Source organism: Heteronotia binoei, chromosome 18 (assembly GCF_032191835.1).
Source record: "Heteronotia binoei isolate CCM8104 ecotype False Entrance Well chromosome 18, APGP_CSIRO_Hbin_v1, whole genome shotgun sequence".
Classification (NCBI taxonomy): domain Eukaryota; kingdom Metazoa; phylum Chordata; class Lepidosauria; order Squamata; family Gekkonidae; genus Heteronotia; species Heteronotia binoei.
The window spans coordinates 15,337,300-15,582,594 of record NC_083240.1 but is presented as its reverse complement, the minus strand read 5'-3'; the positions used below and the strand labels follow the sequence as shown (position 1 = coordinate 15,582,594).

The 245,295-nt window shown below is 47.8% G+C and overlaps 8 protein-coding genes across 10 annotated transcripts; 5 read left to right on the top strand and 3 right to left on the bottom strand.

Annotated features, from left to right (window-relative positions):
• The first annotated feature begins 4,166 nt into the window (after positions 1-4,166).
• Positions 4,167-11,670, top strand: LOC132587335 (claudin-16-like). The gene is made up of 4 exons (XM_060259610.1): positions 4,167-4,287; positions 8,878-9,001; positions 9,997-10,099; positions 11,423-11,670. The coding sequence occupies exons 2-4, from the start codon at positions 8,888-8,890 to the stop codon at positions 11,668-11,670; spliced, it is 465 nt and encodes a 154-aa protein (XP_060115593.1). The 5' UTR covers positions 4,167-4,287; positions 8,878-8,887.
• A 5,974-nt stretch (positions 11,671-17,644) lies between these two features.
• Positions 17,645-29,052, bottom strand: LOC132587070 (claudin-16-like). The gene is made up of 5 exons (XM_060259272.1): positions 28,884-29,052; positions 23,907-24,042; positions 21,956-22,120; positions 20,999-21,063; positions 17,645-17,884 (listed from the first exon to the last, which is right to left on the bottom strand). Exons 1-5 carry the CDS (start codon positions 29,028-29,030, stop codon positions 17,696-17,698), a joined length of 702 nt encoding a protein of 233 aa, XP_060115255.1. The 5' UTR covers positions 29,031-29,052; the 3' UTR covers positions 17,645-17,695.
• Positions 29,053-34,361: 5,309 nt separating this feature from the next.
• On the top strand, positions 34,362-55,841 carry SLC45A1 (solute carrier family 45 member 1). Its single transcript, XM_060259489.1, has 9 exons — positions 34,362-34,475; positions 36,412-36,819; positions 38,719-38,811; positions 41,916-42,140; positions 48,885-49,628; positions 51,680-51,829; positions 52,736-52,912; positions 53,921-54,126; positions 55,568-55,841. The coding sequence occupies exons 2-9, from the start codon at positions 36,423-36,425 to the stop codon at positions 55,832-55,834; spliced, it is 2,259 nt and encodes a 752-aa protein (XP_060115472.1). The 5' UTR covers positions 34,362-34,475; positions 36,412-36,422; the 3' UTR covers positions 55,835-55,841.
• A 7,093-nt stretch (positions 55,842-62,934) lies between these two features.
• Positions 62,935-82,447, top strand: LOC132586799 (uncharacterized oxidoreductase YjhC-like). The gene is made up of 14 exons (XM_060258909.1): positions 62,935-63,027; positions 64,764-64,880; positions 67,112-67,196; positions 67,889-67,962; positions 68,491-68,550; positions 70,556-70,663; positions 71,565-71,621; positions 71,807-71,937; positions 74,767-74,821; positions 75,948-76,040; positions 78,198-78,332; positions 79,312-79,413; positions 79,911-80,075; positions 81,884-82,447. The coding sequence occupies exons 2-14, from the start codon at positions 64,788-64,790 to the stop codon at positions 81,998-82,000; spliced, it is 1,275 nt and encodes a 424-aa protein (XP_060114892.1). The 5' UTR covers positions 62,935-63,027; positions 64,764-64,787; the 3' UTR covers positions 82,001-82,447.
• A 1,001-nt stretch (positions 82,448-83,448) lies between these two features.
• Positions 83,449-88,146, bottom strand: MRPS16 (mitochondrial ribosomal protein S16). 2 transcript variants are annotated; one of them, XM_060258782.1, is made up of 4 exons: positions 87,823-88,146; positions 87,627-87,651; positions 84,878-85,138; positions 83,449-83,719 (listed from the first exon to the last, which is right to left on the bottom strand). In XM_060258782.1, the coding sequence occupies exons 2-4, from the start codon at positions 87,637-87,639 to the stop codon at positions 83,583-83,585; spliced, it is 411 nt and encodes a 136-aa protein (XP_060114765.1). In that variant the 5' UTR covers positions 87,640-87,651; positions 87,823-88,146; the 3' UTR covers positions 83,449-83,582. The 2 variants fall into 2 exon arrangements, with proteins under 2 accessions (XP_060114765.1, XP_060114766.1); XM_060258783.1 differs by having other exon boundaries at positions 87,627-87,647; positions 87,796-87,836.
• On the top strand, positions 87,851-115,825 carry CCDC27 (coiled-coil domain containing 27). The gene is made up of 13 exons (XM_060259609.1): positions 87,851-88,062; positions 92,530-92,713; positions 92,846-92,975; positions 98,214-98,342; positions 101,703-101,842; positions 104,752-104,931; positions 105,963-106,193; positions 109,817-110,033; positions 110,998-111,128; positions 111,546-111,623; positions 112,393-112,605; positions 115,445-115,549; positions 115,666-115,825. The coding sequence occupies exons 1-13, from the start codon at positions 87,851-87,853 to the stop codon at positions 115,789-115,791; spliced, it is 2,076 nt and encodes a 691-aa protein (XP_060115592.1). The 3' UTR covers positions 115,792-115,825.
• A 3,035-nt stretch (positions 115,826-118,860) lies between these two features.
• LOC132587333 (uncharacterized) lies at positions 118,861-126,710 on the top strand. The gene is made up of 7 exons (XM_060259607.1): positions 118,861-118,933; positions 120,488-120,677; positions 122,353-122,600; positions 123,697-123,871; positions 124,104-124,204; positions 124,914-125,000; positions 126,541-126,710. Exons 1-7 carry the CDS (start codon positions 118,861-118,863, stop codon positions 126,708-126,710), a joined length of 1,044 nt encoding a protein of 347 aa, XP_060115590.1.
• An 11,215-nt stretch (positions 126,711-137,925) lies between these two features.
• Positions 137,926-220,660, bottom strand: TP73 (tumor protein p73). Of its 2 annotated transcripts, XM_060259416.1 has the most exons (13): positions 220,569-220,660; positions 220,314-220,446; positions 188,545-188,790; positions 150,660-150,846; positions 149,597-149,712; positions 147,730-147,839; positions 146,331-146,473; positions 145,963-146,051; positions 145,615-145,739; positions 144,557-144,711; positions 143,153-143,285; positions 142,181-142,274; positions 137,926-139,052 (listed from the first exon to the last, which is right to left on the bottom strand). In XM_060259416.1, exons 1-13 carry the CDS (start codon positions 220,625-220,627, stop codon positions 138,732-138,734), a joined length of 1,911 nt encoding a protein of 636 aa, XP_060115399.1. In that variant the 5' UTR covers positions 220,628-220,660; the 3' UTR covers positions 137,926-138,731. The 2 variants fall into 2 exon arrangements, with proteins under 2 accessions (XP_060115399.1, XP_060115400.1); XM_060259417.1 differs by lacking the exons at positions 142,181-142,274; positions 144,557-144,711.
• Positions 220,661-245,295: the final 24,635 nt, after the last annotated feature.

Below are 245,295 nucleotides of genomic sequence, written 5' to 3'. Positions count from 1 at the left end.
ACTCCAGTTAGAGATCACTAGCTCCCTTCACAGAACTACAGTTCCCAGGATTCCCTGATAGAGCTTTTACCCTCAAATGGTAACTAGGGTGGCCAGTTTCCAGGTGGGGCCTGGAGCTCTCCCAGAATTAACTACTGAGCTCCAGACTACAGAACTCAGTTCCTTCGGTGGGGGTGGGGGGGAGGGATGGCTGCTTTGGAGGGTGGGCTGTATGACATTATAACTTGCTGAGGTCCCTCACCCTCCCCACATCCTGCCTTCCCCAAGCTCCACCCCCAAAATCTCTCAGAATTTCCCATCCTGGAATTTGCAGCCCTATAATGGAAACCCTAGATAAGGGACCCCGGCCAGGAAACTCTGAGTTCGAGGCCTGGCTCCTTACTATCACCTCCAGTCTTTGAGATATCTGCTGTTAAAACTTCCTATGGGAAGTGCTGTACAGGGTATGAGACTGAAGGTCACATTACTGGAAGCCAAAGGGACTGGAAATGTGAAAACTGGCCTCTGATTTTTGGCTGAGATCAGCCTGTAGAATTTGCAGTTTGTGCTGGTATTGGAGTTGCCAACTCCAGGTTGAGAAATACCTGGAAATTTGGAAAGATGGAGTTTTGGAAAGATGGGGCAGGACCTCAGTAGGGTATAAAGCCATGAAGTCCACCCTCCAAAGCAGCCACATTCTCCAGGGAAACTGATCTTGGTTATCTGGAGATCCAGGGCCTTTTTTGAGCAGGAACGCATTTCTGACTGGCTTGGTATCAGGGGTGTGGCCTAAGATGCAAATGAGTTCCTGCTGGGCTTTCTCTACAAAAAAAAGCCTTGTACAAAACAATGGTGATGACGGGTGTGGCCTAATATGCAAATGAATTCCTGCTGGGCCTTTTCTACACAAAAAGCCCTGTAGAGATCAATTGTAATAGGATATCTCCAGGTCCCACATGGAAGTTGGCAACCCTAGCTGGCAGCCTACCTTGACTGGCTTCTCCAATCTGGTGTAGTGGTTAAGTGTGTGGACCCTTTCTGGGAGAACCGGGTTTGATTCCCCACTCCTTCACTTGCAGCTGCTGTAATGGCCTTGGGTTAGCCATAGTTATTTCAGGAGTTGTCCTTGAAAGGGCAGCTGCTGTAAGAGCTCTCTCAGCCCCACCCACCTCACAGGGTGTCTGTTGTGGGGGGAGAAGATACAGGAGATTGTAAGCCACTCTGAGTCTCTGATTCAGGGAGAAGAGTGGGGTATAAATCTGCAGTTCTTCTTCCAGAGGGCTGTCCTCTGATTGCTACCTAGATGTGGCTTTGCTGCTTTTCGTAATTAGCCCCTCTGAGTCAGATCATATGAACATATGAACATATGAAGCTGCCTTATACTGAATCAGACCCTTGTTCCATCAGACCCTTGATCTCGGAGCCTCTTCCCCTTTTTTGGCAGGAAACACTGATTAACCTAATCCGTCTGCACAATCAGATGCCTTGAAATGGGAAGGGAGCCCCTGTAATCTCCTCTCCTGCAGTTCAGAGCTGAGTTCTGCCTGACTGAGGCTAATTGCTTCTGCTTTGTGAAGTTCAAGGCAGCTTCCAAGTTTCTCTGGTCAAATGATGTCTCTGAAACCAGACTGGGGGGAAGTGAGGTCACTTTGGAATTCACTGCTACGAGAGACAGAAATAGCCGCTAATTCAGATGCCCCTAAACAGGGATTAGAGACATTCACAGAAGAGGAAAAGTCTGACAGTGGCTATTAGTCACAGTGGCTTAATGGAACCCCAATGTTCAGGAATAGTGTATCTTTGAATATTACGGGCTAGGTGCAACGGCAGAGGGAGGCTTTCGCCTCTGTGCCTTGCATGTGGGTCAGGTGGCCAGGTCCCCGCTTGATGTGGGCAGAATATGGAGAAACACCGTTGTCAGGTCTGTGCTGGAAAATACCTGGAGATTTTGGGGGGGTGGAGGACAGGTTTCGGGGAGGGCAGGAGCCCTAGAGAGTCCACCTTTCAAAGCAGCCATTAGGGGAGCTGATCTCTGCCAGCTGGAGATCAGTCGAAAAAGTGGGAGATCTCCCAGGCCCCACCTGGAGGCTGGCAACCCTAAGGTCCAGCTTAGGGAACTTCTGGAGATTTGGGGTTGGAGCCTGGGGAGGACAGGGACCTCACTGGAGTACAATGCCACAGAGTCCACCCTCCAAAGCATCCATTTTGGCTTTTAAGTCAGTCTAAGGTAAAGGTCAAGGTAGTCCCCTGCGCAAGCACCAGTCGTTTCCGACTATGGGGTGACGTCACATCGCATCGTTTTCATGGCAGACTTTTTACGGGGTGGTTTGCCATTGCCTTCCCCAGTCATCTACACTTTCCCCCCGGCAAGCTGGGTACTCATTTTACTGACCTTGGAAGGATGGAAGGCTGAGTCAACCTTAAGCTACCTGAATCCAGCTTCTGCCGGGATCGAACTCAGGTTGTGATCGGAGAGCTTGGACTGCAGTACTGCAGCTTTACCACTCTGCGCCACGGGGCTCCTTCAGTCAGTCTAGGGCAGGCTATTGCAGAGTGAATAAAGGAGCAGAGTTGAACTTTCAGCAGACTGCAAGGGGGGAGAGGGGTATACTCATGCAGTAGTCCCCAACCTGAGCATAAGGCTGTTCCTACAGCATCCCTGTTTCTCACCAGTGAATGTTTGGGAGGTTTTGTTAGCTCCAAACACAAGCCTTAGTCCGGCAGCGGGTTAGGAGAACAGGTGGGCTCACAGATCAGCTTCCTTTCATTTTTATGATTGTGCCTGTGGTTTTAACTTATCTGCCTTGCGGTCAAGAGCACAGGATGAGGAGCAAAGCCCTGCGCTGAAAGGAGCTTCTCTTTGAGGGGCTGAACCCTCTCCGAAATCATTTGCCCACACAACAAAACCATCTGTGCGGTTCTGCTAAACCAATCTCAGGATCTTGAGCTATTTGGCTGAAATCCAAGAGGGTTAAAATCCAAACACACAACCCTTTCTTTCAGCCTGGTTGGGTTGGTCAGATATTTCTATCAGAAAGCCCCAACAAGCAACTCTTCCCCCTCCCCTTGTGATGATTAAATGATATAACTGTTCATGAGAACAACCTGTTAGTGTTAGCAGGAAGCGTGTAGGCACGTCGCTGGCACTGGGAATAAGAGAATTTGGCAACTCCGTCTTCAGAGAAGGGGAGGGAGAGAAATAGGGAGCAAACCAACACATAGTTTTCTTTTAATCGGACTTTACTTTGTGAACGATGGCCCATCTTTTCTAGTGTGATGCTGTGGCAAAAAAGGCCGACACGATTATACGGGCTGCTATGTGGGAGATGTTCTTTTATCTTTCTTTTTTTAAAAAAAAAGACAGATGAAAACAACATGAGAGATGCTTCCCTTCCTATGACATACATACGTTTGACTTCTGTCCCACCATTCTCTCTGGCCAAACAGGATCTGCAGGTTTCCGGAATAAAGTCTGCCAAACTGGTTGACCAGACACAAAAAGCAGGAAATAAAAGCAGGATGACCCCCTAGAACCAAATTGCTTTTTTCAAACTTCTTTCTGCTTTCTAGAAGAAAAAAAATATCTCCATACATTCACACGAGGCTCAATAGCATGACTATCTCTTAAATAAAACAAAACACACAGATACGGAGTTCTGGACGGACAGCTGCAGAAAGTGTTGCTCAGATTGTGATGTGAACATGTGTGCTGATCCGGGGCCAGAGCTAGCAGATGTGATCCTGCTCTCTCTCTTACCACACCCCATGGATAGACTGCGTGAACAGAATTACTCTATACCTGGAATCCGGACTCCTCATAAGATGCACACTGTCTTTCTTCTGGCCAGGTTAACTGGAACCACTGACTTTAGAAATTATTTGAACAGCTCCGATGAGCCATGGACAGATTTAGTCCCAGACAGGGAGTAACTTTTTGCCAGCTCAGCATGCTCACCGGTCTCGGGAAGATGCCAGCCCCTGCTTCACATGGTGTGCATGCTTTCTGACCCATGACTGTTTTAATTGCAAGGAACACCGTCGCCCTGCAGAAACACAAAGTGCATCTGACATGGTTCGAAAAAGCAGTGAGTCGGGTCCAGAGAGGCAGTTCTAACCAAATGGGGCATTAGAGGCTTCCTTCGCTAGACTAACAGCAGGTGATCACAACCCTAGCTGTACTCCAAGACCCAAAACTCGTCTGGTGGCATCTGAAAACTCTTGAAGTACACATCATCATTTTCTCCAGACCTTCCAGCGACTCCCTTCAAGAAGATGAAGGCTTGAAGATCTGGTCCACCCAAAATCAAGGTAACTCCTAATTTGGGGGATGAGGGAGGGGAATGTGGGTTTTAGGAAAGTTTACCCTCCTCTCCCCCAACACACGTTGTAAGACTCAACTTTGGTCCTTGAAATGATGTTAAGGTTCTTGATTCTGTTCCCTTTAAAAAAAAAAAATCTGAAATGCCTTGGTAGGTTTTTATTTTCTGTATTGTTCTAAACTAGAAAAATGTCAAAAGTTAACTCAAGAACTTATTTGTTTCTTCGCCTCTGCCCTGCCTTAATTGATATGCAGATGGATATTATGTACATATGTGCTTTCAAGTTGCAACCAATCTAGGGTGACTCCAGCAAGGGGCTTTCAAGGCAAATGAGAAGCAGAGGTGATCGGCCATGGCCTAACTTGGTGGCCCCCTATCCAAGTGCCCACCCTGCTTAGCTTCCGAAATCCGACAAGATGAGGCTATATCATGCCATTCCACATCTGCACATGTTCATTGGTGAACCTTTAAGTCCAAATCTATCAAAATTCGTTTCATGTAATGCATTACTCATGCTCACGCATTGGCAAAAATGCCTCGCACAAGAAACTCGAGGGAACCCCAATACAATCACATTTTGTGCTGTGTTTTATCCATGCACATGGGTACATCAGTAGCCTGTGGGGAAAGATAATGTGAACTAATGGCACTGGAAGCAAATTGCGCATCCCCAGTGCTCTGTACAAAATGGAAAGGGAACAGTGTATGATTCCTAATGCATTGATTCTATGTTGAAAGAAGACCAAATTCATTGGGAACTCTAAAAATGCAGGGAGAAGTTGGAGAAAGATGCCCGTCTACTAACAGGAGGAGGGGGGGGGGGGAGAGGACAAAATTACAGGAGTCTTTCATCCTTTCTTTCCTCTCTCCCTTTTTCAAATGCTGCCTATCAAAGTACATTCACTGCCACTGGACGTAGCAATGGCCACAAACCTAGATGCCTTTTAGAAGGGATTGGGGGATAGGTCTGCCACAATTAGTTATTACGACTAAAAATAACTTCCACATCCAAAGGTAGTCAAACTCTGAACTCCAGTTCCAGAGGGAAAGGGGAAGGCTCTAATTTCTAAGTTATCACTCTGGGAAAACTGGTTCACCACAGTGCGAAACAGGATGCTGGGCTTGGATGGATCAGTGGCTGATCCAGCAGGGTGTCTCGCTTAGTCTCAGGCCTTGTTCTGGGCAGGAGCTCGCAGCAGCAGAGCTCCGGAACCTCTAAATTTTATTGTGCTCTTTCTTTCTTGCCTCCTCCCACCCCCAAATGCTTGCCTCTGGGCTCCATTGTTCAAACCCCTTGCGGGAATTTTGCTGAACTCTAAGATTTGATTTGACAAACTTTCTAATATTTCCCCCCAGAAAAAAAATGGACAAACGGAAATCGTCATGCCGCTGTGGCCACAGTTGAGAAAGTAATAATTTAGTACACCTTCCAGTGATGTGAGCGATGTGAGGCATACGCAAAGGAGTTGTGCTAATGAGCTTCAGCACCTCTTTTCCTCCAAAATGACCCCTGCTTAGTCTTGTCTGCTTTACACATGTCAGACCAGAGATCGTCCTTGGTCTACAGCAGCTTCATATACATTTACAAAAAAAGATGAACCGCTTTAAACGTCATGTATCCCATGATCTAAACCTGCAGGCTGATTTCTCTTGGCAATAACACAAGGCTAATTTGACTTATTTTTTTTTAATCTACCTAAAATACCACAGGAGCACATCTGAAATGGCTCGTCCATACAACATTGGCCAAGTGCTGGAGTTTGCTTCTGAGCATTCCTTCTTGTTCCCAGCATTTTGATTTTTAATTGACTCAAGTGGTTTCTTACAGGACCATTGAAACAAAAAATAAGTCACACTCAGTCTGTGCCAGTTATTCGGATTAACATTGTTTTTGACTTCTCAGTAATTGCCCAAATGAGACCTTGTTTTTTTTTTTTTTTTTTAAAAAAGAGATTTGTTTTCCTGCTTACATAACTTCACTTCCTTCAAGTGGGCATTAGAGGAGATTGGCTTTTTAAAAATATTGATTTTGATTGTTGGCTCAAGAGTGGATGAATGAAGGTGGACTCGCCCATTCATTCACTTCTGACACCGTCTGTGACTTTGCACCATCAGAGATAGTCCTAATTTTTAGAGTGTCATCAGATTCCCACAGAGTCTTGGAAATTGACCAGAGTCTTCTATATGAACTTTTGCTATTGAAAATACAGTTTTAAATCATACTATGGCTTTGGGGAGTGCAACACTGCATATATAAAGTGCGTAAGTGTGCAAATACATTTATAACACGTTAATATAAGCAAGTTATACAGTGCTAAGTTTTTGTGTTTGTCAAACTTGGAGGCTGACAACCCTACCACGGAGCCATGACACCCCTTCCCAGCTTCTACGGACGCCGAAGCATGTCACTTTGTTTAGGATTGCACAGTTCAGGTAGGAAAGGAAAGAAAGGAAAGGTCCCCTGTGCAAGCACCAGTCGTTTCCGACTCTGGGGTGACGTTGCTCTCACAACGTTTTCACAGCAGACTTTTTACGGGGTGGTTTGCCATTGCCTTCCGCAGTCATCTACGCTTTCCCCCCAGCAAGCTGGGGACTCATTTGACCGACCTCGGAAGGATGGAAGGCTGAGTCAACCTTGAGCCGGCTCCCTGAACACCCAGCTTCCGCCGGGGATCAAACTCAGGTCATGAGGAGAGCTTAGGACTGCAGTACTGCAGCTTTAACACTCTGCGCCACGGGGCTCTCCACAGTTCAGGTAGAGTGTGTGTTAAATGCCATCAAGTCACTTCCAAGTTATGGGGACCACATGAATTAATGCCCTCCCGAATAATGTCCTCTTATTAACAGCCTTGCTCAGGTCTCACAAGCTGAGGGCCGCCGTGGCTTTCTTGATCAGGTCAACCCACCCCATGCTGGGTCTTCCTCTCTTCCTGCCGCCTTCAGCTTTTCCTAGCACGGTTGTCTTTTTTCTCATAATGTGATCAAAGCACGACAGCTTCCGTCTAGTCACTTCGAGAGACAGGTCAGGCTGGATCTGATCTCGGACCCTCTTATTTGTCTTTTTGGTGGTCCAGCGCTGTATCTGTAAATGTTTTGTAATGCTCCTGTTTAGCAATGTCTGTTGTTATGCTATTATTTCAATGCTGTTCTTTGACTGTCATACACCGCCCTGAGCCCGCTTGTGGGATAGGGCGGGATATAAATCCAAAAATTAAATTAAAATTATCCTGCAGCACCACAGCCAGTGGCCATCAGCTATTAAAGGCAAGTGAGGGGGGGGGGGGCGGCGGTTTCAGCCGGTCAAAGACCACCAAGGAAAGATGAAAAAACAAATGCTTAGGAGTGGGATCACCTTTTTTTAATGACCATGATATCAGGATTATTTGGAGTAGCCGTGACATAAGAACATAAAAGAAGCCATGTTGGATCAGGCCAATGGCCCATCCAGTCCAACACTTTGTGTCCCACAGTGGCCAAAAAATCCCAGGTGCCATCAGGAGGTCCACCAGTGGGACTTGAAGCCCTCCCATTGTGCTCCCCCCAAGCACCAAGAACTACAGAGAATCACTGCCCCAGACAGAGATTTCCAATGATAAGCTGTGGCTAATAGCCACTGATGGACCTTTGCTCCATATGCTTATCCAATCCCCTCTTGAAGCTGGCTATGCTTGTAGCCGCCACCACCTCCTGTGGCAGTGAATTCCATGTGTTAATCACCCCTCGGGGGAAGAAGTACTTCCTTTTATCCGTTCCAACCTGCCTGCTCAGCAATTTCATCGAATGCCCACGAGTTCTTGTATTGTGAGAAAGGGAGAAAAGTACTTCTTTCTCTACCTTCTCTATCCCATGCATAATCTTGTAAACCTCTATCATGTCACCCTGCAGTCGACATTTCTCCAAGAGCCCCGAGCGTTTTAACCTTTCTTCATAGGGAAAGTGTTCCAAGTCTTTAATTATTCTAATTGCCCTTTTCTGCACTTTTTCCAATGCTATAATATCTTTTTTGAGGTGCAGTCAGTGACCACAATTGTACACAGTACTCCAACAGTGAAATACTGTTATGTAAATCAGCACTAGGGTTGCCAACCAGGTCTGGGAGGGGGGGTGGAGTCTGGGGAGGGTGGGGTTTGGGAAAGGAGGGGCTTCAGCAGGCTACAAGGCCATCGAGTCCAATCTCCATTGCCTGAAGATCAGCTGAAATAGCAGGAGATCTCCAGGCCCCACCTGGAGGTTCAGCAACCCAAACAGAGAAACACAGACTATAGCGCAGGAAATAAAGGAAATTGACGCCTCCATGAAAAACAGCCTCACAAATTACTTAAAGTATTCATCAACAAGTTTATGCGAAAGGTAAGAACTCTTATTAAATGCAAGTGAAATGAATAAATATTAAGGCTGAAAAAACGCTGACCACGCCCGCACCCAGAGGCCTTCGATTGCAATCAGCGCCAATTCCTCCAAACAGGCAGGTCCAGGCGATGGTGCAGTAGGTTATTTCCTGTAGAGTCCAACGCTCCAATATAATCTGTGGCAACCCACAATCAGCCAAGAGCCTCATGCTGGTGTTCTGGCCTTCCAGAGCTCTCCACATGGCTGCGCTGGTGCAGATGATGTCTTTCTCGGTGGCTTTCGTCTCCACCCTCTTCCTGGTCGCAGCCACTTGGACTGATTGCTGGATGGTTAATGTCGATGACAGCTTAGAGGTGAGCAGAATGGGTAGAGCCAAGCTTTGAGGGGGCCTTCGATACCCCACAAACATTTTTCTTTCAGGGAGGGGGAACAGAGCAGCACATGACCTTTTTTGCCTCCCTTCCAGTCCCATTGGAGTTGGTAGGTTCTGCTTCAAGGGTTTCCAAGTGGGTGACCCCTTTCTGGGCACCCTGGGCCAAGTGGGACCTTTACCCAGCAAGGCTTCTGAGTGACCACTGAAGATTGAACTGGCTGTGCGGTTTTTTTACTGAAGGTAAAGCCGCCGCAGCCATTTTTGTAGCTGGCTCCACCTCCAGCAGCAGCCATTTTGAGGTCACACCCACCATGCTGTGTCAGCATTCCAAAGGTGCCCAGGCTCAAAAAGGTCGGGGACTCTTGTTCTGCTTCTTCCCCCTAGGCATTCCCTGTCTTCTGGGGGGATTTTTGTGATTTTAAAAGTTTTGTTGTAAAACATTTTGAAGGCTTTTTGAAGGGGAAAGTAGGATATAATTCTTTAAAAAAAAATTAAAAATCCAAATCAACAAATTCTTCTCTGAAAACCAATGTTCTTTGGCTTTCAACATTCCCGCATAGAAAAAACAGTCCCCAGAAGTACTTTTTTTGTAGAAAAAGCCCAGCAGGAATTTATTTGCATACTAGTCCACACCCCCTGATGCCAAGCCAGCCGGAACTGCATTCCTGTGCATTCCTGCTCAAAAAAAGCCCTGGTCTCCAGTTTACGTCAAAGGAGCCCTCCTGGATTAGGACAGCCTTCTGTTGGGTGGGAGAAAATCCCAGAGTTTTTTGCACTTCCTGAAAAGGACTCTGGGAGATGCTATCATTTAACTTTGGCTAGGCTCTGCACAAGATGTGAAAAGGTGGAGAAGCTGATTTTGGAGGGGGGGGAGGGAATCCTGGGTTGGATCTAGGCTCCACCACAGAGCCAGCCCTGGCAATGTCTAGAGCTATCAGTGTAGCTCCTACTTGCCCCTTCTCTGTTGCCATGCAGGTCAGCCACAAGTGCCGTGGGCTTTGGAGGGAGTGCGTCAGCAACTTGAAGGATGGCATCAAGACCTGTGACCCGTATGATTCCATTTTAGCAGAACATCCTCGTAAGTCTCCAGCTACTGATAAGAAGTATCTCCTTCAGCCATTGTGGATTCAGACGGGTTTTTAAAAACTTTATGCAGTCACATCTCCTCTTTTATCTTGGAAGACCCTGGGAACTATCGAAGGGATTCTGAGCATGCCTAGACTGCTCATATTTTAAAGAAACGAAACAAACATGAGATGACTGTTCGGTAAATCTGGAAGGACGTTATGGGGATAGGGTTACAGATGCAATTGGAACAGAGGGCCTTTTAAAATCAAATATTGAATGGCAGTTGTCCCTTGGCCTTGGGCATTGAGAACTAAGTTAGTTCATTGAGAACTAAGCCTGATCTAATCTGCATAGCTCCCCCCATTCATTTGCATCTCATAGGATGGTGTGCATGCATTGGATTCCAGCATTCCATCAATACTCTAATGTGACCAGCTGTTGGGAATGAGCATATAGAGGTGATAGATGGATGGACAGGCACATAAATAGTTGAAATGGACTTTTGGACAGATGGATTGGCTCAAACAGATAAAAGATCAGACACATAGTGGAATTAGGGTTGTCCACTCTGGTTTCAAAAATACCTCGGGGTTTGAGGGTCAGCCTGGGAAAATGGGCTTTTGGAAAGGGAGGGACGTCAGTAGGGTATAATGCTATTCAGTCCACCTTCCAAAGTAGCCATCTTCTCCAGGAGAAGTGGGATAAATGATTTAAACAAATAACAAGCTATCTATGTAGTCTGGAGATCGGTTGTAATTCTGGGGGATCTCCAGCTCCCACCTGGACGTTGGCAATCCAAAGAGGAATGGACAAATAGCTAGAAGGAGGATGGATTAATGGACAGCTGAGTAGGTGGAAATGTGGATGGGTGGAGAGTAAAATTGCCACGTCCAGGTAGGGAAACACCTGGAGATTTGGTGGGCGGAGCCTCAGTATAGTAGAATTTGGGGAGGGGAAGGACTTCAATGGAGTCCACCTTCCAAAGCCACCATTTTTCTCCAGGTGAACTGATCTTTGTTGCCTGGAGATCCAGGGCTTTTTTTTTGTAGCAGGAGCTCCTTTGCATCTTAGGTCACACCTCCTGATGTAGCCATTCCTCCTGGAGCTTACAGTAGGCCCTGTACTAAGAACCCTGTAAGCTCTTGGACGATTGGCTACATCAGGGGTGTGTGGCCTAAGATGCAAAGGAGTTCCTGCTACTAAAATCAGTTGACAACTCTAGTGGAAAGAGAGAGAGAGAGGTTCTGTAAAGAAAACGATAAAGCAAGACAAGCTGTCTGAATTCGGCCTGGCACTCATTTGTCCAGCATTGCTTGACTCTCTCTCCCCTCAGTGAAGATTGTGGTGACTCGCGCCTTGCTGATCACAGCAGACATCCTCTCGGGCTTCGCTTTGGCCCTGCTGGGCTTGGGTCTCGACTGCATCAAGTTCCTGAAGGACGAGCCACAAATCAAGCTGAAAATGCGCTATTTGTCTGGATTGGTCCTCGGAGTCGGAAGTAAGTCATTGGGGAAGCTTGCGCAGCTCCTATCAAAACCAAACTTCTTCAGGACAATACTAGAGATACCAGCTTGGGGCTGAGAAATACCTGAAGATTTGGGAAGGGCAGGGTTTGGAGAGAGGAGGGACCTCAGTGGGCTACAGTGCTGTAGAGCAGGGGTGTCTAACTCATTTGTTATGAGGGCCCAATCTGACATAAATGAGACCTTGTCGGGCAGGGCAATGCGTGCCATAAAATGTAATGCCAGGTAGTGGAGACATAACCTTTATAAAGGGCACAGACAAACACTATTAAAGATTTTTTTTTAAAAAAAAAACTTTAAATAAAACATGCTTAAAAGATTAGCACTCTTGCAATATTTTATTTAGCAATCTCTGATAACTGAAGGAAGCAAGAGAGAGGGAGAAGGAAGCAGACCTGCTCGTGGGCCTGATAGGAGCCCTCCAGGGGCCTGATCCGGCCCCCGGGCCGCACATTTGACACCTCTGCTGCAGAGTCCACCTTCCGAAGTATCCATTTTATCCAGGGGAACTGATCAGTGTCCCCTGAAAACCAGTTGTAATTCCAGATCTCCAGCCACCAGCTGGAGACTGGCAACCAAACACAGGACAGTTCAACATACGGTTGCCAACTTCCAGCTAGTGGCTGAAGATTTCCCACTGTTACAGTTGATCTCCAGGTGACAGAGATCTGTTCGCCTGGAGAAATATGGCTGCTTTGGAAAGTGGATTCTGTGGCATGGTACCCCACTAAGATCTCTCCCTTCCCCATCCTTAGACCCAAGCCCTGAAACCTCCAGACATTTCCCAAGCTGGAGCCATCAGCCCTAGTTTGATGTGTAGCTGACTGGAGCTCTTTGCCTGCCAGGTGTCCTTGGACTGGTGGGTTCGGTGTGGTATGCCGTCGACGTCTACCTGGAGAGGGTCAGGCTCCTGTTACACAACGTGTTTGTAGGTGTCCATTATGACTTCGGATGGTCATGTTGGATGGGAATGGCAGGCTCTACAGCAGGTTTCCTCGCATCCCTTCTGTTGACCTGCTGCCTTTATGCCATCACAGGTTAGTAACTATTTCATCTTCAACACGAGTGTCCATCTAGAACAGGGGCTCCCCAATGTGGCACATGCAAGCATCGTGGCACCTGCTAAAATCTTTCTAGGTGCCTACCAAGCATCTCTAGAAAGTAAGTCAGGTAGGGGTTGCCAATCCCCAGGTGGGTAACACAACAAAAAAAGCAAGCTAGTGACCAATTTACTAAGTATATAGAAATCAGTCCAAATGCCCAAAACATGTATATTCAAGTCCCAAAGTAGTGTGGTGACAAGCCAATCGATTAAGTACTTGTTTCTTTCCAGTCTTCATCAGACCTGCGACCAATATTGATTCAATTATATAGATTTTTTACACAATTTTCAAAAAAGAGGGACCCGAGCGTCTCCAGCAGCAATTTCACCTCAGCTACAGCTCAGTATGTGGTCCCACTTCTGATGAAGACTGGAAAGAAACAAGTACTGGGACTTGAATATACATGTTTTGGACATTTGGACTGATTTCTATATACTTCTTAGTAAATTGGTCACAAGCTTGCATTTTTTGTTGTGTTATCCATTATAGTGACCTCTCTCGGATTGTATTCTAATCCCTAGGTGGGGGCAGGGGATTCCCTGGTTTGGAGGCCCTCCCCCCGCTTCAGGGTCATCAGAAAGTGAGGGGAGGGCACTCCATTATGCCCTATGGAGAGTGGTTCCCGTAGGGTCTAATGGATCATCAATCCATGGGTATGTGGGCTCTGGAGGGTTGCTTTTTGAGGAAGAGGTGCCAGATTTTCAGCAGAGCATCTGACGCCTCTTCTCAAAACACCCCCCCCCCAAAGTTTCAGAAATATTGGACCAGGGGGTCCAATTCTATGAGCCCCAAAAGAAGGTGCCCCTATCCTTCATTATTTCCAAATGGAGAGAAGGCATTTAAAAGACATGTGGTCCCTTTAAATGTGATGGCCAGAACTCCCCAGAATTAGGAGAGGCAGTTTGGTGTAGTGGTTAAGTACGCGGACTCTTATCTGGCAGAACCGGGTTTGATTCCCCACTCCTCCACTTGCACCTGCTAGCATGGCCTTGGGTCAGCCATAGCTCTGGCAGAGGTTGTCCTTGAAAGGGCAGCTGCTGTGAGAGCCCTCTCCAGCCCCACCCACCTCACAGGGTGTCTGTTGTTGGGAAAGAAAGTAAAGGAGATTGTGAGCCACTCTGAGACTCTTCGGAGTGGAGGGTGGGATATGAATCCAATGTCTTCTTCTTCTTCTTCCCTTTGGAGTTCGATCAGCTTGTCACAACCTGGCTCCACCCCCAAAGTCTCCTGGCTCCACCCCCAAAGTCCCCAGATATTGCTTGAGTCAGATCTGGCAACCCTAAAGTCAAGCCTGGTGGGGCTTTTGCCCAGCAAGACTTCTGATTGGCCTTTGGAAATCTGATCAGCTGTGCAGATTAATTTTTTTTTTTAATATTTTGGCAGCAGCTGCCGAAAGGATCTTCCCTGTCTGGCTGAAGCCACAGCAGCCATTTTGTGACTGGCTCCGCCTCATGTAGGAGCCATTTTGTGGCTGTGTCCACTGTGGTGTGCCAGAATTCCAAAGGAGCCTGCGTTCTCAAAAAACTGGGGGTCCCTCAATTCAAGAACATCTTTCTCTAGGAGGCCCAAAGCAGTTTACCGTAAACACCACCAATAAAGATCTCTCAGCAGCCAACAAACATTCCAAAAATGCTATGCGTGCTTCTGCAGATGTTTAAAGTGCATAGTGTCATGGACATCATCTTGGGGGACCTGAGTCAAACCGCCTTTCACCATAAAGCTCACTGAGTGATTGCACTGAGTCCTGTTGATCAGGAGAACAGCAGAATAGATATGACAAAAGGATCATAGAATCATTGAGCTGGAAGGGACCTCCAGGGTCATCTAGTCCAACCCGCTGCACATTGCAGGAAACACAAATACCTACCTACCCCAATAAATAAATCAATAAATAAATGACAAATAAGCGCAATGTCTAAACAATCCATCCCTTACCTTTTGCAAAAGCCCAACCTAGCTCCACCCACTTCCTAAAAACACTTGGCAGGCACCAGAAAAGGTGTTGGCGGACACTGTGCCAGGGGAGTAGGTGGGGTAGGTGGCTGCCTAGGGCGCCACCTCGCCTGGGGGCTCCACCAGGCACTGCCTTATGAAGAGTGCAGCATTTTAGTGCTGCCCCCCCCCCCCGCTGCTTTCTGGTTGAAAGTGGCTGAGTGGTGCCTTTATGCAAAAGTGCCACTCGACTGCTTTCAATCTGAAAGCAGCTGGACGCCACTAAATCACGGTGCTCTCCAAAGAGCGCCATGTTTTAGCGGCGCCTGGCTGCTTTTGGGTTGAAAGCGGCTGAGCGGCACCTTTGCATGAAGGCGATGCTTGGCCACTTTCAATCTGAAAGCAGCCGGTCGCCGCTAAAACCCCAAGCTCTTCGGAGGCTTCCAAGGAAGCCTCTGAAGAGCCAGGTCGCCCTGCACGATGATGTCTCTGTGATGTCATTGTGCCACGTGCTTTGCATGTGAACGAAATTGACCAGAGCGGGAGGGAGGCGCGGCGCGGCACAGGGGGCTGCCTGGAGCGGCAAAACCCATAGCGCCGAGCCTGAACAGGGAACAATTGGGAAACCCCTGGGCTCAGCTAATGTAGCGGTTTATACACGGCTTTCTTTGTAGCTGGAACTGCTTCGCATATTAGGCCACACCCCCCTGATGTAGGCAATCCTCCTGGAGCTTGCAGTAGGCCCTGCACTAAGAGCCCTGTAAGATATACTTAGGGGAGCAACTATTCATAGCTTGCTTTCCACCCTACCGGAGACCTGAAGTGGCTTACAAATTCTCCCCATCCCCATTTTATCTTCATCCTGTTAAGCTGAGAGTGTGTGACTGGCCCAAGGTCTCTCAACAGGCTTCCATGGCAGACTCAGTAGGGCTGCCAAGCCCCTGAGTGGGGCAGGGGTTCTCCCACCCGAGAGGTTCCCATCGCACCGTGTGCACGTTGTGTGTGCAAAAACCACCCCCCACCAGAGACTGTGAGGACCTTGGTGCCCCTAGAAGACTGGGGCTTGAAACCTGAGTCTCCTAGATATTATTCCAACCTTGTAACCACTACACCACTCTGGTTGCCAGGTACATGCAGAAAAGGGCTTTAAAGGAAGAAGCAGCACTTCAAACACTCAGTAATTCTTCCATCCACAGGTGACGCAGCTTTCTCCCGGAGACCTCAGCGGCTCATGTTCCGTTCACGGGCAGCCACCTGCAAGATGTACACTGTCGCTTCTCGAGTGTGATGCAGCCGAAGAATGCTCCCAGGCCAGCTGTCAGCGCTGGGATTCCTGATTGCATGGACCTTTTCATGTGGCTGAGGAAGATTTTGAGGTTGCCTGCCTCATGCGTGCCCCCACCCAGCAGCCCCAAAAGACAATAGCGCTATCAGCCCAGCACCCTGTGTCAGCCATTAATGCTGGGATCGCTGATTGTGTGGACCTTTTCCTTTGAGAGCCAGTTTCCTTTGAGAGCCAGTTTGCTGTAGTGGTTAAGTGTGTGGACTCTTATCTGGGAGAACCGGGTTTGATTCCCCACTCCTCCACTTGCACCTGCTGGAATGGCCTTGGGTCAGCCATAGCTCTGGCAGAGGTTGTCCTTGAAAGGGCAGCTGCTGTAAGAGCTCTCTTAGCCCCACCTGCCTCACAGGGTGTCTGTTGTGGGGGAGGAAGGTAAAGGAGATTGTGAGCCGCTCTGAGACTCTTCGGAGTGGAGGGCGGGATATAAATCCAATATCAACATCAATATCATCATCCTTTGGCTAAGGGAGGGAGGGCTAGATTTGCCTGCACTTTGTGTCCCCCCCCTCAGCTCCATAACACAAGAGTGCTAACTGCCCAAAACCACTTGTCAGCTGTCGGTGCAGGGATCACGGACTGTGTGGAACCTTTCTTTGAGGTAAAAAGGGTCAGCTAGATTTTGAGGCTGCCTGCATCACATGCATTTCCTCCACCCCGCAGCAACCCCATAAGACAATACTGCTGTCTGCCCAAAACCCCATGCCAGCTGTCAGTGCTGGGATCACTGACTGTGGACCTTTTCTATTAACTAAGAAAGGTCAGCTAAATTTTAAGGTTGCCTGCACCATGTGCATTCCCCCTCCCAGCAACCCCATAAAATAGGGGTGGCCAACGATAGCTCTCCAGATGTTTTTTTGCCTACAACTCCCATCAGCCCCAGCCATTGGCCAGGCTGGCTGGGGCTGATGGGAGTTGTAGGCAAAAAAACATCTGGAGAGCTACCGTTGGCCACCCCTGCAACAATAAGCCCAGCACCCCATGTCAGCTGTCAGTGCTGGGATCACCGATTGTGCGGACCTTTCCTTTTCATAAGAACATAAGAGAAGCCATGTTGGATCAGGCCAATGGTCTATCCCGTCCAACCCTCTGTATCACACAGTGGCCAAAAAACCCCAGGTGCCATCAGGAGGTCCATCAGTGGGGCCAGGAGAGAAGACCACATAACACCCTCCCCTTCAGAAGCGCCAAAAGACAATAGCACTGTCAGCCCAGGAACCTGTGTCAGCTGTCTATGCTGGGATCACTGATTGTGTGGACTTTTTCTTTTAGCTAAGAAGGGAGGGCTACGTTTTGAGCCTGCACCATGTGCATTCCCTCAGCAACCCCATAAGCCAATAGGCTATTTGCCCAGAATCCTGTGTCAGCTGTCTATGCTGGGATCACTGATTGTGTGGACCTTTTCTTTTAGCTAAGAATGTTACTGCCTATTATCAATCAATGTGTGATTAAGGTAGGATGCCTGCGCCATGTGCATTCCTCCAGCAACCCCATAAGCCAATAGGCTATCTGCCCAGAATCCCGTGTCAGCTGTCTATGCTGGGATCACTGATTGTGTGGACTTTTTCTTTTAGTTAAGAATGTTACTGCCTGCTATCAATCAATGTGATTAAGGTGAATCAACTCAGTCCCAAAAAAGCCCACAGCACAACCAGGGGTTTTCCGGTTTAATAGGTCTCTGGACACCTTGCTGGCAGAGAAGCCCACTTTCACAGGTATGTGCCTTTGAAACCAGGAGGGCTACGCCGAGAGCTCTGATCCTTTCCTGGACTCTGGGCATTGAGATAGCCGGAAACAATCAGCAGAATCCCAGCAGAACAGGCACAAGCAGCGCCCCCTGCAGCCATCCAGTAGGCATAGCCGAGTTCGTAAGTCACACCAGGAATGCCAAAGGTTACCTGGAGGGAAATTGAAGCTGTGAAAGAACCAGGGAAAGGCTATCTGTTGATCCACAGATTACATTTTCAGCCCACTTTCCCTTCAACAAGCTCATGGTTCTCTCCTGCTAACTGATCCTCACAACAACCCTGCGAGGTAGGCTGGATTAAGTCAGTCAAGGATCTCCCTAGAACAGCAGAATCGCAGAGCTGGAAGGGGCCATACAGGCCATCTAGTCCAACCCTTTACTCAATGCATCCCTGAAATGACGTTTGTCCAGCTGCTGCTTACAGACTGCCAGAGACGGGGAGCTCCCCACCTCCCTTGACAGCTCTTTCCACCATTGAACAACTCTTACTGTAAAAAGGGTTTTCCTAATATCCGCCTGGTAACTTCCTGCCCTTAATTTAAACCCATTCTTGCAAGTCCTCTCCTCTGCAGCCAGGAAGAACAGCTCCCTGCCCTCCTCTGTCAGCCTTTCAAATAGAGAGCCATCTTGTGCCCTTCAGCCTCCTCTTCCCCAGACTGAACATTCCCAAGTTCCTCGGCCTTTCATGGCACAGTGCAAGTTTGAACTTCAGTCTCCCTAGTCCTAGTCTAGCACTCAGTGCTTTTTTTTGTAGCAGGAACTCCTTGCATATTAGACTACACTCTCCTGATGTAGCCAATCCTCCAAGAGCTTACAGGGCTTTTCATACAGGGCCTACTGTAAGCTCTCAGAGGATTGGCTACATCAGGAGAGTGTAGCCTAATATGCACAGGAGCTCCTGCTACAAAAGAAAAAACCCTGCTAGCACTAATCATGATACCATACTGGCTGTGACTGAGTGCCAACCTCGTGTAGCGCTTAGAGTGTCAGACTCAGGTTCGAATCCGCACTTGTGCCATGGAAGCGCCCAGGGTGTTTTGAGCAGGAATGCACAGAAACACAGTTCCAGCTGGCTTGCTGCCATGGGGTGTGGCCTAATACGGAAATAAGTTCCTGTTGGGCTTTCTCTACAAAAAAAAAAGCCCTGTGTGAAATCATGGTGATGTCAGGGGTGTGGCCCAATATGCAAATAAATTCCTGCTGGGCTTTTTCTACCAAATGTTCCTTCTGGGCTTTTTCTACCAAAAAAACCCCTGGAGGTCACCATAAGTCAGCTGTGACTTGAAGTGGGGGGAGCTGACAGCTATTTGTCAAAAACAAAATTTCTGCCTGTGGGTACTAAGCCTCTGAATCCCAGAGCCAGGAGGCAATATCAGGGGAAGGCCTCAGCCTCTAGGCCCTGCTGTTGACCAGAGGAACTGGCTGGCCACTGTGTGAGGCAGGATGCTGGACTAGATGGAGCATTGGTCTGATCCAGCAGGGCCCTTCTTATGTTAGGGAAATTTGCTGTTTTGTCATATCACAATGAGCATCGCTCTATGGATTTAGATCATATATGCATTCATTCATACACACAAACACACACACACATTAATTCCTCTCATAACTGTTTTTAATATGCTAATGATTGTTCTGGCCTCACACAAATAGTCAATTGTGAGGAGATGCACATTAATATTAAAGCAGGAGGGGGAAAGTTGTGCATTTCTACCCATCCACCCACCCCCAAAAGCTAGAAGAATATGTTTCCTTGCACAGCTAGCAATACTGCACTGTGCTTTAATTTCATCAGCTACACTTCCTGCCAGAGAATATCCCTGGGGTGGGGGCTGATGAACTGTTCTGTCAACTCTATATAAAATTAAAACTAGAAGGAGGAATGTGTGCATTTTTATGGAGGAGAAGCAAGAAAGCAGGGTCTAGCGTGGGAGCTGACCAGCTTAGAGATGCAGTTTAGTGTAGTGGTTGAGTACATGGACTCTTATCTGGGAGAACCGGGTTTGATTCCCCCCTCCTCCATTTACAGCTGCTGGAATGGCCTTGGGTCAGCCATAGCTCTCGCGGAGCTGTTCTTGAAAGGGCTTCTGTGAGAGCTCATTCAGCCCCATCCACCTCACAGGGTGCTTGTTGTGGGGGAGGAAGGCAAAGGAGATTGTGAGCCACTCTGAGATTCAGATTGAAGGGCGGGATATAAATCCAATATCATCATCTTCTTAATCGGTTCTTGCGCTCACTATGCAGAAATCAGTAGGTGAAGATTTTCAGTGGAGAAATTATGCCTCAGCCCCAATAATGATGAAAATGCTATTAAGGGCAGAGTGACAAAGGTCAGTTTTAAAAGCTGGCTACCCTGAAAAACGGCAGTGAACACTTTTCGCCCACCTGTAGTGTTTCACCCTGCTTTTTAAGCTCCTTATTAAAGGCCTGGTTGGTGCCCCTGTCCTCTGAGGTAAGGTTGTTGGCCCTCAGAATTTAGCAATGGTACCATATTTGTGGAACTCTCTGCCCAGGTCTGTTTTAAGTGGTGATATAGGATGGTGGTTGGCATGGTTGGGTAGCTGTCAAGGCCCAAAGCCTGGCAGGGAGCCCATTACTGATTGGGGTTCTTGCAAGCCAAGCAGATGCTCTATTGCTGAGCTGCAGACTGTTTCCCTGAAATGACTGGGGAGAGATTTAAACCACAACTGACACTAGGGTTGTTATGTTCCCCTGGCCACCAGCAGGGCATGGGAGGGATAGGGTTGCCAGTTGCAGGCTGGGAAACTCCTGAAGATTTGGAGGGGGGGGGGAGCCAGGGAAGGACAGGGACCTCAGTGAAGTGCAGTGAAGGGGAGGGATGGTGGCTCAGTGGTAGAGCATCTGCTTGGGAAGCAGAAGGTCCCAGGTTCAATCCCTGCCATCTCCAACTAAAAGGGTCCAGGCAAATAGGTGTGAAAACCCTTAGCTTGAGACCCTGGAGAGCCACTGCCAGTCTGAGTAGACAATACTGACTTTGATGGACCGAGGGTCTGATTCAGTAGAAGGCAGCTTCATATGTTCAAGTGCAATGGCCAGAGAGTCCACCTTTCAAAGCATCCATTTTCTCCAGGGAACTGATCTTTGTAGTCAGAAGCTGAGTTTGAATTCCAGGGGATCTCAAGGTCCTACCTGGAGACTGGCATCGTTATGTGGCACTCAAACCACTCCACTGCACGGGCTTTCCTGATACATTCCTGGAACTACTTTAGCGCTCCTGTTTTAAACTGCCCCTGGAAGTCAAATTTACCTCTAGTTTATACTTCTGCACAGTGTCGATACCATACCAAAGGACAGCGACTGCACCAGCTATGCCTGTGAAAGAGAGAGGAATGACCATGTGATGATCTCCAAACTTGCTCCCCCACCCCCTCTCGGCTCAGAATGGCAGCAGAATGGCAGCGGTCTTGAGCGGAGGTCTTTTGCATCACCTACAACCTGATCCTTTCAACTGGTGATAGTAGGGGTTGAACCCAGGGCCTTCGGGTGCTCTTCCATTAAGCCGCAGCCCACCCCAAAGCTCCACTGCTGAATTTTTTTGTGTTGCATGCCACCAAAAAACACAGAAAAAGGCCTAGTTAAAATGGTAGCATTCCTTTGAAATGTGGTTTGCTTATTTTTGATCTTTTGTGGTCTTCCCAGAGCCACAGTCCAGGGAGAATTACATTTGCCTCATCCCCGTAAAAAAAAAAAAGACCAAAGCTGCCCTGACCTGGATAGCCCAGGTGAGTCTGATCTCCTCAGATCTCAGAATAGGGTTGCCAAGTCCCCAGCTTCCCATAGCGGGGGACTATCACGTTTGCTTTGCACGCGCGCTCCGTGATGACGTCACCCAGAAGTGATGTCATCAAAACACCCCTGCATGGGTGCTGCCATTTTGATGACATCACTTCCGGGTGATTTCATTGCACCAGCGATGTAGGGGGAGGTTCCCCCCGCTGGCCCAATGTGGGCCGGCAGGTTGGGCATCTCCCGCCCGGGATGTTGGCAGCCCTATCTCAGAAGCTAAGCAGGGCCGACTCTGGCAAGTACTGGGATGGGAGACCTCCTTGGAATACCAAGTGAAGAGGACAGGGGCAGGCTTTATTCAGCCACCTCCCTGAATATCCTCCAGGACCTCAGTTGGGGTCAGTCAGCAGAGGTTGACATGACTTTCCAATGCAGACACACAAACACAAATACAAAAAGAGACCAAAGCAATGTTTACCTCCTAGGAGGAACAAGCTCCCAGCAGCAAGGGAAAACTTGTGTTTCCGAGGGACTTTGTCATGGATCAGGTTGGTGCATTTCATCCCGGCAATGAAAGGGGGCAGAGCAGCAAGGGTCAGGAAGCCAGAGAGGATGACCAAGACCCGGGTGGCCACCAGGACAGCTGCAAGGAGAGGGGGAAAGGATCATGACCTTCAAGGAAAAAAGCACACCACCGCTGGCCTAGCAGCTGGAATTCTGCATTACTACCACCCACGTAACCATTTTTGTCCGTGTTGCTTGCCTTTTTTTTTTGCACAAACAAAATACTAATTCCTTTCCTCAATGGGATAAAAATAGGGTTGCCAACCTCCAGTTCATGCAACACACAAGAAAACACTGCATATACTATTTATACGCTATATAGAGCCAGTTTGGTGTAGTGGTTAAGTGTGTGGACTCTTATCTGGGAGAACCGGGTTTGATTCCCCACTTCTCACTTGCACCTGCTGGCATGGCCTTGGGTTAGCCATAGCTCTGGCAGAGGTTGTCCTTGAAAGGGCAGCTGCTGTGAGAGTGCTCTCAGCCCCACCCACCTCACAGGGTGTCTGTTGTGGGGGAGGGAGATAAAGGAGATTGTGAGCCACTCTGAGACTCCTGAGTGGAGGGCGGAATATAAATCCAATGTCTTCTTCTTCTTTACTTTTAAAATATATTTTTCTATCAAATGCACTAGCTTGTAATATATACAGCGCTTGAAATAACAAAGTACTTATACCAGCCACATACATTCCAAAACAAATATCTTAACCGAGAGAGCTGACTTGAAAATAGATACTGCTGTAGCCTGTAGCACAAGGTTCTGGACATAATTATGGCTAATTATGGATAAAATCTTCAAAAGAAACATGTGTGTAAACCTAGGCAGCACGTGCCACTGTGCTCTGCCCAAAGAGCTGTATGCTGCTCCTTTCAAGGACTTCCTGTACCTCCATTTAAGAGACTTTCTTCTTTTGGCTCAAAATACCTCAGCATCAATTTAGAAGACAGCTTCATTCTCTTCATGTTGCATGTCCATTGGATCAACCAGAGTACATTGGATGAGTAGCTGTCTCTTTCAAGGACTGTTTATTGAAGAAGATATTGGATTTATATCCTGCCCTCCACTACGAAGAGTCTCAGAGCAGCTCACAATCTCCTTTACCTTCCTCCCCCACAACAGATACCCTGTGAAGTGGGTGGGGCTGGAGAGGGCTCTCACAGTAGCTGCCCTTTCAAGGACAACCTCTGCCAGAGCTATGGCTGACCCAAAGCCATGCAAGCAGGTGCAAGTGGAGGAGTGGGGAATCAAACCTGGTTCTCCCAGATAAGAGTCTGCACACTTAACTACTACACCACACTGGCTCTCTCAGTATTGAAGGACTGAGCCTTTAAGATATTTGTTTTGGAGTGTATGTGGCTGGTATAAGTAATTTATTTCAAATGCAGTTTACATTATAAGCTAGTACATTTGATAGAAAAATATATTTAAAAAGTAAAGCATGACTATATAGTGTATAGGTATTATATGCAGTGCTTTCCTGTTTGTTGTTCTATCTCCACTGCAGCTTCTGTGTGTTGCTCAACCTCCAGTTCGTTGCTGGAGAACTCCTGGAATTACGACTGGTCTCTAGATAACAGAAATCACTTTCCCTGGAGAAAGTGGCTGCTTTGGAGGGTGGACTTGATGGTATCATATCCCACTGTGGCCTCTTCCCCTCCCCAAACTCAGCCCTCCCCAGACTCCACCCCCCCCCCCCAAGCTCCAGATATTTCCCAACCTAGAGCTGACAATGGCCCCTTCCTTAAGTCCCTGATATGAATATTAACAAGCTGGCCTCCTGGTTTTGTCTAGTCAACAGAGCACGGTCGTTTGCTTGTTGTCGTACAGTCAGCCACCCACCCCAATCACACAGACTCATTTGCCTTACCAGGGTGTTCACTGAGATAGGAGATGGGAATATCACACGTCCAGAGGTTGGCTACGTTGTCAAATATGCACTCACTCCACAGGCCCCGGCACCGGACACTCAAACCCACGGATGACAGAGGATCCTTGGCGTCTTGCTGCACAAGGGAAATACGTTATTCAGGAATGGGTCAACACTGGCTCTCTGTCCCACCATCCCACCCGCTTTGAAAGACACCAACCCTATTAATGTATAACACTTTCATTTTAAGAAAGATGGTTTGGGGCTTTTTTCGAATTAAAACTTCACGGGTTTTAAAAATGACTGGTGACCTCCTAAAAGGTAGAAGTTTCACAAACACTAGTGTGCCTAGATGTGCCAAGCAGTAGCCTCCTTAACTTGTAGGGTTACCAGCTGTGGATGGTCAAAATACCTGGAGATTTTGGGGGTGGAACCATTGATGGGGGTGGGGGGTATAATGCCGTAAAGTCCACTCTCCAATGCCATAAAGTCCTCTCTGGGAGAGCCAATTTGGTGTAGTGGTTAAGTGTGCGGACTCTTATCTGGGAGAACCGGGTTTGATTCCCCACTCCTCCACTTGCACCTGCTAGCATGGCCTTGGGTCAGCCATAGCTCTGGCAGAGGTTGTCCTTGAAAGGGCAGCTGCTGTGAGAGCCCTCTCCAGCCCCACCCACCTCACAGGGTGTCTGTTGTGGGGGAGGAAGGGAAAGGAGATTGTGAGCCGCTCTGAGACTCTTCGGAGTGGAGGGCGGGATATAAATCCAATATCTTCTTCTTCTCTCCAAAGGAGTCATTTTCTCCAGGGAAACTGATTGTTATCATCTGGTAATCAATCATAAAAGCAGGTACTCTCCAATCCCCGCCTGGAGGATGGCAACTACACCCTTTAGGATTTTAAAAAATGCTTGGGCTCTGAAAATCTCCTTTTCACTATTATGACTGAGCACAGTTGGCTGCTTCAAGAACGTTCAGGATATCTTAAGGCCATTTTTATTTCTCTGAGGAAACAGCATGTGAAAAGCAGAAGGAAAGCTTCCAGACTTCAACATTAACTGGTTTTACTCAACTCGCCATGATCCTAAACCTCACAATTCATGAAATGTTTAAAAAGCACATAGATCCCGGGTCTTGCCAAGAGGGTTCTAGAAGTTTCAATTGGTTATGAGATTTTCCGTTAATTTATTTGAGGCCCAACTTGGAAATATGGCAAATAGGGTTGCCAATCCCCAGGTGGGGGCAGGGGATCCCCCGGTTTGGAGGCCCTCCCCCCGCTTCAGGGTCATCAGAAAGTGGGGGGAGGGGAGGGAAATGTCTCCTGGGAACTCTGTTATTCCCTATGGAGATTTATTCCCATAGAAAATAATGGAGAATTGATCCGTGGGTATCTGGGGCTCTGGGGGGGGGGCTTTTTTTTGAGGTAGAGGCACCAGACTTTCAGTACAGCATCTAGTGCCTCTCCCCAAAATATCCCCCCAGTTTCAAAACGATTGGACCAGGGGGTCCAATTCTATGAGCCCCAAAAGAAGGTGCCCCTATCCTTCATTATTTCCTATGGAAGGAAGGCAATGAAAAGGTGTGCCATCCCTTTAAACATGATGGCCAGAACTCCCTTTGGAGTTCAATTATGCTTGTCACAGCCTTGATCTTGGCTCCACCCCTAATGTCTCCTGGCTCCACCCCCAAAGTCTCCTGGCTCCACCCCCAAAGTCCCCAGATATTTCTTAAATTGGACTTGGCAACCCTAATAGGACCTGCCTACCTAAAGGACCGCCTCTCCCCATATGTACCCCGGAGAGCACTGAGGTCTGGTTCCCAGAACTTACTAACAATCCCTGGGCCAAGAGAAGCTAGGTTGAGGGCTACTAGGGAGCAGGCCTTCTCGGTGATAGCCCCTCGTTGGTGGAACGACCTTCCAGAGATGGTGCGAGCCCTGCGGGACCTGAACCAATTCCGCAGGGCTTGCAAAACATTTCTTTTTCAGTTGGCATTCGAGACAGAACCTGATTAACTAACGAGCAGACACTTAGCCATCTTATGTACATCAGGATTACAACATTTTAGCACCTATTTTATATGTTTTATCTATTTTAAATAACTTATTTGTAACTGATATTTAAACTGTTATGTTGTTTTATATGTATCATGGGACTCCCATGTCTGTTATGCTGTTTTATGTGAATCATGGGACTCCCATGTCTGTTAGCCGCCCTGAGCCCGCCTGGCGGGGAGGGCGGGATATAAAAATAAAATATTATTATTATTATTATTATTATAATGGCAAACCTCCCAGTCAGGAAGACTGACTGTAGCCCAGCATGACAACTTTGCCTGGACAGTGTGATAAATTTTGATTGTTTTAATTACAGAATGTGTTTTATATGTAATATAATTTTATAATATGTTTTGACCTATTGATTGTTGTGATTTTATACAGTGAGCTGCCCTGAGCCTGCTTCGGCGGAGAGGGTGGGATATAAATCAAATCAAATAAATAAAAATAAACAAAGGCTGTGTGTGTGAAAAACACTCGCAGAATAAACCGAATTGGTTCCTCTCTTTTTCAAGTTGTCAGAAAAAGTTCTGACCTTTCCTCTAGCACAGCAAATTGGCACTTATTGCCGCCGATATTTTTCTCAGGGCTTAGCGTTCCCATGGCAACAGCATCATCTTTTTTCATCTGCTCAACCCAAATATTTCTTTGGTTCCTACCATTCATTTCTCCTCAGAAGGAAAAGGGGAGGGGACAAGATTTGTTGGAAGACCAAGGGGATTCAGGGTTAAGAAATGTGTGCCTTGTCTACCCAATGATTTTTTTTTTTTTTTAAAGACACATTGCCTTGAGTGGGTAGTAGTTATCCACCAAGAATTGTACACTGACCCTGTGCATGTTTACCAAGGCAAACTCTGAATTGTTGCAATTCAGGGTCTAGAGATCCACTGTTGAGAAACACCTGGCAACAGTGTTCCCTCTAAGCTGAGTTAGTGTGAGCTAGCTCACAGATTTTTAGCCTCCAGCTCACACATTTTTGTTTTAGCTCAGGAAGGATGACCCCAGAGCACAACAATTTATGCAGGAGCTCACAACTTTAATACCACAAAAAAGGAGTCGATTGCACCTTTAAGACCAGCTTAGTTTTATTCAGAATGTAAGCTTTCGTGGGCATGCGTGCTTCTGAAAAAATCTACTTTGTGAGCTACTGGTATTAAAGTTAAATCCAAGTAGGCAGCTGTGTTGGTTTGAAGTAGTAGAACAAAATAGGAGTCGATTGCACCTTTAAGACCAACTTCAGTGTGCATGCACGCGAAAGCTGACGTTCTGAATAAAACTAAGTTGGTCTTAAAGGTGCAATCGACTCCTATTTTGTTCTACTACTTCAGACCAACACGGCTGCCTACTTGGATTTAACTTTAATACCAGTAGCTCACAAAGTAGATTTTTTTGCTCACAAGACCCTGCAGCTTAGATGGAACACTGCCTGGTGTCCTTTCTATAGCCTTCCACAACCTGTTACAGGTCACAACTCCCCATCACAGTAAAATCAAGAATTCTGGATGCTGATGCAACAGACTTAGGGTGTTTCTTCAAAATCCCAATTCAGGCCCTAGGCAAAATTGTGTCTCCCCCACATTGAGAAGCATTTGTTCAATTCCTGATTACTATTTTTTTTAAAAAAAAAATTGCCTTTCTAACCCGTTTTGATGCCCCATTTGTATGCATGATTTATCCCCACTGCATAAGATAATCTGTCTGCCCACTAGGATCTGTCCATCAGCATTCACTCGTGCCATGCATTGGCAAACTGTAACAAATCTGTTGCCTCTGTGCTTAGAAAAGGGTTTAAATTTTGAGAATACTTAAATTTTAAAAATAACTGAAAGATCAGGTAATGGATCTGTACGACAACATTGGGTGGACCAGTGCTGAACAGTGCTTATCAGCTGTACAAGTCAAAATAAACTGCTTGAACTATATATAGTGGATAGTTTGGTTGACATCAGGAGGCCCCCTCACAAGCCCAGTGCCTCAGGTGGTCCTCTAGGGTGCTTGCCACTAAATCCAGCACTGTTCTCTCTTCCCCTCCCCTTTCTATTTTTTTTTAAATGTGTGTGCACACCTGGAAGTCATGGCAACCTCTGGTGACTGACCCCTACTGGGGGCCTGGAGGATATTCAGGGAGGTGGCTGAATAAAGCCTGCCTCTGCCTCCAGGCTCTGGTATTCCTTGGAAGTTTCCCATCCAATTACTTGCCAGGGTCAGCTCCGCTTAGCTTTCAAGATCTGATGTGATCAGTCTTGCCTGGGCTATCCAGGGCTGGGCAATCGAGCTCTATTCTGATCCATGAATAGCTTTTTGATGGATAGGCTCTGAGCTTTGAAGATGTTTGAAGACGGAGCATATGGGTCAAAGGGTTGGACCTGGACAGGGCAGAGCTGCATTCAAATCTCCATTCTGCCACAAAACTTCTAGGTGATTTTGGTCCAGCTCCTCCCTCTTGGGATAGCCTACCCTGCAAAGTTATCCTGAGAGACCCAGAAGCTGTTAGCTTCTGAGAAGCGGGGTGGGATGCAGGGCCGGATTAACAATTAGGCCAAGTAGGCAATGGCCTATGGGCCCCTACAGCTTTAGGGGCCCCAAGCTGGCTCCCCCCCCCCCAGTTTCCCCCCTGCTTGCAGCCCCCCCAGCCTACACATGCAGCCAGCAACTGAGCCACTCTTTGCCCACTTGCCTGGTGCAGCTGTTGCTGGCATGGCCGCCAAGTTTGGCTCTCTCTGCCTCTCCCCCGCAGCTTTGTCAAAGGGGCTTTTGGGAAGGTGCCTGTAAGCTTCAGTGGGGGCTGCAGGTGGCAGGGTGGGCGCTCTGAATCTGTTAATTTGCAAGGGGCCCCCCAAGGTTTTGACTGCCTAGGGGCCTCCACAGGGTTTAATTTGGCACTGGTGGGATGCAACATATTTGATCAAGAGAACATTCGTTCTTACCCTCCAGCAATCTGACCCGGCACACAGGACGAGAAGTAGAAGGCCCGAGACCCCTAACGCCGTCGCCATCACATCCGCAGCCGCTGCCGGTGCTGTGATTTCCATTCCCCTTTCAGCCAGAACTTTTCTTGAGCTAAAACCAGACATTCCTTTCCTCGGCAGCTGGCGTGCCAGAAGGTGGACTGCTGCTCCTAGCAGAAGGGGCTCCTGATGGGAACTGGGGGAAGGTCAGCTTGTTCCCTCTTGTGGAAGCAAAAAGAACATGTTTCCAAAACGCTGCCCCCTGCGCGCGCCTGCAAGTCTTCCTGGCTGCTCACTCTCCTTCGGAGCTTTGTTGCCTGCGTGGATGGGAAAGGCCTGGGTTGGATCAAAACAACGTTTCCGCTCCAACATGCCCAGCGCCTCCTTCCAATATGGCTAGGGTTCCCAATCCCCAGGTGGGGGCAGGGATCCCCCCCCCTTCAGGGTAATCAGAAAGCGGGGGGGGGAGGGAAGGGAAATGTCTGCTGGGTACTCATGATTCCTTATAGAGACTTATTCCCATAGAAAATAATGGAGAATTGATCCACGGCCATCTGGGGCTCTGAGGGCCCGGTGTTTTGAGGTAGAGGCACCACATTTTCAATATAGTATCCAATGGCTCCCCCCAAAATACTCCCTAAATTCCAAAAAGATTGGACTAGGGGGTCCAATTCTATGAGCCCCCAAAGAAGGTGCCCCTATCCATTATTTCCTATGGAAGGAAGGCATTTAAAAGATGTGCAGTCCCTTGAAATGTGACGGCCAAAACTCCCTTTGGAGTTCAATTATGCTCGTCACATCCTTGCTCCTGGCTCCACCCCAATGTCTCCTGGCTCCACCCCCAAAGTCTCCTGGCTCCACCTCCAAAGTCCCCAGATATTTCTTGAATTGGACTTGGCAACCCTAAATATGGCTGTTGTCCTTGCAGGCCCAATGGCAAGTGGGCTCAATAGGCCCCTGAAGAAGTGGGCCCCCTTAAACATTAGGCGATATGTTAAGAATGTTAATGATCTTTTAGTAGCTTGAAAATATAATAGAAGTTCCAGTATTTTTGGCATCTCCAAAAAGGGTCCAGGCAAATAGGCATGAAAATCCTCAGCTTGAGACCCTGGAGAGCCGCTGCCAGCATTAGAAGACAATACTGACTTTGATGGACCAAGGTTCTGATTCAGTAGAAGGCAGCTTCATATGTTCATATGTTCATATTACTGTAATGCAACTAAAATTTACATTGTATTTAGGGTTGCCAGCCTCCAGGTGGGGCCTGGGGATCTCCCACTTTTGCAACTGATCTCCGGCTGGCAGAGATCAGCTCCCCTGGAGAAAATGCAATCTGGATTTACATTTAGTATCTACTGTATGCTGCCAGGAATATATAGTTCACAAAAGTTTTAATTGCACCTTTTTCCCACATGTATTTTTTGAAAATTGTATTTCTTTCTTACAAAAATTAAAGGATAGCCTTATAGTTGTGCGTGGGCCCCCTATGTCTCCTGACAACCAATATTTTTAGGCCCAGTCCGCCACTGGTCCTATAATCTTCAGAATGGCTTTTGGGGGTGGTGAAAAGAGTCTGCTATTTTGCTCAAAGAGAAAAGCTGGTGATATCCCTTCTCCGTAGGAGGGTGAGAAGATTGCTGCTTCCTCTTGTTTAAAGAAGCCATTTACTACCTTGGCGACATCAGCAGTCTTTGCATCAGTCCTCATTTTTGCCGCACATGTGTTTGCATTCTTAGAAGCAACCCACTCAGATGAAGAAAGGGGAGAACGTCTGTTCTGTGCAACATTCTCAGAACATGCTACTTTTCTACAGGCAGGGAAGTAAGGGTTTGTTTTTTTTAATGTGCAGGTTCATTTTTTTTTTTGAAAGAGAGTTCCCCCTGCTGCCTGAAGTGGTTTGGTTTGAGCAGGATTCTGCTGTTTGATTTTGCCATTCGGCTCTAAGACTTCACTACATTCTTAGATGGCTTCTTGCACTGTGCTGAGGGTCACAGCAGCCTTGTTGGGTCAAACGAGGGTCCATCTTGTCCTGCATTCTGTTCCAAGCTCAGCTGTCCAGGTTGTTCTGCAAACAGGGTATGAAAGGGGATAGCTGGGCCTTGTGGTTTGTCCCTGGCTTCCTCTGTATGGTCAAGTTCTATCGCAGCCATTAGACATTAACACTGGTTTTCCGTAAAGACATGCATCTAGTCCTTTTTTCCTTCATCAACTTAACCTGGTGACATCTTGTGGTGGTGAGTTCCAGAGGTGTTATGGGAAGGACTCGACCTTGTCATCCTCAGAGTAGCACAGCAAGGATGAAGCATTATTTCTGAGCAGGACACAGCAGAAGCCGAAACCAAACTGGAGGAGAGAAAAGGGAGAGAGAGATTCTGATGAACACTGATTTGTCTCAGTGCTTGTAAATGGCTCAACTCAGCATTGTCCAACATTCCTCCTTGTTCAGCTTTTCAGAACAAAGCAAATCTGAATCTTATATGTGTGTAGCCTCTACCTCAAGACCAGTTCAACGTGTCATGAACATATGAACATATGAAACTGCCTTATACTGAATCAGGCCACTTTGGTCCATCAAAGTCAGTATTGTCTACTCAGACTGGCAGCGATTCTCCAGGGTCTCAAGCTGAGGTTTTTCATGCCCTTTTTAGTTGGAGATGTCAGGGATTGAACCAGGGACCTTCTGCTTACCACTGAGCCACCATCCCTCCCCATGGGAAACAGTCCTGGTCTTGACCAAAAGGGGGGTGCAGGGCTGTGGCCCATCTTCCTCTCAGGAAGGAGGGAGGAAGTCAGTGCAAAAGTCCCAAATAGGACCACAGCAGCCAATTTGCAAAGGAGTGGGGGTGGGGAAATGGGGACACTCTTTAAAAAAAAAACTTTACTTACTTATTTTTATGATACTGTTTATTTAGCCTACAGGCTTTTAGAATGTCACAGTAGGTCAGGGGTGGCCAAACTGTGGCTCAGAAGCCACATGTGGCTCTTTTACATTGTGTGGCTCTTGAAGCCCCCACAGCCCCATTGGCTGACTTGGAGATGGCAGTTGTTTCTTCAAATCATTTCTCCAAGCCAAGTCATCCAGTAGCTTGGAGAATGCATTTAAAATTAAAGTTGCTTTCTTTCCACCTCTCCCTCCTCCATCTATTTTTCCTTCCTTCCTTCCTGGCTGGGGAGGATTCAGCCCCAAGCTGAAGAAGCTTTGGGGACTTAAAAAAAAGAAAAGCATAAGGACGTATGGTGTGCAGAAAAGCAAGTTGCAAAAATCTATCAAATGTGTCCTCCCACTTTAAATCTACAAATGTGAGCCTTCCACTCTTTCACCCAGACCAAAGGGCCACCCTTCTCCCCACCTTGGCCCTGGATGTATAGTAATTAACAAGGAGAAATTAACCAATTAACAAAGTGTGATTAATTAAGATTAACAAAGACAAAGAGTAATTAATACATGGAATTCACTGCCACAGGAAGTGGCAGAAACGACAACCATAGACAGCTTCAAGAGGGGATTGGATCAACATCTGGAGCAGAGGTCCATCAGTGGCTATTAGCCCAGAGTATTGATGGAACTCTCTGTCTGGAGCAGTGGTGCTCTGTCTTCTTGGTGCTTTTTTTTGAGGGGGGGGGACAGTGGGAGGGTTTCTGGAGTTCTCACTGAACTGGTGGACCTCCTGATGGAACCTGGGTTTGGGCCACTGTGACACACAGAATGTTGGACCGAAAGGGCTATTGGCCTGATCCAACATGGCTTCTCTTATGTTCCTGGAGACCAAGTCCTATGAATAAAGGTTGAAGGAGCTGGGCATGTTTATCCTGGAGAGGAGGCAGGTGATATGATCACCATCTTCAAGTACTTGAAGGGCTGTCATCTAGAGAATGGTGCAGAATTGTTTTCTGTGTTTTAACAATTTATTGATAACATATGGTTACAAAACTTAATAATAAAATTTTCTATACTAACCCATATGGTAATTCAATCCCCCCTCCCTCCAATGTTGACTTCCCCGAGGTTATAGATTTAAGTTCAATACTAAAGGTACTACTAACCGATCAAAGTTCAATATTTTTTTTCTCATTCATACTAAAAAATTGTCCAATGTCTTTTTACATTCCACTCTTTCTCCATATATCCTTTAAATTTCTTCCACTCCTTTTTGAATATATCTAAATCATAGTCTCTTAGAGTTCTTGTTAGTTTGTCCATCTCACTCCACGATAAAACTTTTATAATCCCGTCCCATTTCTCTGGTATTTTTTCTTGTTTCCACAGCTGCGCATACAATGTCCTAGCAGCTGAGAGCAAGTACCAAATTAAAGTCCTGTCTTCCTTTGGAAATTTTTCTAATTGTAATCCAAGCAAAGAAGTCTCTGCAGTTTTCTTGAAGTCGTAACCCAAAATTTTGGAGATTTCTTGTTGTATCATCTTCCAGTACTCTTTCGCTTTTTCACAAGTCCACCACATATGAAAGAAAGAACCTTCATGTTTTTTGCATTTCCAACATCTATCCGACATCTTTTTACTCATCTTAGCCAGCTTTTTCGGAGTCATATACCACCTATACATCATCTTATAACAGTTCTCTTTGATACTCTGACATTGTTTTCTGTGACCCCAGAAGGTAGGACCAGAACCAACGGGTTGAAATTAAATCAAAAGAGTTTCCAGCTCAACTTTAAGAAGAACTTCCTGACCGTTAGAGCAGTTCCTCAGTGGAACAGGCTTCCTAGGAAGGTGGTGGGCTCTCTTTCCTTGAAGGTTTTTAAACAGAGGCTAGATGGCCATCTGACAGCAATGAGGATCCTGTGAATTTAGGGGTTGAGTATTTGTGAGTTTCTTGCATTGTGCAGGGGGTTGGACTAGATGACCCTGGAGGTCCCTTCCAACTCTATGATTCTTACACAAGCTTCTCTGTTAGGTGAGCCTACAGTGATCTGTGTTTTGCCACAACCCAGATCTGAAGCCAGAGGAACTTGCCGGCATGTCAAGGACCGCGTGACTGAGCTTGCTGTTGGCTGCCAGTGGCCCTCTTCCGGGCCATCTATATCCTCCGGGATTTCTCTCAGTGAGTGAAATGTCCAGTCCACTCCCCCTGGCAACAGATCTGAATGCAGCTCTGTCGGAGGAGCCAGACAGCAGCAGCCAGCATCTCCAGCTACATCCATCCCCAACAAACTCCCCCCACCCCAAAAAAGGCATATCTGGGCAAGTCTTACCTGGAGCCATGAACCTTTTTCTGCCTTTGCCCGTCGTCTCCGTGCGCTGCCAGGTCTGGCAGTCAGCCTGCCACTTTAAGGCAGGGTGGCAGAGGTGGAGAGAAGGAGGCGGATGTTCTTGCTGCAGAGCTCGGGAGAAAGCCGAGAGCCAAGATGCCTGGTGGTGACATCACCCAGCCAGCCTCCTCCCCAGCCAGAACGCTGGCAGACGCCCTGTGGAAGGGAGGGGGAGAGAGAGAGAGAGCCAGAGAGCTGCGGAAGGAGAGCTCCCGATCACCTGCCGCAGGGAATCCACTCATCTGGGGAGAAGGACGAGTCTGGCGAAGAGAAAAGGATGCTCCAGCATCTGTCATAGGACAGGTAAAGCCCCGCTTCCTGCGGAATGGCTGCTGGCTGCTTGCGAAACACCTGCTTGGCAGTGGCAGCATCCTGGGTACCAGGCCCTCTGGGCAGGGATGCAGGCGAGCAGGTGATGCTTTAAAGGAGGCACTGGAAGGGAGAGGCGACCTGGCCCTTCGGCTTAACCCGTGAATGTTGGTGAGTGGGGAAGAGAGCAAGTCTGAGTGTGTCTCTGGGAGTACACTGCTGTGGAGTTTTGCCTTTGCAGCATGAGTGGCCATGACAGAGAGCATTTCCGTGAAACTGGAGTGATCTGTTCAGGCTGTAGCTTCAAGGGGTCCATCACATTCTCAGCCTAGATTTTCAGTTCTTAAAAACAAAGTAAGGTGCTAGTCCTTTTGATTACCAGAAAAAGAGCAGAGGTCTTGCTGGGGGAGGGGGGGGTCTTGTTGATGAAAATGTTTGCACCTCTCCGAATGAAATAAATTTGAGGATAATCAGAGGGAAGTGACAGGGAAACGTAAAACCGTCCGAACCTTTTAAAATAGACATGCATAGTACCACATGGCACCTCATTACTCCATTGGGTGTAGACCAGGTCCCCGCCTTCCAGCGTTTCCACCAATGAGTGCAAAAAGTGCTTGAGTGATTGACAAGCATCAGGGACTTAAAAGATTAAGGTGTGTTACTAAATACAGCAGTTATTTCAGATTTAGATTTTTGCCATTTCATTTTGACTCAGGATCTCCCGGATTCTTGTGGTCCCACTTACCTAACTGCACAGAGAACACAATACAGATTTATTCTTTGTTGGGTTTGGTTGTTTATTGTGGGTGGGAAGCATTCAAATGTAATTCCCCCATGTGCACGCAACACAGACAGCTTAAAGCTGAGGTGAAACTATGCCATTTATTCTTTAGATGGTACCAGTGGGCCCTTAGAAGCAGTTCAACACATGCAACAGGTTGGGATGAGGTGGTACAGCCATGAGTTGGCAGAAGGGACTGTACCACTTCAAGTGGAGGGTCGCAATTATTATTGTTTCCCTGGTTTTTTTTTTTTTAAAAACCCATAATTGTAAATGACCTTTAAAGTAGCCAGATTTTGTGCTCAGGCATGTTTAATTAGACAGAAGGGCACGACTCAGTCTTAATATATTAACCCAGTATTGTGTTTTATGTTATCAGTATATCTAGTGTATTTAAGTTATGAAACCCATGTAAATGTTTGCTGTAGACTTTGATTCAGACTTCTGATCTTGGATCATAATAAACTGGACTTGCAAGTAGAGAACAAGTACGCAGGGAGAAAGCATGATGAAAGCTTTCAACTTGCGGGGAGTTCCTAATCAAAAGCAGTTATCGCCACCAACAGTATGAAAAGGGTACAGCTCTCTTTCCTGTGCATCAGGGGTGGGGAATATCCAGCCTGAAGGCTGCTTCCGACCCTCAAGATCACTTGGTCTGGCCCTCGGGGGTTGCTGGCCCCTTTCTTCCCCCCATTTCTTTATTTCCATTTATTTTCCTTTATTCCCTCCATTCCTTTCTTTCTCTTTGTTTCCTTTTTTTGCCTTTCTCCCTCTCTCTCTCTCTCTCTTTCTCTCTCGGCTTCTTCTGCAAAAGAAAAGCCCTGGACCTAGGCATTTGCCCAGGGCGACTGGCCGTGTGTGTGTGTGTGTGTGTGTGCCAAATTAGTCTCTCCCCACATGACTTCAAATAGAAAAACAATTATTTGCATTAATTTTGCCAGCCTGAATCGTTCTCCCTCTGCGGAGCACTGTTTTTTAAGTTGATAATTTTGTATGGCTCGCGAATGATGTTATAAATATCCAAATGGCCCTTGGCAGGAAAAGGTTCCCCACCCCTGCTGTACATCTTGACAGAGCCTTAAATTCTCACTGTGTCCATGCCGTATTAGAAACCACCAACAATTCTGAACAATGTTTCCTTCCTTGTAGGAAAATCCGCAATGATCCCTCCCACCACGACCACCCCTTCCAGCGATGTGCACTTCCCCAGCCTTTCTGCTCAGGAACTGTGGCGGTCGCAAGTGACAGGCTACGCCGGCTCCATCACCCGCCACATCAGCCATCGGGCCAACAACTTCAAGCGGCACCCAAAGAGGCGGAAACACATCCGGCCATCCCCTCCCCCTCCGCCCAACACCCCCTGCCCCATCGACCGGATTCATTTTGGGGAGTTCCACCCGCAGAGGTCCTTTCTGGAACTGTTGTTCAATGGATTCATCCTTTTTGGGATTGAGTTCAGCTACGCCATGGAGACCGCCTACGTGACTCCGGTCTTGCTTCAGATGGGGTTGCCGGATCAGCTGTACGGGATGGTCTGGTTCATCAGCCCAATTCTAGGTAGGTTGCGCTGCGGCCTCAACTGACTACAAGTCCCGTGCCCCTAAGGCCTGTGGAAACTGGTGGGACTCAAGTACATCACAGCTAGCTGGCTTGGTTTAGAGAAATGACACCAGCTGGGTCATTATGAAGCTGTTGTGTGGGCCAGGTGTAGGCTGTGATCTACAGGACTGCCTCCTCCACTATGTCCCTGGAAGGGCGTTACACTCCAGTAGTCAAAATCTGCTGGTGATCCCTGGCCCGAAAGAGGTCCGGCTGTCCTCAACAAGGGGCAGGGCTTTTTCAGTCCTGGCCCCAACTTGGTGGAACGCTCTGCCAGAGGACATCAGGGCCCTGCGGGATCTTTTACAGTTTCGCAGGGCTTGTAAGGCAGAGATGTTCCGCTCAGGCTTTGCATGAGGACAGCGATGGTTGAATGGTTGCCGTGCTGGCACCTTTTTCTCCCTGCCCCCTCTTGGGGGGATCCCTCCACCCCTGATGCGATGTAATGACTGAATAAGAGCACTTTAAAGACACCATCAGGGCTTGTAATCTTTTTAATGTGACTGATTTTATATATATATGTATTTTTTTAAATGTTGTACATTGTCCAGAGTCTGGCACTAGCTGGGATAGTGTGATTCATCAAATGCAATAAATAAATAAATATAATGACGATGACGATGATGATGATAATCCACACTAAATAATGCACTTCCAATCCACTTTCTATGCACTTTCCAACTGGATTTTGCCACTTCGCACAGTAAACAGTTGGAAAGTGCATTGGAAGAGGATTGAAAGTGCATTATTTGGGGGGGGGGGGGTTGCAGCCATAGTGTTTTCTGCTCTGATTGGCAGTGGTTCTCTGTGATATCAAATGAAATGAGGCACATGTGGTTGAATACTTTTCTCTCTATACTAAGAAAATTCTTTGCATATTTAGAATCATGGAATCATAGAGTTGGAAGGGACCTCCAGGATAATCTAGTCCAACCCCCTGCACAATGCAGGACATTCATAAGTACCTCTCCTACACACACACCCCGTGATGCCTGCTCCATGCCCAGGAGATGGCAATAATAATAAAAAACACCTCCAGGATCTCCAGCAAAACTGACCTGGAGAAAAATTGCTTCCCGAAACCAAAGTGGCAAACAGCATTCCCCTGGGCATGTAAGAAAGGGCCATGAGAACTAAGCACTGATGCAACCCTTCCTGCCCTCCTTCCCACGATCTGCCAAAGTTCACAGAATCAGCATTGCTGTCAGATGGCCATCTAGCCTTTGTTTGAAAACCTCCAAAGATATAGATTACTGTTAGGGAAAGTGTGAGGCTTCTGTACAAAAGCTACCTTGACATAGAAAACAAGCATGTTGAAGAAAAGAATTCTAGCCTCAGGAAGAAGAAGAAGACAACTGCAGATTTATACCCCGCCCTTCTCTCTGAATCAAAGACTGAAAGCGGCTTACAATCTCCTATATCTTCTCCCCCCACAACAGACACCTGTGAGGTGGGTGGGGCTGAGAGGGCTCTCACAGCAGCTGCCCATTCAAGGACTACTCCTACGAGAGCTATAGCTGACCCAAGGCCACCCCAGCAGCTGCAAGTGGAGGAGTGGGGAATCAAACCCGGTTCTCCCAGATAAGAGCCTGCACACTTAACCACTATACCAAACTGTCTCTCAAACTGGCTAGCATGTCCCTGATAAGCTAGATTTCTGTGTGCAGGGTTTTAGTGGTATGCAGGGACATTCATTCCTGCAACAACCCACCCCATATCTGAAGTGGTTCATCATCCTAGGCATGGATCGGCCACTTCAGTGAGACTTAGGACTCCCCTTGCTAACTTATTCCAAACTCTCTTCAGCCAGAGCATGGTGAATGTTGCTGTTCATTCCGTTGCTTTCTCTCATTTCAGGTTTCCTGCTGCAGCCCTTGCTGGGGGCCTGGAGCGACAGGTGCACTTCCCCCTTTGGCAGAAGGAGGCCCTTCATCCTGGTCCTGGCTATTGGTAATGTTGTTTTTAACCTTCACTCTGCCAAGGCATTTCGACCTGTGCAGACTGCCATACAAATAGCTCAACCCTGACAAACGTCATTTTTGCAGGTAATTCTCCAGGCCCTTTATCCTTGTTGGTCACTGCCAGGGCTTTTTTTGTAGCAGGAACTCCTTTGCATATTACGCAACATACCCCTGATGTATCCAATCCTCCTGGAGCTTACAGGCTCTTTGTACAGGGCCTACTGTAAGCTCCAGGAGGATTGGCTACATCAGGGGGGTGAGGCCTAATATGCAAAGGAGGTCCTGCTAGAATTCCTTACAGGGCTCTTCTTACAGGGCCTACTGTGAGCTCCAGGAGGATTGGCTACATCAGGGTGGTGAGGCCTAATATGCAAATGAGCTCCTGCTAAAAAAAGCCCTTAATAATTCTATTCAGGGCTTTCTTTTGCAGCAGGAATTCCTTTGCATATTAGGCCATGCCCCCTGCTGTAGCCAATCCTCCAAGAACTTACAGGACTTTTAGTATAGAGCCTACTGTAAGCTCCAGGAGGATTGGCTACATCAGGGGAGTGAGGCCTAAAATGCAAAGGAGCTCCTGCTACAAAAAAAGCCCTGGCCATGCATCGGCTGGCTTGTTTTGGACAATGGGTTGTTTTGGCAGACTCCAAAGTCTTCCAAGGATCAGCTATCAGGATGTGGGAAGTGAGAGCATGTGGTAGGCCATAACCAGAAGTCTCGAGCCAGAGCAGAGAGTGAGTTGCTGCAAGATAGAGGGTTGAAAGCAGCAAAGATAGAAGTCCTTCTCAAGGTAACCAGCCCACATTCAGGTTGTACCATTTCAGATATATAACCAAACGTTCCCCTGCACAAATAAAGATCATCCCTGAACATTATTGTCAGAGCAAAAGCTAAGCTAGCTCGAACCCTTCTACCCTAGCTTTGTTTGAGTGGAGAATGATTCATTTCAAAGCAGACGCATTTCGTCATGTGCCATCTGAAAGGGAACAGCCAGATGTCCACCTCCAAGAGAATCTGTCCACCTCCAAGAGAATCAGTAGGAGGTACAGGACCACGGACAGCTCCATGGTAGCAAAGATGTTGCTTCAGTGTGCTGCGGAACTCATTTTCAAGTGGGTATAAGGCATACTTGGCAAAATTCCCTTCATCACGTATGTGACAACATCGTATTTGTGCACGTGTGTGCAGGCGCACACCTGGAAGTCATGGCAACCTCTGGTGACTGACCCCTACCGGGGGCCTGGAGGATATTCAGGGAGGTGGCTGAATAAAGCCTGCCCATGCCTCTCTGCTCTGGTATTCCTTGGAGGTCTCTCATCCAAGTACTTTCCAGAGTTGACCCTGCTTAGCTTCTGAGATCTAATGAAATTGGGCTTGCCTGGGTTATCCCAGATCGGGGCATATCTCTGGAAATCTTGTTGAACTTTAAAGTGCTACTGGACTTGAATCGTGCTCTTCAGTTGAGCCTTGTATCCTGGTACACCCCCATGGATTACCCCCAAAACCCTCCCCTGGGTAGCAACGAAAAAGAGCCATTGTCTGATCTGGAGTCCCATATTCTTTCGGCTCGCTCCTCTTAGGGAATCATCTAACTCCTTATGTAGAGATTTGTAGGCCAGCAAGAGGGCTAGCTAGCAATCTGATTCCTCAGAGGATTCAAGCTGCCCTCTTGATGTCTTTTTCCTGCCAACACTGCTGTTGTGAAGCTAGAGACCCCCCCCCCTCTCCAGTCGTGGGAAAGGCAACTGTACAGCCAGGGAGGAGCAGGATCAAGGTCAACGTCTGGACCCTTGAGCCGTCCAGTCAGGAAACCAGATCTGAGACAGGGGACACTGAGCTGGGCCGAAAGAGGTGTAGCTCCAGCAGCATCCAGACATATGCTGTAGGTCTTCATAGCTTCACCCCTTTCTGGAGGACTCATGAGACTGATGGTGATCCAGGCATGGATGGAAGGTTCTCTGTGACCCTCCTACTCAAAGGATGCCCCATCTGAGTCAGGCTCTGGAAAATGATGCCACTTCACCGACCGGAGCAATTCATTCCAAGGCCTAGGTGCAACAGCAGATCTACTTACCCAGCAGCAGGGCTTTTTTTGTAGCAGGAATTCCTTTGCATATTAGGCCACAACCCAGGGCCGGTTCTACCACTAGGCAAACTAGACAACTGCCTAGGGCGCTGGCCTTCTGGGGGCACCTAATTGGGTTAGTGTCTCAGTGAAGGAGGTCTCCCACCCAAATACTTGCCTGAGTTGGCCCTGCTCAGCTTCCAAGATTTGACAAGATCAGGCTTGCCTGGGCTATCCAGGTCAGGGAAAAACTTCAAGTTTTGTGCTTTTCATTTTTCTCACAATTCATCTCTTTTTGAAAATTGGTTATCATTGCGGGGTGAGGGGGCGGTGCCAGAAGTTAGCATTGCCTAGGGCACCAGATAGTCTAGGCCAGCCCTGCACACACCCCTGATGTAGCCAATCCTCCTGGAGCTTACAGTAGGCCCTGTAGTAAGAGCCCTGTAAGCTCTCGGAGGATTGGTTGCATCAGGGGGGCGTGGCCTAATAGGCAAAGGAGTTCCTGCTATAAAAAAAGCCCTGCCCAGCAGGATCTGTTTTTCCTGCCTCTGAGCAACAATCTAAGTTGGGATAAGTGAATTCTTGACTGTCTCCTTCTCTTGGTCATGGACCAAAGTTTGATTTACACATTCAGTAGAAGGAGGCGGGACATTTTGAAAGAGAGGAAAAGGTTTGGCCGCTTCAGGCTATGGGTGAAGGAATTTCAGTTTTTCAAAGATTCCATGTATTGAAGTGGAAAGTTAGCACACAAGGGTGAAGTAAAAAAAAAATAGCACATTGGGGAGAAAAATTCTAGCACTTTTTAATTTTAAAAAAAAATTGCAAATCCCCCCCCTCCAACAGAAAAGAAATATTAAAAATTCTAGCATTGATTTCCCCCTGCTGTGATAACTTCCTGCTTAAAAATAACAAGATGGAAGACTGAGAACCTCCATTGTTAGATGCACTATAGGTGAGCTGAGCTGCCATTCTTAGGGTGAGCACAATACGATTGATTTTCCATCTGGCCTGACTGGATTCCTTCCTCGCAGGGGCCTTGCTGGGACTCTCTCTGATGCTGAATGGCCGAGATATTGGAATTGCTTTGACTGACACTGTGAATAACCACAAATGGGGAATTGCACTCACCATCTGCGGAGTCATCCTGATGGATTTCTGTGCAGATTCTGCTGACAATCCCAGCCATGCTTACATGATGGATGTCTGCAGCCCTTCGGATCAAGACCGAGGACTCAATATTCATGCCTTGCTAGCTGGTGAGCCTTTGTTATCTGTCAGTTCGGTCTGCCTGTCTTTCTCGCATATAGACTTTTCTAAATTGTTTGTCCATCTATCTGTCTGTCTGTCCGTCCGTCCATCCATCCGTCTGTCTATTATCTATCTATCTGTCCGTCTGTCTGTCCGTCCATCCATCTGTCCGTTATCTATCTATCTGTCTGTCTGTCTGTCCATCCATCCGTCTGTCCATCCATCCGTCTGTCCGTCTGTCTGTCCGTCCGTCTGTCCGTTATCTATCTGTCTGTCTGTCTGTCCATCCATCCATCTGTCTGTCCGTTATCTATCTGTCTGTCCATTATCTATCTATCTATCTATCTATCTATCTATCTATCTATCTATCTATCTATCTATCCGTCTGTCCATCCATCTGTCCATCCATCTGTCTGTCCGTCTGTCTGTCCGTTATCTATCTGTCTATCTATCTGTCTCTCTGTCTGTCCACCCATCCGTCTGTCCGTCATCCATCCATCCATCCATCCACCCACCCACCCATCCACCCATCATCTATCTGTCTGTCTGGGATTTAAAACATTTTTTTTTTGCTGTCAAGTTGCAGCTGACTTCTGATGACCCCATGTGGTTTCCAAGGCAAGAGACGTTCAGAGGTGGTTTGCCATTGCCTGCCTCTGAGTCAAGACCCTCGTGTTCCTTGGTGGTCTCCCATCCAAATACTAACCAGGGCTGATCTTGCATAGCTTCCGAGACGGGGCTAGGCTGGGCTATCCAGGTCAGGGCTGAAGATATTTATCCCTTGCCTTATTTCCTCAGACCAACCATTCCTGTTCTATCTTCCTTTGCACATTGCTCTGAGCAGCAGCTGCTAAACTGATGATTGCTTTGCATAAACTATTCTCCCGGTTTCTAGAAATTCATGGAAAGGGTTTCTCAAGGATGAACCTCTTAATCCAGGGTAGTTTAACCACAAATTGCTCCTAGAGTTGCCAACCCCAGATGGAGAAATTCCTGGAGATCTGGGGGAATGGAGCCTGGGAGATCAGGGTTTGGGGTGGAGAGGGACCTTAGTGAGGTATAATGCCACAGAGTCGACCCTCCAAAGCATCTATTTTTCTTCAGGGGAATTTCTGTCTGTAGTCTGGAGATCAGCTGTAATTCTGAGAGATCTCCAGGCCCTACTTGGAGGTCGGCAGCCTTATGCTTAACTGATCTCTTGCTTCCAGATACTCACCACAGGGGTTTTTCCAGCAACAGGCTCTGTCCAGTTTAACTACAGTTTAGTGTACCTTTTGCAGTTGGAAATCTTCCCTTTTTTTCTTCCAGCCGTGAGGCTTTTAATTCCTAAGCAGATTTCCTCCCTTCTTGGTTCTGGGACATCCTTCTTTGGTGTAATGGTAAAGTTTGGTGTAGTGGTTAAGTGTGTGGACTTTTATCTGGGAGAACCAGATTTGATTCCCCACTCCTCCACTTGCAGCTGCTGGAAGGGCCTTGGGTCAGCCATAACTTTCGTAATTGCCCTTGAAAGGGCAGCTTCTGTGAGTGCTCTCTCAGCCCCACCCATCTCACAGGGTGTCTGTTGTGGGGGAAGAAGGCAAAGGAGATTGTGAGCCGCTCTGAGACTCTGATTCAGAGAGAAGGGCGGGGTATAAATCTGCAGTCTTCTTCGCCTTCCATTCTGCATTTTAACCTTACCACAAAAATCCTGTGAAATAGGTCAGGCTGACCGAACCAGTGTCTGCTCCCGTTGTCACGTCCTCATTCTTCTATGGGAGCTCATAGAGTTGCCAACCTCCAGGTGGTAGCTGAAGATCTTCTGCGATTACAACCAATCTCCAGGTGACAGAGATCAGTTCACCTGGAGATAACGACCCCTTTGGAAGGGTCTGTACTCCACTGAAGTCCCTGTCCTCCCTGAACGCCACTATCTTTAAGCTCCACACCCAAAATCTCCAGTTATTCCCCAACCCAGAACTGGCAACCCTGTCTCTGAGTGATCCTGGGCCAGTCTCTCTCCCTCAGCCTAACCAACCTCACAGGGTTGTTGCTTTGAGAATAAAATGGAGGAGAGGAGGATGCTACTGCAGGAGGCCTTGGGTCCCCATCGAGGAGGAAACCTGAGTATAAAGACCTAAAGAAATCAATAAAATGCATGTGTTATTTACAGAATTGCAGATTTCCCCCATAATATTGTGTCCCCCATAATATTCAGTCTGCAAGTTCTTTTCTTTGTTGGGCACAAAACAACACACTACCAATCTCTCACCCTCTTCTACCTACTTTTGGATTTATTGGGACCAGAATTTCTTTTTTAAATCGCGTGGTTAAATCTGATACCAACTGTGGGGGGAAAAAAGGGCAAAAAGCTTCAATTGCAGCTACTGAGCGTGCCTGGTTATAAGTGGCTCGCTCTGCTGTAAAATCTCACAAGCGGATGTTTTTATTGCTGTGCCAGCTCCGAAGGGGTTTGGATTACTCTAGCTGGGCTAATTCAGGAGTCATTTTTTTTTTAATCTATTGCATCCGAGCACCAAGTCTAAAGAGAAGTCTCATGATCAGCAACTCCTGCTATTACACCCCCAAGAAAAAGAGGGATGTTCTAAGTCTCATCAGCGGACTTGAAAAAGGCATTTCTCTCTTTAAATCACTTCTCCAAGCCAAGCCAGCAGGTGGCTTGGAGAATGCATTTAAAGTTAAAGTTGCTTTCTTTCCCCTCCCCCTTTCTCCCCCATTTATTTTCCTTCCTTCCTTCCTTCCTTCCTTCCTTCCTTCCTTCCTTCCTTCCTTCCTTCCTTCCTTCCTTCCTTCCTTCCTTCCTTCCTTCCTTCCTCTGATGTTCATGTCTTGCAGCTCTCAAACATCTGACATTTATCCTATATGGCTCTTATGTTAAGCAAGTTTGGCCACCCTTTATCTAATGTGTGTGTGAAAGCAGTCTGAATTCCATCGGCTTTAAAGCCCAGAAGAAAGATGCCTCTTCAAAGATGTTTTAGAAAGCCAAGCCTAAAAGCCCTCCAATAGCTTTATCAATCATTCGGGCTCTACCTGAAGAGCTGCAGCCTGCAGGACAGGAGGCAGTGCAAAGCTTGGCACCTTCCTGTTCATGCGCATCAGCTTGGATGCATGACAGGCAAGAGGTATCCCACGCTTGTAAGAGACTGTGGGAGGTGAAGAATGACTCAAGCTAGCAATTCACACACATGGCATTTTTAACAAGGGGGAAAGAAGCCACCGGAGAGGCAGAATAGTCTAACACGGGCCAGGAAATGGGGACCTGGAGAGAGCCAGTTTGGTGTAATGGTTAAGTGTGTGGACTCTTATGTGGGAAAACTGGGTTTGATTCCCCACTCCTCCACTTGCAGCTGCTGGCATGGCCTTGGGCCAGCCATAGCTCTCGCAGGAGCTGTCCTTGAAAGGGCAGCTTCTGGATGAACTCTCTCAGCCCCACCCACCTCACAGGGTGTCTGTTGTGGGGGGAGAAGATATAGGAGATTGCAAGCCGCTCTGAATCTCTGATTCAGAAAGAAGGGCGGGGTATAAATCTGCAGTCCTTCTTCTAAAAAAGTACAGTCGGAGCATATGGAGGTGGTACGGTCCCCTGCTTTGCCAGGCTCAACAGCACTTTACAGATGCGCTTTGGGGGTAGAATTGAGATGCATGGAGGAGTGAAAACAGGATTGCTACAGAAAGCTCTGGCTCCAGTTGCTCAACATGAATTGGAGCCAGGGTTGCCAGCTGAAGCCTGGGGCTCTCCAGGAATTATAACCGATCTTCAAACTGCAGAAATCAGTTCCCCTGGAGGGAATGGCTCCATTCGAGGGGGACGGAACTAGATGGCATTCTAAACAGCAGCTTTCTCTTTTCCTGACTTGACACACAAAATTTAACAGCACTGTCAGTCACGACTTCTCTTTTAATTTGTGTGTAATGCTGCCACCATGAATCCAATTCCAAACACTTTGTTTAACATTCCCAACTGAATTTTGTCCCAAGCTCTAAGGTGTCTTCATTGGACTACGTGACCCTGAGGAGAAGACTCTTAGAATTTAATAGCATAGGACTCCAGGTTAATATAAAACAAAATCAAACTTTATTTGTACAATAAGCATATCGGTTTCAAAATATTTATAGCTGAATTCTTCAGTTGATAATAATAATAACTTCTGATTGAGGCGTCAGTCTTTCACTTAACACACACCTTCCCTTTCAGATTGTCCTTTCTCTACTTAACTCAGCCTTCTGACAGCTTTTGTCTCTCATACTCCTGTAATCAGGTTTTGGCTGTCTATCTTGCCTCTACTATGTCCTCTAACAGGCCTTGAATTCAGCAAGAGCTCACAGGAGCACAGCTCCTGAACCTTTCTGATGCCCCCCTCTTCTCCCCACCTACCTACTTTGTCCATTGAATAGTAGATTCAGCTGCATAACAATCCCTGGATTAGGAAAGAGGACAGCCAGCCAGCCACCAGGAGCTTTGTCACACCCCCAGCAGCCCTCATTAGCCCCTGGAGAAGCCCACACCAACCTTTCTCCACTTCTTATGTGATTTTGGGTGGCGGGTGGCTTGCTGGCCTTTTGACTGGGCGCGGGGGCAAGGAGAGTAAGGCCTGCTTGGGTTGACTGGATCTCTAGCCAGCTCAAGCAGGCCTCACCTGCCCGGGGCTCGCCTTTCTTGTGTCGGGTTGCTTTTGGCTGGTGAGTGGGGAGATGTTAATGAGTTATGCCAATAAGCTCCACCACATATTTTTCTATGAAACGACCCCTGTCCTCTAAAGTATTCTGCTTTTCTTCTATAGAATCTTAACGCTTCTCACAGCACTATATGGGATTCTGATCAGAAGACTGTTTCTCAGACTCTGCAGAATGCTGACTGACCACAACTGGCTAACTCTGTCACTCTAGAGTTCACTGCTGACTGACTCCCCCCCCCCTTCTCTCCCCATACATACTTACTTCTTAGCTCCGCCCACACTCTCCCAGTCACCAGCCAATGAACATATGAACATATGAAGCTGCCTTATACTGAATCAGACCTTTGGTCCATCAAAGTCAGTATTGTCTTCTCAGACTGGCAGCGGCTCTCCAGGGTGTCAAGCTGAGGTTTTTCACGCCTATTTGCCTGGACCCTTTTTTGGAGATGCCAGGGATTGAACCTGGGACCTTCTGCTTCCCAAGCAGATGCTCTACCACTGAGCCACCATCCCTCCCCTAAAAAGGGTCCAGGCAATCACCACACTCACTCATTCCCCCTCTTTCACACACACCCCTTTCTCTACTACAGTTTACCAACAATTAAAGGAGCACACATATATACATTCAAATCATTGCAAGCATTATTACTGTTTATTTTTTTCAGTAGCTGTGTTACCTTTGGTGCCCACTTTAGTACTCAGGGAATGTTAAAAGGTTATGAATGAAACAAACCAGAAACACCAGTGATAAAAAAGGAACAACACTGAAAATTAAAGAGACAAACCTGTACATCTCTACGTGTATGCATATATCATTGTGTACACATCTGTATGTGCCCTTTCCAGTGACTACAGGTAGGTCAGGGTGGAGGAGATACAATTATGTTGCCCCCCTGTATGATCACTCTACCCCCTTAGAAGACCTGAAAAGGGCTGTTTTAAGGCCACATACCAATCACACCATGTGGCGCAGAGTGGTAAAGCTGCAGAACTGCAGTCCAAGCTCTTTGCTCATGACCTGAGTTCGATCCCGGCAGAAGCTGGGTTCAGGTAGCCGGCTCAAGGTTGACTCAGTCTTCCATCCTTCTGAGGTCAGTGAAATGAGTACCCAGCTTGCTGGGGGGAAAGTGTAGATGACTGGGGAAGGCAATGGCAAAGCACCCTATAAAAAGTCTGCTGTGAAAACGTTGTGATGTGACATCACCCCAGAGTTGGAAATGACTGGTACTTGCACAGGGGACTACCTTTACCTTTTATCAATTACACAACCCCTGATTTGGATAGCTCAGGCGAGGCTGATCTCATCAGGTCTTGGAAGCTAAGCAGGATCAGGTCTGGTTAGTGTTTAGATGGGAGACCACAAAGGAAGTTGAGAGTTGCTATGCTGAGGCAAACAATGGCAAACCACCTCTATTTATGTCTTTTCTTGAAAACCCTACTGGGCTGCCATGTCAACTGTAATCTGAAGGCACTTCCTACCACCACCATCTACAGCATCAGTCCCCAACCTTTTTGGCACCAGGGACCGGTTTTGTGAAAGACAATTTTTCCACAGACTGGGGTGTGTGTGTGTGTGTGTGATGGTTTCGGGATGATAAATTGTGCACTTTATTTTGGTGTGGTGGTTAAGTGTGTGAACTCTTATCTGGGGGAACTGGCTTTGATTCCCCACTCCTCCACTTGCAGCTGCTGGAATGGCCTTGGGTCAGCCATAGCTCTCTCTGGAGTTGTCCTTGAAAGAGCAGCTGCTGTAAGAGCTCTCTCAGCCCCACCTGCCTCACAGGGTGTCTGTTGTGGGGGAGGAAGATAAAGGAGATTGTGAGACACTCTGAGATTCGGAGTGGAGGGCAGGATATAAATTCAATGTCTTCTTCTTTTGTTGTTTTGTTGTTTTCTTGTTGTTATTATTACTACATTGTAATATATAATGAAATTATTACACAACTCACAGTCCGGTTGCTAACAAGCCACAGATCAGGACCCCTAATCTACAGAACCTCTTGATTATGGATGCAGTCTGTGGAACAGCTGACTCTTTGGCAGGATAACCTCAACCCTGTTCTCCATTTCCCTCCCAAGGTCTGGGGGGCGGCTTTGGCTACGTCGTCGGAGGCATTAACTGGGACAAGACCAGCTTTGGAAGAGCGGCAGGGGGCCAGCTTCGCATCATCTACATTTTCACCTCCATCACGTTGACGATCGCCACCGTCTTGACTTTGGTCAGCATTCCTGAAAGGGCCTTGCAGTCTTTCGTCAAGAAGAAGAAGGTCATGAAGAGCCCCAGCCTGCCGCTCCCTCCATCCCCGCCCCTTCTTTTCGAGGACTGTGCCAGCGAGAACCTCGGCTCGCAGAACTCGGTCCATTTATACGCCAGTTTCACCAGCCCCATTTCCCCTCTCAGCCCCCTCACGCCTAAATATGGCAGCTTCATCAGCAGGGACAATTCCTTGACAGGCCTCAGTGACTTTGCCTCCTCGTTTGGGACCTCCAACATCGACAGCGTGCTGATCGATTGTTTCACGGCAGGACACGATGGCTACTTGGCAATCCCTTCCAGCCTGCCCAGGCAAACCTTAAGCATGAGCTTCCCTAGGGCTCCTGAGGGATTCTATTGCCATGAAAACACATCTTTGGACCCAGGGGAGAATGCTGGGACTCTAGGGCCGGATGGGGAGGGACTGAGGGTGGGTTCCTTAGATGCCGCCAAGCCACGGTCATCAGGGATTCTGAAAAGACCCCAGACTTTGGCTATCCCCGATATTGTCACGGGCCACATTCCTGAGACCAGCAGGAGACGGAATGTCACCTTCAGTCAACAGGTGAGTGGGAGGAAAAAGAGGACTGGTGTTTGTTTGAGGAAAAGTGGCAGGGTGCAGCCCAGCCCTGTCAGATCTTGGATGCTAACCAGAGACAGTACTTGGATGGGAGACCACCAAGGAAGGGACGGTGGCTCAGTGGTAGAGCATCTGCTTGGCAAGCAGTAGGTCCCAGGTTCAGTCCCCAGCATCTCCAACTAAAACGGGTCCAGGCAAGTAGGCATGAAAAACCTCAGCTTGAGACCCTGGAGAGCCGCTGCCAGTCTGAGTAGAAAATACTGACTTTGATGGACCCAGGGTCTGATTCAATATAAGGCAGCTTCATATGTTCTAATCACTACCTATTTAACTTGTAAGTGCAGAAGGCATTTGACAAAGGATTTTTGGGGAGGGACAGTGGCTCAGTGGCAGAGCATCTGCTTGGTAGGCAGAAGGTCTCAGGTTCAGTCCCTGGCATCTCCAACTGAAAAAGGGTCCAGGCACGTAGGCATGAAAAACCTCAGCTTGAGACCCTGGAGAGCCGCTGCCACTCTGAGTAGACAAGACTGGCCTTGATGGACCGAGGGACTGATTCAGTATAAGGCAGCTTCATACGTTCATGTTCATATGAAGGCTCTGCAGAGGAAGGCAAAGGCCGACCACCTGTGCTTCTTGCTTGTCTTGAAAGCCCCTTTATTTAAAACATTTTCGAAGCCTTATTTTCTCCCAAGAAAGGATCAAAACAATTGTTTGCTGAAGCTCTCTGCTTCTGTCTGGCGGTGGAAAGGTCGCAGCCAGCTTTTGGTGGCCCCATAGGATTTTCATCCTGTCTCACACAGTAGCCAAGCAGTTCCACAGACCAGAGAGGCCGAGGGCTTCCCCAATGTTGCCTCCTGGCTCTGGGATTCAGAGGATTAGTGCCTCAATGTGGAGGAGCCGTTGACAGATTTATCCTCCATGAATCTATCAAATCCCCTTTTAAAGCTGTTTATTTCTGTAGCCATCACTACATCCTCTGGCAGCGAATGCCACATTTGAATCATTTTAATGTTAAGTTTTCATGAGGTCTCTGGGTGGCTGGCTGCCTTTAGACAAACAATAGCAAAAAATGGGCTCCTGTGTTAAAACAGTGCCCAACTATAGAAAACAAAGGAAAATGCACTCCTCCTACAATTCAATATCTTATATCGCCGTGAACTTTATATATTTTGTACAACAATAAATATGAAGCTATATGCAATTACTCTATTAATACAAAACGTTCAAATCCTATGTCTCCAGCAGTAGCAAAGTACTGGTAAGTTACTCAATCCATATCTCATTAAACGTCCACTCTACAAAACGTTGGGCATTTTCGCACTGACCTTAATCAGCAGCGACGTCCCTCTGCACCGCGCAGGATCTGCGCGGATTTCGCACCAATTGCTGCGGAGCACCCGGAAGAGCCACAAAGTCCCACAGCTTTTGCGGTGCAAATGGAAACTGCCAAAACCCAGTTTCCATTTGCGCCGCAAAAGCTGCGGGACTTTGCGGCTCTTCCGGGTGCTCCGCAGCAATTGTTGCGAAATCCGCGCAGATCCTGCGCGGTGAAAAGGGACGTCGCTGCCGATTAAGGTCAGTGCGAAAACGCCCAGAGTTTTTTGTCCTGTGAAATAATTCCTCGAGCACTCTGTTTGAAGGACTTTTGTTTTGTAGAGTAGACTTGTTTAATGAGATGTGGACTGAGTAACTTACCAGTACTTTGTAATAATAGAGTAATTGCATATAGCTTCATATTTATTCTTGTACAAAATATATATAGTTCACTGTGACATAAGATATTGAATTGTATGAGGAGTGCATTTTCCTGGGTTTTATATGGCTGCCTTTAGACATAGGATGATGTGGTCCAGCCAGACAATTGGTGTGTTTTCTTCTCACCTCACCTTCCAGAAATTTCTCTGTCCAGTTGCAAACTCCTAGGGTGGAAGGAGCCTTTTCGGTTGCTGAACAGGGCAATACGCCATTCAATGCCATGGGTAGGGTGGGGGTTGCGATGGTCTCTGCTGATTTTGCAGTGACGTTTTGCGCCGCAGGTAGCAAACATTCTGCTGAACGGGGTGAAGTACGAGAGCGAACTGAACGGGTCGAGCGAACTGTGCGAGCAGCCGCTGTCCATGAAGCTCCTGTGTGCCACCATCTGCCACATGCCCAAGGCCCTGCGCAACCTCTGCATCAACCACTTCCTAGGTAAACCAGAGCGAGACTGGCTAATCTTCCATGGAAGCCAAGGACACTGCATTTCTGGGTGGAAGTTCCTTTGCAGGGAGGCCAGGAAGGCAAGCATAGTTCTCTCCCTCCCCACCCTTCTCTGTACAATGCTTTGAGGGTGGTCAGGCTGCGTTTGGGACCTGCTCAGTCATCATGTGAGCTCTGCAGCCAAGCTAGGATTTGAACACAGGTCTCCACAGGCCTCAGCCAACATGTGGACCGCTAATTCTTCACCCATAAGTCAGCACTGCTCCTTATGGTGCTATAAATTGTTGTATTTTATTGTTTTATACTTGCTGTAAACAGCCTAGAGAGCTTGGGCTACAGGAGGTATAGAAATAAAATAAATAATAATAATATATAACCAGTTCTTAACTTTCTCCAGTTGAGTGTAGTGGTTAAGAGCGGTGGACTCTAATCTGGGAGAACCAGACTGGATTCCCCACTCCTCCACCTGCACCTCCTAATATCACCTCAGGTCAGTCCCAGTTCTTAGAGCTCTCTCAGCCCCACCTGCCTCACAAAGTGCCTGCTGTGGGGGAGAGGAAGAGAAGGCAGCTATAAGTCTCTTTGAGTCTCCCGAAGACAGAGAAAAGTGGGGTATAAAAACAGTACTTCCTCCTCCTTTGATTTCCCCATTCATTTATTGAGATAACAGCTCACAGAGATCATTCTCCCCTCCTCCTCCTCCTCCATTTTTATCCTTTCTCCTGTGAAATAGGTTAGGCCCGGAGTGTGTGACTGGCCCAAGGCCACCCAGCAAAGTCCTGTGGCAGAGTGAGTGAGGATTCAAACCTGGGCCTCTCAGATCCCAGTCTGATGTTCTGACCACTACACCACACTGTCCCAAGTCATGCTCTCACCATCTTCTGGTCTCTCCTCCAGGCTGGCTCTCCTTTGAAGGCATGCTTCTGTTCTACACAGACTTCATGGGGGAAGTGGTCTTCCAAGGGGACCCCAAAGCGCCTCACAATTCCGAAGAGTATCAGAAGTACAATGCTGGTGTGACCATGGGGTGCTGGGGAATGTGTATCTATGCATTCAGCGCGGCCTTCTATTCTGGTACGAAACCTCTCTCGTACGGTTGCCAGATCTGACTCAAGAAATATCTGGAGACTTTGGGGGTGGAGTCAGGAGACTTTGGGGGGTGGAGCCAGGAGCAATGTTGTGACAAGCACAGTTGAACTCCAAAGGGAATTCTGGCCATCACATTTCAAGGGACAACACAGCCTTTTAAATGCCTTCCTTCCATTTGGAAATACTGGTTAGGGGCACCTTCTTTTGGGGATTATAGAATTGGACCGCCTGATCCAATCTTTTTGAAACTTGGGAGGTGTTTTGAGAAGAGGCACCATATTCTATGCTGGAAATTTGGTGCCTCTACCTAAAAAAACCAGCCTCCCCCCCCCCCCCCCCCCCCCCGAGCCCTGGATTCGCACAGATCAATTCTCCATTATACCCTATGGGAATCAGTCTCCATTAAGTATAATGGAGTGCCCAGCAGACATTTCCCTCCCCCTCTCCCTCCCACTTTCTGATGACTCTGAAGCAGGGGGAGGGCCTTGAAACCAGGGGATCCCCTGCCCCCACTTGGGGATTGGCACCCCTTCTCTCCCATGTTTCTCCCCATCATCGGACAGGGCATCCGGGTTGTGCCTATCCTGCTGGGAGCCGGAAGGAGCCCTCCAAATGAAAGGGAACACAAAGAGCCAAGAGAAGCAACACTGTTTCATAAGAACATAAGAGAAGCCATGTTGGATCAGGCCAATGGCCCATCCAGTCCAACACTCTGTGTCACACAGTGGCCAAAAATTTGTTATATATATATATATATACACACACACTGTGGCTAATAGCCACTGATGGACCTCTGCTCCATATTTTTATCCAATCCCCTCTTAAAGCTGGCTGTGCTTGTAGCTGCCACCACCTCCTGTGGCAGTGAATTCCACGTGTTAATCGCCCTTTGGGTGAAGAAGGACTTTCTTTTATCCGTTCTAACCGTTTTATCCGTTTCTGTTGATTCTGCCCACCTGATTCCCTGTGGCTTGTTCTTTTTTTGTTTTGCAGCCTCCCTGGAGAAACTGGAGGAGTATTTCAGCATCCGCACACTCTATTTCATAGCGTATCTGGCCTTTGGACTCGGCACCGGCCTTGCTACCTTGTCCAGAAATATCTATGTGATTTTATCACTATGCATAACTTATGGTATTTTGTTTTCCACACTTTGCACACTTCCTTACTCGCTGCTCTGCGACTACTACCAGAGTAAAAAGGTAAGGTTTCCGAAGGGCAGCTGGCAAGTGCTTTAAACCCAAGACAGGGTGTTCTGCAAATTGGGGGTGGGGTGGGGGTTTCCCAAGCACAGGAAAGGCTGCACATCTTTAAAAAGTGGGGGTGGGATCATCCTCCAAACAACCTGATTAGAATTCAGTATGCTCCAGTGGCGCAGAGTGGTAAAGCTCCAGTACTGCAGTCCTAAACTCTGTTCACGATCTGAGTTTGATCCCGGCGGAAGCTGAGTTCAGGTAGCCGGCTCCAGGTTCGCTCATCCTTCCATCCTTCTGAGGTTGGTAAAATCAGTACCCAGCTTGCTGGGGTGAAAGTGTAGATGACTGGGGAAGGCAATGGCAAACCACCCCGTAAAAAGTCTTCCATGAAAACATCATGATGTGATGTTACCCCAGAGTAAAAAATGACTGGTGCTTGCACAGGAGACTTCCTTTACCTTCTTAAATATGCCCATGTCTTACTTTATTGTGATTTTTATGGGGAAGTGCGGGACTGCATAATCAAACCTATTCTGTCCAATTTTTATGGATTACCTGAAGCGAAGTTTGTTTTTTTTTCTACTATCTGACCAATGTCCCCATATCACAAGCCTGGTTGCAAAGTCCCTTTTGGCTGCCATAACAATCAGGGAGCAAGAGACTAGCTCCCCTTCTTGATGTTTGACTGGTTTTTATAGCTGAAACTCCATGTAAATTTGCTATGGTGAACTTTTTATTTCTATGCCAATAAAGGTATTTGGATCTGGACCAGGCCTGTAGCTACAGGGGGCCTGTGGGGGGCACTGCCCTTGACTTCCAGGCAGGGCCCCCTGACTGCAGCCAGAAGAGCACAGTGCACTGCAACAGCAAAAGCAAAAAGCAGCAGGCAGAGAGGAGGGAGGTGGAGGAGCAGGAGGTGGGGGAAGCCACATGGAATGGGCTGAGGGTGGGGGATGGATAGAGCTGCTGGCTGCAAGGTGCCAGGATGGGGGAAAAGGAGGTGGAAGGAAACCCCCATTTCATACAACATGCAGTCCCTTCTTATCTCCAAAGTTTTAGGGTTGTCTGCCTCAGCCACTTTCAGAGCCTCCAGCTTTTGCCCCTACCTGACAACGGATGGGAAAGGGTGCCCCCCCACATTTTAAAAAGCCCTCCAACGTTTAAAATCCTGGCTACGGCCCTGATTTGGACTTTTTTTCAATATTAGAGCCCCAAATTGATTTCCATTGGTCTTCTGTAATAGTTTTGTTAAGGTTCTTATGCCATAGTTTTGTGTAAGAGGGCTGCTTGGCATTTTTAATTGACATAAGGATCGAATATACTTTTGAGATAAGCTTGCTTTGCTTATAAGACTCTGCAGGATTAGAAGAGGGATGGCAAGAATTGCATCTAAGAAAATCCACCTTCTCACAAGTCCCCACCCCTTGTCTTCTCTGTCTCCCAACAGTTTGCAGGCTCCAACGAGGACGGCACAAAGCGAGGGATGGGAATGGACATCTCCCTCCTGAGCTGCCAGTATTTTCTTGCCCAGATCCTGGTGTCCATTGTGATGGGGCCTTTGACGTCCATGGTGGGCAGTGCCAACGGGGTGATGTACTTTGCCAGTCTAGTATCCTTCGTCGGCTGCTTGTACTCCTCCCTCTGCGTTGTCTATGAGATCTCCCCGGGGGAAGAACTGGCTGAAGAGCAGCAGCCGCTGTTGCTGAGTGCCTGACGTGGAGTTGGGGAGATCCCCACGTCACAAGTCATGTGGTTTGCCACCGGAATGCCACACCAGGCAAGAGACAGAGGAAGAAGAATGAATGAATAGTCGCGAAATGAAATAAAAAGCGGATGCAGATGCTTTGGTGTCTTTTAACCGAAGAGGGGGAGGGGGAGGGCTATGTGGAGAGACCCTGTGACTCGCTCTGTGAGCCAGTTTGGTGTAGTGGTTAAGTGCATGGACTCTTATCTGGGAGAACCGGGTTTGATTCCCCACCCCTCCACTTGCAGCTGCTGGAATGGCCTTAGGTCAGCCATAGCTCTCGTAGGAGCTGTTGCAAGAGCCCTCTCAGCCCCACCCACCTCACAGGGTGTCTGTTGTGGGGGAGGAAAGTAAAGGAGATTGTGACCACTCTGAGACTCTGAAATTCGGAGTGGAGGGCGGGATATAAATCCAATTTCATCGTCATCATCATCTTCTTCTTTTTCTTCTTCTCCTCCTCCTCCTCCTTCTTCTCCTCCATCTCCTTCTTTCTCCCTGATCAATAGTCAGACTCAGCAGGGAACATAGAATCATAGAATCTTAGAGTTGGAAGGGACCTCCAGGGTCATCTAGTCCAACCCCTGCACAGTACAGGGACTTCACAAATACCACACATACATCCCCAGTGACCCCTGCTCCATGCCTAGAAGATGGCAAAAACTTCCAGGATCCCTGGCCAAACTGGTCTGGAAAAACATTGCTGACCAACTCCAAAGGGTCAATCAGCATTTCCCTGGGTGTGTCAGAAAGGGCCACAAGAACTCAGCACTGATGCAACCCTTCCTGCCCTCCTCCTCATGATGTTAAAATAGGCTTGGACCGACAGTAACTGGATAGGGACTGCAGTGCCCAGGGGTAGTTTTAGTGATTCATAAAGGCCTGGGACAAAAATCCAGGAGAGCCCCCCCCCCCAAAAAAAAATCACTGCCACCCCTGCTGCTAGTTGCCACCCTCCAAGTGGCACCTGGAGATCTCCTTCTATTACAATTAATCCTCAAATGACCAAGATCAGTTCCTTTGGAGAAAATGGCTACTTAGGTGGGCGGACTCTACGAAGTTCTACACTGCTAAGGATCCTCCCCTTCCAAAACCCCACCTATAAAATCTCCACATATTTCCCAACTCAGAGCTGGAAACTCTGCACCACTGGCCGCCTACCAGGGCCAAACAAGAGATGGTTTCCCTGTGCAAGGGGGCAGGGGGTCACCACTGCCACTGGAAGTCAGCGGATTGAGCCCCCGACAGGGCAGGAGCCTACTCTTCTTCTTTTCCCCTTGGAAGGGGCAGGACTGTGGGAAGTTCTCCCCCACACACACAAGTGCAGGGCAGCTGCCCCCATGGCTGTTACAGCACCACTGGATTGCCTCAGAGCCAGGCCACAGCGATGAGGATGACAATCCTTTGTCGTGGTCACCGTGGCCTGGGTCTATGCTAAGCAGACCCTGAGATGTAGGAACCGTTTGGGCCAAATTGCTCCTGGCCACTTGTGGCCTTCTGGAGCAGTGGCCTGCTGGGGTCTTTCCCAGTGAGTCCAAGGGGGAGGCCACCTCTGTTCCTGGCTGAGCACAGCCTGAACGTTAACTGTGCTAGTACACAGCGATAGCCTAAGACAGGGGTGGCCAAACGGTGGCTCTTTCACACATATTGTGTGGCTCTTGAAGTCCCCCACCCCACCCCATTGGCCAGCTTGGAGAAGGTATTTCTCTCTTTAAATCACTTCTCCAAGCCAAGCCAATTGGAGGTTTGGATAATGCATTTAAAGTTAAAGCTGCTTTCTTTCCATCTCTCCCTCCCTCCTCCCACCCCATCTTCCTTCCTTCCCTTCCCTTCTTGAGGCTCTCAAACATCTGTTGTTAATTCTATGTGGCTCTTAAGTTAAGCAAGTTTAGCCACCCCTGGTCTAAGATGTAGAGGTAGAGGGGGCTGGAAGGACTTGCTTGGAGACAGAGGGAAAGTTTCCAGGGCCTTCTACTACACGAGTTGCATGCTCGTCCATCCACAGTGTACATGGGCATTTCTGTTTTCACAATAACCCTGCAAGGTAGGTGAGGCTAAGAGTGGGCCACCATCACTGTGAGCTTCAGGGCCTCGTGGGGCGATGAGTTCTCTCTTGCTTTCCTAGCCCTTGGCCAGTTCTGCAGCACTGCTTATGTGCATGGTTTTATGGCCAGATAGTGTTGGTTGGTCCTAGAAATCCTAACCCCATTTTCCAAGCAAATAGGGGCTCAAGGTGGTTTATGGCAATCGAGGGGAAAAACTTAAAGGTAAAAACAATTAGGATTTTTTTAAACATCTCAGTGATATGATCTTAAGTAAAGCACTGTAATGGTAAAGGTGAAGTGCAACGTTCAAAGTGCTTTATCTCTGCAAGGTAGGCTTATATTGCTATTCCTAAAGAACCAGCTGTGGTGTAGTAGTTAAGAGCAACAGACTTGAATCTGGAGAACTGGGTTTGATTCCCCAGTCCTCCTCCACATGCAGCCAGTGGGGTGACCTTGGGTCAGTCACAGCTCTTCCAGAGCTCTCTCAGCCTCCCTCCTGCAAAACAAGTCTAGCTCATTACCTAGTAGTACATAATGCTAAAAGAGCTAGAACTTTAGGCTGCCAGACAATCTTAGGATCTCCTGGCTACACTATACACAATGCTACTGAGTTGCCTTTCCAAACTCCACTCTCCCCAAGCTCACCCCTCAAATCTTCAGGAATTTCCCCAAGCTGGAGTTGGCAACTGTAGTTCCCCTGGAGATAATGGGGGCTTTGGAGGGCGGAGTCTATGGCATCATATCCCCACTAATGCTCTCTCCAAGCACCACTCCCGAATCTCCAGGGCTTTTCCAGGTTACAATTGGCAGCCCAGGACATTGTTCTTTTAGACTGGCAGCTTTTCTGGGTCTCAAGGCTAAGATTTTTCACATCATTTCCTACATAATCCTTTTAGCTGAAGACAGGGCCGGCCTGCCACTAGGCAAACTAGGCAATTGTCTAGGGTGCCAGCTTTCTGGGAGTGCTGAATTGGGTCCCCCCATGTGACTTGGTGACATTATCACTGTGGGGGGGAGAGAGAAGTTAGCCTTGCCTAGGGTGCTAGAAAGTCTAGAGCCAGCCCTGGGTGAAGAGGTCAGAGATTGAACCTGGGACCCTCTGCATGCTAAGCAGGTGCCACGGCCCTTCTTCCTTGAAGCCTGAACAAGCCCTCTTTGCAACACAATGCTTTCTTGGGGAAGGTCATTTCTAAAAAGGTTTTTAATGACTCGCTATTATAGGCCTTTGAATAATGCGCAACACGCACTTCCAATCCTGTAGCAGCTGCTTTGCAAAAATCCGTGTGGTCTCCGTCTCGAAATGTGTCTAGGAACTTCTGAAAACGCGACGTTCCTCTAAGCTGTGTGGTCTTGTGAGCAAAACGTCTACTTTGCGAGCGATTGCCATTAAAGAGGTGAGCTGCTGCATACATTGGTGTGTTCTGGGGCCATTTTTCCTGAGCAAAGCCAGAAAAAACCTCTGAGCTAGCTCACACTAACTCAGCTAAGAGGGAACACCTAAGTGCCATCAAGTCGTCTCCAAATTTCGGCGACCCCAGCAAAGGGCTTTCAAGGAAAATAGAGGAAGCAAAGGCGGTTGGTCATCGCCCTCCTTTGGCGGTCTTCCATCTGAGCACCGACCCTGCAAGGTAGGAAGCGCCGTGAATCGCAGCCCAAGTTATGACGACCCTGGAAGGTTTTCTAGGCAAGAGACGTTCAGAGGGTAGTTTGCCATTGTCTGCCTCTGCATAGCGACCCTAAACTTCCGGGTTGTGTGTGTATCTCCCATCCAAATACTAACCATGGCTGACCGTGCTTAGCTTCCAAGTTCTACGGAGATCGGGCTATACTATACTACACCGTTCCACACCCCTCCGAAGAAGCGTGGAACCTCATCCAATAACAGACGCATGAATGAGCTCCCACTCTTCAACATTCCAAAGGCAGAGCTAATCAATGATAACGAACCCCGCCCCTCTTCCTCCTTCCCCGCGGGCTAAACACTTTTCAGCCAATGGGATTCCTCTTCACCCTTGCGTTCGGCAATCGCTGACTGGCTTTGGCCAGCGCAGGTCTTGGAGAATCTCGCGACCAATGACAAAGCAGGAAGGAGGCGTGGCTGAGAGCGGGGTTCTCCCGGGTCAGTCCTGTCGTCTCAATGGGAGGTGCTGTGTCAGGTGAGTCTCTCTGCGTTCCAGAGCTCCTGTTGGAGAATCGGCGCTTGTAGGTGCAGGGAGATATTGGGAAGGGAGTCCCTTTTTATATAAGGAGGCGAGGAAAGAAGGTGATGCTTCCCTTTCCTCAGCTTTTGACTTCTAGCGTTGTTGTTCTCTGGATGTATTCCTGTAGGGTAGCTGGATGCTAGGTTGTTGGAGGTAAAACAATACCGATCGTTCATTCTATTCTAGTCCCAAGATTTCCAGGGCATAAAGCTTTCGAGAGTCTAACGCTTTTTTTGGGGGGGGGGGGCGTTTCAGATGCAAGTATCAAGCTTTGACTCTAAAAAGCTTCCATCCTGGGCATTTTCCCTCTAAGCTGCTGTCTCTTGTGAGCAAAAATTCTACTTTGTGAGCTAGTGGTATTAAAGTTGTGAGCTACTGGCATTAAGGTTGTGAGCTCCTGCATACATTAGTGTGCTCTGGGGTCATCCTTCCTGAGCTAAGGCAAAAATGTGTGAGCTGGAGGCTGGGGGTGCTGTTGGAGCCTTCACTGACAATGGAGGCCCAGATAGCAGCCACTGCCAAGTCCGCGTTTTTTCACCTTCGGCGGGCGAAGCAGTTGGCCCCCTTCCTGGAACGTGACGACCTGGCAACAGTGATTCATGCTACGGTCACCTCGAGGTTAGACTACTGTAATGCCCTCTACATGGGGCTACCCTTGTGCCGGACCCGGAAACTGCAGTTGGTGCAGAACGCTGCTGCCCGGCTGTTATTAGGGCTCCCAAGACGGGAGCACATTCGGCCGGGGCTCCGGGATCTGCACTGGCTGCCAGTAATATTCCGAGTCCGGTACAAGGTGTTGGTTATTACCTTTAAAGCCCTATATGGCCTAGGGCCTGTCTACCTTAGGGACCGTCTTTCCCCACACGTTCCCCAGAGAGTACTACGCTCGGGTTCACAAAACCTGTTGGTAGTCCCCGGGCCAAAGGAGGCCCGTCTAAAATCCACCAGGGATCGGGCCTTCTCAGTAACGGCACCTTATTGGTGGAACCAGCTGCCGGAGGAGGTGCGGGCCCTGCGGGACCTAGGGCAGTTCCGCAGGGCCTGTAAGACAGCCCTCTTCCGGCAGGCCTATAATACTGACTGACAAGGAAATCTTTTGGATGGAACAAAATGCATCTGTAGACCGCCGGTTTTTATCTATCTTGCTTTTATTAATTTATGGTTTTAATTTTACTTGTAAGTGTTTTAAATTGTAGTATTTGAATTATCATGTTGTGAGCCGCCCTGAGACACTTCGGTGCGAAGGGCGGGGTATAAATCCCAATATAAATAAATAAATAAATAAATGCTGTGAGCTAGCTCACACTAACTCAGCTTAGAGGGAACACTGGAGGGGACCCGTGTTGATCTGAAGCAGCAGAACAAAGTTTGAGTCCAGTGGCACCTTGAAGACTAACAAAGCTTTATTCTGGGCATAAAAATGTGTTGCTCTTTAAGGTGCTACTGGATCTGAATCTAGTTCTTATGCAGCAGGGGTGGCCAACGGTAGCTCTCCAGTTGTTTTTTTTGCCTACAACTCCCATCAGCCCCAGCCATTGGCCATGCTGGATGGGGCTGATGGGAGTTGTAGGCAAAAAAATCTGGAGACCTACCGTTGGCCACCCCTGCTCTGCAGCTATCTTCTACTACTGAATCTTGCTCTCCTACAATGCGGTTACCCACCTGAAACACAACACTGAGTTTGCTTACTCAGAAATGAGTATCTTTGAGCCTCCTCTCCAAGCAGAAAGTAATCTGGGGATGTCATTTCAGTAGGTTTGGGGTTAGGGTTGCCATCTCTGGGTTGGAAAATACTTGGAGATTTTGAGGGTGGAGCCTGAGAAGGGGAGAGACTTCAGTGGGGTGGAATGCCAGAGAGTCCATCTTCCAAAGCACCCATTTCCTCCAGGGGAACTGATCTCTGTCACCTGGAGATCAGTGGTAATAGTGGGGTCTCTCCAGCCACCACCTGGAGGTTGGCAACCCTAATTTGGGAAGAATTTCAAGTCAGGGTTCTCCATGGATTCCCTTAGGTTTGTATTGCCATGAAGAACACAAGTGTCAATAAAGAACTGGGATCCTGTTTTAGCCCCACCTTTCAGCGCTGCAGAATTATCAACAATAACACAGCAGGGTGTGTGCATGTGTGAGAGAGAGATCTGGGTCTTTAAAAATTGCAGAGATTGGATGCCAATGATGGAATATATGCAGAGTTTAGGAAGAGGTATGATTGCAGTCTCGTTGTTTGATTTGGAACCAGCCTTTCACCCTCAGTCCTCCCTTTTTATGCCGTGGTTGATTAAGGGGAACGTCCACATTCAGAGGCACTAATCCCCTGAATCTCAGAGCCTGGAAGCAACCTCAGAGGAAGGCTTTGGCTGCTCTGCCCTGTTGTTGGTTCTCCAGAGGAACTGGTTGGCCGCTGTGTGAGGGTGCTGGTCTAGATGGACCATTGGTTGATCCAGCAGGGCTCTTCTGATGCTCAATATGGGGATAATAAGACTGCCTTACCTTATAGCATCCTTGTAAATGTTAATATGATGGCGTCTGTGAAGTACTTTGAATGCCAACGTTATTGTGCATTATATAGAAACGTGAAGGACAGACAGGTAGGCAGTGAACTTTTCTGTAAGCAAGTTCCAACGTATACAAGTTAAGCACAAAATTGCTGATAACACAATCTAGGAAAAATAAACAGTGGTCCCGTTAATGCATTTTACATTCTGATAGACATTTTCATGGAGGAGCTGGAAAAGCTTTTCTTTATCTACTGTCTCCACACCACCTGTGGTTTTATAATATCCTCTGACTCAGTCCCCTCCAATTAAAAAAAATCCCTTCTAACACCTTTCTTGCAGGGAAAGCACTCCGGTCCTCTGCAAGCTCCAGAGAGCCCCCCCTTCGAAGCCGCTCAGCTCCAGTCACAAGAAGCCTGGAACCAGTAAGAGAATTCAGGCCTCATGCAAGTTCAAGCAGCAGGATAAGGAAACCAGAGCATGACACAGTTTTTCCTTTCTTTGTAGAATAACTACTTGTTACCCCATGCCAACACCATAGCTTGCAGCTTTGAAATACCAGCCCAGCTGTGAAAGTAAAAAGTTGACAGGAGGATGTGGGCTAGCTAGTATGTAGTGCAGAGTTTCTCGTTTACGGCTGTCTGTCTTTGAGGCAGAAGTTGTGGGTTCGAGGTCAGGGCAATGAGCCCCTGGTTGTTAGCAACTTGAGTTCCTGCCGCTGAGGTGAAGGCTGCTGACCTGAAAATGGCAAGAGAGGCAGACAGGTTTGTAGATGAGATTTTCACGCCTGGGTGTTTCTCTGCTAGAATGGAGATGCACAGGCCTTTTTTTGTAGCAGGTACTCCTTTGCATATCACGCACCCCTGATGTAGCTGATCCTCCAAGAGCTTACAGGGCTCCTAGAACAGGGTCTACTGTAAGCTCCAGGAGGATTGGCTACATCAAGGGTGTGTGGCTTAATATGCAAAGGAGCTCCTGCTACAAAAAAAAAAAAGCCCTGGAGATGCACAAGGCAGTCTGGCTGAAGGGGCAGTGAGTGATGCCTTCATTGTGGAAGTGGTTGATTGTCACTGTAAATGGATGTACATCAGAGGACAAAAAACCCCACAAAAATCTTACCTTTGCAGTTAGAAAGATGGGCTTTGAACTCATAGTGGCTCCCCAGGAATGAGATCTTGGAGCTGTGGTGAATAGCACAGTGATAGTCATTTTAGTGCAACAGCAGTATGTCTTCATGACATGTTGCCACATTTGTCTGGCCACTAACTAGATTCTTTTGAAAGGAGATTCAGCAAATTCATGGATTGCAGGCCGTTCAGGGGACTTGTGTTAAAACAGGATCTGGCCTAGATGGACCACTGGTTGATCAAGCAAGTCTGCTGTTGTAATGCCTTCCAGGTTGTTTTAGCTGCCATCATCTGCTCCTTTTCCAATTTTGAGATGTCCTTTTTTGAGCTGGGGAAACCAACACAAGGGAATTCAGTACCAAACACTCATCCAGCTGGCAGAATAGCATGGCAAGCCGTGCAAAATGGAGCCATGCTGTGCAGGCAAGAGAACAGAAGAGGTACTAAGTGCCAGAGGTCTAGGAATGACATAGGATGTATAGAAAAGAATAATGGAGCCTCCCTCCGTCAAAGCTATTTTTGCATGTCATAGTTAGAGAAGGTCTTGTCGTCCAGTTCCTCAATAAACGAAGAATTTGAAATCAGTAGACTTATGTTTCAGAGATTAAAAAATGACTAACCAAAGGAGCAGCTCTGGTATGATATCTGATCTTACTGCAGTGTTCGTGACCGATGAAGATTGAAGCTGTGATAATTGTTCTTTGAAGATATACTGTGCAGCTTTGCACAAAATAACTTTTGAATTTCTGTCTTCAGAATCAACCTGCACAATGCTCAAGACTGATGAAGAGTCCTGCATCGAAACAGGAATGTAGCCAGCATCCTGTCTTTTGCAAATTTTGACGCATATATGCACCTTCATGATTCCTTTTTATACATTCTATACCATTCTTAGACTTCTGGTACTTAGTACCTTCTTTTTTCTGTCATTCAGAGGTTTCCTACCCCTTTTGTCATTTCGATGCTGACAGGAGAACTGGAGGAGTGTCTGTTTCCATGCAGGTTCTAAAGTTGTTGTTTTTTTTCATTTCCAGATCAAGGCAGAAGACCCTGAAAGAATGTCTCGCCAAATCACTGTTTTGATTATTGGAGCCGGCAGCCGGGGAAAGAACTATTCCAATTATGCTTTGTATTTTCCCGAACGCATGAAGGTAAGCTTCTTCTATACATGCAGGTACGCACGATGGGCTAGTGTATGTGCTAGAATTCTGCACGCTCAACAGGCTATCCTTCAACATGAGGATTAACTGGAACAAAAGCAGGTGTTCATATACTGTTCTCAAGTGACGTTCCTGAGAAATCGGATGCTTTTTGAATGCCAGGCTGGTGCTGTGATAATGAACTACTTGTCAGGTGCCCGATCACCATCTTCAGATATTTGCCAGCAATATTGGCTTTTAATTGCATGGTGAACTGTGTTTGCACATTGAGAGTCATTGCAGGAACAAGTGCAAGGTGACTATGTCTTTCACTTAAATTATTCTAAGGAACTCAGCTTTAGTTTTTATGCTAGTAAAAAGTGTTGTTGGGTGCTTATCAGCAGGGCTTTTTTTGTAGCAGGAACTCCTTTGCATATTAGGCCACACACCCCTGATGTAGCCAATCCTCCAAGAGCTTACAGTAGGCCCTGTAAGAAGAGCCCTGTTAGCTCTTGGAGGATAGGCTACATCAGAGGTGTGTGGCCTAATATGCAAAGGAGTTCCTGCTACTAAAAAGCCCTGCTTGTCAGTCATTGTAGTGCTTTGATGTTCATTGGCCAGGACACTGGAAAAGCAGGAAAAAGTATCTAGTGATTAACTGGATAGAATGTATGTACAAAAGGTCTAGAAGTTTAATAATTTTTTTAAAGCTGGGAATTGAAAACCAGGGCCTGGAAGGAGGAAAACAAGCTGATGCAGCATCTTCCTTCCTCCACTTCAGCCTTCTTCTGCATTTTAGGTCATTCAGTTGGGCTCAGAGTTCATTTTAAACTGCTTGCAGGCTGAATAAAGACGGTGCAATTAAGGTACGCCGCTATGATTTTGGGATGCTTTATTAACCTAATCCTTATCATGCCATGAGTGTTGTGTTTGGATCTGGCCAACCCGGCTCTGAATCCCACTCTGCTACGGCCGCCTGCAGGGTGACCTTGGGCCAGTCCCGCTCTCAGTCTAACCTACATCACAGGGTGGTTGTCGGGTAGATAAAATGAAAGGGGAAGACCATGTTGTTAGTTTCCCTAGGTCCCCATGGTGGAAAATTGCGGAGTATAAATAGCTGAAGAATTTAGATGAACACCTCGAGAGAAACAAGGTCTGTTCTGACAATGCCATTTTCCTTAAATTCAGAGAAGGGTTTCTGGCTCCTGGGTAGACTGCACACCACAGGCCCCAGTTTCGGGCTGTGGCATCTTAAGTTGTGGAGGTTAACAATCTTTCTCTGTGACCCTGAAGAGCTGCTCCCAGTCTGGCTAGATGGTACTTAGCTAGATGGATCAGCGATGTGACCAGCGTTGCCTCTAAGCTGTGGAGTCTTGTGACCAAAAATACTACCTTGTGAGCTACTGGCATTAAAGTTGTGAGCTACTCTATAAATTAGTTTGCTCTGGGGCCGTTTTTCCTGAGCTAAGACAAAAATGTGTGTGCCGAAGACTAATAAACTGTGAGGTAGCTCACACTAAGTCAACCTAGAGGGAACACTGGATGTGACTCTTTGTCTTAAAACCCACTCCCTTTCTTTCTTGCTGGTGAAGTCTTTCCCTTCCTCTCGGTTTTTCAGCCTTTCCCATTCTCCCTGTTTGAATCCACTGGAGCGCACAAGGCCCAGCCTTCCTGCTTTTCGATTCAGGGGCTGTGTTCTTCAGTCAGACTTTGTGTTGCCTCAGGACAAAATGCCATTTATTGTCCTGAGCTGCTTGAAAAATGGGAATGATTTTTTTAAAAATTACTTTTTAAAAACATAGCTGTTCTTTGTCGTTGGAAATCACCCATTTTTCATTCTTTCATTGGGTTCCTCTGTTAGAAAAGCCAAAAAGGAAACGTAACGGAGCATGAGTTTCTTGTGGTCTGGAAGCTGCTTCCTGTAAATCAAGGTGTATGTTACAATCCACCAAAAACTTATTCTAGCATAAAAATGTGCTGTGTTCCCTGATGGTTCCCTGATCTACAACAGCTGAGAGGGCTAAATAGAACCTCCATATTCAAAGGCAGTGTATACTGTGTACCAAATGCTGGGGTGGAAGGCAATAGTAGCTTGTGGATTTGGAAGGGAGCAGGTTTGCTGGCCAGTGCAGTAAACAGGATGCTAACTTGACAGACCCTTGTTCTTATCCTGCAAGGGGGTTCTGATTGCCACCATGACTACTGTGCAAAGTGTGGCCCTGCTTTATTCCCGCCCCCCCCAGGTGATTGGCGTTGCAGACCCTCGGGCTTGTGCCAGGAAAGAGCTGCAGGAGGCCCATCACGTTGATGAGGACAACATATTTGAAGGTAAAGTGTGTGCGGAGCTGGCATTTGAAGATGAAACCAGCCTGACCTGGATAATCTCGTCAGATCTTGGAAGCTAAGCAGGGCCGACTCTGGCAAGCGCTTGGATGAGAGACCTCCTTGGAATATCAGAGTCGGGAGGCAGGGGCAGGCTCTATATTCAGCCACCTCCCTGAGTATCCTCCAGGCCCCCAGTAGGGGTCAGTCACCAGAGGTCGCCCTGACTTCCAGGTGCAGACACGCACACATGCACACATAAATACAAAAATTCCTTCCCCTCAAAAAAGATGAGAGCATCTGTACTCTAGCTTGTAGAGGGGCCAGGACTCAGCCACAGGGCCTCTGCTTGGCATGCAGAAGTCCTTGGCAATTCTAGTTAAAAGGACAGGGCAGTGGGTGATGCGAAAGATCTCTGCCTGAGATCCTGGAGAGCCGCTGCCAGTCTGCTTAGACAGTAATGACCTTGATGGACCGGTGTTCTAATTCAGTTTTAGGCAACATCCTGTTCAAGAAGAGCTGAAAGCCAGATCTGATTCAAATCCAAACGCACACTTCCCAAACATGCAGACTCCAAGGCAGATGATGGGTTTCTTCTAATTAAAGCTAGCGAGGAATGTACGCTGTGTGATCGGAAAGAGAGGGAGCTGTGTGCCTTGGCCTCCTCCAGGGCTAATTTTCGATCTTGCTTCTTTCAGATTGGAAAGCTGCGGCTGAGAGAGAGAAGTTTGCAGATGCTGTTATCATAGCAACCCCGGACAGGCTTCATAAGGTACTTCCAACGCCATCCACTCAGGGGTCTTCTCAGGACCAAGTTAGCGCTATAGAATGGTTTTATAGAAATAGCGCTATATAGAAATAGAGCTATAGAATGGTTTTAAAGCTGATATATGTAAATTATGGTTTTATATGTTTTATTGGATTGATTGTATTTTATGATGTTGTAAGCCGCCCTGAGTCCACTTGCGGAGAGGGTGGGATATAAATTGAAAGTAATAAATAAATAAATAGTTCATGCTCTCTGCTCATGACTTCCCACTTTTACATTTCCGGATTTCATAATTCTGCTAACAGCTGCTTGAATGACTTTGCTTGCAATTTTTTAAAAAGGGATCCCTGTTAGACAGGGGTCATTTTGTAGAGGGGAGAAAAAAAGGTGCCAGAGCTCATTTGCATATGCCGCACACCTTGAAAACCCCATGAGATGGAACTTGGTGGGGTCTCCAGGAGCTGACTGCATTTGAAGAGACAGTCTGAAAACATCCAGTCATTTGTGGCAATCTGTTTCCCCCCTGGACAGGCGCCAGCAGTGGCTTTTGCTCAGAAAGGATATCACATTCTGCTGGAGAAGCCCATGGCAGTAAGTACTGGAAGAGTCTTCGTTCCCAGAAAGGGAAACGATCGGCCAGATTTTGTAAATGACTTGATTGCCTATGGTGAACGCAAATGTGCGGTCCAAGTGAGCAAGCAGGGAAAGTTTTGTGAGTGGAACTGATACAACAGCCAGAAAGGTGAGAGTCAGTGTGGTGTTGTGGTTGACATGTTGGTCTGTGACTGAGAAGATCCGGGTTAAAATCCCCATGAAATTCACTTGGGTGACCTTGGCTGGTGAAGGTCTCTCAGCTTGGCTTCCTTCATAGGTGTGTTGTAGGATAAAAAAACAGGAGGGGAGAACTATGTGTAGTACCCTGAACTCCTTGGAGGAAAGGTGGAATGAAAACAAATGCATGTCAGGTTGTTGATACGCTACCCGCGATAAATGTTTCAATATATGTGTTTGGGGAGGTCGGTTGCTGCAAACATTGTTGGGGAGGGACCGTGTTGTAGAAATGTTGGCAGTGGGAAACGAAGTTGTGTTGAAGCAATTTGGGCATCTGACTTTTTCATTTTAATTACCGAAGCACAGATGTCCACAGTTCACAGTAACAAGCACAACAGAAGGTCTCAGGCTAAGCCGCGACTTCCAACCTACACAAGAATGCAAAGCTTACATTGCTCCACCATAAAGAATGTGGCCTCTAACACCCCTACCTAGTGGGGTGCAGTAATTATTCAAGCATCTGACGGTGAACGTGGCCCTGGATTATGGATTAAGAGATTTGCACAGTGGGGGCCATTCGGGAGTTTAGGGTCTGTTTCTGAAGATCTGGGAGGGAGGGCGGGGGGACTCAGGTTTACAGAAGAATAAAATTTTTAAAAATAATTAAGGGGGTTAACTTCCCCTGCCAGAAAAAACACCTCTGGGAATGTAATGTCTGTACAGACATCACAATTCTCACAAAAAAGAAATTCCAGCATTTCATGATGCTGTACCATAAGATCTTGGCTATCATGGGGGGCGAGGGGCATTGTTAGACAAGGCGGTACAAGATTGTAGGCTGGCAGTGGCACTGGAGTGGGGGGGCAGGGCTTAGTGTTTAAAGCAGTGGTCCCCTATCTTTTTGGCACCAGGGACCGGTTTTGTGGAAGGCAGTTTTTCCACGGACCGGGAGTGGGGGCGGGGGGAGATGGTTTGGGGATGATACAATTGTGCACTTTATTTTGGTGTGTTGGTTAAGTGTGCGTACTCTTATCTGGGAGAACCGGGTTTGATTCCCCACTCCTCCACTTGCAGCTGCTGGAATGGCTCAGCCACAGCTCTGGCAGAGGTTGTCCTTGAAAAAGGGCAGCTCCTGTGAGAGCCCTCTCAGTCCCACCCACCTCACAGGGTGTCTGTTGCGGGGGAAGAAGATAAAGGAGATAGTGAGCCACTCTGAGATACAGAGTGGGGGGAAAGATATAAATCCAGTGTCTTATTATTATTATTACTGCATTGTAATATATAATGAAATAATTACAGAACTCACGGCCCAGTTGCTAACAGGCCACGGACCGGTTCCAGTCCATGGCCCGGGGGTTGGGGCCCCTGGTTTAAAGCATGCAGGAATAGCTTTTAGCAGCTGGCCAGGAATAGCTTTTATGCAAGAATAGCTTTTAGCAGCTGGCCAGCAGGGGGACCTGGCCCCATTGGAAGGCAGGGAGAATAAAATAAAAGGGATCAGTGCATGTAGGAGGGGGGGGGGAAGAAGGATGGGATTTCTCCTCCACTCCAAAGTACTTGCAGGTCCCCTTCTCCTCTATTCCCAGAATGATTAATGTTTCTTGACATAAACATAACTTGTTATTTTGTCCACGATCAGTGTCCTGCCTTGTATCACTTCCGTATGAAGTCGGGAGAACCACCTATTTTAAATGTTTTTCAATGTAAGAATAACCCCAAACCAACCAACAAACAGGCCCTTTGAAGGGGCCTTTTCTGGAGGCATCTTTCCAGCCACGCTCTGTTCAAAACGGATGATCCAATCGTTTCTCTGTTGAATGATCAGGTAACCCCCGAGGACTGCAAAGAAATTGTCTTGGCCTGTAATACCTACAACTGCATCCTTGCGGTGTGCCATGTCCTGAGATACCATCCGGTGTCACTGAAAATAAAGGTACGCTTGCCAAGCTTCCATTCGAACTATCCTGTGCTTTTTGAAAGAATGGTTAGAACTCTGCATCTGACTTATTAAGCTCCTGCATCAGAAAAATAGCCAGAGTATAATGTGCATACATTATATGGCATATTTAAAAAAAAAATACAGGGGTGATATGCAGAGCTAGCAAGTAGGGAATGAGTGAGCATTGGGCGGCAGAACACATTTCTCTCTTTTGCATCTGTGGCAGACAGGGTGGACATATAACTCTTTGGCCACCCCTGCTTTACATGAATGAAAAGGAATGACTTCAATTGATGTTTTATGATATAAAGAGCCAGGGTGGCGTTGTGGTTAAGGGTGTCAGTCTAGGTTCTGAGAGACCCAGGTCAGATCACCACTCTGCTAGGAAAGTTTGCTGGGTGACCCAGGGCTGGGAGGCCAACAATGGGGGAGGCAGGGAGAGAGAGAGAGAGAAAAGAAAACAACTTTAACTTCAAATGCCTTCTCCAAGCTGGCTTAGCGAAGTTATTTTAAAGACAGAACTGTCTTTTCCAAGTCAGCCAACGGGGCGGTGGGGGTTTTGAGAGCCACACAATGTGTGTGAAGGAGCCACAATTTGGCTACCCCTGGAATAAACTACATCGGGGTGGCCAACAGTAGCTCTCCAGATGTTTTTTGCCTACAACTCCCATCAGCCCCAGCCAGCATGGCCAATGGCTGGGGCTGATGGGAGTTGTAGGCAAAAAATATCTGGAGAGCTACCGTTGGCCACCCCTGAACTACATCACGGGGTTGCAGTGAGGTTAAAATAGAGGAAATGAGAATGGTAGAAACAACTTTGGGTCCCCATTGGGGAAGAAGATGGGGGGAAACGGAAGTAAGTAAAATATCTTTGCTCTCTCGACCCTTTTTTCAGGAACTGCTGGATGCTGGAATAATCGGCGACATCTGCCACATTCAACACATGGAGCCTGTAAGAAACACATGGAGAACTCTCCCTACCTTTGCAGGGGTTGAAAAAGCTCCTTTTTCCTTTTAAAGTTGTGGGGCTTTTCAAAGGGCTCAGGGCCTGGTGGACTTTAGAGGTCAGCACTGGGCTTCCTGCTTTCCATTCCACTTGTACCCCTTGCAATCGGGTCACCGTCTTTTTGTGTTCAGGTTGGCTTCTGGCATTTTGCACACTCCTTCGTGCGAGGAAACTGGAGGAATGAAGCCGAGAGTTCTTTTTCCTTGCTGGCCAAATCCTGCCACGACATCGATCTCATTAATTTTTGGATGGGCAGCAAAAGGTAACGTTGGCCATCTTTTATTTTAAAATATATCTTCAGGCTGCTCTTTTCCCAGTAAGGTCAAAGCAGCTGATGAAATATTTTTTTAAAAAATACAAGCCTCTTATGGTAAAACCTACTGCTCCAACATCTGGAGCCTGTAAGAAATGGTAGTGAAATCCCCAATTGTCTTTAATACGAAAGTTCGTAGTGGGGTATCTATAGGAAAGTGGTACAGACAGAGGACCCCCAGGCAAGGTCTGTGAACATTCTAGAGCAGGGGTGGCCAAACTTGCTTAATGTAAGTGCTCCAGACAATAAACGTCAGATGTGGCCCCGGAAGGTCGGACCAGAACCAATGGGTTGAAATTAAATCTAAAGCCCTATATGGCCGAGGACCTGCCTTCCTTAGGGACCATCTCTCTCCATATGTTCCCCAGAGGGCACTAAGATCTAGTTCACAAAATCTACTGAAAATCCCTGGGCCAAAGGAGGCCAAATTGAAAGTAACAAGGGAGCGGGCCTTCTCGATAACAGCACCCAAATGGTGGAACCAGCTGCCAGAGGAGGCGCGGGCCCTGCGGGACCTTAATCAGTTCCGTAGGGCTTGCAAAACCGTCCTTTTCCAGCTGGCATATTAAGATGGAACCATCGCATCGATAAGCTATGTTTACAGGTATATTAAGAATGTAGCACCATTAATTTATACTGTAATTTAAGTTTTAATCTAATCGCTGTTTTTAGGAAATGTAGTTTAATGGTTATGTTGTATTTATTGTTATATCATGGTGTGATCCACCATGTCCTGTAAGCTGCTCTGAGCCTGCTTTGGCGGGGAGGGCGGGGTATAAATAAAAATTTATTATTATTATTATTGTTATAAAAGAGTTTCCGGCTCAACATTAGGAAGAACTTCCTGACCATTAGAGCGGTTCCTCAGTGGAACAGGCTTCCTTGGGAGGTGGTGGGCTCTCCTTCCTTGGAGGTTTTTCAACAGAGGCTAGATGGCCATCTGGCAGCAAGGAAGAGCCTGTGAATTTAGGGGGAGGTGTTTGTGAGTTTCCTGCATTGTGCAGGGGACTGGACTAGATGACCCTAGAGGTCCCTAACAAATCTATGATTCTGTGTTTGAGAGCCACAAGACATGAATGTCAGATGTTTGAGGGAGGGAGGGAAGGGAGAGAAAGGTGAAAAGAAAGCAACTTTTAACTTTCAATGTATTCTCCAAGCCCCTGGCTGGCTTGGCTTGGAGAAGTGATTTAAAGAGAGATATTAATTCTCCAAGCTGGCCAATGGCACAGTGGGGGCTTTGAGAACTACACGATATTTGGCTCCTGAGCTGCTCTAGAGAATCTTTGAGGCACAGAGGAGAAAGCAGGGGTCGCTTGAAGGGAGTGGAAGAGGTGTCATCACACGTGGGTTTAAAGGGGCACTTCCAGGCACAGGGGTTGGTACGGGACAAAGGGAACAGTCGTTGGAGAGACTCAGGGAGCCTCGTGCAAGTGGGAGTTATGGAACTGGAGGAGGAAACAGCACACATGGGGGGGGGGCTGTGGCTCGGTGGCAGACCCTCTGCTTGGCATGCAGAAGATCGCAAGTTCGATCCGCAACACCTCTAGTTAAAAGAACCGGGTCGGTTGTGATGCGAAAGACCTCTGCCCGAGACCCTGGAAAGCCGCTGCCAGTCTGAGTAGACAATAGTGACTGTGAAGGACCCATCATCTGTCTCAGAATAAGGCAGCCTCATAAGTTCCTTTGTTCAATGAGAAAACGTTAGCAGAATCATATGCAGAGATCACTTTGAATTTCCCTGGGCACAGAAAGGCGGGAGAAGAATCCTGTTCGTTCTTAAGACGTACCAACTAGGTACATTCTGCCATGGTTACTAGTTAATTTGGAATGGCCTCTAATGTTCTGCCATTATCTGGTCTGGAGGAAACAATAGCCATCAGTGGCTATTAGCCACAGCCTATTGTTGGAACTCTTTGTCTGGGGCAAGTGATGCTCTGTATTCTTGGTGCTTAGGAAGGGCAACAGTGGGAGGGCTTCTAGTGTCCTGGTCCCACTGGTGGGCCTCCTGATGGCACCTGGGTTTTTGGCCACTGTGTGACACAGAGTGTTGGACTGGATGGGCCATTGGCCTGATCCAACATGGCTTCTCTTATGTTCTTATGCTCTATAGGGGGAGGGGCTGTGGCTCAGTGGAAGCGCATCTACTTTGTATGTAGAAAATCCCAGACTGCCAGTGCAATCCTAAAACCTCTTTCCTGGGAGTAAGCTACATTGAATAAACCTGAGTAGGATTCTGAGTAGACCTGTGTAGAATTCCTGTCTCGATCCCCAGTGTCTCTAGCTGATAAGACCAGGCAGTAGGTGTTGCGAAAGATCTCCTCCTGAGACTCTGCTGCCAGTCTGTGTAGACAATACTGACAATAATGGACCAGGCGTCTGATTCAGCAATAATAATTGCATGGCAGTATGTGTAGCATAGCTAGGAGATCCTAAGATTGTCTGGCAACCAGTTCTAGCTCTTTTAGTGTTATAGACCACGAGGTGGCTAGCAAGAGACATGTCAGGGGTGGTTTGCCATTGCCTGCCTCTTTATCATGCTTTGGTATTCCTTGGAGGTCACCCATCCAAATACAAGCCAGGGCTGACCCTGCTTAGCTTCCAAGAGTGTGAGTGGGTGGCATATAAATCCAAAGTAAATAAAATATATAAAATAAAAAAGATCTGACGAGATTGGGCTAGCCTGGGCTATCCAGGTCAAGCTTCTGATTCGGTATAAGGCAGCTTCATGTGTGTGCTCTTTGCTACATTTTAATGCAGAAATGCCTCTCTCCTTTCCAGATGCTTGAAAATTTCCTCTTTCGGCAGCCTCTCCCATTTCACAAAAGAACACAAGGTATGCCAGAGTCCCTTGCTTGTACATGCATTACTTGCAGGCCAAGCTGAGGGCATTCTCTAGCTCCCTATGAATACAGTATACAGGAGCGCAGCGGATTTCATCCGGACAGGTTCCTGACCCCAGTGGCTGTGAAAACAGGGTGAAATCTCTGGATTCAACAGTGGCAGTGGGGGGGGGGAGAACTAACAGTGTAACTTCCAACTCGAGTTATTCTTCTAAGCCCACTGAATGGCGTTCTGTGTCTTCTCCCCTTCTAAGTACATAGAGGGGTGTCTGTGCATGGAAGGGCTTCTAGCCCCACTTGTGAACCTCCTGATGGCACGGGGGGGGGGGGGTTGGCCACTGTGTGACACAGAGTGTTGGACTGGATGGGCCATTGGCCTGATCCAACAGGGCTTCTCTTATGTGACACAGAGTGTTGGACTGGATGGGCCATTGGCCTGATCCAACATGGCTTCTCTTATGTTCTTATGTGACACAGAGTGTTGGACTGGATGGGCCATTGGCCTGATCCAACAGGGCTTCTCTTATGTGACACAGACTGTTGGACTGGATGGGCCATTGGCCTGATCCAACATGACCTCTTATGTTCTTATGTGACACAGAGGGTTGGACTGGATGGGCCATTGGCCTGATCCAACATGGCTTCTCTTATGTTCTTATGTGACACAGAGGGTTGGACTGGATGGGCCATTGGCCTGATCCAACATGACCTCTTATGTTCTTATGTGACACAGAGGGTTGGACTGGATGGGCCATTGCCCTGATCCAACATGACTTCTCTTATGTGACACAGAGCGTTGGACTGGATGGGCCATTGGCCTGACCCAACATGGCTTCTCTTATGTCCTTATGTATAAAATAGCTGGAGAACCCATCAAATTATTTTTCAGAATGGACGCCAGGCACCACAATGTTCTCGGCAGCAGGGCCGGCTCTAGACTGTCTGGCATCCTAGGCAAGACTAACTTCTGGCGCCACCCCTGCACTGATAATGTCACCGAGTCACATGGGGGTGCTTAATTCTGTGCTCCAGGCGACCGGCGCTCTAGGCAATCGCCTAGGTTGCCTGTTGGCAGGGCCAGCCCTGCTCAGCAGTGACCTCTTACCTATTTTGTTTTAGCCCCAAGGAGCCGCCAGTCGCTGTTTGGACTGTCCAGTTGAGCAAAAATGTCCGTATTCTGCACAGAAAGTTTATCTGAAGGTGGCCGAACAGGTGATTATATTCTTTGAGAGCCAGTTTGGTGTAGTGGTTAACTGTGTGGACTCTCATCTGGGAGAACTGGGCTTGATTCCCCACTCCTCCACTTGCACCTGCTAGCATGCCTTGGGTCAGCCATAGCTCTGGCAGAGGTTGTCCTTGAAAGGGTAGCTGCTGTGAGAGCCCTCTCAGCCCCACCCACCCCACAGGGTGTCTGTTGTGGGGGAGGAAGATAAAGGAGATTGTGAGCCGCTCTGAGACTCTGAGTGGAGAGCGGAATATAAATCCAATGTCTTCAATGTCTTCTTGATGGGAGCGGTGGTGGCAGCAGGTTAAGTGAGCTGCCCCCCTCCAGGATGGTCTAGACCCCCCCCCCTCTTTTCTTTAAATGAAGCCAAGAAGAGAAGTCTCGAGCCCAACGTGTGCTCTGCCCCTGGTGAACCAGCCTGCCTTCTTGCACTCTGTGATGGCGGAATGAGGCTACTCCTCACCCTATTCCACTGGGGGTCATCTCACCCTCATTGTTGGAAGCCGCCCTGAGCCATTCGTGGGAAGGGCGGGATATAAATCTCAAATAAATAAATAAATAAATTCTGAGAGAGGTCTGACCTATGAGCAGTATCCTACCCAATGACTTCCCAAGCACCCTCCTGCCCTTCCAGCTCCCCAGCCAATGCATGCAAAAGAACTCAATGATTGACAAGCACTAGGCAGTTTTCACAATATGTCACAGACTTTGGTTACGGTTAAGTGAAATACCATCATAGACTAACCTATATTTGTCTACGAGAGCCAGTTTGGTGCAGTGGTGAAGTGCGCGGACTCTTATCTGAGAGAACCGGGTTTGATTCCCCACTCCTCCACTTGCATCTGCTGGAATGGCCTTGGGTCAGCCACAGCTCTGGCAGAGGTTGTCCTTGAAAGGGCAGTTGCTGTAAGAGCCCTCTCAGCCCCACCCGCCACACAGGGTGCCTTGTGGGGAAGGGGAAGGTAGAGGAGATTGTGACCGCTCTGAGATTCAGAGTACAGGGCAGGATATAAATCCAATATCATCATCATCTTCTTTCTGAGCGGTTGCTACTTTTCATTAGTTCACAGTGAATTTCTGGTGCCAATTTTTAAAAGTAAGCAATGCTGAGATGAAGAAGTATGCATGCACAGGAAAGCTCAGACCTTGAATAAAGACCTTCAGTTGGTCCTAAAGGTGCCACTGGACTCGAACTTTGTTCTGCTGCTTCAGACCAACACAGCTGCCCACCTGGATCTCTCCCCAAGCGGCAGGCCCAGGGGCTGGGAGAGCCCTTGGCAGACTCACTTTAGATCCCCTCTGCTAGCCAGTTTGGTGTAGTGTTAAGTGCGTGGACTCTTATCTGGGAGAACCGGGTTTGATTCCCCACTTCTCCACTTGCAGCTGCTGGAATGGCCTTGGGTCAGCCTTACCTATCGCAGGAGTTGTCCTTGAAAGGGCAGCTGCTGTGAGAGCCTTCTCCAGCCCCACCCACCTTGTGGGGGAGGAAGGTAAAGGAGATTGTGAGCCGCTCTGAGACTCTTCGGAGTGGAGGGCGGGATATAAATCCAATATCTTCTTCTAGCTGTGCCTCATTCCTCATGCCCCTCCCCATCCACAGGTAGCAGCAATTCATCCATCCTTTGCACATGATCCTCCTCCACTTCCCCCCAACAACAATCCTGTTCAATGGGTCAAGTTACCAAGAGCAGCTCATGCAAATCCAATGAGCTTCGTAGCTGGAGATCAAAACCCCAAGTCTCCCAGGTTCTAGCCTGGTGCTGTAACTTCTGCACCCCTATGGCTACCCCTGACTGCTCACTTGCATCTGTGTCTGCTGCCGGTGGCAACTGTAGAGTCATCACCCAACAGAGCAATCCCTGGTGAGAGGGAAGGTGGCGGGCACTGCTGACACCACCTTCCCATCCAGGAGGGCGAATCAGTAGGGCTGGAGACGGCTAAGCGCTTATGCAACCCTTCCTGCCCTCCTTCCATGAAAGGCTCGTGTGGGGAAATGGGGGGAGGGGAGATGACCTTTGCATTCCACTTGTGACCTTCCCAGGGATATGCGTCCAGCTGCTGCAGGAATTCCAGCATAGGTGGCTCTGGGTTCTGCTCCAGCAAGGCGGTTCTGGGAAATCAAATTGGGTTTTATTTACCCGCAGGGTAGCTTTCATTGGCCCGTGTCGGTCGTGTGCAGTGACGGGAAGTATGACATCGAAGCGCTGACCGACGCGTTGCGGCACGGCCCCTACGGAAGGTGTGTGTACGAATGTGACAATGATGTGGTTAGTAACCAGGTACGTGGCCTTCTTTTGCACTTTGCCGGCTCCCTTTCTTCTGAGCGAAGGAGAGAGCTGGAAGAATTCAGTCCTGCCTCCTCTGTACTGCAGCCGTAAATGTTCAGAGATTCAGCATCAGCAGATACTATCCAGTAGAGGTCGCTGACTGATTTTTTTTTACGTTCTTATCCTGCCTTTCATCCAAGTAACGCAGGGTTCATAGAATCGTAGAGTTGAAAGGAACCTCCAGGGTTCTCTAGTCCAGCCCTTTGCAAAATGCAAGACATTCACAAATACCTCCCCCCCCCAAACACTCCCAGTGACCCCTGCTCCATGCCCAGAAGATGGCAAAAAACAAAACCAAAACCCTCCAGGATCCCTGGATCACTTCCCCAAAGTGTCAAACAGCATTTCCCTAGACACATAAGAGGGCTTCACAGTACATATGAACATATAAAGCTGCCTTCTACTGAATCAGACCCTCGGTCCATCGAAGTCAGTATTGTCTACTCAGACTGGCAGCAGCTCTCCAGGGTCTCAAGCTGAGACTTTTCACGCCTATTTGCCTGGACCCTCTTTAGTTGGAGATGCCAGGGACTGAACCTGGGACCTTCTGCTTACCACTGAGCCACCGTCCCTCCCTTCCTAAGTACTTCCTTCCTAAGGTAGGTGAGGCTGGGAGAGAGTGACTGGGCGAAGGTGACTTGGTGAGCTTCAGGATCTGAACTCAAGGCACGACAGTGGGTTTCGCCCGATCCTGCACTTTTACCGTATCTGACATGGAACAGCCACAAGCTTTACACGTGTTCCACAAAATGACTTATTTTTTGTTCCACACACGCCTGCTTCTGACATAGTTCAAATATGGGGCGCTTAGTTTTCAGAGGTCAGTATGCTCTCCTTCCTAAAGCCTAGTTTTCAGATAGGAGATCGTATAAGCCTACCTGTGCCCGCCTGTGGACCTCTCCCAGCAATTACTTCTTCAGCTTTCTTTCAGGTTGTAAACATGGAGTTTGAAGGAGGCGCCACGGTTGCTTTTACAATGGTCGCCTTTACCGAGAGGCTGGGTGTGCGGAAAACCACCATCTATGGAACAAAGGTGAATGAAGCACCCCTTTCCTGTGGTTGAAGAGGGTTCCGCCGTGCAATCATTCCATTATTTTAAACACCCCTTGATTGAAGAAGGTACCCTGATAATAGATGCTTGGTAGGGGAAGGAATCATCCAAGTACTTATACTAGGGGTGGACAAACTTCCTTAACGTAAGAGCCACAGAATAAACATCAGATGTTTGAGGCCAGACAGGCAGGCAAATAGGTGAGTGGAGGTGGAGAGAAGGCAACTTTAACTTTCAATGCATTCTCTGATTTAGCAAAGTGCCTTCCCCAAGCCAGTGGCAGACTTGAGAGCCATACAATATGTACAAAAGTACCCCATGTGGCTCCCAAGCCATAGGCTGGCCACCCCTGACTTTTACAACCTGCAGATGACAGGTGCTTTGTCGGGGAAAACACCAGACTAGACTAGCTGCTTTCCAGCAATGTGAACGCAGGAGTCTGCATTGAATAACCCAGCTTCTTCTCCCTCAACGTTCAGGGACAGCTCTCCTGCCGAGGCAACGGGCCAGTGAAAGTGTTCGACTTCCTCCAGAGGAAGAAACTCACCTTTCAGCCAGATAGGACCCACTCCTTCGTAGGGTGTTTAAACGCTCATGGTGGGGCAGATTACTACCTGATGAAGAGCTTTGTTTCCGCTGTCGCCGTAAGTTCTCTTTTCTTCGTTCTCCAGCCATTTTGCGTGTGCTCTGGAAGACTTTCGACACACTTTGGAAACTGACAAAGGAAATACTGCTTTCCGCATAGAGTGCTTAAAAATGTGGTATTCCCTGCCAGAGGATGTAGTGATGGCCACAGGAATAAGCAGCTTGAAAAGGGGAGGATGGAGGATGTGTGTCAGTGGCTATTAGCCATGGTGGCTGAGGGGAAGCTCCACATTCAGAGGCAGTCAACTTCTGACTCCGAGCCAAGAGGCAACATCAGGGGAAGGCTGCTGTGCCCTCTTGCTGGCCATCCAGAGGAACTGGTTGGCCACTGTATGAAGCAGGATGCTGGACAAGATGGGCTCTTGGCCTGATCCACCAGGGCTCTTCTGAAGCCCTTATGAAGGCCTCAGCCTCTATGCCTTGTTGTTGGCCCTCCAAAGGAACCGGTTGGCCACTGTCTTCGGACAGGATGCTGAAGCAGATGGACCACTGGTCTGATCCAGCAGGGCTCTTCTGATGTTCCTGTGAGGGAAAGGCCTCAGCCTCTCTGCCCTGTTGTTGTCCATCCAGAGGAACTGGTTGGCCACTGTCTGAGAAAGGTCCAGCATCCTGTCTCACACAGTGGCCAATTAGTTCCCTGGTACAGCCAACCAGGGCTTTTTTTTGTATCAGGAACTCCTTTGCATATTAGGCCACGCACTCCTGATGTAGCCAGTTGTCCTAGAGTTTACAGTAGGTCCTGTACTAAGAGCCCTGCAAGATCTTGAAGGATTGTCTGCATCAGGGGTGTGTGGCCTAATATACAAAGGAGTTCCTGCTACAAAAGAAAGCCCTGCAGCCAACAATACAGCATAGAGGCTGAGGCCTTCCCCTGAGGTTGCCTTCTACGTTTACTGCCTCTGGATACAGGGGTTTCCTTTAGACACCACGGCTAGTAGCCATGGATGGACCCCTCTCCTCCATAAATCTGCCTAGCCCCCCCCCTTTTAAAGCCATCTGTGCTCATCACTAACTTCATTGAAACCGAGTACCACAATTAAATTGCACCTTAAGTAAAGCAGCTTTCATTCAGTGTCCTCCAGAAAAACTCCCTCTATCTGCTTTTTTCTACTCCATGCATAATTTTATAAACCAGGTATTTTGAATTCATGTCCTGGCTTACTTAGAAGTGGAGGGTTTTCCTTCTTTGGTAAGCTTTTGGAGTTGTGGTTCAGCAGCAGAGTATGGGCTCAGCACGGAGGGACTTGGGTTTGATCTCCACCATCTCCACTTCAAAGTTGTCTGGTACCAAGTGATGGAAAAGGTCCTCCTTTTGCTTAGTAGATTAGATAACACTAAATTTCAGGGACCAGAGGCCTGACTTGGAACAGGTCAGTTTCATATGTTCAGCTCAAGATTTGCATGTTGGCCCTAACCTGGATAGCCCAGGCAAGCCTGATCTCATCAGATCCCAGCAGCTAAGCAAGGCTGACTCTGGCAAGTACAGTACTTGGATGGGAGACCAAGGAATACCAGGGCTGGGATACAGAGGCAGGCAGCAAGCCACCTCTCTGAAAAGGCTCCAGTAGGGGTCGCCAGAGGTCACTGACTTCCAGGCATGCAAACACACACAAAAATATTAAAAATAAAATAAAAATGACCATACTTCTTTCTTCCCTGAATCATTTTGCCCACACAAGAACCCTGCAAGGTAGACTAGGCAGAGAGAGTCTGGGTCAGTGAGCTTCATAGTTGAGCTGGGATTTGATTTCTGGTCTGGTGTAATCTAGCAGTTTTCCTTAAATTTTGCCTTTTTTTTTTTTTACAGGACAATAATCCGTCCCTCATTCACACTGGAGCAGAAGAAACCTTAAACTCACATCTCCTTGTGTTCGAGGCAGAGAAGTCTAGGAAAGAGAACCGGGTGGTTTTTTTAGAAACATGAAGAGGTCTGGCATCTCTTGATGGACCACAGAATTGCTTGACGCAGCTGTCCTGGAAGCACCGTTTCGGCCTAGGGAGAGATCTGCTCCTGTTCTTAACTGACTGGTTAAAAAAAATACAAGCAGCTTGCATTTCAGGATAAAACAAAGGGCACATTCATTGTGTCTGTAATGCAGACGCGGTTGGATGGAGGAACGGGCCATCTTGATTAAACTGGAGGGAGGATGAATAAGAAAACTGCTTACTAAAGATTGCTTACTAATGCACTGTTAGCTTCCATTAGCTGTATGGTAACGTGCTGTTCACCTCTGTAGTGACATCTGCCTATATATATATATATAGATAGATAGATAGATACATGAACTGTTAACTTCCATTTCAATGTATCTGAGGAAGTGTGCGTGCACATTAAAGCGCATACTGTGAATAAACTTTTATTGGTCTTAAAGGTGCGATTTGACTAAAATTCGTTTTACTGAAGATTAGTTCACAATAAATCAGTTTCTCCTATGATATGCAAGGCACTGGCTTGTTAAAGTTCATTGTACCCCTGGTTTTAGGAACAGGATGTTGCCTACATAGGAGTCAGGAAAAAGACATTGAAGAAGAAGGAGGTTTCAATTTATATTCTACCCTTCATTCAGAGTCTCAGAGCGGTTTACAATCTCCTTCCCTTCCTCTCCCTACAACAGACACCTTGTGAGGTAGGTGAGGCTGAGAGAGCTCTGAGAGAACTGGAATTGATCTAAGGTCATCCAGCTGGCTTCCTGTGGGGAATCAAACCCAGTTTTCCAGGCTAGAGTCCACCATTCTTTAACCAATGCACCCAACTGGCTCTAAACTAGAACTAATCTCTGATAGAATCTAATGCACTTTTGTTTAAAAGACCAGAAGGGCTGGTCTTTTTATACCTTCTCAGCTATAAATAAAGGCCCTGTTGTATGGATATAGTAGATGGATAGGAGTGCAAAAAAAGTAATATCCCATAGTGACATAGTCTACATAAAATTGTGAAGTATACTGACAATCGGCTTTTTTTGTAGCAGGAACTCCTTTGCATATTAGGCCACACCCACCTGGAGCTTACAGTAGGTCCTGTACTAAGAGCCCTGTAAGCTCTTGGAGGATTGGCTGCATCATGTGGGTGTGGCCTAGTACGCAAAGGAGTTCTTGCTACAAAAAAAGCCTTGCCTAAGAGGGCTTGAGACACTTCCTTCCCCCAGTAATTCAAGCATTGATTTGCCCTATACCTACACAAAGTAGTGCACCAACCCCTTTACAGAAACAACATCCCTGGAAAGCAAGCACAACCTCACTGCTCTAGATACCTGGGGAGTAAATCCGACACGCAGCAGAACATTGTAGCCACCTCCTTTCTTAGAGGTTTGGCACAACCTTAGCTCCAAACGCTGACTTGGAAGAATAGCAAAAGAGGCTCACAAACTGTGGAAAGAGCATAAAGAGGTTTTAATCTATCTTGAGCATTTGTGTTGCTTCTCTGCACATCCTGTCCCAGAGAGCCCTTTGGAGCTGGCAGCAAAAGTCCTTGAAGGAATCAACCCAGTCTGTTCTCCTGTTTGCCCTCATCCTTTTGTCGCAGAGTCTTCTTGAGTCACTGACGCGGCCTCTGTAACTGCAGCTGCCTCTCGGGCCTGTTTCCTCCTGATCCGTTCTGCGTTGGTGATGGTCATAGGATGCAGGGGGAAGAATCCGGCGAGTCCTAGGAGGATAGAAAAAGGGGCTCAGTTGATGTGACTGACTCCCATCCATTGCAATCAGTGTTCTAAGGACAGAACCTGGCAGGAGTGCCAGAAAAGGGATAGCCTTTTTAGTGACTCCTTAACAGGTGAAATAACTGGGTAGAATGACTGAGTATGGTGAGCAGGGCAGGAGTGAAAACTAGTTTAGATCACGGCTCCAAAATGGCATCTGTGGGTCCCAAGCTTCTTGCTAACACCTTTTTTGTCACCTTAAGAGTGTTTTTAGACATTGGACATGGCCAGGCAGGGCTTTTGCCCAGTAAGGCTTTTGATTAGCTGTTGAAGATTTGATTGGTTCTGCAGATTTTTAAGTATGTCGCTTTAGCAGCGGCTGCCCACCACTGCACAAGAATCTGCATTGTGTGACTGAGGGTAAGCTGCGGCAGCCATTTTGTGGCTGTGCCCATAATGCTGTATTAGAATTTCAAAGGTGCCTGGAGAAGAAGGATAGGTTTTTATACCCTGCTTTTCTCTACCATAATGAGTCTCAAAGCAGCTTACAATCCCCTTCCTTTCCCCTCCTCGCTACAGGCACTTTGTGAGGCAGGTGGGGTTGAGAAAGTTCTGAGGAGAACCAACTGCCCAAATTCCCCCAACAGGCTCCATCACCTTCCTTTCCTCTCCTCAAAAGTTTGGTGTAGTGCAGGGGTGGCCAAACTGTGGCTTGGGAGTCACATGTGGCTCTTTTCACACATATTGTGTGGCTCTCAAATCTTCTACTGCCTCATTGGCTGGCTTGCATTTAAAGTTAAAGTTGCTTTCCACCTCTCCCTCCCTCCTTCTTTTCCCATCTATTTTCCTTCCTTCCTCCCTCAAACATCCGACGTTCATGTCTTGCGGCTCTCAAACATCTGACATTTCTTCTATGTGGCTCTTATGTTAAGCAAGTTTGGCCACCCCTGTTGTAGTGGTTAAGTGCACAAACTCTTTTCTGGGGAATCCAACATGAAAGCTTATACCCAGAATTAAATTTCCTTGGTCTTAAAGGCACCACTGGACTTTGTTCTAGTGCTTCAGACCAACACAGCGACCAACTGCAGCTATAAAAGCCCTGTTATTGAAAGGGCTCACATGGTTTCAGTGATAATCCTTCCACAGCAAAGAAGAGGCCAGCTTACCCAGAAGCTTTTCAAAAGGCATGCTAAAATAGGCCCCGCGGCCCAACCAGTATTTGATGCGCTCGAAGTTTAAGCCGACAATTTTCTCGCCATGGTCATTTGGGAGGGGGTCGTAGCAGCCCAGCTGTTCCACGTATTTGCCATCACGGGCTCGCTTGTTCTGCGCAACCACAATTCGGTAGAAAGGCCTGTTGGCGCAGCCGCCGAGGGCAAAGCGGATGACAAGGTGAGACTTGTGGTAGTGTTTCAGGAGGTGCTGCCCTGCAGGAGATAGGACAGACACACAGTATTAACATAAAGAAGACTGTAGATTTATACCCTGCCCTCCACTCTGAATCTCAGAGCAGCTTACAATCTCCTTTATCTTCTTCCCCCACAACAGACACACTGTGAGGTAGGTGGTGCTGAGAGAGCTCTCACAGAAACTGCCCTTTCAAGGACAGCTCTGCCAGAGCTATGGCTGACCCAAGGCCATTCCAGCAGCTGCAAGTGGAGGAGTGGGAATCACTCAGATTAGGGTCTGCACACTTAATCACTATACCAAACATGTTTTCTTGGAACATCCCCTTCTGCACCTGGTTGCACTCTGAAAAGGGATGAGGTACATTTGTGGAAGACTGCGTATCCCCAGTTAGAGCTACTATGGTGTTGAGATTAGACTGCTGGACTATGACTGGGGAGATCCGGGTTTAAATCCCTGCTTGCCGTGAGCTTTCTGGAAGACCCTGGGCTTGTTGTGGTCTCTCAGCCCAACTCATGGTTTGACAAATCCCAGGCACCAGGTCACCACAGCACCTAGAAATTTCACTGTGGCGACTTGCATTTTTAGCAATGGTTTTTCTTGTAGTGTCTCTCAATGACAAGTAAAAGCTTATTTATCATGTCACATCAGAATACGACATGCGTATGACGTTCTTGTCATTGGTTGTTTATCTGTTACCTTGACACCATTCAGTGGTGGAGGATAAATTCATTTCTTAACCTATTGTTTTCCATACTGGGTCTAATATTCAATTAAACACAGCTTTTAAAGGAATTACAAGACTACCAGAAACAGGAGACAAATTAGGCTAGGGTTAGAGATTACCTTTTAGTTGCAGCAAGGATAACTTGGGCTATCTCTGTTTATTTATGCACAACGTTTTTGTTATAAAATTATGAGAAACTGAACAGGTTAGGCTTAGGTTTTATGGCAGCAATAATTAAAAAATATAATATACCAACTTCTGAAGAAGGAAAAATTTGCCCAGCCTCTAAATTTCTGAAATCTGTCAAGGCCTGGCCTATCTCCCAAGGTTCTCATGAGTTAAAATAGATGGGAGAATCATGTGCATTGCCTTTTCTTGGAGGTTCAGCAGAATATAAATGCCTTAAAGAAATATCCACAATGGCTATGCAGAGGACTTCAGTATACCTCTAAATATTCATTGCTGGAGTATGAGTCAAATGGAAGAGCTTTCATGTTTATGCCCTGCCTATGAGCTTCCTTGGAGGATCTGGCCAGCCCTGTGGAAAACAAAATGGTGGACTAGATGAATCCATGCTCTAATAGCCCAATGTGACCATTTTCACATTCTTAAGCAGAGAAGATGAACTGGTAACTAAGCTAATTGGAACCTCAGGGTGCAGAGGCTGTCTACCTCCAAATGCCTGATGCTAAGGAGCAGAGAAGGGCAGCACCCTTCATTCTCTGTTAATGTGTTTCCCAGAGGCATCAGGTTAGCCTCTGCGGGAAATGGGATACCGGATCCTCCGTGCTTTCTCTATTAGAAATATACTTCTCATGGTATTAAAACTCATATTTTACTAGTGGAAGGGGCTGGCTCTTTATTCAGTAACTTTTAGAGGAAAGGAAAGGTCCCCTGTGCAAGCACCAGTCGTTTCTGACTCTGGGGTGACGTTGCTTTCACAACGTTTTCACAGCAGACTTTTTACGGGGTGGTTTGCCATTGCCTTCCCCAGTCATCTACACTTTCCCCCCAGTAAGCTAGGTACTCATTTTACCAACCTTGGAAGGATGGAAGGCTGAGTCAACCTCGAGCTGGCTAACTGAAAACCCAGCTTCCACCAGGGATTGAACTCAGGTCGTGAGCAGAGCTTAGAACCGCAGTACTGCAGCTTTAACACTCTGCGCCACGGGCTCTTAACTTTTAACCCAGTGCTTAATTAACAGCTGATACTGCCACTTGATTAATGATATCTTTTTTTTAAAAAAGCAGAATAATTAATATTGTTCATATTAATAAAATGTTGTGGCATCTTTTGCAAAAGGCACAAGCCAAAGCAAACCCCATTGGCACATTGGCCAGGCCCTAGCTCCCCCGTAGCAAGTTGATTCTACTGCAGTGTTGAAAAACAAATCTGGGAGGCTCTTATCTTGCATTTGTCAGATTGGTGGTGTTCAGAGCTTTTTTGAGTAGGAACGCACAGAACACAGTTCCGGCTGGGTTGGCGCCAGGGAGTGTGGCCTAATATGTAAATGAGCTCCTGCTGAGCTTTTTCTACAAAAAGGCTCTGTGTGAAACAATGGTAGCATCAGGGGTGTGTGGTCTAATATGCAAACGAATTCCTGTTGGGCTTTATCTACCAAAAAAGCCCTTGTGGTGTTAAACTGCCTCCCATCCCTTGCAACGTGAGGATCAGTAATACCAGTACATGGTTGTTGTAAGGATTACCAATACACCAGAAATGCACACCCTGAAACGTCACGTTGCACCGCTTTATATTAACAGGGGTTAACCTCACTTACCGAGGTGAACCATGGCGTCTTCTAGCTGGGGAAGAGAAGCAAGGTAAGAATAGGAAACCAGTCACTCATCCGCTGCTCCAATCAGCACAAACCCGGTACGGGAACTTGCAGAACCGGCTCGCTGGTTGCAAATGCAAAACTCCCCCTCCCCTGGCACCCTCCAGCCCACTTCCAAGGTCCCGGGGCAAGAACTCACGCCGCCTCTGTAACTCTACCAACGGCGCATGCGCACAGCAATCCTCGGGCAGCGCGCGCTCCGCCTCTCGCGCAGGCGCCTCTCCGGTCACAGAAGCACGACGCGGATTGTAGTCCGGGGATTGTCACGGGGCCGCGTTGCTAAGCAACCGCAGGGGAGGGGGAGCAAGGAAGGGATTGCCGCGCGCAGCGCGAGGTGGGACGAAGGAGGCGGGGGAGCGAGTTCGAGACTGAAGCCGAGGTGACGGGGCGGGAGCGGGGGGTGTAGAGTAAGACGGGATGCTTTTTTGTCACGAGCCATAATTTGCCTCCTAGCCACGCCCCTCCAGGCTAGCCACGCCCTTTATTGTGTTTTCGAGATAGAACGGTGGGCGGGGTTCACAGCAGGCTAGTCCTCAGTGAGGTGATAAATTCTTGCCGGTGGCGGACTGTAGGTCGCGAGGAAGGGGCTCCTGAAATGGTGCTTCCGCCGCATATGCGCTCAGTGTTAGGATATTCTGATAGCAGAGATATGGTGGAAAGCGAAATAAAGCAGCCAACGCATGTATATTAGCTTAAAAAAAAGAAATCTTATGTAGTGGGGAAAGGTAGCTGGGAAAGTCTAGAAAAACCAACAGGATTCTTTTTCATCTAATCTGACTTCACTAAGCTGTATGTTGACTATCTACGCAGGGGTGGTCAAACTTGCTCAATATAGGAGCTACATAGAATAAATGTCGGATGTGTGAGAGCTGCAAGACATGAACGTCAGATGTTTGAGAGCTGCAAGACCGGAAGGAAGGAAGATATGAAGGGGAGGGAGGGAGGAGAGGTGGAAAGAAAGCAACATTAACTTTAACTGCATTCTCCAAGTCGCTGATGGGGTGGCGGGGGCTTTGAGAGCCAGACAATGTGTGTGAAAGAGACACATGTAGCTCCCGAGCCACAGTTTGGCCACCCCTACTCTAAAGTCTAAAACTCATGTGCTTGCGCCAGGGGAGAGTTATGACAAAGAGCAATGAACTTTCTAAGCCTCCACCCATGGGACATTTCTGATCTACTGATTAACCAACTGCAGAATCCCAAATGTAACTAATTATGCATGTTGTCACCTTGCTCTGGTGGCAAATACGTGCAGGCCAATGTTCCCTCTAAGCTGCAGAGTCTTGTGAGCAGAAATTCTACTTTGTGAGCTACTGGCATTAAAGTTGTGAGGTTCTGCATAAATTATTGCAACCTGGGGTCATCCTTCCTGAGCTAAGACAAAAATGTGTGAGCTAGAGGCTAAAAAGCTGTGAGCTAGCTCACACTAACACTGGCGCAGGCTATCCTATTGGGTCTGTAACTCAAATTAGCTGAAACAACAGCATGCAAAACCGAACAGTTCATGACTAGGGGGAGAGAACCTGCAAACTCCAATGCCTCTTCTCAAGTTCATGAACTGAAGTCATGAAGGTTCAGCTTCTCTCGTACACTGTCAGACTGAGTGCTGATTGGCTTGGCCAGGATATCAGAGATCATCTCTTCAAACTCCGACGCTCACAGACTGCAAAAACAGTTCCTTCATATTAAAAAAAAAAGCCCTCCGAAATGATTCCAGCATGCATTAGACAACAGTCCTCTCTGCATCTGGAAAATTAGTTTGGCAGGGATAGATGTCTCTTCTCCCTCCCCACCTTCCTCTTATTAGTATAACAGCATAATTCTCATGGGTGTCACCTTCGAAACACCTGATGAAAAGAGCTCACAATAGGCAACCTGAGTTCAGTTCCAGGGGAAGCTGGGTTCAGGTAGCCCACTCAAGGTTGACTCATCCTTCCATCCTTCTGAGGTCAGTAAAATGTGTACCCAGCTTGCTGGGGGTAAAGTGTAGATGACTGGGAAAGGCAGTGGCAAACCACCCCATAAAAAGTCTGCCGTGAAAGCAACGTCGCCCCAGAGTTGGAAACGACTGGTGCTTGCACAGGGTTTATTTATTTATCATTTATTTATTGGATTTATAACCAGCCCTCCCCCGACAGGCTCAGAGCGGCTAACAGCAGTTTAAAAACATTAGCAATTTACAAACATATTAAAATTAAATATATAAAAATCCAAGATGGCAAGCTTCTGATTTCCATCATATTAGTTCAGTGAGATTGTCGATGCTGAAGGCAATAGCCACCTCCCCCTAACCATTAAAGGCGAGTTTGAATAGTTCAGTCTTACAGGCCCTGCGGAACTGTGGCAGGTCCCCGCAGGGCCCTGATGTTTTTGGGGAGGGCATTCCACAAAGTGGGGGCTATTACTGAGAACGCTCTGGCCCTAGTGCTGGCCAGTTGAACTGCTTTCGGTCCAGGGATCTTAAGGAGATTTTGAGACGCTGAACGCAGTGCTCTCTGGGGTACGTATGGGTGTCACCTTCAATACACCTGATGAGAAGAGCTCATAATAGGTAATAATTAGTTAAACTAATAATAGTTAAGTATGAGCGTGAAATAATTGAAATAACATTAGCACATTCAGGTAGAGTATTTATTTATTTAGATTCCTATCCTGTCCTCCCCTTGAGGGCTCAGGGCAGCTAACAACCAGTAAAACAACATCGAACTATAAAACTTAAAACAGTACTATACAGTAAAATAATCAATACAATTACAAGATTAATAATCGACTGTCCCGATAGTTATTGGTTATGGCCCTCATGACGTTAATACAGTGGTGTCGGCTAAGACTGCAAGCTCTATGGCCTGGCAGTTGTCTCCCGTTATTTATTAAATGCAAAGCAAAAGAGTTCATTCTTGCAAGCCCTGCAGAACTGCGGCAGGTTCCGCAGGGCTCTGATGTTCTCGGGGAGTGCATTCCGCCACGTGGGGGCTGCTACAGAGAAAGCCCTGTTCCTGTTGGTAGACAATCATGCTTCCCTCAGCCCGGGGATCATTAAAAGATTCTGAGATCCTGGGCGCAGTGCTCTCTGAGGCACGTGTCCTGGAGGTAGACAGGTCCCAGGCCATATAGGGCTTTAAAGGTGAAGACCAGCACCTTGAAACGAATCCGGAATGCCACAGGCAGCCAATGCAGTGCTTTCAGCGCAGGTTGAATGTGCATCCGTAAAGGCAGCTCCAGTAACAACCTGGCTGCTGCGTTCTGCACTAGCTGCAGCTTCCGGATTTGAGACAAGGGTAACCACATATAGAGAGCGTTACAATAGTCTATTCTCGAGGTGACTGTGGCATGGATCACCGTCGCTAGATCGCTGTGCTCTAGGAAGGGGGCCTTAACCACCTAAGATGATAGAAGGCCAATCTGGCAGTGGGCCTCCATTGTCAACGAAGGCTCCAGGAGTGCCCTCAGGCTCATAATTTCAGAGGCTGACACCAAAGGTTGATGAGGGATCTCTCTTCCCAGACCGCTGCAACCCAAGCACAGGACCTCTGTCTTTGCTGAATTCGATTTCAGTTGACTCTGCCTGAGCCACTTCACCACAGACTGTAGCACTAGGTACAGATTTTCCAGGGTGCACCCGGACCAGCCACCCATTAATAGATAGAGCTAGGTGTCATTCGCCTAGCGATGGAACCGTAACCCGTATCTCCGGACAATCTGAGCAAGGGGGCACATATAGATGTTGAACAGCATCAGGGAGAGAACCGCCCCCTGAGGCACCCCACATATAAGTGGACACTTGAGAGCCAGTTTGGTGTAGTGGTTAAGTGCATGGACTCTTATCTGGGAGAACCGGGTTTGATTCTCCACTCCTCCACTTGCAGCTGCTGGAATGGCCTTGGGTCAGCCATAGCTTTCGTAGGAGTTGTCCTTGAAAGGGCAGCTGCTGTGAGAGCCCTCTCAGCCCCACCTACCTCACAGGGTGTCTGTTGTGGGGGGAGAAGATATAGGAGATTGTAAGCTGCTCTGAGTCTGATTCAGAGAGAAGGGCGGGGTATAAATCTGCAATCTTCTTCTTCCTCACTTCTGGGATGATTGCCCTCCTATTGCCACCTTTGTCCCCCACTTTGGAGAAAGGAGGTAAGCCATTGAAGGGCCAACCCCTGAATCCCCACATCGGTGAGGCAGTGGGCCAGTAGCTGGTAGTTGACTGTATCAAATGCAGCTGACAGATCTAACAAGAACAGCACCGCCAAACTGCCTCGATCCAGATGTCTGGAGATCAACTATTATAACATTCATTTTACATTTTCTCCCCGTTTTTACTTATAATACTCAAAATAATGTGCCCATTTTTTCCCAAGCTCTTTATTCCGCCTCTTATTTATATAATTAGTTAATTTGGCCATAGTTGCATATTCTGTCATTCTATCTTTCCATGCTTCTTTCTTTGACTCTCTATAGCAGGGGTGGCCAAACTTGCTTAAGAGCCACATAGAATAAACATCAGATGTTTGAGAGCCTTAAGACGGGAAAAGAAGAAAAGGAAGGAAGGGAAATAGATGGGGTGGGAGGAGGAAGGGAGAAATGGAAAGAAAGCAGCTTCAACTTAAAATGCATTATCCAAACCTCCGGCTGGCTTGTCTTGGAGAAGTGATTTAAAGAGAGAAATGCCTTCTCCAAGCTGGGCAATGGGGGCTTCAAGAGGCACCCAATATGCGTGAAAGAGCCACAGTTTGGCCACCCCTGCTCTATAGTCTCCCTCTGAAGTCTGAGGCTAAAAGACAGGGCAAAAGTCCTTCACTTCCAACATGAGTCAGTTGGAATGATGATTATTAAGGTTTTTTCCTTCTCCGTTGCGCAGTTCTGAGAGCAGAGAAGCTGATCCAGCGATGAAGAAACAAGTCAACCTGATGCTCAAAGGCTTTAGCGAGCTGCAGGAGGTGATTGACCGGAAGCCACAGAACTTGGTCTGGAACCCACCCACCAGCAGCAAGATTAACCCCAGCAAAGCATCCCAAGTGCTCGGGCAGTACTACAAGAAAGCGGTATACAGAGTCCACATCGCTTATGAGCTGGCTAGATGCAAATAAACATTTTTTAAAAACTGGAATTTAAAAAAAAATGTCAGTTGGGGCTGTGGCATGAATGTGCATTTTGCATTCTTCCTTCTCTCTCAGGCAGCGGAACCAACCGTGACACCCTTACTGGAAGGCTATATGACTGAAGCAGAGAATTTACAGAAAGGTTTCCTCACACGGCCTGGCTGCCCGAGGTACAGCCACGCGGCAACTTCGACATCTCCATTAGGTAAGGTGACTCATGGGAGAGAGGTGGTTGATAGACGAAGAGTGTGATGACTGGCATGTTGGACCGAGGCAGGGGAGACCAGAGTTCAAAGCTCAGGAAACTTGCTAAGTGACTTTGGCTCCATCATTCAGGCTAAGCTCCATCATCTCAGGCTAAGCTACCTCTTGTGAGGATATAATTGGGGAAAGCTGCATTCTCCCTAATGTGCTAGTTTATGGGCCAGGTTTTTCATGTGGGGAGGCAAGGTACGACCTCGCCATCTACTGCAGCCAGAAGTGACAGGGTCCAGAATTGTACCACAGATTCTGTGCACAGGCGATCAAGGAAAGGAAAGGTCCCCTGTGCAAGCACCAGTCGTTTCTGACTCTGGGGTGACGTTGTTTTCACAACATTTTCATGGCAGAATTTTTACGGGGTGGTTTGCCATTGCCTTCCCCAGTCACCTACACTTTCCCCCCCAGCAAAGCTGGGTACTCATTTTACCGACCTCGGAAGGATGGAAGGCTGAAAGGCTGAGTCAACCTCGAGCCAGCTACCTGAAAACCCAGCTATCTCCAGGGATCGAACTCGGGTTATGAGCAGAGCTTAGGACTGCTGTACTGCATCTTTAACACTCTGTGCCACGAGGCAATCAAAGTGCCCAATAAATTTCAGTCTTGCCCTTTTGAGCCTTGATTTAGATTTCATCACAAGATTATATAGTTCTTGATTTTTAGATTCCAGGTTCAAATGTTAAATATGGTTATCTACGTTGTTACTTTATGTATTTTATTATATTTTATTCTCTTTCTGCTATGTAATTTTATTTACATTTGTTGTTAAATTTTCTATTTCTATTTTAACCGGAGCTTAACTTGAATACCTGCACACCGCATGATGTTGTCAGTTGGATCTGGTCACTGACTGTAATGAAATTGAACTGAACTACCACATAATGATAGGCAAACTGCAAGAATAGGTCTTGTTTCCATTTTACAAATGGGGAATGGTGGCCAAGAGGCTGTGACATACCCAAGGTCAGCCAGAACATTGTGGCTCAGTGGTAGAGCATCTGCTTGGCAAGCAGAAGGTCCCAGGTTCAATCCTCGGCATCTCCAACTAAAAAGGTTCCAGGCAAGTAGGAGTGAAAAACCTCAGCTTGAGACCCTGGAGAGCCGCTGCCAGTCTGAGTAGACAATACTGACTTTGATGGACCGAGGGTCTGATTCAGTAGAAGGCAGCTTCATATGTTCATAGCTGAGAGCAGAACTCGAACCCACATCTTCCACACCTGGGAAAAGAGCAGAGAGCACTCTGGCCAGCATCGTTCCCTCTAAGCTGAGTTAGCGTGAACTGCTCACTGCTTTTAAGGTTCCAGCTCACACATTTTTGTCTTAGCTCAGGAAAAACAGCCCCGGAGCAAGCTATTTGATGCAGTAGCTCATGAAGTCAATTTATGCTCAGAAGACTCCACAGCTTAGAGCAGGGGTCCTCAAACTACGGCCCGCGGGCCAGATGCGGCCCACTGAGGACGTTTATGCGGCCCGCCGGGTTATGGCAAAATCAGACCGGAAGTGACGTTCGACCTAAACTCGCGTTAGCAACGCACACTTCCGGCACTGGGCTGAGGCGGCGGAGACAGAGTGTGAGGTGATACCGAGGTGAGGTGAATTCCCAGGCCGGGGTGTGTGGTGTGGGGAAGGGAGAGAGATGCAGAAGACGGAGAACTGACGGCCCGCGGCCTTGTACAGTAACGGCAGTCCGGCCCTCCAACAGTCTGAGGGACAGCGAACTGGCCCCCTATTTAAAAAGTTTGAGGACCCCTGGCTTAGAGGAAGCACTTCTCTTTCTCCTGTAGCAAGGCAAATAAGTGTGGCAGGAGTGGGGATGGTGGAGAGTGGCTCATGAATGAGGGGGTGTGGCCTCCCAACAACCCTCAGAGCTATAGGCCTGCCTGTGGTCCCAGCAAGCCAGTCCTATGACTCCTGGTGACTCTCAAAACCAAATAAAGACAACTAGATTTGAAAACAACCTCTGAGGTGCTACTGACTTGAATTTGCTCCTCTGCCACAGACCAACACTGGCTGATTCCGCATTAGCCTTTGCTCCGGCTCCGACGCTGCTTTTCCCCCGGGGCAGATGTTGGTTTCTGCACATTTTGACTCGGGGCGGCAGTTTGATCCGCCTCCGAAGCGGTGCTGCCCCGGCTTAAGGAGATCGGCAAAATACCAGATCTGTTTTTTGCTTCGGTTCTGATGCTCAGAATTTTATGTGCGGAACTCGAGCCAGTGCGCTGTCAAACTTCTTGCATCAGTAGAACACACCCACATAACTCCACGCCCATGATTCCGCACAGTTATTTCGTCATACTTCCGCAATTTTACTCCATTTGAAAATTATCCAATATTTTCTTGAAATGGATTATTTTTTTTTTTTAAAAAAACAACTCGTTTCGCGTTACAATGTGAAAACAATATAACGATGTAATGTTATTTTCTTTTTCCGAATGCATCACTTACTTGCACCCGCCCCCCTTCTTTACTATACTGCACGTGAATTTGATAATGTGCCATTGCATTGTGATTACGTTCTTCCCCCCTCCGGAAAAAATCAATCCTGACTGCTATATTTTTTTCCAAATAAGATCGTTGCAACACAAGTAAATAAAAAGCGATGTTGCACGAACTACTTTAAACATGCGTGATTGCCACCTTTATCAATTCCCCCCCCCCATGGCCTCAAACGGGAGCGGAAATTTGATTATGTTTACAGCTTTCTATTTTTGATAGGTTGGGAAAACTTTCTCCCTTAACCCCTCTGCATATTTCCCCCCCCCCTTTCACGCATCTGTTTGTAATTTGGAGAGCCAGTTTGGTGTAGTGGTTAAGTGTGCGGACTCTTATCTGGGAGAACCGGGTTTGATTCCCCACTCCTCCACTTGCACCTGCTGGAATGGCCTTGGGTCAGCCATAGCTCTGGCAGAGGTTGTCCTTGAAAGGGCAGCTGCTGTGAGAGCCCTCTCCAGCCCCATCCACCTCACAGGGTGTCTGTTGTGGGGGAGGAAGGTAAAGGAGATTGTAAGCCGCTCTGAGACTCTTCGGAGTGGAGGGCGGGATATAAATCCAATATCTTCTTCTTCTTCTTATAGGTTTTAACAGAAAACTGTGTGCTTAACATTCAGCGTGTGTGGATAAAAACGCTGGATTGCCGACTCAGATTTCATGGTGCTTAACCTGCCAATGGCAGGGCGAAAGGAAAACACGTGACTTTGCCAGTATTATGCCTCTGGCATTACGTTGTAATGCAAACAAAAACGTTAAGTTGTAACGCAAACACGCATGCGTGTAAAAAAAAAAGGGAAACACATGAGGGAGGGGGAACTCTGGGAGCAGTGGTGATGCGGAATCAGAAAACATGGAACAGATTGGGAATTGAATCCGGGGGAAATCCTCTAATGCGAAATCGGGAAATCTGGCCCGCATGGAACAACCCCGGAACTAAAGGAGGGCAAACACCAAATGCGGAATCAGCCACTGAATGGAAGCTTGCTCTTTCTCTCACCACAGTCATTTTGGGAAAAAAAAAATTCTCCATGAATCTAAAATCTTTCTCATGCCAGTTTCTCCACAGATTTCACAGGTCCCTCGTAGTTGGTTTGTAGAGAAAGAAGTACTTTTCTCCCTTTCTCACAATACAAAAACTTGTGGGCATTCGATGAAATTGCTGAGCAGCCATATTAAAACGGATAAAAGGAAGTACTTCTTCACCCAAAGGGTGATTAACATGTGGAATTCACTGCCACAAGACGTGGTGGCAGCCACAAGCATAGCCACCTTCAAGAGGGGTTTAGATAAAAATATGGAGCAGAGGTCCATCAGTGGCTATTAGCCACAGTGTGTGTGTATATATAAAAAATTTTGCCACTGTGTGACACAGAGTGTTGGACTGGATGGGCCATTGGCCTGATCCAACATGGCTTCTCTTATGTTCTTATGTTCTTATGGTTTTGTTCCACAAGCACAACTGAAGCATTAGGAATGATGAGGATTTTTAAAAAACAAAATTCAAACGTTGGACAGAATGCTGCATATACATGGTTTGCTGCAGTGATCAGGTCTTTCAAGCCTTCTCCACTTTCATGTGCACTGATCAAATACTAAAAAAGAAGCAATGGTAAAAGGTCAAGGTAGTCCCCTGTGCAAGCACCGAGTTGTTACCAACCCATGGGGTGACGTCACATCACATTTTCCTGACAGAGTTTTGACAGGGTGGTTTGCCATTGCCTTCCCCAGTCATCTACACTTTACGTAGAGGCAATCTCCGGTTCTTTCTGTGTGCTGTTTCACCAGCAGGGAAGTGCAGACTCTTGCCTTGAAAACCGTACGGAGTCAAGACCGATGTGTACTGTGATTGTTTTATGCTGTGTTGCACTGTTTTTCCCAGTGTGGTTTGCTATGGCTGTGAGCTAATGCAGTAAACTTGATTTTACTTTAAGAAGGAGTCAGTGCAAGTCAACAGAAAAATGGGAGTGTCGGTAAGCAGTGCATTAGGGTTTTCGAAGTCTAGAACTACTGGAAAGAGCGGAAGTATAGCATAAGTATTCACATGACACAGTAAGCACTAAGCAGTACAGAAATTCCATAACAGCAGGGGTCGTTTTGTAGAAAAATAGGTAGTGGACCTTATTAGCATAACTCATTAGCATATGCCACCACCCCCACCAGCCAAAAGTGACCTGACACAAAAAAGGTGAGCCCCGGGCCACAGTCAAAAGGCCAGCAAGCCACCTGCTGCCCCAAATCACATAAGAAATGGAGAAAGGGTAGCATGGGCTTCTCCAGGGGTTAATGAGGGCTGCTAGGGGCATGGCAAAGCCCTTGGTGGCTGGCTGGCTCCCCGCTCTCCTAATTCAGGGATTGTTATGCAGCTGCACCTCCTATTCAATGGACAAGGTAGGTGGGGAGGAGGAGGAGGAACCCTCAGGTTCAGGAGCTGAGCTCCTGTGAGCTTCTGCTGAATTCAAGGCCTGCATAACAGTATCTTGCTTACAATATGCTATACACAGCAGCATAGACCACAGTCCCAATCCAAGTAAGTGTTTGTATGGCGCAGCCTTGTTGCCTGTGCAGAAAAGCCCTCTCAAATTGGTTTTCCGTAGTTTGCAGAAGGCCAGGAGAGAGGGAGTTTTCCTGACCTCCCCGTACACCTAAAGCATATGTAGGAAGCTTCTCTAACCAGACTTTTCCTCCCTCCCTACAGAGAGCACATTCCCCAAATTGACTCACCCACCAAGTAACCTGAGCACCATGACCTTGACTTCCCAGATGTCCTTGGATGATTGGAACACGCTCTGTCCGTATTCGGAAGCCTTGGAGTTCGGCTTTAGATGTAAGTGGGGACGTCTCCCAGCTGGGCTTTCACATGTGCTTTTTGTTAATCCAGAGACACTGTCCTGGGTTTGTAAGGGAATCTCCCCATTAGACCTGCCGCAGAGGATGTTCCATTTCAAGGAATTTCTCTGTTCACGGCTCTAGGGGCGTTTTTACACTGACAGTTTGTGACTCTCTATCACCGCATTGGAAACTCACCTTTTACATTATCTAACGTTCTCACAACTGTTTTGCATCGTTGCTGCCTGAAGCATCTACATTTGTTTCGGTGAGATGAGTTCTGGCGCTGCTGCTGCAACGTTTTGCTCAAAACTAGTTTTGATCCGGTCATTTCTCTACAGGTGTTTCAAACTTGTAGAAGTTCTCCTGCGTTTTAAAAGACTCCTCCAAAAGCCACAAAGTGCAGTAATTTGCATGAGAATTGACAGCACTTGAAATTTTTACATAACATTGCTTGCCTCATCTTGTAATTTAAATCTGTATTGTTTTTGCAGTGTTGACACGATTTCCAAGCAATCGTATACATTTAACTAAGCGCTGGTATTCCGTCTGCCCTCTGATCAGAGACACCCCCCCCCCAAAATTGAAATGCTTTCGGCAGGAAATATAGAAGTTTGGCTACGCAAAATGAGCAGAGCAAATCCACCAATGTAAAAGGAAAATAATTAAAGTGGAATGGTGTTAGGCGATTTGAAGACTCTAAAACTCTGGATCAAACTGAATGTAAAAACACCCTAAATTTGCCTTTGCTTCCTGTTCTAGCCTTTATGAGCCCTGACCGTTATCTTGCAGCCCTCTAGCCTGCTCTGTGTGCCCAGCACATAGGGTTGCCAATCCCCAGGTGGGGGCAGGGGATCCCCTGGTTTGGAGGCCCTCCCCCCACTTCAGGGTCATCAGAAAGCGGGGGGAGGGGAGGGAAATGTCTGCTGGGAACTCTGTTATTCCCTATGGAGATTTATTCCCATAGAAAACCATGGAGAAGTGATCTGCAGGTATCTGGGGCTCAGGGGGGCTGTTTTATGGGGTAGAGACACCAAATTTTCAGTATAGCATCTAGTGCCTCTCCCCAAAATACCCACCAAATTTCAAAAAGCTTGGACCAGGGGTCCAATTCTATGACCCTCAAAAGAAGATGCCCCTATCCTGCATTATTTTCTATGGAAAGAAGGAATTGAAAAGGTGTGCCCTCCCTTTAAATGTGATGGCCAGAACTCCCTTTGGAGTTCAATTATGCTTGTCACAGCCTTGATCTTGGCTCCACCCCCAAAGTCTCCTGGCTCCACCCTCAAAGTCCCCAGATATTTCTTGAATTGGACTTGGCAACCCTACCAGCACAGCATCTTCATCCCAGTTATAAAGACTATCATGTATGAGTTATTACCAGGGGTTGTTTTGTAGAAAAATAGGTGGTGGAGCTTATTAGCATAACTCGTTAGCATATCTCCCCCCCCCAGCCAAAAGCAACCCGATGCAAGAAAGGGGAGTCCTAGTCAAAAGGCCAGCAAGCCACCTGCTGCCCCAAATCACATAAGAAGTGGAGAAAGGGGGGCATGGGCTTCTCCAGGGGTTAATGAGGGCTGCTGTGGGTGTGGCAAAGCCCCTGGTGGCTGACTGGCTCCCCGCTCTCCTAATCCAGGGATTGTTATGCAGCTGCACCTACTAGTCAATGGACAAGGTAGGTGGGGAGGAGGAAGGGGAACTCTCAGAAAGGTTCAGGAGCTCTTGTGAGCTCCTGCTGAATCTGAGGCCTGTTTATTACCATATTTATTGTAAAAGAATACTTGCAGTAAAACTGAGTCTGCCATTGGAGAAAATATGTTCTTCTATAATGATAGGGTTGCTAGGCCGAATCCCGTGATCCCCAGGAGCTTTGGGGGGGGCAGAGTCTGGGTGGGGAAGTGTCAAGGGGGCTGTCCACCAAGCTCTGTAAAGACCAAAGACTCTGTAAAGACCAGGGGTGGCCAGACTGTGGCTCAGGAGCCACTTGTTGCTCTTTCACACATGTTGTGTGGCTCTCGAAGCCCCCATCGCCCCATCAGGTAGCTTGAGGTGGCATTTGTTTCTTTAAATCATTTCTCCAAGCCAACCAGCCAGCAGTTTGGAGAATGCATTTAAAGTGAAGTTGCTTTCTTTCCACCCCTCTCCTTCCTTCCTTCCTTCCTTCCTTCCTTCCTTCCTTCCTTCCTTCCTTCCTTCCTTCCTTCCTTCCTTCCTTCCTTCCTTCCTTCCTTCCTTCCTTCCTTCCTTCCTTCCTTCCTTCCTTCCTTCCTTCCTTCCTTCCTTCCTTTCTTTCTTTCTTTCTTTCTGCCTTCCTGCCTTTCTTTCTGCCTTCCTTCCTGCCGGAGCCAGTTTGGTGTAGTGGTTAAGTGCGTGGTTTCTTATCTGGGAGAACTGGGTTTGATTCCCCACTCCTCCAGTTGCACCTGCTGTAATGGCCTTGGGTCACCCATAGCTATTGCAGAAGTTGTCCTTGAAAGGGCAGCTGCTGTGAGAGCCCTCTCAGCCCCACCCACTTCACAGGGTGTCTGTTGTGGGGGGAGAAGATATAGGAGATTGTAAGCCGCTCTGAGTCTCTGATTCTTATGTTCTTATTTTTTGGGGGGGAGGGGGTTGGCCGCTGTGTGACTAGTGTTGGACTGGATGGGCCATTGGCCTGATCCAACATGGCTTCTCTTATGTTCTTATGTGACACAGAGTGTTGGACTGGATGGGCCATTGGCCTGATCCAACATGGCTTCTCTTATGTTCTTATGTGACACAGAGTGTTGGACTGGATGGGCCATTGGCCTGATCCAACATGGCTTCTCTTATGTTCTTATTCAGAAAGAAGGGTGGGGTATAAATCTGCAATTCTTCTTCTTCTTCTTCCTCCATCAAACATCTGACATTCATGTCTTGCGGGTCTCAAACTTCTGACATTTATTCCATGTCCCTCTTATGTTAGGCAAATCTGGCCACTCCTGCCCTAAAGGTTGGGCAGATTCTTAAAGGGGCGGGGGGAGTCACTGAGAAGTAATGTCACAGGATCTGTGAAGTCTCTCCCCATTTTTCTCCCACTGATTGAGTGTGGGGCAGTTGAAGGTGGGAATTCAGCTTCCCCAGCCAGGCACCTGGAAAGGCCATGGCAGCAGTCTACTCTGCATGATCCCAGGAACTCTGGGACAGGTAGCTTACCATTTACCCTAAGATCCTGATCTCCTGTAAGCAGGCAGCACCCGAGTTCGAACCCAAGACCTTTTACATGCAAACGTCCTGCAAAGCTGCATCCTCTCCTTGAAAGCTGCCTTACGCCATTCCACCGCAGTTCTAGTAACTGGTTTGTAATTTCTTCCTCCCCTTTCCCCCCTCGCACATCCAGGTTACCCGCCCACATTGAGTCAAAGCACACTGGGATTGCCAAAGCACAGGAGTTTCAGCGAAGTCCAGGCTTCCCATTCCCTAACCAGAGGCCGCTCGATGCAGAGAGTTCCATGGTACGTCTCTGTGCTCCATGAGAAGGTAAGAATGCGTGTGGGGAAGCCATGAAAGGGAAGAGAAAAACAGGGGGCCTTCAGTGTTCATAAAGCATCCCTAGGCAGCACGGTGTAGGATTTGTGAGACCCAGATTACAATCTCCATTCTGCACTGGAGACATGCTGAGTGACCTTGGGAGAGCCATTCTCTGGCTCAGCCTAACTCGGCCATTGCGGTGCCACCAAAAAAAAAACAGAGCAGAAAGATGTGATGTTCTGGGAAATGGTGCCCATTAAATTCGAAGGGATTCACAGGCGGCCAGACAGCTGGGGAAGGAAAACAACTGTTCCCTCCCCATCAAGAAAACAGTATCTTCAGGGACGGGTGTTGTGAAGAGGTTACAGTCTTAAGATCTGGGAGACCAAAGTTTGAATCCTGTCCCAGGTTGGCAGAAATTCTAAGGAAACGATATGCTAGATCAGGAGTGGCCAAATTTGCTTAACGTAAGAGCCACATAGAATAAACTTCTGATGTTTGAGAGCCGCAAGACATGGCAGATGTTTGAGAGCCGAAGGAAAGAAATTGACAGGGGAGGGTGGGCAGAGGGAGAGGCGGGAAAAAAGCAACTTTAAGTGCATTCTTGGAGAACTGACTTAAAGAGACAAATGCCTTCTCCAAGATTGCTAACAGGGTGGTGGGGGCTTCAAGAGCCACGCAATATGTGTGAAAGAGCCACATGTGGTCCTGAGCTGCAGTTTGGCCACCCCTTAGCTAGAACCACGTTTGCTTACAAGGGGATTTTTAAGAAAGCATCAAACTTACAGAAAACATAGGGTAAGGTTCCATCAACTGGACCTTGAGTACACACTGCACAGCTTGCCAGAATCTGAGACCACATGCATCACTAAAACTAGGCGTCGTGTACCCTAAATGCTGGCTACCAGTAAAAGAATGACCAATTAAGCTAATCCCAAACACTTGGATGAGCCAGGCCATCTCGCAGCTGGCTTCCGGGGTGGGGATGACGATTATCTTTGTTGAAGATAAGCTCTGCTAATAAGCATGAGAGAGAGAAAGTTCTCTTGAGAACAGTCAGTCACTGCTGTCCCACAAGACTCCAGGCAACTAAGCACCAGCATGTAACAAAGTTGGAGTCACCCAAGCTACACAAATCCCCCCTCTGCCCTGGAAGCTTCCTGTGTGACCCCGGGTCAGGCATCGAAACAGAGAGCAGGACATTCTCAGCTACTTCCCCTCCCCCAACTCCCCCAGTGACCTCTGCTGTATGTCTAGAGGAAGGCCAAAAAAATCTCTAGGATCCCTGGGCTGGCCTGGCCTGGAGGAAAATTCCTTCCTGACTCCATCGGCATAACCCTGGGCATGCAAGAAAAAGCCACGAGAGCTGAGCTCATTCAGCCACGAGAGCTGAGCTCATTCAGCCACGAGAGCTGAGCTCATTCATCCTTTCCTGCCCTCCTCACACGATCAGCCTAACTTACCTCTCAGGTACGCAGGAAAAAATGGAAGAACAAGATGATGATGATATTGGATTTACATCCCGCCCTATCCTCTGAATCGCAGAGTCTCAGAGTGGTCACAATCTCCTTTACCTCCCCCCCCCCCCGCAAACAGATACCCTGTGAGGTAGGTGGGGCTGAGACAGCTCTCCCAGAAGCTGCCCTTTTAAGGACAACTCTTGCAAGAGCTATGGCTGACCCAAAGCCATTCCAGCAGCTTTAAGTGGAGGAGTGGGGGAATCAAACCCGGTTCTCCCAGATCAGAGTCCACACACTTAACTACTACACCAAACTGGCTCTCAGGAAGAGCAGAAAGGAGCATTGCACACCACTTTGGGCCCCTTGGGGGGATAAAAAATGGGATGGAAATATCTGTGTCAAGGAATAAATAAAATAGAGTCAACCAGCAAACAACAGCACTTTTGGGTAGGGATCTGGCTAGTAGCAGCTCTAAGCCAAAGCAGGAACTGCGTGAGAAGTATTTCTTTCCTGAACTGAACCCACCCACTTCTATGGCATGGCTTCTTTTATGTTCTTATGGCTGCCTGTGCCAGGTGACATCTAAGGCCAAAACAGATGTTACTTGTGAGCTGAATCGGGTCAGGGTTCTTTCTTGGAAGTTCATATTTCAGGTCAGACCAGACCCAGGTTGAAATTGAATCAAAAAGAGTTTTCAGTTAAACATTAAGAAGAACTCAGTGGAACAGGCTTCCTCGGGAGGTGGCGAGCTCTCCTTCCTTGGAGGTTTTTCAACAGAGGCTAGATGGTCATGTGAAAGCAATGCTGATCCTGGGAACTTAGGCAGCTCATGAGAGGGAGGACAGGAAGGGTTGCATCAGTGCCTAGTTCTTGTGGCCCTTTCTGACATGCCCAGGGAAATGTTGTTCAACATTTTGGGGTCAGGAACCATTTTTCTCCAGGCCACTTTGGCCAGGGATGCTGGAGGGTTTTTTGTGGTTTTCTGGGCATGGAGCAGGTGTCACTGCATGTGTGTGTGTGGGGGGGGGGGGGAGGTATTTATGGATTTCCTGCATTGTGCAAGGGGTTGGACTAGATGACCCTGAAGGTCCCTTCCAACTCTGTGATTCTAGGAGAAGTGTCCCAGAGGGTAACTCCCAAAACAAGCCTGTCAAAAGTCCACAGAGGGCTGAGGGGGTGAAGAGGACGCCTGGTTGAAGGCAGAGTCAGGATACAGGAAGCTCTTGAAAACAGGCTGGAAAACTGGGATAAAACAAATAATTTTAACCAAGCTGGACAGCTGAACAGATCGTTCCCCTGGAGTGTTCCAAGTCAGGAAAACAACAGGTTAAGCCCTTCTGGTGCATTGTGGTCCTGAACCAAATCAAGCTGCTGCATCATTGGGAATGAACTTCCCAGCAGGGAACTCAGAGCCTAAGAAAAGCACCTTTTGAGTCTTAACTGTTCCTCTCTTCCCAGGACCAGCTTCTGCAGAAGCTTGGGATGGAGCTGAGCCGTCTCTCCAAGTGCGAGGTGGAGTCAGCATGGAAGGACGAGGTGATCTCGGTCCTCCGGGAGGAAGCAGACAACCTGCAGAACCAGCTGGACCTGATCCAGAAGGGGGAAGTCCCCATCCAAGAGGAGCCCCCCAAAGTGAAGGTTGGCCAGATTCTGTGGGCCTTTTGGGGAGCCAGAAGCTACCCTTTTGAGTTCTGAGTAAAGAGAGGAGGGCTCAGGCTGACCCATACTGCTGTTTTGGTTGCTCCTAAGTGGGGGAGGGGGGATTATACAACTTTTCATTTTAGCATTTCCCTGTGTACCAATGTGGCGTCTTGCAAACTTTGTTGAATTTAGATAGGATGCAGTCAGATCTGTTTCCAAGTTTTTGGGGGCCCCGGGGCAGATGTTTTCCGGGGACCCCTCCCCTCCTTTGCCAACTACTAGGCCCTCATGCCCTCTTTCCTTTCCACCCACCTTCATGCTTCCCACTCACTTGCATGTCCTTTCCTTGTCTGCTCACAAGCATTCCTATGGCCCATGCTCACGGTGACCTGCAGCCTTCCTAATGGAACCAGACATTAAATGCAGCAGGGAGCACGGGAGGCAGAGAGCTAGCGAGGGAGTTAGCAGGGGATGCTGGAAGCCGGCCTGTAGCCACGGTGGGGCCACGCCCCCTCAGTTGCAAGCTCCACCCCACCTCAGCATCTGCTGACGCTGGCCGGGATTGCAGTTAGGAAGTAGGGAAAGGCCTACCTGAGTTCATGTGAAGCGGCTTTATACTGAATCAGGCCATCAGGCCATCGAGCTCAGTGTTGTCTACTCAGACTGGCAGCTGCTCTCCAGGATCTCAAGCAGAGGTCTTTCATATCACCTACTACCGGATCCTTTAACTGGCAATGCTGGGGATTGAACCTGGGACCTTCTGTCCTGAAGACCTCGTCCATACTCTCACTGGTCCCAGACAGTTTTTGCCACGTTGTTCCATCTCCCTTGAGAGGAGAAGGGAGCAGAAGTGTTTTCAGAAAAAGGCCAAAGGTTGCATTAGCCTTGGGCAGCTGAGCAGGCGGTGGCCGACATCTTGTTGCTTCGGTTAGGGGATTCTGGGAAATCTTCTGACATTCACCCAGTGACATAACTCCTGACTTCAGTTCCCAGTTTCATGTCTACTCACTCCATCTCCTTTCTTCTAGGAAATTCCCAAAGAAGTCAAGGAAGAAGAGGTTAAAGAAAAGCTAGCTCAGAGAGGCCTGTCATTGCCCGTCTGCTTAGGGCAAAAAAGCATTCCGGATGAGTTTAGGCAAGAGATAGAGCGCTTGAAATTAGAACTGGCTCAGTCAGACAGAGTTCTGGGCAGCAAGATGTGCATCCTGTCTGAGACGCTGTGGAAGGGCCAGGAAGAGCTGGAGCAACTGGAAAGAGAGGTGAGTGAGCACCACCAGGTGTTTGTGAACATTCTGAGTCCTCCCTCTTTACAGTAGCATTCTGCCTTTTCTTTCACAAAACGTCAGGACCTTCAAGCCATGCCTCCTTGAGGCAGCGTCAATGGGGGAGCCTGTTTCTGAATGCGTGTTCCTCGCAGACCCAAAGATGATGCCCCTCAGGCATCTTCAAGGAGGTGGTAGATAACCAGAATTGACCCTTTTGCTTGGAGAACTGAGTGCCAGGAAGTCCCGTTGGAAGCTGCCATGTTGGGGTGCTGTTGTAGAATCTCCTGTCCTTTCCTGGATTTCCGAGTGAATTCCAACCAATCTGTGTTTCACAGATGTTTGTCTTACACAGGGAGGCGAGATTAAGTTAACCTGAACATCAAGCGAGTGCAAATTTTTCCTTGCTTACCGGTGTGTTCTCAAGCAAAGATCTTTCACGTCATCTGTTACACGATCCTTTTAACTGGGGATGCCAGGGGTTGAACCTGGGACCTTCTGCGTGCAAAGCAGATACTCGGCAAGTAAGGAATCCTGATGATCTTCACGGTGCTTTAAACTGCAAATTGTGGCTTCTGTTATGATCATGGCCATGGTTGGAATAGTGAGTACATTCCATCCTTATGCAGTTTCACCTCTTGTCACCCACATACACATGCACATACTCATACACCATTAGCCATGGAAGGTAAACGATCATCTTGTAAACTAAGTCCAAGCTGGGAACAATCATAGCTGGCAATCTTGGCTTAGTTGGTCCATTTAGAAAAAAATCTTGAAATATCTGAACATAAGAGAGAGAAGCCATGTTGGATCAGGCCAATGGCCCATCCAGTCCAGCACTCTGTGTCACATAAGAACATAAGAGAAGCCATGTTGGATCAGGCCAACGGCCCATCCAGTCCAGCACTCTGTGTCACATAAGAGAAGCCATGTTGGATCAGGCCAATGGCCCACCCAGTCCAACACTCTGTGTCACATAAGAACATAAGAGAAGCCATGTTGGATCAGGCCAATGGCCCATCCAGTCCAACACTCTGTGTCACATAAGAACATAAGAGAAGCCATGTTGGATCAGGCCAATGGCCCATCCAGTCCAACACTCTGTGTCACATAAGAACATAAGAGAAGCCATGTTGGATCAGGCCAATGGCCCATCCAGTCCAGCACTCTGTGTCACACAGTGGCCAAAGAAACCAGATGCCATCTGGAGGTCCATCTGTGGGGCCAGGACACTAGAAGCCAGGACATCTGACTGTCTTGCAGTGAGTGAAAGGAAGAGAGGCTGCACAATCAAGACACATCTGTTTAAGGCTTAGTTGGACCTTTCATCTGAATTCAAGACTGCTTGGGGTACAAATGTAAAAAGTCGTGGAAGAAATCTCATTTGGTGAGTCTTGAGTCTTAGAACTTGTATGTAGCCTAAGAACACTTACTCCTGGCACTCGAGTTGAATACATTTGGACGAGTGGGGGTTGATTCCCCACTCCTCCACTTGCAGCTGCTGGGATGGCCTTGAGTCAGACATAGCTCTTGCAGAGCTGTCCTTGAAAGGGCAGCTTCTGGGAGAGCTCTCAACAACAGGAGACCACCCTCGCCTATCTTGGAGTGTGCTGCTTGCTTCTGGTATCAGATCTATGACTATCTTCAATAATAACAACTCTCTGTTTCATCAGGATTAGTGTTTATTGTAAGTTAGGATAGTACCACTGGTAAGGCCAGTGGCAAAATTAAAGCAGTTCAAATGGAGGTGAAGATATATAGAAGCAGTTAGCCGTCACCTACGCACCTAGTTTACTGGTGGAAGATAAGTTCAAGACACTAAATTGTTACAAAGCAGACATTCTCATACCACAGTGGTTGTTAGCAAAACACTCTGACAGATAGGGATGACCTTGATGGTTAGATGGTGTTTAAAAGGAAAGGTCCCCTGTGCATGCACCAGTCGTTTCCGACTCTGGGGTGACGTTTCACATTTTCACGGCAGGCTTTTTACGGGGTGGTTTGCCATTGCCTTCCCCAGTCATCTACACTTTCCCCCCAGCAAGCTGGGGACTCATTTTACTGACCTCGGAAAGATGGAAGGCTGAGTCAACCTCAAGCCGGGCTACCTGAAAACCGATAGAGGGCCTAAATACTTGAGTTTTTCCCAACCGGCGTAGCAGGCGTTTTAGAACAGACAGAACAGTAAAACAGTAATACAGTAAAATGGCAAGGGATCTTGACATCCGGCTCTTCTCATTGTCTTTGGCGCTTGAGCCTTACCTGGCTCCCCTCCCCTCGAGCCTACTCGACTGCTCCCACAACCACCGCCACACACACACAAAAGCAGGTGTTTACTTGCACAGAAAGTCTTCTGACTGGAGGAAGAATTAAATGTTGGAGGAGGAAGGGAGAGTGTGGGAAGGGAAGTGATGAGTCATAACAGGAAGGGCTGGGACAGTGTCAAGAGTTGGTGTTCTTTTTATCAAGCCTCAGGATTTCAGATGAGAGCCCCAAAGATCAGAACTGCAACCCTTCACCTGGAAGGTCAGTGCTCCACAGGGCATCAGGGCATTTGACCAACACTTCAAATGTTCCCTTTTTCTTCTGCCCAGCCCACAGAATAGCTGAAAGAAATGCTGTTATTGTCCAAGCCTTTTGCATTGGGAAATTTTGCTTCCTTAGCCCTGGCTTTCCCAAGAAGCACCTGCCACCCTTTCAGTCTTCCAGTTCGGCTTGGAGTTTTCTTTTTTTAAAACAAAATTGTATTACTCAATTAAAAAAAAAAAAACCAGCAAAAAACCTATCTACATACTCAAACTTACCATCCAAAGATATAAAACATTCTGCATACAGGGGTCTATTATAGATAACACATTTTATGGAAATAAGCATTAGAGGGAGGAAATTTTTGCAGCAGACAAATAGTCAAGAAGAAGAAGAAGATGATATTGGATTTATATCCCACCCTCCACTCCGAAGAGTCTCAGAGCGGCTCACAATCTCCTTTACCTTCCCCCCCCCCCCCACAACAGACACCCTGTGAGGTAGATGAAGATATTGGATTTATATCCCGCCCTCCACTCCGAAAAGTCTCAGAACGGCTCACAATCTCCTTTACCTTCCCCCCCCCCCCACAACAGACACCTTGTGAGGTAGATGAAGATATTGGATTTATATCCAGCCCTCCACTCCGAAGAGTCTCAGAGCGGCTCACAATCTCCTTTACCTTCCTCCCGCACAACAGACACCCTGTGAGGTGGGTGGGGCTGGAGAGGGCTCTCACAGCAGCTGCCCTTTCAAGGACAATTTCTGCCAGAGCTGTGGCTGACTCAAGGCCATTCTAGCAGGTGCAAGTGGAGGAGCGGGGAATCAAACCCGGTTCTCCCAGATAAGAGTCCGTGCACTTAACCACTACACCAAACTGGCTCTCCAACCATAGTAGACCACAATGTAATAAATGTCTGTTGTCTACCAAACTCAATAGGAATGGATGCATTACTAGTTTTCCTGTTATAAAAAGATCCCATCATTTATTGGTCCATTGTTCAATCGTAGGTATTGAAGGCTTGGGGTTTTCTCTTGCGTGCGCCCCTGGCCATCCCCGAGTCATTCTTTTCGGTGCCTGATCTTTGCAGTACCTGGAGCTGCAGCAAAAGAAAGCAAAGGAGTCCGAGGAAGAGCTGATCTGCAGCCTTGAATCCCATACAAGTTTGGAAAGATTGCTGGAGCAAGAGCCTGAACTGGAAGGGGAGGAAGAAACCAGCTCGCGCAAGCTCCAGGACTCCCAGAGAATGAACGACGAGCTCTACAGAGAACTGGAGAAAGCGAAAAACGATTACGACGTCGCAACGGGTACAAAAGGGGAAACACTGAGCTTGTTAGAGGAAGCCCTGCTGGATCTGGACAGTGGTCTATCGAGGCCAGGGTCTTGTTTCCCCACACTGGCCAGCCAGATGCCTCTAGGAGCCCCCCAAACACATTTGAGACATACAGGCAACAGCCCTCCCCATCACCATATTTGTCCATGGCAATTGGTGTTTCTGGAGGTATACTGCCCCTGAAGGTGGAGGTTCCATTTAGTCAGTGCTTTTTTTTGTAGAAAAAGCCCAGCAGGCAGGGCCGGATTAACAATTAGGCCAAGTAGGCACTGGCCTTTAGGGGCCCCGGGCTGGCTTTCCCTCCGTCCCGTTCCCCCCCCCCCCCCCCCGTTTGCAACCCTCCTAGCCTGCACATGCGGGCAGCAACTGAGCCGCTCTTTGTCCAACTTGCCTCGTGCGGCTGCTGCTGACGTTGTTGCCAAGTTTGCCTCTCTTCCTCTCCCCCACAGCTCTGTCAAAAGGGCTTTTGAGAAGGTGCCTGCAGGCTGCAGTGGGTGCTGCATGCGGCATGTTGGGTGCTGTGACTCTAATTTGCAAGGGGGCCTCCAAGATTCTGATTGCCTAGGGGCTTCCACAGGGTTTAATCCAGCACTGCCAGCAGGAACTCATTTGCATATTAGGCCACACCGCCTGGCCTGGGGGGCATGTGACTCCCGCATGGCAGGTCGGGCCAGTCAGAACTCTGGCCAGCCCAGGTGGAGCTCCACTCTTGTGGGCTCCGGCAGGAAAAAATGCCCTGTGTTTAGCCAGCACAGCTGTCGCTAAGACCTCCCCTTGCAGGGATTGGTGCACTCCCCTTTTTGCGGCCCTCCTTGAACTTGCAGCATTGACTTCTGTGCAGTAATAACTTGCCAGCGTGTAAGAGTGGCCTCTTGAGTTTTCTCCATTTGTACGGGGAAGGGTCGTTCCCCTTGACAATCTCCCTTCTGCTATGCTAGGCGCCATTTCGTCCTTGCAAAGGAAGCTGTCGTTCGAGGAGTCTCAGCTCCGCCGAGCCCACATGGAGCAGGAATTGTTCCAGAAGGAGCTGCGGGAACGAGGAGACCAGTTGGAAGCGATGACTACCAAGGTACATCACACAGACCCGCCCCCCCCCCCCCCCCCCTATTAGTTTAGGGGTGGAATCCGGGACGTCGGCGAGTGTAACACAGCGAGAATGTGGAAGTGGTGCTGGCACTGCCCCAGTTCCCATTTCTGATCAGCCACAAATCTGCAGGATTTTAGAGAACTAGCAGGGTAGAGTTCTCACCTCTCCAAACAAAAGACTTTGTTCTCCATAAGCATTTACGGGCAGCTTATTCAGTGCAGGGTAAACGTTTACCATGGGTTGGATCTACACAGCTTTTCCACAGGTGATAAAGAGAAGAGGGGTGTCCCTTGTGACCACCAAAAAGGTCATACTGCCGTAAGGGATGGCTTCTTCCAAGAGATATTACTGCAGCCACGTTATTAATGCCTTTTGCCACTGGGGGGCCCTTTCTCTCAGTTTTGCAACCTGCGAGAGGAGAGGAAGCACGAGGAAATGATGGGCAACATTGAAAGGGAAAAGAACGCACTTCGGAAGGTGAGCCAAAGATCCACACTACTAATGCCCCCAAATGCCTGTATTGTGCTGACCTGTCCCCCACTTCGCTGATCAAGGCAATGGCACAGCAGAAGAAGGAGAATTAACCCCTTCCTTAGTTCTGCAGTCTTTTATCAGTATTGGCCCCTCTGTGGCTCTTTGCAACCAGGGCCAGCCCTAGACTGTCTGGCACCCTAGGCAAGGCTAACTTCTGCTGCCCCCCCACCCGCTGTGGTAATGTCACAGAGTCACAATTTGTCACCCCCAGCAGGCTGGCGCCCTAGGCAGTCATCTGGTTCGCCTAGTGGCAGGGCCGGCCCTGTTTGCAACTCACGACAGAAGGACCCTCAGCGTCCCTCTCCCAGTGCCAACGTTGCCACGTACGTGGGCTCTCTTCGATCTGTTTACCGGGGCCGACAGACCATTTGCCCTCTGCAAAAATTCAATGAGTTTCAGTGTGCTGGAGGGTCGACAGCCACCCACCCAGCCGGCCCCTGTGGCAGGGATCAGTACTCCCTCTAAGCTGTGGAGTCTTGTGAGCAAAAATTCTACTTGGTGAGCTACTGGCATTAAAGTTGTGAGCGAGCAGTTTGGCTACTGCATAAATCAGTTCGCTCCGGGGCCGTCCTTCCTGAGCTAGGACAAAAACATGTGCGCCGGAGGCTAAAAAACTGAGCTAGCTCACACTAACTCAGCTTAGAGAGAACGCTGGCAGGGATGTATCGGCCATCTCGGCTCCTCACTCCCTTCTTCCCCTTCCACCTCTCAGGTGGTCTCCGAGCTGGAGTCCAAAGTGGCAGAGAAGACCCAGCTGATTGAAGAGCTGCAAGGTGACATCAGCCGGCTCCAGGCGCAGGTGGAGGCCAACCAGTTCTACACCAGCAAGCAGCTGAACCAGCAGAAGGAGCTGCAGAGGCAGCTGGAGGTTCTGCAGAGGGTGGAGCAGCAGACCAGAGTCATGCTGGAGGCCATCAGCACCAGAGTAACCCTCTTCTCCCGTCTTAACCCCCTTCCTTCCTAGCCCTTCAGCTGTTAGTGGGATGATAAGTAAATATACAAGCAGAACGCAGTATAAATGCTACAAACAAAACCAAAACAACTGTGTTATACACTGATTAGTAAAAAGATTATATTAGTAATAATCGGGGCATTTTTGGTAGCAGGAACTCCTTTGCTTATTAGGCCACACACCCCTCATGTAGCCAATCCTCCAAGAGCTTACAGGGCTCTTAGTGCAGGGTCTACTGTAAGCTCCTGGAGGATTGGCTACATGAGAGGTGTGTGGCCTAATATGCAAAGGAGTTCCTGCTACAAAAAAAAAAAAGCCCTGGTAATAATACTCTCATCACTACAAATCACTATAAATGTGTTGCCAAAGAACTACAGAAGACACCAGGATATTTCTTCAAAAGGTAAGCGTACCAAAGAAAGTGTCGTTTCTTCTCAAATGTTATTATACCGAATGAGCATCCCAGGTAAGTCTCTTCAATTCATATGAATGTCCATTAAGAGGACTTAATGTGAACTTAATGGACATTTATATGAATTGAGAAGTAATGACACTTTATTTGATACACTTACCTTTCGAAGAAATATCCTGGTGTGAAGTTCTTTGGCAACACGTTTATAGCGATTTATAGTGATGAGTATTATTACTAATACAAACTTTTACTAATCAGTGTATAACACAAGTTGTTTTGCTTGGTGGGATGATGGCGTGAGACAACTTAAAGCCAGGGTCTCCAACAGATAGGTCATTGGCTGCTGTGGAATAGTTTATGGATCCCCCAGAAGACCTAGCAAAAGATCATGGAGTTTCTGTTTCTTTAGGGAGTGGGTGTGTTTCTCATCGATTCCGCACTTAGCACTTGCCTCCCTTCTGTGCGGGGCTCTTTAGGGTGGCTCTTTTTCCACCCTAAAGATTCTGCATCAGCATCTCTGCAGTGGGGCTGTGGGTTCCCTGCTTGCTCCCTGCCCCGCACAAACTCGAGAGGCAAGAACGAGACCCGGGGTGGGGGGGCTAATGTGGAATCGGTCTCTGTTTCGCATGCGTTTTACTCCCTCTAGTGGGTTATACCAGCTACTGTTCCACAGCATCGACATTCTCACTGGAACCAATTCAGCTGAAAACAATAAGAGCGCTAAATAATACATAGTAATATTAATAAACGTAGCATAAAATGATAATTAGAAACACATGTGCATCTTGGACTCGTAGTGGTTGTAAAATGTATAAAAATGATTTTATTGTGTATATATATATATTTTTTAATCTTATATGTTGTTTTTGATGGTTGTTAGCTGCCCTGAGCCCGCTAGGGGAGGGCAGGATATAAATATGATAAAATAAAAGAAATGTCAGACGCCAACCAGTGTGATATCGAATCAACCAGTAGAGGGAGCAAAATACATGCTGAACAGGGAAAAGAACCCTGAAAAAAACAGAAACTTCCAAGCAAGGAATGCAGAAGAAGCCCCATGAAGATCTGCTCTAGGCTTTTTCCCTCGAAAATGTTTATTTCATAGGATTTTTCTCTCTGCCGCTCATCTTGTTGCTTCCTTTCTGGTCCTCTCCCTAATCTCTGTTCTGTTTCTAGGTCAGAACGTTTTTTTGTAACCTGCCAGGGTGGGGATGGGAAAGTTGCTGAGGACAATTCTCATTCCTCAGAAGTAGATCTCATTCAAGTCAGGGTTGATGGCTCTCCTGAATCTTCAGGAGCCCTACTCGTGGAGGCCGATTTCAGTGCCTAGATTAATCAAATGACGTGCCTTTTCCCCCTGCCTACTCTGGGCAGTAATACTTCTCCATGGGACCAAGGACCACACTGAACATAACTGCACCTATGGGATGCCAAAACCATTTTAGAGAGGAATTTGGCCATTTAAAATGCTCCAAATGCCCAATCCTAAGAAGAGCCAGTCTGAATAGCCAAGACTGCTCCTGATAGACCAATAGTCTGGCTTGGTATAAAGCAGCAATACCCAATCATAAGGAGCCATAGTTCAGGAGCAGAGCATACACTGTATATGCAGAAAGTTGTAAGAACATGAGAAGAGCCCTGCTGAATCAAACCCACCCAGCACCCTGTCTCATACAGTGGCCAACCAGTTCCTTTGGAAGGCCAACAATGGCATAGATGCCAAGGCCTTCCCCTGATGTTGCCTCCTGGTTCTGGGATCCGGAGGTTGACTGCCTCTGAACATGGAGGTTCCCTTTAGCCACCAGAACTACTAGCCATTGGCAATAAGAATATAAGAAGAGTCCTACTGAGTCAGAGAAGTGGTCTTGATTGGGCCAGCAGCCCAGCGGAACCAGGTGATTTTATCTCCCACCCCTGGGAGCCTTTTTTACATGCTGGAACAGTTATTTACATAAGTTTGAAACAGCAAGTCATGCTGCTCCAAAGTTATGTACATCAGGGGTGGCCAACGGTAGCTCTCCAGATGTTTTTTGCCTACAACTCCCATCAGCCCCAGCCATTGGCCATACTGGTTGGGGCTGATGGGAGTTGTAGGCAAAAAACGTCTGGAAAGCTACCATTGGCAGCTTTTGAAAACAACATGGGGGGGGGGGCAGGAGCCCCTTCCCCCCCCCCCCCCCCCCGTGCCACAGTTCTGAGCCAAAAAAGGCTCCTTCTGATCTTTAAAATGACATTCCTTGCAGCTGTGATGTGGCTGCAGGGAACACGAGTTGGATCAGGGAAACACGAACTCGACTCACCAAAACACCTAACACTTAGCCTGGCCCTTAAGAACCTCATGCTTCTGTCAAAAGAGTTGCGTCTAGCTTCAGCTAAAGCTCTTTCTGCTCTCCTTTTAAGTTTGAAAGGTTTCGAAGCAAAATCCTCCAGGCTACCTACAGTGCCCCCGGCACCAAGTCCCCCCAGTCGGAAATCGGAGACGAAGAGGTGTTGGAAGCCTTGCAGGTAAAGAGGTCCTGTGCAGAAGGGGACTCAGCGGAGACTCCCCCCTCTCTCCTTAGTGAGGGAGGACAGAATGGATGCTGCCAGCCGTAATACCAATCCATGGATCTGTTTTCCAGAAAATAATAAACGACCGTATGGAATTTTACCAAATGCTGCGGCAGAAGGGGGTGAAACTCCCAGCCCTGAGCTCCGAACAAACTCTAACGCCGCCTCCTTCGAAGAAAAAGAGCCCAAACAAATAGGGCATCATGTATTCTTGTCCCTGATGGAAATACTGAATGGAAGAAAAAAAACACCAGCTTTTCTCATGCAGTTTCTTAGCTGGGGTCCTGTTCTATCCTGAAGCATCCTCCCATTTGCAGCTCTGATTAAACAATTGCATTGAATGTTGACTTTGGTCTGCCTTCTCTCTTTGTGAGAAATACACCTCTGAAAGACCATGTGTAAGAATGCTAACTGCCGCATTGAAAAGAAGCAGTCAGCAGTCTTTTCAGAAATCATAAGCGAACTACGGTTTGTTCAAACTTGATCCATTCTGAGGTTCGCAAATTCCATCTTTTTTTCTTTCTCTTCACAGAGACAGTTTGGCATCGTGGTAAAGTGTGCACACTCTTATCTGGGAGAACTGGGTTTGATTCCCCACTCCTCCGCTGGAATGGCCTTGGGTCAGCCATAGCTCTTGCTGGAGTTGTCCTTGAAAGGGCAGCTGCTATAAGAGCTCTCTCAGCCTCACCTACCTCACAGGGTGTCTGTTGTGGGGGGTGGAAGGTAGAGGAGATTGTGACCACTCTGAGATTCAGAGTATAGGGCAGGATATAAATCCAATATCTTCACATGTGGGACAAGAGGACCAACTTCCTGGCATTGGTAGCTTTTGGTCGAATGGCAGTTCAAACTGTGGTTTGTAGCTTATTTAGCTACAAACTAGCTAGGATGGTGTATCTCTTAGAGGGTCAGATTAGGATATGGAAGCTTCTGCTTGCCGTGGAGGCTTGCTGGGTGACAACTTGGAGGCAGTCACTCTCAGCCCTAACCTACCTCACAGGGTTGTTGTGAGGACAGAGTAAAGGAGGGGAGAATCTTGTAAGCTACTTTGGGTCCCTATCGGCAACCAGAATCTAAATATCCAAATAAAGACATTAAAATAAACCTGATTTAGAATCCCAGTGCGTAGGGAAGAAACAAAAGGCTGTTCTTTAAGCCAGGCCATCGCAGACTAGTCGGAAGTTTTTTGATTTTGCTTTTTAATTGGGGAAGCTTTAACTGTGGCTTCACTCACAAGGGGGGAGGCAAAAAAAAGCGGGAAACACAAGAGCAAGGGATGACAAAATAAAGATCTGTTTGTATATCAGTGACAACATTCTGCAAGTTTCTTGACCCTTAACCTTTAGTGCCCAATCACAAAATTGCCAGTGTGGATAGGGGTCAGCATGTCAGACTGGGATCTGGGTTCAAATCCTCATTGGTCCATGGAAATGTCAAATACCATTGGGGGAGGGGGGAGCCCACAGCAGACAGAGGCTTAGCCTCCGTGCCTGACCAGTAGGCCTTCTGACAGTATCTGGCTGCTAGCTGTGGGAAACCGTATGCTGGACTAGATGGCCCTTCGGTCTGATCCAGCCAGGCTCTTACATCTATAAGCAAAGTAGCTAAAGGCTAGAGTTTTTTCCTTAGAGTCACAAGAGTGATGAAAATCTTGAAAAGTCCATCCTGAGTCAGGGCAAGACTTGGGGAAGCCCTCCTTTAAGTTCTGACATGCCATGTCCCTTGATAAAACACAGCAAAAAACCCCACCAGTCTTTATGTGATAGTACCTTGCAGCTGTGTTCCATGTGTGGTTGGCTATTGCCCTTTCATTGCATAGCAGCAATAATTCATCTCCTGAATTGTTCTGTCTGCCCAGGAAAATTCAGTTGTGAAAGATTACTGCAGTATCGACCAACAAGAGTGGCCGCTATTTTGACCAATCATTGGGTTCCTCTAGCAGCCCCGTGGCGCAGTGGTAAAGCTGCAGTCCTAAGCTCTGCTCACAACCTGAGTTCAATCCCGGCAGAAGCTGGGTGTTCAGGTAGCTGGCTCCAGGTTGACTCAGCCTTCCATCCTTCCAAGGTCAGTAAAATGAGTACCCAGCTTGCTGAGGGGGAAGTGTAGATGACTGGGGAAGGCAATGGCAAACCACCTCATAAAAAGTCTGCTGTGAAAATGTCATAATGTGACGTCACCCCAGAGTCGGAAATGACTGGTGCTTGCCCAGGGGACTACCTTTACCTTTTGAGTTCCTCTGTTCCCCTGCAGGTGGACTCCTATAAACCTCACAGAGGACTGTCCCCTTGGTTACAGTAACTAGGAAGTACCTCTTCTACTCGGCAGGCTTTTCCGAGGCCTACAACTTTGTCACTTTAAAAATAACTTCTTGTTGTGGAATTTTGTTTCTGTAAATCTGCCTTTGTTTGCAGTTTCATGCAATGTCCTGTTTATTATACTGAAAATAAAGAAAAAGGAAATAACTTCGAAAAGAAAACAGGCTCATCTAGAACACAAAACTTTACCAGTTCTCAGTTACAAACATTACTCTTTCTCTTCCAGAATTGTTATTTACATATTTTATAAACATTTGGAAAACTTTATGGAGAATTTCAGGTTGTTTCCGTGGAGACAATTGGTTATTTGTGTTTTGTAAGCCACCTTGTGTACTTACTCTTTTAAGAATGTTGGATTTGATTAAGTTTTAGAGCACAGCGGAGCAGTTCCTGATGCTGAGAGTGGGAGAATGTGGAAGCAAGGATATTAAAGACAATTAAAAATTAGAAATGGGATTGAGGCCTGCCCTCTATCAATGAAACAGGTGGAGTTGGGAGTACATTGGTGGGACCCAGCCAAGAAAGGGAATAATGTAGCTCTATCCTTGGAATGCACAGTTTTAAACTTGAGTATACTCGAAATACACAACTGCACACAAAGACCCACCAAAAACTTGAAGTGGAGGAAGTCTTGTGTTGTCCACCATTTCCAAAGGCCCCTTACCAAGAATTTGAAAACCTCTGCTCTGTGACACAGAGCTATGAACGTCGAACTCTGACCCATGACCTACAGCAACCGGAATCTTGGAACTGGAATCTTCAGAACCCGTTTGAACAGAAACTGAAATTCTCTGTCTCCATATGCTGGGCCTAGAACGTGCAGGTTCCAGATCCTGGAGACCATAATTGACCAATGGGTCTTACAAGCAACCCTGCTTAGATGCTGCTGGGGGTCCTCCTAATTCCGCCAGCAAGGTGTGAGGTTTATACCTAAAAGGGGTTTAACTGAAGATGCCTGCAAACGGTCTGCACTTTTTCCTCCCCCTCTGCCTTGTTGCCAAGCAAATCTTGAGTGAGATCCATGGTGAGCCCTTGCGTGGAACGGGTAGCAGGATTGCTCTCAATTCCCTGTTACTAAAGTGAAAGTCCCTTTGAAGTGGGAGAGGGTTGAGCACAGGGGTGGGCCAAGGGCGCACTCGAAAATAGTAATTAGAGGTGGGCAGAGGTGCTGCTTTCGGCCTCGGGCGCTGGAACACCTAGTGCCGACCCTGCCTGCATCGTCTCTCTTTCCTCCTGTAGATCCATATAGACTGGAGTGCCTTAGAAACAAAGTGAAGTGTCACCCCAAGGCAATTTGTCAGCAAGATGAAGTAACTTCTGATTTTTATTGCCAGTGTCTGCCAGGTTACAGGGGGGATGGAATGAACTTTTGCCAAGGTGAGTTATTCCTGCATGCATCTTACAGCATGTGTGGTTATGTCTTTCTGTGAAAATATTAGAAGACAAATTGGAAACTGGGGATAAGAATAAATTGTCTTCTCCTTGGGGCCATGACAGAAATGCACACAAAGATTTAAGGCTACTCAGACAATTTTGGTAGGATAAACACTGGTGCAGTGTGAGGTATTTGCCTCTGAGTCTCCTCAAGGCCTCCGATTCCTTTTGATTAACCGAAAAGTTGAGCCTGATAAAAATGGGAAACAGAAGATTACAGACTCTTCAGCTAGCAAGCCCCATCTTAGAAGAGGCATTCCTCTACCTGAGGAGAGGCATTCATTTGCCCATTAAAGGGAATGCCTCTTTTAAGACATCTGAGTTAGTTCCGGAGGCCTCACTTCAAAAAAGGATGTGGACAGAATGGAGCAGGTGCAGCAGAGAGCGACAAGGATGATCAGGGACCTGGAAACCAAGCCCTAGGAGGGAAGGCTGTGGGTCTAGGGAATATTCAGTCTGGAGAGGAAGAGGTTGAGGTGGGGAGGGACATGATTGCTCTCTTCTGGACAGCTGACACTTAGAGGATGGCAGGGAGCTGCTCCTGTTGGCAGCAGAGGAGAGGACTCACAATAATGGATTTAAATTACAGCCAGGAAGGTAGCAGCTGGATATTAGGAGGGGAAATTACCATAAGAAGAAGAAAAAGACTTCAGATTTATACCCCACCCTTCTCTCTGAATCAGAGTCTCAGAGCGACTTACAATCCCCTATATCTTCTCCCCCCACAACAGGCACCCTGTGAGATGGGTGGGGCTGAGAGGGCTCTCACAGCAGCCGCCCTTTCAAGGACAATTCCTGCGAGAGCTATGGCTGACCCAAGGCCATTGCAGCAGGTGCAAGTGGGGAATCAAACCCGGTTCTCCCAGATAAGAGTCCGCGCACTTAACCACCACACCAAACTGGTGTAAGAATTGTTCCACAGTGGAATCAGCTCCCTAGGGAGGTGGGGAGCTCTCCCTTACTGGCAGCCTTTAAGCAGCAGCTGGACAAACACTTGTCAGAAATGCTGTAGGCTGATCCTGCATTGAGCAGGGAGTTGGACTAGAGGGCCTGTATGGCCCCTTCCAACACTGTGATTCTATGTTCTGATTCGGATTAATAGAAATAGTTTTTAAAAAATTCTAACTTCGCTTTTTGTATATAGATCCTGGCGTCCACCTCACTGTTTCCAAAACATTTCCATGCGATCGTGTCGGAGAACAGGTTTGCTTTCTCAAGGTACCGCCTGGAAGGAAAGTCACGTTGACAGTTTCACTCTCCATCTCTGGCAAACGCCATTCATACGCAGTGCTGTGGTACAAATTCTATTCTGGCCAAAGCCCACAGTTCAACAGGTATGTTTATAGTCAAGGGTGGACCCATATAGACCAACTTTTTTTTTTTTTGGCAACTTGGACCATAAGTCAAGTTCAGAGTGTTATTTGGGGCCTCTCTCAATACACTCCGCAGCATATACTTAGTCCCATGCACTTTGAAATGGTTTTGCCTATCGTGTACTTAAAAGGATGTACGTTTTTTGGTTTCATATCGATTTTCTGTGTTCTCTTTGTGAGCATTTTCATTTTACCCGTTTTCGTTGCTGAATTCCCCAGTTCGCGCTGTTCCTTTTGTGCTATCAATGCTGACAGTTACAGTTATTTTTATCACTAGTGGGGGGGACGGGAGGGTGACTACAGTTTTGTCCCAGATGGGGTGAAAGTGGAACTTCCAAACTGGGGTGGTGGGTGGAAGTCACAATAATTGCTAATATTCTAAGAGGTCTGAATCAGGAAACATGCAGTTGTAAAGTGTTGGAAGGGCATGGCAGTGTGTAAGCCTGGATCTTGTCTAAAGATACCCCCTGTGTCCTTTACAGATCATGCTACTGTTTTCTACTGCCTGTACCATCTCTGGTACCATCTCTAGTACTTGGCCACGTCATCTGTGCACCCACATTTTCAAAAGCAATCCCTAGAATGTGTCCCTCTCTTAAATCCCCCTGAAGTAAAACACAACATTCAGTAATTCTGTAACATTGCAGAACCATAAAGGAGTAAAATGAGGGGGAAATCTGCTCATCCCCCTTGTGAACAGAATGTGCTGTCTCGGATTCAGGCCTTGAATTCAGCAGGTGCTCACAAGAGCACAGCTCCTGAACCTTTCTGAGGGTTCCCCCTCCTCCTCTCCACCTACTTTGTCCATTGAATAGTAGGTGCAGCTGCATAACAATCCCTGGATTAGGAGAGCAGGCAGCCATCCAGCCACTAGGGGCTTCGCCACACCCCCAGCAGCCCCTGGAGAAGCCCCCGCCACCCTTTCTCCACTTCTTATGTGATTTTGGGTGGCAGGTGGTTTGTTGGCCTTTTGACTGTGGGGGTGGCGGCCAAGGAGAGCCCCTGGTGAGCAAGGAGAGCCCCATCTTTAGCCATCCCAAGCAGGCCTCACTCGCCCAGGGCTCTCCTTTCTTGCGTCGGGTTGCTGTTGGCTGTTAGCATATGCTAATGAGTTATGCTAACAAACTCCACCACCTATTTTTCTATAAAACGACCTCTGCTCAGAATCTTCTCCAGCACTCAAGCGTTGTAGACAAATCAACGGAGAAATGATTTTTAGAACATTTCAGGACAATTGCTGTGAGTGTGCATAAGCTGCCACAGAACAAAAGTCACTGCTTGACATACGTTACATGGATGAATCATTCTTTTGACTGACTGGGGTCTCATTGGATGGATAGCCTGCTATAGGTACAGACAGAAGTTTTATGTAGACAATAAAGCACATGGTTGTAGTTCCTGATAGCAGGGAATTGATCTGTTTTTGAATGAGATACTCATTAGGATTGAGAGAAGGTCTCCTACTAGCTGGGAATCTCTGTATGCTTTTGAATAAGATACTTATAGGAATTTGGAGAAGCTCTTCGGATTGTTGATATCCACCACAGTTTGTAGACATCAGTAATTCACACCCAACGGCTATCCTGATGTCTCACTTGCAAGCCATCGTTTGGGGAATTTAATACTTTCTTTGCAGCTACCGAAGAAGATTGACCCCCGCGGTGGACCCGACCAAAAGGATGTCTGTAGCCAGCAACGGCCAAGCCCTGATGCTGCATTCAATCAATGAGGATGATTTTTATCCAAACCTTTTCTGGGCAGAAGTGAAATTGCACGGGCTGCCCAGCAAAATGGCCACAATCGAGGCCTACGATCTAATGGACTTTCAGATGTTAAACCCTTCCCGCCTGAGATACTTTTTCGTGCTGGATAGAATGCCCATAGGTAAGGCTTGAGAAACTTGGATGGTAAGCGCTCTTGTGTCCGTTAACCTAGACAAAAGAAATGCCCATCATTATAAGGACCATGAGTATGAGGGAGAAAATCTATTGAAAAGGTGTCGGGAGAGAAGTGTAGGGTGCCCTCCAAGGGCCTGCTGAAGTCATAGAAGGCTGCTGGTGGTGACGAGGATGCCCAGTTTCATCAGCACCATTAAGCAGACTTGGTCTCCCTCAATAACAAAGATGAAAATGCTACGTTTGTCTGTAGTAGTAGAAAAGAACAAGAGTCCCGTAGCTGGCTACAGACAACTAACAAAAATTTGTGGCAGGGCAGAAGCTTTTGTGAATCACTGCTCAGAGATTTACAGAAGTGCCTATCCTGCCACAAATTGTGTTAGTCTTTAAAGTGCCCCTGCTCTTGTACTCTTTTCCAGTCCTCTGCAAAAATCACTCCAGTCTAAGCCCACGATGGAATTGGAGTGGACTAACTCTAGCCAGGGTGGTAGTGGGAGAGTGCTATCCTCAGCAGGGTTACACCCTTCTTACTCCAGCAAAGCCCATGGGCTTTGGAGGATGTTAATTCTACTTATGATGGCATTGGAAGTTACCTAGGATATGAAGACAGGGCTGAGTGGGGACTTGAACTTGGGACTTCATGTTGCGTGTCTAGATGACACTTCAGGAGGCCAGATCCAGATCATAGTACATCTGTTAACCATCTTTCTGTTAATGCATCATGTTGACAATAGAACACATGAACTTGGCTTATGCCTATTCATGCCATTGTTCTCGCTAACCCAAGATTGTTCCCTCTAATTGCAATTTCCCCACACCTCAGGCAGAGAGAGGTTTTCCCCCAACCCCCATTTTCAAGATCCTTTCACTGGAGAGGCCCACGACTGAATCTGGGTTAGGTTGATTTCAGTGGGCTTAAACAGGAGTAACTCTGCTTTGGATTACTCTGCAGGAGATGCAGAAGTGCAACGAAGGCATCTCAACCAAATGCAAAGAAGGGCATCTCAACCAAACTATCCCAGCCGGAAAGTTTTTGATGCACGGATACGGTGATGGTTTCTCACTCGCTTGTTTTCATTTTCCAGAAATCGGAGAGTTCTTGGAAGGAGACACGGTTGTCATCCAGTTGCCCCAATACCTCCAGGTTTCTCCTTCCAGCTTCGTCAAGTGGGTCAAGGAGCCCCTGCCGATCACACTGCTGGACAGCCGCTCAGTGGTATTGGCCAGCGGCGTGGAAGAGATTGGGATCAGAGGCTTAATGTACGCTTGCCATCAGAGGGGCTTTCAGGCCTACCCACAGAAAGGTGCCGTTTGTTTCCACTGCCTGGGGCTGGACCCCTTCATGACACTTGTCCATCCATCCAGACCTTTAATGGCATAACAACTTCCTGATTGCATGTTGCAATTGTCCAAGGAGGGATGTGCTGGAAGGCTCACGGGGACAGATGTGCTTGAAGGGGTGCATCTCATGGCTTTCTTTTTCAAATCTCAGGGATACCGACTTTGGTTATATCCGAGCCCTTGTCTACGATTTTACCCCTGATGTCCCTGGTAGAGTCTTGGTAGCCCAGAGGATATTCTTAATAAAGAAAGGTATGAAATCTCTCTCTCTCTCTCTCTCCCTCTTTGTCATTTCATTAACTGACTTACGTAATTCATAATAAACATCATCTTCCTGTCCATCCACCAGTCTGTCCTCTGTTGGCTCTTCTGTTCATCCATCCATCTGTCTTTCTGATTTTTGACCCACCTTTCGTCCAAGAGGATTCCCAAGGTGGCTTACATAGAATAATAAGATACATTCCAATTGGAATGGCTTCTGTTCTTTCTGACACGTGGCTTTTCATGAAGCTGAGTTCTACTGAATCATCCCATTGGCCCATCAGATTTCCTGTACTGAAAACCCAGCAGGCAAAGGCAGTAGGGGCAAATGCATTCTAATATGGATAGCCAAAAGATCTGAACAGGACTTCTTTTGCCAGTTTGGTGTAGTGGTTAAGTGCACGGACTCTTATCTGGGAGAACCAGGTTTGATTCCCCACTCCTCCACTTGCAGCTGCTGGAATGGCCTTGGGCCAGCCATAGCTCTTGTAGGAGTTGTCCTTGAAAGGGCAGCTGCTGTAAGAGCTCTCTCAGCCCCATCCACCTCACAGGGTGTCTGTTGTGGGGGGAGAGGTAAAGGAGATTGTGACTGCTCTGAGATTCAGGGTATAGGGCAGGATATAAAACCAATATTTTCTTCGTCTTCTTCTTCTTTTGATTTGCTCCATTGCATGTGTTTTGTTTGTTCCTTCCCCGTCAGATGTCACCAAAATCTGCAATGGAAGTCGGGCCCCAGAGAACTGCTATTGCAATCCGGGCTTTGTGGGGAACGGAGCGCACTGTGTCGGTAAATAATTGTGAGCTTGTCTTGCGGGTTTTTTTAAAAAATCGTCGTAGGATAACAGAGAATCAGTGGGCCGATGCAGATGGTTTCTGAGGAGGGGAGGCCTATGAGCAAGCAGGGGCCCTCATAGCCAAATGTGAAGCCTCCAGGTACAGAGGCAGTCTAGCAGATAGCAGGGACAGCTCCTGATGCAGCCACACACAAAGACGCAGTGCTTGCCCGCAGTTAGGCTTAGAGTTCATCTGGAGCTTTATTAATTTTCTGCTTTTTAAAATATATCCTTCCTCCAAGGAGTTCAGGGTTTCATACCTGGCTCTCCCTTCTTCTATTTTATTGTCACAACTACCTTGTGAGTTAGGCAAGGCTGAGAGAATGGTCACTCAGGCTGAATTCTGGCATTAAGGAGCATTTTGAGGAAACGGTGGCTCTCAAAAAAACCTGTGGCTCTCCACTTGCACCTGCTAGCATCGCCTTGGGTCAGCCATAGCTCTGGCAGAGGTTGTCCTTGAAAGGGCAGCTGCTGTGAGAGCCCTCTCCATCCCCACTCACCTCACAGGGTGTTTGTTGTGGGGGAGGAAGGTAAAGGAGATTGTTCAGAGTTGATTGTTCATTGTTCTGAGACTCTTCAGAGTGGAGGGCGGGATATAAATCCAATATCTTCTTCATCTTCTTCTTCTTCCTCCACTTGCACCTGCTAGCATGGCCTTGGGTCAGCCATAGCTCTGGCAGAGGTTGTCCTTGAAAGGGCAGCTGCTGTCACCTCACAGGGTGTTTGTTGTAGGGGAGGAAGGTAAAGGAGATTGTGAGCCGCTCTGAAACTCTTGGGAGTGGAGGGCGGGATATAAATCCAATATCATCTTCTTCTTCTTCTAAAAGGATAGATCACCATGTTGAAGGAGGGTGCAGCTGCGTCTTCTTCCCTTTGCTAGAAGCAAAGAGGGGACCTCTCAGGCCTTAAAGAACAGCAGCCTTGGTTTTATTTATTCATACATCCTGCCTTTCCCCCAGTGAAGGGGACGCATGCTGCCAGATGGACCACATTTTTAAAATTCCACCCTTCCTCTAAGGAGGTCAGAGTTGCAAACGTGGCTCTCGCCTCCTTCATTTTATCCCAACAACAACCCTGTGAGCCTGACAGAGTGACTGGCCCAAGGTCACCCGACGAGCTTTGTTCCTGAAAGGGTGCTGAACCCAATTCTGCTCTAGCATGGTGGCCTCAATGTAATACGGGCAGCAGCTGACCCTGCACCACAGGATGGTGGCTGTGTGGTCAAGGTGAGAGACTTGTATGCAGGGCTTTTTTTGTAGCAGGAACTCTTTTGTATATTAGGCCACACACCCCTGATGTAGCCAATCCTCCTGGAGCTTACAGTAGGCCTTGTACTAAGAACCCTGCAAGCTCTTGGAGGATTGGCTACATCAGGGGTATGTGGCCTAATATGCAAAGGAGTTCCAGTTACAAAAAAAGCCTTGCTTGTATAGGGAAGCTGGTTCTCCCCCCACCCCGCCTCCAACAAACTCATTTTTGTTTCTTTTTCTAAAGACATAAATGAGTGCAAAGAAGGGATGCCCATGAACTGCTTGCCCGAAGCAGAATGTGTCAATGGATACGGCTCGTATTTCTGTCGCTGTCCACAAGGCTTCGAAGGAGATGGCCTGTACAGCTGCATAGGTCGTGGTGATGTAGAATCTCCTAATCTGCAGTTATGTTGAGGGGGGTGGGGAGGTTGCTGTTTGGTAGTATGGGAAAGCTCAGCGGCAAAGTGTATTCCTTTGCATGTTTGAGGTCTCAGGTTCGACCTCTGATGTCTCCATGTAAGAAAAAGCTCAGATTCAGAGAAGGATCTCACTCCGTAACCACAGTCAGACCATCTGACTCGGTAAAACCCAGAAGCATTTCCCAAATCAAAATGGCCCCCTCAGCTGCCTTGGATCCTGGTAGGAAAACAGGATAAGTGCTCACATTGCTCTAGGGATGGGCCCAAACCAGTGTCAGGGGGCATTAGTGCTTGGGAAACAGCTTCTGAGGGGGGAATATTAATCCCTGGAGCATCACAGCCCTGAATCCAGCCTCTTCTGGTACTATTTTTTAAAGCCAAATCATATATCAAGACTTCCAGTTATGGAACACTAGTGTCCTCTGTAACCCTAAAAGCTGAGAGGATCAGGCAACAGAGCAGTCTTTAATAGGGTTGCCAAATCTGGGTTGGGAAATTCCTGGAGATTGAGGGGGTGTGGCCTGGGAAGGGCAGGGTTTGGGGAAGGGAGAGGCATAATGTGATAGAGTCTGCCCTCCAAGGCATCCCTTTTCTCCAGGGGAGCTGATCTCTGTGATCTGGAGATGAACTGTAATTCCAAGAGATCCCCAAGTCCCCTCTGGAGTTGGCACCTCTAATCCTGAAGAAGAGTGCAGGGACACAGGCGATGCCATGCCCATATCTGTGGGCTCTGATGCTCTTCCCCAAACTCCAGCTGCTGGTGCCATTGGGTACAAACCAGTGCCCAGTGTCTCTGCTCAGCCACGCGGGCAGCTCTACACAAGGTCAACACTGCAATCCAGAACCATGTTTTTGTCCTCTGGAAGTAAAGCTTTGTTGCAACTTCTTTTTTTAACAACAATTTTTTTTAAATTAAAGTAGGCAAAAGTAAATGGAACATCAACAGTGTTATCAAAACATTCCAAGGAGTATGAATACGGGCATTACAATATAAAATAAAATCAGATATGATAATTAAACGGTATCAAATGGATATATTACAACTAAATAAACAATTACGAACAACTAATAATGTAAATTGAGCATTCATGAAAAAAATACTAGGTATAAATTAAATGATCGTTAAACTAAAAATTAAATGAAGAAATGAATAAGAATAGAATAAAGAACTAAAGAAAGAGTTCCACTCCTGTGCCATAGCATTAAAAAAATTCTGTGTAAGAGGGAAAAGGAGAACATTAAAGATCTTGTGTTAAATAATAATAATAATATTAATAATAAATTTTTATTTATACCCCGTCCTCCCCGCCAAGGCAGGCTCAGGGCGGCTTACAAGGCATGATATAGCAATATCATGTAATAACAATAAACAAGATAATACAATCAATAAAACAGGATGATACAATTAAATACAATACATAAATTAAACATTAAAATAAATTATCTAAAAACTGCATAGCTTAATGGTGCTACAGTCTCAGTTTGTACAAGATGGCTTGACGTTATTACTAGGTTTCATCTTAAAAGGTTAGTTGGAAGAGGGCGGTTTTGCAAGCCCTACGGAACTGATTAAGATCCCGTAGGGCCCGCACCTCCTCCGGTAGCTGATTCCACCATTGGGGTGCCTTTATAGAGAAGGCCTGCTCCCTAGTTGTTTTTAGTTTGGCCTCCTTAGGCCCAGGGATTTCCAGAAGATTTTGTGAACTAGATCGCAGTGCTCTCTGGGGAACATATGCTTAAAAGCAAAGCAAAGACGTTTGATAAGAATTATGGGGAGAAATTTCCTGATTGAGGATATATTCTCCAAAAGGGAACCATTTTGCAGTGAAATAAGACAACTTCTCTCCCACCCCTATTTCCAGATGTAGACGAGTGTGCAAGGGGGAGCTATACCTGCAACCGAGATGCGACTTGTGTGAATACTCTGGGCTCCTACTTCTGCATGTGCCCAAGTGGATTTATTGGAGATGGGGTTTGGTGCCAAGGTAACTTGCTTTCTCTGAGAACCATAAGAGTTGCAGGATCAGGCCAAGAGCCCATCTAGTTCAACATCCCATTTCCAATCATCAACTACTAGACGGCCCCAAGCAGCCAGCAAACATTCCTTGCGTGCCTCTGCCTCACGGCAAATGGCGTTCAGAAGTATACTGCCTCCGCTCATGCCCATTTAGTTATCAACAGGGCTTTTTTGTAGAAAAGGCCCAGCAGGAACTCATTTGCATATTAGGCCACACCCCCTGATACCGCCATGGTTTCGCACAGGGCTTTTTGTAGAAAAAAGCCCAGGAGGAAATCATCTGCATATTAGGCCACACACCCTGACACCAAGCAGTGCCGGATTAAACCCTGGGGAGACACCTAGGCATTCAAAATCTCGGTGTGGGGGCTTGCAAATTATCTCCTAATACGTTTTTAATTTTACCAACCAGCAATTTTAATAAACCAACTTTATTACACAAAACAAACATTAACAACCAGGGGAAATGGGGGTAGGGGCTGGGTGGGAGCCAACCCGGGTCCCCTAAAGGTGTGAGGGCCCATGCAAACTTGCCCTATTTGTTAATCCAGCCCTAACACCAAGCCAGCTGGAGCTGTGTTCCTGTGCATTTCTGCTCAAAAGAACCTCCTTGGTTATCATGGTTAATGGTTGTTGATTCGCCTGATTCGCATATCATATACTGGCCGGTTTGGCCCTAATCCAGCAGCCCTCCCTGGTTTTTCTGCCAGCACATCCCCCCACCTTAATTATGCCTAGGGTTGCCATCCTCCAGGTTGTGGCTGGACATCTCCTGTTATTACAACCAAGCTCCAGGCGACCGAGATCACTATACTTGGAGAAAATGACTGCTTTGGAAGGTGGACTCTGTGGTATTATACTCTACTGAAGTCCCACCCCTTCCCAAACCTGACCCTCCACAAGCTCCACCTCAAAAATTATCCAGGTATTTCCCACCCAAAGCTGGCAACCCTAAGCCTAGCAGGATTTCCTTTCGTCTATTCTGAATCTCTTACCCATCAACCTCTGTGGGTGCCAATGTCATTTGCATTTTCTCCATATTCTGTGCACCAGGCGTGATGTTATGAATTTTTATCATGTCCCCTTTTAGTGAAAAGCCCCAGACTCTTCAGCTATCCCTCATAGGGATAGTGCTGCAATCCCTTGATCGCTTTTGCTGCACTTTTTCCACCTTTGTGGAATCTTTTAAGAGCAGAGGGTTGCCAACTCCAACTTGAGAAATTCCTGGGGATTTGGGGTGGTGCCAGGACAGTGTGGGGAACGATGTGATGTCACTCTTGGACTTTGATTTCTCCAAGTCCTCCAAGGGAACCGATCTCTACAGCTTGGAGAACAGTTGTTAATTCTAAGAGGCCTCCAGACCTGGCTTCCAGCTGGGTAGCCCTCGGTGACCTGGAGTAGTATTGTCCTTCTTTGGCTTCTATCCCTTTTGTTTCCTGTTGCAGCCAAAAGCATCTGGTCACCATGGTCTCCGTGGTCCCTCTGTTCTGTCACCTGTGGCTTCCAGAATCAGATGCGGATCCGCCAGTGCACACACCCGGAGAGTGGCATGCGGTGTATGGGACCTTCGTCAGACATCAAGCTCTGTCCCGACCTGCCTCCTTGTCCAAGTAATAATAATAGTTAATAATTATCATAAGGCATTGTATGTAGAATAGCCAGGAGATTCTAAGGTTGTCTGGCAGTCAGGAGTTTTAGTTCTTTTAGTGTTATGCACCACTAGGTGGAGAGCTAGACTTGTTTCTAAGGCAACAGACATTTCAGAGGTGGTTTGCCATTGCCTGTCTGGTGTGGTGGAAAATGCTGTCAAGTCCCAGCCAATTTACAGCAACTATGTGGCTCTTTCGCAGATATTGTGTGGAAGTCCCCACCACCCTGTCAGCTGGCTTGGAGAAGGCATTTGTCTCTTTAAATCACCTCTGCAAGCCAAGCCAGCTGGAGGCTTGGAGAATAAATTTTAAGAAAGTTGCTTGCTTTCTCCCCCTCTCCACCTTCCTTCCTTCCTTCCTTCCTTCCTTCCTTCCTTCCTTCCTTCCTTCCTTCCTTCCTTCCTTCCTTCCTTCCTTCCTTCCTTCCTTCCTTCCTTCCTTCCCTCCCTCCCTCCCTCCCTCCCTTCCTTCTCAAACATCTGATGTTCACGTCTTGTGGCTCTCAAACATCTGACGTTTATTCTATGTGGCTCTTACGTTTAAGCAAGTTTGGCTACCCCTGCTGTAGGGTTTTCAAGGCAGATGAGCAGAGGTAGTTTGCCATTGCCTACACATCCCACAGACATGTCAAAGAGGCCAGAATTGCAACAGAAGCAGTAACTGGTTCTCCTCTTCTCCTTCAAGCCAATGGCAAGTGGTCAGAATGGTCACCCTGGGCAGCATGTTCGAGGACATGTTCTGGAATCAGGAAACGACTCCGCATCTGCAACAATCCTGCGCCTTCCAGAGGAGGTCTCCCCTGTGAAGGGAAGAAGGAGGAAGTGGCCCCATGTAACAAGGAAAAATGTCCAGGTACAGAAGTTACAGGTGCATAGCAACCCAGGCAGTGTTCCCTCTGAGCTGAGTTAGTGTGAGCTAGCTCACAGCTTTCTAGCCTCCAGCTTGCACATTTTTGTCTTAACTCAGGAAGGATGACTTCAGAGCAAACCAATTGATGCGGTAGCCAAATCGCTCACTCACAACTTTAATGCCAGTAGGTCACAAGGTAGAATTTTTGCTCACAAGACTCCACAGCTTAGAGGGGACATTGAACCCTGGACTTCCCTGGTGGCTTTCCATCCAAACATTAGCCAGAGCTGACCCTGCTTAGCTTCTGAGAGCTGACGAGATCAGACTAGCCTGGGCTATCCAGGTTAGGGGGAAAGGGAAGGTCCCTTGTGCAAGCACCAGTCGTTTCCAACTCTGGCGTGACGTTGCTTTCACACAGTTTTCATGGCAGACTTTTTACGGGGTGGTTTACCATTGCCTCCCCCAATCATCTACTCTCCCCCTCCCCCCCAGCAAGCTGGGTACTCATTTCACCAACCTCGGAAGGATGGAAGGCTGAGTCAGCCTCGAGCCGGCTACCTGAAAACCCAGCTTCTGCCGGGGATCAAACTCAGGTTGTGAGCAGAGCTTAGGACTGCAGTACTGCAGCTTTAACACTCTGCGCCACGGGGCTCTTCAATCCAGGTTAAGGGAGAAGCCTTTAAATAATAAAATGTGATTAGCTCTTAAAAAAAAAAAAAAAGCCACCACAAAGCTTCATTTAATTATATGGCATTTGAAGATAATGACTCAGCCCTACCCCACCTGCCTGAGTAGATACAAATACCCTGCCTACCACCTTCTCAATTTGAACTCCAGTTTTCTGGGTTACATCTCTGAGGATGCCAGTCACAGTGGCTGGCGAAACGTCAGCTCTCACAATGCCAAGACCACGGCCACACAGCCCAGAAAATCTATAACAGCCCGTGGTTAGCTCTGTTTGGCTGTCTTGTTAAATAGACTAGCATTCCCCCCCCCCCTCTGTGCCTCAGTTGATGGAAGGTGGTCTTCTTGGGCGTCATGGACTTCGTGCCCCGTTTCTTGTGGGTTGGGAGTCGTGAGTCGGACTCGGCAGTGCAACAGCCCCTCCCCTGGGCATGGTGGAAGGAACTGCATTGGACACAGATACGAGGAAAGCTCCTGTGGGTTTCCGGTGAGTGATACCACCTCGCAGAACGTGTTGTATAATTGGACCGACGCAGGGTCCAGAATTCGCAGCTGTTCAGGCATCATATTCACTCTTCTCTCTCGCTCTGTTTGAATACAGGAGGTCTTCTGCAAATATTTTGAGAGATTGTCCAGATCTCCATGACCAGGGAAACTGATCCAGCAAATTAACCAAACAGGGACTAATTCAGCAACCGGAAGGATATGTGCGACCGGATAACCCAACCACATGTAATATGTGGGCCAAATAGGTGTCAGCTGTACTCCGTCGGGGCACAGAATCGTTTTTGTCGCTACCGAGCTACGATACAGATCACCTCTTGCAAAGAGCATTGACCGAATGAGCCTCAGGGGCCCACAAGCTATCGGAGAGGGAAAACGAGTGCTACACGGATACCCCAGATGCAAAGACCATTTCTGAAGGAAATCTTGTAAACAACGTTAATTACCCCGATAGCTCTCTGGAGTTGGGCTGTTTTTTGAAGCCAAGGAAGTATCATGTACAGCAAGGGTCATGGTGGCTCACCAGTTCTGCAGAGCCGAGACAGAAGTCAATTGACTGTCACGCAGCAGGCTGGATGGGCAGAGAAGATGAAGCCCCCCTCCTCCAAGAAACAGTGGCTAAACAAATGGTAGAAGAGGGTCTGAAAGTCCAGGAGCTGATCTATTATCCCAAGAAATTAGCGGGCGGAGATTGGCCCGAGCTGACTGTGATTAAAGTCTCCTGAACATTTACCGAGGATTGGGTCCTTTATGAGTTTTTGAGTTGCCATGTCCCTTCATTGCACTGGTGGGGGGATTTGGGGGGCATTCCAAGAGTGGGCGGGAACATTGCACGATGCACTGGTGTAACTCGGAAGTGACATCAGTGCATCAGTGACATTGGGGGCAATGCTCTGCTTTTGGGGCAAAACTCTGTGGTCAAATTGGTCTCAAACCATAGAGTTTTGCCCAAAAAAGCAGAGTGTTTCTTCCAACATCACCAATGTCACTTCCAGGTGATGTCAGCATGTCACAAACAGCATTGACATTTGTGGGGGGGGGGGGAATTTCTTCCAGGAGCCCACAAAAGTGGGGGACCCCCGCCTCCACCTGGGGAATGGTATCCCTATTTCTGTAACACAGTGAAGATCCTTGTGGCGTGGTGGCAGCTGCTGCCAAAGCACTGTTTTTACCATCTGCCCAGTTAATCAGATCTCCAGTGGCCAATCAGAAGCTTTGGCCACACCCACTTTCTAAATCCACTTAGTGGGTGCCAGGAAAGGTGTTAGCAGGAGCCACAGCACTCACAGGCACCCATTGGGGAGGGACCCCTAAGTTAGAGAATATTGAAAGAGTTAACACGGGGGAGGGGGATCTCATGCATGCCCTAGGAATGCAAGCAAATGCGGTGCACATATGCGATTTCACTTTCCCATTAAATGCAAACAACATTTCAAGTACATTTATTGTGTTAAAAAAAGGGGAAAAAAGAGAGAGCTATAAAAATAACACATTTGTTTCCCAAAGATATTGTTACAATAAAACAAAACAGATCGCACAATTCATCGACATGACATGGTTGAGCTGCACGTGTACATATGTTAAAGGGCGATCCCAAATCTTGAGCAGGTCTTCGTAGGCCCAGAATCGTAGCAGAGACCAAAAATTGAGGTAAATCCAGAAAAGAAAAAAAAGGATTTCTGGATTTTTACTGGCCATTTCTTCAAGAAACCAGTTCCAAAGCTGGCTCGGGGAGGGGGGGTTGCCCATATATCTACTTTGAAGTGTTTTTATGCCCAGCCAATGCAGTGGACTCCCTGCCAAAGAGTGGGCATTGCTGGATTCTTTCCTGGGCACTTCTGAATATGCCCACATTTCAGAATTGGCCCATAACATATACTAAGCCGTGGTCCAACTTTATTGGCAAAGTGCACACTCAAGGGCTAGTAATGGAGCACTGATTTATAGAAAGAAGGTCTCATAGCTCATCTATTAATTCAAAGGGCATGGCCATTTTACTCCATTGCAGCCAAAAAAAGAGGAGTCTGGTGGCACTGTCAAGTCTAACAAAATGTTGTCCCAGCACAAGTATTTGTGGACTGCAGAGACCACCTCTTCTGTGAGATTCGAGATTGAATTGAAGAAGTAGGGCTTTTCCTCTCTTGTTTTCATCCCTTGGATGTCCATATTGTCATTTTTTCTCTCTTTTCCAAATGTGTTTAGCTCCCTCTAGCTTTTGATATTATGTCACTGTATTCCAACTTATTTCACTGCGGGGAAATAAGCCAGAGGTACAGCAGTGCAATATCGAAGCAACCACCAGAGGGAGCAAAACACATACAGCAAAGAACAAAAAGGACACAATGCAGGCACACGAGCACTGAAAATAAGAATGCAGAAAAGCCCATGAGCTCTAAGCCCTGCACACTTGTGCTGAAATAAAGCTGTGTTTGTTTCCAAGGTGCCACAGGACTCCATTTTTTTTTTGTCTATCTGAATCCATCCCAAATTACTCCAAAATTGACATATTCAGCAACATCAAATCCAGAATATGAAAGACCGATGGTGCGTAGCATGCAATTCACCTGTTGTGCTTTGATAAAATTAAGTCTGTAGTCTGCTGAGCTCAGTTCTTCAAGTCTAAAGGGCCATCAACACCTGGACTTCTATGCATGCCTCAGACAATGGCTGATTCTGCACCCATTCCACAGATTGGCTACCCATGTCATGTTCAACGCATGTTTCACCTGCATAAAACTGTATTTATATCTAGATGTTCCAAAGTCGAGAAATAAAAATGAAGGCCAGTGCAAATGTGAACCACGATTGTCTTCATGATGGATCATGACCTGAATTACCCAAAATAAGCGGGCCCTGGCTCAGTAAAGCCTCCAAACAGGGCCCTACTGAAAATATCTAGACCATGCCCAAACACACCTTGATGTGTCCAAAATTTGAAATTTGCCAGTAACATATACAGACATGTACATACAGTAATATACAATAATACTGCTGGGGAAAAGCATTTGCATTTTGAAAGTCTAAGTGGCTTTAAAAAAAAATCAACAACTTAAAGTGCTTTCACTCTTTACTACTTTATCCATATTTTGTTCTCTGGTGTTGCTCTCCTGATCGATACGGGAGAGGCGTGAGTGTGTTTCTTGCAAGGAGAGTCTTTAGCAAGATACCAGTCCGGTTGTCCCCCTGGATCTTAATCTCTAGGGCGGTCACAATATTTAGTCATGTGATCCATTCAATCAGCTGATCCAAATATCTTGCAATATTTAAAAGGTGCACCTAACGAATGAATCTTTGCAATGGTCTGTTATTTTGAATCTGTAAGGATTTGCAAAGCCATAGGAGGCATTCCTGCTCTTCACTCTTCTAGCAAAGCAATGGGATTAGATGGGAGGAAAACTGCACTGGATTGCATTGCTGGATATTCGTGTGTGCGTGTGGGAGAGAGACCTTTCCTAGGCTGCCCCATTTAGCTGTCGTATCCAACAGTCTCTATTAGACTTTGTTGGTCTTAAAGGTGCCGCTGGACTCAAACTTTGTTTTTCAGCCGCTATTAGAATTAGCTTCCACAAATAGGTCCAGTCAAGCCATCTAAGCCTTCGCATGTACACACGAGGCTGCCCTGTACTGAATCACACCCTTGGTCCATCAAGATCAGTACTGTTTGCTCAGATGGGCAGCAGCTCGCTGGGCTTTCAGGCAGAGGTCTTTCCCATCACCTACCACCCAATCCTTTTAACTGGAGATGCCAGGGATTGAACACCTGGGTCCTTCTGCATGCCAAGCAGGTGTTCTGCAAACCTGGAAGTATGGGTTTGGTACATTCTGAGTGTTCCTTGGCATGACCTGTCAAGATGCAGTTCCATACATGAGAATGCAAAGACAAGGCAAATCCATTTCCAGGCCCTCCATACTTACTCATGGAGCAGCGAGTCCCATAAATTCTACATTTGGCTAACAAGGGTTTTCTCTTTTATCTGTCTTGACTCTCGATTTCCAGAGTCTTTGATGGAGTAAAATGAATCGCACCATGACCAATTTCGCACTAGACCTTTCATCCTAGTTTAGCCCTGTCCCCAAACTGACATTCCACACTAGAATCAGAGAAACCCTCTATGATTTGAGGGTTTTAGTGTAGGATGTCAGCTCGGGGACAGGGCTAAACCAGGATTAAAGGTCTAGTGTGAAATTGGTTACTGTTTTATAATTTTACCCACTATATCATCTCCCCTACTCAAAATAATTCCCCCACCCCTAAAATAGGTCTCAAATCTTTAACCTGTCCCTGCACTGAAACTCCTCCAGTTAGGGTTTCTAACCTCCAAGTAGAGTCTGGAGATCTTCTGGTATCACAGCTGATCTCCAGGTGACAGAGGTCAGTTCCCCTGGAGAAAATGGCTGGTTTGGAAGATGGACTCTCTGGCATTATACTCCGCCGAAATCCTTCCCCTCCCCTGACCCCACCCTCCTCAAGCTCCACCCCCCCCAAAAAAACCTCCAGGTTTCCTGACTCAAAGCTGGCAACCCTAGTCTTCAGCACTCCCCCCTGCACTTTTCCAAGCTTGGTGATATCCTTTTTTGAAAGCTGAGCGGGTGTATCCGTGTTTGAACACATCGGACAAACACTTGTCACAAGGAAATTTGCATTGTGTCGAGTAATAAGGGCAGGCTTCCACATTTGATTTAGTGGTAGAATAAACATAGCACAGCTGGTGGTGGTAGTGGTTGGTTTTAAAGAAATCCGACAAAACATTGACCCTTGCCCTGCAAGGATTTGAAAATCCCAAAATATACACAAAATGAACTCAAATTCTACTTGGGTGCTACCACGGGACAGCCAGCGTGCAATCCCACTGTGTCTCTTTGGAAAAGTTTTTAAATGTCAGTAGAACAGATCATAACAACCCAGTCTGGTATGTGATGCCAATGTTCACCAACAGTGTTCCACAGAATTCAGTGGGCTGCTGGGTTGTAAGGGCTGCTCCAGTGGGCTCATTCTGGGGCTATTTGCACTTCCAGATCTGCCGCTGCTTGGTTGAACATCACACCTCTGCAGGAAGTGGTCCTGAAAATTGAGAAATCCTACTACTCTGTGGGGCTAACAGGTGAGAAGCGATTAGCATTCACCTACAAATAAGCGAGTTTGTGTGGGGAGCTTGTGTGTGCGTATGAAGAAGAGCAGGGCTTTTTTTGTAGCAGGAACTTCTTTGCATATTAGGCTACACCCCCCTGATGTATCCAATTCTCCAACAGCTTACAGTAGGGCCCTTTAAGAAGAGCCCTGTAATCTCTTGGAGGATTGCCTACATCAGGGAGGTGTAGCCTAATATGCAAAGGAGTTTCTGCTACAAAAAAAAAAACCCTTAAGAAGAGTATAATTATAGAATTCCACCATTCTAATTCAAGTTTGTAAATTCCAAAATGATTGCTTTGCGACATTTCTTTTACGAATCAGCCCAAAAGGCCAAAATAAGTATCTTGGTTCTATCTATGTGAAAAGTTTTCAACTTTACAAAAAAAAAAAAAAGATGTCTTTTTTTGTAGGCTAGGAAGAGAATGGGAAATCTCTGCCTCCTCCCATCTGTCTGTGTACTTTCGATAATAGCTTACATGGCAAATAAAACTTTACAACAACATAGCGCATATACCATATATACAACGGGTCCGGTGAAACTCTTCTTGCGTCACAAAGGTTTTCATCTAGCTACTACGAATGTCATCGGGAATTGTCAGATTCTAGGAGCTGCTATCTCCTTCTGCAAAAGCTCTGAAGAATGCAAACACTCTTAATTTTTGGCAGTCCGTTTGGAAGAGAAGTCTCGTTAAAGTTGTTTGGTACCGTTTGGCTGGGGAGACGTCCCCCTCGAGGGCTTCTAGAAAGAGGGCAAGTCCACTTTCATCAAAAGTGAAGAGGGGAAGGGAAGGAGCTCGGGCCTGCCATGACCAACAAAACAAACCAGCCTTTCACACTGCAGTGTGAATTTGGCAGGGGCGTTCTGCAGAAAATTTGCTCAGTTTTAACCATGCTCAGGTTTCGCTGCTGAACATTCCCAGCCAGTTGCTGCCACCTGCTTCCATTAGAAGTTTTGATGGCATGAAAAGAACATGACCCACTTCGCCCGGGAAGATACACAGCAGTGGATTTCCACAGCACAACAGTGGCATTCTGCCACTTGAGCTCTGAAAAAGAAAATACTTTCTGTGGTTCCCCAAGGCTTGTTTCCCCCCCACCCAGCTTTTAATTCCAAGCACCTTTCAGATCCTCTTAACTTTTTTTGTCCTCGTTTGGCAGCTCCCAAATGAACTGGGAGACCCTTCAGTTAATTTCCCCCTCTGTGAACTCCTCTTTGATGGACTGTTTGCGGGATTTGCAATCTGGCAGGTCAAAGCCAAAGTCCGCCCATTCGTCAGCTCCGCTGCGGTTGGGGATGGTGATCGTATGGCGCACCCGGAAATGCACAGCTTCCATGACACGTTGTCTTTGCAGCTCCCCGGACGTGCCGATGGAGATGGTGGAGGCGTTGCTGCTGGAGCGGATCAGCTGCTGGGCTCCGTAGTCGTGGCCCTGTTTCAGTTCCTGCAGGCCCCTCCAGATAATCATCCGGTATTGCTCCGGGATCTTCAGTGCTCCGAGATCCTGCCAAGAAAGACATGGCCGAGATGATAGGGCTGGAGTCTATGGATCCCTTCTGCTAATTGTAGCACCTTCCTCTGACACAAGGTGCCTTCCTCAAAGCCACCTTGTATGGAAGATGCTACTATTAGGCTGCAATCACGCACACTAAATAATGCACTTTCAATCCACGTGTGATGCACTTTCCGACTGGATTTTACTGTGTGAACTAGCAAAACCAGTTGAAAAGTGCATTGGAAATGGATTGAAAGTGCATTATTTAATGTGTGTGATCGCAGCCTTAGACGAACAAATCTATAGGGTCCAACCCTGTTATTCCCAAGGGATAGTCATTACTGCAAAATACAATAGGAGTCCAGTGGCACCTTAAAGACTAACAAATTTTTATTCCAGCATAGGCATTTAGGAGTTCAAACTCAATTTCATCAGGTGCCTGCCACTGAGGAGATTCAGGAATGCAAATGAAGCACTCTGTGCACGCTCGAAGGAACTTAGCTCAACATCTGATGAAGTAAGCTCTGACTCACGAAAACTTGTGTTGCAATATTAATCTTTAAAGGGGTCACTGGACTCGTTTGATTTTAGTTTATTTTCATGGCCTTTTTTTAAAAAAAATTAAAAACTCAGTCAGTCGCAATTGACTTCCAACCATTCCATGAGTGCATGGGAAATCACTTGGGCACCGAAAGTGGGTGAAAGAATGAGGTGAAACCATTTGGGACTGTGCATACCCAGCATTACAGTTCTGCATCAAAGTTGCCCCAAACTCTTGCACCGAATAAAGTAAGCACTTATGCAAACTGAGGATTCTGTTCATACCCAGAAGCACTTAGTCCAACATTTTTAAAGGCAAATGTTTCAGATTGAGATGTTCAAGAAAAAGAAAAATTGGATTTATACCCCACCCTTCCCTCAGAGTCCCAGCGTGGCTTACAATCTCCTTCCAGGAAGGAGAACCAGTTTGGTGTAGTGGTTAAGTGTGCGGACTCTTATCTGGGAGAACCGGCTTTGATTCCCCACTCCTCCACTTGCAGCTGCTGAGATGGCCTTGAGTCAGCCATAGCTTTCATAGAAGATGTCCTTGAAAGGGCAGCTGCTATAAAAGCACTCTCAGCCCCACCTACCTCACAGGGTGTTTGTTGTGGGGAGGGGGAAGGTAGAGGAGATTGTGACTGCTCTGAGACTCTGAGATTCAGAGTATAGGGTGGGATATAAATCCAAAATCTTCTTCTTCTTCCCTTCCTCATTCCACAACAGAAACCCTGTGAGGTAGGTGGGGCTGAGAGAGCTCTGAGAGAACTGTGAATGACCCAAGGTCACCCAGATGGCTTCGTGTAGAGGACTGGGGAATCAAACCCAGTTCTCCAGATTAGCGTCCACTGCTCTTAACCACTACACCATGCTGGTGTAGGTAATCCGAGTCCCTCTTTTGACTTTCATGTCATTCAGGAATACCATTAATCAGGGCTTTTCTTGTAGCAGGAACTCCTTTGCATATTAGGCCACACAACCCTGATCCAGCCAATCCTCCAAGACCTTACAGGGCTCTTAGTACAGGGCCTACTATAAGCTCTTGGAGGATTGGCTACACACTCCTGATGTAGCCAGTTGTCCTAGAGTTTACAGTAGGTCCTGTACTAAGAGCCCTGCAAGATCTTGAAGGATTGTCTGCATCAGGGGTGTGTGGCCTAATATGCAAAGGAGTTCTTGCTACAAAAAAAAGCCCTGCATACAGCAGCAGATTTGGAAGAGAAGGAGGCTGCAACCAACACAGGCTTTCTCTTCACATTGAGAGCCGATTGCAAACTCCTTGAAGCCTCACGTGGGAAAATGACTGTATGACACTGTTAATTCAGTTAAAAGAAGTGCAATGCACTATTGGAAGTAGGGAGCTTAAAAACACTACGTCCAGCTCAGTTCAATAAGCATAGAAGGACTTGATCATGCAAGAACTTTGCTCTGAAATCCAACAAACAGCAAAATGCTGCACTTCATGGAGTTAGTTGTAAGGGCCGAGTCTAGGCAAATGTGCAACTGGCTCCAGCAGTCTATGAAAAGTTAAGATCTTTGATGACTTCTCATTTCCCGCTCAGTTCCTGCAGCCCAGAAAGGAAAATGGCTCTGCGCAGAATCATAGAATCATGGCGTTGGAAGGGACCTCCTGGGTCATCTAGTCCAACTCCTTGAACAATGCAGGAAATTCACAAATACCTTCCTCCACACCCCCAGTGACATTTGCTCTATGCCTAGAAGATGGCAAAAAAAAAAAGGAAAGAACTAAGATGCAGACAAGGGAAAGCAGCATGGTATGGCCCGATCTCATCAGCTTTCAGAAGCTCAGCAGGACATAATGCTATAGACCCTCCAAATCAGCCATTTTCTCCAGAGGAAGTGATCTCTGTGGTCTGGAGATCAGCTGTAAATCTGGGAGACTGCCCGGCCCCATCTGGAAGTCACAAACACCAGGGCTGGTTTTTTTTGCAAGAACTTCTTTGCACATTAAGCCACACCCACTGATGTAGGCAATCCTACAAGGGCTTACGGGGCTCTTAGTAAAGGGCCTGCTGTAAGCTCCAGGAAGATTGGCTACATCAGAGGGGTGTGGCCTAATATGCAAAGGAGTTCCTGCTACAAAAAAAAGCCCTGACCAACACTAAAGTGAAATGAAGGAAATGGGGTCCGCAAAGAGGAACATACAGAAGAAGCCACTCAAAGTCCATCTTTGTACACGATTCCTAATGTCTGCCCCGGTGGCATGCGTGATTTGTGGCCAGTGATAAGCCTTGTCTGATGGTCACGTTCCCCCCCCCCACCCCCGCCAAAAAAACCCCCCACTCTCTTGACATTTTAAGGGCCAAATACCACAACGGGAAACCTGTGAACAGGTATCTCAGAGCAGGAGATAACCACTCTGCAGGGTAATTGACTGTGAAACTGGTGCAGGGTTATGGAGGCATCCTCCCTCCCTCTTGCACCCCCCCAATTAGGTTGAGCCCCACCCACCATGGCTGCAATCTGAAATTTCGGGAATAGCGGAGGCCTGTCCACAGACTTCCCATCTGTCGTGTCTGCGAGAGCTACAGCCAAGAGATACAGAACCGGGAGAAGAGCTTGCCCCGGAAATTGTTTACCTCCATGGTCAAGTTCTGCAGGTGGTAAATAGTCTGTAACCCTTGCGAAGTGAAATAGTCAATGCAGTTTGAGCACCCCAGTCCTGTTAAAAAACTGCGGAAGGGAAACAAACAGGGACATAAAAAGTCATGGTTAAAGCCTCAGGAAGGGCTGCATCCCGACACTCTTCTCACTGGCAGAGGGGCGCTGGCCAATTGTGGCAGATTGGGCTCCATTCCCATCCCTCTCAGTGTCACATTTTTGGGTACCAGTCAATGTACCAGGTTCTCTAGAGGTGCAAGGACGAGGGTTGCCAGCTCAGGGTTGGGAAATTCCTGGAGATTTGGGGGTGGAGTCTGAGGAGGATGGCGTTCAGGGATTATATTTGGCAGGGGATAATGCTAAGGAATCCACCTTCCAAAGTAGACATTTCTGTTGCCCTGGACTGTTTTCTGTTGCCAAGAGATCTGTTCAGTGGACATCCCAGGAGATCACCAGCCATTACCTGGGAAATGAACACATATGTCCTTCCTCCCCATCCTCCATTATGCCCTCCTCCACCCCCACACTCTCTGTTGTTGAATTCTGGACTGTAAACTCCTAGGGGCAGGGGTTTTCCTTCTCCTTTAAGCATCAGAAACACTGACGGGGCAACATTCCTATGATCAATAATCAGGGGTGGAATTCTAGCAGGAGCTCCTTTGCATATTAGGCCACACACCCTTGATGTAGCCAATCCTCCGAGAGCTTACGAGGCTCTTTTTTGTAAGCTCTTGGAGGATTGGCTACATCACGGCGGGGGGGGGGGCTAATACGCAAAGGAGCCCCTGCTGGAATTCCACTCCTGTCAATAATGACTGTATTGTTTTTCTAACAGAGCAGCAATTCCTCAGGCAGGGCTTGCAGCCAGTTGCAACAGGCGGGTTGTGGATCGTTAGTGTCAGGTTAAGGTGACAGGAGACATGGGACATGCCCGGCAAATGCATCCCTACCTGACGAGGCTTGGGTCTGGGTTGTAGGGGGGAGGGGGAGTGCAGTGTGACCCCGAGACCATTGCCTGGGAAGAGTGCCCTCCATTCATTTCTCCATTGGACTGCATGGTGTGGCTGTTCAGCATGCCAGGCCCTGGGGGGGGCAAGATGAGAGTTGGCGGTCATATACCTGAGTGTTTGTGTTTTTCCAAAACAGCGCAGAAGGAAAGAAAAAATATATGGCCCTGTGTACAAGGCATAGCTTTCACCTTCCTAACCAATTCCATTTTTCCTTATGCCTTCACTGTCAACGGTATGGGTGACAGGGCCTTTTTGCCAGGGGCCCCTAGAGAACAGAGCTGTAGTTATTGCCTGTGACATTTCAGGCAGTTTTCATTGTATTATTAGATGTTATGTTGTTGTATATATTATATTGCATTGTGTATTTGTAGACAGACTATATTTAGTCAGCTGCAAGACTAATGAATGCATAAAACTACCCTATACAGGGACAGACCTTTGGTTTATCAAAGTCAGTATTATCTTCTCCATCTGGCAGGTCTGAGGCTGAGGTGTTTCACATCACCTTCTGCCTGCCAAGCTGATGCTCTACCATGGAGCCACAGCCCTACTTTCCCACTTCACCCCTCCTACAGCTATTCCAAATATCCCTCTGAACCTGTTCCTGAGACCCCCCAGGTTTGGAGGAGCACTTTGGGCTGCCATGAAAGGGAGACAGTGGCAAAATGGTGCTCCAGGGGCAGAGCTCTTTGGCATGGTGAAAACGCTACTTGGCTGGAACCAAGAGGAGGCCTGCAATGGCTGGAGAAGAGACCCCTCCGCCCCGGATCCCCACATAAGCAGCTCTGAGTTTTCTACGGAAGAGGCAGACGAAAGCCTAACACAAACACAACATCCCCATCTATTAGCATTAGTAGGGTTGCCAGGTCCAGCTCAAGAAATATCTGGGGACTTTGGGGGTGGGGCAGGGAACAATGGTGTGAAAAGCACAATTGAACTCCAAAGGTCATCACATTTAAAGGGACCACGCTACTTTTAAATGCCTTCCCTCCATTTGGAATAATGAAAGATAGGGGCACCTTCTTTTGGGACTCACAGAATTGGACCGCCTGGTCCAATCTTTTTGAAACTTGGGGGATTTTTTTAGAAGAGGCACCAGATGCTATTCTGAAAATGTGGTGCCTCTACCTCAAAAAACAGCTCCCCAGATCCCCAGGGCTCAATTTTCCATTAAACCCTATGGGAATCAGTCTCCATAGGAAATAATACAGTGCCCAGCAGACGTTTTCCCTGCCCACCCCCTGCTTTCTGATGACCCTGAAGCGGGGGCGGGGGGGGGCTCCAAGCTGGGGAATACCCTGTCCCCGCCTGGGGATTGGCAACCCTAAGCTTTAGGCACCTCACCCATCGGTCCGAGATTTGGTCCCGCGCTGGAGCCGTGCTGAGGTGGCTGCCCCACCAGTTGGTTCACAGATGGCAGTTTGTTGATCCCTCCTGTGTGGAGCTTGTTTATCGGTGACAGAACGGGGCCGTATGAGGAAGGGGGCTGAAGGTGAGTTCTGTGTGAGAACAAACAGAATCAGATGAGCAGTAGATATCGAATTCACCAAAGCACGGGTCCCCAACCTTTTTGAGCCTGTGGGCACTTTTGGACATACAAATACAAAATGGCTGCTGCCTGAGGTGAAGCCAGCCACAAAATGATTGTCAAAGCAGAACTTCAGTCACACTTCGTGTTGTGGTGGCAGCTGCTGCCAGAGGAACGTGTTTAAAAATCTGTGCAGCCAATCAAACCTCCAATAGCCAGTCAGGCGAAAACCCCAACTGCCCCGCTCGTGTTTTAAAAATACTTGGAGGGCCCCAAGTTGGGCACCCTTACACCAAAACATCACAGACCTCGGTGTGGCTTTCACCCAAGACAGTTTCCATGTGTGTAGAGCGGATCATTTTGGCCCTCAAAATCCAAGCAGTTATTGGCATGAAGAGAATTTCTGGAAGTCTCATAACACAAACCCAGATTGTGGAAGTAACTCAGGACAGTTCAGCAGTTAGCTCCCCTTCCTCTCGCTTCTCATGTGCTAATTTTTAAAAGGGCTGTCAACAGGGGTGGGGATGAAAGTCCTGCCCCTTGAATAGAGGCAGAAGCTAAGCAGGGTCAGCCCTGGTTAATATTTGGATGGGAGACCACCAAGGAAGTCCAGGGTCACTATACAGAGGCAGGCAATGGCAAACCGCATCTGAAAACCCCACACAGTCGTTTAAATTGACTTTATACAGCCACCAATATACAGATGAAGCTTTTCACAGCATGGAAGGAAATAACATCCACCAGGTAAATAAGCTGCTATTGAAAGGGCCGGACACTGAGCCCATAACGGGGAGGGCGGAATACATAATAAAATAAATAAATAATAAAATAAATTCTCCAATTCCTGTATACGGCAAGCTCTGGCGGGACTCACTGGCGCTGCAGGAGCTGCTGCTGCTGTTGACGATACGAGTCGACCAACTGCTGAGGAACGAGTTCGACCAGCTCTAGACTCTCCTTGATCTTCATCAGGATCTCGAAGTTCTCTCGGCCATGAACCTGCGTCAGAGAAGACAACACTGGGCTCCATCAAGGGTGGCCAGGCTACAGCCAATACAACCCCCAGGCAGAATTAGGGAGCAGGGTCTGGTGATGTCATTTCCAGCACAAACCAGAAGTGATGCCTCTTAGACGCTCCAGGATTGAACAAAAAACTCTATGGTTTTACCTCAGGAAAGAAAACGGGGGTCAGCACTTACTTCTGCCAATGTTGACTACTTACTGGTACGTAATATGTTTCCTCTTCCCCGTGTCTTCGTTTCTTAATACCCGCTCCTAGTGCTGGAATCCCTTGGGGACTCTGCTTGAAAGCTGGAGGGTGGGAAAGAAAAACAAGGAAGGCTTTTGGGCAGGGCTCAATCTGAGCCAAAGACAGGCCCTTCTCTGATTCTGCAAAGGCTTCTGGGAAGCAGGTTCCATTGGCATGAAGAGGGATACTTGTCTAGTTAAAAATGATGTTAGGACCTCATACCTGCAAGATACTTCCCTGGGGTGTGCCTGTCCTCCAACCCCATGTGAACACCCATCTTCTTTCACAGGCCCCCAAACTTGACCCATTCAAATGGGAACAGCCACTACACCCTGACTTACTCCGCTTGTTGGGGTTGCCATTCTTAGCCGCGCTTTCATTCAGGGCTTGCTGCTCTCGGTAATGGTCCTCGTCTGCTTTCCGGTCTCTGCCGGGGCAAGCGCAAATCCGACCTTCAAAGGACCTTCGTCCCAGAACCTGCCCGCTGAGAAGCAAAGTTAACGTAAACTCAACAGACTGGCAGTGTCTCAGAGGGGAGATTATGGGTGCCATCTCCCAGCTCTGGACCCCGACCCCCCATTCCACAGCTCAACAGGTGGGCAGGAGGAAGGGTTGCCAGACTCCCCAGAGGAGGGGAGGGCCCCCCGCCACCAGGCCATGCTCCCCCGCCACCAATCAGCTGGCCAGCAAGGGGGATTTACCAGAAGAAAGAGGAAGGCCCAGGCCATGTTGCCCAGGAAGTGATGTCATCCCAGCAGTGACTTCCGGGCAACACTGGTATTTGAGCAAAAATTCTATAATAAAAATGTTTTCTACCATAGACTTTTTGCCCAGATAACAGATAGTAACCCAGATGTTGCTGGTGTGATGACATCGCTCACTGATAAAGGGAATTTACAGCACAATGCCAAATGATTTAAGAAGGGGAGGGTGCTGCCCTTCTAAGTCCACTGATTTAGAACAATTACGGGGTTCCCAGCTTCTGGGTGGGCCTGGGTAGGACTACCAACCTCCAGATGGCAACTGGAGATCTCCTGAGATTTTAACTCCAGGTGACAGAAATAAGTTCCTCTAGAGAAAATGGCCGCTTTAGAAGGTGGCAGGGGTTTTTTTATGTAGCAGGAACTCCTTTGCATATTAGGCCACACACCCCTGATGTAGCCAATCCTCCTGGAGCTTACAGTAGGCCTTGTAAGAAGAGCCCTGTAAGCTCTTGGAGGATTGGCTACATAAGAGGGGTGTGGCCTTATATGGAATTCCTGCTACAAAAAAAGCCCTGGCAGGTGGACTCTATGGCATTAGACTCCACTGAAGTCCACCCCCCCAAACTCACCTCCTTCAAGCTCCACCCCCTAAATTTCCAGGTATTTCCCAACCCAGAGCTGGAAACCCTAGGCCTCTGGATCTTTTGGAACTTTAAGCCAATTTCACACTTCACAGTTAAGTTCCCATGGAGAAAATGGCTGCTTTGGTGAATGGACTCTATATATTATACCATAATGAAGTCCTTCGTCTCCTCCAAGCCCCACCATTCTCAGGCTCCACCCCCAAATCTCTAGGAATTGCCAGTCCAGAGTTAGTAATTCTAGTCACTGCACACCCAACAGCAGCCTTACAGATTTGTGGAACTGGGCTCTCCCTCGGCAGCCATTTGGGCAAAATGGGCTCCCCTTTGGCAGCCATATTGGCAGCACAGAGACAGAGTGGTCTGCAGAACAGAAGTCAGCTGGACGGACTCACTCTCTGGTTTCCAGGGTGATGATGATGAGGATGGGCCGCCTGTTCATCCCGCCCACACAACTGCTGTTGCACATAAAGTTGTAGAGGATGGTTGTGAATTCGGTACCCACCTGCTCAAAAAGGGCAAAAAAAAGAGAGGGTTAATTTCTCACACCTGTGCAGTATAGCAATATTTATTGATACAATGGTTGGCAATTGCACATACGAAACGTGCTCAGTGCTGATTTATTGATGCATGGGTAAAACTGGGAAAATAAGTATGTGTAATGGGGGAAACCTCAAATGGCACAAACATTAAGCATCTGGGAGTGTGGGGGGGGGAGGGGGGAATGTGTGATTCACAAGAGAGACACTGAAACAGAAATTTCTCCAGCTGTTGCAAGAGGGATGAGAACTATGAAAATATTCCAGCAGCAAAAGAAATTCCCTTTGTCCATGAGCTCACTGGGTGGGCTTAGACCACCAGCAGCTTCGGACTTCCGTCTACCGCAGCGGGACCCAGGCTGTCTTGATTTAGAGGGTTCTTTAGAAGAGGAGCAGCAGTGCCAAATTAAACCCTGTGGAGGCCCCTAGTCAGTCAAACTCGGAGGGAAGCCCCTCACAACTTATCTCAGAGTCTGAGCCCTTTTGCAGCCTGCAGGCACCTTCTCAAAAGCCCCTTCAACAAAGCGTAATATAAAATATTATCCACATCCAGCAGGGCTTTTTTGGTAGAAAAAAACCCAGCGGAAACTCATTTGCATCTTAGGCCTAATGGCACCATTGTTTTGCACATGGCTTTGTTGTAGAACAAGCCCAGCAGGAACTCATTAGCATATTAGGCCACACCCCTAACACCAAGCCAGCTGCCCATTCCTGCTCAAAAAAGCCCTGACATCCAGAGATTTCAGTGTTCCAAATAAATACTAAAACAAAAGCCAATACAGAGAACACCTACATAAATGGAGTCTCTGCCTGCAAGAGGCTTACAGTCTGAGAGGGGCTCAGCAAATAGGCAAGGAAAGAACGGAGGATGAATCAAACTGAAATTAGAACTTTGACATTAATAGGAGAACAAATGTTGAGGCCGGGGGCACCTTTAAAACCAAGTTTTTTTCAAGGTATGAGCTTTCCTGAAGACGTATATGTGCACATGAAAGCTCACACTTTGAATAAAACTTGGTTAGTCTTAAAGGTGCCGCCGGCCTCAACATTTGTTGTGCTGCTTCAGACCAACACCTGGATTTAACAGGAGAGCAACGTTCCCTCTAAGCTGCAGAGTCTTGTGAGCAAAGATTCTACTTTGTGAGCTACTGGCATGAAAGTTGTGAGCTACGGCATAAATTTAGTGTGTTCTGGGGTCATCCTTCCTGAGCTAAGACAAAAATGTGTGAACTGGAGGCTAAAAATCTGTGAGCTAGCTCACGCTAACTCAGCTTAGGGGGAACACTGCAGGAGAGGTTTGCTTCAATCACCGTTTTTTTGCTCAGGCTCAACACCGCCCATTTGGAGGCAAAATGAAAGTTGCAGTATGTTTGCCCAACAGCAGGGGGAGCGGCAAACCTTTCCCATTACCAGGACCATTTTCCATGGTCCTTCAATCTGTTGCCACGGTCTGTGAGTTTACAGCAATAAAACACGACATCTTTGCAAGCAGCTTGAACAGATTAAGTTCTCTGGGAAAAGAGAAGTCTTTCCTAACACCTCCCCCCTGAGATCCTTTGACTGGAGATGCCCAGAAACAAACCCGGACAGTTCAGCATCCCAAACCATCAACTTCAGGATCCTACCATCTCATTCAGCTGCGTGACCAGACCAGGCCTTTATGATCTAAGGCCCTGCTTCCCTTCTGCAGCTGCTCATTCTCCTGATAACAAGGTGGGATTACCTGGGGAGGTTCGTAAGGAACCATCACGCTCTGCCTCCCGGTGACAGGATCATCCACGTACTGAGAGAGGTTGTTGCCTTCCACGCGGATTAAGTGACTGGCTGGAGCTGACAGACCTGTGGAGACAAAGGGCAGGTTTGCTGCAAGCTTGCACATTCGTGCACAAGCGTAGCCCATGCATGCCTTTTGCGAGCATCCCAGAAGAATGCTCCCAAGAAAACGGCTCTGGGTCAAGCATTGGATGTTTGGCCTTCTCTAGTGCTCATTAAAGGCAGAGCCTGCTGATTTGCCCTGCTCAGTGGAAACACTGCTTGTTGCTCTCTTGAGAAGCAATACCCCACTGCAGGGCTTTTCTTGTAGCAGGAACTCCTTTGCATCTTAGGCCACACACCCATCTTATGTAGCCAATCCTCTAAGAGCTTACAGGGCTCTTCGTACAGGGCCTACTGGAAGCTCCAGGAGGACTGGCTACATCAGGGAGTGTGGCCTAATATGCAAAGGAGGTCCTGCTACAAAAAAGCCCTGCCCCACCGGAGAACAGCCCGAATGCTGCAAACCTGAGGTTACAGCAGCATCTTTCCTGGCATATGGCAAGTGTTTTTAGAAACCAGTCAGGGCCAGCTGGGGATTTTGTCCAGCAAGTCTTCTGAGTTGCCTTTGGAGATGCGACTGGCTGTGCAGCTTTTTAAAAATGTGGCTTTGGCTGCAGTTGCCCTCATTGCACAAGGACCTTCATCATGTGACCAAAGATAAGCTACGGCAGCCCCTTTGTGGCTAAGCTCCGCCTCCTGCAGGAGCCATTTTGTGGTAGTCATTTTATGGCAGTGCCCCCTGCCCTGGCTCAGAATTCCAAAGCTGCCTGCCAGCTCCAAAAAAGGTTAGGTAGCCCTGCTGCGGGCCTCTTAAACTACAATGCAAGTTGCGTGCTCCGAGTCATTGACCAATGTCTTCTAGCGACCAAAGTAAATAATGACGGGCAAAAGGGGAGAGGTTCCATGCACTTCTGTATAAAGACGGCAACCTGTGAACGGAAGTAACGAAGAACTTGGGGCATGTTCCTCACCGTCGTTGAAGTCACGCCCAAGCTCGTGGTTCGGGCACCGCTTCACCACCTCTGTCACGTGCTCTGCCTTTTTGTAGACGGGCATGGCCCGGATGACGGTCCCCGGAGGAGGCGGCGTTGAGACTTTGATCTGGATGGGGCACGTCTTTGCGATCTGACAATAGAGCTTCTTCAGGAGGGGGGAATACTGCAAAGGAACCACAGGGGTTGGGATGAATTCAAGTTGACCTTGGCAGGCCATGGCAGACAATCGGTTCCCTCCGAACCTGCCCTGATGTTTGCTCTGATGAAAAGAATGGAATCAAAGGGAACTAGTTGGCCTCCAGGTAAATCCCCATTTTTAACATTAGTTGTGCTTGGATAAATCAGCACAATGCTCTATGTCAGGCGTTCCCAACCTGGTGCCCGTGAGCACATAGCACCCACCACAGGTGGAATTCTAGCAGGAGCTCCTTTGCATATGTAGCCTGATGTAGCCAATCCTCCATGAGCTTACAAAAAAGAGCCTTGTAAGCTCCTGGAGGATTGGCTACATCAGGGGTGTGTGGCCTAATATGCAAAGGAGCTCCTGCTAGAATTCCACCCCTGGCACCCACCAACTCCTTTGGATGAACAAAAGCTATTGAGGAAGAATCAGAGTGAATTCTCTAAGGGGAAGACCTTGTCTTGGTAACTTTTTAGAGTTCTTTGAGGGGGCGAACGGGCAGGTGGACAAGGGTGACCCAACAGATGTTGTTTACCTAGACTTCCAGGAAGCTTTTGCTAAAGTTCTTCATCAGAGGCTCCCAAGTAAACTCAGCACACAGTCATGGGATAAGACAGGGTGGCCAAACTTGTTTAATGTCAGAGCCACATAGAATAAATGTCTGGTGTTTGAGAGCCACAAGACATGAGTGCGAGGGGGAGAACGACGACATTGGATTTATATTCCGCCCTCCACTCAGAGTCTCAGAGCGGCTCACAATCTCCTTTACCTTCCTCCCCCACAACAGACACCCTGTGAGGTGGGTGGGGCTGAGAGGGCTTTCACAGCCCTTTCAAGGACAACTCCTATGAAAACTATGGCTGACCCAAGGCCATTCCAGCAGCTGAAAGTGGAGGAGTGGGGAATCAAACTCGGTTCCCCCAGATAAGAGTCCGCACACTTAACCACTACACCAAACTGGCTCTCGGTTTGGATGCTGCATCCTGTTGATCGTGTTGACCAGCTCCATGCAATTCACCTTGACTCCCAGTGAGAAAGGAGGACTGTAAATAACTTAAATATATCCAGGACTTTTTCTGAGTAGGAACACAATTCTGGCTGGCTTGGTGTCAAGGACGTGGCCTAATATGCAAATGACTTCCTGCTGGGCTTTTTTCTACAAAAAACAAACAAACCCTGGATATATCTAAAAACTGTCTATTGGACATAGATAATACAGCTGGCTCTTCACAAAGCAGTGAAGCAAAGCAGTTAACAGAGAACACTGAACACTGAACATGAGTCAAATAACGACCAAGCTGTTGATAGAGAACACTGTACATGAGTCGGCAGTGTGATGCAGTAGCTAAAAAGGCAAATGCAATTCTGGGCCGTAGCAATGGAATTACAGTGTCCAGATTATGTGCAGTGATGGCATTGCTTTACTCTGCTCTGGTTAGACCTCACCTGGAGTATTGTATTCAGTTTTGAGCACCACAATTTAAGAAGGATATAGACAAGTGGGAACGTGTCCAGAGGAGGCCAATGAAGATAATGAGGGCTCTGGAGACCAAGTCCTATAAGGCAAGGTTGAAGGAGCTGGGTATGTTTAGCTTGGAGAGGAGATGACTGATAGGTGATATGATCACCTTCTTCAAGTACTTGAAGGGATGTCATATAGAGGATAGTGCAGAATTGTTTTCTGTTGCCCAGAAGGTTGGACCAGAACCAACAGGTTGAAATTTAATCAAAAGACTTTCTGGCTAAACATTGGGAAGAACTTCCTGACAGTTAGAGCAGTTCCTCAATGGAACAGGCATTCTCGGGAGGTGGTGGGCTCTCCTTCTTTGAAGGTTTTAAACAGAAGCTAGATGGCCATCTGACAGCAATGCGGATTCTGTGAAATTAGTAGCTGATGAGAAGGAGGGCGGGAAGGGTCACATCAGTGCTTAGTTCTCGTGGTCATTTCTTACACACCCAGAAAAATGCTGATGACCACTTTGGGGTCAGTCAACAATTTTTCTCCAGGCCAGTTTAGCCAGGAATCCTTGAAGTTTTTGCCATCTTCTGGGCATGGAACAGGGGTCACTAGGTGTGTGTGTGTTGGGGGGGTGTATTTGTAAAGTCCTTGCAGGAGATTGGACTAGATGACACTGGAGGTCTCTTCCAGCTCTATAATTCTAGAATTCTAAGTGATTGAAGCAAAATAGAGAACATTCATTCATTCCAGCAGGGTAACTACTGAAGGGAAAAGACTGGATTGTACCCAAAGTCATTTCATGTGATTTATTCATTATGTGAGAGAAGAAGAAGAAGAAGAAGAAGAAGAAGAAGAAGAAGAAGAAGAAGAAGAAGAAGAAGAAGAAGAAGAAGAAGAAGAAGAAGAAGAAGAAGAAGAAGATGATATTGGATTTATATCCCGCCCTCCACTCCGAAGAGTCTCAGAGCGACTCACAATCTTCTTGACCTTCCTCCCCCCCCACAACAGACACCCTGTGAGGTAGATGAAGATATTGGATTTATATCCCGCCCTCCACTCTGAAGAGTCTCAGAGCAGCTCACAATCTCCTTTGCCTTCCTCCCCCCCACAACAGACACCCTGTGAGGTGGGCGGGGCTGGAGAGGGCTCTCACAGCAGCTGCCCTTTCAAGGACAGCTCTGCAAGAGCTATGGCTGACCCAAGGCCATTCCAGCAGGTGCAAGTGGAGGAGTGGGGAATCAAACCCGGTTCTCCCAGATAAGAGTCGACACACTTAACCTCTACACCAAACTGGCTCTCCTGGCAATTTAGACAATTTTTCCTGGATGAAATGGCAGCTTTGGAGGGGGGAATGCTACGGAATCACATCCCCATGGGAATACCTCCCCTCCCCAAACTCCCCTCTTCCCAGGCACCGTCCCCAAATCTCCAGGAATTTCCCAACCTGTCATTGGCAACTCTAGCTCTGCTTTCCTACTTGGGGGACTGACTCTGTGTTTCCAATTTGGGCTGGGACCTCAGCTAGGCTGTGGGCCTTGAGGGATGTCTGGCTCTGTGCCAGCCCTTGAGACCAGGCCAGTTCATCCGTGCCACCTGCCCAATTTCTTTGCATGCTCAATCAGAACTGTGGGATCAGATGCCCAAAAATGCCAAGATCGGACAGATGTCTCAGATAGGGTTGCCAATCCCCAGGTGGGGGCAGGGGATCCCCCAGTTTGGAGGCCCTCCCCCCCCCCCGCTTCAGGGTTATCAGAAGGTGGGGAGGAAAATGTCTGCTGGACACTCCGTTATTCCCTGTGGAGACCAATTCCCGTAAGGTATAATGGGAAATTGATCTATGGGTATCTGGGGCTTTGGGGGGCCCTGTTTTTTGAGGCAGAGGCACCAATCTTTCAGCATAGTATCTGGTGATTCTCTTCAAAATGCCCCCCCAAAGATTGGGCTGGGGGTCCAATTCTATGAGCCCCCCAAAAAAGTGCCCCTATCCATTATTCCAAATGGAGGGAAGGCATTTAAAAGGCATGTGGTCCCTTTAAATGTGATGGCCAGAACTCCCTTCGGAGTTCAGTTGTCCTTGCCACATCCTTGCTCCTGGCTCCACCCCCAAAGTCTCCTGGCTCCACTTCCAAAGTCCCCAGATATTTCTTGAATCAGTCTTGGCAACCCTAGCCTCAGAGTTCAGAGTGGTGCATCAACAGACTTATGGTGCGGAGTTCATGATGGAAACCACCAAACTGGTCTAGAAAGAAGGGCTACCTTGGGTTTAAAAGGTCGTCTGCACTGGTCCGTGGCAAAGGGGATGCACCAACTGTACCACCCAGGGTGCTGTCTCTTCAAGAGGCCCTTGTCAACCCTTCCCTGCTTTGAGCCCACCGTTGGCATCATCGTGAGCACTCTGTTTGGAATCTCTCTCCCTTTCTGGGAGCGGGAGGGATTATCCCAACATGCCAGAACAGGCACCTTTGTTCAAGGATCCCAAACATTCACCTGGGGGTTATTTTTTTTTTAAAGAAGCCTGTTCCATACGATTTGGCTTCTCGTGTGGATCTGCTGAGACAGGTTTGCTTGAGGTGGAAGCGGGGAACAACAAGACCTCACTTTCAAAACATCTAGAGTACCCTCCACAGCTAGACTCCAAACAGGTCAAGGCAACAAGGAGGTGATGCAGAAACTGCAGCCGCTGGTGGTTTATCCCACACAGCTCATCTTCTGTGCCAGGGGAAGCTTTGCCGTTGGGCTGGGGGCAGTCGCTAGGCAAAAATTATGAAGGAATAGGAACGGGATGCATGAAAAACATAACCAGCGACCGGTGTTCCCTGTAAGCTGAGTTAACGTGAACTGGCTCAGATTTTTAGCCTCCAGTTCACACATTTTTGTCTTAGCTCAGGAAGGACGACCCCAGAGCACACTAATTTATGCAGTAGTTCCCATCTTCAATGCCAGTAGCTCACAAAGTAGAATTTTTGCTCACAAGACTCTGCAGCTTAGAGGGAACATTGCCAGTCTACACTGGTGTGTCTTGACATGGTGAAGCATAGGAGACGGCCTTGATCCTTCCCTCTTTCAGCTGATCGAATGATCGCTCTTCTCTGTGTTAAGGGCTGTCTCCTTGTGTACGCATCCCCATCTGTTTCAAGTTTCTAGTCCTTCGTAGCCAAGCTGTAATGGATACTGACCACGGAGTGAGCCAGCAGAGGTGTTCTTTGATGGCTAGATGGAGCCTCCATGCTTAGAGGCGGTATCTCTTTGAATATCAGGTCTAATGTGGCAACTAGGGTTGCCAATCACCAGGTAGGGACATGGGATCCCCCAGTCTGGAGGCCCTCCCCACACTTCCGGGTCATCAGAAAGCGGGGGTAGGGAGGGAACTGTCTGCTGGGCAATTCTGTATTCCCTATGGAGACCGATTCCCATAGGGTATAATACAGAATTGATCTGTGAGTATCTGAGGTTCTGATTGGCTGTTTTTTGAGGTAGAGGCACCAAATCTGCTGCACAGCATCCAGTGCCTCTCCTCAAAACACCCGCCAAATTTCAAAAGGATTGGACTAGGGGGTCCAATTCTGTAAGTCCCAAAAGAAGGCACCCCGTCCATTATTTTTAATTGAGGGATTTAAAAAGTATGCAGTCCCTTTAAATGTGATAGTCAGAACTCCCTTTGGAGTTCAATTATGCTTGTCCCAACCTTGCTCCTGGCTCCACCCCCAATGTGTCCTGGCTCCACCCCCAATGTCTCCTGGCTCCACCCCCAATGCCCCTAGATATTTCTTGAATTGGACTTGGCAACCCTAGCGGGAGGAGACTTTGGCTTCGTTTGTATTTTGGGGGGTTTTGGAGAGAAAATAAAAAGACTAATAAAAAAGAAAGAAAGAAACCAGTTCTTGACACAATGCACGTTATATTTGTGTCCTGTCGGTTCTGACCAACCATCCTGGGCTGATCCGAAACTGTGCTTGAAAAGGCCCTGTTCATTTTCTTCTAAGTTAAACAATCCTGGACCCTCACACAAAAAGATGATGAAACTACCTTACACTGGACTGTTGGATTGTCCATCAAGTTCTAGCAGGAGCTCCTTTGCATATTAGGCCACACCTCCTGATGTAGCCAATCTTCCAAGAGCTTACAAGGCTCTTTTTTGTAAGCTCTTGGAGGATTGGCTACATCAGGGGTGGGTGGCCTAATATGCAAAGGAGCTCCTGCTAGAATTCCACTCCTGAAGGTCAGTATTATCTGCTCTGACTGGCAGAGACTCTTTAGGGTCTCAGCTGGGAGTCTTTCCCAACACCTACTATGTGCACGATTGCATACAATGCAGCCGATTTATTGCGACCTGATACGGATTTCAAGGGAAGAGACGCTCAGGGGTGGTTTGCCATCGCCTGCCTCTGCACAGCGACCCTGGACTTCTTGGTGGTCTCCCATTCATGTAGTAATCGGGCCCAACCCAGATTAGCTCCAGAGATCTGATGAGGTTGGGCCATCCAGGTCAGGGCACGATACCTCCCACCTGATCCTTTCAACTGGAAATGCCCGGGATTGAACCTGGGATCTTTTACATTCCAAGCAGTTGCCCTGCCACAAGCCATGACCCCATCGACATTCTCTAATCGCTGGTTAGTTCACAATTGCAAACAAGCTCAGGTCACCACCGGGTCCCTCATAATATAGTTTGTGTTTATGCATGGGCTGTCAAGCAACCGACTCATGGCAACCCCAGCAAGGGGCTTTCAAGGCAAGCATGAAGCATTTGGATCCACCTGGGATCTTCAGAACAGCCGTCTGGGAATGTCCATTAGCAGGGGGGGCGGGGTTGTAGCAAGAACTCTTTTGCATATTAGGCCACAGACTCCTTATGTAACCAATCCTCCTGGAGCTTACAGTAGGCCCTGTACTAGGAGTCCTGTAAGCTCTTGGAGGATTGGGTACATCAGAAGTGTGTGGGCCTAATATGCAAAAGAGTTCCTGCTATAAAAAAGCCCTGTCCATTAATATTCTGCCCCCCCCCCAAATTTCAATATATAGGTCTTTTGGTCATGGCTGGGTGTGGTCCTATTAACATTTACGCTTAGAGGGCACAGAAATGCTACTGACGGTGTGCATGCTAAGAGCATTTTTTAAAAAAAAATTATTCCAGAGAGGTAGCTGTGTTACGTCTGTTGCAAATAAACAGGACTCTTATGGTACCTCAAAGACAAAAAGGGGTGGGGTTTTTCCCCTCCTAGTGCAAGATTTCATATGCTTGAATCTGCGTCTTAAAAAGCAGCGTGATGTTTCCTCTGTCACTTCTGAAGAAGTGAGCTCTTGCCCATGAAAGCTTACGCTGGAACTGTTTCTGAAAAGACGTCTCAACCATCTTCCCAAAAGACGACAAATGAGGGAAATGATCTGCCAGGGATGAGTGTCAGAATAGCGAGAGCTGAATAGAAGTGACGCGCACAGGAAGGCGGGCTAGTCCTTACACGGCGCAACGGGTTTTATTGTTGAAAATTACCCACCGACTCCTCTTTCGCCCGCTGTGATGTGTATGCAAATGAGAGCCAGAAAATAAAACCCTTCAAAATACCACCTCCCCAGAAGTTTCCCAGGTGTTTGAACACTGCAAAGGTCTTTCTGCTCTTACATGTTATTTCCAGATAAGATCTAAGGGTAAGAGTAATGGAAGATCCCTGCTGCATCCTAAACACGCAGGAATCTTTGGCCTATTTTGGTGAGAGCCAGTCTGGTATAGTGATTAAGTGTGCGGACTCTTATCCGGGAGAACCAAGTTTGATTCCCCACTCCTCCACTTGCAGCTGCTGGAATGGCCTTGGGTCAGCCATAGCTTTTGTAGGAGTTGTCCTTGAAAGTGCAGCTGCTGTAAGAGCTCTCTCAGCCCCACCTACCTCACAGGGTGTCTGTTGTGGGGGTGGGGGAAGATAAAGGAGATTGTGACCACTCTTAGACTCTAAGATTCAGAGTATAGGGCGGGATATAAATCCAATAACATCATCATCTTCTTCTTCTTCATATCATGGCTTGAACCATGTTGTGTCCCCATCCCCTTATAACATCCACCCTGGATCAAGTTGCCAGCTCCAGTTTGGGAAATTCCTGGAGGTTTTGGGGGTGGAGCCTGGAGAGGGTGGGATTTGGGGAGGGGGAGGATCCTCAGTGGGGTAGAATGCCAGAGAGCCCACCCTCCAAAGAAGCCAAGTTTACCAGGAGAACTAATCACTGTAGTCTGGAGATCAGTTGTAATTTTGAGAAATCACCAGGTCCCATCTGGAGATTGGTAACCTAATTCCTGGATGAAACATTCCAGAGAATGTGAATATGGGCATATTACTCTGTGCAGGGCCTTTTTTTGTAGAAAAGGCCCAGCAGGAACTAATTTGCATGTTAGACCACACCCCCTGACACCAAGCCAGCCGGAACTGTGTTCCTGCTCAAATGAACACATGAAGCTGCCTTAAGCTGAATCAGACCCTCAGTCCATCAAAGTCTGTATTGTCTACTCAGACTGAGGGTCTCAGGCTGAGGTTTTTCATGACTATTTGCCTGGACACTTTTTAGTTGGAGATGCCGGGGATTGAACCTGGGACCTTCTGCTTACCAAGCAGATGCTCTACCACTGAGCCATTGTCTCTCTCAAAAAAAGCCCTGGTTCTGTGTCAGTTGGTGTGGTAGTTTCGGATGGATTTTGTTTGGGGGGGTTGTAGGAGCTGGACTCGATGGTGTACCCGAGAAGAGAATGAAAGGAGTTAACAGTGTTTGGCTTTGCTGTTCAGTTGGCCCCAGCAGAGCTTCATGATTTTGATTTAAAGAAAAAGTTTGCTTTAGAGATTGTCACTGGGGCTTTGGGCACAGTCCCCCATTTTCTGGCTTGAGAGACACCTTGAGGCAATGGGGTGGACAGCTTTTCTTCTCGCCTTTGACCTGTCGCAATGCAAAGGAGGGTGTGTCCAAATGCGCATGTGTTTGAGGGGAGTTGAGGATATAGAGGAGGGTGACGCATGGGCAAGAGGGGGTCAGTGGGCAGCAACTGGGAAAAGGTGTGCCCAGCACCTCCCCAAACCATGAGAGTGTTTCAGGCTGAAACCACCTAACACCATCGCTGCCCTCTGAGGTACCCTTCTCCCTCTCTAGAGAATTCCCACAGCCACACCCCCATCCCACAAGAGAATGGTTTCCAGGGCAACCTTGTAGTCCTTTAAGCTATCAACATTATGGCCCAGCTGTTCTTACGATAATATTATTTCTAATCAAAATACTTCAGCTATCCTGTCACCACCCTCGTTGTGGGTTCCAACTAGCCACAGGTAACAGAGCAGGAAGAATTATGGCAAAGGAAAGTCTGTCGGCCAAGTTCTGTGTAATTAGACCCAACAAAAACATCAGATTTTATGTTGTGTGAAGTTATGTGAACATTTTGCTTCCTTTTGTGAGGCACAAGGACGGTTTCATAGAACTTGAAAACCGCGTTGGGCACCCCTCATTTTATAGTCGCCGGGAGTGAGATACTGGTGCACATTTTAACTGATGTGATCATAGCAAGGTTATTGGTCTTTCCCCTTCTTAATGTTGTTGGTGTGGACATTTTTAATACTTGGAGGATGGGCTGCGGCTCAGTGGTAGAACATCGGCATTGCATTCGGAAGGTCTCAGGTTCAGTCTCCGACACCTCCAGTAAAAAGTATCAAGTGGTGGTGGTGGAAACTGCTGCCGCCGAATCCTAGCAACCCTATTGGGTTTTTAAGGCAAGAGGTGAACAGAAGTGGTTTGCCATGACCTGCCTCCATGTCATGACCCTGGGCTTCCCTGGCGGTGTTCCATCCAAATATGGATGGTCAACCCTGCTTATCTTCTGCAGTCTGGTGAGATGGGACTAGCCAGGGCCATCCAGGTGAGTGCAGATGTGAAAGACCTCTGCCTGAGACCCTGGAGAATCACACCAGCTAGGGTAGACAACAGAAGAAGAAGAAGACTGCAGATTTATACCCTGCCCTTCTCTCTGAATCAGAGTCTCAGAGTGGCTCACAATTTCCTTTATCTTCCTCCCCCACAATGAACACCCTGTGAAGTAGGTGGGGCTGAGAGAGCTCTCGCGGAAGCTGCCCTTTCAAGGACAGCCTCTGCCAGAGCTATGGCTGACCCAAGGCCATTCCAGCAGCTGCAAGTGGAGGAGTGGAGAATCAAACCTGGTTCTCCCAGAGCACACACTTAATGAAGAAGAGGAGGAGGAGGAAATTGGATTTATATCCCGCCCTTCACTTGGTGTCTCAGAGTGGTTTACATTCTCCTTCCCTTCCTCTCCCTACAACCGCCCCCCTGTAAGACAGGTGGGGCTGAGAGAGCCCTGACAAGCTGCTCTTGAGAGAACAAATCTGAGAGGATTATGACTGACCCAAGACCACCCAGCCGGCTGCATGTGTAGGAGGAGTGGGGAATCAAACCCAGTTCTCCCAGATTAGAGCCCACCACTCTTAACCACTAAGCCAAAGAACCTGATACAGTCTCGGGCAGTTTCATAGGTCAGGTGCCTGGAATTTGCAAAAAACTAAGGGGCAGATTCGAATTTTTACAAACTGTGTTGATTACTAAGAGGAGGGGGATGAAAACCAGGAGACCAAAGAAAGAAAAGGGGGGGGGGACTGAAAGTCAAGGGTGCAGACCATAATCTGGTGGGACAGAGCAAACACTTAGGGGTACAGAGTGGAGAAAGGGGAAATGGTGAGGGGGGGGGTGCTAAAAAAAAAAGCCCTGTTGGTCGAAAAATGAAAAAAGGGGGGGTAATAGGAAGGGGAGGGTACAGATTTATGGCATTTCAGACTAACCTGGAGCTGACAACCTTCCCCCCTCCCCCATTACCCTCCAGGGGTCAGTGGGGACTTGACAACCCTAGTTTGAACTTGGCTGGCCACTCCAAGCCACAAGGATGTGTTTGAGAGCTGAAGCTTTGCCATTCACTCCTGGGCAGAAAAGAAAAAAAGGAGACTGACTTGGGGGGAGGGGAATAGTTTGCAACAAGGAATTTGGGGAAAGTGTCCAGGCTATGCTGTTGGCTTGAGAGATGAGGAAAGAGGAAGACCCATGAACAGAGGTGTAGAAGTCTTCCTATTGCAGCCTTCAGGAACAGGTATTTTGAGCTTCGCTGCCTCTGGATATAGAGGTCCTGTTTAGCTATCCGCCATGAATTGCTCTAATCACCTCTTAAAGATATCTAAACCAGTGGCCACCACATCATGTAAGGTTGCCGACTCCAAGTCGTGAAATTCCTGGAGACCTTGGTGGGTGGAACCTGAGGGGGCGGGGAGAGGGACCTCAGCCAGGTGTGACGGATTCGAGTCCACCCTCCAGAGCAGCCATCTCCTCCAGAGGAACAGAGTTGCTGTAGCTCAGACAGCTGTTGTAATTCCAAGAAACCTCCAGGTTTCACCTGGCACCTGGTGACCCCAGTATCAGGGGTGGAATTCTAGCAGGAGCTCCTTTGCATATTAGGCCACACACCCCTGATGTAGCCAATCCTCCAAGAGCTTACAAGGCTCTTTTTTTTTTGTAAGCTCTTGGGGGGATTAGCTACATCAGGGGGTTGTGGCCTAATACGCAAAGGAGCTCCTGCTAGAATTCCACCCCTGCCCGGTATTCTGTTGCAGTGAGTTCCACAAGTTTAATTAGGAAGCAAGGAATCTAACCCATAATTCCACAGATGAATGGGGGAGAGAATAGAAAACACAAGTTTTCTCAGCATCTCTCAGCTTTTCCCTACGAAACTGTTGCTGCCCGGTTGTGACCCAGCGAAAACCTCCTGGGTTACTCTGGAGAAGATTTGGGGGATAAGAGGAGGGGTTTTTTCCTGCCCAGGTGTTAAACACATCGGTGGCTCCTGTCAAAAGATCCCTTTCATGCTGACATTCCCAGGCAAGTCTCTGACATGCCTGGGAAGTGAAAAGGAAAAACAAGAGAGGGGGGCCTGGGACGGCGGCGTGCTTTCTGTTGAGCGGCTGGGTACAAATCCCCTTGTACTGCCATGTTATGACATGGTGAAACCGTTCCTAAATAGCAAGCAGGATTGCCCCGCGGCTGGGAATGGCTGCCACGGCCCCGGCGCAGGCAAGCCTCTGCCGATAACCTCCTCAAGTCTTAACAAGCTCCCGACCGGGCCTTCAAAGATCTCTTTGACAACAACAAACATTTTTTTCAGCTGCACGTGCCCCAAACCCTTACGTTATTCTGCTCAGGCTTGGCTCTTGGCCTGGCTTGGCCTCTTCCCACTCTTGGGCTTAGTGGTTGTGACCCGGAATTTAAAAAAAGGTAAAGGTAAATCCCCTGTGCAAGCACCAGTTGTTTTCGACTCTAGGGTGACGTTGCTTTCACACACAACGTTTTCACGGCAGCCTTTTTACGGGGTGGCTTGCCATTGCCTTCCCCAATCATCTACACTTTCCCCCCAGCAAGCTGGGGACTCATTTTACTGAACCAGCTTCTGTTGGGATCGAACTCAGGTCGTGAGCAGAGGGCTCTGACTGCAGTACTGCAGCTTTACCACTCTGCGCCACGGGGCTCTTGACCCGGGATTAGGCTTCTGCTAATGGGGTGCATTGCAGAGGGACAGTCACGGATGTCAGACTCCTGTCCCAAGGGGCTCACCCTCTCTATTTCAACAACAGGGAGGTGGAATTAGGCCTAGGAGAGATGATGATATGATGATATTGGATTTATACCCCGCCCTCCACTCCAAATCTCAGAGTCTCAGATTGGCTCACAATCTCCTTTACCTTCCTCCCCCACAACAGACACCCTGTGAGGTGGGTGGGGCTGAGAGGACTCTCACAGCAGCTGCCCTTTCAAGAACAACTCTGCCAGAGCTATGACTGACCCAAGGCCATTCCAGCAGGTGCAACTGGAGGAGTGGGGAATCAAACCCGGTTCTCCCAGATAAGAGTCCGCACACTTAACCACTACACCAAACTGGCTCTCTGGTTTCCTGGTGACAGGAAACATGGAATACATGTGAGGTTGCCTTATACTGAATCAAACAAAGACCCCGGGCGTGTTTTATTTCTCCATTTCAATTTATAGAAAATCTTCCACAGTGGTGTGAGCTTCAAAACTGTATTTGGACGCCAAAGGAAGAATAATGGCAGCTACCGTTATGGCTAATACCTTCTTATCTTCCTTTCCAAAAGCTCTAAGCACTCTCACGGCCTCAAGACTTACATCGCTACTCCAACCGGTGTAAGGCTTATAGTACTCTGAGCTTTCTTCTTTTTTTACAAGAATAAGTTCTGGAAAGGGCCTATCCCCCGTTATACCTCTGAGACGGCACTTAAAATCTTCCGTGGTTGTGAGTAAGGCAAGCATGACGGGACAGAATGACGGGAGAATGCCCTCTTCTAAGATGGCACGAGCTGTTCTGCATTTGGAGAAATGCTTACAATAAAAATAAGTAATGTTAATTTGAAAAAAAGAAAGTTTCTCAGTTAGTTGGGGGCACCCTTTGCTATCAATCCTCAGGTCTGCAGTTGATTAATCGATCGATCCTTGACCTGAATAACTCAGGTGGCCCGATCTCGCTAGATCTCAGAAGCTAAGCAAGGTCAGCCCTAGCTAGTATTTGGATCTGAGACCTCCAAGGAATACCAGGGTTGGACGCAGAGGCAGCAATGGCAAACCACATTTGTTCCTCCCTCGCCTTGAAAACCATGTGGGGTTGCTGCTATATTCAGCTGGGACAATGGAGGCAAAATCCACTGACCCGTTAAATACCACCTCCCCCACAACTCTTGAAGATATTGGATCTTTGGATTTATATCCCACCTTTCACTCTGAATCTCAGAGCACCATCTCCTTTACCTTCCTCCCCCACAACAGACACCCTGTGAGGTAGGTGGGGCTGAGAGGGAGCTTTTACAGCAGCTGCCCTTTCAAGGACAACCTCTGCCAGAGCTATGACTGACCCAAGGCCATTCCAGCAGCTGCAAGTGGAGAAGTGGGGAAGCAAACCTGGTTCTCCCAGGTAAGAGTCCGCACACTTCACCACTACACCAAACTGGCTCTCTTCTGCCTCCACTGTTCTATTGATAAAGGATAAAACAGACTCATGCATGTTACGATGGACTGTCTGTTGTCTTTTGTTGCATTGCTTTGGCTGTTTGTCAAAGGAGCTGTCCCTGGTATTTGCTAAACGGAGTTCAATAAAACTGGTACAGCAGACTCTGGCCAAAAAAAAGAGATCAGGGGAAATGGAAAGAGTCAGGATCGTTCTCAAGAACTAGTTATCCTTTCCCTGACAGCCTCAGAGTCCTGCTTGGGGGAAATGGGGAACCCCACTTGTAAGGAATGCATTTTGGGTGCTCGGAAATGCTATCCTAGCGCTGCCTCATGCCATTGATCAGTGAGTTTGATTCTGTCGGTTTAGGGCTTGGGGAAGAGCCTGACATATGTCCTGCTATAGGTGGTAAACTAGAGTAGTAAAGATAAGAGGCTTGTGTGAGCACTGGTTCCTGTTTCTACAAACTATTGTTGGGCTTGTCTTGCCTATATCCAAGCTTTCATCAAAATGTCACATTATCATTTTGGGGTGTTTGGGTCCACTGCTTATTCCTTCTTTCCATTATACCCAGGGTTTTGTGTGTGTGTGTAGCAGGAACTCCTTTGCATATTAGGCCACACAACCCTGATGTAGCCAATCTTCCAAGAGCTTACAGTAGGCCCTGTAATAAGAGCCCTATAAGCTCTTGGAGGGTTAGGTATATTGGGGGTGGAAGTGGCCTAATATGCAAAGGAATTCCTGTTACAAAAAAAGCCCTGGTTTTGTGCATGCATACAGGGGTGGCCAACAGTAGCTCTCCAGATGTTTTTGCCTACAACTCCCATCAGCCCCAGCCATTGGCCATGCTGGCTGGGGCTGATGGGAGTTGTAGGCGAAAAACATCTGGAGAGCTACCATTGGCCACCCCTGTAACAGATCAATTTGTTAACTGAGAATAATACTCAACACATAATTCTAGTGTGTGGAAGCCACTGGCAGAACAAATAGCAAATCTTTAAGAGGAGATGCATCTTTTGTGTGTGCAGTTTGTCATGTCTTTAAACTGACACTCACAAAAAAGACATCCCTCCCAGAATTCCTTTCCCTAGCAAGACTGGCAAGGGAGCAGAGGCCAAGAGGTCACAGTTCTGGGGTCCCAAAGGGCTTATGGAGAGATTTTTGCATGCCCTTTTGGCAGGGCATGGGTGAGGGTGCCCGGAGGTATTTTTGGTCTGGGAATCCATGGTGAATCTTGGAAGCCCTGTTCCCTTCAGGAATAAAAATTTAAAAAAATGGTTCTTCTCCGTGAAAATTTCCCCTTGCATGTCTCAGCACAACTGGCGCGAGACAACCCAATGCAGGGCTGTGTCCTGCAAATCAGATCTGCTCTTCTCCTGTTCTGTGTGGGGGCATGAGTGTGGCAAGTTGCTTCCAACTTATGGCAAATAGGAATTCATGCCCCCCCCCCCACGTTCTATCCTTAATAGCAGGGGTGGCCAAACTTGCTTAACAGGAGAGTCACACAGAATAAAGTCATATGTTTGAGAGGCGTAAGACATGAATGTCAGATGTTTGAGAGCAGGAAGGAAGGAAGGAAGGAAGGAAGGAAGGAAGGAAGGAAGGAATGAAGGAAAAAATTGAAAGAAAGAAGATAGATGGGGAGGGAGAGGTGAAAAGAAAGCAACTTTAAATGCATTCTCCAAGCCACTGGCTTGGCTTGGAGAAGAGATTTAAAGAGACAAATGCCTCCTCCAATGGGGCAGTGGGGGCTTCAAGAGCCACACAATATGTGTGAAAGAGCCGCATATGGCTCCTGAGCCGCAGTTTGGCCATCCCTGCTTAACAGCCTTGCTCTTGCAAACTGAGGGCTGCGGCTTCTTCGACTGAGTTGATCCACCTCGCGCTGAGCCTTCCTCTTTTCCTGCTGCCTTCGACTTTTCTTAGCATGGCTGTCTTTTCCATTGACTCTTGTCTTCTCCACAGCCACGGTTTAGCCCTTTTATCTTCTCGAGGGAGCTCCTGCCCTGCCACCCATAAAATCCATGTTGCTACTTTATTCTGCATTTCCCTGTTATGAACATATGAAGCTGCCTTCTACTGAATCAGACCCTCAGGGGTCCATCAAAGTCAGTATTGCCCACTCAGACTGGCAGCGGCTCTCCAGGGTCTCAAGCTGAGATTTTTCACACCTATTTGCCCGGACCCTTTTCAGTTGGAGATGCCGGGGATTGAACCTGGGACCTTCTGCTTACCAAGCAGATGCTCTACCACTGAGCCACCCACCCCCCATTATAGGGATCTGTAATTTTTCAGGGGGGGGGATATACAGATGCCACCAGTGTCCCTCCACGCAAAGACCGTAGCCATTGCTTGCCCACAAAAACCCCTTCAAGAACTCAACCCGTCTTCTCCCTGCTCTTTCCAGGACCGCTAGGCGGATGTGTCCCAACAGAATCCCAACCGATAAAATCTTATTTATCCTCAGCTCTTGACACAGAATTGTCTAGACTTGCACGGCACAGGGAGGGGTTCAGCTTCCTGCTTTCGTGAAGGAAATGATTTGCCCAACTATTACTCCCCCCCCCTCGTTCCCTAGCCACCCCCTCCCTTTCTTTTTTCTTTTTCTTTTCCCTTCTGCATTCCACTCCCCTCATTAGTTCTCTGCTCCAGACGTGTTCGGGGCTGCCGTCAATGGATCCCCGAGAAAGCCGCTAGCCTGGAAAGAGGGAGCAAGACGAGAGGAGGGGAAGAAAAACCACCACGGGGCCTCGGGCTGCTAATTTCTTTGCGCTCCGCAAGCAAGCAGCTGCCGAACCCCCTTCCCCAGGCAGGTTTGGGCAGAGAGCTGTGGAGAGGTGATAATAACGTGTCTGTCATTTCCCTCGGACAAGTAGGATCTTGCAAACCGCAAATACCGTTAACCAGCTTGGCCAAATCTGTTAGGACGGATCCTGGGAGACAGGAACACATGCCTACTACTGCGAGGTTCTGGTTTGTTTGTTCCCCCCCACACCCAATCAAAGAGCAAAAGGATGGGACTCGAGCAGAGAGATGGAGGGGAAGCTTGCCTGATGAGAAAGGCCCCAAAATCCTTCGCTTCCCCGAACCCTGCTGTCCTGCACCTCAGTCCCCTTTCCAGCTGTGCTCCCTGTCACTCATCTTTAGAATCATAGAGTTGGAAGGGACCTCCAGGGTCAACTAGTCCAACCCCCTGCACAATGCAGGAAACTCACAAATACCTCCCCCTAAATTCACAGGATCCTCATTGCTGTCAGATGGCCATCTAGCCTCTGTTTAAAAACCTCCAAGGAAGGAGAGCCCACCACCTCCTGAGGAAGCCTGTTCCACTGAGGAACAGCTCTAATGGCCAGGAAGTTCTTCCTAATGTTGAGCTGGAAACTCTTTTGATTTAATTTCAACCCATTGGTTCTTTATATTCCCCCATTCCTTTTTTGACCCTCAGCTTCATGGCCTCCCTCCAATTTGTGGCTTTTTCTGCCAGAGGAAGAACTGCCAAACAGTATCTTAGGTCCAATCAGCAGGACATTGACGCTCTCAAAGAAAACGGTATCTGACATAGGGCAAGCACTCCACTTAGAGAAACGACCGCAGCAACTCACTGCCCTTGACTTTGGATACCAAATGGAGAGTTGTCAGGGCTTCAACTGGCCACCTTTCTGTCTTCAGAGGCCCTCAAAACAGCGACTCGGGAAGGAGGACCATAATGCCGCTGGAGGGTTCTTCCTTCCCTCCATTTCTTTGATGTCAGTCCTACCCCATATAAATTGTCTCCCAGCTGGCTAGGTTCCGTTTGGTGTTGGAACTGTCAGTTGAGCTTCAGTTGGACCCTATGGGCTCAGTAGCCTCCACACCTCTATTGTATCACTATTTTGAAGAAGGGCCAGTGAATTGGGGCCTCTGGCTCACCTGGACTGGCACAACGCTGCGAGTTGGTGTGATTGCAGCAGCACTGGCTCTTTTTACCCAGGGATTAATTTTGTCAAGGCTGTCCCTTTCTTCCTCCCTCCCTCCCTCCCTTCCACGCTTCCTTCCTCCCTTCCTATCTTTCCAGTACTGAATAATAATATTATTGTAGAGAATTGATTACCCTGACGAGGGTGGCCCAGGTGAGCTTTCTTTCTTTCTTTCTTTCTTTCTTTCTTTCTTTCTTTCTTTCTTTCTTTCTTTCTTTCTTTCTTTCTTTCTTTCTTTCTTTCTTTCTTTCTTTCTTCATCAGTTTGGTATATTGGTTAAGTGTGTGAACTCTTATCTTGGAGAACCGGATTTTGCCTGGGAGAACTGGGTTTGATTCCCTACTCCTCCACTTGCAACTGTTGGAATGGCCTTGGGTCAGCCATAGCTCTTGCAGAGTTGTCCTTGAAAAGACAGAATCTGGGAGAGCTCTCTCAGCCCCACCTAGCTCACAGGGTGTCTATTGTGGGGGAAGAAGATAAAGGAAACTGTGAGCCGCTCTGAGACTCTGAGTGGAGGGCGGAATATAAATCCAATGTCATCTTCTTCTTCTCTCCCGCCCTCCCTCCCTCCCTCCCTTTCCAGTACTGAATAATAATATTATTGCAGATAATTGATTACCCTGACATGGATGGCTCAGATGAGCCAGATCCCATCAGATCTCAGAAGCTAAGCAGGGTTGGCCCCAGATAGTACTTGGATGGGAGATCCCCCCCCCCCCCAAGGAAGCCCACGGTCATGGTGTGAAAGAAGACAATGAACGTCTGAACGACTCTCACCACAAACACCCCATGAGCAGTTGCCACCAGTCAGCTGAGACGTGACAGCACTTTCCACACACAGAATATGTTAGCCACGTTCTCCAGAAACATTTGAAATGGTGGCAAAATCAGAATAGAAGCTGGATCATAAAATGGACAGAGGCATAAAGCTGTCAAGAGTAAAAAAGAGTAGGATAAAAGATGCCAAGAAAACAACTAGTCACAACATCCTTCCTAAAGTAAGGTGTGAAGTGACAACTGGCAGAGTTAAAAAAGAAAATAGTGTGATAAAATAATTCACCCTAAAGCAAATGTTTAAATGAACAAAATTTGTGTGCAAATAAACAAGTTTTCACCCAAACTTTCAGTAGAAGTCAGCATGGGAGGGCAGGGGTTAGAGTCAGAGTTGAGTGGCACCAAAAATCATAAAAACCCTCCAGCTAGCTTTGGGTAGAACAAAAATGTATGTTAGTATGTTTGTGTGTGAGACAAAGAAAGTGTGAGAGAGTGCTGTAGGATTTGCTTGTTCCTTCTGTGGTCCTTGTGGACATGTCCACAGTGCCCTCCACATTGTACCCTCTTCTTCCTTCCTGAATCATGGTCATCTTCCTTCCCATCCCCAATTAGAGCTATACCAGGAGGAAAAAAATGTGCCTTTTCCACACTACATTGAACCCCACCCAATGATGGCAGTTTTAAAACAGGCTGGTAAAACATCTGGTTGGGGAGAGGGCCAGAGCCTCTGCTTGGTGTGCAGGAAACCCCAGATTCAAGTCCCAATATCTCCAGTGAAAGGGACTGGGTAGGAGGTTAACGTGAAAGACCTGATGAGAAAGACCTGGAGACGTGAAAGACCTGCGACCCTGGAGAACTCCTACCAACCTGATCGTTTCAGAGGGCAGCTGTGTTGGTCTGCAATAGAACAGTTAGACTGGAATCCAGGAACACCTTAGAGACCCACAAGGCATTCCAAGTTATACGCTTTGGAGAGACAAAGCTCCCTTAGGCACACTTATCTTGATAGACTGATTGCCTGATTGAGTGTAGCCAGGGGGGTTCTGGGGGCACCAAATTGGGCATCCTCCATGTGATTCAGTGATGTTATCAGTGCGGGGGGGGGGGGTGCGCCAGGAATTAGCCCTGCCTAGAGTGCCAGACAGTCTAGGCCCAGCCCTGGGTATAGCAGTTTCATGTGTACTTATTTTGTGAGTTGCCCTGAGCCTGCTACGGTGGAGAGAGCGGGATATAAATAAAATATTATTATTATTATTATTACTTGTGGCACTTTTTCAGGGGCTCCCAGACTGCCTCCAAGAGGCCCTGGAGGAGTTTCCATTGCTGTCTTTTCCCTCCAGCCTCTCCAGCAAATCTCGTGTTCACCAGAAATCACTCCAGCATGCACAGATCAGAGATCAGAGTGTCAGTCTTGAATCTGGGAGGCCTGAGTTCAGATTGCCACCATCCTATAAAGCTTGCTGGATGTCTTTGAGCCAGTTGCCCTCTCTCAGCCCTCCCTGCCTCATCAGGTCATTGGAAGGAGGCAATGGGAAAGGGAGGGCCATGCATGCCACCCGGAGCTCCATGGATAAAAATGTAGCAAATGGACAAATCTCTAGTCAGGGTAGGCCCTCTGCCAGGTCATGGGTCTTATCAACCAAAAAAAGTGAGAACATGGACAGAGAAGAAGAAGACCGTAGATTTATACCCTGCCCTTCTCTCTGAATCAGAGTATCAGAGCAGCTTACAATTTCCTTTATCTTCTTCCTCCACAACAGACACCCTGTGAGCAATGTTCCCTCTAAACTGTGGAGTCTTGTGAGCAAAAATTCTACTTTGTGAGCTGCGAGCATTAAAGTTGTGTGGGCGATTGGCAGTAAAGTTGTGAGCTACTGCAGCAATTAGTTTGCTCTAGGGCCATTTTTCCTGAGCTGAGACAAAAATATATCAGCTGGAGGCTAAAAAATTGTGAGCTAGCTCACACTAACTCAGCTTAGAGGGAACACTGCCTGTGAGGTAGGTGGGGCTGAGAGAGCTCTGATGGAAGCTGCCCGTTCAAGGACAACTCTGCAAGAGCTATGGCTGACCCAAGGCCATTCCAGCAGCTGCAAGTGGAGGAGCAGGGAATCAAACCCGATTCTCCCAGATAAGAGTCTACACACTTAACCACTACACCAAACTGAGAGAGAGAGAGCAAAAAACACCCCCAAAATGTGTGCCCAGTCTCAAACCCATAAACTAGTAAGCAATTACCACGAATCAATTAAATTCATAAAGCATTCAATATATTCCTAAACTATCCACCAAATAACAGGTCATAAACTTCATAGAAAATTCAAAGATAAATTCATCAAATTGTCCATAGGGCAAATATCAAATAAGTGTAAGGTTCATCAACAATTTTACCCACAATTACAGAGTCATAATCCCAGTTTATCCAGGTTTAAACACTGGGATTACAACTCTGTAGATGTGGGTAGGATATTACAAGAAGCAACATGGACATACAAACTGAATTCTGTGTTTCCATATAGATTTAATTTGGCCTGGGATTTTTTATGTTTTATATGATTTGGTAGGCACATTGGATGTTTAAATGGCAGTTGTCTTTTTAATAGGGACAGTTCAATAGTTTATTGGAGACACCCGGAAGTCTTGTAAATTTAATGAATACATGTTATTTATGTAGGTTGTTTTTGAGTGCCATTAATTCAATAACCAGGCTAAAGATGCAGAGTTTGATAATTGCTTATCTTTTTGAATATCAGTTTGTGAAAGATAACGTTGTCGATTGTAAACTTTGTTATGTCTGTTACCTCTGGGTGTGCACAATAGCTGATTTTGAAGTTGTGCATCTACTTTTTAGAAATTGTTGATTGTGCCAGAAAACAGTTCAAACTGGGAAAGGCTGGTGCAAAATGAGGCCATTTGCAGAGACAGGCTTGCCCACTGTTTTGCTGGAGCTGAAACTGGGAGTTTTGTGGCAGCAATTCTGCATGGTGTTCTCCATTTTATCTGGCAGATTTCAAGGGACTCCCTATTCGAGTAGGTACTGTGCATGCAAAACAGATTATGTGGAGACTGTTGCCCATGTTCTTCTCCAGTGTTCTATCTGGTGTCCCGCCGGGATTTTTTATATACCATATTGGCCCAAATTTTAGAAATTTTAAGGTGCTTTTTTTTTGCTTGATAATTCTGATTTGGAAATAACTGAATTAGTAGCAACGTTTCTTTATTGAGCTATGGTTACTCATCCTGATAAGCAGCACTATGTATCAGGTTTTACTATGTTGCTACTTTGTTTTTATTTTGTAATCCTAATTTTATTCTGTGTGGCTCTTGTACTCTTCTAATTTGTAACCTGGCCGACCCTCTATTTTATATTTTTATATATGCCAATAAAGGCTTGTCTTGTGTGCGTGTGAGAATTGCTGCAGTTGAAAGAAGATGTCTTCAGTAGCGGATTATTTACAGAATTGTTGATGAACTTCACACTCGGTGGATTTATATGCTATCTACCCATCACTTTTTGGACAATTTGATGGACTTCTCTTTTTGAAATTTTCGATGACGGTCTTGACAGGTGCCCAGGGACGGTGGCTCAGTGGTAGAGCATCCGCTTGGTAAACTGAAGGTCCCAGGTTCAATCCCCGGCATCTCCAACTAAAAAGGCTCCAGGCAAATAGGAGTGAAAAACCTCAGTTTGAGACCCTGGAGAGCCACTGCCAATCTGAGTAGACAATACTGACTTTGATGGATGGAGGGTCTGATTCAGTATAAGGCGGCTTCATATCCCTGCCACTGGCCTTGATTCCACCTGTCTTCCTCCAGGCTCAGGGCAGCTTACATGGGTCTACTCTCCTTGTAAGGTAAACTCATTACCATTCTTTTTGGCTAAGGGGTGATGGCTGTCTGGTTCCCCCTGAAAGCGTCAGGCTGGTTAAGAACATAACAGAACATAAGAGAAGCCATGTTGGATCAGGCCCAGTGCCCCATCCAGTCCAACACTCTGTGTCACACAGTGGCCAATAAAAACCAGGTGCCATCAGGAGGTCCATCAGTGGGGCCAGGACACTAGAAGTCCTCCCACTGTGCACCCTCCAAGGACCAAGAATACAGAGCATCATGCCCCAGACAGAGAGTTCCAACAATATGCCATGACTAATAGCTACTGATGGACCTCTGCTCCATATCTTTATCTAATCCCCTCTTGAAGCTGTCTATGCTGGTTCTCCTGCCTGCAGAGAAGACTCGAGAGTTCTCTCTCCAGCATGCAAGTCTCCTCCGCTGTTTGCAAGCACCGGGAGGCCAAAGGCTCTATTCACACTTCCAGCATCCTAGCATTTCTTCGAAGGGAGACGGTGGCCGCTTTGGCCGCTGACGCTGAAATTGGACTTGAGAAAAATACTAATTATCTATCAGTTACCAGCTGGCTGGCGTGGTGAGGAGGGCATGAAGGAGAGACGGCAGCTGCGATCCGGCTCCTGGCTCCGGCACGTCTGGGCAGCTCCAGCATGCAGACAGCCCGATGGGTTTGCACACGCTGGCGGGCTCCCGACATGCTCCGTCATGCCATGCACCAGAGCCAACCTTCTCTGGCCTCCCACCCGCTATGAAAATGAATCACGGGGTGTGTGTTTGGGGAGGGGGGTGGTGGAGATGTACATTGAAGTTATGGAATAAAGCTTTTCTCCTGAGCTCGTTGAGCCATTGTTCCTTGCTAGTAAAGAAAATCCAGAGGTTTTGGGGGGGGGGGGTTTGCACAACATTCTCATAGGGGACCTAAAGTCATCTGCTGCATTCAGAAGAGAGTCCTTGGCTGTGGTCATGGGCAATGTTCCCTCTAAACTGTATAGTCTTGTGAGCAAAAATTCTACTTTGTGAGCTACTGGCATTAAAGTTGTGAGCTACTGCATCAATTATTGTGCTCTGAAGTCATCCTTCCTGAGCGAAGACAAAAATGTGTGAGCTGGAGGCTAAAAATCTGTGAGCTAGCTCACGCTAACTCAGCTTATGGGCTGAGTCATGGGTACAGCCTGTGACCGGGCCCTGCACATGGGATGCTACCCAGAGAGACCCAGAGTAGGGCAGCGATTACTGCTTTGGCCAAAGACGCAGGTTCAAATCTCCTCCTAGCCATTAAAGTTCCTGGGCAATCTTGGGTTAGTCACATGTGCTCATCTTAACCTACCTCTAAAGGCTGTTGTGATGATATAATAGAGAAGGGGAGGATTTTGAGTTCCTTGGAGGAAGGGCAGCATAAAATCTCAAGGAATGCATTGGTCTGATACACTCTGATGTATATCGAATATGTGATTCAGCAAGCAGGATGAGGCTTTTGGAGTTGGCCTCTGATTCGCAGGCAGAATGAGGCTTTGGGATTGGCCTTGTTATGCGTTGGTCTGTGATTGGTGAGAAGTATGAGGCTTTGGGATTGGCCTGTGATTGGCAAGCAGAATGGGGTTTTGGGATTGGCCTGCTATGCATGGGTCTTTGATTGGTGGGAAGTATGAGGCTTTGGGATTGGCCTGTAATTGGTGAGAAGTATGAGGCTTTGGGATTTGACCTATGATTGGCAAGCAGTATCGGGCTTAGGGATTGGCCTGTTATACATTGGTCTGTGATTGGAGAGAAGTATGAGGCTTTGTGATTGGCAGGCAGCATGAGGCTTTGGGAATGGTCTATACAAATTTATAGCTTCTGTGATGGTTGGCAAGAAAATCTGGCTTGCTGTCACCCAGACAGAGGACATGGCCTTAGCCCAACTGTTGCTTGATTCCCTTCCACTGAGGGCTTCTGAGAAACACCAGGGATGTGGTTCCTTCCTAGCAGTGGCCTTAATTCTGCTATGGCTAGACTCTCAGGGAGGCAGATGGAATCCCAGTGGAGCCTCTAGCATAGTAAGAGGGGGCTCTTTGACTGCCTGTCCTCAGGAGACCTGCGGCTCCTTCCAGCATCAGCCTCTAGCCCTAAGGACCTTAGCTTGGAGACTATCCACGCTGCTTTTAGGGATGGCCAACCACAGCCCCAGCCTAGCTTTGGCATAGCAGGCCTGTTCAGTGTTGACACCTTCATTGGGCTCTAGTGTCCTGAGAAAGGACCCAACGCCTTTGACTACTCATTCTGTAGTCATTGGAGGGTAGGGTTGCCAACTCTGGGTTGGGAAATTCCTGGATGTTTGGGGGTGGCGCCTGGGGAGGGACCTCAGCAGGGTCTAATGCCGTGGAGGAGGAGGAGGAGATTGGACTTATACGCTGCCCTTCACTCAAAGTCTCAGAGTGGCTTACAATCTCCTTCCGTTCCTCTTCCCACAACAGACACCCTGTGAGGTAGGTGAGGCTGAGAGAGCTTTGAGAGAATAGCTCTTGAGAGAACAGCTCTGAGAGAACTGGGACTGACCCAAGGTCACCTAGCAGCTGAGCTGCATGTGGAGGAGTAGGGAATCAAATCCTGTTCTCCAGTTTATAGTCCCCTGCTCTTCACCACTACACCAAAATGGCTATCTAGTGGACAAAATGTAATGGGAAATGGACCACCCATGCACATTTTATTTTATTTTGCCCTCAAGTTGTAGCCAATTGATGGCAACTCTGCAGGGTTTTCAAAGCAAGAGAGGAACAGAGGTGGTTTGCCATTGCCTGCTGAGAGCCAGTTTGGTGTAGTGGTTAAGCGCGTGGACTCTTATCTGGGAGAACCAGGTGTGATCCCCCACGCCTCCATTTGCACCTGCTGGAATGGCCTTGGGTCAGCCATAGCTCTTGCAGGAGTTGTCCTTGAAAGGGCAGCTTGTGGGAGAGCTCTCGCAGCCCCACCTACCTTACAGGATGTCTGTTGTCAGGGAGGAAGACAAAGAAGATTCTGAGCTGCTCTGAGACTGAGATTCAGAGTATAGGGTGGGATATATAAATCCAATATCTTCTCTGCATAGCAACCCTGGACTTTGCTGGTGTCTCCCATCCAACCACTAACCGGGGCAGACCCTGCTCAGCTTCTGAGATCTGACAAGATCGGACCAGCCTGGGCTATCCAGGTCACGGCGCAAGTCTCAGCTGACTTATGCTGACCCTGTGAGTCTTTCAAGGCAAGAGACATTCAGAGGTGGTTTGCCATGGCCTCCCTCTGCATAGCGACGCTGGTCTTCCTTGTAGGTCTCCCATCCCGATACTGACCAAAGCCAACTCTGCTCAGCTTGTGAGATCCGATGAGCCTAGGCCAGCTGGGGCCATCCAGGTCAAAGCCCTGCACACGACAGGGGGCCATGAAGAGCCCAGAAGGGAGGAGTTGTGCACAGTGAACGCTGGCGGGCCCGTGCAGCACCACAAGCAGGACCGATACGCACAGACATAGCAACGCACTCCGACATGTACTGACAGACACTGTGCTAGGCATGCAAATAAACAGCAACAGCCAGTCTGCATCATCTCCTGATCAGCTCAATACCCATATTTAACAAGCCAGAGCGAATGAAATGCTTTGCAATAGAGTCTGAGGGCCCGGCTGCTACCAGTTCACTTCTGCCCAAACGGGGAAACCCACTCCTATAAAAAGGGATTGGCTTGGCAGCAGCGTTCCCTCTAAGCTGAGTTAGTGTTCCCTTTAAGCTGAGTTAGTGTGAGCTAGCTCACAGTTTTTTAGCCTCCAGCTCACACATTTTTGTCTTAGCTCAGGAAAAATGACCGCAGAGCACACTAATTGATGCAGTCGCTCACAACTTTACAGCCAGTAGCTCATAAAGAAGAATTTTTGCTCACACGCCTCTGCAGCTTAGAGGGAATTTTTGCTCACAAGCCTCTGCAGCTTAGAGCATTGCTTGGCAGTTTGGAGAAAAATGGGAAAGCCTAGGTTTTTCCTCCATGGAACTAAAAATGGAGGGGGGACCTGTGTGCTAGTCTGAGAGCAAAGCTTATCACACACACACACACACCCCAAACGGTGGCTACAGTGGACCATCCAGAGAGGTACTTTGGCAGCAGCCGTCCTGCCCTCCTTTCCACTGGAGAAGAAAACAAGCTTTCTTTTTCTCTGGATTAAAGGGGGAAACTGCAGGAATGCTACCAAGTCATACTAGAAATGAGCGCTGTGTCCTGTGGCTGCTTCCCACTTAATCTAAGGGTTTCCTGAATTCCACGTAGGGAAAAATCCCTGTTCAGAACTAAGTACTCCATAGGATTGCCAGCTCTGGGTTAGAAAATTCCAGTAGATTTTTTTTTTTTTGGGGGGGGGGGAGGGCGGGGCTAAGCCTGAGAAAGGCAAGGTTTGGGGAGGGGTGGGAAGGGACCCCAGCAAGGTATAATGCCATAGAGCCCACTTTCCAAAGCAGCCATTGTTTCCACGTGAATTGATCTCTGTAGCCTGGAGAGCTCTCCAGCTGCCACCTGGAGGCTGGCAACCCAAGGAAGCAGCCTCCAATTGGCTAACGAGCAGGCCTCACTCAAAGGGCAGAACCACCCAGGAAGTTTTCCGCTGGACGCTTCATTGCCAAGAGAAGTTAGTGCCAACTCTCATTTCAATGAAGTTTGCATTAATGAAATTCCTCGACAGATTAACTAGTTAACTGGGAGGAGGATGAGGAGCCATTTTTCCACCTCAGGCACCAAAACGTCTCAGGCCTTCTCTGGATTCCTGTCCATCTGGTACTTTACTTTCCAGTGTGTCAACTTCCCGTGGCACAAAGCTCTACAGCTTAAAGCCACCCAAGTGCTGCCATTTGTACATGGATTTCCCAGCAGCAATGTGCAAAAGCAGACCCCGGAATACAGCTTTTCCTTCCCTAATTTTCATAGGCAATTCCCATCTTAACTCTCCATCAGGCTGTATAGCCCAGGGCTATCCTGATCTCATCAGATCTTGGAAGCTAAGCAGGGTCTGGTTAATACGTGGATGGGCGACCACTGAGGAGGTGCCCTGTGTTGCTGCAGAGGCAGGCAATGGCAAAACACCCCTCTTCATTTCTCACCTTGAAAACCCTACAGGGACTCCATGAGTTGGTTGTGACTTAGCAGCCAAAACATATAGATAAATAAAAATTGTATCTTCTTACCAAGAAACTTCGAAGGGAGAACTCAGTGAGAAATTGCAGAATTAGAATTTGTTAACCAATCTTCAAGGTTTAATAGGGGCCTAGAATGTGTAGCTCACCAATATATTGTATATTCTTGTATGCTAATAACGTGTACACTCTACCCCTCCCAGAAGCTCGTGGACACCTCTGTAACTTCTATTCCCTCCACTTTGAGCCAGTTTGGTGTATGGTTTAAGTGTGCGGATTCTTGTCTGGGAGAACCGGGTTTGATTCCCCACTCCTCCACTTGCAGCTGCTGGAATGGCCTTGGGTTAGCCATAGCTCTTTCAGGAGTTGTCCTTGAAAGGGCAGCTGCTAGGAGAGCCCTCTCAGCCCCACCCACCTCACAGGGTGTCTGTTGTGGGGGGAGATGATATAGGAGATGGTAAGCCGCTCTGAGTCTCTGATTCAGAGAGAAGGGCGGGGTATAAATCTGCTTATCTGGTTTCATCCTGCACTAGCTTTTGTGTTTCGCCTATCTAACAACACGAAGAAGTTTCTCACACCCTCTCCGAGTGATTGGATCAGTTTTTGGATTGCACTGCTTTGAACGGGCCCCGCTTTGAACATAAGAACACAAGAAAAACCATGTTGGATCAGGCTAATGGCTCATACAGTCCAAAACTCTGCACACACCGTGGCCAAAAAACCCAGGTGCCATCAGGAGGTCCATCAGTGGAGACAGGACACTAGAAGCCCTCCCACTATTGCCCCCCAGCACCAAAAACCTTCCCCCTTCCCATCTTTCTATGGTTTATATAAATGAAGTGACATAAAAATAAACAAATAATCTTTAGGGAGGTGCATACTCATGCAGCTGATAAAGTCAGCTGTACCTCTTTTAAAACTTAAGGCTGCAATAAAGGTTGTTCAGTGCTTCTGTACTTTAACAAGGCTGGACAAGATGCTGGTCCCAAATGCTCATTTCTACCCCCCCCCCTCCTTCTTCCCTCAGCAGAAGCATTAATGAAAACAGTGAGGAAGAGACTTATAGAAACTCCATACGCTACACATGCATAGATCCAAGTGGGCAGCCTTGTTGGTTTGAAGCAGTAGAACAAAGCAGGAGTCAAGTGTACCTTTATGGCCAACAAAGTTTTATGCAGAACATGTTTTTGTAAGCATGGCACCTACCCGTGATTAAGAAAAAATAAAGCTCACAGAAATTGACAAAGCGGGGAGGGGGGGGATGAAGAAGAAAATATTAGATTTATACCCCACCCTTTACTACACAGAGCACTTTACAATCTCCTTTTCCCTTCTCCTCCCCACAACAGAAACCGGGTGAGGTAGGTGGGGTTGAGAGAGCTCTGAGAGAACTTGTGACTGACCCAAGGTCACTCCAGCAGGTGCATGTGGAGGAGAAGTGGGGCATCAGATCTGGTAGATAAGAGTCTGTGCACTTAACCACTACACCAAACTGGCTCTATTCCATGATCTATTCCAGCCCTAAAGCTATTAGCTGCATCAAGGGCTGCTACTTCTTTTTCTGCTCCAGCACTTTTAAGATCAACTGATGCTCGCAAAAATAGGGAGTGAAGGTTTTCTCTGCACGATGATCAGGGGTGGAATTCCAGCAGGAGTTCCTTTGCATATTAGGCCACACACCCCTGATATACCCAATCCTCCAAGATCTTACAAAAAAGAGCCTTGTAAGCTCTTGGAGGATTGACTACATCGGGGGTGTGGCCTAATATATAAATAATAAATAAATAAATAAATAAATAAATAAATAAATAAATAAATAAATAATATGCAAAGGAGCTCCTGCTAGAAGTCCACCCCTGATGATGATAAATGATGGGGGAAATATCTCCTGCCAAATAACTTTTTGTCAGGTTGCCTGGACCTAACTGGGATGGCCCAGGCTAGCCCAGTTAGGTCCAGGGACGGTGGCTCAGTGGTAGAACATCTGCTTGGTAAGCAGAAGGTCCCAGGTTCAATCCCCAGCATCTCCAACTAAAAAGGGTCCAGGCAAAGAGGCATGAAAAACCTCAGCTTGAAACCCTGGAGAGCCGCTGCCAGTCTGAGAAGACAATACTGACTTTGATGGACCGAGGGTCTGATTCAGTATAAAGCAGCTTCATATGTTCATATGTCCAATCTCATTAGATCTCAGAAGCTAAGCTGGGTCAGCCCTGGTGGGTATTTGGATGGGAGCAGGCCTGTAGCGTCCTATAGGGCCCAGAGAGCCCAGCCGCCTTATGGATTTTACGGGGCCCTTCCCCAAACCTCGGCTCCCTCCTCCCCCTGGGGACCCCTCCCCCTGATCACCTCAGCACATGCAGCAGGTAGCAGCACCAGCTAGCTCTCCCCTGAAGCACTCTGAGCAGAGTTGGGTGGGTGAGTGGGCAGATTCTGAAAGTTGGGTGGGTAGGTGGGCCGTCCTGCTGCTCCTGGTTGGGGAAGGGTACAGGAAATCAGGGAAACGAGGAGAGAGTGCAGAGATACAAATCAACCTTCTTTTGAACTTCGGAATTCGAAGTTGATCACTGCAGACGGAAGGGGAATTGGAGCTTCCATGCAATTTAAAGCACACTGGAGGGGGGAGGAAGAGGGGTGGCCCCCAGCCTCTCCAGCTTCTTGCTCCCATCCCCCATGCCCCCCCTACAGCCCCCTCTGCTTGTGACTCTTAGCTACGGGGCTAGATGGGAGTCCACCCAGGAAGACACAGGTCCAGAGGCAGGCAACGGCCAACCACCTCTGTCCATCTCTTGCCTGGAAAACCCCAGGGGGTCGCCATGGGTTGGCTGCTAACTTGATGGCGGTTTCTATCCCCAGGCTGCCTTGAAAGCACACAAGTAAAACCAGGTGGGAAAGCAGCTGCGATGTGTTCATTTTAACTGGGAAATCCATACGGGCACAAAACCAACCCAGTTCCTTCTCCATTTTGATGGAATCAGACGCTCTGAACAAACCCTGGTTTATACGGAGGGCCAGCCAGGATGTTCCCAGACTCTCAAGTTTCCTCTTCCTTCTAACCTTCGCCCCCGCTCCGTGGTGCACAAATTTCTAGAATTTCTGCTTCAGAACTGTCTAAAATGTACTGTTGCACCTAAAATTGGTGTCATGAATCATTGTTGCTGGTTTCCTGTTTAGGAAAAAAAGATTCTGTAGGTTTTTTTTAAAAAATAATTTAGCTATTTATACTTCACTTTTCTCCCCAGAGGAGACCTGAAAACAGCTTAGGTCTCCTCTCCTCCTTTATATCCTCACAGCCAGGCCTCATTTCGGGCCGGAGCTCACAGGAGCGGAACTCCAGAACCTCTAAATTTTATTGTGCTCTTTCTTTCTTAACCCTTCCCCCCAAAAAACCCTTGGTTTTGGGCTCCGTTGTTCAAACCCCCTGGGAGAATTCAGCTGAACTCTTTAAGATTTGATAAACTTTCTAATATTTCCCCCACACACACACATACAAAAAGGGAAAATAACCAAAACATAGAAAGCAGACAGATGGAAATCTTCCTCATGCCACTGTGGCCGCATAGGAGAAAGCAGTTTAAAAAGTATGATGGGAGTGAGGTTTTATGATGGCAATCATAATCCAAGAAGCATTTTATGGTAGATGCTGAGCTGATATAATTTAGTACACCTTCCGGTGATGTCAGGGGTCTGTGTGGCAGATGCATTCGAGTTTTGCAAAAAAGAGTTGTGCTACTGAGCTGTGGCACCTCTGTTTCTATGAAACGACCCCTGCTCACAGCAACCCTATGAGGTAGGTTAGGAAGAGGAAGATAGAGAGATATATATAGTTATAAGGTCCCTCAGTGGCCCTGGGAGCCAACCTGGGATCACCAAGAGCGGCTCTTTTCAGATGCTAAGCCACAGTTTCCAAACTGCTGTTTAATTCTAGTCTAGAATCCTGATGTCTTGGCAAAAAAAAAAATCATACCCTGACCCAGACTTGTTAGGGAGGGATGGTGGCTCAGTGGTAGAGCATCTGCTTGGGAAGCAGAAGGTCCCAGGTTCAATCCCTGGCATCTCCAAAAAAGGGTCCAGGCAAATAGGTGTGAAAAGCCTCAGCTTGAGACCCTGGAGAGCCGCTGCCAGTCTGAAAAGACAATACTGACTTTGATGGACCAAAGGTCTGATTCAGTAGAAGGCAGCTTCATATGTTCATATGTTCGAATGGCTGCTGGATGTTCAAACCAGCAGGTCTCCAGTCTCACCTTGCTGTGCCAGGAGGAAGAAGAATGCGAGGGAGGGAGCAGAGAACCCAAAAGCTTCAGGGTCTTATTCTTGGATGCAGGAAGCCATGCTTGGCTTGGTTGTCTGCATCCTTCCTTAGCGGGCTTCCTTTATTGCCATCAGGTCACAGCTGACTTATAGCAACCCAACAGGACTTTCAAGTTGAGAGATGTTCAGATGTGGTTTGCCGTTGCCTGCCTCTGCATCCTGGCCTTGGTATTCCTTGGAGGTCTCCCTTCCAAGCACTTGCCAGAGTCGACCCTGCTGAGCTTCCAAGATCTGACAAGCTCAGGCTAGCCTGCGCGATCCAGGACAGGGCAGCAGGCTTCCATACATGGAAGTCAATCTCTTTGAGTCAATCTCAAGGCATCTCTGTGGACCTCTGGCCCTTATTAATGCAGACTTGATGGTCGGGATGGGACAACCACAGCCTCATTCCCCTGGGAATTTGTTTTAATGGAAACTGCAAAACCCTCTTGATGTGCAATCTCAAGAGAGCTAGTTTTGCTTCCTTCACGTTTCAGTCTCCAGTCGATGCATCTCTTGCTGATAGCAATTTTATCAAGAGATTTTACCAGTAGAATGAAGTTTTATCTAATAGATAAGTCAAGAAAGTGCCTTTGGTTGGGACTGAAGACTTATCCTTTGCCTTTGTAAGGTAGTTTGACTAGCTACTCTTGGGTGTGGGTCAGCCTGATTGGAGCCTGTAATTTGGTGTGGGTCGGGGGGGAGTTGCTTCAGCATTGCCCTCCAAAGATTGTCATCTCAGAAGTTTCAGTTTGAGGAAGAAGAAGAAGCTATTGGATTTATATCCTGCCCTATACTCTGAATCTCAGAGTCTCAGAGAGGCTTACAATCTCCTAGAGAGCCAGTTTGGTGTAGTGGTTAAGTGTGTGGACTCTTATCTGGGAGAACCTGGTTTGATTCCCCACTCCTCCACTTGCAGCTGCTGGAATGGCCTTGGGTCAGCCATAGCTCTCGCAAGAGTTGTCCTTGAAAGGGCAGCTGCTGTGAGAGCCCTCTCAGCCCCACCCACTTCACAGGGTGTCTGTTGTGGGGGGAGAAGATAAAGGAGATTGTGAGCTGCTCTGAGTCTCTGATTCAGAGAGAAGGGTGGGGTATAAATCTGCAGTCTTCTTCTTCTCCTTCACCTTCCTCCCCCACAACAGACAAAAGGCGTCACCCCTACAATCTCCAGGAATTTCCCAACCTGGAGCCGGCAACCCTAGACCATGTACCCGGGACATTTATAGTTGCTATGTTGTGTATGTGCACATGCATGGAGGGTGGGGAGGGATTGAAAACAGCTGCCCATTTGCAAGAGATCCTTAAGTCACAAGTTGTCACAGGCTGAAATAAAATGATGTGCCTCACAGATCCTTGCAAGCATTCCAAGGCGGATAGCTTTCTAGGCCTTGTAGATCCCAAAACAAGGAAGTGGCACCAGAAAGACCAGCAAGTCACTTATTGAGGCATAAGCCAAGAGCCCGCTTTGTCAGATGCATCCAGTCCAACGAAACCTTGCGCCACAAGCAGATCGCTTCGTTCAAAGGAGCCACAAGACGAGTTGTCCACATTTCTTTGTAAATACACGACAGAAGGTCAACCCCAACCTGTCCCAGCAGGCAAAAAGATCTGCTAGACTGACCCCTGTAACATTTACCACTAGATAGTCCAAGAGCAGAATTCAATTTGTACCTAGGTGCATGTTTGCAAGGAACACTTGAGTTGCAAGACAGCTGTACTAGAAGGCAACAGGATTTCTTTTCAAGGAGAGTAATGGAGCACCAACATCTACTAGCATTGCGGGATGCTGTCCTGGCCATTCGCAGTATTTAAACTGCTGTGCAAAATATCAGGACCTGAAGGCAATTGTGGGGCAGCCTGCCAAACTGTTTTCCATCTGTCACAGAAATGTGAGTATCCTACTTTCCAGGGAGATGTGACAGAGCTTTTTGAACTCTCCAATTGAGAGGCCTGGCGGGGGAGGGAGAATGGATATTAGTATTTAGGGGGATTGCCCAGTTGGTCTGCAAACTTGTAGTAACAATTTGGTTCTGTATTTTATGTTATTATGTCCTTCCTGTGTGTGACTCTGCCATACAGGAAGGAATAAAATATTTAGATTCCCCAGGTAACCCCAGACCATTTCCACAGCCGCGAAATTCCCCACGAAATTCCCCATGTTTTTACAAGGGCGCGTTATGTGAAATTTTCCTCATTAGGTATTTCCTCACCAGGTGCAAACCTGAAGTCTTCTCCTCCTTCTCCTGCAATTTCAGAACTTGCTAAAACTGGGGGTTCCGAAAACACAGGGTAACAAGGAGAAAACTTCGGGTTTGCACCTGGTGAGGAAATATCTACTGAGGAAAATTTCACATAGCGCACAGTTTTAAAAATGTCAATGTGGGGAATCTCGCTACTGCTGAAATGGTTCTTTCCATGTTCTCTTTCCATGTTCAAGGGATCTCTTTCCATGTTCAAGGGTACATTTTGGAAAGGTGGAGGAAGCAGCACGGCGGGCAGGAAGCCGCAAGAGGAAGGCGGCTGCAGCAGGAAAGGGTAAACCGCCTCCCCATGCTGCTCTTCTGCTCCACGCCGCTTTCCTCCCCCTGCCCTGAGCAGGATAGCTGAGGCTAGCCTGATCTCATCAGATTTCGGAAGCTAAGCAGGGTCAGCCCTGGCTAGTGCTCGGATGCGGGACCTCCAAGGAACACCAGGGCTGCAACGCAGAGGCAGGCAATGGCAAACCGCCTCTGAACATCTCTTGCCTTGAAAACCCAACGGGGTCACCGTAAGTCGGCTTTGTGTTGACAGCACTTCCCAACACCAGCAGCTCCCTGCAGCCTCCCAGATCTTGTGACAGCTGTCTGGGTGATGCACTGAATCCCACTCTTTGACAACCTGGCTGCAATTTCGGTGTTAAAGCCACGATTTAGCAAATCTTATGCCTGTCTGGACAGGTGGGGAGAGGGGTTGACCTTCCACGATGTTGGTGAATTACATATGGAGGGCGCATCTTTCCAAAATGAATATGTGAATGGGACCGGCCCTGCCGCTAGGCAAACGAGAAGAAGATATTGATTTATATCCCGCCCTCCACTCCGAATCTCAGAGCGGCTCACAATCTCCTTTGTCTTCCTCCCCCGCAACAGACACTCTGTGAGTTGGGTGAGGTTGAGAGAGCTCTCCCAGAAGCTGCCCTTTCAAGGACAACTGCGAGAGCTATGGCTGACCCAAGGCCATTCCAGCAGCTGCAAGTGGAGGAGTGGGGAATCAAACCTGGTTCTCCCAGATAAAAGTCCGCGCACTTAACCACTACACCAAACTGGCCCTCAACTAGGGGATTGCCTAGGGCACTAACCTTCCGGGGCACTGAACTGGGCACCCCCCATGTGACTCAGTGACATTATCAGCGCAGGAGGTGTGCCAGAAGTTAGCCTTGTCTAGGGTACCAGACAGTCTAGGGCCAGTCCTGTATGTGAACATGGAAAGAGATCCAGTGGGATTACCTGGGGAATCTAAACTAGATTCTGCCATGAGTGCGTGAGATAGCCTTGAGTTGCTGACACAATCCAGGGATGACAGTAGATTTCAGATGCTTTGGCGCTCCATTCCTTTACTTGAACGTAAACACCATTGCCTTTTAGTACAGCTGTCTTGTAGTTAAATGTCCTTAGCAGCGAGGCTTCAATTGCACAGGGAAGACTGCAGTCCCGGCACACAGCTAGTCCAAGCTGAAGCGTTTTTTTATTTGCAAATAAATGCCACTGCGAACAGTGGGGTTTTAGACATGGAATGGTATCCTTAGCCTGCTGAGGTCACTTGGAAACCTGGGGGATTTTTAGCATGCAGGGTTTGGCTGCTATGCTACCCATACTCATTTGGAAGAAAGCCAGATTGGACTCAACGGCTCATACTTCCAAGGAAACAAGCTTTGTCAAAGATTTCAGGTTTTCACGGCTGGCAACATCATTAGGGTTTGTAGAATCTTTTGGGCTCAAGTGCCGTGTTCTACTGGAGAAAGTTTTCCTTCCAGACGTTTTGTTCTCAGCTGCGGAGAACATCCTCAGTGGCGTTGCAGCCGGAGCAGGCGCTCTGAGCTTCTAGGCTGCTGTGCATTGAGTGGGGCCAGGGCTGCTGGAGAGCTGCTATTTCTAGGCTGGAGGGGGTGTGATGAAAGGGCAATTGGTTTGTGGAAGAAAAACTTTCTCCAGTAGAACACGGCACTTGAGCCCGAAAGATTCTACAAACCCTAAACAAGCTTTGATTCAGGTGTGCTTCTGCTAACTTCACCCAAATTCAGCAGCGTATCAGGCGAATCTCCTAAGAAGGGCTTTGTGTGTGTCATTTAGTTCTGGCTGAGGAATACACACAAAGAGTTATTGCGATTCTCAAAATGTCCAATCTTATGACCTGGGAGCAGGTGAGCTTCTACAAAGCACCCAAATTCTGCAGAATCCCCACTGGTGCTGGCTGAGCCCCTCAGTCTAGGATGGAGGGCAGACTTTGTGCCATGGAAAGGACCACTTTAGAAACTAGTGGCCAAAAGGGTGCCTCCCCCCCAAGTCATTGAGGTTGTGCCATGTGCTGCCCATTGCTTGTTGCAAGGCAGTGCATCTCTGCGCATCATGCACTGTTCGCTAACGGGGAGGAAAGGAGGGCACCCCAGGGCACTGTTGAGTCAGCGGCTAAAAACGCATGCCCTGCTCCTGGCAATACCAGGGTCTGCTGTGAGAAGCAAGTTTCCCCGGTATCCTGACGTGTGGCTCATATTCTATCCCAAAGAACTCTGCTGAAGGCACTGAAAACCAAGCCAGCATCTTCCTGCACAGCCAATCCTCTGCGTGAGTCCAGTTCTGTGGTCACATTAGTGTGATGTAACAGCGGGAATGGCTTTGCACTAGACAGATAGATTGGAGAGCCAGTGTGGTGTAGCAGGAACAGAGGGACAGGCTCAAATCTCTGGGTGACATTGATGCTCTGTCTGTCTGTCTGTCTCTCTCTCTCTCTCTCTCTCTCTGACTAACCTACCTCACAGGACTGTTGTGCTGATAAAACAGGCATTTTCCTGAGCTCCTTGGGATAAAACTGTAATCCATAATTTAGTAGAGAGAATTAATAGAAGTATTCCAATGACCTATCACACAGAAAAAATAGAGTCCCGTGGCACCTTAAATTCTATTAGATTTATTGCAACAGAAGCTTTTATGCACAGAGTGGAATTATTACAACATGAGGCTACAAGATGCAGCAAGGCATCGTTTCCTGGCCCCCCCTTCCTCATAATTCTTCTTCCTCCCACTCTGCTGTTTGATCTCACTGATATCTCTTTCAGCCCACAGAAGTTAACACTTTGTGCATTTAACAAAGTCGTCCTGCCCCCTAAACGGAACACAGAAAACACCACTTTCTCTTTTGGAGCTGCAACAGACTGTCACAGCTGCCCCCTTGGGCAAAGACTTCTTGCGTCTGTGTGCCTTGAACACTTGTCATCGGAGTAGAAGCCCTGAGTCCCATGTGAATACAGCTAAGCTTTCTGTTCAACTGAGAACAAACCAGGTTGAGATGGCCAGACCCAGGACTATTTATGCAGAACAATCCCAGCAGGAACTCATTTGCCTATTAGGCCACACCCCTGACACCAAGCTAGCCGGAACTACATTCCTATGCATTCCTGCTCAGAAAAAGCCCTGGTCAGACCTATTTCCCTATCCCAAACTTCCTATATCAGGGGTTGCCAAACTTGCTTAATGTAAGAGCCACAAGACATGGACATCAGAGGAAGGAAGGAAGGAAGGAAGGAAGGAAGGAAGGAAGGAAGGAAGGAAGGAAGGAAAACAAATAGATGGGAGAGGTTGAAAGAAAGCAACTTTAAACAAATAGATGGGAGAGGTTGAAAGAAAGCAACTTTAAATGCATTCTCCAAGCTGCCAGCTAGCTTGGCTTGGAGACGTCATTTAAAGAGACAAATGCCTTCTGCAAGCTGATGGATGAGGTGCAGTGGGAGCTTCAAGAGCCACACAATATGTGTGAAAGAGCCACAAGTGGCTGCCGAGCCACAGTTTGACCATCCCTGTCCTATATCAACCATGGGGGGGGGGGATGCATAAAATCAACATACACAGCCCCTGCAAGATAACACCTGGTTGGGACGGGACAGCTTCCCAGCTGATGTCTTTAGAACACCCCCCCCCCCTTTTCCCCAAAGTGAAAGAAAGGTGGAACTTACCGTCCAGGTGGCGGACTTGGCTGTGCTGGACTGCTGGAAGGTGACTTCGAAGTGGTGGGGGCCGGGGTAGTCGGTGTTGGAGGGGATGACTGGCGCAGGGGACATGGTGTCAAAGGTGGAGCTGGGCTGAGAGTAAGGCGAGAGCGTGGGGACGTTGGAGGCGTGCTCCGAGCTGTAGGGGCTGGAGGAGGCGGCTCGGCTGTCAGTGCTCTGATCCATGCTGTTATTCAGCAAATTAAACTGGGACTGGAGGGGAAGGGAAACAGGGGGAGGAGGAAAAGAGAGGGGGGGGGAGAGAGAAAATAACACAGGCACTTTCAAGACACGGAAAACATCAGTTCCCTCTTCTCCCAAACTTCTCCAGGTGTCTAGTTACAAGCATCTTAAAGGGGGCAGAATTGCTTGCGAAACCAGCAAGGGGTGGGGGGGAGGAATCAAAAAGGGATATCCTTCTGGGTTTCTTTGCACTCCATGCTTTTTTCCCCCTAAAAGGTTTGCCCCCTCCTCTTCTTCTCCTTTTAGCTTTTTTTTTTTTTTGGTGTGTTCATTTGTTTAAACAAGTCCCCGCCCGTCCACAAGGAAAGGCGACTCTCCCCAGAGACTGCCCTCATTCCTTAGCTTGATCCAGGATGGAGACAAGAAGTCAAGTGGGCAAAGCCTAGATTTAGCCAGGACTGGGGAACCCGGATCGACGCTCTTTGGAAGCGACTGTCCAAAAGGAGACTCGAAAAATATTTGCATCAGTAACTGACCAGGCCCACTGCAAATTGGACACAGGCACTGCAAACCAGGCCCCGATCCATGCTGCTTGCAGGCACCTTTGGCACCCCACCAGGGTTGCCAAACTCCAGGTGGAGCCTGGAGATCTCCTGGAATTAGAGTTGACCTCCATATACCAGTGTTCCCTCTTCATTATGGCGTCTTGTGAGCAAACATTCTACTTTGTGAGCGACTGGCTTTAAAGTTGTGAGGGAGCAATTTGGCTACTGCATCAATTAGTTTGCATAATTTATGCATAAAATTAGTCTGCAGATTTATACCCCTCCCTTCTCTGTGAATCAGAGACTCAGAGCTGCTCACAATCGCCTTTATCTTCTTCCCCCCACAACAGACACCCTGTGAGGTGGGGGGGGGGGCTGAGAGGGCTCTCGCAGCAGCTGCCCTTTCAAGGACAACTCCTGCGATAGCCATGGCTAACCCAAGCGTATTCCAGCAGCTGTAAGTGGAGGAGTGGGGAACCAAACCTGGTTCTCCCAGATAAGAGTCTGCGCACTTAACCACTACACCAAATTGTGACCTGGTGTGACCTAGAGACCAAAAAGTGTGACCTAGAGCCCATAAAACTGTGCCAGCTCACACTCACTCAGCTTAGAGGGAACGTTGTAGATAACCACCACCGTTTCGGAGCAAACATGAGTTACCTTGCTGGTTTGCGCACAGCAATGCCATGTATTTCTCACTCTGGTCAGCGTCTTCGACGGAGTCGTCCTTCACCCACTGTTTGGGGTGGTGGAAAGCGCCATCAAGTTGCAGCTGACTTATGGGGGTGACCTCATAGGGTTTTCAAGGCAAGAGACGTTCCAAGGAGGTTGACCATTGCCTGCCTCTGCATAACGAGCCTGGACTTCCTCAGCAGTCTCCCATCCAAATACTAACCATCCTGCTTAGCTTCATGAGATCTGAGAAGGACAGGCTCCCCTAAGCCGTCCAGGTCACGGCCCTGTTCTTGGCAGTCTGGAATTATCCCCTTGGGAAAGGATGGAAACTGTAAGGACTGAAGTCCATCCTAGAAGTGACGCTTGGCAGGAAGTGAGTGGAGTGATTCTCACACTACCTATCTCTGGCTGAGATTGATGGCCCAGATAAAATTGTGTGGAGGGAAGCCTCATTGTTGTCCAACAAAAAGCATTCCTTGGTCATCGCAAATTGCATCACACTCTAGACCTCGGGGGCGTAGAAACGAAAGCAATCAGAAGCTAAACAAAGGAACTAAAACAATCAGAACTGGGAGGGAGACAAGAACTGGTTGCTACATTCCGAGCCTTACCTAAGTCAAAAGGCAGGAAAGGAGACCTCTTTGCATAGTGTGTGTGCGCTTTATTTGCACAGGACTTACGATGGAGCTACAGCTCACTTTAAAGGAAATTGGCCAGACAGTGATCACTTGAATGGGTTGACTGCTCGGGCATGGATGCTGTTGGGTTCTCTTATGCTTTCATATGACACTGAGTGGCTTTCATGCATCACTACGGCTTTCCCCATCTTCCCTGCAAGCTTGCCCAAATGTGGGTATTTGGGGAAAGACGGCAGCAAAGCCAAGACATCTGCGTCGTGAGCAAGCAAGTATGGATTTTCCAAATCCCACCCATGTCTGTGCAGTTTCATTTCCCCAGTGCTCCCAGTAGCAGCCACCACTAGGGGGCTTTTGGAAAGGAAAGGCCCCCTTTGCAAGCACCAGTCGTTTCCGACTCTGGGGTGACATTGTATCACAACGTTTTCACGGCAGACTTTTTACGGGGTGGTCTGCCATTGCCTTCCCCAGTCATCTACACTCCCTCCCCCAGCAAGCTGGCTACTCATTTTACCAACCTCGGAAGGATGGAAGGCTGAGTCAACCTTGAGCAACCAAATATTTTTGGCCCTTCCTGAATAAAGGGTTGGTCACTGGAGGAGTCCAAAATGGCTCGGTCAGCGAAAGCAGTCAAATGTGGAATGCAGTGAAGTATTTAAAGTATTCAAGTTTAGAAGGAGTATAATGAAGAGAGGGATCCAAAGCACTTTACAACATTGTTCTCTTCCCCTTCATTTTTATCCTCACAACAACCCTATGAGATAGGTTTGTCTGCGAGAGAGAGAGAGAGAGAGACAGACAGACAGACAGATAGACAGACAGAGACTCAAAGTCACCATGGCCAAATGGATATTTAAACCCAGGTCAATCATATCCTAGTGTGACGCTCTAACCACCACAGCACACAGGTAATCAGAAGTCCTGATGCAAGAGGAAATGTATTATTCTAATGACTATTGTCTATTGGAAAGCAGCAACTGAGCCACCTCTTGTACTCCCAGCCGTGGGTAGTGACTCAGAGTATGGAGGCAGCTTCTTCTGAGGAATTTAGGCGGACGCGGCTGGCAAAACATGGGTTGTCCAAGGCTGCTTGAGGAACAATCTATGGGGGGATGTGGTAGCTCCATCTGCAGCAGAGCAGGGTGACCAGAGGGGTCCAACCTACACATGAACACCTAAAGCTGCCTAAGACTGAGCCAGAACTTTGGTTGCTCATCTGGGCTCTGGCTAGCGGCAGTTCTCGGGAGTTCCAGGCAGAGGAGGGCCTTTCCTAATGCCTGCTGCCGGAATTCCTTTCACTGGAGATGCTGAGGATAGAACTTGGGACTTTCTGTATGCAAAGTGTGTGCTCTGCCCCTGAGACACAGCCTTTCCCAGTGCTTTTTTTTTTTAAGAAAAAGCTCAGCAGGAACTCATTTGCATATTAGGCCACACTGCCTGGCCCGGAAGCATGTGGCTGCTGCATGGTGGCTCGGGCCAGCCGGTGCCCAGGCCAGCCTATGTGGAGCTCTGCTCCTGTGAACTTTGGCAGATAAAAAAAGCCCTGGCCCTTCCCATATGAAAGACAGCTCACCATCAGACCCAAGCCCCAAAGCCGGTAATGCAGACTGCTAAGCGAGCATCACAAGTCCCTCAGGAAGTCCATTCTCCGGGGCTACCGGGGCTCTAAGGTCCGCTACACATCATCTTCTAGTGATCCCTGGTTCTAAGGATGCCTGACTGGCTTCAATGAGGGCCAGGGCTTTTTCAGCCCAGTCCCCTACCTAGTGGAATGAGCTCCCGCTGGAGATCCAGGCCCTACAGGACTTATCTAGGTTCTGCAGGGCCTGCAAGACGAAGCTCTTCTGCCAGGCTTTTAACTGAGCCAGCGGGCGTCCTTTTGGAAGTCATCGCTTCCCCCAGCACCTTATCCCCAGTTTGGCGTAGTGATTAAGTGTGCGGACTCTTATCTGGGAGAACCGGGTTCAATTCCCCACTCCTCCACTTGCAGCTGCTGGAACTGAAATGGCCTTGGGATCACCATAGCTACTGCAGGAGTTGTCCTTGAAAGGGCAGCTTCTGGGAGAGCCCTCTCAGCCCCACCCAGCTCACAGGGTGTCTGTTGTGGGGGGAGAAGATATAGAAGATTGTAAGAAGCTCTGAGACTCTGATTCAGAGAGAAGGGCAGGGTATAAATCTGCAATTCTTCTTCTTCTTTTGTGGTGTCGTCAGCTATCGGTCCACATGCTGCTGTGTGGCTTGTTGCCAGTGTTTGAACTATTGTTTCTGTGCTGTCCCTGTTTTGCTAGTCCATGTTTTCATGATGGTGTTTTAATCTTGAGATGTGGCTTTACTTTTAATATGCTGTTTTATCGTTGGAAGCCGCTCTGAGCCCGCTTGTGGGATAGGGAGGGATATAAATCGAAAAAATCAAATCAAATCCACTTGTGGCTCAGTGGAAGAACCTGTTTTGACTGCAGGAGGTCCCGATTGGAATCCCCGGCACATCTCCAGTTAAAAGGGACCAGGCAGTAGGTGATGTGAGGAAAAAAAAAATTATCTGAGAACCTAAAGAGCAGCTGCCAGTCTGAGTAGACAATACTGAGCTCGATGAACAAATGGTCTGATAGGGAGGGGCCATGGCTCAGTGGTTGAACATGCAGAAGATCCCAAGTTCTATCCTCGGCATCTCCCGTGCAAGGAATTCAGGGAGCGGACATTAGGAAAGACCTCCTCTGCCTGGAACCCCAGAGAACTGCTGTCAATCAGAGGCCCAATGAGCAACCAAAGTTCTAGCTGAGTCTAAAGCCTCTTTAGGTGTTCATGTACAGGTTGGACCCCTCTGGTCACCCTGCTCTGCTGCAGATGGAGCTCCTATATTCCCCCATAGATTGTTCTGCAAGCAGCCTTGGACAACCCATGTTTTGCCAGTCACCCTCCACCCAACATCTTCAGAAAAAGGCACCCCCCCTACTCTGAGTCACTGCACAAATCTGGGAGTACGAGAGATGGTTCCGCTGCCGTTTCTCAAATAGACAACAGTCACCACAATCATACATTTCCTCTCGCATTGGGTGGTAGAACACACGCTTAGCATGCAGAAGGTCCCACGTTGGATTTATTTGTATTGGATTTATATTGGATTTATATCTCGCCCTGTACTCTGAATCTCAGAGTCTCAGAGCGGTCATCTCCTTTACCTTCCCCCCTCCCACAATAGACACCCTGTGAGGTAGGTGGAGCTGAGAGAGCTCTTATAACAGCTGCCCTTTCAAGAACAACTCCTGTGAAAGCTATGGCTGACCCAAGGTCACTCCAGCAGGTGCAAGCGAAGGAGTGGGGAATCAAACCCGATTCTCCCAGATAAGGGTCTGTGCACTTAACCACTACACCAAACTGGCTCAAACCCCAATATCCCCAGTCAAAAAGGACCAGAGAGTAGGTGATGGGAAAGACCTCCACCTAAGACCCTAGAGAGCCACTGCCAGTTAGAGTAGACAGATGCTGAAGTTCATGGACCAAGGGTCCAATTCAGTATAAAGCCAGCTTTAAGACCACAGTCTCCCCCTGCACAAAAATTCCTTGCCTTGAGCACCAACAGATCTGCCTCAGAGCTACAGAATGCAGTGAGGCTACGGAAGGCCATCATAGCCTGGTGCTCTTTTAAGTAGTCTGCTCTCCGCTGAGAGGCGGAGCTTGAAAAACAGCCATCTGGGCCAGCTCCAAGGAGTCTTGAAGCTTGTGGTGGCAAGCTGGGACTGCTGCCCTTTGGAGCTGTCCATGGTCTGGGTGATCCCCTATCTGACCCAAAACTCAGTCAGCCTTCCCTCATCTCCTTCTGCAGCTTGATTCCCAGCTTGGCACCGGCACAGACAGCTGCCTGCACCTCCCCCCCCCAAAAGGCCTGGCCAGGGGGTTTTTTTGTAGCAGGAACTCCTTTGCATATTAGGCTACACCCCTCCTGATGTAGCCAATCCTCCAAGAGCGTACAGGGCTCTTCGTACAGGGCCTACTGTAAGCTCCAGGAGGATTGGCTACATCAGGGAGTGTGTAGCCTAATTTGCAAAGGAGTTCCTGCTACAAAAAAGCCCTGGTCTGGACCTTATAGCTCAACCCCACCAACAGCGGCCGCCTGATGAAGGTTGTGCGGGAGAATTTGAGACCTCTCTTGGCCTTAAAAGGGAAGGAGGGGTCATTTTTGCACTTCTAATGTGGATTGTTTGGGGGGTGCGCATGTGGATCTTGCTGGGTCCCCAAACAGTTTGAGTCACTCCCGGCCACTGCTGTGCGTTCATGTCTTTCTGCAAAATCCGTATGCCTTCAGCATTCTGAGCTAATGACCTTGGGTGTGCATTTACTCCACAAAGGCAGTCCTTTCCGGAGGGAGAAAAATAACCTCGGTGAGACTCAGGCCTGATTCTATGCTGGACGGAAGTGAAATCTCACGAAGCTGTGGGCACTGAAAGGCGAAAACGGACAACTTCCCCCACCTCTGCCCCGATTCCACACTGCAGTGAAACACAGCCCGTAACCTGCCTGCCTCCCCCCGCCCCTTCCCTTCTTTACCAACATGCCATCAATCTTAAATTCTTAAAACTAACCAGACTTTGGAATCGAGGGACATGTTTTAACTTGGGATTCTGGAACCTCACCCATGGATAGCTTTCTGATGTTGCGGCGCAATCTTTCTTTCTTTTTTTAAAAAATGTACCCACATGAGCTCTCCGTGTCAAGCAAGACCTCCAGCGTGCCTGCGTCTCCCACAATATCATCTCTGTTCAGTGACTAACTGTAGGAATTTGGAGCAAGACTGAACTCGTACTGGCAAATAACACCTCTTTTCTCCCCTAAAATATGCAGGCACAAACCTCTGTCCTTTTGCCGTGCAGGCCTGGGATGCTCTGCTCCACAGAGAGCCCGTTCTGGGGAGCTTCCAATCCATAATTGGCTTCTTGTTCCCTGTTTCTGCCATATACTCAATCGCTCAGTCCTCATTTTGTTAGATACTTGCTAGTTTTCAACATTATGAAGTTGGCCTGGGGAGTTTCAGGAATGGTTCAGTTGAGCAACATGCAGGAAATCATGGTAGGTTAAAACTTAAGTGCACCCCTGTCAGAGTGTGTGCTTCCAACTTATGGAGAACCTATGAATGAATGAAAGCCTTGGACTTGAAGACCCTATGAATGAATGAAAACCCTGGTCTTGGAGACCTTATGAATGAATGAAAGCCCTGGACTTGGAGACCCTATGAATGAATGAAAGCCCTGGACTTGGCGACCCTATGAATGAACGAAATCCCTGGTCTTGGAGACCTTATGAAAGAATGAAAGCCCTGGACTTGGAGACCTTATGAATGAATGAAAGCCCTGGACTTGGAGACCCTATGAATGAATGAAAGAAAGCCCTGGACTTGGAGACCCTAGGAATGAATGAAAGCCCTGAACTTGGAGACCTTATGAATGAATGAAAGCCCTGGACTTGGAGACCTTATGAATGAATGAAAGCCCTGGACTTGGAGACCCTATGAATGAATGAAAGAAAGCCCTGGACTTGGAGACCCTAGGAATGAATGAAAGCCCTGAACTTGGAGACCTTATGAATGAATGAAAACCCTGGTCTTGGAGACCTTATGAATGAATGAAAGCCTTGACCTCATCAGATCTTGGAAGCTAAACAGGGTTGGCCCTAGCAAGCATTTGGATTGAAGACCTGCAAGGAATATCAAGATTGTGATACAAAAGCAGGCAAAAAAACAAACCACCTCTAAACTTCTCTTGCCTTGAAAACCCCACCGGGTTGCCATAAGTTAGCTGTGACTTGATTGCACTTTCAACCACCACGAATGGACGAATCATCTCCAAAATTTGCTCAGGTCTTGCAAATGGAAAGCCTTTATAGAGCCTTCCTTTATTGAGTCAATCCATGTAATGTTGGCTCTTCCTCTTTCCTACTGCCTTTCCCCCAGCATTATGGTCTTTTCCAATGAGTCTTGTCTTCTCATGTTGTGACCAACATGTGCCTTAGTTTAGTCATTTTAGCTTCTAGGGAAAATTTACATTTGGTCAGTCCACATCTAGAAGACTGCAGATTATATCCCACCCTATACCCTGAATCTCAGAGTGGCTCACAATCTCCTTTACCTTCCTCCCCCACAACAGACACCCTGTGAGGTAGGCCGGGCTGAGAGAGCTCTTCCAGAAGCTGCTCTTTCAAGGACAGCTCTGCAAGAGCTATGGCTGACCCAAGGCCATTCCAGCAGGTGCAAGTGGAGGAGTGCGGAATCAAACCCAGTTCTCCCAGATAAGATTCCGCACACTTAACTGCTACACCAAACTGGCTCTCTTTACTAGGAACTGGGAGCATGTTTCCAAAGGCAATATCACTGGAGCCTCTGGGACAATCTCTTGTTTCCTGGGGAAGGCAGGGGAGTATGGCTTTTTCATGCAGAAGGTCTGTTTTGCTTCCTCTGGGAAATCTCAGGTGCCTCTGGGGCAATCTCCCAGTTTCTGATAGGAGGGATGTCACAGGAGAACCTTGGTTGCATGGGAGAACCACACTCTATGGCAGATGTGTCAAACTTATTTGTTATGGGGGCCAGATCTGACATAAATGAGACCTTATTGGGCCAGGCCATGTCAGGTTGAGCTGGGCCACGTCAGGCCAGACAATGTGTATATTTATTTAAGATTAGGTAGCAGAGATATAAGCTTTATAAAGGACATGAACAAACACAATTAATTTTTTTAAAAAAAACATGCTTAAAACATTAGCACTTGTTGGTCTTAAAGGTGCTTTATTTGTATTTCTCCCACGGGATTCAGGGAACTGGGCAAAGGAAGTTCCGGTTCTTTTCTTCCTTCCCCAGGGGACCAGGAGGGATAGGAAACTCAACCAATAGAAGGAAGAGAGACTTGGTTCAGTAACTCTGCTGTGTGATTGAGAGAGCCTGGCAAAGCAAGCTCTCCCTCTCCCCCTTCCTCCCCAAGGAAGGAGCCTCAGTCAATGGAGAAAATAGAGGTTTTGCTCTGTAACTCCTGTGTGATTGAGCAAACCTGGCAAAGCAAGCAGAATGAAGCAAGAAAGAGGGAGAAGGAAGCTGATGACAGCCAGTTGCTTGGGGGCCTGATAGATGTCCCCTAGGGGCCTGATCCGGCCCTCGGGCTGCATGTTTGACACCTCTACTCTATGGCCTCCCCTTAATGCCTCTCCCACCAAGAGAGTCACAAATACAGGAAACTGCCTTGTGCTGAATCAGGTCATTGGTCCATCAAGATCAGCAGCACTGTCTGCTCTAACTGGCTCTAGCTCTCAGATAGAACTCTTTCGCATCGCCTGCTACCTGACCCTTTTTAACCAGAGATGCTGGGAACTGAACCTGGAATGTTTGGCAAGCAAAGCAGATGCTCTACCACTGAGCCATCGCAGGGGCCTCTGAGACCATCTGGCCTCTGGACCTAGAAAAATGGTTCAATAATGGGAAGACTAGAGTCAATAATGGTTCAATAATGGGAAGACGAGATGAGAGGGAATCTTGTCCACCCCCCCCACACACACACCACACCACCCCCCAGCAAACCTGGATCTAGTAGGAACCTTTGAAAACCACTGGCTTGGGCTTTGAAAACCACTTTGAAAACCACTGGCTTGAATTAATAGGTAAGAGGATCTGGGAAATACATATTAGGATTTGGTAGGTCATTCTAATCTGCTTTCTTACCCAAAACGAGAGAGATCAAAGGCGATATTAAATTAAATTAAGGTTACACAAATCACCTGAAACACAATCAAAAGCATAAACATGAAACCGTGGTGAAGTTGAAGCAAATTTACGGTAAATCATTTGTATGTGTTTTGAGTTTATGCAATAAATTATTTTATGTTGATTCATATCAAATTCACTTGGATCCCAGGATATGAAGGCACTTAATCTTCTGCCGTAATACTAGAATTCAGGGGCACTCACTGAACATAAAGGGCTATAGATTCAGATACTAAAAAGAAAGTATGAAACCTATGAGTATTTAGTGGAATTCATTGCCACCAGATATAGTGATGACTACTAGCTCTCCACACAGACAAACACGCACACACCAGATGCTTCAATCTCTGGAGGAAGCAAAGTCTAATAACAATTACTAGCCATAACAGGTAAACAGAACTTCCAAGTTCAGAGCCAAGGAGGAGAAGATTGAATTTATACCCCACCCTTCATTCAGAGTCTCAAAACGGCTTACAATCTTCTTCCTTTCCTCTCCCCATAATAGACATAATAGATGGCAGAGGGAGGTGGGGCTGAGAGAGCTCTGAGAATTACAGCTCATCTCCAGAATACAGGGATGAGTTCCCCTGGAGAAAATGGAGGCTTTGAGGGGAGGGAGGTGGACTCTATTGCAATGTACCCTAATGAGGTCCTTGCCCCCCCCCCCTGGGCTCAATCCCCAAATCTCCAGGAGTTCTCCAACCTGGATATGGCAACCCTAAATGCACACCTCACCTGACTTTATCGACAGTTGCATTGAAGGTGGTTTGCATTGCATACAGCGCAGAGAATGGGAAGGGAAGAGGGAAACAGCACAACTTAGCTAATAACGTTTCGGCAAGGGCAGCATCATGACCACACAGAACAACCAATGAAAAATTTGGGGAGGGGAAAGTCCTTGGGCATGGGGCCCAAGGCAAGAAGATGGCAGAGGCGTCACTTCCCCCTAGCACTACTGAATTGATTGGGATCGGACTTGACATGTTTCTTTGACCAGCGTTGAAGTAAACAGCACTTAGTGGCCCAACTCTAAGCAGAAGTGCCCCCTTCCAAGCCTGCTGACTTCTAAGGTTGGAACTCGGCTTAGAATTTCACTCTACGATGGCTTCGTTTTGCCTGCATTGTAAATAACTCTAAAGCTTTCCAATGCTCAAAAGCAGTTAAGCTGCAATATTTAATTAGAATTTTTGAATGAACGTAAGAGCCCTGCTGGATCAGACCAATGGTCCATCTTATCCAGCATCATGCAACAGGGCATGAAGGCCGAGGCCTTCCCTTGATGTTGCCTCCTGGCTCTGAGATTCAGGGGCTTTATTGCCTCTGAATGTGGAGATCTTCCTCAGTCACCACAGCTAGTAGCCATTGACAGACTTATCCTCCATGAACCTATTGAATCCCCTTTTAAAGCTATTTATTCCTGTGGCCATCATGGCATCCTCTGGCAACAAGTTCCACATTTTAATCATTCTCCGGGTAATTACTCTCTTTTGTCTGTCCTGAACCTACTACCCAACAGAGAAGAAGGAGATTGGATCTATACCCCGCCCTTCGCTAGCCGAAGGAGTCTCAGAGCAGCTTACAAATCTCCTTTCCCTTCCCCTCCCCACAACAGACACCCTGTGAGGTAGGTGGGGCTGAAAGAGCTCTCCTAGAACTGCTCTTAAGCAGAACAGCCTTGAGAGAACTTTTGGCTGACCCAAGGTCACATCAGCAGGTGTATGTGGAGGCGTGGGGAATCAAGCCTGGTTTTCCCAGATAAGAGTCCACACACTTTACCACTACATCAAACTGGCTCTCATCGGATTCCTTCAAGTTCTAGTATTTCATTCATTCATTCATTCATTCATTCATTCATTCATTCATTCATTCATTCATTCATTCATTCATTCCAATTTGTGCAGGGAGACCCATAGGACAGGGCTCAGGGTAGTGTAACATCCAATACTCATAAAAATGCAATAAGAGGTTAAAATTACAAATAATAATAATAATACCAGTCAGATGGCAGTAAAGCTGCCAAGTAAGTCACTGAGTCATGGGGGGAGGGGGAGGCAGGAGAGGCAAGAAAAGCAGGAGTGCCAGCTAGATAGAAAACCAGCTCTATTCTCAACCAGACACCTGGCAGAACATCTCTGCCTTGCAAGCCCTGCAGAGCTTTTTGGTGGGGGGAGAGGGAGAAAATTTTTCTTAACTCTTCTCACTGCATGCATCATTTTATAAACCTCTATCATGCCACACACCCCCCCCCCCCCCGTTGTCTCTTTTCTGAACTGAAAAGGCCTAGATTCTTCAGCCTTTCCTCATACGGAAGGTGTGCCAACGCCTTGATCATCTTGGTTGCCCTCCTCTGTACTGAACAACACTTATGTCTGTATGTATGAACTTATATGTAAGGTTGCCAGTTCTGGATTAGGAAATACTGGAGTTTGGGGTGGGGGGGTGGAGCCTGAAGAGGGTGGGGTTTGGGGAGGGGAGGGACATGAGTGAGGTATAATGCCCTAAAGTCCACCCTCCAAAGCAACCATTTTTTTCTCTAAGGGAACTGGTTTTGGTTGCCTGGAGATCAATTGTAATAATGGGAGATCTCTAAATTCTCCAATCCGTTTTTAAATCATTGGTCGTTTGTAATATGCGATTATTGCTGAAACACACAACACAGAGACATACCTTTATGACTTATTGAAATATCATATCATCTCTTTAGAGTTTACTTTGTAATATATTAGTTAATTATTGATCATAGGAAAACTGGATTTAGAATTCTTGTACTTTCCCCCCAAAAGTATTAAGAATTTTAGTAGATATGTCTGTAATATATTTGTTCATGTTTTGCAGCTCTCAGACATCTGACATTTATTCTGTGTGGCTCTTACATTAAGCAACTTTGGCCCATTTCAGGCTAGTCAGGGATTAAGGTTACCAGCCTTGTAGAAATGAGAGTGTCATGTCTCAGGCTACTCTTTGCATGGAAGCTGACAGGGCTTTTTTTAAAAGTTGCATATTAGGCCACACACCCCTGATGTAGCCAATTCTCCAAGAGTTTACAGGGCTCTTAGTACAGGGCCTACTGTAAACTCTTGGAGGATTGGCTACATCAAGGAGGTGTGGCCTAATATGCAAAGGAGGTCCTGTTACAAAAAAAAAGTCCTGAATACTGAGAAGAGCAGCAGGACAGTAAGGTGAGGCTGCTCCAAGGTGGAGGAGATCCTTTCATGGATGTGAACCTTGGCTTATTCCTCACTATTTTACACTGTCTGATGCTTGACTCATATTTCCCAACCATGGCTGTGTTGATGTTCTGGCCTAGCATTGACACTGGTGAGGCTTCAACTCTGTCTCCTCTTCTTCCTGTCACATGACTCTGTTCTCAGGCTTTCAGCTCACTGGGCCCCATGTTTGCTGGATCCTGGATCTGGAAAAGCTGGATATCTGCTCTAGAATTCTGTTCTGGAGGAAGTTGGGAGAACCAGTTCTCTTTCTAATTTTCATAGGTCAAGATGGGTAGCTGTGTGAGTCTGTCTGTAACAGCAGAAAAGAATAAGAGTCCAGTAGCACCATACAGACGAATAACATTTGCGGTAGGGTGTGAGTCACTGCTCAGTTTTTCAGATACAGCTAGAATGTGAGTTCATGGATGATACCAGACGGCCAGTTCAGGGCAGCTTGATGCTGCCTCAAAGAGAACCAGCTGGAAATAGAGCGCCCGGGAGCTTCCTGATGGCGCTCAGGAAAGGGGTGGGCCGTGGGCACGCAGGGAGCATCTGGAATGCTCTCGCATCCCGGCGGCGGCTTCCCAGGTGCTCTCTGGGCGCCTCCTGCCTTTCCGGACAGACCGGGAAGCACCTCAGAGGCACCCCAGCAAAAAGGTACCACTTCACGAGTGGTGCTTTTTCAAGCCAGCTCCTGGCAAGCCTGTGACGGGACCAGGTTGGGGCGGAGATGGTAGGCAGATGTGCGCATGTGCACTTTTTTGATCTGCCTGCCTCCCATCTCCGGAGTGGCTTTAAACACCTGTCTGGTATTGCCCCATCTGTCCTAAATACTAGAAAGTGGAGTGATTTCAGATGGCAAATGGCATTAGCAGACAAAAAACCAACAATATGGGATCACGGGTCATAACAGAGAAACAACAAACAACCAAACACTGTGATGTACTGGCTAACATATTGTAAACTTCTATCAAAAAACTTCTAAAATCTTCTGAATGTAGATGGCTGAAAAGCTCTTTTTGACTAGGCTCCATTTCTCCTTTTACTACAAAAACTATCTACCCTCCAATAATTTATCACTAAGATTTTAAATGGAGAAACAGCCCAGTCAATCCTGAAAAGCATACATACATATTCAAAATACATATGTGAGGAGGTATCATACATAGTTTTCAGCCCATAACAACCTGATCAGTACCTTTAAGAGAGAGAGATTCAGCACACAGCTGCATGGAGTCACCTAGGGTGGGTCTCTTTAGGTAGAGTTAGTCCTTAAACCTCTTGTAGAGAGCAATTTGCCAGTACCGTTGAGAAGGCTTTGGCTTAAAAAGAGTTTTAGAACTGACTTGCTCCAAACTTAACACTTAAATGCAAAAAAGAGAGCATATTTGCTTTTCAGCCACCTACATTCAGAAGGCTTTTACACAGATTAGGTTCAGGACTGGGTGCTCCACATACTGAGAGGTAAGTTCTAAATTAAATTTAATAAATTACTCCGATTCAGCTTTGTGATGTATCTAGTTACCAGTGCCAGGGTTTATTCCAGAATGTTAACTTTGGAAGAAACAAAGAGGCTTGAAAGAAATAAAGTGGTCGCAAGGAGCATTTTTCAGTCAAATGCAGAAGGCTTTTGCATCTGTTTAAAGCAGAAGCAAATGACTGACTTGCTCCTAATACAATAAGAGGCTGATACCCTTGACATCCTTGAGAAAGAATTTGATGAAACGAGTCTAAACCGGGTACTCATTGGATGGACTCTTTAGTAATAGGATGGATTCTTCAGCATAATTACACTGGATGGAGTCTTTTGTAACATTGTACTTCCTTCTTATGAGATATATAGCTTTATAAAATGGCATTAGCAGGCAAATGACAACAGCAGGTGTGACTGGATTAGGTGCAATATGCAGAGAAGTAATGGGGTGGAGAAATCAGCACTGGTAATGAGGCAGAAAACCTAGGTCTCGATTCAGTCCAGGTGGATGCATTGTCTTGAACTTCGCTATCAGTTGCAATTCTGCAGTCTCTCTTTCTAAACTGTGAGGTAAGTTAGGCTGAGAGGGTGTGACTGGTCCAAGCTTCCGTGGCTGAGTTGGGATTCCAGCATCCCAGTGCGACGTTCTCACCACTGCACCACGCTGGCTGTCTTGGGAGCAGGGGTGGAATTCTAGCAGGAGCTCCTTTGCATATTAGGCCACACCCCCTGGTGTAGCCAATCCCCCAAGGCTCTTTTCTGTAAGCTCTTGGAGGATTGCCTACATCAGGGGTGTGTAACCTAATATGAAAAGGAGCTCTGCTAGAATTCCACCCCTGCTTGGGAGAATCAACAGGGGAAGCCCCGCTCACCTTGCTTGCAAACCGAGACAAACAATCAAACTAGCTGATCTTTTCCAGCAGCACGATCGATCTGATCCAATCACACTTATGTCCGATTTTGGTTTTCATTAGTTCTGTTTTCACAGAGGTGATCCTGTCTAAGGGCTGTCGAACGCATGGGCAGAACAGCCAGCGGGTGGTACCTTTTACCACATTCAAGATGTGCAGACTGTCGAGCGCCTGACGATCCACACCCCCCCCCCCGGTTGTCCCTATTAGCTTCCAGTAATTGTGTCGACTTGAGCAGATTAACGGTTCTGCGTAACGCGGAAGCTTTCTTTATGCCCGTGCCTGGTTGTCCCATTGAAACCTATCCCCTTACCTAGTGATTATCTTTTCCCAAGAGGCACCACCGCCAGGAACCCACCACGCTTCCCAAAGCAGGGCTGTAAACAGTATAAGAGGCAAAGATAAAAGAACTGCAGTAAGGAGCCGAAAAAGCCCTTTTCTCAAATCTCACCTTGCAGAGCAAGGGAAGGGAGTCTTTATGAAAGCCTCAAGAACCAACACATGCCAATGGGAGAGGGGGGAGAACAATACCTTACAGGGAAGTGGTAAAGGTCACTTCAGTAATATTGGTCACTTCTCAGGAACAGCGGTCTGTATGCTGTTATTAAGACGGCATCACAATGGATAACTTTTTAAGCTCTCCACATATTTACTTATTAATCAAAATGTCTATCGCCTGCCATTCCTTGCGACTCGAGGCGGCTTAGAAACCACAATTTAGAACATACAGAACAGAATAAAACCTGAAATGCATTTTTAAAAAAACCAACAACCCTGCCATCGATCTGTGCCTCCATTAAAAGCCCTGACAAAGAAAAGGACCTTATAGTATCTTCTGAAAATATCTATAGATGGCACCCCTCACCTTTCCACTAAGGAGTTCAGGGTACCATATATGTTGTCCTCATGACAACCCGGATAGGTAGATTCGGCTGAAAAGTGTATGTGTGATTCGCTCCAGATTACCCAGTGATTTCCCTTGCTGAACGGGGAAGGCACCAGGACCTCCCAGTCTTAATTCAGTGCTCTGGCCCCTGGCTAGGGTTCTCAGCCCAGGGGTTGGGGAGAAAAGAGACCTCTGCAAGTTATAATGCCACAGAGTCCAGCCTCCAAAACAGTTGTTTTCTTCAAAGGAACCAATCTCCATAGTCTGCAGTTGAGTTGCAATTCTAGGTTGGAAGTCCTGTCACACTGGCTCCAAAAGCCAGCAGCTCTAATTTTTATCCCCACCCCAAAAGGAGCTCAGGAAAGCCTGAAAATGGCAGCCCTCTTCCATTTTATTCTCAGAGCAATCTCGTGAGGCAGGTTAGGTTGGACAAGAGAATTTGCCTTCCTGGGATGAACGGCACAACTAAAAAATTGGAACTTTAGCCTCAAAGCCAGCCATTCCAACTATTGCCCTGCTTGGGGTCAACGCTGGCTCTACGCTGGTTGCAATGACGCCTGTAGAAGATATACTCGCTGAAACTCCCTATATCTTCAAAAACAAAAGTCGGTTCAGGAACTTGACCAATTACTCTAATCAAAGCAACGACCAGCTTTTAACAACCATGGTGACTGACTGTCGTTGCCACAAATGCATGAGACTTAATCACTCAGACAGGCTGATGCTTCAGAGATTATCACCTAAGGTTACAGAAAACATTCGACAAATTCAGGACCAGGGATCAGAGAGGGACCTATGTTGCCACGAGCACATATTTTATTGTGATTCAATCCCATCCGTAAATGCATCACTCTAGGGACAGGTGGGCAGTGTACTTTGGCTGAATGCAAGGTCCAAGGTCGATCCCCTTGAATACCAATACATTTATAGCCAGATTCTAGCCATTTTTCATCAGAATGAAGTCCCGTCTATTTCTTTATATCGGTATGGCTTCCAAGTAAAAAAATCCTTCCAATTTGAAGCAGCTGGTCTGCAGGTTCCAATGAAAATCAACAGAACGCAGTAAATACATTTAGGATCGGAGCACCAAGAAATCCTTTATTATAGTTAAAGCCCAGTACAAAAGAACAAGAATCCAGTAGCGCCTTAAAAGACTAACAGTTAAAGCCCAGGAAGTGAGCCTCTGGTCCTTAACGTATTTTCATTATGCATTTGGACATCTTTGCAAACTGTTAATTGTATCAAAACACTGATGCAATTAGATTTGGCTTGGATCATTTCTCGATCAGTGCTATCATGGCACAGAACAAAAAGGAGAGTTGGAAAAGAAAAATGACACGATGTTTGCAAATATTGCAATGTGGATTCAAAACTCAAGAGCTCTGTTGTAAATATACGTTGGTATGAACTAGGAGGACAGTCCCAAAATTACAGGCGATCTTATCCTGAGCATGTCTTATGGAATGCAGTGGTTTACCTCACAGAAGATGGAATTAGGACCATGACCTTAAGGGCATCCGCACAATGGAATAATGTGCATCGTGTACAAATATCATGACTGAAATATTAATGAACAATAACGAAGAAAGCCAACATATGTGTGCAACCCAGCAAGGAAGCATTTGTTCCAAAAGCTTGTGATAGTCCAGCTACAATCACAACTGCACGAGTTCATAAGTCACCAACACCTATGGGGCATACCATCATGAAAGAGTACTGAGCATTTTAATCGGGATATGTATCCATTAGTTCTCTGTAAATATTTGTAATGAAAATCAAGAATGTTCCTCCTTATATATGGTGGTCGCTGTTTGATTCGGGTGCCTTAGAATAGCAAACCAGATGATTTACATGTGTCGAGAAGAACACTCAATCATTGCTTAAGGAGCGTGCTGAGAATTCACGTAGAGGATCATCAGCACATGCCCAAATGGACTCTCAACCCTCCGAACTGCCGCAGGGAACTCTACATGGTGCCCCGTCCTCCAGAGCAACAGACATGCCCCATGGGGTTTTCTTCCTCAGCCCCCAAGTCGTTTGGTCTTCAGTCCCCCCCAATCCTCCCTTCGAACCCAGCCCTGGAGTCATTTTCTTCTCACCGCCACCCCTACCTCCATTCTCACAAGCCACCATGAAAATCTATACCCCTGAGGTGCTGTCTGACATCGGAGTCTTAAGAGAGTATCCACCCGTCGTCTCCGCTAGAGACTGCAGCAAAAAGACTTCGTCAAGCCATGCCACAAAAGGATGGTGGTAGAGCTTCGCCACACAAACAAGCCAATGCTGGGATCGCCCTTTGGTGGGTTTAGAAGTGGATCGAGTTCGCTGCTCGGAACCCCTCCTGACTCAACGACAGCCTGCTGGAGAGAGATCGAAGCCTCTCCCCGTGTGCTGAGAAGCGCATCGGCAGGCAAGCCCCCAAAGTCGGTTCGCATCCAAGCTCCCTTTCTCACCACCTGTGCAAGCGACCGCTGGTGGTTCCTTGAGAACACCAGAAGAGCCCTGCTGGATCAGACCAGCAGTCCGCCTAGTCCAGCATCCTATCTCAGTTGCACGGTGGCCAACCGGCTAAGAAGCGACAGGTGCCCGGGTCAAGCCAAGAGCAATCCCTTTGGAAACGAGAAAGCCAAGAAAAGGCAAGACCTACCGTGGTGTAGTGCTGCATTGGGTTGCTAACGTACAGCATTTTAATCTTCCTGGGGTTTGAAAGCAACTGGGAAGTTCCCCGCTGTCGGAGTCATGGGGTCAAGGGGTGGCAGAAGGGGGCATGAAACAGCATGCGAGCGCAGGTTGCGAGTGGTGAAAGGGTGGCAGAGGGATGTGGGGCTGGCTACTCAGGTGCCGTTGGCTAGCGATTTTGCTTGCTTGCTCCCCCCCCCCTTCCCCGCACCTTGGTTCTGTCATCAAACTGCATCTAACAACAAATCTTAGCCCACCCCTTTCCTCTCTCATGACTATTCATTAAAGGCAAAGGCAGGCCTGGACTTGCCCAGTGATGTCTTGGACAGTACCAACAGTACTCCATGGCAGGGGGGTGGGTGGGTGTCCTTCTGCTGAATTCAGCTTGGCCAGATTTAATTCTCATTTGCCGCCCTGCCCGTCAAAACACTAATAAAGCCCCCCTGCAAGAGGGTTAGTGGAGTTCAAGGCCGTCAAAGCAACACCTTTGGTGGACAGAACATGATTTACACACACGGGCAAATGGACTGAGTTGGGAATCGTTCAGGCATTGTGGCACCAAACAAAGATTGATTCCCAAGGTGGATTGGGAAGGTGGCTACAGAAATCTCTGCAAAAAAAGGCCATTCTGCATCATGCAGGGGAAATCTGAATAATTGCAAAAGGAAATATATTGCACTGTCTTGGCATAATTTGCATACATTTTGTCATATCTACATGGTTTCTAGAAGCATGCATGCACTACAGCCTTTCCCTGTTTTCGCTTTCAGAACTTGTCTGTCGCAGAATTTGCCCAAGTGGGAAGCCTAGCGGAAAACAAGAAGTCAGGAAACAGAGGGCAATGGAGTGTATTATTTGGAGGCACAGGACCAGGGCTTTTTTTGGAGCAGGAACTCTTTTGCATATTAGGCCACACACCCCTGATGTAGCCAATCCTCCTGGAGCTTACATGGCTCTTCTTACTGGGCCTAATGTAAGCTCCAGAAGGACTGGCCACATCAAGGTTGTGTGGTCTAATATGCAAAAGAGTTCCGGCTACAAATAAAGCCTTGCACAGGACAGAAGGGATGCTGGGAGAAGGAATGCTATGGGAAACTCTATGGCATTGGGCTCCACGTGCTTTTAAGAAGGCCATCCCAGACATTTCCTGATTAATGGTCATGCAAGGACAAGAAGGCAACATTTGCAGGGAAGAATAGGTAGGAGTGGAGCATATCCTGGGAAATATCCAAGCGGCCATCACTCCAGAGGGCCACATGGCTCAGAGCAACAGAGCCAAGCCCAGCAACTATGCTAGTGCCATAAAGGCCGCTGGGCTCAGGCCTTTCAGCAGCAGCAATGACTGGCATCACCTGCCCGGTTGCTACATCCTGCATCGCTGCCTGCTGGAGGCAGAGATGAGCTGATGCCCCTGATGGGCACCCCTCACTTGATCACTTTTGAAAGGCCCCTCCAGGGCTGGCCGAAGTGCCTGAGAGACAGCCCAGCTTGCTCCTGGGTCATTCCCAGTCTGGTTTAGAGTTGCCGATCCCCAGTTGGGTAATTGCACAACAAGGAAACCGCAGTGTGGAAGTCTGGCAAAACCGCATGAGACTCTGTGTTACAAAGCTAGGTATATCCAGGGCTATTTTTGTAGGAAAAGCCCAGCAGGAATTCATTTGCATATTAGGTCACACCCCCTGATGCCAAGCCAGCCGGAACTGCGTTCCTGTGCGTTCCTGCTTCTTTTTAAAAAGCCCTGGATATATCTATAATAAAGTTCAGTTATTCAAAAATGCACTGCCATCTCTTTCATTTTTGAATTCAATGTATTTTCTCAGTGTTGATATCACAAATCCACAATCAAGGTAAGTCTTTTCTTCCCAACAAAAATACAAGTCACCAGCCTGCTGAAGTGCACTGTGTCAATTGCAGCAACTGCTGTCAGTTTTCATTGATGCAGGTGATGAAGACAAGAATAAGCGGTTTCATTCCATCATTTACATATGCAAAAACATGCATCCCAGGTTCAGAAGCATGTTTCTATTATAAAAAACGTCTTCTGGACACGTTTAGCAAAGGACCAGTGCTCTAGGCTGATGCTCTCGATACAGACTGCTCTCGCATTTCAGTCGGCACCAGAGATTCTCATGCAATCAACACAGGGTGCTTAAGTGGGTGGGTGACTGTTGTATTTTCATTTGGAAGAAAAATCTGTGCTGACTGTGGATTTGTGCTATCAACACTGAGAATATACATTGAATTTAAAAATGAAAGAGAATGTTACATTTTTTTAATAATTATCGTTTTGCCAAAATCCCCAGTTGGGGACAGGGAATCATCTGGTTTGGAGGCCCTCTCCCAATTTCAGGATTAGGGTGGGGGTTGAATGTCCTCTGGGCACTCCATTATACCCCATGGAGACCAATCCTCATGGGGCAGGGGTAGGGACTGTCGGCTCTCCAGATGTTTTTTGCCTACAACTCCCATCAGCCCCAGCCATTGGCTATGCTGGCTGGGGATGATGGGAGTTGTAGGCAAAAAACATCTGGAGAGCCAACGTTCCCTACCCCTGTCATAGGGTATAATGGAGAATCAACTGAGGCAGAGGCACTAAATTTTCATCTTAGTATCTGGTGCCTCTCCTCAAACCCTTCCAAGTTTAAAAAAGATTGAACTGGGGGTCCAATTCTATGAGCCCCAAAAGAAGGTACTGCAAAAGAAGGCATTTAAACAGGAGCTCAATCCCTTTACATGTGATGGCCAGCATTCCTTTTGGAGTTCAATTGTGCTTGTTACAACCGTGCTCCTGGCTCCACCCCCAAAATCTGGCTCCACCCCCAAAGTCTCTAGATATTTCCTGAGTCAGACCTGGCAACCCTAGTCTGGCCCAGTGATGAGGGCCCTTGACCCTTCAACATCTGGAACCCTTCAACATCTGGACCCATGGATAGAGTTGCCAAGTCTGGGCTAGGAAATTCCTGAAGATTTGAAAGGTGGAGCTTGGGGAGGGTGCAGTTTGGGGGAAGGGAGAGATTCAGCAGGGTACAAATCCAGAGAGTCTCCCTTCCATTGCAGCCATTTTCTCCAGGGAAACTGACCATTGCCATCTAGAGATCAGTTATAATTCCAGGAGATCTCCAGCCCCCACCTGGAGGTTGGCAAGCCTACCACTGGAGGGCCAGGCTTTTGCCTAGTTTTGGAGTTGACCAGCATGAACACAAGATTCAGGGTCAGGAGAGGGAAGAACAGAAGCCAGTCAGGAGGCAGGGGGATGCATCTCTCCATCTGCTGATTTCCCAACACCCCACATTTCAGCATCATGCTTCAAAAACAGGGCTGGGAGCCAAAAATGGAAAAGAGGCATTGGATCCACCGCACTAAGTGCAGAAAGTAAATTAAACCCTTGATCTACCAAAGTCAAAAAGGTAACGGTAGTTCCCTGTGCATATATATACACTGTACATACCATCAAAACTGCATATAAAGCCATGCAACATGGAAACACAGTACCAGACAACTCTAGGCAACCAACAGTGAAAAGCAGAGGCCCAAAAACACTGGCAAAAATAAATGCAATTTAGAAAAAAAAAAATGAAATGGCAAAAATTTGCTTGCTCCAACTTTGAGCCATTTACAGACCTTTACGAACCTTTAAGAAACACCCTCCGAGCATGCATGCATCCAGAAAAGTGGTGTGAACCTGTGGTCATTTATATTATTTGGGGTTCAAGTTTAATAGCCCTGATTCTGCACAGGGCATCTGCCAGCATGTGTTGCTGATATAAACAAGCAGCTCCGTCCACATCCTAATGATCTTCAAGCCCCCCATTGAGCAGATCGGTGGAGAGTTTTTATGCAAAGGAGGCTGGGCAAGACAGCCCCCTGGTGCTCACATCTGGCTCACTGCTCACGGCTTCAGCTAGGGTTGCCAGGTACCCCCAGGTCAGCAGGCGGGGGCTAGAGAAGTAGGGTTGCCAGCTCCAAATTGGGAAACTCCTGGAGATTTGGAGATGGAACCTTGAGAAGACAGGGACCTCAGCGGGGGACAATGCCAGAGAGTCCGCCCTCCAAAGCATCCCTTTTCTCCAGGGCAACTAATCTCTGTGGTTTGGAGATCAGCTGTAATTCCAGGGGAATCCCAGGTCCCACCTGGAGGCTGGCATCCCTAGCTCCATCTGGTTGCACAACTGCCAACCTCCAGGTGGGGCCTGGAGATCTTCCAGAATTACAACAGATCTTCAGACTTCAGAGCAGTTTTCATGGGGAAAAAGTAGCTCCTTTGGAGTGTTGGATTTTTGCATTACAGGCTGCTGAGGTCCCTCCCCTCTGTAAACCCTGCCCTTCCCAGACTCCACCCCCAAATCTCCAGGAATTTCCCAACCCAGAATTGGTAGCCTTATCTAGGCAACCAACAGTGAAAAGCAGAGGCCCAAAACCACCGGCAAAAATAGATGCAAATGTTTTTTTTTAATGAAATGGCAAAAATTTGCTTGCTCCAACTTTGCACCATTTACAGACCTTTACGAACCTTGAAGAAACACCCTTCGAGCATGCATGCATCCAGAAACATGGTGTGAACCTGTGATCATTTATATTATTTGGGGGTCAAGTTTAATAGCCCTGATTCTGCACAGGGCATCTGCCAGCATGTGTTGCTGATATAAACAAGCAGCTCCATCTACATCCTAATGATCTTCAAGCCACCCATTGGGCAGACTGGTGGAGAGTTTTTATGCAAAGGAGGCTGGGCAAGACAGCCCCCTGGTGCTCACATCTGGCTCATCTGGTGCTCACATCTGGCTCACTGCTCACAGCTTCAGCTAGGGTTGCCTAGCTCCATCTGGTTGTACAACTGCCAACCTCCAGGTGGGGCCTGGAGATCTTCCAGAATTACAACAGATCTTCAGACTTCAGAGAGCAGTTCTCATGGGAAAAAATAGCTCCTTTGGAGTGTTGGATTTTTGCATTACAGGCTGCTGAGGTCCCTCCCCTCTGTAAACCCCGCCCTTCCCAGACTCCACCCCCAAATCTCCAGGAATTTCCCAACGCAGAATTGGTAGCCTTATCAGGGTGCCTTGGTTATTTTATTTTCTCAAAGCCCCAATCCGGGCACCAGTGAATCCTGTGTTCACTCATTTGTTTAAATATCTATATCCTTGTGGCAACTAGCAAAGCAGCAACGAGTTGTGAATACACAACAACAAGGTAATCGTCCATCCACAAAATAAAAACAACACACAAGATGCAGCCGGAACTGCCAAAAGTTGACTCTCCATCCAATGAAATAAAACTGATTCACACACCTTCCTGAATGCAGCAAGTGACAGTGCCCTCTGCACCAGTTCTGGGACATCAATCCCAAGGACTGGGCCTTCTGCTAGGGATGGCAACCTCCAAGCGGGGCCCGGAGACCTCCTGGAATTACAGCTGATCTCTAGGTGACAGGTCTCTAACAAAAAAAATAGTCCATCTCAGGCTCTGGTCAATTTCACAGATGTGTTTCCAGCACTGCTTGATAAATGGTGATGATAACAGGTGATGACATGCCTTTCCCGGGCTTTGTATCTAAAACAGCATGTTTCAAGAGGCTCTCTCTTTTTTCAAATCACCCTCAATGAGTCGGAACCATGGCTCAAATTTTTAATTGCACAAGTCCACAAAAGTCAATCCGGCAGTCTAGGCCAGGGGTATCAAACATCTGGCCTGGGGCTGAATCAGGCCCTCAGAGGGCTCCTATCAGGCCCCCGAGCAACTGACTGTCATCTGCTTCCTTCTTTCTCTCTCTTGCTTCCTTCTGCATAACAGCTTGCTTTGCCAGGCTTGCTCAATCACAGGAGCTACAGAGCAAAACCCCTATTTCTCCATTGGCTGAGGCTCCATTCTCCATTGGCTGAGGCTCCTCCTCTTTAATTGTGATTGTCTGTGTCCTTTATAAAGTTTCTATCTCTGCTGCCTAAAGGGAACACACACAGCCCGGCCCAGCCTAGCATCGCCCGGCCCTCCAAGGTCTCATTTATGTCAGATCTGGCCCTCATAACAAATGAGTTTGACACCCCTGGTCTAGGCTGTGACGCTCTGGTATTTGAGGGGGGGAACTCGACAGCAAAAATGGCTTCTGGCTGCAAGGGATCCCCACCACCAGTGAGGGGTCTGGCAACCCAAGTTCTGGAAGTACTAGGGTCCTGGGCCTTGAAGGGCTTTGAAGATAATAGCCAGCAATTGGAATTGGGTCCCAGAAGCAACCAGGTACAAATGACACACCACTGCAGCTACTTGTTCTCAGCAGCTGAGTCCAAACAGTAGTCCAAGTTGGAAGTTACAAGAGTGTGGTGCAGCCTAAATAAGCAGCCAGCTTACAAACAAGATACACCTAAGGAATGCGCTCCTAGCCCCAGCATCAGCCCCTTCTCCATTGACCAGGCCAGGCTCAGCATCCCCTTCAGTTTCTCAATCCCTTCTGCTAAACAGCCTCAATTCCCACCCATCCCCCACATCCAAGGCTCATAAATCAACACCTGCCAAACGTTCTGCCTTCCAAAACCAGCACGTCCCCCATCAAAACTCTGCCACGTGACTTCCTGCGATGGGTTTGTTCTTCAAGTTGCTGCCCTTGGGCCATAAAGAAGAAGAAGAAGATATTGGATTCATATCCTGCCCTCCACTCTGAATTTCAGAGTCTCAGAGCGGCTCACAATCTCCTTTACCTTCCTCCCCCACAACAGACACCTTGTGAGGTGGGTGGGGCTGGAGAGGGCTCTCACAGCAGCTGCCCTTTCAAGGACAACCTCTGCCAGGTGGGGTCTTGCATCAAGGTGCCAAGAGCCGGGGGGGGGGAGGGAACGTCCTGCCCCTTTAGTGGAGGCTTAATGGGACCTAACTTACACGTGATGTTACCTTCACGTCATGAAAATCTCACTGGCCCATTTCTACATCAGAGGTCTCTACTAAAGGGGCAGTAGGGTTGCCAATCCCCAGTTGAGGGCAGGGGATCCCCCAATTTGGAGGCCTTTTCCCCACTTCAGGGTCATCAGAAAGCAGGGTGTGGGGGAGGGAACTGTCTGCTGGGCACTCCATTATTCCCTATGGAGACCGATTCCCATTGATCTGCGGGTATCTGGGGCTCTGGGAGGCTGTTTTATTGAGGTAGAGGCACCAAATTTGCAGCATAGCATCCAGTGCTTCTCCTCAAAACATCCTCCAAGTTTCAAAAAGATTGGACCATGGGGTCCAATTCTATAAGCCCCAAAATAAGGTGCCCCCATCCTTCATTATTTCCAATGGAGGGAAGGCATTTCAAAGGTGTGCGGTCCCTTGAAATGTGATGGCCAGAACTATCTTTGGAGTTCAACTGTGCTTGCCTTTCCACGACACCTTGCTGAAGATTCAGCCCCATTTGCAGCATTCTTTACTTGGAAATAACCTTTCTCCTGGCTCCACCCCCAAAGCCTCCTGACTCCACCCCCAAAGCCTCCTGGCTCCACCCCCAAAGTCCCAAGATATGTCTTGAATTGGACGTAGCAACCCTAAGGGTTAGCTGGTTAGCAATCCTAGTCCTGGTCCTAGAAAAACTGAAGACCCTCAGTTTAAGAAATGCAATTGACAAGACCGCACTTCTGGTTCCATTTGAACACAGTGATTCCTCAGCTTGATCTGAGGCAAGCTATGTCCTTCTTCTAACCCCTTGTTCAATGGACGTGGGGATGATATCAACAGCCACGTCCTGCCTTGCAAAGCTCTTCTCCAGGCACTTTTACATATGCTAAATAACACTTTCAGTGCACTTTGCTGTGTGAAACGGCAAAATCCACTTGCAAGCAGTTGCTGAAGCCGAATGAAACTGTATTATTTAGCATGTGTGAAAGTGCCCTCCAAGGAGGACAGTTCGAGGCCCTGACTGAGCCTTTCCACGACACCTTGCTGAAGATTCAGCCCTATTTGCAGCATTCTTTACTTGGAAATAACCTGCCCTGCAGTGTCTTTAAAGCCAAGAAGTCAGGTTGCAAAAACACAACTGCTCCATAAGTGCCTGGAAGGGAGCTTTGACTCCCCAGGGGTTATGCCCTGGAAATCTGGTTGGCCTTTAAGGTGCTGCTGGACTTGAATCTAGTGCACAAGCTAAGTTTGGAGAGCCAGTTTGGTGTAGCGGTTAAGTGCGCGGACTCTTATCTGGGAGAACTGGGTTTGATTCCCCACTCCTCCACTTGCACCTGCTGGCATGGTCTTGGGTCAGCCAGAGCTCTAGCAGAGGTTGTCCTTGAAAGGGCAGCTTGTGGGAGAGCTCTCTCAGCCCCACCCACCTCACAGGGTGTCTGTTGTGGGGAAGGAAGATAAAGGAGATTGTGAGCTGCTCTGAGATTCGGAGTGGAGGGTGAGATATAAATCCAATTGCTCCACAATTGCTCCACAATGGCTACGATCACACACACTAAATAATGTACTTTCAGTGCACTTTCCAACTGGATTTTGCCACTTCATACAGTAAAATCCAGCTGGAAAGTGCATTAAAAGTGGAGAGAAGGTGCATTATTTAGTGTGTGTGATCGCAGCCAATCTCTCACTGGCCTTGGCAAGCTAAGTTTGGAGAGATAGTTTGGTGTAGTGGTTAAGGGCATGGACTCTTATCTGAGAGAACCGGGTTTGATTCCCCACTCCTCCACTTGCACCTGCTGGAATGGCCTTGAATCAGCCATAGCTCTGGTAGAGGTTGTCTTTGAAAGGGCAGCTGCTGTGAGAGCCCTCTCCAGCCCCACCCACCTCACAGGGTGTCTGTTGTGGGGGAGGAAGGTAAAGGAGATTGTGAGCCGCTCTGAGATTCGGAGCGGAGGGCGGGATATAAATCCAATATCTTCTTCTTCTAACCTCCCTGTAGCTTCCAACACTGCACAGATGAAACTCAGGGTCAGGCTTGCGACACCCCTGTTTGTATGCCAAGGAGCATGGTGCGGGCCCCTCCCCCCACCTTCCTGATTACAGGTCCTTGCAGGCACGTCCCTACTTGTTGCACGCTTGCATGCGTTGGCTGCGCTATCACTTGCCACTCGCTGATTCGATAGCCAAGGAGATGTTTGTTCTTTTTAGTAAAAGGTATGTTGGAGTTGTGGGATTGTCCCACTGGATGCTTCCAAGGCCCTGACGTGAATGGCCCAGGCTAGCCCAATCGCATCAGATCTACAAAACTAAGCAACCAAGGCAGCCCTGGCTAGTATTTGAATAGGAGACCACCAGGGAAGTATCTGAATGGCTGGGATTTGAATGGGAGACCACCATACCTCTGGATATCAGATGCTAGGGACCAGGGCTTTTTTTTTTTAAAGCAGGAACGCACAGGAACGTAGTTCCGGCTGGCTTGGCACCAGGGGGTGTGGCCCAATATGCAAATGAGTTCTTGTGGGGCTTTTCCTACAAAAAGCCCTGTGTAAAACTATTGTGATGTCAGGGAGTGTGGCCTACTATGCAAATGAGTTCCTGCTGGGCTTTTTCTACCCCAAAGCCCTGTGTGCGGCAATAGTTTTGTCAGGGGGTGTGGCTTAATATGCAAATAAGTTCTTGCTGGGCTGCTTCTACCCCCCCCCCAAAAAAAACCCTGCTCATCAGTCTGCTTGCCTGAGATCACACACACTAAATCATGCACTTTCAATCCACTTTCAATGCACTTTCCAGCTGGATTTTTACTCTGCGAACTGGCAAAACCCAGTTGGAAGTGCATTATTCAGAGTGTGTGATCAGCCTACTCATGAGCTTCCAGAGGCCTCTGGCTGGCTGTCGTTAGAAACCGCACATTGGACTCTCTGGACTTTGGGAGGGAAAGCTTGCGATCACTCCCAGCCAGTGCAGGCATGAGCCTGTGTTCCATACACGGTGACTGCATACCTGTGGAAACCTATATGCCCTGCTTTCCCGTGGGGGACGTGCTCCACCTGCTGTGTGCTGAATTGCAGAACTTTTGCATTTTGCTTGTCAGGGCAGGCACCCGACACACAATTCCTATGCTGGAGGAGAGTCTGTTTTAGGTGGCCATCAGTGTTCCCTCTAAGCTGAGTTAGCATGAGCTAGCTCACAGATTTTTCGCCTTCAGCTCACACATTTTTGTCTTAGCTCAGGAAGGATGGCCCCAGAACACAATAATTTATGCAGGAGCTCACAATTTTAATGCCACTAGCTCACAACTTTAATACTAGTAGCTCACAAAGTAGAATTTTTGCTCACAAGACTCTGCAGCTTAGAGGGAACGTTGATGGCCATCAAAGCCCGTGGCTTTGCTCCACGCATATTCACACCCTCTTTTGGGTCCACAGGAAGGATGTGGTGTGGTGTGTTGAAAGCTCAATGAGAGCCTCAGAAGGGGGGAGATGGCCAGCGAGAAGCCTGTTTCTCTTAGAGCGGTGATTTCAAACTGTGTCCCAGAGATCCCTTTCGGTTTCTATGGAAGTTGGTTGGGGATCTCTCAGCAGGAAGATTGGAAAGTATTAAAAACTGGAGGGAGGTTGGTTGCTGGGTTATAGAACACACGCTTTGCCAGCAGTCCCAAGCTCAGACCACAAAGCTAGAATCCAAAAGTGCCACTTTATGCAATGCCAGTTTAGACCTCTTTTGGAGAACTGTGTTTGGTCCTGGGTGCTGCACTTTAAGAAGGGTGTAAATAAACTAGAAACGGGTCAGAGGAAGGCTGTGCAGAGGGCAGAGGGTCTAGAAAGCTACTCCTATGAGGAAAAGTTGAAGGAACTGCATTTATTTAGCTAAAGGACGGAAGACTGCTTTTCAAACACTTGAAAGGCTGTCTCTTGGGAGAGGACCAAGACTTGTGCTGATGCATATAGCTAAAGAGATAACTAAGAAAAGCAGTTCTGAGTACAAATAAACGTACTCTTAGGAAATCAAGTCACTTGTAATTCATTAGGGTTGCCAACTTGGGTTGGGAAATTCCTGGAAATTTGGGGGTAGAGCTGGGGGGGGGGACTGGGTTTGGGGAGGGGAGGGACCTCAGTAGGTATAATGCAATGGAGTCCACCTCCAAACAGACACCTTCTCCAGGGGAACTGATCTCTGTTGTCTGCAGATCAACAGTAATCCTGGCAGATGTCAGGTCTAGAGATGCCAGTCCCCAGGTCCCAGTAGGGGATCCCAAGGTTTTGGGAGCTCCTCTCTGCTGCAGACCAGTTGGCCAGCAGGGAAAACCCTTCCGCTAAACAGGGATGTCACCAGAGGTGGACTTCTAGCAGGAGCTCCTTTGCATATTAAGGCCACACACCCCTGATGCATATTAGGCCATACACCCCTGAAGAGCCTTGTAAGCTCTTGGAGGATTGGCTACATCAGGGGTGTGTGGCCTAATATGCAAAGGAGCTCCTGCTAGAATTCTGCCCCTGGATGTCACCATATGTCATCCCCAACATGAGAAGGTCACCTGAAAGTGACATAATCACATTGGGGATGTCTCACAGAAACGTTCTGGTATTTGGACAAACTATGGTTTTGAAGGTGAAAAACCATAGAGTTTCACCCAAATGCCAGAGTATACCTGCCTGATGTCTCCGCCACCTCCAGAACACGCCCCCCCCCCTCAAATCTCCCTACCAGACGGGCAAGGAGACTTGGCAACCTTACTCAGGTCCCACCTGAAGGTTGGCCGTCCTATGAATCCAAACACAAAATGGGGAAGAATAGATTTCTAAAACACTCTCTGTTGCAAGAGGATGAGGTCTGTGGTTATGAGGTTATAAGCACCAGAGTCCATTTCCAAAAGTCAGATCCAAGTTCAAAGGAACTAAGCATCCAAAACTGCACTTGACTTTCGCTGTCACTAAGCATGGACCTGTATTAGTGGGCAGGGATGCCAGCTATGGATTGGGAAATACCTGGAGATTTGGGGGGTGGAGCCTGAGAAAGGTGGGGTTTGGGGAGGGGCGTGGTTTCAGTGGGGTAGAATGCCATAGAGTTCATCTTCCAAAGCAGCCATTTTCTCCAGGGGAACTAATCTCTGTAGCCTAGAGTTCAGCTGTAATCCAGGAGATCTCCTGGAGTTTGCAACCACAAGAGAATCACGGAAAAGGGCGAAAGCTGAAAATAAACCATGAAAAATAACTGATACACATGAGTACAAACGTTCAAAAAGCATATATATCTTTTTCTCATGTCTCAGTCAAGACTCCGTAGCAATACCCTGAGACATGAGGGAAAAAATATAGACTTTTTGAACATTTGTACACATTTGCATTAGTTACTTTTCACGGTTTATTACCACCTGGAGGTTGGCAGCCCTATCTGTTTGTTTGTTTGGGCAATTTCTATTCCGCCCTTTCCCAAAATGGGCTCAGGGTGGCTCACAACATTCTAAAAACGACATAAAAACAACAGTTAAAACCTAATCAATGTAACAAGACAATTTGGGTCCTGACACATCTAAAGAGCATGACAGTAGCTTATCTGACGTGGAAAAGGCATTCTCCTAGACCTCACTTCTCTTTCTGATCGCAACCTGAACAGCGCTCACATATTCTTATGTCCAATCTATATAAGCAGAATGCAGCTGGACGGCACCGTTTTTAATTGCCCCCATTTAAAAAAACCAGTTCCTTGCAAGTTAAAAAAAACCCAACAACATGCCCTTGCTTATCAGGGATAAAGGTTGCCACCCAGGTCTCTACATGCTCTGAAATTTTTCTGCTTGCAGGCATTTTGACATAAAGGACCATTCATATTTCTAATCCCCCACCCCCACGTTCAATCTGAACTTTCGTCAAGTCCATTCTACACCTCTTTGTGCTGCAGCCTGATCCAAGAGACATAGATGTTCCTCGCGCCTTCTTTAAAGCCGCTTACCATGACCGAATCATTCATGCTTCTCATCTGAAAGACATCCATGGTGACTTCTGTGCTGTTGGAGACTTCGCTACACCCAGAGTGACCAGAGTGACCAGACTGGGGGAGGTCAAAATAGGTACTGTCAGGCTCCCTGCATAATAAAAAAAAAGATGGCATACATTTAGCACACTGGGTCTTCTTACAATAAAGACAAATGTAGTCCCTCTGTGCTAGCACTCACATAAACAAAGTCACTGAAAGGTTAACACTTACAGGGTGCTCCAAAGATGTTCAAACGTAGTGCCTTCATCAACTGAGGAAGACTGGGACATCTTCAGAGCAGGAGAATCTGATGAAGGATGAATGGCCCTAAAAGGGAAGGGAATAAGTTTAGCCACAACTTTCAACACTAAGGGTTTCTCTAGACTCAAATGGGCTGAATTTTTTAAACACCCTACGAGTATGGGTTAAATTTATGAAGCTACTTAGGATATACCCAGGGCTTTTTTTGTAGCAAGAACTCCTTTGCCTGTTAGGCCACACACCCCTGATGGAGCCAATCCTCCTGGAGCTTATAGTAGGCCTTGGAATAAGAGCCCTGTAAGCTCATGGAGGATTGGCTACATCAGGGGTGTGTGGCCTAATATGCAAAGGAGTTCCTGCTCCAAAAAAAAACCCTGCCTATTCTGTGCTAAAACAATCCTTAATGCATTTACAAGCATCAGTAGTGTTCCACTGAATCAGATCAAAGAAGCCGTCTATGTTTTGCAAAAATTCTAACCATCAGTTAACCTTAGGTGGTCCACTAGAAACTGACCAGAGGTCCATCAATGATGGCACAACCACAACTGATCTACACCAAACTACATGCATCTTTTTTAAAATTCCAGTGTAACCAGGATGGCTTCTCTCAAGGAATCCTGGGAAGTGTAGTTTGGTGAGAAGGCTGAGAATTCTTGACTAGAGAGCCCTCAGTCCCTTCTTGCAGAATGATGATTCAACACTCCTAAGGCTGTAGCATGTATACATTATTGATAATATCAATGGACGTGACATAAGTTATGCGACAATTGTTTTTCAGTCTGGAATGCGCACCTCCTGGAAACACTGCTATTTTGTGGGAAAATCAGGGGCATAATTTCTGAATGGCAGGACTCAAAAGCCCCCTCCCTGGTATTTCATTCTGAAGGAGTGTTTGTATGACTGATTCTACCCACTAGGCCTGATGTTCAGATCCTTCATGTACATGAACATTTGAAGCACAGTAAATCCATTTCCTGCTCCAATATGTAACTGTGTAGAGACTCTGGAGAGGGAGTAGAAATCTAAAGAGTGATGACTATCAATCAATCCATAGTTTATTGCAATCCAAGATCAGAAGAGAGAGACAACTATAGTGGCAATATCCCCAAAGGCCAAAATATAGAAAGTTATTTGCTAAGGACACGTTTCAGAAAATAGGGACTGTCTCTAATAACCCTGGTAACTCACAATGTTTGTTATGCCCTTTGAAAAGAAGCAAAATCAATGAACTTCAAAGTAAGCGGGGCATCATATTTAGGGCTCCCGATTTCCAGCTGGGTGCTTAAGTTTTCCCAGAATGACAACAGAGATCAGTTCACATGGAGAAAATGGCTGCTTTGGAGGGTGAACTCTATGGCATTGCACCTAAACTCCACCCTCCCCAAACTTCACCCCCAAATCTCCCAGAATTTCTCAGTCCAGAGTTGGCACCCCTAAATTACAGCCAGGATTACTTATCCTGTTTTACCATCTTGAATCAAGATCCAGTCCAAAGACAGGGGAAGGACTGTGGCTCAGTGGCAGAGTACCTGCCTGGCACACAGAAGTTCCCAGGTTCAACCCCTGACATCTCCAAGTAAAAGGACCGGGCAGTTTTGAAAGGCCTTTGCCTGAAGTCCTGGAGACTTGCTGACAGACTGACAATACTGACCTTGATTGTCTGATTCAGTAGCACATGACATCATGTGACTAACATGGACCATTCCCTGTTGCTGATTAGTCAGCAAAAGCAAAGCTGTTGAACAGGTATGACTCTGCAGATTTGACGCTATCATGCACGGGCTTCTTGGAAACTGAGAGTTCTTGGATCACTGCCCAAAGTATTTGTCCCTCCTTTCCTTTTCATTTGCCAATTCATAATTTACTACTGGGACTGGATCTCATTATTCACCTGTGCTTTGCAGTAGAACATACTACACCTTGGTTTTTTTCAAAGGTCTGTGGGCACCACCTTTGGAAGTGAGTGGCCACATAAGACAGGGCCTTTGCTGCGGTGGCCCTATGGAACTCCCTTCCTGTCACTTTATGCCTGCATGGCTGAACTTCAGGTTAAGAACATAAGAGAAGCCATGCTGGATAAGGCGAATACCCCATCCAGTCCAACACTCTGTGTCACACAGAGGTCAAAAACCCAGGTGCCGTCAGGGAGTCCACCAGCAGAGCCAGAACTCTTGAAGCCCACCCACTGTTACCCCCCAAGCACCAAGAATACACATCATCACTGCCCCAAACATTGTGTTCCATCTATACCTTGCGACTAACAGCCACTGATGGACCTCTGCTCTTGTATGTTTATCTGTTCCCCTCTTGAAGCTGTCTCTGCTTGTAGTCGCTACCACCTCCTGTGGCAGTGAATTTCACCTGTTAATTACTCTTTGCCAGTGAGAACGTATATGTTTATTTACCCAGGCTTTAGTGTGATCTAAAATTATCTTTGTCATCTACTGATTTTAGCTCCATTCTGGAGTTAGGAAGATTTTATAGTATTGTGTTTTTTTTTAATTCTGTAGTGGTTCATTTGACTACTTATAGTGTACCTACAGTATGTGGTTGCTGGTTTTGCTGGAAACTAATTATTATTTCAGGAGGTTCTAGTCAAATGTAAGCTGAATGGAGAACCCTGTGAGGCTAGAAGGGAGAGTCTTGGAGTGAATAAATAAAAAATCAAGGCTCTGAAAAAGTGGTTAGGCTTGGCTGAAAGCATTTGCTTCCTTTTCCTTCCTTCCTTCCTTCCTTCCTTCCTTCCTTCCTTCCTTCCTTCCTTCCTTCCTTCCTTCCTTCCTTCCTTTCTTTCTTTCTTTCTTTCTTTCTTTCTTTCTTTCTTTCTTTCTTTCTTTCTTTCCTTTTTATTGGTTATCTACACAAAATCATTTGACTTAGTTGGGTGCTACAGACTGAAATAATGGCACAATTATTCATAGGACTAATCTGGGACATTATGAGTATTATTATTATTCCATTTTTTTAACTGTTTCCATGCTGGGGAGGAGAGGAGTGTTTTGAAGTAGTTGTCTCACCCTTTGGCTATGACGGGCACTAGAGATTTAATTTAAAAATATGATTCATTGCAAGGTTAGTTTTGGATACTTTTTAAAAAGAAAATGGCAGGTGCTGTGTAACTTTGGCACCTGTAAAACATGTAGAAACCAGCTGGTAAAAACTGTTCCCAGCAAGGAGATGCAATAATTCGAGGTGGGGGGTATCAGATAGTATTCACTGATGTTGTTCCTGCTCTGTTGCTATCAAAGTAAAAGAGAGCATCAGTCCATAAAGATGGCAGTGAGCTTAATTGATTACAATGAATTCAAATAAGAGCACAGAGCATACACTTTCCTTCTTTATTCTCTTGGTAGTGGCTTGCTTCTCAGCAGCCTGGGGATTTTGCACTCAGCTCCTCTGTGGCCAAGTTTCTGGAAACAAAGCCCTGCAGAATTCATTATATTACCACTCCAACCGGAACAGTCTCTGATGTAGCTTTGCTGAAAACTTGCCCCAAAGTGACAGGTGTAATTAATATTGTCCTATATTGCGGGTGTCAGCACCAGTCCATGACTGTCATAGCCTCTCTCTGGCCACTATTGGCTGAGATGCTGTGATGTCACAGAAGGGCTTTGGAAAGGTACAGTCAGCCTTTCTGTCTGCTCTCCTCCACCTAATAATGGGTAACTTACTAGTAGGGTAGAATCAAGAATCGAGAAATACTAACGTGTATAATTTAGCTTTACATTACAACATTTATCCAAAAACATTCAATCAAAACCACTCCAACCCCAAGGACAATGAATCATGTATTTGATTTTGATGAAGAGACAGACTGATTTCTCACTAGCAGTTGTTCTGCCCCCAAGCTTCTGCTTTCCCCAAGTGTTCCATTCCACATCAGTTGCTTCGCAGGCACATTTTGATCCACAGCTCACTCCCTTTGCAGCTTCTTGCTCTTGTTTTTTTGGAGATCCAGAAGCTGCAAGGGAAACTGGAGAGAGCCACGGATCAAAATATGCCCACACAACAACTGGTGGGGAATTGATTGCTTGAGCCAGGGAAAACAGAAGCTTGGGGGGCACGGCAACCGCAAGTGAGGAACTGGTTACAGTGTGGTAGATTTAAGAGTCTCGGTGTTGCCAGCTGATATACATATGCACACTTGGAGAGTTATGATAGCCACGGTCAGAAAGAACTATTAAACCTGCATTCTTAAGATGTGTGTGTTTAAAAGTTTACGCTAGACTTCATACAACCCAATTCTTTTGCCATGCAGAATACCTGGAATTATTTATAATCATCCTGCCTTGGTACTAACACATATTTATTATGTTATAGTGCACATATATAAACAAGAATTTGACCACTGAGGAAGGCCTTGGAGGCCAAAACTGATTTTATCCTGTTTTAATGCGGTTCAAGGTTATCAACCTAGATATATCGAATTGTTAGTCCTGTTTTATCGGCTCAAGGGTTTTCACCTAGAAATATCCAAATGTATCAGGCGATATCGATTCAGGACTTCTTAGTTCAAATACTGACCACTTCAAGGGTGGATTGAGCCAATTTTTTTTTTACAGTTTTAGTACTTTTTGTTTTTGTTTTGCCCTGACCTAGATAGGCCAGGCTAACCTGATCCCATCAGATCTCATATGAACATATGAAGCTGCCTTATACTGAATCAGACCCTCGGTCTATCAAAGTCAGTATTGTCTACTCAGACTGGCAGCGGCTCTCCAGGGTCTCAAGCTGAGGTTTTTCACACCTATTTGCCTGGACCTTTTTTTGGAGATGCCAGGGATTGAACCTGGGACCTTCTGCTTCCCAAGCAGATGCTCTACCACTGAGCCACCGTCCCTCTCAGAAGCTAAACAGGGTCAGCCCTGGCTTGTATTTGGAAGGGCGACCTCCAAGGAATGCCAGGAGCATGATGCAGAGCCAAGCAACGGCAAACAACCTCTGAAATGTCTCTTGCCTTAGAAAAGAAGTCTAGCTCGCTACCTAGTGGTGCATAACTGTAAAAGAGCTTGAACTTCTGGCTGCCAGACAATCTTAGGATCTCCTGGCTATTCTACACACAATGCCATGCAATAATTATTAATTATTACATATATTTTAAGATTACATGAGAGCAGTGTTTCCTCTAAGCTGAGTAGCGTGAGCTAGTTCACAGATTTTTAGCATCCAGCTTGCAGACTTTTGTCTTAGCTCAGGAAAATGACCCCAGACCACAATAATTAATGCTGTAGCACAAAACTGTAATGCCAGTAGCTCACAAAGTAGAATTTTTGCTCACAAGACTCTGCAACTTAGAGGGAATATTGCATGGGAGATTTTTTTTTCTCTATTGCCACCTTTGGATACCCAACCTTGTTGCTTCTTAAGGTTGGTTTCTCCCCCCCCCCCCCCTTCTGCCTTGGTTTGTGCACCTTACACCTGCCCACGAGGGCACAATTGGCTGGCCCCTAGAAGTAGATATGAACTAATGAGCCCAGCGTAGGCAATTGCTCACAGACTTTGCCATCTTCTGGGTGTCACTGGGAGTATGTGGGGGGAGGTATTTGTGAGCTTCCAGCATTGCTCAGGGGGCTGGATTAGATGATCCTGGAGGCCCCTTCCAACTCCATGACTCTAACGCAAAACCTTTCTTTGTTTAGGAGCTGAAGGCAGCATACATGGTTCTCCTTTCCTTCCATTTTCTCCTCGCAACAATCCTGTGAGGTAGGTTGGGCTGCAAGAAACTGTCTGCCCCAAACTCACCCAGTAAGTTTAATTGCAAGTGGGAATTTGAACCCAGGTCCTCCAGTTACCATTGCCAGGTCCCTCCTGGATGCTGGTGGGAGGTGGGGAAGTAGGTTTGCCAGCTCCAGGATGGGAAACTCTTGGTGATTTGGAGTCGAGCCTGGGAAAGAGAGGGACCTCAGTGGGCTGTAATGCCATAGAGTCCACCCTCTAAAGCAGCCATTTTCTCCAGGGGAACTGATTTCAGTAATCTGGAGATTAGGTATAATTCCAGTTCCCCAGTCCCCACCTGGAGTCTGGCAGTCCTAGCCCCCTTCCTAGTATCACACATTAGCCTATACTACATGACACTGTTGCATAAATAATCAGGGGTGGAATTCTAGCAGGAGCTCCTTTGCATATTAGGCCACACACCCATGATGTAGCCAATCCTCAGAGAGCTTACAAAAAAAGCCTTGCAAGCTCTTGGAGGATTGGCTACATCAGGAGGTGTGGCTTAATATGCAAAGGAGCTCCTGCTAGAATCCCACCCCTGGATAAGATACAGATAATATAATTTGAAATCATATACAGCACTTTGAATTGTGACCACAAGTTACCCGTTTGATATTCCCAGGCATTTGGCTGCTGCTTCTTTTTGAAAAGCAGTGCTCCACCTCCTGCTAATAATAATAATACTTTTTATTTATATCCCGCCCTCCCCGCCGAGGCAGGCTCAGGGCGGCTCACAACACATAAACACAATGTACAGTAAAACCATATGCTCTATGAGGACACATATTGCCAGGGCTTTTTGTGTAGCAGGACCTCCTTTGCATATTAGGCCACGCCCTCTGGATGTAGCCAATCCTCCGAGAGCTTACAGTAGGCCCTGTAAGAAGAGTCCTGTAAGCTCTTGGAGGATTGACTACATCAGGGAAGGTGTAACCAAATATGCAAAGGAGTTCCTGCTACAAAAAAAAGCCCTGCATATTATTGCATATTATTATCTGGAGATCAGGTATAATTCCAGATCCCCAGACCCCACCTGGAGTCTGGCAGTCCTAGCTCCCTTCCTAGTATCACACATTAGCCTATACTACATGACACTGTTGCATAGATAATCAGGGGTGGAATTCTAGCAGGAGCTCCTTTGCATATTAGGCCACACACCCCTGATGTAGCCAATCCTCTAAGAGCTTACAAAAAAGAGTCAAAGCTCTGTGACTTATGCCAGTCCTCTGTTCCTGGCTACAGCTGTGTGCACACTTCCCCTCCCACACACACACACTGTGTTCAAATTGTGACTGAAATACTTTCAGAACAGCACTGGCATCCTCTAGCCAAAGAGAAGGGATTTTCTGTCAATTACAGTGGAAAACTGGGGGTAGTTACCTCTCTGCTTCAAAAAGCAATTACCCTGGGCGGGATCATGCTTATAAGCAGGGCTTTTTTTTGTAGTAGGAACTCCTTTGCATATTAGGCCACACCCTCCTGATGTAGCCAATCCCCCAACAGCTTACAGGGCTCTTCGAACAGGGCCTACTGTAACTTCCAGGAGGATTGGTTACATCAGGGGTGTGGCCTACTGACCAGGCAAAGGAGTTCCTGCTACCAAAAAAAAAGCCCCGAGGAAAAGTTACAAACAGTTGTATCAAGAAGTCAAGACTACAGCACCATCTCGATTCCAGCTAGGGATGAGCACGTGGTCTCTATTTTGTTGCTTTTTAAAATATCCACTTATATTTTTGTCGAGTGTTTCACTCCACCACGTGGTTCAGTGGATTTGTTCACACTGCGTATGCCCATCCCTGATTTATATGGCATTGTCGATGTATGTAAGGCCTACATCATTTATACGCAAAATTGGTGCATAATGCATACTTCTAGTCCGTCAGTGTACAAATGCATTCATTTCCATGGGGGAAAGATGGGGAGAGAAAACAGGAAATGGGACAGAAATAATGAACCATGAGCTCAGTTTCTCATGAAGCAGAAAGGGAAATGAAAGGAGGCAAAACTGCAGGATGTCAAACTCCATCCCTACTTCCAACCTAAAACGGCACTATGTTTTCATTGATTCGTCCACCGCTACTTTAACTCCAGATCAAAGAATCCAGCATGTTGCTGGATTCACCTGGAGGTTTCTCTTCCGCACTAACACACACTGCATGATCTCGCCTGATGATCGGATAGGCAAGAATCATGCATTCTCCTTTTTAAAAAGCAGAGAAACAACATCCCCTCCTCCTACCTTCTTTTCGCAGCCTCCAGCGGCTTGGGTTCCCCTCCAGGAGAGGCCTGTGGGCTGAGACGCTGAACTACTTCCCTGCACTACCAACTGAAGTAGCGTCCCAGTCGCCAAGGCGATGACATTGGATCTGTTGGAAGCTATGTGTAAAGTATGGCACAGGCCCACACGCTCCTTCCTGGAGCACCAAGCGTGGCGGGGAGGGGAGGGGAGACCGGAGAGTCCTCACTGGCTGGCCTGACAGCGTCTGCCTTGAACAATTCACAAGTGTTGTATCGGCATTGTCTCGCCGACCGATCTCACCTCAGCCTCCAGTTGTTTGCTGCTAAGTGCCAAATTCCATCCAGAGAGGTAGCTGGGTTGGTCTGGGACAGCAGAAAGAAAGGGAGGAAAGCCAGCCAAGGAAACTGTAGCACTGAAAAATCCAAGCGGGCAGCCGTGTCGATCTGAAGCAGTTGAACAAAGCAAGAGTCAAGTGGCACCTTTAAGACCAACCAAGTTTTATTCAGAACATAAGCTTTCGTGTGCTCTCTAAGCACACTTCATCAGACGTCGTTTTGGAAGGGAGGGAGGGAGGGAGGAAGGTTCTGCTATCCAGTCAGCAAAAGATCTGATCCCCTCGTCTGATGAAGTGTGCTTAGAGAGCACACGAAAGCTTACGTTCTGAATAAAACTTGGTTGGTCTTAAGGGTGCCACTTGACTCCTGCTTTGTAGCACTGAAAAGTAAGGCAGCCAGTCCCCAGATGGGTGTACAACAATATATGAATATGATCCTTTGCAGTGCCATGAGCAAAAGCAAAATAAAACTCTCAGAATGGTGTACATTTGTAGCAGTTTAAGATGTCAGGCCAAGATTAAAGAGGGCAGGGTGCAGATCCTCACAAAGTTATGAAAATAGCTGAGGGAGGGAGGCGGATCCTGCGTCAGTCTCTTTCTTTCTTTGTTTCCATCTAATCTACCCTACTGTAGTGTTGTGAGGATAAAACATAGGGTTGCCAAAACACAATTGAGGGCAGGGGATCCCCTGGTTTGAAGGCCCTCCCCCCCGCTTCAGGGTCATCAGAATGTTGAGGGGGGGAGAAATGTGTGCTGGGCACTCCATTATACTCTGTGGAGACAGGTTCTCATAGGATATAATGGAGGGCTGTTTCTTGAGATAGAGGCACCAAATTTTCAGCATAGCATTTCAGCATAGCTCCCAAGTTTCAAAACGATTGGACCAGGGGGTCCGATTCTACGAGCCCCAAAAGAAGGTGCCCCTATCCTTCATTATTTCCAAATGGAGGAAAGTCATTTAAAAGGTGTGCGGTCCCTTTAAATGTAGTGGCCAGAACTCCCTTTGGAGTTCAGTCATGCTTGTCACAACCTGGCTCCTGGCTCCACCCCTAAAGCCTCCTGGTTCCACCTCCAAAGTCCCCAGATATTTCTTGAAATGGACCTGGCGACCCTAATAAAACAAGTTGCAACCTACGTATGGCAACCTAGGGCTACCAACCTCCAGGTGGCACCTGGAGATCACCCGCTATGAAAATTCAGCTCCTGATGACAAAGATCAGCTACCCTGGAGGGAAAATGGCTGCTTTGCAGGGTGGATTATGGCATTATACCCCGCTGTGGTCCCTTCCCTCCTCAAATCTTACCCTGCTAAGGGCCCATCCTCCCCAAATCTCCAGGTATTTCCCAACCTGGAGCTGGCAACCCTATCAGACCACTTCAGGAGCACTGGGTTTGCAAGACAAAAGATAAGAAGAGGTGGTTTGCCATTGCCTGCTTCAGCATAGCAGCTCCAGTCTTCCTTGATGGTGGTCTCCCATACCAAGTACCAACTGTAGCAGGAAGAGCCCGCTCTATCAATTAAGGCAGGTGACCGTAACAAAGGAGGCTTGAGGCGGAATCAGGAAAACAGCCAGGCTTTATTTGATACACACGTGTGGACTCAGACCAGAGATGGACGTCTGAGCGAAGAGCATAAGGGCGTGCAGACTTTATATAGCATTACACATTTGCATTGGCGTACAACAGAAAGAAGCTGACACAAGGAATTACTACATATCATACCAAGAGGCTCCGAATCTGCTCACCGTCCACTAGCTCCCTTTGGTGTGCAGCCCTGACCATAACATCTGTGCTTAACCACAAGCTGCTGCTGATCTTGCTTGTGGTAACTTTTCAGTTCCCCTTTCTCCCTGTTTGCTTCACAGTTTTTTGCACTTACTTCCCTTAGCTCAGCTACAGCATTTTATCATAGCAAGCAATTATAAGCCAATAACTAGGCAAATCCAGACATGTTTTGATAGGCCCATCTCTATTGATCCTTGAATCCTAATACCTTCTTTTCCATAAAATCAGCATTCTTTCTATTCCTTCTTCACAACCACAGTGGACCCTGCTAAGTTTCCATACTCTGGGAGATGAGGCTGGTCAAGGTTGTACAGGCTGCTAGGACACTATGCTATCCTGGCTGCTAAGACACTATATGCTGCCCTGGAAATCTAAACCAAAAGCAGAACACTTGAACGGCAGCCCTTTCCTCAGTCACAACAGGAGACATTGATGTCATGATACGGAAGGCATCGGTTAAAGTGCATCAGTGTAGTGTCTTTGGCTTCCATTGGTGCAAGCAGACATTGTTGTTATTAAGTTGGGCACCACAAGGAGACATGAGCAGTCAGGGAATCAACAATCGGGAGATTTCTTTCCTCATCGGAAGTGTCATCATACTAGATTCGGGGTCCCCTCAGCCATTTTGATCCTGCAGACCATTTGCAGGGCTTTTTTTATGTGCAGGAATGTACAGTTCTGGCTGGCATGGCATCAGGGGTGTGGCCTAATATGCAAATGAGTCCCTGCTGGGCTTTTTCTACAAAAAAGCCTTGTGCTAAACCATGGTGATGTTGGGGTGTGGCCTAATATGCAAATGAGTCCCTGCTGGGCTTTTTCTACAAAAAAGCCTTGTGCAAACCATGGTGATGTCAGGGGTGTGTCCTAATATGCAAATTAGTCCCTGCTGGGCTTTTTCTACAAAAAAGCCTTGTGCAAACCATGGTGATGTCAGGGGTGTGGCCTAATTTGCAAATGAGTCCCTGCTGGATTTTTTTCTACAAAAAAAGCCTTGCGCAAAACCATGGTGATGTCAGGGGTGTGGCCTAATATGCAAATGAGTCCCCTGCTGGGCTTTTTCTACAAAAAAAGCCCTGTATTTTTGGAATTCTGACACAGGGTGGTTGGGGACAGTTAAAAAATGGCCAGCACTGGAGATGGAACTAGTCAACCACAGAATGCCAGGCACTGAAGTTGTATATAACACTAATTATGCCTCTTCAACATTTCAAGAAGAATCTCTGTTTGATAATCTGCACAGCCAATCAAAAGCCCTGCTGGGCAAAAGCCCAAACCTAGCCTCTTCTCCTTTCTAAAGCCCTTGGTAAGCAATTGGCACCCATGGGGACCATGTTGGGGTCCCCTGCACTAGACTGTTCGTCTCCAAGGCCAGATAAGACACCTCACTTACCCAGCCCTGAATTCTAGTCACTTACAAACTGTTGTGATTGGCTGATCAAAATCCAGGGTTTCTTTGTTAACTGGACCCCAAAAGAGAGCCCCGTGGCACAGAGTCTCAGAGCAGCTTACAATCTAATTTACCTTCCTCCCCCACAACAGACACCCTGTGAGGTGGGTGGGGCTGAGAGGGCTCTCACAGCAGCTGCCCTTTCAAGAACAACTCCTGTAAGAGCTGTGGCTGACCCAAGGACATTCCAGCAGCTGCAAGTGGAGGAGTGGGGAATACAAACTCGGTTCTCCCAGATAAAAGTCCACACACTTAACCACTACACCAAAATGGCAAACTACCTTATAAAAAGTCTGCCAAGAAAACATCATGATGGGACATCACCCCAAGGGTCATTAACAACTCTACTTGCACAGGGACGACCTTTACCTTTAAAGCAGAGCCAGCCTAACAGAAGGAAAGGACCAGCATTCCTTTAACAGAGAGGTTATGCTTTGTCCCTATTCCCCTGCCGTTATTAGCCAATGAATATTCACATCCGCTTGCCTTTCTGTCCAGGGAGGGCAAGCCTGATTTCTTTTTAGGCAGGCACGCCTGGTCTGGTGCTTTGATAACAGCAGACTGTGCAGCCTCAAAACACAACTTTGCTTCTTCATGGTCAGGCGTAGCAACTGGGCAAACCCGTATGGCATGTCTGGGGGCCAGCATGAGGGCAGAAGCTGTTGAAAGTTCAGCTCTGTAAAGTCAACAACTTCCCTTTTGAGGGCTGAGCCACACGGGGAGGCCAACTCGGAAACTGTTCTGGGAGAAAATTTCCCCCAGTGCCACCCCAAATTATACCATCTATTCCTCTTGCATCAACACTCCAGCCCTGTAGCTGGGGAGGGGCTGGGGGGCACTGCCCCCTGACTTCTGGTCAGGCCTCCTGACTTCCAGGGGGCCTTCTGGGGCATAGCCTGCTTCCCCACCCTCTTTTGCCATGGCTGAGCTGGAGGGGGGACAGATGGAGCTACTGGCTGCAAAGTGACGGGGGTGGGGGAGAGGGAGGTGGAAGGACGCCTTCCTCTGTGTCACTGGTGAAGGTAAACCTCCGTCTCCGTCATTTTCCCTTTTAACCCAATTAGCAACTTGTTTACCAACGTCTGGTTTGTAATTTGCAGCCTCGCCTTAAAAGCTGGGGGGGAACTTGCACAAGCTGTTGTGATCAGTTTCTCTCATTACGGCCCCATCATTAGACAAGACGCTGGCCGTGATCAGAAATTAAGAATGGAGAAGCGAGTTCAGACATGTTTAATGTACAAAAAAAGGAAGAAATGTTGTAGAAGGCTCTTCTAATTACCGGCCGTGGGTGGGGCGGGGGAGGCTTTGGTGATATTTCTAGACTTTAGGGAATGAATGATAAGATGGGGAAACTGTTGGTTAATCACTTGGAGGTGTGTATCATGTTAAGCGAGACGCTGATTGTCTGGCCTTTTTATATAAAATATTCAACTTGGTTTTCCACTCTTGATTGCTGCGGAGTTAACGTGCATCAGCTTTGCAGTGGCTTCCAAAGCAATGTTACTCCTTCCTAAACTTATTGAAGTCAATGGGCATAGAAAGGTGTAACTCTGTCAGGGATTGCATAGTTCAGCTTCCAGGATGGACAGCTCCAGTTTTTGAAAAGGGGTGAAGCCTGATTGCTTTGCACTTGAAAACTAAGGAGCTGTTTATCTGTCTCCTTTACAAAATTCCCAAGCCTCATTTGAAAGGAACCTGCTGCTACCATACCTTTTCTAAAATGCAAAAAAGTTTTTGCAAAATGTTTTTCTACAGCATAATTCTTACCGTCTCGTGGACAAGAAGATCCCCCCCCCCCCGTTCCATTATAACATTTGTAATATTTCTTTAGTTGGAACATTATCCTCAAATCTCCTATTCTTGGAGTTTACAAGTTACCAACATTTCAGTCACTATAGAGTTAATTGTTGTCCTTAGTACACAGGATGGTGTATAACTGAGAAGTAGCCAATTAGAAATAGGCTAAGGGTTGCCCCCCCCCCCCCGGGGAAATTGTGGGCGTTACTTAGTAAAATGATGACCTGTCGGCCTCCCTATTGGTTGTCAATAGATTGCTTGGAAGAAATGCTTTGATCTTGTATGCATCTGTTTACATGTTTTATTGCAGATCTTCTGCTCTTTGTTCTGAGCGAGAAGATGTAGCCTTTACCCTTTGAGTAGCCATGAAGCTGTTAGGACCCAAGTCTAGAACTAGCATGTATTCTTTTATTTCTTTTCTCCAAAGTCCCCATCCTCTTATATTATAGGTGGGGCTATTTTTGTAGAGAAAGCCCAGCAGGAACTCATTTGCATATTAGGCCACACCCCCTGATGCCAAGTCAGCTGGAACTGTGTTCCTGCTTTGAAAAAAAAAGCACTGTATTAAAGTAATTTCTTTTTAAATCAAATGCACAGTGCATGGCTCTTGTTTGAACTCCGCATTTAGTATCCTAACATCTGACAACACATTCAGAGACGCAATCAACGAAATTCACAAATGGCTGAGCAGATTTGCCTTTCACTGATCTTTCGACTCTCTGGGTCATCTCTGAGGTTCTGAGAAACTTGCTTTGCAGAAGCTGGTGTTGGGGGCAGATCAGCACCCTCCAGGACTGATACAGTGACACAGCGACTCTGAATGCACACCCACCCATCCAATTATATAGGAAAGTCCCCACCCGCCTCCAAAGGTGCTCCTTGGAGAACCCTGTACCTGCCCAGAACAACAGGTGAGCAATTAAGAGCCCGCACAACTGGCAAAGGCAACACAAGCGAATTGATTCTCCAGCTGGTACCTGGCAGGGAAGGTGTTGTTCTCTGACATCTCTGGGAGGCTGCATATGTTGGCACCCTCCCCCCCCATTCTGTCTTCACAACAACCCTGTGAGGTCACAAGGAGACAAGAAGCTGGGTCACCCCAGCCTAGTCTGGAATCTTTCCCCTGAGGTGGCCAATTAAATATTCCCAGAAATGCTGCAAATAGGGCCCAGAAGAGTTAGAGTTGAGTCCAGAAGCACTTAGAGACTATCAAGATGTTTTGGGTGTAAGCTGCTGAGAGTCAAAGCTCCCTTTATCCAGATGGGCAGTTATGTTAGTCTGCCTGTAACAGCAGCAGCAGCAGCAGCAGCAGAAGAAGAAGAAGAGAAGAAGAAGAAGAAGAAGAAGAAGAAGAAGAAGAAGAAGAAGAAGAAGAAGAAGAAGAAGAAGAAGAAGAAGAAGAAGAAGAAGAAGAAGAAGAAGAAGAAGAAGAAGAAGAAGAAGAAGAAGAAGAAGAAGAAGAAGAAGAAGAAGAAGAAGAAGAAGAAGAAGAAGAAGAAGAAGAAGAAGAAGAAGAAGAAGAAGAAGAAGAAGAAGAAGAAGAAATTGGATGTATACCCCACCCTTCACTATGAATCTCAGAGTGGCTTACAATCTCCTTTACCTTCCTCCCTCACAACAGACACCCTGTGACCTGGCAAAGCTCTCACAGAAGCTGCCCATTCAAGACAGCTGAGCAAGAACTATGGCTGACCCAAGGCTATTCCAGCAACTGATAGTGGAGGAGCAGGAATCGAAACCTGATTCTCCCAGATAAAGTAGAAAAGAGCAAGAGTCCAGTTGCACCTTGAAGACTAACAACATTTGTGGCAGGGCCTCAGGGTAAGATGTGAGCAGCCACTCATGAAAGCTCAACCCCTGCCACCGATGTTGTCAGACTTTAAGGTGCTACTGGACTCTTGCTCTTTTCAATTCTCTTTATCAGATACCCAAAGTTCCCTTCATCAGATACTTAGTATCCCCATGCTTTAGGTCCCCCAGTAGTTTACATAGAGATAAAAAGCTAAAGGTAGTCCCCTTTAGGTAGGGGTGACATTGCTTTCACAACGTTTTCAGAGCAAACTTTTTATGGGGTGGTTTGCCATTGCCTTCCCAGTCATCTACACTTTCCCCAGCAAGCTGGGTACTCATTTTACCGACCTCGGAAGGATGGAAGGCTGAGTCAACCTGGAGCCGGCTACCTGAACCAGCTTCGCTGGGATCAAACTCAGGTCGTGAGCAGAGGGCTCCGACTGCAGTACTGCAGCTTTACCACTCTGCACCATGGGGCTCTTTTATATAGAGATACACTGCTCTTAAACATGGAGGTTCTGCTTAGCCAATATGGCTAACAGCCATCATCCTTTGTGAATGTGACTAATTTCCACTGAAAGCCGTCCAACAGGAATTACTTCCTTTGGTGTCAGGGAGTTCCACAAGCTTTGTTTCCTTTGTCCTGAATCTACTACCCATGTACTTCACTGGTGTCTCCAAGTTTCAATGTTTGAGGGAAAGAGAGAGAGCGACGTTCTCTTTCATCCCCTTCTTCCACCCATTGCATAATACAACACACCTTTTTTATATACCCTCTCTCTTAAATCATTTCTTTCGAAGCTGCAAAGCCAAAACTTTTTAGCCTTTCCCAGTAGGGAAGAAATGCCAGAGGAAGAATAGCCAGTGATCTTCTGGATCTTGTCAGGATCCAAACACAGATCCTGATCCAACACTCTAATTGCCACACCACCATACCGCACAGCCCTAACCTCATTAAGCAAACCACCAAAGAGCGATGGTTTTGTTGAAGGCAGACCCCGTCTCCCTTCCCCCAAAATAATTGTTGCATATTTTTCTATGTTGTAGTGGTGATCCTCCTAACCCGTTAGGTTTTTGCACCCTTTCAACATTTTTCTTGCTTTTTTTAAACCACCTTAAGGAGATACGGTAGGTTACTTTGAATTTTTTTAAAAATTATGTTTTAGGACTGTGCTCAGCAACTCAGGGATCCTGGAGAGTATTCAGAGACTAATTAACTGGGATTTAAAGAGGTGATATTATTGAAGACCCTCCCCCCCCCAGCATGCAGATAGGGGGGGAGGGCGTGCCTGCTGGGGGAATCCTCCACTGCAAAGGATAGTCTGAAACAGATGCAACACCATTGTCTCCTTTCGAAAGGGCTTATTTTCTCCGGGTTCTCCCGGGAGCAGCACTTCAGACTAGTTCTGTTACATTCTGTACCTGTGCCGTATTCCTCTCATTGGTTACAACTGCCTCTATGGCAACCGCCATAGAAACCCGGGGCACAATGCAAACAGGGTCACGGGGCTCATCACAGGTTGGGCGCATGGGCTCTTGTGGGCCAGGCCCCCTTCCTGGCTCCAGCTCTCCAGTCTAGTATGATCTGGAAAATCTCCGTGTGCGTTTCTGCTGCCACATCCTTTGCGTTTGAGCTTTGGGATGCAATCCTTCACTCAGCTGGGACGGAAGCGTGGCAACTCAGACTGCAATAGCTGGGCTGTATTTGTCCTGGCTGCACCTTTTGCTCAGGTGCAAGGAAACTGTTAGATGCAGGGCCGGCCCTGTCACTAGGCAAACGAGGCAATCGCCTAGGGTGCTGGCCTTTTGGGGACACCAAATTGGGTGCCCTCCACGTGAATGGAGATGTTATCGATGGGGGGGGGGGGCAGTGCCAGCCTTGCCAAGGGTGTCAGACAGTCTAGGGCTGGCCCTAGTTAGATGGGAAGATGTGACTAGGTGACCCATTGAGTCATGGTCAGAAGAATCAATGCTCCCTCTAAGCTGCGGAGTCTTGTGAGCAAAGATTCTACTTTGGGGGCTACTGACATTACAGTGGTGAGCTCCTGCATCGGTTATTGTGCTCTGGGGGTCATCCTTCCTGAGCTAAGACAAAAATGCGTGAGCTGGAGGCTAAAAATCTGTGCGCGAGCTCACGCTAACTCAACTGAAGGGGAACACTGGTCAGAATGTAGGACTAGGAGCTGAGAGGTCGAGGTTCAGGCTTAGCCATAAAGATCAGTGAGGGACATTGGGTTCCTAACCTGCCTACAAGACTGTTGGGGGACATTTCTGGCTCCCTGAGCTGGATGGGCCAGGTGATCTTATCTTGGAAGCTAAGGAGGGTCACTATTTGGATGGGAGACCCCCAAGGAAGTCCAGGGTTGCTATGCAGAGGCAGCCAGACAACAAACCATCTCTTTTCATCTCTTGCCTTGAAAAGCCTACAGGGTCACTGGAAGTGGCCATGATTTGATGGCATTTCCCACCAGCGCCAAGCTCTTTAGAGGAAGGACAAGATATAGGAGTCTCCTGTGCAATCCTATGCAAAATGACTCCAGATTGTGCCCTTTGAAATCGACTTGGAACTTCACTATAAACAGAGCCATTAACATGTCTGTTTTTCCCCCTGAATATGCAGGACGGCTGTGAATTGAGAGGCATACGATGGGACAGGACCGGAACTGCATGTTTTTTGAGGGGGGGGGGGGGAATTAAAATGGCGCCCCCTTATGGGCCATTTTATGGTATGCTCCCAGAGAATACAATTAACTCCATACCCTATTTGGCACCCCCCCCTCCATCAGCGCCCGGGGCAAGCACCCCCCTCTGCCCCCCCCCCCTGAGATCTGGCCCTGCAGTGGTAAGCATGCTGCATGTGGTCTGGGGAGATGTGTGCATTGTCCAAGCTGCTGTTTCACTCAACCTGGTCTACCCCACAAGGGTGTTGTGAGGATAAAAACAGGGAAGCGCCCATTCAACTTCTGGGGGGAGGGGCAGGATGCATCAGTTTGTCCTCCTTCCTGCTTTGCACCTTCTGCCTCCAGCCAGTCTATTAAACAGCTGATCGGGAAAGACCACCCCCCTCTCTACATGGCTGCCCCAGGGAAAAAGAGCTTTGGTCAGAGAATGGGGTTGCAGGCAAGTATAAAAGGACCTGGTTCAGCCTTGGGATGAACCGAAAGTCTTGCCTGGGACTTTGGAGAGCTGCTACCAGCGCTGGGTCAATGAACCAAGTTGCTTCTTCTCCCATCAGATCATACCAGATCTCTTAAACACTCCCCATCCTTCCAGCCATGGCTTTTTTGGTAGAAAAAGCCCAGCAGTAAGCCATTTACATATTAGGCCACTCCTCCTGATTGCACCATTGTTTTGCGCAGGGCTTTTTTGGTAGAACAGCCCAGCAGGAACTCATTTGCATATCCCCTCCCCCATGCAAAGCCAGCCGGAGCTGCATTCCTGGGCGTCCCTGCTAAAAAAACAACAACTCCTGATTCCAGCTGTCCCTCAGAAACACAGCCCTCAGTAAAGCCTCTTTTTGCTCATAACCTCCCCCCAAAAAAACCCCCAAGGTTTTACAGCATTTGAAACATGGCCTTTCTAGATCCAGTCCAAGGGTCCATCTAATCCAGTATCCCACAAAAGGAAGTACTTCTTTACCCACAGGGTGATTAACATGTGGAACACACTGCTGCAGGAGGTGGTGGCGGCTGCAAGCATAACCAGCTTCAAGAGGGGATTGGATAAAAATATGGAGCAGAGGTCCATCCGTGGCTATTAGCCATAGCGTATTGTGGAACTGTCTGGGGGCAGTGATTCTCTGTATTCTTGGTGCTTCGGGGGGAGGCAAAGTGGAAGGGCTTCTAGCCCCAATTGTGAACCTCCTGATGGCACTTGAGGGGGGGGGGGGGGTTGGCCTCTGTGTGACCAGAGTGTTGGACTGGATGGGCCATTGGCCTGATCCAACATGGCTTCTCTTATGTTCTTATGGCCTGCTAGGGATGTCCAGGAAGACGACACGTAGGCCATGAAAGCTGTCCATGTTCATGTGCATCATCCCAGCAGCAGGTAATTAATGAATTATCATATGGCATTGTGTGTGGAATAGCCAGGAGATCCTAAGATTGTCTGGCAGTCGCAAGTTCTAGGTCTCAGCATTGTGCTAGTGGCGACTTAAGCTTGTTTTTAGGGGCTAAAAGAGCTCTGAGAGAGCTGTGACTGGCCTAAGGTCACCCAGCTGGCTTCATGCAGAAGACTGGGGAATCGAACCCAGTTCTCCAGATTCGAGTCTGCCACTCTTAACCACTGCACCACACTGGCTCTCAGCAAAAGGTAGTCAGAGGTAGACTGCCTCAAAATTTGGAGGCTCCTTTTCTCTTTCATGGCTAACAGACATCAGCAGATGGACGTCAAGTTTGAGCCTCTCTAAAGCCATATTTTGTTAGTATTTCTTTGGGCAGCAAATCCCATGCAAGTCCTGCATTCTGTGCCCGGCGGGAAGATACTTTCTCTCCCAACTTTCTAACCCCTGCTGATCTCACAGGGAGACCCTGTATGCTGGGAGGCTATTTCCCAAGAGTCAGAGTCAGGTCCAGCAAATTCAGCCCGCTGTTTCCAGGCAGCCGGATTATGCTCCTGAAGATGCCCGTGCCATTTCTGCACTTTTGTCCCCAGCACCGTCCCTTCCTCAGAGAGGCACACTGCCTCTGACCATGGAGGTTCTATTTCACCAACCGGCCTGCTACCCAGCCAGAGAAAACCATCATCCTATCCTGTTAATTTCTCCAACCACCCTCCCCTTTTAAAAAGCTACCCGTGGAGCATCTCCCCACCACCTGGTGATTAAGAAGCCAGCAAGTGAACGAAGGCTTGAACATCCATTCCTCTTGAGGAATTTGAATGGTGACAATCCTATGCACGGTTACCTAGAAAGAAGCCCCACCGGAATCTGGAGGCCTGGAATTCTGAGTTCCCTGGATGGCCCAGCTCTGGGAGACGAAGCAGGGTGGCCCTTCTCGATATCAGGATGGGGGACCCCCCCCCCCCAAGCCCAGGGTTGCCCTGCAGAACCAGGCAATGGCAATACAAACCACTCGCCTCTGGTCTTGGAAGCCCCATCAACCGGCACTTCAACAGGACTGGATCGAGATACCCCCTCTAAGCTGTGGAGTCTTATGAGCAAAAATTCAGCTTCTTGAGCGGCTGGCGTTGTGAGCTGCCGCATCCATTCATTTACTGATGGGGGTGGGGGGCTTTTTCCTGAGCTCAGACAAAAATGGGTGTGCTGGAGGCTAAAAGCTAGCTCACACTCACTCAGCTTCCAAGGAACACTGGACTGGTCTATAAAACCCCGGCGGGTTAGAATCATAGAATCATAGAGTTGGAAGGGACCTCCAAGGTCATCCAGTCCAACCCCCTGCACAATGCAGGAAACTCACAAACACCCCCCCCCCCAAGCCGGTTCCTGCGGGCTTCCTGGGCTTGAGATGTCACTTCTCCCTCCCCAGCTGTTGGGCACAGGGGCGCTCTGCCCTGGCACCCCCCTCCGCCTCCCCCCCTTCCCCTCCCTACCTGGCCGGCTCTGGAGCTGTCGACGTGCGGCTGCCGAAGGGGACGAGGCATGGATGCACGGGGAGGGTGGGGGGCGAACTGGCACCGGGCGGAGCAGGCTGGCCGCGCAAGGTGCCAGGGCTGGGAAGGGAAGGGCAGGGCTTCCTCCCCTCCGCATCCAGGGGCTCCTGCCCCCCCCCCCCGAGCGCGATGCCTTCTTTTAACCCTCGCCTGCCCGGGTGGCTTGGGGAAAAGGCGCCTTTCGGCCGCCAGCCGGCGGGAAAGGAGGGGGAGGAGGGGGAGGGAAGAGGGAGGGTTTTCTTTTAAAGTCCTCGAACCCAGCTTTCCCCACAGACCCCACCCTCCAACTAAGCCCCCTCCGGCACCATCGTCACCCCCCCTTCCCGTTTGCAGGGCCGGATCTGGAGGGGGGGGCAGATGGGGGTGCTGGCCCCGGCGCCAAACAGGGTATGGAGTCCCTTGTGTTCTATGGGACCATAAGATAGAACGGCCCATAAGGGGGTGCCATTTTTTTTTAATTTGCCCTCCCCCCTCAAAAAGCATAAGAACATCAGAGAAGCCATGTTGGATCAGGCCAATGGCCCATCCAGTCCAACACTCCGTGGCCCAAAAACGCAGGTGCCATCAGGAAGTCCACCAGTGGGGCCAGGACACTAGAAGCCCTCTCACTGTCCCCCCACCAAGAATACAGAGCACCGCTGCCCCAGACGGAGAGTCCTGGCCGTTTGCAAGCCCAGCTCACCCCCGCTGCGATCCCGCGTCCCGTTGAGCCGGTGCGAGCTTACTCGGCGGAGCGGGCAGGCTGCAGTCCCGGCTTGGGAAGGGGGTGGGTGGGTCTTGGCCTCGACGGACCGGGAAACGAAGCCGGGGTGGGGGGTGGGGTGGGGGGCTTGTCTTCGTTGCTGCGCCTTCGCGTTGGGGTTGGGGTTTGGCCCCCGGGAAGCGGCGGTCCTCCACGCGAGGCTTTCACCGCGCCATCCTAGACGGCGTCGGAGCCCTGCAGGTTTCGGGGGGCGTCCCTCTGCTTGGGAGGGCGCGCCGGCTGACCCGGGAAGGGGAATCTCGGGGCCATCGCTGGAGCTCCCCGTCCGGACAGATCTCGCTCCCTCCCTCATTCGCAAACGCCGCCGGTTCGGGGAGGGAAAAGCCCATTCGACGTGCCCCGCTCCCCGGTTCCCTCTCAGCCTCGCCTCCCACCGGGTCCCTCTTTGCCAGTCTTGACCGGTCGCCCGTCCCCTCTCCGCAAATGCTTCCCTGCGGGGGGGGGGGCGGGGGGTTGAAAGACGTTTTCTTCGCTATCGCCTCGAGAACGACGTTTTGTTTGCCAAAAGAAACGCAGAAAATCGAATGTTTCTTTCTTTTTTTATCTTTGTCTTCTTTTTGGAAAAGGGGGCAGGGAACCCCCCCCCCCCCCATCTGCCAAGGCGTCCAGCATCACCGACACACGTCAGGGCCATCTCTTCAGAGGAATCTATTGAGACCTCTATTGAGAGCCAATTTGGTGTAGTGGTGAAGTGTGCGGACTCTTATCTGGGAGAACCGGGTTTGATTCCCCCACTCCTCCACTTGCACCTGCTGGAATGGGCTTGGGTCAGCCAGAGCTCTGGCAGAGGTTGTCCTTGAAAGGGCAGCTGCTGTGAGAGCCCTCTCAGCCCCACCCACCTCCCAGGGTGTCTGTTGTGGGGGAGGAAGGGAAAGGAGATTGTGAGCCGCTCTGAGACTCTTCGGAGTGGAGGGCGGGATATAAATCCAATGTCTTCTTCTTCTTTTTTGGGGGGGGAGCGCAAGTGGTGAAAGCAAACTTGGGTCCTGCAGTCGGGCAATTTTGGCCGGATGTGGCTTCGGGCATTTTTGCGTGGGGTCCCCCTCCTCTCCCCTCCCCGGGGCCCTGCCTGGTGGGGCTCGTGGGGTCTTCAACCAACTCTCTTTCTAGGCAAAGACCAGTCTCTGCCCTGTGCCTAAATGAAACCCTGAAGCCAAGCCAAAACGGGGGAGTCATTCACGACAAAACTCAATACGCGACTTCATAATCTTATTGCAAAATACCTTCAAGACAAAGACTTATGAACCAAATTGCAATCGCTTAAAAGACGCACGACACAAGAAATCGTACTATCAAAAACGCATCCTGATGACCAGCAACCGACAAGACGATCGACGTTGCCTTATGGCATCGATTCGACTCCTTTTCATAACGCCGGTTTCCAACTTCTTAAGAAAAACCCTCACGACTGTTCCCCGGTTTCAAGGGGCTGAATGAAAGCGCGGGTGCTCCGGATATCATGCCACAGGGGAAGCGTCGATGTTTTCGAGGTGCTTCTTCAAGTCTCGCCAAATTTCAGGCTTCCGAAACTCGTACAAGAACTTTTCAAATGTGAAGTTGAAGCGGGCGTACAGCAAGTCGGTGGGTATGCAGGAATGCGCCTTGACTTCTGTTTCGGGGGGAAACCCTTCCTCAGAGAAGCAAGTCCCACTGTGTGGACCTTCGCACATCTCACTTGCGCCCAGCACTCAAGCGCCGAGGAAAGGAAGGTCCATAACAACAACTTGATGCTGATGCTGATTTGGGGCAAGAAATGTTCTCTATTCTATCTATCTGCCACTTCACACAGTAAAACCTAGTTGGAAAGCGCATTGAAAAGTGGATTGAAAGTGCCCGATTTCGCGCGCCTGCGGGTGGCAGCCCAAACCGCTCAGGGCCAGGGTGGCGTGGTGGTAGAGACCAGAGTCGGACTCTCTGGAAAACCCAAGTTTGCCTTTCTGCTAGAGAAGCTCCCCGGGTGAGTCACACCGTTTCAGCCGAACCTACTCGACGGGGCTGTTGTGCAAAATGGAGAAGAGACCCGCATCAACCGCGTCGGATATACCATGGGGGGTGGGGGAGGGGAGAGGGAAAGCAGGGTATAAATGAAGCAAAACGAGTCCAAAGAGGGCAGCCCTGTTGGTCTGAAGATTAGAACAGAATTCGACTCCAGGGGCACCTTTAAGACCAACCAAGTTTTCATTCAAGGCGAGAGCTTTCCATCGTACGCACGCTTATAAGAACGCAAGAGAAGCCACGTTGGATCAGGTCAGTGGCCCATCCAGTCCCACACTCTGTGTCCCACAGGGGCCAAAACAGCAGGTGCCATCAGAAGGTCCACCAAGTGGGGCCAGGACACTAGAAGCCCTCCCGCTGTCGCCCCCCCCCCCTCCAAGCACCAAGAGTACAGAGCATCGCTGCCCCAGACAGAGCGTTCCATCTAGACCCTGTGGTTAATATCGGAGGACGTAATATCTGAGCAATAGGACGTGGCTTCTATCTGAGGACGTGTGGTGGGTGCAGAATAGAAAGCTTACACCTTGCTGGTCTTAAACATATGAACAGCATATGAACATATGAAGCTGCCTTATACTAAATCAGACCCTGGGTCCATCAAAGTCAGTATCCTCTTCTCAGACTGGCAGCGGCTCTCCAGGGTCTCAAGCTGAGGTTTTTCACACCTATTTGCCTGGACCCTTTTTTTTTGGAGATGCCAGGGATCGAACCTGGGACCTTCTGCTTCCCAAGCAGATGCTCTACCACTGAGCCACCGTCCCTCCCCTCAAGGTCACTTTTATTTTAAGAGGACTACGCTTTGCGTTAATTCGAACTAGCACTCCCCTCAAAAAAGTAGTACAGACCTGTGAGTTTCGGCGAGCGCAACCCGGCGGCATTCTTTCTGATATTCATTTAAAAAAATGTAAAAAAAAAATCCGCTTGTCTCTCAGAAAAGAGCCCCGTGGTGCAGAGCGTTAAAGCTGCAGTACTGCAATCCTAAACTCTGCTCACGACCTGAGTTCGATCCCCGGCGGTAGCTGGGTTTTCAGGTAACCGGCTGGAGGTTGACTCAGCCTTCCATCCTTCCGAGGTCGGTCAAATGAGTCCCCAGCTTGCTGGGGGGGAAACTGTAGATGACTGGAGAAGGCAATGACCAACCACCCCGTCAAAAGTCTGCCGTGAAAACGTTGTGAAAGCAACGTCACCTCAGAGTCGGAAACGACTGGTGCTTGCACA

What these genes read in the sequence shown, in the direction of transcription:
- LOC132587335 (XM_060259610.1), top strand. Translation starts at nt 8,888, where the DNA reads ATGGCTGCGCTGGTGCAGATGATGTCTTTCTCGGTGGCTTTCGTCTCC. An exon ending in ATGTCGATGACAGCTTAGAG is followed by an intron (nt 9,002 to 9,996) that starts GTGAGCAGAATG and finishes GTTGCCATGCAG; the next exon opens with GTCAGCCACAAGTGCCGTGG. An exon ending in CATTTTAGCAGAACATCCTC is followed by an intron (nt 10,100 to 11,422) that starts GTAAGTCTCCAG and finishes CTCTCCCCTCAG; the next exon opens with TGAAGATTGTGGTGACTCGC.
- LOC132587070 (XM_060259272.1), bottom strand. Translation starts at nt 29,030, where the DNA reads ATGTCTGGTTTTAGCTCAAGAAAAGTTCTGGCTGAAAGGGGAATGGAA. An exon ending in CCGGGTCAGATTGCTGGAGG is followed by an intron (nt 24,043 to 28,883) that starts GTAAGAACGAAT and finishes TCCCTTGTGCAG; the next exon opens with CAAGACGCCAAGGATCCTCT. An exon ending in GAGCTTGTTCCTCCTAGGAG is followed by an intron (nt 21,064 to 21,955) that starts GTAAACATTGCT and finishes TCTCTTTCACAG; the next exon opens with GCATAGCTGGTGCAGTCGCT.
- SLC45A1 (XM_060259489.1), top strand. Translation starts at nt 36,423, where the DNA reads ATGATCCCTCCCACCACGACCACCCCTTCCAGCGATGTGCACTTCCCC. An exon ending in CACCTTCAGTCAACAGGTGA is followed by an intron (nt 49,629 to 51,679) that starts GTGGGAGGAAAA and finishes CGCCGCAGGTAG; the next exon opens with CAAACATTCTGCTGAACGGG. An exon ending in CTGCATCAACCACTTCCTAG is followed by an intron (nt 51,830 to 52,735) that starts GTAAACCAGAGC and finishes TCTCTCCTCCAG; the next exon opens with GCTGGCTCTCCTTTGAAGGC.
- LOC132586799 (XM_060258909.1), top strand. Translation starts at nt 64,788, where the DNA reads ATGTCTCGCCAAATCACTGTTTTGATTATTGGAGCCGGCAGCCGGGGA. An exon ending in ACATTCAACACATGGAGCCT is followed by an intron (nt 71,622 to 71,806) that starts GTAAGAAACACA and finishes TTTTGTGTTCAG; the next exon opens with GTTGGCTTCTGGCATTTTGC. An exon ending in CCACCATCTATGGAACAAAG is followed by an intron (nt 79,414 to 79,910) that starts GTGAATGAAGCA and finishes CTCAACGTTCAG; the next exon opens with GGACAGCTCTCCTGCCGAGG.
- MRPS16 (XM_060258782.1), bottom strand. An exon ending in GCCTTTTGAAAAGCTTCTGG is followed by an intron (nt 83,720 to 84,877) that starts GTAAGCTGGCCT and finishes CTATCCTCCTAG; the next exon opens with GACTCGCCGGATTCTTCCCC.
- CCDC27 (XM_060259609.1), top strand. Translation starts at nt 87,851, where the DNA reads ATGCGCACAGCAATCCTCGGGCAGCGCGCGCTCCGCCTCTCGCGCAGG. An exon ending in AACTTCGACATCTCCATTAG is followed by an intron (nt 92,976 to 98,213) that starts GTAAGGTGACTC and finishes CCCTCCCTACAG; the next exon opens with AGAGCACATTCCCCAAATTG. An exon ending in AAAAGAACGCACTTCGGAAG is followed by an intron (nt 111,624 to 112,392) that starts GTGAGCCAAAGA and finishes TCCACCTCTCAG; the next exon opens with GTGGTCTCCGAGCTGGAGTC.
- LOC132587333 (XM_060259607.1), top strand. Translation starts at nt 118,861, where the DNA reads ATGCCTGCAAACGGTCTGCACTTTTTCCTCCCCCTCTGCCTTGTTGCC. An exon ending in ATTGGGATCAGAGGCTTAAT is followed by an intron (nt 123,872 to 124,103) that starts GTACGCTTGCCA and finishes TTCAAATCTCAG; the next exon opens with GGATACCGACTTTGGTTATA. An exon ending in GATATTCTTAATAAAGAAAG is followed by an intron (nt 124,205 to 124,913) that starts GTATGAAATCTC and finishes CTTCCCCGTCAG; the next exon opens with ATGTCACCAAAATCTGCAAT.
- TP73 (XM_060259416.1), bottom strand. Translation starts at nt 220,627, where the DNA reads ATGTCCCAGTCTTCCTCAGTTGATGAAGGCACTACGTTTGAACATCTT. An exon ending in GAACATCTTTGGAGCACCCT is followed by an intron (nt 220,447 to 220,568) that starts GTAAGTGTTAAC and finishes TTTATTATGCAG; the next exon opens with GGAGCCTGACAGTACCTATT. An exon ending in AGGAAACATATTACGTACCA is followed by an intron (nt 145,740 to 145,962) that starts GTAAGTAGTCAA and finishes TCTCTGACGCAG; the next exon opens with GTTCATGGCCGAGAGAACTT.